The sequence below is a fragment of the Poecile atricapillus genome, chromosome 3 (assembly GCF_030490865.1).
Source record: "Poecile atricapillus isolate bPoeAtr1 chromosome 3, bPoeAtr1.hap1, whole genome shotgun sequence".
NCBI lineage: Eukaryota > Metazoa > Chordata > Aves > Passeriformes > Paridae > Poecile > Poecile atricapillus.
In genome coordinates, this window is record NC_081251.1 from 2023514 (window position 1) to 2256904 (window position 233391).

The 233391-nt window shown below is 45.8% G+C and overlaps 4 protein-coding genes across 8 annotated transcripts; 1 reads left to right on the forward strand and 3 right to left on the reverse strand.

The window, feature by feature from the left end:
* Positions 1-4603: 4603 nt before the first annotated feature.
* ELP3 (elongator acetyltransferase complex subunit 3) lies at positions 4604-138148 on the reverse strand. 3 transcript variants are annotated; one of them, XM_058834601.1, is made up of 15 exons: positions 138063-138148; positions 136191-136290; positions 134203-134341; positions 131694-131764; positions 128667-128730; positions 126118-126186; positions 124789-124943; positions 100228-100389; positions 96554-96680; positions 79150-79343; positions 74312-74402; positions 71533-71598; positions 68278-68505; positions 66908-66989; positions 50989-51447 (listed from the first exon to the last, which is right to left on the reverse strand). In XM_058834601.1, the coding sequence occupies exons 1-15, from the start codon at positions 138088-138090 to the stop codon at positions 51371-51373; spliced, it is 1653 nt and encodes a 550-aa protein (XP_058690584.1). In that variant the 5' UTR covers positions 138091-138148; the 3' UTR covers positions 50989-51370. The 3 variants fall into 3 exon arrangements, with proteins under 3 accessions (XP_058690585.1, XP_058690584.1, XP_058690583.1); XM_058834600.1 differs by having other exon boundaries at positions 136191-136305; positions 138063-138122; XM_058834602.1 differs by lacking the exons at positions 50989-51447; positions 66908-66989; positions 68278-68505 and adding an exon at positions 4604-4628 and having other exon boundaries at positions 71472-71598; positions 136191-136305; positions 138063-138126.
* PNOC (prepronociceptin) lies at positions 14197-28854 on the reverse strand. Of its 3 annotated transcripts, none has more exons than XM_058834604.1 (3): positions 28830-28854; positions 20410-20545; positions 14197-14729 (listed from the first exon to the last, which is right to left on the reverse strand). In XM_058834604.1, the coding sequence occupies exons 2-3, from the start codon at positions 20527-20529 to the stop codon at positions 14358-14360; spliced, it is 492 nt and encodes a 163-aa protein (XP_058690587.1). In that variant the 5' UTR covers positions 20530-20545; positions 28830-28854; the 3' UTR covers positions 14197-14357. The 3 variants fall into 3 exon arrangements, with proteins under 3 accessions (XP_058690587.1, XP_058690588.1, XP_058690586.1); XM_058834605.1 differs by lacking the exon at positions 28830-28854 and adding an exon at positions 22739-22765; XM_058834603.1 differs by lacking the exon at positions 28830-28854 and adding an exon at positions 22499-22532.
* An 8324-nt stretch (positions 138149-146472) lies between the features above and the next one.
* Positions 146473-179747, reverse strand: FBXO16 (F-box protein 16). Its single transcript, XM_058835773.1, has 9 exons — positions 179618-179747; positions 174065-174188; positions 168975-169010; positions 161768-161974; positions 160679-160843; positions 159656-159861; positions 153603-153696; positions 149679-149886; positions 146473-147842 (listed from the first exon to the last, which is right to left on the reverse strand). The coding sequence occupies exons 1-9, from the start codon at positions 179674-179676 to the stop codon at positions 147775-147777; spliced, it is 1167 nt and encodes a 388-aa protein (XP_058691756.1). The 5' UTR covers positions 179677-179747; the 3' UTR covers positions 146473-147774.
* A 191-nt stretch (positions 179748-179938) lies between these two features.
* On the forward strand, positions 179939-224408 carry FZD3 (frizzled class receptor 3). The gene is made up of 7 exons (XM_058836845.1): positions 179939-179999; positions 184702-185178; positions 204326-204522; positions 205537-206554; positions 220548-220696; positions 221493-221726; positions 222435-224408. The coding sequence occupies exons 2-7, from the start codon at positions 184960-184962 to the stop codon at positions 222646-222648; spliced, it is 2031 nt and encodes a 676-aa protein (XP_058692828.1). The 5' UTR covers positions 179939-179999; positions 184702-184959; the 3' UTR covers positions 222649-224408.
* Positions 224409-233391: the final 8983 nt, after the last annotated feature.

Genomic DNA, 233391 nt, shown 5'->3' on the forward strand with positions numbered 1-233391 from the left:
AGCGGTGGCAAAGCAGAGACGGAGCCGGGATTCAGGAATTGTGACAGCGGCGGGGAGGCCACCGGCATTTCCTGGGAATGGGGATTTCCTGGGAATGGGGGATTCCCTGGGAATGGGGATTCCCTGGGAATGGGGATTCCCTGGGAACGGGGGATTCCCTGGGAATGGGGATTCCCTGGGAATGGGGGATTCCCTTGGAATGGGGATTCCCTGGGAATGGGGATTTCCTGGGAATGGTTGATTCCCTGGGAATGGGGATTCCCTGGGGATGGGGATTGCCTGGGAATGGGGGATTCTTGGGAATGGTTGATTCCCTGGGAATGGGGGATTCCCTGGGAATGGGGATTTCCTGGGAATGGGGGATTCCCTGGGAATGGTTGATTCCCTGGGAATGGGGATTCCCTGGGAATGGGGATTCCCTTGGAATGGGGATTCCCTGGGAACGGGGGATTCCCTGGGAATGGGGGATTCCCTGGGAATGGGGGATTCCCTTGGAATGGGGGATTCCCTGGGAATGAGGGTTCCATGGGAACGGGGGATTCCCTGGGAATGGGGGATTCCCTGGGAATGGGGGATTCTTGGGAATGGGGGATTCCCATGGAATGGGGATTCCCTGGGAATAGGGGATTCTTGGGAATGGGGGATTCTTGGGAATGGGGGATTCCCTTGGAATGGGGATTCCCTGGGAACAGGGGATTCCCTGGGAACGGGGGATTCCCTGGGAATAGGGGATTCCCTGGGAATGGGGATTCCCTGGGAATAGGGGATTTCCTGGGAATGGTTGATTCCATGGGAATAGGGGATTCCCTGGGAACGGGGGATTCCCTGGGAACGGGGGATTCCCTGGGAACGGGGATTCCATTGGAATGGGGATTCCCTGGGAATGAGGGATTCCCTTGGAATGAGGATTCCATTGGAATGAGGGATTCCCTTGGAATGAGGATTCCATTGGAATGAGGGATTCCTGCTTCCTCTTCCTCCTGCCCGCTTCCTGATTTTCCTGATTCCTGATTTTAAAGCATCAGAATTCCTGATAAAAAAAAGGGGGAAATCAAATGTTGGGAGCATCCAAAATCGGGAATCTCAGTCAGGCCTTGGAATTCTTTTCTCATGGAATTTTCCAGGAAATTCCCACACTCGGGAATTCCAAACCTTTTGGAAATTGGGGATCGAAGCAGAGCACGGAAAAACGGGGAGGGGAAAAAGGAGAATTTTTGTTTTCCTCAGATTTTGTGTCTTTCTCCCTGGGATTCAGGGATTTTATTCCGTGTTTTTCTTGGCCCACATGGATCTGGATCCCTTTTTCCTACTTTTATTTCCTCCTTTTTTCTCCTCCTTTTTTTCTTCCCTCTTTTTCCCTCCTTTTTCCTCATTTTTCCCTCCCTCCCCCTCCCCTTTTCCCTCCTTTTTTCCTCCTTTTTCCCCACTTTTCCCCTCCTTTTCCCTCCTCTTTTCCCTCCTTTTTTCCTCTTTTTCCCTCATTTTTCCCTCCCTTCCCCTCCTCTTTTCCCTCCTTTTCCCCTCCTTTCCTCTTTTCCCCCCTTCCCCCCTTATTTTCCTCTCCTTTTCCCACTCCTTTTCCCTCTTTTCCCTCCCTTTCCCCTCCTTTCCCCTCCTTTTTCCTCCATTTCCCTCCTCCCTTTTCCCTCCTTCTTTTCCTTCCCTTTTCCCACCTTTTCCCTCCCTTTTTCCACCTTTTCCCTCAATTTTCCCTTCTTTCCCCTCTCCTTTTCCCTCCTTCTTTTCCCCCTTTTTTCCCCTCCCTTTCCCTTCCTTTTTCCACCTTTTTCCCTCTCCTTTTCCCTCCCTTTTCCCTCCTTTTTTTCTTCCCTTTTCCCTCCCTTTCCCTCATTTTTCCCTCATTTCTCCCTCATTTCTCCCTCCTTTTTCCCTCATTTTTCCCTCATTTTTTCCTCCCTTTCCCCTCCTCCTTTCCCTCCTTTTTTCCTCCTTTTCCTTCAATTTTCCCTCCTTTCCCCTCTCCTTTTCTCTCCTTCTTTTTCCCCTCCTTTTCCCTTCCTTTTCCTCCTTTTTTCCTCCTTTTCCCTCATTTTTCCTTCCCTTTTCCCGCTCCTTTTCCAGCTCCTTTTCCCTCTTTTCCCTCCCTTTTCCCTCTGGAATTCCGCTGTTTCTCCCGGCTGTGGCCGCCAGGCCGCGGTGTCCGCCCGCCTCTCCCTCCTTCCCTTCCTCCTCCTCCTCTTCCCGCTTTTCCCTATCCCAAAAAACCCCCCAATCCCGGAATTTCCTGGGAAAAGATTCCGGGATGGGCCCTTTTGGGAATTCCCAAAATCCAAACCCCATCTTCTCCCATCCCAGGAAATTCCCGAGGGGAGAATTCCCAAAATTCCCTCTTTTCTCCGGGCTGAGCCCCTCCGGCTCCGTGGCCTTTCCCTGTTTTCCGTCCTGGAGAATTCCGTGGGAATGGGGGGACAAAAATTCCGGGATTTGGCCTTGGAAAAGTCCCACGGATCCAACCTATCCCTGTTCCCCTGGAATTCCCAAATCCCACAGATCTGACCTGTCCTGGTCCCTCTGGAATTCCCAAATCCCACAGATCCAACTTGTCCCCATCCCATGTATCCGATCCCTCCGGAATTCCCAAATCCCATGAATTTGACCAGTCCCCAATCCCAGGGATCCAACCTATCCTGGTTCCTTCAGAATTCCCAAATCCCACAGATCCAACCTGTCCCTGATCCCTCTGGAATTCCCAAATCCCACAGATCTGACCTGTCCTGGTCCCTCTGGAATTCCCAAATCCCACAGATCCAACTTGTCCCCATCCTATGTATCCGATCCCTCCGGAATTCCCAAATCTCAGGGATCCGATCCCTCTGGAATTCCCAAATCCCACAGATCCAACCTGTCCTGGTCCCTTCAGAATTCCCAAACCCCAGGGATCCAACCTGTCCCCATCCCATGGATCCAATCCCTCTGGAATTCCCAAATTCCATGGATCCAGCCTGTCCCAATCCCTCTGGAATTCCCAAATCCCACAGATCTGACCTGTCCCAAATCCCATGGATCTGATCTGTCCCTGATCCCTCCGGAATTCCCAAATCCCATGAATTTGACCAGTCCCAAATCCCAGGGATCCAACCTATCCCTGATCCCTCTGGAATTCCCAAATCCCAGGGATCCGACATATCCCAATCCCTCCGGAATTCCCAAACCCCATGGATCTGATCCCTCTGGAATTCCCAAATCCCAGGGATCCAACCTGTCCCTGATCCCTCCGGAATTCCCCAATCCCACCCGCCTCATCCCATGGATCCGAGCTGCAGGAGAATTCCACAGGAAGCAACATCCCAAAACCCCAAATTCCTTGGAATTCCCTCTGGAATTCCCTCTGGAATTAACCCACGCTGGCCCAGAGCCGTTGGATCGGAATTTTCCGCGGATGCCGAGGACGGAACTGGGAAAGGGGAGGGAAAAGGGGGGAAAACCGGGAAAATCCCTTTGAAATCCCAGGGAAGGCCAAATGGACGGAATTCCCAGAATTCCTGAGGGGCTGGGAAGTGCCAGAATTTCACCCCAATCCCAAAACTCCGGGAATTTCACCCCAATCCCAAAACTCCAGGAATTTCACCCCAATTTTGGGAATTTTACCCCAATTTTATGGACTCTCCCTCCAATCCCAAAATTCCAGGAATTTCACCCCAATTTGGGGAATTTCTCCTCAATTTTAGGAATTCCATCCCAATCCCAAAATTATTGGAATTTCATCCCAATCCCAAAACTCTGGGAATTCCATCCCAATCCCAAAATTATTGGAATTTCATCCCAATCCCAAAACTGTAGGAATTTCACCCCAATTTTGGGAATTCCTCCTCAATTTTCCGGGAATTTCACCCCAATCCCAAAACTTCAGGAATTTCACCCCAATCCCAAAACTGTAGGAATTTTACCCCAATTTTAGGAATTTCACCCCAATTTTAGGGAATTTCACCCCATTCCCAAAATCGTTGGAATTTCACCTCAATCCCAGAATTCCAGGAATCTCATCCCAATCCCAAAACTCCATGAATTTCACCCCAATCCCAAAATTATAGGAATTTCTCCCTGATTTTGGGAATTTCATCCCAATTTTAGGAATTTTATCCCAATCCTAAAATTGTTGGAATCTCATCCCAATCCCAAAACTCTGGGAATTTCACCCCAATCCCAAAACTCTGGGAATTCCATCCCAATCCCAAAATTATTGGAATTTCATCCCAATCCCAAAACTCCGGGAATTTCACCCCAATTTTTGGAATTTCTCCTCAATTTTAGGGATTTCACCCCAATCCCAGAATCACAGGAATTTCATCCCAATCCCAAAACTCTGGGAATTCCATCCCAATCCCAAAACTCCATGAATTTCACCCCAATCCCAAAATTATAGGAATTTCTCCCTGATTTTGGGAATTTCATCCCAATTTTAGGAATTTTATCCCAATCCTAAAATTGTTGGAATCTCATCCCAATCCCAAAACTCTGGGAATTCCATCCCAATCCCAAAATTATTGGAATTTCATCCCAATCCCAAAACTCCAGGAATTTCACCCCTATTTTTGGAATTTCTCCTCAATTTTCCGGGAATTTCACCCCAATCCCAAAACTTCAGGAATTTCACCCCAATCCCAAAACTGTAGGAATTTTACCCCAATTTTAGGGAATTTCACCCCATTCCCAAAATCATTGGAATTTCACCTCAATCCCAGAATTCCAGGAATCTCATCCCAATCCCAAAACTCTGGGAATTCCATCCCAATCCCAAAACTCCAGGAATTTCACCCCAATTTTAGGAATCTCACCCCAATCCCAAAACTCTGGGAATTCCATCCCAATCCCAAAACTCTGGGAATTCCATCCCAATCCCAAAACTCTCCCCAATTTTCAGAACCTCACCCCAATCCCAAAAATCCCCTCCCAGCCTCTTTTCCCGATCAATTTTCAATCCCAAAAAAACCCCAAAAACCTGGGAATTCCGCCCCACCTTCCCCTCCCTAAATCCCTCAGAATCCCAAATTTCCAGCCGGAAAATTCCCATTTTTCTCCCTCCAAACCCTTGGATTAATCCCATTTTTTTTCCCCCCCTCGCTCCCTAAATCCCGGAATTTTTTTTTTTTTCCCGGAATTTCCCATTTTTCCCGCCGTTAAATCCCGGGAATTCGGGGACGCAATCAGGTCGTAGAAAGCGTAAACCGATTTATTTTCCCATTCTTTTTTTTTGCTATGTACAAGTTTAATGGAGAAATCTTGGAAACAAAAACAAATCAAAAAAAAAAAAAAAATTCCATAAAAATCGGGATTATCCTGGAATTTTTTTCCCTGTTTTATGTTTTTTTCCGGGTTTTTCCCATCGGGATCATCGCAGCGTTCGGGGGTTTTTTTTTTTTGGGAATTTTTACCGATGGCGGCGGCGGCGGGAACGGGAATTTGGGGATTTTATTTGGGATAAATCGGGGAGGAGGGAACGGTTCGGGTTGGGATTTTCCTCCTTGGGGAAAAACGGGAAAATCCCAATTTTTTTTTTGGGATTTGGGACGCGACGGGCGCGGAGCGAAGGAGTCGAACCCGGAGCGGTTCCAGAAATTCCGAGGAAAACGCTCGGAAAACGGCGACAGCGGAAGGAAAACGAGAGGGGAATTCAAATAAACGAGGATTTCCGGAATTCTGGGAGATTTTGGGATGAAAACCCCGAAATTCGGGAACGAATCCTGCGGGAAACCAAAATCCTCTCGGAGACGCCGAAAAAATTCTTCGGGAATTTGGGATTTTTTGGGGTTTTTTGGCCCAAAAAAAGAACAAAAAATGCACCAAAAATCCAAATTTTTTACTTTTTTTCTGGCAAAAATTCCGGGGTTTTTTTGGATTTTTCCCAAATTTTGCGTTGATTTTTCCGCCTGTTCTGCGCAGATCCCTCCCGGCGCCAAAAAAATTCTCTGGGAATTCAGGACTTTTGGGGGGATTTTTTTTGGCTCAAAAAAAGAACAAAAAATGCTCCAAAAATCCAAATTTTTTTCTCTTTTTTTGGCAAAAATTCCGGGTTTTTTGGGTTTTTTGGGGGTTTTTCCCAAATTTGGCATCGATTTTTCCACGCGCGGATCCCTCCCTGCCCTCCTCGCCTCGGGATGACACCGAAAAAATTCTCTGGGAATTCTGGATATTTTTGGGTTTTTTTTGGCCCAAAAAATGCTCCAAAAATCAAAATTTTTTACATTTTTTTGGCAAAAATTCCGGGGTTTTTTGGGCTTTTTTGGGGGTTTTTCCCAGATTTTGCGTCGATTTTTCCACGTGCGTCGATTTTTCCCTCCCTGCCCTCCTCGCGTCGCGATGATGCCGAAAAAATTCTCTGGGAATTCTGGATATTTTTGAGGTTTTTTTGGCTTAAAAAAAGAACAAAAAATGCCCCAAAAACCCAAATTTTTTTTGGCAAAAATTCCGGGGTTTTTTGGGTTTTTTTTGGGAGTTTTTCCCAAATTTGGTGTCGATTTTTCCCCGCGCGGATCCCTCCCCGCCCTCCTCGCGTCGCGATGACGCCAAAAAAATTCTCTGGGAATTCGGGTTTTTTTTGGCCCAAGAAATGCCCCAAAAATCCAAATTTTTTACATTTTTTGGCAAAAATTCTGGGTTTTTTTGGTTTTTTGGGGTTTTTTTCCCAAATTTGGCGTCGATTTTTCCGCGCGTGGATCCCTCCCTGCCCTCCTCGCATCGTGATGACACCAAAAAAATTCTCTGGGAATTTGGGATTTTTTTTGGGTTTTTTGGCCTAAAAAAAGAACAAAAAATGCCCCAAAAATCCAAATTTTTTTTGGCAAAAATTCCGGGGTTTTTTGGGTTTTTTTGGGAGTTTTTCCCAAACTTGGCGTCGATTTTTCCGCGCGCGGATCCCTCCCCACCCTCCTCGCCTCGGGATGACACCAAAAAAATTCTCTGGGAATTTGGGAATTTTTTGGGGGTTTTTTGGCCTAAAAAAAGAACAAAAAATGCCCCAAAAATCCAATTTTTTCTCTTTTTTGGCAAAAATTCCGGGCTTTTTGCCAAATTTGGCGTCGATTTTTCTGCGTGCGGATCCCTCCCCACCCTCCTCGCGTCGCGATGACACCGAAAAAATTCTCTGGGAATTCGGGATATTTTGGGGGTTTTTTTGGCTCAAAAAAAGAACAAAAAATGCCCCAAAAATCCAAATTTTTTGGGCAAAAATTCCGGGGTTTTGGGGGTTTTTTTGGGAGTTTTTCCCAAATTTGGCATCGATTTTTCCGCGTGTGGATCCCTCCCCACCCTCCTCGCCTCGGGATGACACCAAAAAAATTCTCTGGGAATTCAGGATTTTTTTGGCCCAAGAAATGCCCCAAAAATCCAAATTTTTTACATTTTTTGGCAAAAATTCTGGGGTTTTTTGGGTTTTTTGGGGAGTTTTTCCCAAATTTGGCGTCGATTTTTCCACGTGCGGATCCCTCCCCGCCCTCCTCGCGTCGCGATGACGCCAAAAAAATTCTCTGGGAATTCGGGATATTTTTGGCCCAAAAAATGCTCCAAAAATCAAAATTTTTTACCTTTTTTGGCAAAAATTCTGGGGTTTTTTGGGCTTTTTTGGGAGTTTTTCCCAAATTTGGCGTCGATTTTTCCGCGCGCGAATCCCTCCCCGCCCTCCTCGCGTCGCAATGACACCGAAAAAATTCTCTGGGAATTCGGGATATTTTTGGGGGTTTTTTGGCCCAAAAAAAGAACAAAAAATGCCCCAAAAATCCAAATTTTTTTTGGCAAAAATTCTGGGGTTTTTTTGGGCTTTTTTGGGGGGTTTTCCCAGATTTTGCGTCGATTTTTCCACGTGCGAATCCCTCCCCGCCCTCCTCGCCTCGGGATGACACCAAAAAAATTCTCTGGGAATTTGGGATCTTTTTGGCCCAAAAAATGCTCCAAAAATCCAAATTTTTTTCCTTTTTTTGGCAAAAATTCCGGGGTTTTTTGGGTTTTTTTGGGGGTTTTTCCCAAATTTGGCGTCGATTTTTCCGCGCGCGGATCCCTTCCCGCCCTCCTCGCGTCGCGATGCGTCGGCTCCGGGGTAAAATGAGGATTTGAGAGGGTGAAGAGCAAAAAGAGATTTTTTTTTGTGTGTTTTTGGAGGTTTTTGGTGTTTTTTGGAGGTTTTGGGGGTTTTTTTGGAGGTTTTTTGGAGATTTTGGAGGTTTTTGGAGATTTTGGAGGTTTTTCGAGTCGGAAGCGCTTTGGGGTCCGGCAGAGAGGACGGAGCAGGAGCTGGAATTTAATTTTGCCTGTGCCGGGCTGGGAAGCGGTGCCGGAACGCTACAAAAAAATACAAAAAGAAAATGGGGAAAAGAAAGGGGAAAAAAGGAAAAAAAAAAAAAATGGAATTTTGGGAGGGGAAAAAAGGGAAAAAAAAGGAAATTTTGGGAGGGAAAAATGAAAATAAAAGGAAATTTTGGGAGGGAAAAATGAAAATAAAAGGAAATTTTTTGAGGGAAAAATGAAAATAAAAATAAATTTTGGGAGGGGAAAAAAGGAAAAAAAAAGGAAATTTTGGGAGGGAAAAATGGGGGAAAAAAAGGAAATTTTGGGAGGAAAAAAAGGAAAAAAAAAGGAAATTTTGGGAGGGAAAAAGATTGGGATGGAAGGAAAAATGAGAAAAAATAAAATTTTGGGAGGGAAGAATGAAAAAAAAGGAAATTTTGGGAGGGGAAAAAGGAAGAAAAATGGAATTTTGGGAGGGAAAAATGAAATTAAAAATAAATTTTGGGAGGGAAAAATGGGAAAAAAATGGAATTTTGGGAGGAGAAAAAGAAAAAAAAAGGAATTTTGGGAGGGAAAAATGGGGGGAAAAAAGGAAATTTTGGGAGGGGAAAAAAGGAAAAAAAAAGGAAATTTTGGGAGGGAAAAATGGGGGGAAAAAAGGAAATTTTGGGAGGAAAAAAAGAAAAAAAAAAGGAAATTTTGGGAGGGAAGAATGGAAAAAAAAGGAGATTTTGGGAGGGAAAAATGGGGAAAAAAGAGGAAATTTTGGGAGGGAAAAAAGGAAAAAAATGGAATTTTGGGAGGGAGAAATGAAAAAAAAAAAGGAAATTTTGGGAGGGAAGAATGAAAAAAAAAATTTTGGGAGGGGAAAAAAAGAAAAAAAATGGAATTTTAGGAGGGAAAAATGAAATTAAAAATAAATTTTGGGAGGGAAAAATGGAAAAAAATGGAATTTGGGGAGGGAAAAATGGATAAAAATGGAAATTTTGGGAGGGAAAAATGGAAAAAAATGGAAATTTGGGAGGAGAAAAAGAAAAAAAAAAGGAATTTTGGGAGGAAAAAAAGGAAAAAAAAAAAGGAAATTTTGGGAGGGAAAAAGATTGGGATGGAAGAAAAAATGAGAAAAAATAAAATTTTGGGAGGGAAAAATGAAAATAAAAGGAAATTTTGGGAGGGGAAAAAAGGAAAAAAAAGGGAAATTTTGGGAGGGAAAAATGAAAAAGAAATGGAAAAAAAAGAATTTAAATAGAAAAAATAAAGTGGAAAAGTGAATAAAAATGAGGAATGGAAAGGGAAAATTAAAAAAAAATGGGAAAAAGGGAAAAATTTAAAAAATTAAATTAAATTAAAAAAAGAAAGAGGGAAAAAAGGGGAAAAAAAGGGAGGAAGGGAAAGGGGAAAATTAAAAAAAAATAAATGAAATAAAATAGAGAAATGAAAGGGGAAAAATAAAAATAAAATGAAATTAAATAGAGGAAAAAAAGGGAATTAAAAAGGAGGAAGAAAAGGGGAAAAAATTTTAAAAAATGAAATTGAATGGAGAAAAGAAAAGGAAAAAAGGAAATAAAATGAAGGAATGAAAGGGGAAAAATGAAAATAAAAAGGAAATAAAATAGAGGAATGAAAGGGAATAAAAAGGAAAAAGAAAAGGGGAAAAATGAAAATAAAATTAAATTAAATAGAGAAAATAAAAAGGAAAAAAATGGAATAAAATGGAGGAAGGAAAGGGGGAAAAATTAAAAAATATAGGAAATAAAATGAAGGAATAAAAGGAAAAAAAATTAAAAAACCCAAAATGAGACAAAGAAAAGAAAAGGGAAAAAAATGGGAAGAAAAATTGAGGCATGAAATGGAAAAAATAAAAATAAATAGAAAATAAAACAGAGGAAAATGGGGAAAATTTAAAAGAATAAAAAATAAATGAGAGGAAAGAAAAGGGGGAAAATAGGAAATAAAATAGAGAAAAGAGGGGGGAAATGAAAAGAAATAGAAAATAAAAATAAATTTAAAATAAAATGGGGAAAAAATGGGGGGAAAAAAGGAAATAAAGAGGAAAAAAAATTTTAAAAAAATTTAAAAAAGGGGAAATAAGGAGGAAAAAAAATTTTAAAAAAGGGGGGAAAAAGGGAAAGAAAAGAGGGAAAAATAGGAAATAAAATAGAGGAAAGAGGGGGGAAATGAAAATAAATAGAAAATAAAAGGGGGGAAAGAAAGGGAAAAAATAAAAATAAATACAAAATAAAAATGGGAAAAAAAGGGGAAAAAATGAGGGAAAAAAGGAAATAAAGAGGAAAAAAATTTTAAAAATTTTTTAAAAAGGGGGAAATAAAGTGGAAAAAATAAATTTTAAAAAAGGGAGGTAAAAAGGGAAAAAAAGGGGAAATAAGGATGAAAAGAATTTTTTAAAAAGGGGAAAATGGGGAAAATGGGGAATAAAGATGAAAAAAATAAAATATTTTAAAAAGGGGGGAAAAAGGGAAAAAAGAGGAGACAAAGAGGAAAAAAATTTTAAAAAAGGGGGAAAAATGGGGAAAAAAGGAAATAAAGAGGAAAAAAATTTAAAAAAAATTAAAAAGGGGAAATAAGGAGGAAAAAAATAAATTTTAAAAAGGGAGAGAAAAAGGGGAAAAAAGGGGAAATAAAGAGGAAAAAAATATTTTAAAAGGGGGGGGAAATGGGGAAAAAAAGAAAATAAAGAGGAAAAAAATTTTAAAAAAATTAAATGAAGGGGAAATAAAGAGGAAAAAAATATTTAAAAAGGCAGAAAAAATAGGGAAATAAAGAGGAAAAAAAATTTTTTTAAATGGGGAAAAAAGGGGGAAATGAAGGAAATAAAGAGGAAATAAATTTAAAAAAAAAATTTAAAAAGGGGAAATAAAGAGGAAAAAATATTTAAAAAGGGAGAAAAAAATGGGGAAAAAAAGGAAATAAAGAGGAAAAATATTTAAAAAAAAATTAAAAAAGGGGAAATAAAGAGGAAAAAAAATATTAAAAAAGGGGGGGAAAAGGGGAAATAAAGAGGAAAAAAATTTTTTTAAATGGGGAAAAAAGGGGGAAATGAAGGAAATAAAGAGGAAAAAAATTAAAAAAAAAATTTTAAAAAGGGGAAATAAAGAGAAAAAAAATATTAAAAAAGGGGGGGGGAAGGGGGAAATAAAGAGGAAAAAATATTAAAAAAGGGGGGGAAAATGGGGAAAAAAGGAAATAAAGAGGAAAAAAATTAAAAAAGATTAAATGAAGGGGAAATAAAGAGGAAAAAAATTTTAAAAAAGGGGGGAAATGGGGAAAAAAGGAAATAAAGAGGAAAAAATTAAAAATAATTAAATGAAGGGGAAATAAAGAGGGAAAAAAAATTTTAAAAGGGGGGGGAAAAGGGGGAAATAAAGAGGAAAAAAATATTAAAAAAGGGGGGGAAAATGGGGAAAAAAGGAAATAAAGAGGAAAAAAATTTTAAAAAATTAAAAAAGGGAAATAAAGAGGAAAAAAAATTAAAAAAGGGGGGGGAAATGGGGAAAAAAGGAAATAAAGAGGAAAAAATTAAAAATAATTAAATGAAGGGGAAATAAAGAGGGAAAAAAAATTTTAAAAGGGGGGGGAAAAGGGGGAAATAAAGAGGAAAAAAATATTAAAAAAGGGGGGGAAAATGGGGAAAAAAGGAAATAAAGAGGAAAAAAATTAAAAATTAAAAGAAGGGGAAATAAAGAGGAAAAAAATATTAAAAAATGGGGGGGAAATGGGGAAAAAAGGAAATAAAGAGGAAAAAAATTAAAAATTAAAAGAAGGGGAAATAAAGAGGAAAAAAATATTAAAAAATGGGGGGAAAATGTGGAAAAAAGGAAATAAAGAGGAAAAAAATTTAAAAAAAAATTAAATGAAGGGGAAATAAAGAGGAAAAAAAAATTTTAAAAGGGGGGAAAAAAAAGGGAAATAAAGAGGGGAAAAAAAATGTTTAAAAAAGAAGGAAAAAGGAAAACGAGCTGAGCCAAGAGCGGAGGGAGAGGGAACCTCGATCCCGGGAATCGGGACGGAGGCAAATCCCGGAATTTTGGGAGATGCCACCCGGGGAGGGGCGAAAAAAAATGGGAAAAAAAATGATAAAAAAGAAAGGAAAAATGGGAAAATCCTCCCAAATTTGGAATTTTTTGGGGGGGATTCAGGGGGGTCTCGGCGGCTCCAACGGCCCGGCCCGGAGGAGGGGACGCGGAATTCCGGAATTCCCGAATTTCCTTGGGAATGGCGGAGAGTTCTGGGCAGGAATCGGTCGATTTCTCAATGGAGAAATTCTTTATTTCAATGTTTAATCCAGATTTCTTTTCTATTTCATTTTATTTTTAATTTAATTCACGGTTAAAGTTGATTTTTAATATTTTATTTCCTTTTATTTTAAATATTTTCACTCTTTTTTTTTACCTTTAAATAATTTTTGATCACTCTTTTATTTCTTTTAAATAATTCCCGTCAATTCTTTATTCCTTTAGAATGTTTTTATTTCTTCAGAATATTTTTCAAATCTATTTTTTTTTTTTTAAATTCCTTTTAAATATCTTGGAAATTTAATCTTTATTCCTTTAAAATGTCTCTGAAAATTCTTTATTCCTTTTAAAATATTTTTTGGGGGATTTCTCTTTTATTTTTTTATAATATTTTTAAATTTTATTCTTTATTTTAAATACTTTTCAACTAATTTTTTTTATTTTTTTTTAAATACTTTCCCTTCATCCTTTTGAAATCATTCAATTTTAACTTTAACGTTTTCATTCCTTTTCCCTTTTATTTAAATTTTTATTTCATTTTAATTTTGAAATTTTTAAACTTTAAATCTTTTTTTAAAACCCTTTTTGGTTTGATTTAAAACAAAAAAAAATCAATTTTTTTAAAGACTTTTCCCGGATTTCTTTGGAATTTTGATTGGGTTTTTCCCGTTTTTTTTTTGTTTAATTTGGGGGGGAACCGACCCGTGCTGGACGTGGAGCAGCGACCCCTCGGTCCCTCCTCGCTGGCCGGGGGGTGACCCTGAGGTGACCCCGAGGTGACCTCAAAAGTGACCCCGAGGTGGCCATGAGGTGACCCCAAAGTGACCTCAAAGTGACCCCAGGGTGACCTTAAAATGACCTTGAGGTGACCCCAAGGTGACCTCAAAGGTGACCCCAAGGTGGCCACGAGGTGACCCCAAAGTGACCCCAAGGGTGACACCAAAATGACCTTGAGGGTGACCCTGAGGTGACCCCAAAGTGACCCCAAGGGTGACCCTAAAATGACCTTGAGGGTGACCCCGAGGTGACCTCGAAGTGACCCTGAGGTGACCCTAAAATGACCTTGAGGATGATCTCGAGGTGACCCCAAGGTGACCTCAAAAGTGACCCTGAGGTGACCCCAAGGGTGACCCTAAAATGACCTTGAGGATGACTCCAAGGTGACCTCAAGGGTGACCCCAAGGTGGCCACAAGGTGACCTCAAAGTGACCCCAGGATGGCCCTAAAGTGACCTCAAGGGTGACCTCAAGGTGACTCCAAGGTGAACCTGAGGTGACCCCAGGGTGACCCTAAAATGACCTTGAGGGTGACCCCGAGGTGGCCACAATGGTGACCCAAAGGTGACCTCGAAGATGACCCTGAAGGGGACCCCAAGGGTGGCCATGAGGGGGACACTGAAGGTGACCCCGAGGTGACCCTGAGGTGACACCAAGGTGACCCTGAGGTGACCCCGAGGTGACTGTGAGGTGTCTCCAAGGTGACCCTGAGGTGACACCAAGGTGACCCTGAGGTGACCCCAAGGTGACCGTGAGGTGTCTCCAAGGTGACCCTGAGATGACACCAAGGTGACCCTGAGGTGACCCCAAGGTGACCCTGAGGATGACCCCGAGGTGACCCTGAGGATGACCCCGAGGTGACCCCAAGGTGACCCCAAGGATGACCTCAAGGATGACCTCCAAGACGTCCCCACGGGTGACCCCCCAAGTCTCCCTGGCCGTCCCTTCCCGCGTGGCCCCCGCGTCCCTCCCCGGCCTCGGCGCTGCCGTTCCCGCGCCGTTGCCGCGCGGTTCCTCTCGGTGATGGCCCCCGTGTGGGATGGCACCCATGGGATGTGGCGGGCGGGGTGGAGGGTGGCTCAGATCCCGCTCAGATCTCGTTGTTCCGGCCGGCGCCGCCCGGGCCGTACTCACTGGAGCGCGGCGCCATGCCCAGGTACTGCTTCAGGAACTCGCTAAACCTCTTCTGGTTGTTCCACTTCCGCGCCGACTTGCGCACCCCGATGAAGCCCCCGTACCGCTTCTGCACCCCCTTGGCCGCCCGGCCCGCTCCCAGCCGCCGGGAAATGTCCTCCCGCTCTTCCTCCTCCTCCTCCTCCCGGCGAGGCTGCGGGAAGGCGCCCGGCGCGGCCCTCTCGGCGTCCAGGCGGCGCGGCCGCGGCGCGGCTCGGCCGGCGGTGGCCGCGCACAGCTCCCAGGTGGCCCTGGGCACCGCTTGGCCTTCGCACTCCAGGATGCAGATCTGCGAGGGAAACGTGGATGGGCGTCAGGGGATCGGTGGGGTCGGATCTCCGGGAGATCTCTGATGGCTTCCCAGCCCATCCTGACCCATCCCGGCCCATCCTGGTCCATCCTGGTCCATCCCAGTCCATCCCAGACCATCCCAGTCCATCCCAGACCACGAGGAGATGCCAGCAGTTCCTGGTGAGCCTTCCCCGGCCTCACCCCGGAGGTGTCTCCTCCCAAACCTGGTCACCCAGAGGGGCTGAAGGTGATGGGGATGCTCAGCGTGGCTCTCCAGCCTTGCCCGGACTGGATTTGCTAATCCCTGCCCACATTCCTGGTTTCCCGTGGAATTCCAAGCTCCTGCTCCAGCATTTCCAGCTCTGCTGGGCCCTTCAAGCCAGAAATCATCCGGTGGAGCTGGGAGGGGACGGTGGAGCTGGGATGGGATGGTGGAGCTGGGACGGGACGGTGGAGCTGGGACGGGACGGTGGAGCTGGGACGGGACAGTGGAGCTGGGGCAGGACGGTGGAGCTGGGACAGGACGGTGGAGCTGACAGTGGAGCTGGGAAGGGATGGTGGAGCTGGGAAGGTGGGACAGGATGAAGGTGGGAAGGAACAACGGAGGTGGGATGGGACCGTGAAGGTGGGACGGGACCGTGGAGGTGGGACAGGATGGAGGTGGGACGGGACCGTGGAGGTGGGACTGGACCCTGGAGGTGGGACTGGACCCTGGAGGTGGGACCGGACCCTGGAGGTGGGACCGGACCATGGAGGTGGGACGGGACCTCTGGCCCATTCCCACTGCAGGTCCTGGTGCCTGGAGCTGTCCCTCCCCAGGGACAGAACTTTGCTCTCCTTGCTGCTCTTCCCGAGGTTTCTCCAGCTGGGAATGTTCCTCTGGATGGCAGCAGAGCTCCGTGGGGTCCCACCAGCCCTGCGGCACCCGCTGAGGTCCTCCTGCCCCTTTATCCTGGTCCTCCAGGTTCATCCACCCCAGGATTGTCCTCCAGGATGTCACAGGACACCGGGATGAAGATCAAGGCCACGAGCACCGCTTCTCCTCCAGAAACCCACCCTGGCTGCTCCCGGTGACCTTCCCGTCCCCCACTCCTTTGGAACGGCGCTGTGGGATGAGGATGGGAATTCTCCACACTCCAAATCCTCTCTGAAGATCCACGGGAACCTTCCAGATCCTCCTCCGTCCTTCCTGGAAGTCAGGCAGGACCTCTGGTTCCTCCCACCCCCAGGAACGGCCGTTCCCACCACATCCCTTCGTCACCTCCGTCTCCCACGGGTTCATCCCACCGCGGTTGTGTCTCGTCCCTTTCCCAGCCGGGATTTGGTGCCACCAAACCCATCCAGAAGAAAATCACAGGAGAACCAAACGGGATAAATGCCAGGAGGAACCATGGGTGGAAGGCCCAAAAGAGAAGGATTGTCCTCCTGCAGGTGGAATCATCTCCATCCCGACTTCTCCTTCATGGTGGGGTCGTTCCAAAGCTGAGCCCCAGCTGGGTTCATCGGAGCTGGGTGGGAATTCCCGTTCTCAGACCCTAAAACCCCATTTTTTATCCCTTTTTCCCCTCACACCACCCCGTTCTTCACAAGGGGTTTGTCCTTCCTGCGGCTCTTCCTCAGGAGAACAAATTCCGGATTCATTCCTGGAAATCCACCAAAACCTCCTTTCTTCACCAAAACCTCCTTTCTTCACCAAAACCTCCTTTCTTTGCCCACTAAATCCAAGGAATTCCCACAGGGTGGGTCAGTGGGGATCTGCTCACACCCAAATGAGCTGGAGAACATCTGGGGGAGGTGTCACGGCCACCTGCAGGCCCCAAACCTCTGCAGAACCTCTCTTCACCTTGGGACCATCGCCTTGGCCAGCCCGGAGGTGCCACCAGGCCCGGCGTGGTCCCTCAGGGCCATGGCTCCGTGGGTTCTTCTCAACCCCAAGAGCTCCACGGGTTCTTCTCAACCCCAAGAGCTCCACGGGTTCTTCCCAGTCCTGAGGGTTCCATCAGTCCTTCCCGACCCCAAGAGCTCTGTGGGTTCTTCCCAACCCTGAGAGCTCCACAGGTTCTTCCCAATCCTGAGGGCTCCGTGGGTTCTTTCCAGTCCTGAGGGTTCCATCGGTTCCTCCTATCCCTGAGGGCTCTGTGGGTTCTTCTCAATCCCAAGAGCACCATCGGTTCTTCTCATCCCTGAGGGCTCCATGGGTTCTTCCCAACCCCGAGAGCTCCATGGGTTCTTCCCAGTCCTGAGAGCTCCATGGGTTCTTCCCAACCCCGACGGCTCTGTCGGTTCTTCCTGACCCCAACGGCTCCACCGGTTCTTCCCATCTCGAGGCTTCCATGGGTTCTTCCTAACCCCAAGAGCTCCACGGGTTCTTCCCAATCCTGAGGGCTCCATCTGTTCTTCTCATCCCTGAGAGCTCCATGGGTTCTTCCCGACCCCAACAGCTCTGTCGGGTCTTCCTGACCCCAACGGCTCCACCGGTTCTTCCTGACGTCTCCATGGGTTCTTCCCAACCCCGATGGCTCCATCGGTTCTTCCTGACCCCAAGAGCTCCGTGGGTTCTTCCCATCTCTGAGGGCTCCATCAATTCTTCCCATCCCTGAGGGCTCCATGGGTTCTTCCCAATCCCGAGGTCTCCATGGGTTCTTCCCGAGGTCTCCATGGGTTCTTCCCGATCCCAAGGTCTCCGTCGGTTCTTCCCGACCCGGACGGCTCCTCCGACAGAACCCAGAAGAAGGAGAATTGTCCCCAAACGAGGCGGTGCCGAGGGTTCTGTGGGATGTGGAGACCCCCTGCGCCGAGCCGAGGTCCTCTCCTGGCATCTCCAAGGCTTTGGAAGGGGCTGTGCTGCTGGAAGCGATGGATCCCATGGAGGTGACAGCTCCAAGGCCATCCCGGGCTGTGGTGTCCATTCTCCTGGAAGCGATGGAAGGTGGCACCAAATCCCACCAGGAGGCTCCTTCCAGGCCAAACCGAGCCTCGGGAGACCCCAAATTCCGGTTCCATCTCCTCTGGCTTTGGGATTGGACCTGCCGTGGGATCCGTGGGCCACCAACTGTCCCAGCTCCTCTCCAAGGATCCCCTTGGAGCTCCAGGAGCGGGAAAAGGGGACCCCACAGAGCTTCTGGTGCCTTCAAACCCACATTTTGGGGCCCAGCCAGGGTGGTGGCACCCCAAAACTTGGCGGCAGTGACGTGCCTCGGTGGCACTGGGGTGGCTCCAGCATCTCCTGGAAGTTTCCGGTTCCTCCTGGGAATTTTTTGGGATATTTCCCACCTCAAGCTGTCGGCTCCTCTCGGGAAAGGCGGGGAACGGAATCCAGCGGGATTTATTATCCCAAATAAACGGGGGAGGTGATGGATGATTCCCTGGGAACGCCGGAACACGGCCACGGCTCAGCGGAGGGGAAAAGAAAGGATTCAGGAGCTGGAAAATTCCGGTTTGAGGGCTCTTCCCGTCCCGTGTGGGATGCAAACAGAGACCCGGAGGAGCTGGGGGTTCTCCGAGCTCATCCCACAAAATCCGAGCGGGGTTTTGGAGGCTCCTCAGGGGTTTTGGGGTTGAGATGGGTGAGGCAGTGATGGGGGATGGAGGTTGGGGATGGTTTGGGGTCTTGGGAGCATCCTGGTTTGGGATCTTTGTTCTGATTTGGGACCCTCCTGGTTTGGGATCTTCCCCTCCTTAGGACCATCCTGGTTTGGGATCTTTGTCCTGATTTGGGATCTTCACCTTCCCTTGGGACCATCCTGACTTGGGACTTTCACCCTGACTTGGGAGCATCCTGGTTTGGGATCTTCACCCTGATCTGGGACCTTCACCCTGGTTTGGGACCTTCACCCTGGTTTGGGATCTTCCCCCCCTCAGGACCCTCCTGGTTTGGGATCTTCCCCCCCTCAGGACCATCCTGGTTTGGGATCTTCACCTTCCCTTGGGATCATCCTGGTTTGGGATCTTCACCTTCCCTTGGGATCATCCTGGTTTGGGACCTTCACCCGGATTTGGGATCTTTGTCCTGACATGGGACTGCCCTGATTTGGGACCTTCACCCTGATTTGGGATCTTTGTCTTGAATTGGGACCATCCTGATTTGGGATCTTCACCTCCTCAGGACCATCCTGATTTGGGACCTTCACCCTGACTCGGGACCTTCACCCTGACTCAGGACCTTCACCTTGATTTGAGATCTTCACTCTGATTTGGGATCTTCCCCTCCTCAGGACCATCCTGGTTTGGGATCTTTGTCCTGATTTGGGATCTTCCCCTTCCCTTGGGACCATCCCAGTGCCCATTCAGGACCATCCTGGATATCCCCACCACCCGATTTGGGATCTTCACCTTCCCTTGGGACCGTCCTGGTTTGGGATCTTCCCCTCCTCAGGACGATCCTGATTTGGGACCTTCACCCTGACTTGGGATCTTCACCTTGATTTGAGATCTTCACTGTGATTTGGGACCATCCCCTCCTCAGGACCATCCTGGTTTGGGACCTTCACCCTGATTTTGGATCTTTGTCCTGACATGGGATCTTCACCATCTCTCAGGATGATCCTGATTTGGGATTTTTGTCCTGACATGGGACTGCCCTGATTTGGGATCTTCACCTCCTCAGGACCATCCCGGTTTGGGATCTTCACCCTGATTTTGGATCTTTGTTCTGATTTGGGACTGCCCTGATCTGGGATCTTCACCCTGATTTGGGACCATCCTGATTTGGGATCTTCACCCTGACTTGGGACCTTCACCTTGATTTGAGATCTTCACCGTGATTTGGGACCATCCCCTCCTCAGGACCATCCTGATTTGGGATCTTCACCCTGATTTGGGACTTTCACCCTGACTTGGGACCTTCACCATCTCTCAGGATGATCCTGATTTGGGATCTTCCCCTCCTCAGGACCATCCTGGTTTGGGATCTTCACCTTCCCTTGGGATCATCCTGGCTTGGGACCTTCACCCGGATTTGGGATCTTTGTCCTGACATGGGACTGCCCTGATTTGGGACCTTCACCCTGACTTGGGACCTTCCTGATTTAGGACCTTCACCTTCATTTGGGATCTTCACCCTGGTTTGGGACTGTCCTGATTTGGGACCTTCACCCTGATTTGGGATCTTTGTCTTGAATTGGGATCATCCTGGTTTGGGACCTTCACCCGGATTTGGGATCTTTGTCCTGACATGGGACTGCCTTGATTTGGGACCTTCACCCTGACTTGGGACCTTCCTGATTTAGGACCTTCACCTTCATTTGGGATCTTCACCCTGGTTTGGGACTGTCCTGATTTGGGATCTTCACCTTTCCCTTGGGACCATCCTGATTTGGGATCTTCACCTTCCCTTGGGACCATCCTGATTTGGGACCTTCACCCTGAATTGGGACCATCCTGATTTGGGACCTTCACCCTGATTTGGGACCATCCTGATTTGGGACTTTCACCCTGATTTTGGACCTTCACCCTGATTTTGGACCTTCACCCTGATTTTGGACCTTCACCCTGATTTGGGACCTTCACCCTGATTTGGGACCTTCACCCTCCCTCAGGACCATCCCGGTGCCCCCCAGGGATGCCGGTGACAGCGGTGGCACCGTCCCCTGAGACCCCCAACCCCTCCAGGCCCCACAGAGGGGCGCGGGTGCCCCGGGGCGTTGGGGACAGGGGGCGGTGGCGCTGGTGGCACTCACGAGGACGTCGAAGCTGTCGCGGTAGAGCTGGCGGTCGCAGTGCAGGCAGTCGCCGCGGCAGTCGCCGCGCGCGCGGGCGAAGAGGCACAGCAGCAGCAGGTCCCAGAGCACGGCCCTCATGGTGCCACCGGCGCGGCTGCGGGGACAAAGCCCTCAGGAGCCCGGGAAATCCCACAAAACCACGGGAAAACCCAGAAAATCCCGTAAAAATCCCATAAAAATCCCATAAGAACCTGCAAAATCCCATAGAACCCAGCAAAGCCCCACAAAATCTCATAAGAACCCCACAAAATCCCTCAAAATCCCATAAGAACCCCTCAAAACCCCGCAAAATCCCACAAAATCCCAAGAAACCCTGCAAAACCCCACAAAATCACATAAGAACCCCTCAAAACCCCGCAAAATCCCATAAGAACCCCTCAAAACCCCACAATATCCCACAAAATCCCAAGAAACCCTGCAAAACCCTGCAAAATCCTATAAAACCCTGCAAAATCACACAAAATCTCATAAGAACCCCTCAGAACCCCACAAAATCCCGTAAGAACCCCTCAGAACCCCACAAAATCCCACAAAATCCCATGAAACCCTGCAAAACCCACAAAATCTCATAAGAACCCCTCAAAACCCTGCAAAACCCTTCAAAATCCCATAAAACCCTGCAAAATCCCATAAAATCACATAAGAACCCCTCAAAACCCCGCAAAATTCCACAAAATCCCGTAAGAACCCCTCAAAATCCCATAAAACCCTGCAAAATCCTGCAAAATTCCGTAAAACCTCACGAAATCCCACAAATTTCCATAAAACCCTGCAAAACCTTGCAAAATTCCATAAAACACCGCAAAATCCTATGAAATCCCACAAAATCACATAAAACCCTGTGATACCCCAAAAAATCCTGTGAAATCCTTTAAAACACTGTGAAATCCTGTGAAATACCACAAAAATCCCATAAAACCACCAGAAACCCCTGGAAAATCCCATGAAATCCCACAAAATCCCATAAAACCCCCACAAAACCCCACAAAATCCCATAAAACCCTCACAAAACCCTGCAAAAACCTGTGAAATCCCACAAAATCCCACAAAATCCCACAAAATCTCATAAAACCCCCACTAAATCCTGTGAAATCAAAAAATTCCATAAAAGCCCCACTAAATCCCATAAAACCCCCACAAAACCCCACAAAATCCCATAAAACCTCACAAAACCCTGCAAAATCCTGTGAAATCCCGCAGAAATTTCATAAAACCCCCACAAAATCCCATAAAACCCCCACTAAACCTCACAAAATCCTGTGAAATCCTGCAAAACCCCCACAAAATTCCACAAAACTCCCACAAAATCCCATAAAACCCCACAAAACCCTGCAAAATCCTGTGAAATCCCACAAAATCGCATAAAACCCCCACAAAACCCCCACTAAATCCCATAAAACCCCCAAAAAACCCCCCAAAATCCCATAAAACCCCCACAAAATTCTGTAAAACCTCACAAAACCCTGAAAAATCCTGTGGAATCCCACAGAAAATCCCACAAAACCCCCACTAAATCCCATAAAACCCCCACAAAACCCTGCAAAATCCAGTGAAATCTCACAAAATCCCATAAAACCCCCACAAACCCCCCACAAAGTCCCATAAAACCCCCACTAAACCTCACAAAATCCTGCAAAATCCTGTGAAATCCCATTAAACCCCAACAAAATCCCATAAGACCTCCACTAAACCTCACAAAACCCCCATAAAATCCCACAAAACCCCCACAAAATCCCATAAAAATCCCACAAAACCCCACAAACCCTCACAGCGCCTGCACCGAAACGTTCCCGGCCGCTCCCTGCCCAAATTATCCGGAGGGGAAAGAAAGGATCCGATCCCAAAAGGAGCTGATCCCAAAAGGGGCTGATCCCAAAAGAAAGGAGCTGACCCCGAAAGGAGCTGATCCCAAAAGGAGCCGATCCCAAAAGGAGCCGATCCCAAAAGAAAGGAGCCGATCCCAAAAGAAAGGAGCCGATCCCAAAAGGAGCCGACCCTGAAAGGAGCCGATCCCAAAAGGAGCCGATCCCAAAAGAAAGGAGCTGACCCTGAAAGGAGCTGATCCCAAAAGGAGCTGATCCCAAAAGGAGCCGATCCCAAAGGGAGCTGATCCCAAAAGAAAGGAGCCGATCCCAAAAGAAAGGAGCCGATCCCAAAAGAAAGGAGCCGATCCCAAAAGGAGCTGATCCCAAAAGGAGCTGACCCCAAAAGAAAGGAGCTGACCCCAAAAGGAGCCGATTCCAAAAGGAGCTGACCCTGAAAGAAGCCGATCCCAAAAGGACCCGACCCCAAAAGGAGCTGACCCCAAAAGGAAGGAGCTGATCCCGAAAGGAGCTGATCCCAAAAGAGAGGAGCTGATCCCAAAAGGAGCTGACCCTGAAAGGAGCTGACCCCGAAAGGAGCCGATCCCAAAAGGAGCCGATCCCAAAAGGAGCCGACCCCAAAAGGAGCTGACCCCAAAAGGAAGGAGCTGATCCCAAAAGGAGCTGACCCCAAAAGGAGCTGACCCCAAAAGGAGCCGATCCCAAAAGGAGCCAATCCCAAAAGCTGACCCTGAAAGGAGCCGATCCCAAAAGGAGCCGACCCCAAAAGGAGCTGACCCCAAACGCGGATCCCAAAAGGAGCCGATCCCAAAAGAAAGGAGCCGATCCCAAAAGAAAGGAGCCGATCCCAAAAGGAGCCGACCCTGAAAGGAGCCGATCCCAAAAGGAGCCGATCCCAAAAGAAAGGAGCTGACCCTGAAAGGAGCTGATCCCAAAAGGAGCTGATCCCAAAAGGAGCCGATCCCAAAGGGAGCTGATCCCAAAAGAAAGGAGCCGATCCCAAAAGAAAGGAGCCGATCCCAAAAGAAAGGAGCCGATCCCAAAAGGAGCTGATCCCAAAAGGAGCTGACCCCAAAAGAAAGGAGCTGACCCCAAAAGGAGCCGATTCCAAAAGGAGCTGACCCTGAAAGAAGCCGATCCCAAAAGGACCCGACCCCAAAAGGAGCTGACCCCAAAAGGAAGGAGCTGATCCCGAAAGGAGCTGATCCCAAAAGAGAGGAGCTGATCCCAAAAGGAGCTGACCCTGAAAGGAGCTGACCCCGAAAGGAGCCGATCCCAAAAGGAGCCGATCCCAAAAGGAGCCGACCCCAAAAGGAGCTGACCCCAAAAGGAAGGAGCTGATCCCAAAAGGAGCTGACCCCAAAAGGAGCTGACCCCAAAAGGAGCCGATCCCAAAAGGAGCCAATCCCAAAAGCTGACCCTGAAAGGAGCCGATCCCAAAAGGAGCCGACCCCAAAAGGAGCTGACCCCAAAAGGAGCCGACCCCAAAAGGATGGGGAATCCTTTTGGGATCCGGAACATCCAGGGGAATGTTCCGGGAGGGCTCCTGGCGCGGCTCCCGGGATTATTTCTGGACGTGCCGGGGCAGAACATTCCCAGCTGTTCCCGGGATAATTCCGGACAATTCCCACCCTCCCTCCGGCTCCCGGCTGGGATTGGGGATCCGGCACCCCCTGTCCCCGGCCCGGGGCGGTGCTGCTGGAATCTGAGCTCGATTCCCGGAGAATTCCCAGAGAATTCCCAGAGAATTCCCAGAGAATTCCCAAAGAGTTCCCAAAGAGTTCCCAAAGAGTTCCCAAAGAGTTCCTGCAGAATTCCCACAGAGTTCCCAGAGAATTCCCAGTCCCAGCTGGCTTGGCCAACAGGTTGAGGTGACAATTCAGGGACCAGAGGGGACAGAGGGGACAGAGATGGGGACGTGGCTCCAGATTTAGGTGACAGTTCGGGGACAGAGATGGGGACGTGGCACCGGGATCAGGTGACAATGAGGGACAACAGAGGGGACAGAGGGGACAGGACCAGGATGGGGACATGGCTCCAGATTTAGGTGACAGTTCGGGGACAGGATGGGGATGTGGCACCGGGATCAGGGGACAATTTGGGGACCAGAGAGAGGTGACAGAGGGGACAGGACAGGGATGTGGCACCAGATTCAAGGGACAATGAGGGGACAGAGATGGGGACATGGCACAAGCTGAGGTGACAATTCAGGGACCAGAGATGACAGAGATGGGGACATGGCACCAGGTTCAGGGGACAATTCGGTGACAGAGGGGACAGGACAGGGATGTGGCACCAGATTCAAGGGACAATTCAGGGAGCAGAGGTGACAGAGGTGGGGACATGGCACAGGCTGAGGTGACAATTCAGGGACCAGAGGTGACAGATGTGACAGAGATGGGGACGTGGCGCCAGGATCAGGGGACAATTCAAGGACCAGATGTGACAGAGATGGGGACATGGCACAGGCTGAGGTGACAATTCAAGGACCAGAGGTGACAGATGTGACCGAGATGGGGACACGGCACCACAGGAGAGGACCCCAAATCCCCCATTCCCACTGTCCCCCCGTGTCCCCACGGGTCCCCAGGGTCACCTTTTGTCACCAGCGGGCGTTTGGTGACACTTTTGGGCTGTCACCTGCTGGGGACCCGATGAGAGCCGGGGGAGCCGTGAGGAGCAGCCGGGAGAGTCAGAACCCCCAAAACCCCCCGGAACCGCGAGACCCAAAATCCCGCACCGGGAATGGAGCCGCCACCTCCTGTCCCCGTGTCCCTGTCCCTCTGTCCCTCTGTCCCTGTCCCCATCCCCGTGTCCCTGTCCCCAGGTCCCTCTGTCCCTGTACCCCTGTCCCTGTCCCCATGTCGCTGTCCCTGTGTCCCCATCCCCGTGTCCCTGTCCCTCTGTCCCATGTCCCTGTACCCCTGTCGCTGTCCCCGTGTCCCCATGTCCCTCTGTCCCATGTCCCTGTCCCTCTGTCCCCCTGTCCCTATCCCTGTGTCCCCATCCTCCTGTCCCCCTGTCCCTGACCCCATGTCCCTCTGTCCCCATGTCCCCGTCCCCGTGTCCCCGTCCCCCGTCCCCGTGTCCCTGTACCCCTGTCCCCATGTCCCTCTGTCCCATATCCCTGTCCCTCTGTCCCTCTGCCCATGTCCCTGTCCCCATGTCCCTGTCCCCCTGTCCCCGTCCCCATGTCCCTGTCCCCATGTCCCTCTGTCCCATATCCCTGTCCCTCTGTCCCATCCTCCTGTCCCATGTCCCTGTCCCCCTGTCACTGTCCTGTGTCCCTGTACCCATGCCCCTGTCCCCCTGTCCCTCTGTCCCCATGTCCCTGTCCCCGTGTCCCTGTCCCCCCCGTCCCCATCCTCCCATCCCCATCTCTGTGTCCCTGTCCCCATCCCTGTGTCCCCATGTCCCTGTCCCCCCGTCCCTATCCCTGTCCCCCTGTGTCCCCATCCTCCTGTCCCATGTCCCTGTCCCCCTGTCCCCGTGTCCCTGTCCCCCTGTCCCCCATCCTCCTGTCCCATGTCCCTGTCCCCATCCTGTGTCCCTGTCCCCCTGTCCCCCTGTGTCCCCATCCTCCTGTCCCATGTCCCTGTCCCCATCCTGTGTCCCTGTCCCCCGCCCCTCTGTCCCCATCCCCGTGTCCCTGTCCATGTCCCCCTGCCCCTCTGTCCCCATCCTCCTGTCCCCCTGTCCCTGTCCCCGTGTCCCTGTCCCTCTGTCCCCGTTCCTCTGTTCCCGTCCCTCTGTCCCATGTCCCTGTCCCCCTGTCCCGGTCCTCTGTCCCTGTCCCCATGTCCCTGTCCCTCTGTCCCCATCCATCTCCCCATCCCTGTCCCTCTGTCCCTGTCCCCATGTCCCTGTGTCCCCGTCCCCCTGTCCCCATCCATCTCCCCATCCCTGTCCCCATGTCCCTCGTCCCTCTGTCCCCATGTCCCCCTGTCCCTGTCCCTCTGTCCCCCTGTCCAACGGGATCAGGAAGCTCTGAAACCCCCGGGGGGTCCCGCATCCCCCACCCCAAAATTCAGGCCGATTTTAGGGGTTTTTTTTGGGGGGGTCCCAGCCACAAATCCATAAAAAAAAATTGGGATGAGTTCCCTCCAATCCCCGATATTTGTTTTCTCCATTTTTTCCCATTTCCCCACGGTTTTTTCTCATTATTTCCCATTTTCCCTCAGGTTTTTTTTTTTCCTCATTCTTTTCCCTTTCCCCCCTACTTTTTTCTCTCATTCTTTTCCATTTTCCCAACGTTTTTCTCTCATTCTTTCCCATTTTCCCCTCTCATTATTTCCCTTTTTTTTCCTCTCATTCTTTCCCAATTCCCCCACATTTTTCCTCCCATTCTTTCCCATTTTTCCAACGTTTTCCCCTCATTCTTTCCCATTTTCCCCACATTTTTTCCTCCCATTATTTCCCTTTTCCTCCCATTTTTTTTTCTCTCATTCTTCCCCATTTTCCCAATATTTCCCCTCTCATTATTTCCCTTTTCCCCCCTCATTATTTCCCTTTTCCCCCCTCATTCTTTCCCATTTTTCCCACTTTTTCCTCTCATTATTTCCCATTTTCCCCACTTTTTTCCCTCTCGTTATTTCCCTTTTTTCTCTCATTCTTTCCCATTTTCCCCACATTTTCCCTCTCATTATTTCCCTTTTTCCCCCTCATTTTTTCCCATTTTCCCTCTCATTCTTTCCCTTTTCCCCCCTCATTATTTTCCTTTTTTCCCACTTTTTTCTCTCATTCTTCCCCATATTCCCAACATTTTCCTTCTCATTATTTCCCTTTTTTCCACACATTTTCCCTCTCATTATTTCCCTTTTTCCCCTCATTCTTTCCCATTTTTCCCACTCTTTCCTCTCATTTTTTCCCTTTTCCCCCCACTTTTCCCTCTCATTCTCCCCCATTTCTCCCACATTTTCCCCTCTCATTATTTCCCTTTTCCCCCCACATTTCCCCTTTTTCTTTCCCGTTTCTTTCCCATTTTTCCCCATTCCAAAATCATTTTTTCCCCACCAACAAAACCCAACCCGGGCCCTCTTTCCCAAAGGATTCTCCCACCTCTCCCTGACCACACCACAACCTCCTCGGAGCCCCAAAATCTTCCTTTTCCTCCCCAAAAAACCACCCCCAACCCACCCATCCCCGCTGCCCCGAGGTTAAAAAAAAACCGAATTTTTAATTTATATTTTCTATTTTTTTTTCCACCGGGTTGGAATTACCCTGATTAATTTCAGAGAGAGGAACAATAAATAAGAAATAAAAAAATAAATCAGGTTTTTTTTTTTTGTTCTTTTTTGATGGAAATCCAGCCTGCGCTGGAGATAAGGGCGGGTTTTTTTTTTTTTTATGGGATGAGGTGGAAAAAATCCGGCGGATCCATTGTGGGAGCAGCGGGAATTGGGAATAAACCCCGGGAGAGGAGCTGGGAAGGGGCAGCAGGTGCTGCCTCAGATGGGAATTTTTATCCGCTCCATCGGAGACGATCCCAGCCCTTCTTCCCACGGGATTCTCCCTCCTTTGGGATCGCCACAAACACCCCAAAAATTCCCCACTTTGGGATCATTCCCATCCCAAAATCCCAATTTTTTTACCCGAAGCCAAGGCCTGATCCAGAGGGAAAAATCCGCGGGAAATGAGGGAGAGATTTTCCCACCTCCCCCCTAAAAAAAAATTCAAAATAAAAATCAAATTATTCCCCAAGAATACTAAACCCCTGCCCCGAATCCTGCCGGGATTTTGGGGGGATTTTAGGGAAATCAGAGGGATTTGGGAATACTGGAGGAGGAGGAAAAAAAATAAAAATCAGCGCTGCCTTTTCGCGGTGCCCCTCAATCAGGTAATTGGCCATAATTGGCCAAAATGAGGCGCCGCGGTGTGACTGGAAACGCAGATGGGAGCCTGGAAAAAAAAAAGCTGCTTGGAGGTAAAAAAATAAAATTCCCAAAAAAAAAAAAAACCGGGAATAACATTTTTTTCCCCACAGAAAAAAAAAATGGGAATGAGATTTTCCCTCTCATCCCCATCTCAACCGCTTTTTCCTGATTTTTTTTTTATTATTTTTTTATTTTTAGGGGGGCTCTAAACCGAACAAAGCAATAAAATAAAATAAAAATATTTCAGTCTTTTTTTGGGGGGGTTTTTTTTGGTGATTTGAAGGGAAAAATCCCGGGCAAGTCGCGACTGGAAGGGAGAGGAGTGGGAAAACGGGATGGGGGAAAAATCGCGGCGTGGCTGCCGCCTTCCAAAAAAACCCCCAAAAATCCCAAATGCCGATAAATTCCCGTTTATCCCGGAGGAAAAGCGGGCTCCGGGCAGGCCACGCCGCCTCTTGTTGCATCCCTGCGGCTCCGCTCCCGGGATTTTGGGGCTGGAGAGCGAAACTTTTCCTCCGCCGGGATAAGAGGAGGAAAACCGGGCTGAGGTTTGGAGATCCAGCGGGGAGAGAGAGGGGCTCAGCGGAGGGATGGAGAGGGGGGAAAAAGGAGGGGAAAATGGGAAAATCCCCCAAAAAAGAGGGATTTGGGAAGAGGAAGGGAGGGATTGAGGGATTCCTACCTGCGCTGAGCTGGCGGCTCCTCGGCTCCGCGCCCTGCCCGGCGCTGCCGGAGCCGCCGGGGTTTTATAGCCGGGATCGCGCCCCCCGCCCCGGCCACGTGCGCGCCTGAGCCCACCCACCCCCGGGGCCGCTCCAACCCCCGCCCCCCGCGCCCTCCCCGCCGCCCCAAAATCCCGCAGCGAACCCCGAAACGCACGGCCTGAAGCTTACCGGTGTCCCCAATCCCAAATCCGGTACCCCGCATCCCGAATCCCGCACCCCGCATCTTCCCGGCAGCCCCACATCCCAAATCCCGCACCCCGAATCTTCCCCACATCCCAAATCCCGCACCCCGAATCTTCCCCACAGCCCAGATCCCGCACCCCGAATCCCAAATCCCGCACCCCGAATCTTCCCCACAGCCCAGATCCCGCACCCCGAATCTCAAATCCCTCACCTCGAATCCCAAATCCCGCACCCCACATCCACAATCCCGCACCCCAAATCCACAATCCCTCACCCCGCACCTTCCCCGCATCCCAAATCCCGCACCCCGAATCCTCCCTGTATCCCGAATCCACAATCCCGCACCCCGAATCCCAAATCCCGCACTCCTAATCTTCCCTTCAGCCCCAATCACAAATCCCGCACCCCGCATCCCAAATCCGGCACCCCGAATCCCAAATCCGGCACCCCGAATCTTCCCCACAGCCCAGATCCCGCACCCCGAATCCCAAATCCGGCACCCCGAATCCACAATCCCGCACCTCGAATCCCAAATCCCGCACCTTCCCTTCAGCCCAATCCCAAATCCCGGACCCCGAATCCCAAATCCGGCACCCCAAATCCGTAATCCAGCACCCCACACCTTCCCTGCATCTCAAACCCCGCACCCCGCACCTTCCCTACAGCCCCAATCCCAAATCCCACACCCCGCATCTTCCTGGCATCCCCAATCCCAAATGCCGCACCCCAAATCCACAATCCCTCACTCCGCACCTTCCCCGCATCCCAAATCCCGCACCCCGAATTCTCCCTGTATCCCGAATCCACAATCCCGCACCTCGAATCCCAAATCCCGCACTCCGAATCTTCCCTTCAGCCCCAATCACAAATCCCGCACCCCGCATCCCAAATCCGGCACCCCGAATCCCGAATCCCGCACCCCACATCCTCCCTGCAGCCCCACATCCCAAATCCCGCACCCCGAATCCCAAATCCCACATCCCAAATCCATAATCCAGCACCCCACACCTTCCCTGCATCCCAAACCCCGCACCCCGCATCTTCCCTACAGCCCCAATCCCAAATCCCGCACCCCACATCCATAATCCCTCACCGCGCACCTTCCCTGCAGCTCCAATCCCAAATCCCGCACCCCGAATCCCAAATCCTGCACCCCGAATCTTCCTGGCACCCCGAATCCAAAATCCCTCACCCCAAATCCATAATCCCTCACCCCGCACCTTCCCTGCATCCCCAATCCCAAATCCGGCACCCCGAATCCCAAATCCCTCACCCCGAATCCCAAATCCCGCACCTCGAATCCCGAATCCAGCACCCCACATCCATAATCTCGCACCCCAAATCCATAATCCCTCACCCCGCACCTTCCCCGCATCCCAAATCCTGCACCCCGAATTCTCCCTGTATCCCGAATCCACAATCCCACACCCCGCATCCCAAATCCCGCATTCTGAATCTTCCCTTCAGCCCCAATCACAAATCCCGCACCCCAAATCCCAAATCCGGCACCCCGCATCCACAATCCCTCAGCCTGAATCTTCCCGGCGTCCCCAGTCCCAAATCCCGCACCCTGAATCCACAATCCCGTACCCCAAATCCATAATCCCGCACCCCGCACCTTCCCCACATCCCAAATCCAGCACCCCGAATCCCAAATACTGCACCTTGAATCCCGAGTCCCGCACCCCGCATCCGAAATCCCGCGCCCCACATCCTCCCTGCAGCCCCAATCCCAAATCCCGCACCCCTAATCCACAATCCCTCACCCCACACCTTCCCCGAATCCCAAATCCCGCACCCCAAATCCATAATCCCTCACCTCACATCTCCCCTGCAGCCCCAATCCCAAAATCCTGCCCCTCGAATCCCAAATCAGGCACCCCACATCTGAAATCCCCCACCCCACATCCACAATCCCTCAGCCTGAATCTTCCCGGTGTCCCCAATCCCAAATCCCGCACCCCGAACCCACAATCCCCCATCTTCCCCACATCCATAATCCCGCACCCCAATCCCAAATCCTGCACCCCAAATCCATAATCCAGCACCCCACACCTTCCCTGCATCCCAAATCCCTCACCCCACATCCTCCCTAGAGCCCCAATCCCGCACCCCGAATCCTTTCTGTATCCCGCACTTTGAATCCCAAATCCCTCACCCTGAATCTTCCCTGCAGCCCCAATCCCAAATCCCGCATCCTCCCCGCACCCCGAATCCACAATCCCTCACCCCAAATCCATAATCCCTCACCCCACATCTTCCCTGCGCCCCAAATCCCAAATCCCGCACCCCAAATCCCAAATGCCACATCCCAAATCCATAATCCAGCACCCCACACCTTCCCTGCATCCCAAACCCCGTACCCCGCATCTTCCCTACAGCCCCAATCCCAAATCCCACACCCTGCATCCCAAATCCCGCACCCCGAATCCCAAATCCTGCACCCCAAATCCACAATCCCTCACCCCTCATCTTCCCTGCGTCCCCAATCCCAAATCCTTCACCCCAAATCCACAATCCCGCACCCCACATCTTCCCCACATCCTGAATCCCAAATCCCACATCCCAAATCCAAAATCTCACATCCCTCACCCCACATCCCACATCCTCCCCAAATCTCAAATCCCAAATCCCAAACCCCAAACCCAGCATCCTCCCCACATCCCAAATCCCAAACCCTGCATCCTTCCCAGATCCCAAATCCCAAACCCTGCATCCTTCCCAGATCCCAAATCCCAAATCCCAAACCCTGCATCCTCCCCAAATCCCAAATCCCAAACCCTGCATCCTTCCCAGATCCCAAATCCCAAATCCCAAATCCCAAATCCCAAATCCCAAACCCTGCATCCTCCCCACATCCCAAATCCCAAACCCTGCATCCTTCCCAAATCCCAAATCCCAAATCCCAAATCCCAAACCCAGCATCCTCCCCACATCCCAAATCCCAAACCCTGCATCCTTCCCAAATCCCAAATCCCAAACCCTGCATCCTGCCCAAATCCCAAACCCTGCATCCTGCCCAAATCCCAGATCCCAAATCCTGAATCCCAAATCCCAAATCCCAAATCCCAAACCCAGCATCCTCCCCACATCCCAAATCCCAAACCCTGCATCCTGCCCAAATCCCAAATCCCGAATCCCGAATCCCAAATCCCAAACCCTGCATCCTGCCCAAATCCCAAACCCTGCATCCTGCCCAAATCCCAAACCCTGCATCCTGCCCAAATCCCAAACCCTGCATCCTGCCCAAATCCCAAATCCCGAATCCTGAATCCCAAATCCCAAACCCGGCATCCTGCCCAAATCCCAAATCCCAAATCCCACATCCTGCCCAAATCCCAAACCCTGCATCCTCCTTACATCCCAAATCACAAACCCCACATCCCAAATCCCGCATCCTTCCCAAATCCCAAATCCCAAATATCAAATTCCAAACCCCACATCCCAAATCCCAAATCCCAAATATCAAATTCCAAACCCCAAACCCCAAATCCCAGATCTCAAATCCCAAATCCCACATCCTGCCCAAATCCCAAATCCCAAATCCTGAATCCCAAATCCCAAATCCCAAATCCCAAATCCCACATCCTGCCCAAATCCCAAATCCCAAATCCCAGATCCCAAATCCCAAATCCCAAATGTCAAATTCCAACCCCTGCATCAATTCCAAATCCCAAATCCCAACAGGATGAGACGAGATCCTGAATTTTGGGAATTCTTTGGGAAAATGGGATGAGATCCTGAATTTTGGGAATTTATAGGGAAAATGGGGATGAAATCCTGGAATTTGGGAATTTATAGGGAAAAAAAAAGGGATTTATTTTTTCATTTTAAAAATCAGATTTTTTAATAAAAATGTGGCTCCGCTCTCTCCTGGAATATTCAGGAATATCCAGAATTCCCTGGATTTTAAGAGGTTTTGTTCTTTCCTGGGATAATTTCCCAAACTTTCAAGGTTGGAAAATTTGGGTGGAAAATAAAATTTTAATTATTATTTTTAAATGGTTTTTTTTGGTGTTTCTGTCCCAAATCCAGGTCTGAGAATCAGGAAAATTCAGGAAAATTCCGGAAAATTCCGGAAAATTCCAGGAAAATTTCAGGTAAATTCCAGGAAAATTCCAGGAAAATTTCAGAAAAATTTAGGAAAATTCAGGAAAACTCAGAAAAATCCAGGAAATTTCAGGAAATTCAGGGAAAATTAAGAAAATATCAGGAAAATTCAGGAAAATTTCAGGAAAATCCAGGAAATTTCAGGAAAATCCACAAAAAAATCAGGAAAATCCAGAAAAATTCAGGAGAATTCAGAAAAAATCAGGAAAATTTAGGAAAATTTCAGGAAAATTTCAGGGAATTTCAGGAAAATGCCGTGAAATTCAGGAAAACTCAGGAAAATTCAGGAAAATTTAGGAAAACTCAGGAAAATCCAGGAAATTCAGGGAAAATTAAGAAAAATTTACGATAATTCAGGAAAATTGAGGAAAATTTAGGAAAATTCAGGGAAATCCAGAAAAATCCAGGAGAATTCAGAAAAATTCAGGAAAATTTAGGAAAATTTCAGGAAAATTTCAGGAAAATTCAGGAAAATTCCAGGAAAATTCAGGAAAATTTAAGGAAAATCCAGGAAAATCCAGGAAATTCAGGGAAAATTAAGAAAAATTTACGATAATTCAGGAAAATTGAGGAAAATTTAGGAAAATTCAGGAGAATCCACCAAAAAATCAGGGAAATCCAGAAAAATGCAGGAGAATTCAGAAAAATTCAGGAAAATTTAGGAAAAATTCGGTAAAATTTCTGGGAAATTCAGGATAATTTCAGGAAAATTCCAGAAAATCCAGGGAAATTCAGGAAAACTCAGGAAAATTCAGGAAAATTTAGGAAAATTCAGGGAAATCCAGAAAAATTCAGGAGAATTCAGAAAAATTTAGGAAAATTTCAGGAAAATTTCAGGGAAATTTCAGGGAAATTCAGGAAAATTCAGGAAAATTTCAGGAAAATCCAGGAAAATTCAGGAGAATTCAGGAGAATTCAGAAAAAATCAGGAAAATTTCAGGGAATTTCAGGAAAATTCCGTGAAATTCAGGAAAACTCAGGAAAATTCAGGAAAATTTAGAAAAACTCAGGAAAATCCAGGAAATTCAGGGAAAATTAAGAAAAATTTACGATAATTCAGGAAAATTTAGGAAAATTTAGGAAAATTCAGGGAAATCCAGAAAAATCCAGGAGAAATCAGAAAAATTCAGGAAAATGTAGGAAAATTTCAGGAAAATTTCAGGAAAATTCAGGAATATTCCAGGAAAATGTAAGGAAAATCCAGGAAAATTCAAGAAAATTCAGGAGAATTAAGGCAAAAATAGGAAAATTCAGGGAAATGTGGATTTCCCAAGCTGGGAAAATCGGGAATTGTTCCCCTGGAATTTTTCATTCCTGAGGATTCAGAGCACCCTGGGATCCCATCCCAAGGAATTCCGGGATCCAGGAGGCTCAGGATCCGTCCTGAGGGATTTTTATGGAATTTGGGAAAGGAAATCTGGGGATTTTCTGGGATTTGGGGTTTTTTTGGGATACCCCAGGAATTCCTTCCCAAATCCCTCCCCATTTTCCCAGGGAATTCCCTCCATTCCCAGCCTGGGATTGGATCTGGAATTAGCCTGGAATTATTCTGGAATTATTTTGGAATTATTTGGGAATTATTCAGGAATTATTCTGGAATTATTCGGGAATTATTTGGGGATTATTTAAGGATTCTTTGGGAATTATTTGGGAATTATTCAGGAATTATTCTGGAAGTATTCGGGAATTATTTGGGAATTATTGGGGAATTATTTGGGAATTATTCAAACCATTCCAAGGAATTCCAGGATCCAGGAGGCTCAGGATCCATCCCGAGGGATTTTTATGGAATTTGGGAAAGGAAATCCGGGGATTTTCTGGGATTTGGGGTTTTTTTGGATACCCCAGGAATTCCTTCCCAAATCCCAAATCCCTCCCCATTTTCCCAGGGAAGTCCCTCCATTCCCAGCCTGGGATTGGATCTGGAATTAGCCTGGAATTATTCTGGAATTATTTTGGAATTATTCTGGAATTATTTCGGAATTATTTGGGAACTATTCTGGAATTATTCTGGAATTATTTGGGAATTATTTGGGAATTATTCGGGAATTCTTTGGGAATTATTCTGGAATTATTTGGGGATTATTCGGGAATTATTTGGGGATTATTTGGGAATTATTTAGGAATTATTTGGGAATTATTCTGGAATTATTCTGGAATTATTCGGGAATTATTGGGGAATTATTTGGGAATTATTCTGGAATTATTTGGGAATTATTCAGGAATTATTTGGGAATTATTCTGGAAGTATTTGGGAATTATTCAGGAATTATTTGGGAATTATTCGGGAATTATTGGGGAATTATTTGGGAATTATTCAGGAATTATTCTGGAATTATTTGGGGATTATTTGGGAATTATTTGGGGATTATCTGGGAATTATTCTGGAATTATTCTGGAATTATTTGGGAATTATTCCGGAATTATTTGGGGATTATTCCGGAATTATTTGGGAATTATTCAAACCATTCCAAGGAATTCCGGGATCCAGGATGCTCAGGTTCCATCCCGAGGGATTTTTATGGAATTCTGGGAAGGGAGACCCTTCCTGGAGTCCCCAATTCCCAGGGAATTCCCAAAATTCCTTCCCTTGGGATGGGGCTGGATCCAACCCCAGGCTGGGAATGGAGGGAATTCCATGGGAAAAACGGGAGAAATTTGGGAAAGAATTCCCAGAGAATTCCTGGGAAAATCCAAGGAAAGGCTCCCTCTGCTCATCCCGATATTCCCAGCTCCGATCCCACCTGAATTCCCCAAAAATAAAGAAAGAATCCCCAAAACCGGAGCTTTTTGAGGCTTTGGGAGAGCAAAAATTTAAACCCGATTAAATTAATTAAATTTAATTTTATTTATTTAATGTATTTAATGTATTTAATGTATTTAATGTATTTAATGTATTTAATATATTTAATTTATTTAATTTATTTTTTATTTTAATTTATTTATTATTATTTTATTTTATTTATTATTATTATTGTTATTGTTATTATTATTTTATTTATTTTTATTTTTATTTTTATTTTTATTTTTATTTTTATTTTTATTATTTTTATTTTTATTTTTATTATTTTTATTTTTATTTTTATTTTTATTTTATTATTTAGCTATAATCATAATTACAGTTATAATTATAATTATAATTTGTAAGTCAAATTAAATTATTTTCATTATAATTTAATTAATTTATTTAATTTATTTAATATATTTTATTATTTAGCTATAATCACAATTACAGTTATAATTATAATTTATAAGTCAAATTTAATTATTTTCCTTATTATTTAATGAATTTGAATAATAATTTAATGTATTTAATATTTATTTTCCATGTTTTTAATTATAATTATAATAATATAATTATAGAAACGTAATTATAATTATATAAAACATACATTTATTATACTATCATTTATTCTATATTAATATATTATATTATATTATATTATATTATATTATATTATATTATATTATATTATATTATATTATATTATATTATATTATATTATATTATATTATATTATATTATTATATTATATAATATAATATAATATAATATAATATTATATTATATTATATTATATTATATTATATTATATTATATTATATTATATTATATTATATTATATTATATTATATTAATAATTAATTACATTTATTTTATATTTATATTACATTACATTTATTTTATATTTAATTTAATATATAGTTATATTTTAATAATATATATTTATTTTATATTCAATATTTTATATATTTACATTATAACACCTTATAATTATATATGATTTTAAACATAATTAAAATTATAAAATTATAACCCGATGAATTATATTTTGAACCCCCATTAATTATTAATTAATTAATTAATAAATAATAATTATTATTTTTTAACCCAAATTCTTCATTATTTTAGCCCAAATTTTCCTCCCCTGAGCCAGGAGGGGATCTGAGGTTGTTGCTCCATCAGGGAAAGGAAATTCCCAGAAATCTGGGAAAGGCTGGAAAAGTTGGGAAAAATCCCCTCAGGTGACACAAAAAAAAATTAAAATTTGAATTTTTAAATTTGAAAATATTGATTTTTGAAGTTGTGGTGGGGACCCCTCTTCTCTTCCCGACAATAAACCTCGGGAAATTGGGAACGGGGTGGAAAAATCTCATTTCCAAATCCCCAAAATCCTGGGATTTAAGGGAGGAGCTGGGAATTCCCAGGGGCTGGAAATGGGGAGGGATGATCCAAATTTTGGGATTACGGGATTGGGATGAGATGAACTTTGAGTCCAAACACCCCAAAATTCCAGGATTTGATGATTTTTGACGTCACCTCTCCTCAGGGTTATCTACCTGAATTAAATTAATTTAGAAATAGAAATTTTATTTGATTTTTAATAAATTTATTGAATTTTTTAAAATACATTTATTGAATTTTTTAAATACATTTATTGAATTTTCTAATTCAGCGCGTTTCGCTGAGTTTTGCCTTCAGCGCGCACCCGTCGCTGGCCGCAGAGGCTGCTGGGAGTTGTAGTTTCCCCCATTCGGCGCATGCGCAGCACTGTCCCTTTCCGGCGTGCGGAGGAGGAGACGTTCGCTGATTGGTTGAGAGCGGTCGGTGGGCGGGGCTTGAGGCCGTGGCGGGAATTGCGGTGGTCGGAGAGTTCGGCGCGAGCGGCACCGGCGGGAGAGGAGAGGAAACGGCTGAGGGGGAGCACGCTGAGGGGAACCGAACCGAACCGAACCGAACCGAACCGAACCGAACCGAACCGGGCGGCTGCGGCAAGTTTCTGTGAGTGCCGGGGCTGAGGGGAACCGAACCGGCCAGAGCGGCTGTGAGTGTCGGGGCTGAGGGGAACCGAACCGAACCGGCCTGAGGGGCTGTGAGTGCCGGGACTGAGGGGAACCGAACCGAACCGAACCGGGTGGCTGGTTGTGGATGCCAGGGCTGAGGGGAACCGAACCGAACCCGGGGGCTGGTTGTGGATGCCGGGGCTGAAGAGAACCGGCCCGGCCCGGCCTGAGGGTCTGTGAGTGCCGGGGCTGAGGGGAACCGAACCGAACCGGGCGGCTGGTTGTGAGTGCCGGGGCTGAGGGGAACCGAACCGGCCTGAGGGTCTGTGAGTGTCGGGGCTGAGGGGAACCGAACCGAACCGGGTGGCTGTTTGTGAGTGCCGGGGCTGAGGAGAACCGAGCCGAACCGGCCTGAGGGTCTGTGAGTGTCGGGGCTGAGGGGAACCGAACCGAACCGAACCGGGTGGCTGGTTGTGGATGCCGGGGCTGAGGGGAACCGAACCGAACCGAACCGGGTGGCTGGTTGTGGATGCCAGGGCTGAGGGGAACCGAACCGAACCGGGTGGCTGGTTGTGAGTGCCGGGGCTGAGGGGAACCGAACCGAACCGAACCGGGTGGCTGGTTGTGGATGCCAGGGCTGAGGGGAACCGAACCGAACCGAACCGGGTGGCTGGTTGTGGATGCCAGGGCTGAGGGGAACCGAACCGAACCGTGTGGCTGGTTGTGAGTGCCGGGGCTGAGGGGAACCGAACTGAACCGAACCCGGGGGCTGGTTGTGGATGCCGGGGCTGAAGAGAACCGGCCCGGCCCGTCCTGAGGGTCTGTGAGTGCCGGGGCTGAGGGGAACCGAACCGGCCGGAGGAGCTGTGGGTGCCGGGACTGAGGGGAACCGAACCGAACCGAACCGGGTGGCTGTTTGTGAGTGCCGGGGCTGAGGGGAACCGAACCGGCCTGAGGGGCTGTGAGTGCCGGGACTGAGGAGAACCGAACCGAACCGGCCTGAGGGGCTGTGAGTGTCGGGACTGAGGGGAACCGAACCGAACCGGGTGGCTGTTTGTGAGTGCCGGGGCTGAGGAGAACCGAACCGGCTGGCTGGTTGTGAGTACCGGGACTGAGTAGAACCGAACCGAACAGGGCCGCTGTTTGTGGATGCCGGGGCTGAGGGGAACCGAACCGGCCTGAGGAGCTGTGGGTGCCGGGGCTGAGGGGAACCGAACCGGCCTGAGGAGCTGTGAGTGCCGGGGCTGAGGGAAACCGAACCGGCCTGAGGAGCTGTGAGTGCCGGGGCTGAGGGAAACCGAACCGGCCTGAGGGGCTGTGAGTGCCGGGACTGAGGGGAACCGAACCGAACCGTGCGGCTGGTTTTGGATGCCGGGGCTGAGGGGAACCGAACCGAACCGTGCGGCTGTTTCTGGATGCCGGGGCTGAGGGGAACCGAACCGAACCGTGCGGCTGGTTGTGGATGCCAGGGCTGAGGGGAACCGAACCGAACCGAACCGTGCGGCTGGTTGTGGATGCCGGGGCTGAGGGGAACCGAACCGAACCGTGCGGCTGGTTTTGGATGCCGGGGCTGAGGGGAACCGAACCGAACCGTGCCGCTGGTTGTGGATGCCGGGGCTGAGGCAGCCGAGGGGCTCCGGCTGAGGGCGCGGAGAGGGCTCTGAGGTGCGTGGGGAGCCTCAGGAAAGAAGCCGGGAAAGGCTGGGAGTGAGGGAATGGTAGAAGGGAGCAGGGGGTGGTAAAAGGGGCTGAGGTGGGGAAGGGGATGAGGACTTGGCTGGGGAGGGAAAGGGAAGAAGCCGGGAAAGGCTGGGAGTGAGGGAATGGTGAGTGAGGGCGGGGAAGGAGCTGGAGCTGAGGTGGCCGGGGGGTCTTGGGTGGGAAATGGGGAAGAGCTGGGCCTGGGGAAGGAGGTGGTGGAAGGGCCTGGAGTGGGGCAGAGGGTGGGAAAAGGGGCTGAGGTGGAGGTGGGAAAGGGCTCCTGAGATGTTGGGAGGAGCGGAGGGGAGGTGGGATGGGAAAGGGAAAGGGGAAGGATTGAGGGGGTGGTATTTTTATCCGAGTGGGCGCGTGGGGAGATCGGGGTTTGGAGCCGCTCTGGGAAGGAGAGAGGGGCTGGGAATCAGCTGGGAGAGGGCAGAGTGAAAAGATGGGATTTGGGAAAGGAGCTGGGAGATCTGGACCGAGGCTTTGGGGAGGGAGGGGGATTTGGGAAGGGGGGCTCTGAAGGCAGCAGCAGCAGCAGGTGGGGTAGGAAGGTTGAAGTGGGGAGGATTGAGGGGTTGGGGAAGGAATTAATGTGGTTTAAGGGATAAATTTTAAGGGATAAATCTGACGGTGTCGAGGAGCACAGGGAGAAGGGGGATGAGGGGCTGAGAAGGAGGCGGGGGGAAAGAGAGAGGTGTAGGATTGCAGTGGGAATTTGTACTGGATAACGGAGAAATAACCTGGAATGGGCAGTTTGGGAGTGGGACAGGGAGCTTTGAGGTGAAGTTCGGGGTCAGCTTGCCAAGGGCTGGGGAGAGGGACGAGGAGCAGGGCATGGAGCGCTCGGGAATTGGAGCTGGAAGCGCAGGGACACGATGCCGGGCAAGAAAATTCCAAAGAGGGAAAAGCTTCAGTGCCAAACCAGCACTTGTGGCCAACTCCATTAATTGGAAAGTCAATCCTGGGGACCCAGGAGGTGTTGCCTTCCCTCTGCCCCCCGCGCAGGGAACGTGCCCACAGAGCCCTTTCCCCTCCTTTGGCAGCTCCCCGCGCCGGGGACGGATCGATGGCACTTCCCGGGTGGTCGGATCCCGCTGGGATTGTGCCGGAGAACGGCTCCGAGTTACCATGGATATGGCTTGGGCCGCCTCTCCTCAGGAAACCGTTGGGTTTAGAAGGAGTTTGTTTGGGTTTAGTTTGGAGTTTAAAAGTTGATTTATTTTTTTTTAAAAAAAGAATTTTTAATGCTCTCCCAGTTTTCCCTGCCATGAATCCAAAGCAGCCCTGATTCCTGGGCGGAATGGCCAAGGAGGGAAGGGTCAGGAACTCCTCAGAGACTTTCCAGGAGCTGGGAATGTTCACCTGGAGAAGGGAAGGGTTTGGAATTCCTCAGAGCCCTTCCAGGAGCTGGGAATGAGAAGGGAAGGGTTCAGGAACTCCTTAGAGCCCTTCCAGGAGCTGGGAATGTTCACCTGGAGAAGGGAAAGGTTCAGGAATTCCTCAGAGTCATTCCAGGAGCTGGGAATGTTCACCTGGAGAAGGGAAGGACCCTTAGATCCCCATCCAGGAGCTGGGAATATTCCAACTGGAGAAGGGAAGGGTTTGGAATTCCTCAGAGTTGTTCCAGGAGCTGGGAATGTTCACCTAGAGGAGAAAAGGGTCAGGAACTTCTCAGAGTCATTCCAGGAGCTGGGAATTCCCTTGGGATGGGGCTGGATCCAATCCCAGGCTGGGAATGGAGGGAATTCCATGGGGAAAGGGGGAGCTCGGGCCTGGATCTTGGGAAGGAATTCCCGGCTGGGCTGGAATTCCCAGAGAATCCCTGGGAATGTCCAAGGAAAAGCCGGAGCAGCCTGGGATTATGGGATGGGAATGGGGTGGGATTGAAGGTCCATGGATCACATCCCAAGGAATTCTGGGATTCCAGGACGCTCAGGATCCATCATGAGGGATTTTTATGGAATTCTGGGAAGGGAGACCCTTCCTGGAGTCCCCAGTTCCCAGGGAATTCCCAAAATTCCTTCCCTTGGGATGGGGCTGGATCCAACCCCAGGCTGGGAATGGAGGGAATTCCATGGGAAAAAGGGGGAGCTCGGGCCTGGATCTTGGGAAGGAATTCCCAGCTGGGCTGGAATTCCCAGAGAATCCCTGGGAATGTCCCAGGAAAAGCCAGAACACCCTGGGATATCGGGATGGGATTGAAGGTTCACCCAAACCATTCCAAGGTTAAAAACCCCCAAAATGGGATTTTTTTCCCATGAATTTAAAGCCCAGGACACAGAAAAAATTTCCCCAAGGGAATTCCCTGCTCTCTTCCCTGAATTTCCAGCATTCCCACGGATCCGGGATAATAAATATTGAATTTTGGATTTTTTCCTGGTTTTATCTCAGCAGGGATCGAGTCCCACCGGGATCTGGAAGCTTTTGCAGGAGCCGCCTCTGGAATTCTCTGTCAGAAAATTCCCGGAAATTCCCGGATTCTCTTCCCGGAAATTCCCGGATTCGTTTCCCAGCACAGTTTTATTTAAACGGACAAAACTTCATTTATTTGTACAGTCACTTTTTGGGGAAAACTCCCCAAAAAATCTCATTTTATCCCAAATTTTGGTGGTTTTCTGTTTCTGTTCCTTATCCACGGGGATGAACCTCGAGGAATTTCGGTTTTATCCAGGAGGAATTTTTCCATTCCCTCTTTTCAAGTGGTTTTTTGTCCCTGCTCTTCCCGAAAAAAAACCTCAGGAGAAACCACCTGGAAATGGAATTTCCAGCCCTGGATTCTCCCTTGGTGGAGAATTTGGTTCAGGGGGGTTTAATTGAAGATTTTTGGGGTTGAATTAGAATTTTTTCTGTGTTTAATTGGAATCTTTCTGGGGGTTTAATTAGAATTTTTTTGGTGTTTAATTGGAATATTTTTGTGGTTTATTGGGGATTTTTTCAGGCTTTAATTGGAATTTTTGGGGGGGTTTAATTGGAGATTTTTGGGATTTAATTAGAATTTTTCTGGGGTTTAATTAGAATTTTTTGGGGGTTTAATTGGAGATTTATGGGGTTTAATTAAAGATTTTTGGGGTTTAATTGGAAGAAGTTTTGTGGTTTATTGGGGATTTTTTGGGGGGTTTAATGGGAGATTTTTGGGATTTAATTAGAGATGTTTGTGGTGTAATTGGAATTTTTTTGAGGTTTAATTGGAATTTTTTGGGGTTTTAATTGGAGTATTTTCTGTGTTTAATTAGAGATTTTTTTGGTGTTTAATTGGAGTTTTTTGGTGTTTAATTGGAATTTTTTGGGTGTTGAACTGCAGTTTTTGGCGTTTATTTTGGGTGTTTAACTGCAATTTTTGGTCTTTATTTTGAGTGTTCAATTGCATTTTTCTGGTGTTTATTTGGAGTTTTTTGAGTATTTAACTGCAATTTTTTTGGTGTTTATTTTGGGTGTTGAACTGCACTTTTTGGCATTTATTTTGGGTGTTTAATTGCATTTTTTTGGTGTTTATTTGGAGTTTTTTGAGTATATAACTGCAGTTTTTGGTGTTGATTTTGGGTGTTTTACTGCAGTTTTTGGTGTTGATTTTGGGTGTTTTACTGCAGTTTTTGGTGTTGATTTTGGGTGTTTTACTGCAGTTTTTGGTGTTGATTTTGGGTGATGAACTGCAATTTTTGGTGTTGATTTTGAGTGTTTAATTACATTTCTTTGGTGTTTAGTTTGGGTGTTTAATTGCAATTTTTTTTGTCTTTATTTTGAGTGTTTAATTGCATTTTTTATGTTTTTATTTTGGGTGTTTTACTGCACTTTTTGGTGTTTATTTTGGGTGTTTTACTGCACTTTTTGGCATTTATTTTGGGTGTTTTCCTGCTGTTTTTTGCCGTTTATTCCCAATTTTCCGGCCTCGCCCCAGCTCCGTCTCCACCTCCCCTCCCAACCCTTCCGCCAAAACTCCGGGCGGGATCAAAATCCGCATTTTCTTCAAATATTCTCCCAGATCGACCCAAAACCTTTCCTAAAATAAACCCGGAGAGTTCTCAACCCTCGGATGCGTCAGCGCCGCCGTGGGAATTGCGCTTCCCGCTGCTTCCCGCTGTGTCCCGCCTGCTTTTCCCGGGAAAGCGCCGAGCCCGGGGCTGCAATCGTGGCAGGTAAATGGGGGAGCCCAATTTGGGTGGAAAAATGGCTTTAATGGATTTTTAATGGCTTTGGCTTCCCGCCAGGGACGGATCCGACGGCGGCTCTGCTTTTCCAGAGGGAAGGGAGGAGAATCCCAGAAATTCCGTGCGGAAAGGGCAGGAACGCGGAGATTTTGGTTGGAAATTTGGGTTTTCCCCTCTGCTGCAGGTTCTGGTTGAAGCAGTGGGGCACAAATCCATGGAGAGGATTTTCCTTTTCCCTTTTCCCTTTTCCCTTTTTCCTTTTCCTTTTCCTTTTCCTTTTCCTTTTTCCTTTTTCCTTTTCCCTTTCTCCTTTTCCTTTTTTCCCTTTCCCTCTTTTCTCCTTCCCCTTTTCCTTTCCCTTTTTTCCTTCTTCCCCTTTCCCTTCCTCTTTCCCCCTTTTCTCTCCTTTCCCCTTTTCCTTTCCCCTTTTTCCTTTTCCTTTTCCTTTTCCTTTTCCTTTTCCTTTTCCTTTTCCTTTTCCTTTTCCTTTTCCTTTTCCTTTTCCTTTTCCTTTTCCTTTTCCTTTTCCTTTTCCTTTCCTTTTCCTTTTCCTTTCCTTTTCCCTTTCCCTCTTTTCTCCCTCCCCTTTTCCTTCCCCTTTTTTTCCCTTTTCCTTCTTCCCCTTTTCCTTCCTCTTTCTCCTTTCCCTTCCTCCTTTTCCTTTTCCTTCCTCCCTTTTTTCTCCTTTCCTTTCCTTTCCTTTCCTTTCCTTTCCTTTCCTTTCCTTTCCTTTCCTTTCCTTTCCTTTCCTTTCCTTTCCTTTCCTTTCCCATTTTCCTTTTCTTCCTTCCTCTTTTCTCCTTCCCCTTTTCCTTCCCCTGTTCTCCCTTTTCCTTTTCCTTCTTCCCCTTTCCGTTCTTCTTTCTCCTTTCCCTTCCTCATTTTCCTTTTCCTTCCTCCCTTTTTTCTCCTTTCCTTTCCCATTTTCCTTTCCCATTTTCCTCTCCATTTCCTTTTCCTCTTTTCCATCCCCTTTTTTCTCTTTTCCATTCCCATTTTCCTTTTTTCTTTTCCTCCTTCCTCTTTTCTCCCTCCCCTTTTCCTTCCCTTTTCCCCCTTTTTTCTCTTTTCCTTTTCCTTCTTCCCTTTTCCCTTCCTATTTCCCCTTTCCCTTCCCCTTTTCCTTCTTTTTCCCCTTTTTTCCCTTTTTCTCTTTTCCTTTTCCATTTCCTTTTCCTTCCTCTTTTCCATCCCTTTTTTTCTCTTCTCCTTTCCCATTTTCCTTTTCCTCCTTTCCCTTTTCCCTTTTTCCCCTTTTCCCTTTCCCTCCATTTCTCACCCCTCGCTCTCTGTCCCTGTAATTCCTGGCAGGAATTCTCCCTGGGAATCGCTGCTGTGGGAACAAAACTCATCCCGGAATTCCGGGGGATCACGACCGGATCCGTCTGCTGGGATCCCCCCTTGGCTTTCCCACCCTCAATTAGGATTCCCCAGCCTTTTTCCCATCCCTAATTAAGATTTTCCATCCTTAATTAAGACTTTCCAGCCTTAATTAAGATTTTCCAGCCTTTTTACCATCTGGAATTAAAAATTTCCATCCTTAATCAAGATTCCTCATCTTTTTTTCCATCCTGAATTTAGATTTCTCCACCCTTTTTCCCCACCCTGAATTTGGAATTTTCCATTCTTTTTCCCACCCTTAATTAAGATTTTCCCATCCTTAATTAGGATTTCCCATCCTTAATTGGATTAAGATTTCCCCATCCTTTTTCCCCACCCTGAATTAAGATTTCCCATCCTTAATTAAGATTCCTCATCCTTTTTTCCATCTTTAATTAAGATTCCTCCATCCTTAATTTTATGATTCCTCCATCTTTTCCCCATCCTTAATTAAAATTTTCCGTCCTTAATTAAGATTCCTTCCACCCTTTTTCCCATCCTGAATTAAGATTTCCCACCCTTTTTCCCATCCTTAATTAAGATTTCCCATCCTTAAGATTTCCCATTTTTTTTCCCATTCTTAATTAAGATTTCCCATCCTTAATTAAGATCCCTCCATCCTTAATTGAATTAAGATTTCCCACCCTTTTCCCCACCCTGAATTTAGAATTTTCCATTGTTTTTCTCAACCTTAATTAAGATTTTCCCTCCTTTTTCCCATCCTTAATTAAGATTTTCCACCCTTTTCCCCACCCTGAATTTAGGTTTTTCCATCCTTTTTCCCATCTGGAATTTAGATTTTCCATCCTTAATTAGGATTCCTTCAACCTTAATTAAGATTTTCCATCCTTAATTAGGATTCCTCCATCCTTAATTAAGATTTCTCCACCCTTTTCCCCACCCTGAATTTAGGTTTTCCCATCCTTTTTCCCATCTGGAATTAAGATTTTCCATCCTTAATTAGGATTCCTTCATCCTTAATTAAGATTTCTCCTCCCTTTTTCCCACCCTTAATTAAGATTTCCCACCCTGAATTTAGATTTTTCCATTCTTTTCCCCATCCTTAATTAAGATTTCCCATTTTTAATTAAGATTTCCCACCCTGAATTTAGATTTTTCCATCCTTTTACCCATCTGGAATTAAGATTTTCCATCCTTAATTAAGATTCCTCCATCCTTAATTGAATTAAGATTTCCCATCCTTTTTCCCACCCTGAATTAAGATTCCTCCATCCTTTTCCCCATCCTTAATTAAGATTTTCCCATCCTTAATTAAGATTCTTCCACCCTTAATTAATATTTCCCATCCTTTTTCCCACCCCGAATTTTCTCCACCCCTTTTCCCATCCAGAATTAAGATTTTCCCATCTGGAATTAAGATTTTCCCATCCTTTTTTCTCCATCCTTTTCCCACCCCAGACCATCCCAGAGCTCTTCCGGCCCTGTTTTTCCGGGATATTTTTGGAATTTCCCACATGAGAGAATTCCAGGATTCCAGGAAAATTCCTCCTTTTCCTCCTTTTTTTTTTTTTCCCCACTCAGCTGCTGGATTATTTTTATTTTTATTTAATTTTATTTAATCTTATTTAATTTATTTAATTTTATTTAATCTATTTAATATTATTTTTATTAAATTTATTTAATTTTATTTAATTTATTTAATTTTATTAAATTTATTTAATTAATTCAATTTCATTTAATTTTATTCAATGTTACTTAATTTTATTTAATTTTATTGAATTTATTGAATTTTATTTAATTCATTTAATTTTATTTAATTTTATTAAATTTATTTAACTTTTAAAATTTTATTTAATCTATTTAATTTTATTTAATTTATTTAATTTATTAAATTTTATTTAATTTTAGTCAATGTTATTTAATTTTATTAAATTTTATTAAATTTATTTAATTTTATTTAATTTTATTGAATTTATTGAATTTTATTTAATTCATTTAATTTTATTAAATTTATTTAATATATTTAATTTTATTAAATTTAATTTTATTTCATCTATTTGATATTATTTTTATTAAATTTATTTGATTTTATTTAATCTATTTAATTTATTTAATTTATTCAATTTTATTCAATTTTATTCAATGTTATTTAATTTTACTTAATTTTATTAAATTTATTTAATTTTATTTAATCTATTTAATTTTTATTTATTCTATTTAATTTTATTAAATTTATTAAAAATTATTTAATTCATTTAATTTAATTAAATTTAATTTTTAATTCCACAAAACTCCACAAATTAATAAAACTTTGGGAATATTTTTCTTTTCCCGCTGGGGAAAAAACGCCGAGCGTTTCCTTGGAATTCCTGACACCTCTTTCTTTTCCTTGTTTTCCCAAGTTTTTTGGGGTTTTTCCCAAAAAACCTTGGGAAAAAACGGGAAGAGGAGATAAAAGCGGGATAAAAACGGGAAGAGGAGACGATTCCCTGGGATTTTCCCTCCTTCCCGCAGCTCAGGAGTAACAATTTAACCAGGAAAAAAAAAAAGGAAAATCCAGGGAAATCCCAAAAATTCGGGAATGGCGGTTGGAAAACCTGGAAAACGACGGATTTGGAAGGAAATTCCCAGCTTTTCACTTCCAGAAATCCCGAAGATCGGCCGCGCCCTCGGGAAGTGGAGGAAGGCGTTTCCCAGCGGGAGCCGCTCCTGGAATTCCGCGCTTTGGGATGAGAGCGGTGCTGCCGGTGGGTGAAATCCCGATTTTTCCTGGGATGTAATTCCGGATCTTCATCCACAGCCTCGCCTCTCCCGAAGGAAAAAGAGGGAATTCCTCGAATTCCCAGGTGAAGGCGAGGGAAAATCCCGTAAGTTTTCCGTTCTTCCGTGTTTTTTTCCTGCCTCGGAGCTTCCTGGAATGCCGGAGCTGTGATTCCTCGGATGCCTCAGACCTTTCCGTGTTTTTCCATGGGATAAATCCCACGGCTGGCAGAGATCCGGGGGCTGCGTTTATCCAGGGAAAGGTGAAATCCCGGCTGGATCCGCTCCCTCAGTTCCGTTCTCCTCGGAAATTCCGTGTTCGCCCCCAGAATCGTTCCGGGAATTGGAAATCCCGGCTCAGCCCAGGCAGGAAAAGGGATTTTTCCATGTTGGGCTCCTCCAGAAGTGGGGGATTTTTGGGAATTCAATAAATCCTGGAAGGAGGAGGTTGCCTGTGCCAGCTGGGAATTCCTTCCCAGGATCCCACCCCGTTTCCCAGTGGGAAAAATCCCAAATCCCAAATCCCAGCTCTCCTGGAGCTCCCTGAGGCTCGGGAAGTGGCTCCGAGGATTCCCAGGATCCTTCCCTGATCCAGCTGCACATTCCCGGCTCTCCCAGCCTGGGATTGGATCCATCCCCATCCCGAAGGAATTTCAGGATCCAGGGGATTCATTGGGAATCTTGAGGCTTCCCTTTTCCACCCCTGAATTCCATAAAAGTCCCTCGGGATGGATCCTGAGCGTCCTGGATCCCATAATCCCAGAATTCCTTGGGATGGGATCCCAGGGTGCTCCAAATCCGCGGAGGATTTCATTGTCCGAGGGGGAGGGAGAAGCCCGGAATTCCAGCCGGGATAAAGGGATGGATCCTCAGGAGAAGACGGAATTCCCGTCACCCTGCACTTCCTTGGATACCCGACCTCTCCCCAGCTCCCGCCCCGTGCTGCTTGGAATTCCTGGGAATTTTTCCCGGTTTTTCCCTCTGTTCCAACTTTTATCCTGGAAGTTTTGGGTCTTCCCAGCTCCAGGTTTCTCTTCCAGAGGTTTGGGATTGGGCAGATCCTGGGATCCGTTGGGTTTTAGGGACAAATTTGGGGCTTTTTTTGTCTTTTTAGATGTTTTTAATTAAGGAGTGGTGAAAAATCAACTTTTTTCCATCGGGAAGGGAGGGGGAGGGGCTGGAATTTGGCAGCTCCGGGCTGATTATCCTACGGATTCCTAAGAGTGGGAATTCTCATGGAGCAAAAAACTGGAATAATCCCCCAAAATTCCAAAATTCCGGAGCGCTGGAAAAAACCAAACCAGCCAGAAAATCCCTTGGAGCGGCTCTGGTGCAGGATGAGAGGAAAAAAGGGAATAATTGGGAATATTCCCGAATTTTTTTCCCGGGAAGGTTTTTTCCAGCCCCGTTCTCCCAATCCCAGCACACAAAACACCGGGAACAACTCGGCGGCCTCGATATCCCAAGGAATCCGCGGCGCTTCCGAAGATCCCCGAGAAGCCGGGAAGTTTCTGCGCGGCTGAGCCCGGAACGAGCCGGGAAATAAATGGGAAGAGCTAAAAATAAACCCCCGAGGGAAAAACTGCTTTGTTTCCCTGTCAGCTCCCAACGGATCGGCTTCCGACAAAATAAAAAAACAGGGAATGGATCCGACGTTTCCCGGTTTTGCCGGAGGGCTGAGCTCCCAGGGAAGCGTGAGCTCGGCCGGCTCCGGAAAAAAAGCGGAGCTGTCACGGCTCCGACGTCAGCGCCGTCCGTAATTGTGTCAGCGGTGACAGGACAACCAATTTTCCGGGAAATTTCACCCATTCCCAGCAGGAATTGCATCTCTCCCAAGGCAGACTTTGTCCTTTGATGGTGTCGACAGCTGAGCCTGACCCTTTTTTTCCAGGGGATGGAAAAATCCGGTTTTCCTTGGATCATCCCAACTTTATCCCGGGATATTTTGGCGTCTCTCTGACCCCACGCTCCGGATCACCAAGAGCCTTCCTCATGGAATTCCTCCTCCTCTTCCCGGCTTTTCCGAGCCCTTGGCGCCGGCAAAGCTTCCGAGGGCTCCTGAGGGGATTCCAGCCCCGCTTTTGGTTGAAATCCCACAAAAAACAGGCGGAAAAGGTCGGAGCTCCGGGCGCTCGCTCCCAGATTGAAGTCGAGCTTCCGGAGCTCTGGAATTGCCGATGTCCAGGGACTCTCCGACTTCTCCTTGGACACTCCCAGGGATTCTCTGGGAATTCTCTTTCAGGGCCTCCCCACCCTCCCAGCCAGGAATTCATTCCCAAGATCCCACCCCAAGCTCCCCTTTCCCAGGGAATTCCCTCCATTCCCAGCCTGGGATTGGATCCAGCCCCATCCCGACTCCTCTCCGGGAGGGAATTTCAGGATCCAGGGGCTTCACTGGGAATCTCAGAACACTGGGAAGGGTTTCCCTTCCCTTTTCCATCCCCAAATTCCACAAAAACCTCTCGGGATGGATCCTGAGCATCCTGGATCCCAGGATCCCGGAATGATTTGGGTGGGATTCATGGATCTTCAATCCCACTCCCTTTTTTTTCCCAAGGGGAAAAAGAACAGGATCGTTTGGGAAGCAGGAGGCTGCAGCAAAGTTTGATCACGATGGGCTCTGCTCCTCTCTCCTGGGATCCGCCACGGGCGGGCGGTGCCGGAACATTCCCGATTCCCGCCGGGATGAGAGATTTGATTTGGGAATTTTTAGGGAAAATGGGATGGGATGAGAGCCTGAAATCTGGGAATTTTTAGGGAAAATAAAGTAGGATGAAATCCTGAATTTTGGGAATTCTTTGGGAAAATAAAGTGGGATGGGAGCCATTTGGGATTTGGGAAAATGGGATGAGATCCTGAATTTTGGGAATTTTTTTGGAAAATAAAATGGGACCAGAGCCATGAGATGGCGGCACCCTCGGAGATACTCCGGGATCACAACCCCGGCCCGACGGGATCTGCCGGGAGAGGGGAGCTCCTCCCTGGTGCTGTCACCTCAGAGGGACAATCCGGCTTTTCATCCTGATCCCTCCCAATCCCGGGATTTGGGATCGCTTGGGATGGACAGAAGCAGCCGGGCCCGGAGTAAATAAATAAGCACGGAATTTATTCGCTCTTAAAAAGCCGACAGCATCAGAAAAGAGGCGTTTTTCCCACCAGGCCGCTCCAGAGGGTCCCCAAATCCTGAAATTTCACCCCTCAAATGTGGCTGTTGGAGCCCATCCCGAGGATTGAGACACCTGGAATGTCCCTGGACTCTCCGGGGGGAACGGGATGATCCCAGGGCTGCTCTAAAATCCTGGAATTTTATGGAATTTAGGGATCACCAGCATCATCAAGCCCACCCCTGGAGCTCTGTGCGGCCGGGGGCTTTGGCAGAAGCGAGTCCTGGGCTTTATTCCCGGGCTAAGTGTCATTCCTGGGATAATCGCCGTGTCCTTCCCGTTCTCCCGGGATCTCCGGGAACATCATTCCAGCATTTTCACCATGTAGGGCCCCTCCAGCTCGTAGCCGATCTTCCTGTAGTAATTCCTGGTGCCGACACCTGCCAAGAGGAGGAGAAGAACGAGGTTTAATTCCGTGGGGACAAAGCTGGAAAAGCCAGGACAGGCCCTGGAAGGAGCTCGGCCTCTCCAGGCTCGGCCGCTGTGCCGGAGCGGGGGCGGTTCCTCGTTAACAGCCGGACTAATTACGGTGTTGTTCAGGCAGGAGCTGCAGCTGCTCCATCCACCCCGGATCGTGCCCCCCGTCCTTTGTCTCGGGAGAGGAACCGGCGCGGAAAACCGGGAAACGCCAACCCCAGGCACAACAAAGCCCAGACAAGGGCCCAGGTGCGGGATCATTCCCAGGAACCGAAGGGCCCTACAACCCCCCGGGCTCATTCCAGGGGCTCTGGGAATGAGCTCGGCTCCACTCCAGGTGCTCGAGTGGGCGCAATCCAATTTCCTCCTCCTTGGAGCATCCTCCAAGAGCCTCTTCCCTCTCCTTCCTCCCTGGAAGAGCTTTTCCCGCTGGAAAGGCGGGATGGGCCCGGCTCCGCATCCTTCCCACCTCGGCTAATTAGTCACAGATGCAGTAATTACTCATCGGGGAGGGAGGAGGGATTCGGCATCACCGGCGGCACTGGATGGAGAGGACTCGCCTCTCTGGCAGGAGGAGCAGCCCCTCTTTGCTCCGATCCCTCTCCAGCCTTCCTGGAAACTCCAGGAATCGGCCGGAACGGGCAGGGAATGACCCCGGTAACCCCTTCCTGCCCATGGGATTGGTTAAAACCATCCTCGGCCGTTTCCGAAATGCACATTCCGGGAGTTCCTGAACGGATTGAGATCCCAAAAAATTCCTGTCCAGCATTCCCGTGCCCCTGGATGGTCTTTAAGGTCCCTCCCAACCCCAACCACTCTGATTCATCCCACGATTCCAAACTGGATCATTCCAGGTGTAGAAAAGGCACCCGAAGCCCAGAAATGTCCTTGTGCTCCCCATTCCAGCAGCTGGGAAATCCCTGGAAAACCACAAAGAGCCCCAAACTGGGGAACAGCCGAGCAAATTCACTCGGAATTTTGGAACCTGAAACCATGGGAGAGCCCAAATCTGCTGCAAACATCCGATCCCCGCTTCCTGATCTCTGCCTGGCAGGGTTGGGATCTCTGACTTGGAGTAAAACATGACCTGAACCAACAGCTTGGCCAAAATAAAAACATCTCATCAGCAGAGCAGATGAGGAATTCCGGCTCTGGAAGATCATGAAAACACAAAAGATCATGAAAACGGGAAAGATCAAAAAAACCAAAAGATCAAAACACGAATTTTGGCTCTGGAAGATCATGAAAACACAAATGATCATGAAAAATTAAAGATTAAAATACAAATTTTGGCTCTGGAAGATCACAAAAATATGAAATATCATGAAAAATGAAATAGCAAAACACATTGGCTCTGGAAGATCATGAAAATATGAAAGATCATGAAACACTAAAGATCAAAACACGGATTTTGGCTCTGGAAGATCACAAAACCAGGAAAGATCACAAAAACACAAAAGCCCAAAACAGATTTTGGCTCTGGAAGATCATGAAAACACAAAAGATAATGAAAACACAAAAGATCATGAAAACACAAAAGATCACGAAACCACAAAAGATCAAAATACTAATTTTGGCTCTGGAAGATCACGAAAAGACGGAAGAGCAGGAAAATGAAAGATCCAAATATGGATTTTGGCTGTGGAATATCACGAAAACACAAAAGATCATGAAAAACAAAAGATCAAAACAAGAATTTTGGCTCTGGAAGATCACAAAAACATGAAAGATCACGAAAACACAAAAGCCCAAAACAGATTTTGGCTCTGGAAGATCACGAAAACACGGAAAAGCAGGAAAATGAAAGATCCAAACATGGATTTCTGGCTCTGGAAGATCACAAAAACATGAAAGATCATGAAAACATGAAATATCAAAAGAACATGAAAGATCAAAATACAAATTTTGGCTCTGGAAGATCACAAAACTATGAAATATCATGAAAAATGAAGTATCAAAACACATTGGCTCTGGAAGATCATGAAAATATGAAAGATCATGAAACACTAAAGATCATGAAAACACAAAAGATCAAAACATGGATTTTGGCTCTGGAAGATCACGAAACCACGAAAGATCACAAAAACAGAAGATCAAAATACAGATTTTGGCTCTGGAAGATCACAAAAACACTAAAAATCACGAAAAACGGAAGATCAAAACCCGAATTTTGGCTCTAGAAGATCATAAAAACACGGAAGAGCAGGAAAATGAAATATCAAAACATTGATTTTGGCTCTGGAAGATCATGAAAACACAAAAGATCATGAAAAAGACTAAAATACGGATTTTGGCTCTGGGAGATCACAGAAACACAAAAGATCATGAAAAACAAAAGATCAAAACACAGATTTTGGCTCTGGAAGATCACAAAAACATGGAAGAGCAGGAAAATGGAAGATTCAAACATGGATTTTGGCTCTGGAAGATCACGAAAACATAAAAGGTCATGAAAAATTAAAGATTAGAATAAAGATTTTGGCTCTGGAAGATCACAAAAACACAAAAGATCACAAAAACCAGAAGATCAAAACACGGATTTTGGCTCTGGAAGATCATCTGTGACCCCAAACAAGTCGGATATAAAGGGTCAGCAACACCTCGAGCTGAGGAACAGCCGGATAATTCCAAGTGACGATTTTAAAACCGTCACCTCCATCCCAGTTTAACAATTCCCAGTTTATCCCTCAGAAAACACGAGGGGTTTGAAGGCAACATCTCCGGTGGCTTCCATCAATCCCAGAGTTCTGAAGAGGCAGGAGTTGGTGCCAGGTCTTCCCGAGTATCCCGAGGTTCCGAGTGTCTCCATCATCATCCCATAAAAAATCCTTCAGCGGGAAATTCTTTCCATGGAATTCCCATTCCTCGGAATGCCCAACACTCCTGGAAGATCTCCACGGAAAAAGATCCCTTCCCAAATCTTGACGGATCCGAGCTGCACCCGGCGTTTTCCAGGGAAAAGAAATCCTCCCAAAAATATCCCGAGAGAACAATCCAGAAGGATTGGAAGAGTAAAACCAAAATCTTGGCTTTCCAAGCCAGACCTGGCCGAATTCCCCACCCTGCGGCTTTGGGATTTCACGTTAAATATTCTGGATCCAGCCGTGCCGGAGCGGGATTCATCCAGATCCGGATCCAGCGGAAGGAATGGAATGGAATGGATGGGAACCCACGGCCAGGAGCCAGAGGAGGAGTTTTGGAAGCGATCGCATCCTCTGATAAGCTCAAATTTAATCCCCTTCTGGCAGCACGGGAAAGCTGGGATAACCCTCCAAAAAAAACCTGGAATGTGCATCCCAAAAATTCATTAAATACATTTTTTGAGCCTTCCTGGAGCAGGGAACAGAAGGAAGTGGCAGCACGGGAAAGCTGGGATAACCCTCCAAAAAAAAACCTGGAATTTGCATCCCAAAAATTCTTTAAATACATTTTTGGAGCCTGCCTTGAGCAGAGAACAGAGGGAAATGGCAGCATGGGAAAGCTGGGATAACCCTCCAAAAAAAACCCTGGAATTTGCATCCCAAAAATTCTTTAAATACATTTTTGGAGCAGGGAACAGAGGGAAGTGGCTCCAGCACCAGGGATAAACACAGAGGGACTGGCACGGACACGGGAGCGCGGCAGAACCATCCCAGAAATCCATAAATCCATAAATTCCCGTCTCTGACTCAGCCCTGCCGCGCCGGAATTCCAACACGGCGTCCGAGTGTCCTCCGAGATCCTCCTGGCGCGGCTCAGCGGGCACGGAAACGAGTGAAAATGAGGTAATTTTCAGCAACGTTAACGACCCGCTAATAGTTCGTTAAATTTCCCCGGCGAAGACTCGCGGAGACGCACGAGGGGCTTCGTCTCTGCGTCTTCCACCGGAATGTTCTCCCGGGATGAGGAGTCTGGGCACATCCTGACTCACCAGCTGTGATTTTCCAGGTTTTTTTTTTGGGAATAACCACCTGGATCGGCGTTTTGCCTGTGGAAAAGGGAGCCTGGACATCCCAGGTGGATCTCTGGTGAGTAGGATTGTCCTTCGAGGGTGCTGGGAAAAGGATCAGACAACAGGAAATGGAGAATTTTTCCAGAGAATCTGTGGATCTCTGAATTTTTCCAGGGAATTTGTGGATTTCCTCATCCCTGGAAATGTTCCAGGCCAGGTTGGATGGGGCTTGGAGCAGCCTGGGATGGTGGGAGGTGTCCCTGGCCAGAGAAGCGGGCGGGGTTTCGGGTCCTTCCCCACCCAAACCATCCTGGAATTCCATGAGAGAACAGAGTGAGGGTCACCAAAACGCCACAGATTTCACCCAGAATGAGCGGCAAGCCTCAGGGCAGACATGGGAATTCGGGATGGTCACGGGAATTTGGGATATCCACGGGGATTTGGGATGTCCACGGGGATCTGGGATGGCCACAGGGATTTGGGATATCCACAGGGATTTGGGATATCCACGGGAATTCAGGATATCCACGGGGATTTGGGATATCCACAGGGATTTGGGATATCCACGGGAATTTGGGATATCCACAGGGATTTGGGATATCCACTGGAATTCAGGATATCCACTGGAATTCAGGATATCCACGGGGATTTGGGATGACCAAAGCTGTTTCTCTTGGCCCCGGGGAGGCCGCGTCGGTGCCGTACGAGCCGAACGTTCTGCCGCAGCCGGAATTCCGCTTTTCATGGAAAAATCACGGAGAAGGAAGCAAAAGCTTTGTCCGTCACCTCCGGCATTCCAAGGACACGGACACCACCGAGCCAGGCAGGAAGAGCAGCACGGAACAGAAACTTCCCATTTTTAACCCAAAAAGGGAAGTTTTGGGTTTGTTTTTTTTTTAACTCCTTGATCTCCACAGAATTCGTGGTGATGCAGGAACGGCTCCTTGGGAATCCCACCGGTGTCCCCAAGCCTCGACTCCCAAACGAAGCCAGCACTCATGGAAATTCCAGCGTTTCCTTCGGAATGAAGGGTCAAATCCAAGCTTTCAATCCATGGAAATGCAGGAAAATAGGAAGAGGGAGGATTTTTTTCCTTTGTTGTGTTGTGGATGCTGACGGAGGAACCCATGGGTTTGGGAATTGGGAATGAGCAGCAGCTCCATCCACAATTTTCCATGAGTTTCCTTTGGAATCTCCGCTTCCCACAATGCCGGGATTTATCTCCGGGGAAAACACGAGGCTGTGTCATGTGAATCCCAATAAATCCCTGGGAATGGGAACAACGGGAAGCAGGAAAAGGATCCGAGATAACCAAAAACTGCTTTACCAGCACTGAGGAACTGGGGGAAAATCCCGCTTTTCAACGGCGCCGAGAAAACCGGGACACGTCGGAGCAATCCTGGAAAAGTTCCAAGGTTAAGGAATCAAGGAACGATCCCTCCAGGAAAGATTTTAATCTGACATCAGAGAACTGGAAAAGCGTTTTCAGGAAGTTCCTGGAGATACTGAGGAGATAAAAATCCTTGGGAAACGAGAGTATTTTTGGGAATGTTCCCCAGTATCCCGGAATGATTTGGGTTGGGAGAGACCTCAAAGCTCATCCAGTTCCAACCTCTCCTTGGACACTTCCAGGGATGGGGAAGCCCCAAATTCTGGGAAACCTGGGCCAGGACCCTCTGAGAAAACGGGAATCCGATATTATTAATTTCAAAGTTAATTAAAAACTCATTGAACCTCTCTGAATCTGCGTCAAATCCGAGCTCTGGAAGCGATTTTGGATATTTTTTTCCTAACCCACGAGCGCCGGCGTCTGACGCGCTTCCCTGCGGAGCCGCTCTCAGCGGGATCGACATTCCCGGAGGGATTGAATCCAGGGATGGGAGAGCTGAGTATTCCATGACCGCAGCAGCCACCGGGAGCCGCCGGATCACGGAATGACGATCCCAAAAATGAGAATCCTCCCTCAAACCCCGGCTGTCCCAACCCCCATCCTGCTGTTTGTTGGACCCCTGGGACGAATCCACCCCCAAAATCCTCCGGTTTTTAATGCCAAACGCGAGTCAGAATTTTGGGGGTTTTTTTCCCCCCTTTTTCCCGGCTGGAATGCTTCCCGGAGATTTTAAATTACTGTTTTCACAGCCCCTGTGTCTGGCAGCGAGGTTCTGTCACGATCTCACAGCTGGGTAATTTGAAATCACAAATGTGCGATGAGAAAAGGAAATCTGTGAAGTCTGGGAGCCGTTGGTCGGAGAAACACCACCGGCCTCGGAGAGCCGGGACGGGATCATCTGTGACCCCCGATCCGCGGGCAGGAAAACTGGGAGATGCCTGGAATCGCCCTCCGGAATCTTAAAATCCAAAATCCTCCCAAAAATCTTAAACACGGAGTGGATTTGATGGGAATGAGGAGATGCAGAACATTCCTGATGGAGCTGGATTTGATGGGAATACGGAACATTCCCAATGGGGCTGGATTTGATGGGAACACAGAACATTCCTGATGGGCCTGGATTTGATGGGAATGCAGAACATTCCTGATGGGGCTGGATTTGATGGGAATACAGAACATTCCTGATGGGGCTGGATTTGATGGGAACACAGAACATTCCTGATGGGGCTGGATTTGATGGGAATACGGAACATTCCCAATGGGGCTGGATTTGATGGGAATACAGAACATTCCCAATGGGGCTGGATTTGATGGGAATCCAGAACATTCCCAATGGGGCTGGATTTGATGGGAATACAGAACATTCCCAGTGGGGCTGGATTTGATGGGAATACGGAACATTCCCAATGGGGCTGGATTTGATGGGAATGAGGAAATGCAGAACATTCCCAATGGGGCTGGATTTGATGGGAATGAGGAAATGCAGAACATTCCCAATGGGGCTGGATTTGATGGGAACACAGAACATTCCCGATGGGGCTGGATTTGATGGGAATACAGAACATTCCCAGTGGGGCTGGATTTGATGGGAATACGGAACATTCCCAATGGGCCTGGATTTGATGGGAATACAGAACATTCCCGATGGGGCTGGATTTGATAGGAATGAGGAAATGCAGAACATTCCTGATGGAGCTGGATTTGATAAGAATACAGAACATTCCTGATGGAGCTGGATTTGATGGGAATATGGAACATTCCCGATGGGGCTGGATTTGATGGGAACACAGAACATTCCCGATGGGGCTGGATTTGATGGGAATATGGAACATTCCCGATGGGGCTGGATTTGATGGGAATACAGAACATTCCCAATGGGGCTGGATTTGATGGGAATGCAGAACATTCCCAATGGGGCTGGATTTGATGGGAATACAGAACATTCCCAATGGGGCTGGATTTGATGGGAATACAGAACATTCCCAATGGGGCTGGATTTGATGGGAATACAGAACATTCCCGATGGGCCTGGATTTGATGGGAATACAGAACATTCCTGATGGAGCTGGATTTGATGGGAATACGGAACATTCCCAATGGGGCTGGATTTGATGGGAATCCAGAACATTCCCAATGGGGCTGGATTTGATGGGAATCCAGAACATTCCCAATGGGGCTGGATTTGATGGGAATCCAGAACATTCCCGATGGGGCTGGATTTGATGGGAATCCAGAACATTCCCAATGGGGCTGGATTTGATGGGAATACAGAACATTCCCAGTGGGGCTGGATTTGATGGGAATGAGGAAATGCAGAACATTCCCGATGGGGCTGGATTTGATGGGAATCCAGAACATTCCCAATGGGGCTGGATTTGACTTCTCAGCCGGAGAAATAAAAACCAGGGAAGAAACCACAGCAGCTGAACAGAATTTTTGGGGAAAAAAGCCCCAAGGAAATAATGAAAATTGGAATTACAGAACTGACTTTTGAAGGCCAAGTCAGGAATCCCAGAGATTCTGGATGGGGAAGATTCCATCTCCTTGATCCCTTTAGGATGGAAGCGACATTTCCTGAACTCCCACCCTGCCCTGCCCTGACCCAGCAAACCCCGGCTCCGGAGCCAGGAAAGGGCGGAGCTAGCGGATCTCCCACTTCCAATCCCAGCAAAATGAAATATTTCGGAGTGAATTCCGTAACTTCCATCAGGATTCAAGGAATTGCGGCTGTGGAGCATCGGGAGAGATGGGGACAGGGAAATGTGTCTGCTCCTCACCCCCGAGTCCATCACAATTCCGGGATTTGGGAGGTTCTTGGACCTTGTCCAGAGGTGGTGGTTGGAATATCCAGCCTGGGAGATGGATTTGGGATGAGTCACGGAGCGTGTGAGACATCCATGATTCGTCTTTATCATCCTGTGGGCTCCGGGATGATAAACTCAGGGATCCCAAGAGCATCCAGCAGGGAATCATGGGGTTGGGGTGGACCTTGGAATGTCCTTATCCATGGCCAGGGACACCTTCACTGCCTCAGGTTGCTCCAACCTGGCCTTGGACACTTCCAGGGATGGGACAGCCACGAATTCTCTGGGAATTCTGTGCCAGGGATTCGCCTCAGGTGGCTCAGAACGCTCAGAGAAATAACGGAGCGAGGAGCAGGAGGGGAAAAGCTCCACAATTCCTCAGTTTCCGTTTCGCCGTCCCTCTCGGCAGGGCTCCTCCTTGGACTTCCCATCCCTGGAAGTGTCCAAGGAAAAGCTGGAGCAACCTGGGACACCGGAAGGTGGAACCTCATCCACGCCACGGGGGGCTTTAAAGTCCCTCCCACCCCAAACCATTGGGGATTTGGTGACGCTCCGAGGAGAGGGGCAGGGAGCAGCAGCTCCACTTGGATCCCTGCAGATCCCTGGGAAGCTCCAATGTGACAAAGCAGGAATTAATGGAATTAAAATAAATTAATCCAAGCTCTGGATGGTTTTTCCCAGCTTTTCCCAGCTCCTGGGATAATCCCAACAAAAAAGTTGGAGCTGCCAGACAAAGCAGGAATTCAGAGATTTAAAACAAATCAATCCCAGCTCTTCCCAATTTCACCTGCTCTGCTGCTCCGAGCTGGGCTTTTTCCCAGCTCCTGAGATGATCCCAAGCTGGAGCTGCCTGACATCACCAGGATTTCACAGGAATTCACAGAATTAACATAAATCGATCCCAACTCTTCCGAATTTCTGTTCAGGTCATCCAGCCCTGGATGTTTTTTTCCCAGCTCCTGGGATGATGCCGGGGATGGAGCTGGAGCCGCCTGACATCAGCTGCTCCTCCCGCCTCCCATTGAGGAATCCATCCCGCCTTCCCCTCCCGGCGCACTCGGCCGTGAAACATCCCTGGCCCGCGGCCACGTTAATTTTCTCCTTGACAGCCCCCGAATGGCGGCCTGGGCCGGGGGAAACGCCGTCATCATCATCCCCATCATCATCATCATCATCATCCCCAGCATGGAAATGAGCTCCCGGCAGGGATCAGACACCGCTCCGAGCCTCCTCCCGGCTGGAAGGGATAAAAGGCGCGATGCCGAGGGGCAGGAGAGGAAAGGGTGCTGCCGGTGGCCGGGGATTGAGCAGCCGCGGGAGGGGAATTCAATCCCGGCCCTTCTGCGGGAGATAAGGACACAAAGCTGTCGGAACAAGCCGAGGCCGGCTGCTCCCGCTGGCAGCACAAACAGATAACGCTGACGGACGTCAGCGCGGCCCCGAGAGCAATTCCCGGGATTCACAGAGCTGGATTTCAGTGCTGGAGAAGGAATTTGCAGTCTGAGGCCGTCCCTTGCCCTTGGAGGAGCCCCAGCAGCTTCTCCTGCTGAATCCCAGTTTGGATCCTCTGAATCCCAGTTTGGATTTGCTAAATCCCAGTTTGGAATCGCTGAATCCCAGTTCATATTCACTAAACCCCAGTCAGGATCCTCCGAATCCCAGTCTGGATTTGCTAAATCCCAGTTTGGATTTGCTGAATCCCAGTTTGGACTTGCTGAATCCCTGTTGGGATCATCTGAATCCCAGTTTGGATCCTCTGAATCCCAGTTTGGATTTGCTGAATCCCAGTTTGGAATCGCTGAATCCCAGTTCATATTCACTAAACCCCAGTCAGGATCCTCCGAATCCCAGTCTGGATTTGCTAAATCCCAGTTTGGATTTGCTGAATCCCAGTTTGGACTTGCTGAATCCCTGTTGGGATCATCTGAATCCCAGTTTGGATTCTCTGAATCCCATTCTGGATTCACTAAATCCCAGCTTGGATCCTCTGAATCCCAGTTTGGATTTGCTGAATCCCAGTTTAGATTTGTTGATCCCAGTTTGGATTTGCTGAATCCCAGTTTGGATCCTCTGAATCCCAGTTTGTATTCACTAAATCCCAGTTTGGATTCTCTGAACCCCATTTTGGATTTGCTGAATCCCATTCTGGATTCGCTAAATCCCAGTCTGGAGTTGCTAAATCCCAGTTTGGATCCTCTGAATCCCAGTTTGGATTCACTGAATCCCGGTTTGGATCCTCTGAATCCCAGTTTGGATTCACTGAATCCCAGTTTGGATCCTCTGAATCCCAGTCTGGATTTGCTAAACCCCAGCTTGGATTTGCTGAATCCCGGTTCGTATTCACTAAATCCCAGTTTGGATTTGCTAAATCCACTTTGGATCCTCTGAATCCCAGTTTGGATCCTCTGAATCCCAGTTTGGATTTGCTGAATCCCATTCTGGATTCACTAAATCTCAGTCTGGATTTGCTGAATCCCAGTTTGGATTTGCTGAATCCCAGTTTGGATTTGCTGAATCCCAGTTTGGATCCACTTCAAAGCCATTCCCTGTGTCCTGTCCCTCCATCCCTTATCCCAAATCCCTCTCCAGCTCTCCTGGAGCCCCTTAAGGCTCTGGAAGGGGCTCTGAGCTCTCCCTGGATCCTTCCCTTCTCCAGGGGAACATTCCCAGCTCTCCCAGCCCTGGGAGGGGCGGCTCATCCCAGGACCAGCCTCGGAAAATCCCTGAGCGGATCCGGGGGCGCTTCCTGGGCCGGGAGGAGCTCCAGAGCCCGGCAGGAGATGTCGGACGCGGATCTCTCACATCCCGGGATCGTCCCCTTGACCTCCAGATATTCCAGCTGGGATTGGCCACCGAGCCTCGCCAGGAAGGACAAAGCAGCGTCCCTCAAAGACAAAAACCAAACCCCAAAGGTACCAGATTTGTGTTTTCATGGAATTCTCAAGGAATTCCGGATCTCTCCAGAATCCGAGGGCGACGCCAGAACCGTCGGGTGCTGCTCGGGGATAACACAAAGAATATTTGGGATTGTGGGAGCACATCCCGGGAGAGGCAGGAGCCAGCATTCCCGGGATTTCCCCGGTGCCGGTTTTCAGGGAACAGCTGGAAGTGTTTCCTCTGGAATTAGGGTCGGGTGGAGTAATTATGGGATGTGAAGCCTCAAAGCAGTGGCCAGAGGAGCCGACAGGAGAGGTTTTAGGGACGGGATTGTCCTTTGTCCACCTTCAGCCGGATCCGGGGGTTATTCCCTAACTCCTCCCCCCCAGCTCCCAGCGGGAAATCTGCGGGAATTTCACGGGAAGGGGTGAGGAGGGAAACTCGGCAGCTGTTCCGTAGGAAGAGAAATCCCTGGAAAATGCTCAGAGCTCTGATTCAACTTCCCACTTCTGACTGCTGGGAATTCCAAATCCCCAGGAGGGAAAACATGGGAAGGGAAAAATGGGAAAAATGGGAAAAATGGGAAAAATGGGAAAAGGGAAGGAAGGGAAGGGAAGGGAAGGGAAGGGAAGGGAAGGGAAGGGAAGGGAAGGGAAGGGAAGGGAAGGGAAGGGAAGGGAAGGGAAGGGAAGGGAAGGGAAGGGAAGGGAAGGGAAGGGAAGGGAAGGGAAGGGAAGGGAAGGGAAGGGAAGGGAAGGGAAGGGAAAGGGAGGGGAGGGGAGGGGAGGGGAGGGGAGGGGAGGGGAGGGGAGGGGAGGGGAGGGGAGGGGAGGGGAGGGGAGGGGAGGGGAGGGGAGGGGAGGGGAGGGGAGGGGAGGGGAGGGGAGGGGAGGAGAGGAAAGGAAAGGAAAGGAAAGGAAAGGAAAGGAAAGGAAAGGAAAGGAAAGGAAAGGAAAGGAAAGGAAAGGAAAGGAAAGGAAAGGAAAGGAAAGGAAAGGAAAGGAAAGGAAAGGAAAGGAAAGGAAAGGAAAGGAAAGGAAAGGTTCCCCACATTCCTTATATTTTCAGCACCTTTTGGACACCAGAAGTGCAGATTTGGGAATTGTTTCATTGAGGGTTGGTGGGGGCGGTTTGAAAAGGGCAAAAAGCAGCGAATTCAGAGCAGGTAAAACCTAAACTCAAAACCAACCCCAAAAACCACCCCCAAAAAAACCCCCAAGGAAAGGCAGAGCAAAACCCCGGCAGTTCCGAAGGGAAAAGCAGCGATTTCAGAGCTCGGGATAATGGAAGCGATGCCCCCAGGGATTCCCAGCCGGAACGGCGATCCCGAGCTCCCGGCCCCGCGGCACAAAGGCGCCGCTCGAGCAGAAAATGACCTGAAATGAGCAAATAAAGAAAGAAAATCGCTGCTGCTGAGCAGGGGAGGGGGCACCTCCTGCTTCCCGCTGGAACAGCTCAGAATCCCGGGAAAAACGCCCCCATCCCGGCTCCTCACTGGGAATGATCATCCTCGGTGGGTCCGGGAAAGAGCCGGATGTGTTTTGGGGGAAGGATGGGCCCTGAGAGCTAAAGAAGTTCGAAATATCCAGGGATAACGGAATCCAGGGAAAAAAGTGCCCAGGGATAGCGGAATCCAGGGAAAACAGCGCCCAGGATAGTGGAATCCAGGGAAAACAGTGCCCAGGGATAGCAGAATCCAGGGAAAACAGCACCCAGGGATAGCGGAATCCAGGGAAAACAGCAGCCAGGGATAGCGGAATCCAGGGAAAACAGCGCCTAGGGGAAAGAGAATCCAGGGAAAACAACACCCAGGATAATGGAATCCAGGGAAAACAGCACCTAGGGGAAAGAGAATCCAGGGAAAAGAGCGCCCAGGGATCACAGAATCCAGGGAAAACTGCCCAGGGAAAACAGAATCCAGGGAAAACAGCGCCTAGGGATAGTGGAATCCAGGGAAAAGAGCACTCAGGGATAACAGAATCCAGGGAAAACAGTGCCCAGGGATAGCGGAATCCAGGGATAACAGCTCCCGGGATAATGGAATCCAGGGATAACAGAATCCAGGGAAAACAGCGCCCGGGGTAACGGAATCCAGGGAAAAGAGCATCCGAGCTTTATCCAAGCCACTGGCATCACACCACAAGCCCCGGCTGATCGTGGTTCCATCCCTAATTTCCCTGAATCCCAAATCCTTCCCAATCCTCATTTTCCATCCAAAGGGGCTCCGAGCCCATTTGTCACCGCTCCAGGGCCCAGCACTGGAAATTCTCCCACTGCTCCTCTCCTGGTGATGGGATGTTTAACTGGGAGCAGCTGGGATGGCTCCGGGAATCATTCCCAGCTCAGGGAATCATTCCTGGCTCCGGGAATCATTCCCGGCTCTGAGAATCATCCCCGGCTCTGAGAATCATTCCCGGCTCTGGGAATCATTCCCAGCTCATTTCCTGAATCGGGATTTCTGCTTTCCCTTTGTTTGGAAGTGCCTTTCCATGGGTTCCAAGGAATCCTGGAAAATCCTGCTGTGTTTTTTTCCCCCTTTTCTCTCCCCAAATTAAAGAACTGGAAAAGCAAAGCGGCTCTGGAATCTCTCTGGGAGGAGATTCCGATGGGAACAGCTGGAGATGCCAGGAAATGCCAGGAAATTTCCCTTTTCTTCCCATTTTCCATCCAAATTTCCCTCTGGATTGAGGAAAAGACGTTTCCAAACCGCCGTCAATCCGAGGCCGTGCTGAATGATCAGCCGGAAAATCCCGGATTTTCCTGGACTTTTCCAGCTTCCCAAATTCATTCCCTAAAGGTGAGCAGGACCCGACCAAGCTGCAGGACTTGGAGTTGGAAAAAACCTTCCAAGATCTTGGAATGATGATTTCAACCCCTCCACACCCCCCTGTCCCAAAATTCCGTGTTTTTCCTTTTGGAAAAATGATTTTTTGTTGGAAATGTAACTTTGAGGGCTCCCAAATTAAAAAAATTCCATCTCAGACCCCCCAAATTCCACCCTCTGACAGAGGAAAAACTCCTGGCTGCGTTTTTATCCCGGATAAAACCTCTGGGAGAACTGGAATTCAGCATCTCCAAGGAAACAGCTGGAAAACCTGTGGATCTTGGAGAAATTGCAGGATATTGTGCTTGGCACTCCAGGGATACAAACGGAATCCGGGTGGAATTCCCAGATCAGACCGACACTGAACAACAGCAGAAATTGGGAAAGGATTGGGACACAAAATCATGGAATTCTGGAATCTGGGTGGAATTTCCAGTTCAGACTGACACCAAACAGCAGCAGAAATTGGGAAAGGATTGGGAGACAAAATCATGGAATTCTGGAATCCGGATGGAATTCCCAGATCACACCAACACCGAACAGCGGCAGAAATTGGGAAAGGACTGGGACATAAAATCATGGAATTCTGGAATCTGGGTGGAATTCCCAGATCAAACTGACACCGAACAGCAGCAGAAATTGGGGAAAGATTGGGAGACGGAATCATGGAATTCCCAGATCACACCGACACCAAACAGCAGCAGAAATTGGGAAGCAATTGGGAGACAAAATCATGGAATTCTGGAATCCGGGTGGAATTCCCAGTTCAGACTGACACCGAACAGCAGCAGAAATTGGGAATGGATTGGGAGACAAAATCATGGAATTCTGGAATGGTTTGGGTGGGAAGGGACCTTCAATCCCATCCCATTCCAACCCCGACACCTCCCGCTATCCCAGGTTGCTCCAAGATTTCCCTGGACACTTCCAGGGATGGAACAGAATCCAGAAAATCCAGAAAAATCCAGGAAATTCACGTTGTCCCCACTCTCACTCTGACCCTCATCCATGATCCACGAAAATCCCGGGATTTTGCAGCTGGAAGCACACAGGGATCCAAGCTGCGGATTTTTGCTTTTTGGGTTTTTTTTTCTGGTGGGGCAGCAGAAAATGAGGAATTTTTTTCCCAAAAAAAATCCCTCTGGATCAGAGCTCTGCTGTTAAATCCCCTGGAATTCTTATGGAAATGGGAATTCCTCTCCACGTCATTCCCAAATAATTAATTTATATTAAATTATTATAAATATAAAAATTTATTTCTATAAATTTATAATTTTTTGTATTTTATATTCCCGCTCCTCAGGCCACATTCCCAGGGCTCCCAGGATCCAGCAGGGATTCCTGGATCCCGGATATACCACAATTCCATCCACCTGGAAAAACTTCCTTGAGCTTCCCAAAATCCCATCAATTCCAACCCAACGTTTTCCCTTTGCTCTCCCCACCCAACAGCAGGAAAAACGGGAATTTTTCCCATTTTTTTTTCCCCAGCTCCTTTCTCCGGGATAGCTCCGGATGCGTCCTCCTTGCCCCGGTGTTATTTTGGGATTAAGATAAAAATATTCCCAAAAATCCCCGAGGGATGAAGCGGGAATACCTGAAATGACGGCGATTTTCCGTGCCCCGTGCTCCTCCCTGGCGATCCTTTCCGCCTCCTCCATCAGCAACATTCCAAATCCCTGGAATGGCAGAAAATCACGGGAAAGAAAAAAAAAAAAGGGAATTTCTGTCAGAAGATCGGTTCCGAAGGATCCGGATGATCCCGAGGTCGGGAATTTTGAGGGATTGAGGTCAGCGTTAAATTCCTCAGGGAATTTTTAACTCGTGGAATTCCTCACTGGAATTTCCAGTGTCTGAATGGTTCTCTGGGATGGGGTTAAATCCCCTGACGGGAAATCATCCTGGAATTTTAAACTGGGAATTCCCAGTGCCAGAGGGCAGGGATGGGTGGGATATGGGGAAGGAATTCCTGGCTGGAATTGCCAGGGAAGCTGTGGCTGCCCCTGGATTCCTGGGAGCGTCCTGGGATCAGGGAAGGTGTCGGGGCTGGGAATGGGGTGGGATTAAAAATCCATGGATCCCACCCAAAGCATTCCGGGATTCTGGGATCCAGGATACTCAGAATCCATCCTGAGGGATTTTTATGGAATTTGGGGATGGAAAAGGGAAGGGAGACCCTTCCTGGAGTCCCAAATTCCCAGTGAAGCCCCTGGATCCTGAAATTCCTTCCCGGAGAGGAGCTGGGATGGGGCTGGATCCAATCCCAGGCTGGGAGAACCGGGAATGGAGGGAATTCCCTGGGAAAGGGGAGCTTGGGGTGGGATCTTGGGAAGGAATTCCTGGCTGGGAGGGGCCGGGCTGGAATTCCCAGAGAATCCCTGGGAGTGTCCAAGGACAGAAACTGGGGCGTCGTAATTCCAGACTGGTTTGGGAAGGGACCTTAAATCCCATTCCCATTCCAACCCCGACACCTCCCATGATCCCAGGGCGCTCCAACCTTTCCTGGGACATTCCTGGGAATTCTGATCCAGCGGGAAGAACCCATCCCACCAAAGTCCCTTGGAAAGAAATCTGGGAAGTGCCAAACCCGACCTCCCTTTTCCAAGGGAATCGCTGCAGGAATTCCAGCGGAATTCCAGGAGCAGAATTCCTCCTTCCAGGAGCGGGAATTAATTAATTAACGAAGGAAATCCAAAGGCAAATTGGGAACGGAGTGGCTCCGGAAACATCTGGAAAGGAATTGTTTCAAATCCCAAGGAATTTTGTTTCAAATCTCAGAGCTGGAATGTGATCCCATCGGGAAAAAACCGACAACGAAAACACGGAAGCGACAAAATTCCAGCCAAAAGGAGCTCCAATCCCATCCTGGTCCTGTCCTAACTCAGAGTGAAATGAAACAAAATTCCAGGTTTTTTTGGGGAGAGAGGGAATGAGGAGCAGAGGGAAATCCGGGAATTCCTGGAGTACCTGGTGCTGGAATTTGGAGGGATCCCGGCTGCTGACGGGCACCACGCTGCCGTAGACGTGCAATTCCCGGACAATGGAGACGCCGCCCTTGAGCTCCGGGCGGAAAGATTCCGGGGAGCTCTTCCGGAGGCGCAGGAGCCCCACCAGGATGTCCTGCTCGGGATCCTCGTAGGACAGGAACGTCTCCCAGCCCCCGTTGGCCACGTAATCCCGACGGATCAACTCCACCTGATCCAGGAGCGGGAGGAAAAGGAGGGGGAGAAGGAAAATCCCAGAGTGAAGACGATTCCGCGGATCCGTAAATGGAGAACGGGAAGGGATTCCCTAAAAACCAAATTTAATTCCAGGTGGGAGTTTGGAATTGGCTCGGGATCGACCCCACCTGATCCAGGAGGAGATGGATGAGGAGGAAAAGGAGGGAATAAAGGAAAATGTTCCATGGATTCATTGAATATTCCTCGGAGAAAAGAGGAAGAGCTTCCCTGAACCAAATTTAATTCCAGATGGGAATCCCTGGGATTCCTGGGATCTCCCGTGGGATCTGGCTCAGGATCCTGGAATGGTTTGGGTGGGATTCATGGATCTCCAATCCCATCCCGTTCCAGGGACACCTTCAGCCATTCCAGGCTGCTCCCACTTTTCCTTGGACACTCCCAGGGATTCTCTGGGAATTCCAGCCTGGCTCCTCCCTCCCAGCCGGGAATTCCTTCCCAAGATTCCTCTTTCCCAGGGAATTCCCTCCATTCCCGGCTCTCCCAGCCTGGGGTTGGATCCAGCCCCATCCCAGCTCCTCCCTAGGAAGGGATTTCAGGAATTCCCTGGGAACTGGGGACTCCAGGAAGGGTTCCCTTCCCTTTTCCATCCCCATATTCCATAAAAATCCCTTGGGATGGATTCTGAATATCCTGGATCCCAGAATCCTGGAATGCTTTGGGTGGGATCCTTGGATTTTCAATCCCACCCTGACAATTCCCGTTATCCCAGATTCCTCCAAACCCCATCCAGGCCCAGCTTTGGGAACAATTCCCATCCCTGAATCCTCCCTGGCCAGATTCCCCTTTTCCCTGGGAAATCCCATTAAACCTCCGGCGCCTCCTCGGAACTTTGAACCTAAAACCTCCTCCCAGCTCCCGTTAATTCCCGGTTATCCCGACTGAATCCCTGTTTTTCATGGATCGGGATCAGACTCCTCGGGATCCGTCGCTTCCGACGTCTCCTTGCACCCGTAATTCCATTTTCCAGCCTTTCCCACAGCTGGAAAAACCCAGCCACCGGAAACCGCCTCAAACCGGCTCCGAAAAATCGGATTCCTGCCCCAAAAGCCCAGGCGGGAACGCGCGGAGCCCTTAATTAGGCTGATTAATTGGAGTAATTAATTAACGAAATAAACCAGGATGGCAGCTCTCGGATCTCTGCGGTCGGGGGGACGTCGTCGTTTGTTTGCAGAGCCCCAAGGAAGATCCATGGAAAACGTTTTTCCCGGGATTTCTGCTCGTTCCACCAGAGACGAACAAAGGGAATTTTCCGCTTGGAAAAGCCCTGGATGAGCCGTTTTAAATTTACAATTTAAATCTGATCCAACAGAAACTCGGGAAGAGATTCCCAGGAATCTGGGAAGCCTCGGTTCCTACAGGAAGGCTGGGAAGGACAGGACAATTTTTTGGGAATTTTTTTGGGATTTCTACAGGAACGGGGAATATTTCAGTCATCGTGGAGGAGAAAATTCCCTGGAATGTTCCCCAAAAATCCCGGGAATGTTCTCCAAACTCCTGGCAGCCTGAGGAATCGGTGGAATTCCAGAGCAGGAGTAAGAGGAACTTTAGGAATTTCCGGCACTTCCCGAGGCCAGGATTGGTGGCTGGGTTTGGGAATCGGGATCGGGGTTTGGAAGCTGCTCCCTGATCCAGCTTTTTCCCAGCACCCAAAAAATTCCTGCGGGAATTCCATTTATTGGAAGGACAAAACCCAGGAGCGTTTCGGTCCTGCCGGAACGTCGGCAAAGGAAGAGAGAGAGGAAATTCCCAGGATCCGAACATTCCCAGGATGTGAAAATTCCCAGGATCTGGACATTCCATGGACATTCACAGGATGGGAACATTCCCAGGATCTGAACATTCCCAGGATGTGAAAATTCCATGGATCTGAACATTCCCAGGATCTGGACATTCCATGGATCTGGACATTCCATGGATATTCCCAGGATGTGAACATTCCCAGGATCTGGACATTCCCAGGATGTGAAAATTCCATGGATCTGAACATTCCCAGGATATGGACATTCCATGGATGGGAACATTCCATGGATGGGAACATTCCCTGGATATGAACATTCCTAGGATCTGGACATTCCCAGGATGGGAACATTCCCAGGATACGAACATTCCATGGACATTCCCAGGATCTGAACATTTCCTGGATATGGACATTCCCAGGATGTGAACATTCCCAGAATGTGAACATTCCCAGGATATGAACATTCCATGGACATTCCCAGGATATGGACATTCCATGGATGGGAACACTCCCAGAATGTGAACATTCCCAGGATATGAACATTCCCTGGATATGGACATTCCATGGATCTGAACATTCCCAGGATCTGGAGATTCCCAGGATATGAACATTCCCAGGATCTGGACATTCCATGGATCTGAATGTTCCCAGGAATTGGACATTCCCAGAATGTGAACATTCCCAGGATCTGGACATTCCCAGAACATGAAAATTCCCTGGATCTGGACATTCCCAGGATGTGAACATTCCATGGACATTCCCAGGATCTGGACATTCCCAGGATCTGAACATTCCATGGACATTCCCAGGATCTGGACATTCCCAGGATCTGGACATTCCATGGACATTCCCAGGATCTGGACATTCCCAGGATCTGGACATTCCCAGGGTTTGGACATTCCCAGGACGATCCCTCCCATCCCAAACCATTCCAAGATTCCGGCATTTCCCGATCGGGACGCTCCGATCCATCCGCGCACGTTTTCCTTCCTCTCCCACGAGCCAATCCCACTTTTTTTACGGAATATTCCGGGACTTTGGGAACGGAAAGTGAAATAAATGGAATATTTCAGTGAACCTCCTTTGCCCAAAACCCGTGGAAATTCACCCAGAAAAGCTCCAAATTCCCAACGATTTTAATCGGGAAAAAAAACCGGGAAGGCGGGAATTTCACCCAAAACCGGGGTTGGTTTATCCGTGAATTTCCTCGGATATGAGGAAAAAAAACCGGGAATTTTGTACCTGGTACGGCCTCACTTTGTGGTGGATTTCCTGAATTCCGACCTCCCGCGTCCTCACGTCGCGGCACTGCGGAAAAACGGGAATGGGAAGGGAAGGAGTGAGCAGGGAAAATTCCGGGAAATCCCCGGGAAGAGCTGAAGGGATGGACCTGAATCCTTGGATAATGGGGGTTTTATTAGAAATATAAATTATAAAAACACTTCAAATAATCCTTAATTATGATTATTTTTTAATTCTTATTTTTTTTCAAACCCAGTTGTTAAGCATTTTATTACATTCTAGTATAAATAAATATGAATTATTTATAAAAACACTTTAAATAATCATTAATTATGGTTATTTATTAATTCACCTGTGTCCCCAGTTATTAAGTATTTTATTACATTCTATTATAAATAAATAGAAATTATATAATATAAATATAATAAAAATGATGAAAATACTTTAAATAATCATTAATTATCATTATTTTTTAATTTTTTTTTTCAAACCCAGTTATTAAGCACTTTATTACATTCTATTATAAATAGATATAAATTATTTATAAAAATATTTTAAAATATTACTATTTTTTAATTCATAATTTATGATTTTTTTTAGAAAAACAATAATTAAGCATTTTATTACATTGTAATATAAATAAATAAAAATTATTTATAAAAATATTTTAAAATATTATTATTTTTTAGTTAATTTTTTACGATTTTTTTTTAGAAAAACAACAGTTATTAAGCATTTTATTACATTCTAGTATAAATAAATATGAATTATTTATAAAAAGACTTTAAATAATCATTAATTATGGTTATTTATTAATTCACCTGTGTCCCCAGTTATTAAGTATTTTATTACATTTTATTATAAATATAAATGATGAAAATACTTTAAATAATCATTAATTATCATTATTTTTTAATTTTTTTTTTCAAACCCAGTTATTAAGCATTTTATTACATTCTAGTATAAATAAATATAAATTATTTATAAAAATATTGAAAATATGATTATTTTTTAATTCATAATTTATGATTTTTTTTAGAAAAACAACAAGCATTTTATTACATTGTAATATAAATAAATAGAAATTATTTATAAAAATATTTTAAATTATTATTATTTTTTAGTTAATTTTTTACGATTTTTTTTTTTAGAAAAACAACATTTATTAAGCATTTTATTACATTCTATTTTAAATAAATATATTTATAAAAATATTTTAAAATATTATTTTTACTTTATTATTTATGGGGTTTTTTTTAGATAAACAACATTTGTTAAGCATTTTATTACATTTTATTATAAATAAATATGAATTATTTATAAAAACAATTTAAATAATCATTAATTATGGTTATTAATTGATTTACCTGTGTCCCCAGTTATTAAGTATTTTATTACATTTTATTATAAATATAAATGATGAAAATACTTTAAATAATCATTAATTATAATTATTTTTTAATTCTTGTTTTTAAACCCAGTTATTAACTATTTTATTACATCTTAGTATAAATATAAATTATTTATAAAACCACTTTAAATAATCATTAATTATGGTTATTTATTAATTTACCTGTGTCCCCAGTTACTAAGCATTTTATTATTCTATTATAAATAAATAAATTCATAAAAATATTTAAAAATATGATTATTTTTAGTTAATATTTTATGATTTTTTTATAAAATCAACAGTTATTAAGCATTTTATTACATTCTATTATAAATAAATAGAAATTATTTATAAAAATATTTTAAAATACGATTATTTTTTAATTCATTATTTGTGGGGTTTTTTTAGAAAAACAACATTAAGCATTTTATTACATGCTATTTTAAATAAATAAGAATTATCTATAAAACCACTTTAAATACTCATTAATTCTGGTTATTAATTAATTCACCTGTGTCCCCAGTTATTAAGTATTTTATTACATTTTATTATAAATATAAATTATAAAAATATTTTAAATAATCATTATTTTTTAATTATTTTCTTTTTCTTTCAAACCCAGTTATTAAGCATTTTATTACATTCTATTATAAATAAATAGGAATTATCTATAAAAATACTTTAAATAATCATTAATTATGATTATTCTTTAATTCTTATTTTTTTAAACCCAGTTATTAAGCATTTTATTACATTCTATTATAAATAAATAGAAATTATATATAAAAATATTTTAAAATATAATTATTTTTAGTTCATTATTTATGATTTTTTTTTTAGAAAAACAACATTTATTGAACATTTTATTACATGCTATTATAAATGAATAGAAATTATTTATAAAAATATTTTAAAATATGGTAATTTTTAGTGAATTTTTTATGATTTTTTTTTTAGAAAAACAACATTTATTAAGCATTTTATTACATTATATTATAAATAAATATAAATTATTTATAACAACACTTTAAATAATCATTAATTATCACTATTTTTTAATTCTTCATTATTTTTTAAACCCAGTTATTAAGCATTTTATTACATTCTATTATAAATAAAAATTATTCATAAAAATACTTTAAATAATCATTAATTATTATTATTTTTTAATTTTTTTTTTCAAACCCAGTTATTAAACATTTTATTACATTTTTTTATAAATATAAATTATAAAAATACTTTAAATAATCATGAATTATTATTATTATTTTTAATTTTTTTTTTCAAACCCAGTTATTAAGCATTTTATTACATTTTATTATAAAAAAATAGGAATTATTTATAAAAACAGTTTAAATGCTCATTAATTCTGGTCATTAATTAATTCACCTGTGTCCCCAGGTCCTTCATCCTGGCCAGGGCGAGCTCCCGGAGGTTCCCGTGCTCCACCCCGGAGCTGACCAGCGGCATCGGGATATCCCTGCCAAAAAAACGGGAAAATCCCAAATTTCCAACAGCTCCAGCCGCAGAGAATTCACCCAAAATCTGCATTTTCAGCCCAAAATCACAAATTCACTGAATTCCTCCCGTTTTCAAGGGGTTGGGTGGAGTTAGAAATGGAAGAAAAAGAAATAGAATTATAAATAGTAAAAATATAAATATAAATATCAATATCAATATGAATATAAATATATATAAATATCAATATAAATATATAAATATAAATATAAATATAAATATAAATATAAATATAAATATAAATATAAATATAAATATAAATATAAATATAAATATATAGATATAAATATAGATATATGGATATAGATATAAATAGATATAAATATATAGATATAAATATATAAATATATAAATATAAATACAAATATAGATATAAATATAGATATAAAATATATCTATATTATATATAAAAATATATTAAAATATAGATATAAATATAGATATTTATATAGACATAAATATTAATATGAATATAAATATATAAACATTAATATTATAGAAATATAAATATAAAGTATAAATATGAATGGAAATATCAATATCAATAAATATCACTATAAATATCAATATAAATATAAATAAAATATAAATATAAATACAAATACAAATATATATGTACATAAAATACAAATAAAATATAAATACAAATATAGATATAAATAAAGATGTAAGTATAAATAGATATAAATATAAATATGAATATGGATATGGATAAAACATATAAATATGAATATTATATAAACATAAACATAAACATAAACATAAACATAATAATAATAATGTAAATATAATATAGATATAAATATGGATATAAATACAGATGTAAGTATAGATATAGATATAAATAAAGATATGAATATAGATATGTAAATATAAATAATAAAAATAAATAATAAAATAAAATAAATAAAAGAAAAGGGAAAAAATAAAGGGAAAACAAAAGGAAGAAGTCACAGATTTTATCAGAGCGAAAAATTAGAATTTAAATCTTTACCAATCCTAAAAAAATTGGGACTTTTCTCTCAGGGATTCCCTTGGGAATCCGGGAGAAAAAAGGGATTTTCCAGATGTTCTTCAGCATCTGCTGCTGGAGACTCGGGAAATTTGGGAAAAATCCGCCAGAACGACGAATTTTCCACACTTTTGGTGTTTCACTTAAAAAGTGGGAAAATCCCGAGCATCAAAGTCCAGCCGGGAATTCCCGGGATTCCCACGGGAATGTCAATCCCAGCCTGAGGCTGGCAGGAATCCCAACATCCCAAGGGAAATCTGGGAGCAGATTTGGCCTCCCAGGCGGTTCCCGTTTGTCCCATGGAGATGAGGAAATCGGGATCCCTCTGGTTTTTAGGGAAAGGAGGATTTCTGCGTCGGGATCGAGCTTGGAATGTTGGCTCATCCCGCCCCGCCGACAAAATTCCAGCTGTTTATCCAAAATCCCTCCGCTTTCCAGGGAAATCCAGACCGCTCCCAAACATTCCTGGGTGGGTTCTCCTCCTTCTCCTCAGCTGGAGATCCCAAAATCCCACCCGGAGCTTGGGGCTGTAATTAATTAATTCATCCATGAATTAATTCCTGGATGAATTCCTGGATCCCTCCCACCATCCCGGGCTGCTCCCAGCCCCATCCGACCTCCCCCGGGACGATTCCAGGGATGGGGATTCCCAAAATCCCATCCGTCCCTGCCCTCCGCAGGAAGCCATTCCCTGTGTCCTGTCCTTCCAAGCTTTCCCTGGGAGAAGGGAAAACGGGATTTCCTTTTTCCTATAAATCCACAGGATCCAAAGCCCCTGAGATCACCGAATCCAACCTTTCTCCCACCCCTGATCCGTGTCCTGGATCCCACGGATTTGAAATCCCGGCGGGAATGGGAATTCCGCGCCCGTCCTGGGCAGCATTCCCGGTGCCGAGGTGGGAATGTGGGAGCCAAGGAGATTTTTTTTTGGGATGGGTTTGGATGTGGGAATGTCCTGAGCACTGGGATGGAAAGGGATCCAACCTGAAGGAGGAGAATTGGGAAAAGAGGGATTTTGGGACCGCTTGGAATTCCGCCGAGGGATCCGAGCAGTCACTCCGGTGTATTCCCAAAATCCCTCCGGGCTCTGGAGATCTTGCCCAGAACTCCAAGGAAAATTCCTTATCCAGGGATTCCTCTGAGCGAACAAAGACCCTGCAGAGGCGACAAAATTCCCTGAAAAAGCCGCGATTTTGGGGAAAAGCGAGCGCTTCCCGCGGCGAGCGGAGAACGCCGGGATCCACAGGGATAATCCAGGAACAACAATTCCCAGAAACGCCAGGCTGGGTGGATTTTCCCTCCAGGAACACAGATAAGAGAATCCTGCTGCGCTCCCATCCCGGGATTTCAGCTAAATCCGGGGAATTTTAACCCAAATCCCGCAAATCAAAGGTGGATTACAACCCAGAGCCGGGGAGCGAAGGAAATGAGAACACGGATGGGGAAAAAGCGGATTTTGAAGGAAGGGAAAAGCGAGGAATGGGGTTTTCCGTGCCCACTTCGGATCGCCGGGAGCATCCGGAGCAATCCCGGCCAGCAGCCATTTGGGGACTCGTTAAAATGCAAAATAAATTTGGGATGTAGGGGATGAAATGCTGATTAAAGTTAACGAGGAATTTCTCCCAATTAATTAATTTGCGTTCCTTGCGTTTCTTGTGGAGCAGCTGATTGGAACTTTTCCAGGGAAATTCCGCCCCACTCTGAGGAAAAGATTTGATTTCCTCGTTTTTCTTCATCATCATCAGGAAAATCCATAAAAACACCGAAATCCAAGGAAAAATGGAACTCTCCTGTGGTTTTCCACACCCCACAGCCACCATGGGGATGAGGAGGATCCCAAATATTCGGGATAAATGGGATAAGGATCCGCCTGAGAGGTGCCTCCTACTCCAAGCACTCATTTTTTTAAAAAAAACACCCAATTTTCGGGTTTTTTTCACGGAATCACGGAATTATTAAGGTTGGAAAAGCCCTTTGGATCATCAACAACGGGAATGAAATCCCAGCCTCAAGGGCCACGTCCACGGGATTTTAAACAACTCCAGGGATGGGGATTCCACCTTTTCCACGCCATTTCTCTGGATTTCCGGGAGCGGGAAGGATTTTTATGGTGTTTTGTCAGTGGCGCCTCTCCTGCTCAATAAACTGATTATTTTGGGCTTGGGATGGACACAAACACAGGGAATTCCTGGATCTCCCTCAAAATCCGGAGCCAGGGAACGAGGATCACCAAGGGAGGCTCTCAGAGCTTGGGATCGTGGGATCCTGGATGGTTTGGGTGGGAAGGGACCTTCAATCCCATCCCATTCCAACCCCGACACCTTCCACCATCCCAGGGCACTCCAAACCCCGCCCAGCCCTTCCCTGGACACTTGCAGGGACGGAGCAGCCTCAGTTTCCCTGGTGCAGTGGAACCGCGAGCGAGATAAAGGTAAAAATGAAAGTGAAGTTGTCATGTCTGGTGACGTCATTATCCATCATGGGATCCATCCCATTAATTATCCACCATGGAACCCATCCCATTAATTATCCACCATGGGACCCATCCCGTTAATTATCCATCATGGGACCCATCCCGTTAATTATCCATCATGGGATACATCCCATTAATTATCCATCATGGGATCCATCCCATTAATTATCCACCATGGGACCCATCCCATTAATTATCCATCATGGGATCCACCCAATTAATTATTTACCATAGGATTCATCCCATTAATTGTCCATCATGGGATCCATCCCATTGTCCATCGTGGGATCCATCCCATTAATTATCCATCACAGGATCCATCCCGTTAATTATCCATCATGGGATACATCCCATTAATTATCCATCATGGGATCCATCCCGTTAATTATCCACCATGGGACCCATCCCGTTAATTATCCACCATGGGATCCACCCAATTAATTATCCACCATGGAACCCATCCCATTAATTATCCACCATGGGATCCACCCAATTAATTATCCACTACGGGATCCACCATAGGATCCATCCCATTAATTATGCACCATAGAACCCATCCCATTAATTATCCACCATGGAACCCATCCCATTAATTATCCATCATGGGATCCATCCAATTTTCCACCATGGGATCCATCCCATTAATTATCCACCATGGGATCCATCCCATTAATTATCCACCATGGGATCTATCCCATTAATGATCCATCACAGGATCCACCCAATTAATTATTTACCATAGGATTAACCCCATTAATTATCCATCATGGGATCCGTCCCATTGTCCATCGTGGGATCCATCCCATTAATTATCCATCATGGGATCCACCATAGGATCCACCCAATTAATTATCCACCATGGGATCCATCCCATTAATTATGCACCATGGGATCTATCCCATTAATTGTCCATCATGGGATCTATCCCATTAATTGTCCACCATGAGATCCACCCCATTAATTATCCATCACGGGATCCACCCCATTATCCCTCAGGATCATCCCAGCCCTGGATGTTGGCCCCGGCCGGAGGTGGAAGCGGCGCCTCCGGAAACTTCCGGGCGTTTCCCACCTCCCCTGAACGGAGAGCGAGCAGCTCCAAGATCTTTGCTTAATTAATGATTAAGGCTGGGAGATAACGAAGCTATAAGGAGATAACGGAAGAAGCGAAGCCGGAACCCCTCCCGGAGCAGGGTGGGGACGATTCCAGGAGGGAATAATCACCTCTGGACGCGGTAGACGCGCGTCCACGGCGGCACCAGGGCCAGGATCCTGGCCACCAGATCCACCAGGGTGCTGGGGGGGTAACTCCGGTATCTCCCGCTTTTCCAGAGCTCGTAGAGCCCGGTGCCGCGGATCACCAGCGTCGGGTAGAGCTTCATCCCGTCGGGGCGGAACGCGGGGTTCTCGAAAAACTCCTGAGAAATAAAAATAAAATGAGTCAAAGCAAAAAGAGACAAAAAAGGAGTAAAATAAAAAAAAGGGCAAAGCAAGCGTTTCCCGGGGTTGGGAGCTTTGGATGAACTCGTTTCCAGAGGAGTTTTGTGGTTGTAAATACGGGAATTGCCGAGAATTCCCGGCTTAGGGAGAGCTGTGAGTATTTAAGGGCTGACAGCGTTTTTGGGAATGGAAAGTCTCCTCCAGATTTGCAGAGGAGGAAAAAAAAATCCGCACAACACTGGGATGAGTCAAATCCGTGTTTTCCTTGTATTTTTCAGCGTGAATTCAATGGATATTGTCCCATTTATTGTCCCAGAGCACGATAAATGCGGGACAATTCCTGCTTGGAATTGGAACAATAGGGATGAGTGAGAGCTTCCATCTCGGCATTAATCGACGTCGGCTGGGACACGGCACTGGAACAGCAATGGAGAAAAACAGATTTATCCCGGATTTCTGCTCGGAGTTATTCTGTTCCTCCGTGTCATTCTCCGCTCCGAGCGAGCCCGGAGAACGGGAGGACGAAGCGCGGCTCCGATTCCCCTGCCTGAATCCCTGGCGGAGCAGCCGGGGTTGGGTTTTTCCCAGATGGAATTTCGGGAATGACGATTAAAATAAAACCGTTCCGACAAAGGAAAAGTAAAATCAGGAGCCAGGCAAGGATTAAACTGATTTAAGTGACGACACGGCCGCGTTACGCCGGATCCGATCCTGGGTTAGACCCTGGATTTATTCCTGGGTTGCTCTGGTCCCTGGTCCCTCTCCAGCGCGGGATTCCCGCAGGAACAGGAATTCCCACTTGGATAAGGTGAGTTAATGGCTGCTGTGACCCCACCAGCTGTGGCTTTGCTGGAGTCCTTCACACACTGTCATGGAATCCTGGAATCCTGAAATCATGGAATCCTGGAATCGTGGAATCGTGGACTCATGGAATCCTGGAATCCTGGAATCCTGGAGTGCTTTGGGTGGGAAGGGACCTTCAATCCCACCCCATTCCAACCCCGACACCTCCCATGATCCCACGGTGCTCCAGCCTTTCTTTGGACATTCCCAGGGTGCTCCAGGGATTCTCTGGGAATTGCAGCCCAGCCAGGAATTCCTTCCCAAGATCCCAGCCCCAGCTCCCCTTTCCCAGTGGGAAGCCATTCCCTGGCTCCGGGCCCTGCAGTCCTTTCCCACATTCCAGCTCTCCTGGAGCTCCTTGAGCCTTCGGAAGCGGCTCCAAGAATTCCCTGGATCCTTCCCTTCTCCACGTGAACATTCCAGCTCTCCCAGCCTGTTCTCCCCACAATATCCCAAATTTTTCTGTTTCTGTGCAACATAAAAAGACCTCTCTGCTCCCCAAACCCCACCCTTGGCCTTTCCTGATTTAAACTCCACCCTAAAAGTCTCCCAGCAGCCCTGCTGGCTCCCTGTGCTTCCCAAACCCAAAACTTCTCCCGGATAAAAGCCCCAGAACGGATCAGCTCAGCTCCAAGGCCCACCAGATCCAGTCCCAGGATGGGAAGAAGTTCAGGGATCACAATATTCCAGGTTTTTTCTGGCTGATTCCCTGGCTGGATCCAGCCTGGAGCCTCCTGTGCAGCTCCAGGGGAACAGGAGGTGGAAAACGGAGCCTGGAAAATGTTTTTCCAGTCAGCTCAGCCTCCAGAGTCCCTCAGACACAACCTGGAGTCAGTCTGGGAGATAAAACCAGGTCTGGAGAGGCAGAAATTCCACATAAAGACGTGGAATCCGAGTGGTTTGGGTGGGAAGGGATCTCAAACTCTTCCCATTCCATCCCCAACGCCTCCCACGATCCCAGGCTGCTCCGAGCCCCGTCCAACCCGGCACTGGGCACTGCCAGGGATCCAGGGGCAGCTCCAAGGCTTCTGCTGGATTTATGGATCAATTCAACTTCTCCTCAGCGATCCCTTGGATGCAAAGAGAGAGGAAAACCCAACTCCCCTTCCGGAGCAGGAGCCAGGAAATCCACCCTGGCTGTCCCCAGCCAACCCAACAGGGGCTGAATTCCACCTTTGGTGGGCGGTCAGTGGAAAAGGCGGAGAAGGAACGAGGAGATGCGAGCGGCACCGAGGCAGGGGAGGCACTCAGGGGTGAATCAACCACTCCAGGCAGAGCCTGGGTTAACGTTCCCCGTCATTCCGAAGCGGGAATGATTCACCAACATTCCCATTTTTTTCCACTCAGCCAGCAAGGCCGAGGTCACTGGTGGAGGTTGCTCAACCCACCCCGAATTCCGTCCCTTCGCCCTCTCTGCACCTCTGACGTCAGAGCACGAACCCAGCCGATGATTCTGCTCCCCGCTGGCTTTGAAAAATCCACAGATCTCCCTGTTAATTCCTCAAGCTCTTCCTCAAAACACTCCTGGAGCCCATTCCCCGAGTAATTAATTCCAAACGAGATAAGGGAGCGGCGGTGGCGGCGCCGTTCTTCCCCAGCTCCTTTTTTTCCCCTGTAAATCCCAATATTTAAAGGCTCAACCTTTCCCCATTCACAAACAGCTTTTGCTGAAGTTCCTCCTGAAACAAAGGAGGTAGAAAATGCCAGCACGTGCCAAGCTTTAAAGGAAGAACTGTAGCTTTTTCTTCCTTGTTGGTTTTTTAGATTTATTTTTTTTTAATTAGACACCTTAAAAGGTGTCTGGGGCTGATAAAAACCCTTCCCAGCCGTTTCCTTGCCAAGACAAATTGAATCCCGAAAATATTTGTTCCGGAGGCCACCATCCATAGCAGCTCTGGAGGTTTTCCATCAGCTCCTGGCTGAGTCAGGGCTAATCCACGGGAGAGGTTAAAGATGACCCAGGGAGGGCAGATCCCAAATTTCAGAATCCCTGGGGGACTCTGATTATTCCAAATGGAAGCAGGACCAACTTCAAAGCTGCTAAACCAATCCTCCTTGAAGTTTTACCCCCCTCCTCGAGGCAATTAACAGGTTTTAGATAATTAAGATGGATGCTGAAGGAAAATGTAAATTTGGGGGTGTGGTCAATGGGCAGGACATGAGAGATTACTGCAGCAATTTAACTGAGGTAAAAATTGAAATTTAAATTTACATTTAAATAAAGTTTAAAAAAAAGGTCAGCTCAGATGGGCTGAAACTCAAACCTGGACTCTTCCATACCTAAAATAACATTTCCCAGAACATTCCTCAATTTATGGGATATTAGGGAAAACCTGAGGATTTTTTCACAGTAATTAATAACCGTGGAGTTGTTTTTTTCTTCAACTCCCACCAAAAGCTTTCGGTGACATTGAAATTGCTGTCCAGGAAATCTGGGATTACGGGAAACCAAAAGCCGACCTCTGCCAGGTCAGAACACAACCCCAAAATCGTGGAATGGTTTGATTTGGGAAAGATCCTCTGGTTCCAAGGAGGTAAAACAGGAGATGGAATCGGGAGGTGTTGCCCTGAATTTCAATATTTTCCCATCCCCGCGCTCTTGCAAAAACCTTTTAAATCAGGAAACCCTTGGGTGACCCAAGGGAAAGGTCGGAGGATTTGGGATCCCCATCCCTAAATTCAGCATCAGCCAATATTCCAAGCTTCCACCTGGAGGTTTTAATCGCATTTTCCTGACTGTGCAATGAACGAGAATCCCGCTTCAGAACCACCCCCAAAAGCTGCAGCTCTCCCAAAGGAGAAAAACGAGGTGATTTCATGGGATTCCATGTGAACATTCCCCAGCCCCAAGATTCACCTGCCACCTTTCATCTCCTCGCTCTCCAGGTGCCCGACTGCCGCAGCAGATACCGCTTCGGGGATAAAAGCAGCAATTTTTGAAAGCAATTTACTGAAACCTCGGGATTTGTTCAGAGTAAAGGTCACCAAAACCTCTTTCTGAACGAGCGGCACGGCCACCGCCATCGGAGACGGACTCTGCCCCTCGACCCCGTCCCGCAATCGGCTCCTTCACCGCAGCCCCCGCGTGAAAAGAGATGATTAAATTCAAATTCTGAATAAGACCAGCATTATCTGAGCTCTCCATACCCCATCCCTTATCTCCATCAGCTGGATTATTTATAGCACTTGAAAGCTCCTGCCTTGAGTGACACTTGCAGCTCCGCGGGGAAGGAACAATCACTTAGCGCTTTAATTACGTGCATTAACTGCAGCTCGTGCCTCCCCAACGCGGCTCCATTTTCCCTCCCCGATTTGCATTTCCCCCTCTCTTCCCCCCATCAATGCCGGGCTAATTAAAACCCCTACGATAGGATCTGCATTCAGCGGCGCAGACAATGGCCCAGTGACCGAGAAATGCAGATTCCAGGGTGCCTTTGCCGTGCCTTTGGAGCAGCCCGGGAACACCCAGGGCCTGGAGCGGCGCTCGGCACCTGCCGGGCTGGAAATGGACATTTCAAAGTCACTCAGCTCCAGGATCTCTCAAGGATGCCACCTCGGAGGAGTCGGTGTTTGCAGAACAGAACGCAGAGGTTTTATCTGGTGGGGTTATATGGAGGTGGAGAGTTGATTTTGTACCATTTTATCTTTTTTTCCGTCCTCAAAAAGCAACGCTTCCTGCCCATTCCAATGTTTCTGCTAATGTTCCCACCAGGAGAGAGAGAGACAAGAGGGGAGGAAGCCTCAAGCTGCACATGGGGAGGTTCAGGTTGGGTATCGGGAATAATTCCTGCTTGGAAAGGGTTTTCCAGCCCTGGGCAGCGGTGGAGTCCCCATCTCTGCAGGGATTTAAATCCATGTGGATTTGGAGGGACATGGATCCTTGGTGGAGTCCCCATTCCTGCAGGGATTTAAATCCATGTGGATTTGGAGGGAGATGGATCCCTGGTGGAGTCCCCATCCCATCCCTGCAGAGATTTAAATCCACATGGATTTGGAGGGACACGGATCCCTGGTGGAGTCCCCATCCCATCCTTGGAAGGATTTAAATCCACACGGATTTGGAGGGAGATGGATCCCTGGTGGAGTCCCCATCCTTGGAGGGATTTAAATCCACATGGATTTGGGGGGACATGGATCCCATCCCTGCAGGGATTTAAATTCATGTGGCTTTGGAGGGACACGGATCATTGGTGGAGTCCCCATCCTTGGATGGATTTAAATCCACATGGATCGAGGGGAAACAAATCCCTGGTGGAGTCCCCATCCCATCCTTGGAAGGATTTAAATCCACGTGGATTTGGAGGGACATGGATCATTGGTGGAGTCCCCTTCCTTGGATAGATTTAAATCCACATGGATTTGGAGGGATATGGATCCCTGGTGGAGTCCTCATCCCATTTTTGGAGGGATTTAAATCCACGTGGATTTGGGGGGACATGGATCCCATCCCTGCAGGGATTTAAATCCACGTGGATTTGGGGGGACACGGATCATTGGTGGAGTCCCCATCCTTGGATGGATTTAAATCCACATGGATTGAGGGGAAATGAATCCCTGGTGGAGTCCCCATCCCATCCTTGGAAGGATTTAAATCCATGTGGATTTGGGGGGACACGGATCCCTGGTGGAGTCCCCATCCATGGAGGGATTTAAATCCACATGGATCGGGGGGGACATGAATCCCTGGTGGAGTCCCCATCCCATCCTTGGAAGGATTTAAATCCACATGGATTTGGGGGGACACGGATCCCTGGTGGAGTCCCCATCCCATCCCTGCAGGGATTTAAATCCACATGGATTTGGAGGGACACGGATCCCTGGTGGAGTCCCCATCCCATCCTTGGAGGGATTTAAATCCACACGGATTTGGAGGGACACGGATCCCTGGTGGAGTCCCCATCCATGGAGGGATTTAAATCCACATGGATTTGGAGGGACATGGCTCCCATCCCTGCAGGGATTGAAACTCCCTGGATCCGATGTTTGGATTCAATGATCTCCAGGGGCTTTTCCAACCTGAACAATCCCAAATCGCTTCCTCTTAATGTCTGTGCTCACGGCAAAACCTCCCGTGGATGTAACCGAGGGGAGAAAACTCCTCAAGATCCAAAAATTTCCATTTCCTGTAAAATATTCCGTGCCCAAGGGAGGGAGGACAATGTTCCAGGGAATTGCTGCAGCTTTCCTGACCATCCACGGCCACACAACGAAACCCGTTCAAGCTGCCAAATTCCCCGTTACGGAAACCACCGAGGAAAAGGCGACGGAAGGGGCTCAGTTCTCTGAGGGTCACCAACACCTGAAACACCTCAGACTCTTCTGGAATTCCCCAGATTTTGAGTGTCAGGTAAGAAAACCTTGGAGCTGCAGGAAGCTTCTCCATCTCCTCCCTTCCCCGGCAGCCTCAAAATCCTCAAACCCACAGAACGAAGGGAGCTTTTCCAAGTGAATCCTCACCAGCCTCAGCTCCAGGGGAACATCTCCCAGACTAAACCCAGGAATCTCCCCACAGACCAGGAAACTGCGGGGAGAGACGCTCCTGCCTCCCATCCCAGCCCTTGTTTCCCCCTGGAATATCGGGATCCGCAGCGGCCGACGCCGCCGGGGAGTTGTCTCCGAAACCAGGAGATCCTGGGCCTGCCGGGACACAACCCAATAAGCAGGAGAGACAGGGAAGGCTTGGAAAAGTCCTGGAGCGGGAGCAGGCTGACCTTGGAGCGTGGGTTTGGCCGCCGAGCCCCAGACAGATCTCTGCAGATTGTGCTCAGCGCCCCGAGCAGCCCCATCTGCCCATCGGCGGTGCAGGTGCTCCCAGCCAGCCTCCATCCATCCATCCCGCCAAAAACCCGGGAGAATTCCTCCATCAATCTGCTCTCAAGTTCCACCTTCGCTTTTCCCCGCTTTTCGCCTTTCCGGGAGGGTCAGCGTTCCCCTCGGGCGCAGCGCAGGAAATAAAACATTTTTCATTGTCTCCAACACGCCGTTCCTGCAGCGTGGATCCCTCAAAAGTCTCCCAAAATAAAAAAAAATAAATTCCATCCTGCTTTGGATAACCCGATCCTCCTTCACCAACCTCGTGCTCTCCCCACACCTCTCTCGGCACCCCCCCAAAAGCTCGCAGCAAAATCATTCTGCTTTTTTTAATTAAAAAACTATATATATACAAATCCATGCAAAACCAACAATTAAGCCCTCAAAAATTTAATTTGGCCCTCGTGGTTTCTCCACTCAGTAGCTGATGGTGATCTGCACTGAAATAGGTGTTTTACTGAGTGATGCTCTCTTTGCATAAATGCCTGGGAAATTTGCACTCTCTACCCCTTTATTCCTTTATTTTTGGCTGCTTGATCCCGGCCATATGTTCATTATTGACTTCAGCAGCAAGGGGCCTCAGTGAAAAAAAAACAAACAAGGGAAAAAAAACCAGAAAACGATTTCTGAATGGTAAAAAAAAATACGTATTTCTGCCTTTTTCTGGTGTAAAAAGCCCCAGAAGAGCGTGGCTGAATGAGCCTGAGCAGCCCACGGGGTCTGGGGGCTGCAAAGTGCAGAAATCATCCCTCGGTTGGGGTGGAAAAAGGGTCAGAACTGCTCCTTTTGGCTGAGCAGGAGGTTTTTGTGAATGGGAGGCTGCTGGCAGGCAGTGATTGGCATTATCATAACTCCGGTTGTTCGTGCGCCGCAGGAAAATGGGTGTGAGAGGGAAAAAAATCCTCATTTTTAGCGACAAAGGCAGCAACCCGAGAGCAGAATAAAGGCAGCTTTTCCCACACAGCCGTGGAGTTTTTCATATCACGGAATCGTGGAATGGTTTGGGTGGGAAGGGACTTTAAATCCCATCCCATTCCAACCCCAACACCTTCTCCAGGTTGCTCCAGCCTGGCCTTGGACACTGCCAGGGATCCAGGGACAGCTTCTCTGGGAATTCCATCCCAGCCCCTCACAACCCTCACAGGGAACAATTCCTCAATATCTCACCCAAATTTCCCCTTTTCCCATCGGAAGCCACTCCCTGGTTCCTGCCTGTCCAACCCTTTCCCAAATCCCAGCTCTCTTGGCGTCCCTTTAGCCTCCAGAAGCGGCTCCAAGAATTCCCTGGATCCTTCCCTTCTCCACGTGAACATTCCCAGCTCTCCCAGCCCGTTCTCCCCACAATATCCTAAATTTTTCTGCTTCTGTGCAGCGTAAAAAGACCTCTCTGCCACCAAAACCCCACCCTTGGCCTTTCCCGATTTAAACTCCACCCTAAAAGTTTCTGAGCCCGCAATTCCGTGGAAGTGGGCACAGACCGGGGCTTTCCGTGGGTGTTTTATCCGCAGAAATATGAGAGCAATTGGGTGTGAAAAGAGTTTCCAGAAATAGCCTGCTCCTTCCTACCACCATCCTCATTAACATAAAAATTACCCCGGCTTTGGTCACAGTTCACGGACCCCGAATTGTTCCTGAATTGAGGCAGCTTCTGAGCAGGGAGATTTCCTCAGATTCCAGAAGCTTGAGGAATGGCAGGACCGAGCATTAAACAGCCTCTCATGGATGTGCCCACCAAAAATAAATAAAAAAAAAACAAAAACAAAAAAAAACACCAGGGAAAAAGCCACATTTTCAGCCATAAAACCACCTGCAAATCACAGCTTTTCAGTGAGATGTTTAGAAGGAGCTGAAAGGAAAATCGTTTACCCCACTAAACACTTCAGAGCTATATTTAAAAACACAGGGAACTGTCTTCCCACAGGAGGAAAAATCAATGCAGATCAGCACTCTAACTGTCTTTTATTACAGTTATTAAAAGCTCCTGATAGAGGTGCAATATTTTAGTTTCATTATGAATTTCATCTCCTTGAGAAAAACCAGAGCCCTCAGGAAAAGCCAGGCCTTATTTACAGCTGGAAATATTTGAAGTTTCGAGGTAACGTCACCCACTTTGTAAAAAGAAAGGACACTCAGATAATTTCACCATCATTTTTCCCCTCAGATGATCTCACCCTCATTTTTCCCCTGAGATCATGTCACCCTCATTTTCCCTTCAGATTATTTCATCTTTAGATTATTCCACCCTCATTTCCCCCCTCAGATCATTTCCCCCTCATTTTCCCCGAGATTATCTCATCATTATTTTCCCCTCAGATTATTCCACTCTAGGATTATTCCACCCTCATCTTTCCCCTCAGATTATTTCACCCTCAGATCATTTCCCCCCATTTTCTCCTCAGAATATTTCCACTTTGGATTATTTCACTGCCATTTTTCCCCCCAGATCATTTCCCCCTCATTTTCTCCCTCAGATCATTTTCACCTCATTTCCCCCCCAGATTATTCCACCCTCATTTTCCCCTCAGATTATTTCACCCTCATTTTCCCCTCAGATAACTTACTCCTCATTTTCCCCTCAGATCATTTCCCCTTCATTTTCTTCTCAGATTATTTCACCCTCATTTTTCCCCTCAGATCATTTCCCCTTCATTTTCCTCTCAGATCATTTCCCCTTCATTTTCCCCTCAGATTATTTCCCCCTCATTTTTCCTCTCAGTTTATTTCACCCTCAGATCATTTCCCCCTCATTTTCCCCTCAGATCATTTCCCCCTCATTTTCCCCTCAGATCATTTTCCCCTCAGATAATTTCCCCCTCATTCTCCTCTCAGATTATCTCATCCTCATTTCCCCCTCAGATCATTTTCCCCTCATTTTCTCCTCAGATAATTTCCTCCTCATTTTTCTCTCAGATCATTTCCCCTTCATTTTTTCCCCTCAGATCATTTCCCCCTCAGATTATTTCACCCTCATTTTTCCTCTCCGTTTATTTCCCCCTCAGATCATTTTCCCCTCATTTCCCCCTCAGATCATTTCCCCATCATTTCCCCCTCAGACCATTTCCGCCTCATTTTCCCCCTCAGATCATTTTCCCCTCATTCCACCCAGGTTATTCCACCCTCATTTTCCCCTTTGGATTATTTCACTGCCATTTTTCCCCCCAGACCATTTCCCCCTCATTTTCTCCCTCAGATCACTTCCCCTCATTTCCTCCTCATTTTCCCCCTCAGATCATTTCCCCTCATTTCCCCCTCAGATTATTTCCCCCTCATTTTCTTCTCAGATAATTTCCCCTTCAATTTCCTCTCAGATCATTTTCCCCTCATTCTCCTCTCAGATTATCTCATGCTCATTTCTCCCTCAGATCATTTTCCCCTCATTTTCCCCTCAGATCATTTCCCCCTCATTTTTCCCCTCAGTTTATTTCCCCCTCAGATCATTTCCCCCTCATTTCCTTTCAGATGATCTCATCTGTATTTTCCCCTGAGATCATTTCCCCTCATTTTCCCCCTCAGGTCATTTCCCCCTCAGATGATTTCCGCTCAGATCATTTTCCCCTCATTTCACCCTAATTTTTCCCCTCAGTTTACTTCCCGCTCAGATCATTTCCCCCTCATTTTCCCCTCAGATCATTTCCTCCTCATTTTCCTCTCAGATAATTTCCCCTTCATTTTCCCCTCAGATCATTTCCCCCTCAGATTATTTCCCCCTCATTTTTCCTCTCAGTTTATTTCACCCTCAGATCATTTCCTCCTCATTTTCCTCTCAGATCATTTCCCCTTCATTTTCTTCTCAGATTATTTTACCCTCATTTTTCCCCTCAGATCATTTTCCCCTCAGATAATTTCCCCTCATTTCCCCCACATTTTCCCCTCAGATCATTTCCCCTCAGATTATTTCACCATCATTTTTCCTCTCAGATCATTTCCCCCTCAGATCATTTCCGCCTCATTTTTCCCCTCAGATCATTTTCCCCTCATTCCACCCAGGTTATTCCACCCTCATTTTCCCCTTTGGATTATTTCACTGCCATTTTCCCCCCAGACCATTTCCCCTCATTTTCTCCCTCAAATAATTTCCCCCTCATTTCCCCCTCAAATCATTTCCCCCTCATTTTCCCCTCAGATCATTTCACCCTCATTTTTCCCCTCTTTATTTCCCCCTCAGATCATTTTCCCCTCTCCCCCACGGAGGCCTCTGCATCTCTCACATCCCAGATGCATCAGGCCTGCCACTAAAATTAGCTCATTTCTGGGAAATTGCTTATTTTGCAATTCCTCCAGAAAAAAAAAATATAAAAAAAAATATAAAATATCCCATCTTGACACATGACTAAGAGAAGGAATTTTCATGCTGAACTCATTCAGTGATTGTGTTTTATTTAAAGAACACAGGAGCGGCTCTGCAGATGGGAATCCAAAATCTCCTTTGCCAAATCCTTGTCCCCACGAAATGGCCCTGCCTGCGTTTCTGCCCTCATAATTTTATTTATGTCAGACTTTAGATGGACACACAGGATCCCCTCAAGGGAGAAAAAATAACTTTTCACCAGCTGAGGGTCCATCTGATGGGTCTGGGCAGCATCACCACCTCAAATTCCCAATCTTCTGCCTCTCTTCCCTGTTTTCCTTTTTCCCAGATTTATTTCACCTCTGAGGGGGCTGTTGGAGGAAGAGCACCAATAAACCACACTCCAGCAAACCCCATAAAAATAAAATATTTTTAAAGGCAGACACAGCTATATTCTCTCCATTAATAAATCTGCTATTTATAATGTATAAAATTGATTTTAATTAGATTATTAATAGATTATAAATAACAGATATATACCAATTCCTAAGAATTATTAGGAATATTCACCCCAGCCAAAGCTGCGATCCTCCTATTACCACGGAGCGAGGAATTAACACCGGCACCCCGGGAATTCTCCAACCTCCCAAAGTTTTGGGGGTTTTTTTGTTTGTTTTTTTGCTCCAATCCAAAGTTCTGCCTGGCAAATGTGATTCATGAATCCTCCCAAGCATTTCCCCCCCTTCAGAGCCACCTCATCCCTCTCCCGGGGCAGCGGCGGAGCCGAGCGTTTATCGCGTTCCGCAGGATGAGGTGTCTGCTCCGGTAACAATTCCATTATTCCCGCTGAGTCCTTGATTTATCCTGACCATTATTCTAATTATTTTCTCCGACCACCTGCCTCGTGAGGCTCTGCTGGGCTCTGCCTGGCTTTGGGAGGAGGTTTTTTTGGGGTTTTTTTAGCGTTTGTGTCCGGGGGGAAGCGGAGCACGTTCCCTGCTGCCCTGCGGCGTTCTCCCGTGTGCGGAATGGGGTGGAAAAGACCTGGAGTAGGAAGGAAATCCTCCCAGGCTATAAAAAGCATCGATAAAAAAGCACGGTGCAACCGGGACAAAAAAAAAGGGAACTGAAATTCCACAGTGGAGGCAGGGAAAGGGCCACATTTTTCAGGAAAAAGCACGGAATTGGAGAATCCTGGAATTATTCGGGTCGGAAGGGACCTTAAAGCTCATCCCATTCCCATGGGCAGGGACACCTTCCACTGTCCCAGCTCCAAACCCTGTCCAGCCTGGCCTGGGACACTTCCAGGGGTGGAATCCACTGGGATGGGATCCACAGGGGTGGAACCCACTGGGATGGAGTCCATTGGGATGGAATCCATTGGGATGGGATCCACAGGGATGGAATCCACAGGGATGGAATCCATTGGGATGGGATCCACAGGGATGGAACCAACTGGGATGGAATCCACTGGGATGGAACCAACTGGGATGGAATCCACTGGGACAGAATCCACAGGGATGGGATCCACTGGGACGGGATCCACGGGGATGGAACCCACAGGGATGGAATCCATAGGGATGGAATCCACGGGGATGGAACCCACAGGGATGGAATCCACTGGGATGGAATCCACTGGGATGGAACCAACTGGGATGGAATCCACTGGGATGGGATCCACAGGGATGGAACCCACTGGGATGGAATCCATAGGGATGGGATCCACAGGGATGGAACCCACTGGGATGGAATCCATAGGGATGGGATCCACAGGGATGGAATCCACTGGGATGGAATCCACAGGGATGGAACCAACTGGGATGGGATCCACTGGGATGGAACCCACTGGGATGGGACCCACAGGGATGGAATCCATGGAGATGGAATCCACTGGGATGGAACCAACTGGGACGGAACCCACAGGGATGGGATCCACAGGGATGGAACCCACTGGGACGGAACCAACTGGGATGAAATCCACAGGGATGGAATCCACTGGGATGGAACCCACGGGGATGGAATCCACAGGGATGGAATCCACTGGGATGGGACCCACAGGGATGGAATCCACAGGGATGGAATCCATGGAGATGGAATCCACTGGGATGGAATCCATGGGGATGGAATCCACAGGGATGGAACCCACTGGGACAGGATCCACTGGGATGGAATCCACTGGGACAGAACCCACTGGGATGGGACCCACAGGGATGGAATCCATGGAGATGGAATCCACTGGGATGGAATCCATGGGGATGGAATCCACAGGGATGGAACCCACTGGGATGGAATCCACTGGGACAGAACCCACTGGGATGGAATCCACAGGGATGGAACCCACTGGGACAGGATCCACTGGGATGGAACCCACAGGGATGTAACTCACAACCTCTCCGGGCAAAACCAATAAAGATAAAACCCCCACAGACGATACATTCACCCTTACCTATCACAACAATTTGAATTATTACCAACGAAACCACCACATTCTGAATTATTAGGAGCAGCTGCTGAGCGCGCACAGCCCGGAGAGGCCTGCGAGAGCCGCTGCTGGGAGAAAAGCGGGAAATCGATAGGTCGGAAGGGACAGAAGGAACGTTCCTGCCGGAGCTGTAATTACCTGCCCCGCTTGAAGAAGCACCCGGCGCTTTCCAGGCCAAGGTCAGCACCATCAGCAGTTATTCCCTTCCCAGGAGAAAGCCCGGGATTTATTATTCCAACTGGCGCTGAAGGTGCTCAGAACTTCTAAAGTCAACCGGGCTCCTTTGTGTCCGACCTTCTCCTGAGCTGGAGAGGAGGAGGAGCGGCCAGAAATGGAGTTATTTTGTCCAAAGTTACTCAGAACTACCCCAAAATCCAAGATTTTATAAAGATCCCTGGGGAGCCACGGGTTTGTGGGAAGACAAAGAGCTGGGGGTGCTCACCTGGAGAAGGGAAGGATCCAGGGAGAGCTCAGAGCCTTTTCCGGAGCCTAAAGGGGCTCCAGGAGAGCTGGAGAGGGATTTGGGATAAAGGATGGACACACAGGAAACAGGGAATGGCTTCCCACTGGGAATGGGGAGCTTGGGCTGGGATCTTGGGAAGGAATTCCTGGCTGGGAGGGAGGGGAGGGGATGGGATGGAATTCCCAGGGAAGCTGCGGCTGCCCCTGGATCCCTGGGAGTGTCCAGGGAAAAGTTGGAGCAGCCTGGGATCGTGGGAGGTGTCAGGGTTGGAATGGGATGGGATTGAAGGTCCCTTTCCACACAAACCATTGCAGGATTCTGGGATCAAGGACATTCAGAATTCATCCTGAAGATTTTTATGGAATTCAGGGATGGAAAAGGGAAGGGAGACCCTTCCTGAAGTCCCAAATTCCCAGTGAAGCCCCCGGATCCCAAAATTCCTTCCTAGAAAGGAGTCAGGATGGGGCTGGATCCAATCCCAGGATGGGACAGCCGGGAATGGAGGGAATTCCCTGGGAAAAGGGAATCTTGGGAAGGAATTCCAGGCTGGGATGGGCTGGAATTCCCAGAGAATCCCTGGATCCCTGAGAGTGTCCAAGGACAGGTTGGAACAACCTGGAATGGCGGGAAATGTCCCTGGGATGGGATTGAAGGTCCACAAATCCCACCCAAACCATTCTGGGATTGTGTCAGAGGATTTCTCCACTCAGTTCCTCTCTCATTCTCACCAGATGAAATATTTGAATTTTTCCAGCCTGGAGTGAGATTTCCACAGCCCAAAACGGACAAAAGTTGTTTTATCGACCCGAGACGAGGATGTAAAATTGGAATTTTTACTGAACCTTCCAGCTGAATCCTTGGGAATGATGGAATTCCAGGAATTCACCTGGATATTTCTGTTATCTTCACCAGGAAATGAACCAATCATTTGGGTTTGGGATTTTATTCTCTGGTACTTAGAAAGATATTTGATAACATTGTTATTTTATAAGGATATTATAAATTATTATTTGTTAAATAAATATTATTAAATAAATTATATATTTATTATAATAAATACTATATATTGTATATTATATTGTTATAGACAATATATTAACATATAATATATAATATATGTTTTATATTATTGTTACATTATATTACAATATAATGTAGTATTCTATTCTATTCTATTCTATTCTATTACATTATATTACATTATATTACATTATATTATATTACATTATATTATAACGTTATGTTATATTATGATATGTTATGTTATATAATATTATATAATATATAATATTGTATTATATAATATTGTATAATATATTGTATTATGTTATTTATAGTGTATTATATCATTATATTATATTATATTATATTATATTATATTATATTTACTATTATAAAGGATATTATAAAGGATATTTAAAATTTATTAATAAATGAATTATAAAGCATTTAAATGAGGATGAGAAAGGGGTAATGACCCTTTTTCCTTCTGTTTCTTTTCTTTTCTTTCTGTTCCTTTTCCATCCTCTTCTCCCCACTTTTTTTAACCCCTCCTCTCCCAGTTCCAGCCTCATCCCTGTCCCCCAATTCCGAAAGCTCCGCCTCCCGCCTCTCCGATTTCTGGGAAAGCTGTCACAGCCAGGATGGCACCACCCTTCCCCTCACAACCCAGAAATTCCCAAAAGATTCCCAAATTTCCTCCAGTCAATCAGGAGAATTTCCAGCAGTGGAATTTCCTTAACCTCTCATCGCCAATAAGCAGCAAAGGATAATTATTATTAAATTAATTAATTACAAAAAACTCCTCGGTTTTCCACCTTGGAAATATCTCGGATTTTGGGTTGAACCTGCCCGGGGTTGGCTCTTTCCGGGTTTTTTTTGTCATTATTCCTATTTTTCCAGCCCAATCCCCCAGAACTCCCACAGAATCCATGAATTCTGTGAGATGTGGAGGGAAAGGATTCAAGGTTTTGCTGTGAAGTAATTCCATGAAAATTCCGTGTCACGTCCACAATTTACACAAATCCGCAATTCCCAGAGCACGGGAAAAAAATAAAAATAAACAAAAAATTATGAAAAAAATAAAATAAATAAAAAATAAAATAAAATAAAATAAAATAAAATAAAATAAAATAAAATAAAATAAAATAAAATAAAATAAAATAAAATAAAATAAAATAAAATAAAATAATATAATAAAATGAATAGAGTAGAATAGAATAGAATAGAATAGAATAGAATAGAATAGAATAGAATAGAATAGAATAGAATAGAATAGAATAGAATAGAATAAATATATATATAAATATATATAAAAATAAAAAAAATAAAATAAATAAAATAAATAAAAATAATAATCCAGGAGCAGAACCTGGAGCAGGAATTTGGGAGTTTTGTGCTCCTCACTTCCAGTCTCTCAACTCTTCCAAGAACCAAGGAAATTTAGGAAAAACTCAAGGAATTCTGCACAAAATCCCCCAAACAAGGTTCCTCTCCCAGGTTTCAGGATTCCCTCTACAGCTGCCTTTCCCAGTTTTTTTCCAGATGTGCCTTTTTGCTTTCTGCCTGTATTTTTAATCAATATATTTCATTACACCGATGTTTTTTAGCACCAGCCCAGGAATCCCCCTGGGATTCCTCTATCACGACTCCAATTTCTGCACTATTTTAAAAAAAAACCAAAACCACCCAATTTTGACTCAGGGAGGAAAAAAAAAAAAAAAAAATAAATAAACCAGACTGAAAAATCTACCAAATTGCTGAAATCCTCGCACTGTTCACCATTTTCTCTTTATTCCTCTCATTCCAGTCTTCTCCAGGAATAATTTTATATTTCCTTCCACATCAGTGACAAACCGAACAGCCGAAACGTTTCGTAATTTTGGGATTAATTACCTTCCAGGGAAGGATCTTTTTAACTTGGAATTGTGTCCTGCTCTAAATCCGAGAGGGAAAAACCACCTTGGGGAAAAAAGCAGAGCCCCGGTAAATACCAGGAAGAGCTGTTTTCCACAGGGATCCGAGTGACTCAGGCTTGCATGAGACAGGGATATAATTTTCTGGATGAAGTAGTTCAACAAATCTCTTTTTTTTTTTTTTATTATTTTTTTCACCCTCTTAAGGGAAAAAAAAAAAAAATTAAAAAAAAAAAAAGAGTTTTAAAATTGTTTGTCCTTTGGAAACGAATCTGGGAAGCGAGACAAAAAAAGCTTTCCGTGGAGGGGGGTGGGGAAAAAAAAAAAAAAGTGGGAATTGATGAATTTATTTTTTTTAAGGGATTTTTTTTGGAAGGAATACTCACATAAAACTGGTCCATGTCCCTCTCCAGCCCCATGTTGGGCAGGTCTGGCATCATGTGGGCCACCACCTTAAATCCGGCATCCTTGGCCAGGTGGAAGGACTCGCACACGGCCTTCACCGTGTGACCCCTGGGAAAAGAGGGAAAAGGGGTCAGGAAAAGCGGGAAGAGATGGTTTTTTTTGGGGATTATCCGTTATTTTTTGGGAGGTTGAGTTTGGGGGTAAAGCTGAGCCTAAAAGGGGGTTTGTTAAACATGGGAGTTGTTTGTCCGCTGCGAGGCTCCGGGTTTTCCGGAGGCGGAGTTTGGGAGCGGGAATTTCCAGGTGGGAAGCGCGGGTCGGTGTCACGGCACGAGGACAGAATAAACTGGGAATGGGAACGAGGGAAATCAGCCAGAAATTCCTTCAGGAGGAACTCCCCCGGCTTTTGGGAGGTGCCAAAGCTGGGCTGGATTGGGATTCCAGGAGGATTCCGTGTTCTCCCACACCGACACCGAGCCGGGGGGGGATTGGGAACCCAAAAACCGCGGAATTTCCCACAGTTCTGCGGAAAATTCCTTCTCCCTTCCGCCTCCATGGCTGGCTCCAAGCTGGAGATTCCCACCACGGGAATTCCCACACAATCCTGGCTCTCTCCCACATTCCTGGACATTCCCTGGGCACTTCCATCCCAGTTTTCCTCCCAATTCCTGGAATTCCTGGCACCCAGATGACCTCTGCAGGTGATTTTTTTTTTCCCCCTCCCTCCAAATCCCTCGGGATAATCCAAAAAAAAATCCAACTCCCTTTGGGCATCCCTGTGCTCATTTCCCCTCAATTCCTCACGGAAACCAAACCAAGCTACTTCCCGTTTTTCCAGGTTTTTTTGGGGATCTTTTCCTCCCTCTCTCCCAGAGGATCCAACCCCTCCGTGCAGCTTCAAACCCAGCCTTATTTACGATTCTTTTACCATTTTTTTTTTATTTTTTCCAGGAGTTTCAACCCTGTTTTTCCGAGCCTGTTCAAGGACAGCATCACTCAAAGACCTCGGGCAGCCCGGGGGGAGCAAACGGGAGATTTGCTTCATAAATAAAAATTATTTTCCTATTAGGAGCGGGATCCGAGCCGCATCAATAACTCGATTATTTGATGCCTTAGCTCCGTTCCTGAATATTTTTCTGCCTCACGGCCGCCGAAAGCGCTCAGAACCCTCACTAATGACTTATGGAACATAATAAAAAGTCATTTACAAACAGTTACCCTAATTGGTTGTAATCTTGACATTTCCCTACCAGCGAAATATTAAAAAGTTTCGAGCCCAAAATGTGTCTCCTCCCCCCGCCAGACGCAGAGAAAAGCAAAATGAGGTCGTCTCCACGGAGAAAAAAACTTGAATTTTGCCTTTTCCTTGGATTTTTTTTTCCTTTGGATGCTCCAAAGACCGGGAGAGGTTGAGGAACCTTTTAGGAATTCTGCAAGGAGCCTTTAAAAATTGAATTTCGGGTGGGGAAAAGGAGTGGGTTTTAAGGGCCGATGAGGAATTGATTGTTGAAATGACAATTGGAATTATTTGGATTGGATCTTTCCCTCCGGAATGCTCTGGCATCCAGAAACCACCCCGAAACGGGAGTTTTAACCCTAAATAAATGGATTTTCTTGTGTTTTGGGGGCGTGGCTGTGATCTCCAGACCCCAAATCCTTTGGGATTCCTCCTTGGAAGCTCTGAGAAGAAAATGCCCAAAGTTTTTGGCTTCACTTCGGTGCCCCTGAGGTGGGAATTAACCAAAATGTGCTTTTGGAAACATTTTAAAAATTTTAAAAATAAAAAAAATCTCCGAATTTTCAGGCTTGAAAGAAATAAATAAATAGGGATTGGTTTGTTTGGGGGGCAAGTGAAGAAAATATCCCAAATTTTCCTGCAGAGTACAACAGGTCTTTGGGCCGAAACGAGAAGGAAGGAATCGCATTTCCTCCTGGAAATGTGTTTTTCCAATCCCTAAGGATTCTGTGAGCTTGGAATGACTTTTGGGAATCTCAACCCGGCCGGTGTCACCTCTCCTGTCCCAAAAAAGAGCAGGGAAAAAGGTGGAAAACGCCCCAAAAAATGATAGAGTGTTGTAAATTGTGATTTATTTGGGCCAGGAACCTCCCAAAATTGAATTTATTGGTGGTGTCAGGAGGAAAAGAGGTGCTCAACACACAGGGAGAGAATGAATATACTAAAAAAAAATGAGAATAAATATATTAAAAAAAACCAAAAAAAAAAGTGGATAATACAGGAAAAGAATGGATACATTAAAAAAAAAAGTGTGAAACTCAGGGAAAGAATAAATACATTTAAAAACAAAAAAATCAGTGAAAAAGGGAAAGAACAGATACATTAAAAAGAGAGATGGACAATACAGGAAAAAAACCAAGTTAAAAACCCAAATGTAGGACACAAGTGAAAGGATCCGAGTCCCAGCTGAAAGATCCCAATTCCATTTCCTCCTGCTGAGGAACCCACAGAATTCCCACAAAATTTTCTCCATGGAAGGGCCCAAGAGAATCCCTGGAGCCCCGGGGATGTCCGAGGGTGGGTCTGGATCACCCTGGGATCGTGGGAAGTGTCCCTGAGGATGGGATGGAGGGTCTGTGAATCCCACCCAAACCATTCCGGGATTCTGGGATCCAGATCTCTCAGGATCCATCCTGAGGGATTTTTATGGAATTTGGGGGATGGAAAAGGGAAGGGAGACCCTTCCCGGAGTCTCCAATTCCTGGTGAAGCCCCTGGATCCCAAAATTCCTTCCCGGAGAGGAGCTGGGATGGGAATGCATCCAATCCCAGGCTGGGAGAGCTGGGAGTGTCCAGCTGGAAGAGGGAAGGATCCAGGGAATCCTTGGAGCCTTTTCCAGAGGGAAAGGAGAGCTGGAGAGGGACTTGGGAAAGGGCTGGAGGGACAGGAGCCAGGGAATGGCTTCCCACTGGGATCTTGGAGAGGAATTCCGGGCTGGGAGGGCAGGGAGGGGCTGGGATGGAATTCCCAGGGAAGCTGCGGCTGCCCCTGGATCCCTGGAAGTGTCCCAGGAAAGGTTGGAGCAGCCTGGGATTATGGGAGGTGTCAGGGTTGGAATGGGATGGGATTGACGGTCCCTTCCCACCCAAACCGGTCTGGAATTCCAGGATTCCATGGCAAGGGAAGATTTTTCCAGGAAGTTGGATCCGACAGTTTGGGATCGCAGGAAAATTCCGTGCCCACGGAAGGGGCTGGAACGGGAGGACCCTTAAGATCCGTAGAGGAGGGGAGGGGGAGGAATTCCCACCTCAAATCCTTCCCTTCCTGACCTTTTCCCAGCACAGGGATGAAGCACCCAAGGGAAAAATGGGATTTGCAGAGGGGAAAAAGCCCCTCTCCAAATTTCAGCAAAAATCCCAACATCGCCTGGAAAGGGGAACTTGGGAAGGAATTCCTGGCTGGGCCGGAATTCCCAGAGAATCCCTGGATCCCTGTGAACGTCCCAGGAAAGGCTGGAGCACCCTGGGGTGGTGGGAGGTTGGGATGGGATTGAATGTCCGTGAATCCCACCCAAACCATCCCAGGACTCCACGATTCCACGGAATTCACGGGTGGAGCTCTCAGCTCTCCGCGGCAGGGCGCGGCACGGCCGGGCAGCGGGACTGGAGGCGGGATTCCCTGGAATGGCGCTCCCCTGACCTGTTGGTGTCCCTGGCCACGTCCTCGTAGACGCTCTGGACGCCGATCTCCAGGCGGGTGCAGCCGTAGGAGAGCATGGAGCTGAGGTGCTGCCGCAGGCAGTAATCCGGCCGCGTCTCGATCGTCATCCCCACGCACTTGGTCAGGCTCCGCTCCGAGTACCTGCGCGTTGGAAAGGCAGAATCAGAAAGGAATTATAATTATGACTCTGTTTAGCCAGAGAGGATAAGGAGGAAATACAAATGAAAGCACGGTTTGAATAATTCAGAGAAACCAGAACAAATTCTTCCTCCAATAAAAGGAAGCTGGGACCCCTCTCTCCAACTTTATAAGGAAAGGTCTGAAGTACCCTGAGATATAAAATAATGCAAAAGCGGTGATTTCTATAGGTCACACACAAATGTTACTGTATTATATATATATATATATATAAAGATTGGTTAGTGAAGGAATAGAACATTCAATGTATAGATTATATAAACAATTGTAAAGGAGAGCTGGCTCCTCTTTTTCCTCTTTTTCCGGCTCCCTTTTCCTGGCTCTCTCACTTCTGTTGCTCTCTTTCTCAGCAATCTTCAGTCCTGAACTCACGTGTTCATGTTCTACCCCTTTTTGTTCCCTCTGAGCCTGCTCTGAGCTTCATCTGCTGGCTCTCAGTGGATTTTATTTCAGGGCTCTCCCTCACCCACGGCGCCCTGAAATAAACTACAAACATCCAACTCGACTAGAGAGAGGTCGACCGTCGGGAAAAACCCCACCCCCCGTTAAAATCCTCCCGTTTTGGGGTTTGGGATAAAGCTGGGGGAGCTCCTGGTGTCTCCCAGGTGAGGGGTTTGGAGGATTGAAGGTTAAAATTCCGGGATTCGGGGGTTTTGGCGGAATGATGCGCTGAGGCGCGCGTTGATACGAGTGGTCATTAACTGGGGGGTGTGGTCATTAACTGGGGGTGTAATTAATGTGGTCTGGGGGTTGTTTTGGGTTGTGGAAGTGGCCTGAGGAGGGTTCACGAGGATATCCATGGAAAATCCCGGAAAATCCTGGAAAATCCCTTTGGGAGCGCGCAGTTCCCAACCTCGCCAAAGGACAAAACCAAAATTCTTGACTTTTTCCTCATTTTGTTTCTCATTTATATCCCTGATGGTCTAACGAAGACTAATTACTCCAAATGGTAAAAAAACCCACTCCTGATCAAAAATGGGATCAAAAAAGGGGGAAAAATGGGAAAAAGTAAAAAAAGAACCCAAAGGGAAGCTCACAAAAGGAAAGCATCGATCCCCACCATCACCAGCCAGGAGAAAATTCCTTTCCACAATGGAATCGATTCCCTGCAGTGTTTTTTTCCTCAACTTTGAGGTGTTTTTGTCACAAACCAGGATATTTCAGGGGAAATCAGGCTCTTTAATGGCCCCAAATGATGATTTTTGGGAAATGCTGCTGGAAAAGGGGACACCTTGAGGAAGAGAGGGATGTTATTCCCATACCTGCACGCCCAAATCGAAGGGATGACTAAGTTCAGCTCTTTATTAGGAGTCTGTAAAGATTCATCATCCCATTGCTGGAAATTTCCAAATGGGAAATAAAAGCTCTCAGAGCAGCATGGAACAAAATTTCCAACCCCCACCAAAAAAAAAAAAAAAAAAATCAAATCAAAATCCTTCAAACCTCCAAAAAAAATCCCAGCAAAAACAAAATTCCCCAAAGTGGGCTCAGACTCATTAAAAAAATATTAACTCCCTTCAAACTGTTCTAATCTATATAAAAACTGAGATATTTGGGGGATGGGCTGTCAAAAGAAACATTTAAAAAAAACAAAATAAAACAAACAACAAAAAAAAAAACCCTCAATAAAAACTACGTGAAAACATTTCCAAGTTTGTGGCTCACTAATCTGACAGCCCAGCAGCACCAATTGTTTATCACGTCAGGGAAAACACTGCCAAAGTGTGATTCATTAACAGCAGACTCCCAAACACCCACTTTGGAAGACGTGATTTGCAAAAATTAAGAGGGGAAATTGGAGCAAAAGAGGAGGAAAAAAAATAAAATATAAAAATAAAAATAAAGTCTTTGGATAACTTGGGACAAAAGGTACCCGCTCCTATTAACATCTAAAATCAGGGTAGGGATACAGAGGGGAGAGAAAAATAATTAAATTGCTGTAATTTGCAGAAGAAAGAAAGAGAAATTTGATTTTTTTTTTTTAATTTTTTTTGGGTGTCTTTTCTCCGCTGGAAAAGGTTCGCTCAGATATTCAAGGTTTTCTCCCGTTGGCAAAAGGCAAAGTGGATTTCATTCAATAGACCAAAGGCAGGGGTTTGATTGGTTTAGAAAACACAAGAAATATCAGAAGTGGACACAAATTAATAGCTTTAGTGGATTTACATAACCCTGCCATTTTCTGCAGGGAATTATCGCAGAGTGCCCATAAAAGCTGAGCTGGGTATTATTACCCAGCACAAAGCTGCATTATACAGCTAAATTACATTTGATATTTTATTAAAAAAAAAAAAAATTAAATAAAATAAAAATCTATTTGATGCTGTTTTATATTTAATTTCCACGTTTTCCAGCGCCGGGGGTGAGCGGTAAAACAGAGCTCGGAAAGGCAGGAAACAGCGGATGAGGGGCATCTCCTAAATGTGGATTTACAACAGGACAGGCAGGGATTTAAGGGGGTTTTTAACCAAATTGTGAGGATTTCTTAGCTTAAAGCAGGGTCAGATTCAAGACTGGTGTTTTCCAGTCAGCAGGAGGGAAAAAAATCCAAAAAAACCCAGGAAAACTGATGTGAGCTTAGGAATAACAACTTCCCCGGTGGGAAAAGCTTCTGGATCCCAAAATTCCCGGAGTGGTTTGGGTTGGAAAGGACCTCAAAGGTCATTTCAGTCCCCTTCCGCTATCCCAGGTGGCTCCAGCCTGGCCTTGGACGCTTCCAGGGATGCGGCAGCCAAAAATTCCCTGAGAATTCCATTCCAGGGAGGAATTCCTTCCCAATATCCCACCCAAATCTCCCCTTTCCCAGCGGGAAGCCATTCCCCGCCTCGTCCCTCTCCGCCTCTCTGGATGAGCCAAGAATCCAGCAAAATTCCCTCCAGGAATCTCCTGAATTTCAGGTTGACCCGAGGAGCTCTGTCTCCTGCCCGTTAACCATCCCCAAAATCCCCGGATGCTTCGGGTTGGAAGGGCCCTCAAAGCTCATCCCGTTCCCATCCCGTATCCCTGCTCTGGGATATTTGGAGCTCTTGCATCATCCCCACCCCTATTCTCAGCTCCCCTCCAGCTTTTTGCGGCCTCCTGCTACCAAAAAAAGCCGCCCGGCTCCAGCTGGGACATGATTTGCCTATTCCCATCCAATTTCCCACTATTTATGCAGTCAGGGGTAATTTGGCGGCTGAATCATACGGAAAGCTCATGATTCTGTGACTTCAGCCCGGAATATTCTCTTCCAGAGATTTCGGTGCTGCTCAGAATAGAATCCTGCCCCGTTCCTAGAAAAGCTGCCGGACGTTTTTCCATCCTGGGGCAGAAGAGCAGGAATGGGGGTTTGTCCCTGAGCTGCTGGGATGGGTGGCTGCTGCCAGCCCTGAGAAATGAGGATTTTGATGATTTTGAACACGGCTTTAAACACCAGCCCGGAGGCAGAACCAGCAGAATCCCGTCAGAAACCGTCGGGGTCAACCACAGCGATTTTCCGCTTTGGAAATCCATGGAAAGGGTCAAACATTGTCCTGGGCTCTTTCTGGATGTCAAACACCAGCTCTGGGTCAAATCTCCTGCAGAATTTTAGGGATATTCCGCATTTCTGACCATCCCTGTGAGCTCAGGAATGGGAATGGGGAGGATTTATGCTGGCCACGGACGCGATGGATTTGCCAGCGCCAGATCTTTGAAAACAACGCAGCTCCAGCTGCAGATCCTGCAGGAATGTCGAGGTTACAGGAAGAGGGAATTGCCTCTTTCCAAGCAGGAAAATCTGGGAAGTGGAAATGGGCAGCTCTGAAGGGAGGGACTTCAGGATGACCACACACAACAGGTGATGAAGAATTCCTGATGGAACTTCACCAACTGGATAGAGGAAACACGGAGAGCTGAGAGCTCCACCCGTGAATTCCATGGAATCGTGGAATCCTGGGATGGTTTGGGTGGGATTCATGGACATTCAATCCCATCCCAACCTCCCACCACCCCAGGGTGCTCCAGCCTTTCCTGGGACATTCGCAGGGATTCAGGGATTCTCTGGGAATTTCGGCCCAGCCAGGAATTCCTTCCCAAGTTCTCCTTTCCAGGCAATGTTGGGATTTTTGCTGAAATTTGGAGAGGGGCTTTTCCCCTCTGCAAATCCCACTTTTCCCTCGGGTGCTTCATCCCTGTGCTGGGAAAAGGTCAGGAAGGGAAGGATTTGGGGTGGGAATTCTTCCCCCTCCCCTCCTTCAGGGACCTGAAGGGTCCTCCCGCTCCAGCCCCTTCCGTGGGCACGGAATTTTCCTGCGATCCCAAACTGTCGGATCCAACTTCCTGGAAAAGCAATTCCTGCAGCCTGGGCTTCCATCTTCTCTGGTGGCTTCCCCTGCCATGGAATCCTGGAATTCCAGACTGGTTTGGGTGGGAAGGGACCGTCAATCCCATCCCATTCCAACCCTGACACCTCCCATAATCCCAGGCTGCTCCAACCTTTCCTGGGACACTTCCAGGGATCCAGGGGCAGCCACAGCTTCCCTGGGAATTCCATCCCAGCCCCTCCCCGCCCTCCCAGCACGAAATTCCTCTCCAAGATCCCAGTGGGAAGCCATTCCCTGGCTCCTGTCTCTCCAGCCCTTTGCCCAAGTTCCAGCTCTCCTGGAGCTCCTTGAGGCTCGAGAAGAGGCTACAAGGATTCCCTGGATCCTTCTCCATGTGAACATTCCCAGCTCTCCCAGCCTGGCTCCACAGGAGACAAATCTTCCCTTCATTCCTGAATTTTACCAACAAACCCCTTGGAATATTTTTCCTCCCCTGGAACACAGAATTATTTGGCATTTGTGACACGGCACTGCTGAGGATCCCCCGCATCATCATCCAGGAATAATCGGGAATCAAGACAAGAGAACAGCAGGAGATGAGAGAGGGGCAATTTTAATAATAGGCTGACCACAGAGGTTCATTATGCAAATGAGGCAGCTGCTAAGTCATGCAAATGAAGATCCACAGAAGATCTGTGCAGACAGCTTTCGTGAAGTCAGTGATTACAGAGCTGTCTGAAACAGGGAGAAATAAAGGTGAGATAATTAATTTTAATCTCCGGCGAACCTTTTGAGTGAATTCGCGGAGAAACCGCCGCCGCGCTAAGCAGACCTTCGGATCAGAAGCCTGCCTCTTAAATAAACTCATTTTTCCACATCTAAAAGGCAGCTACTCCTCCAGCAGACGCGGGGTCTGGAGCGCTTTCTCCCTCAGAGGAAGAACAGCTCTGGTGACAAAGCCTCTCCATTAAACTCTGCTCTCCAGACAAAAGCCTCGTCAGCTGAGAGACCCCAAGATCAAAGACTCAATTATTTACAGCCAACCTCCCAAATCCCCAGCCGGGATGGGGATGGCTGAGAGCCAGGAGGAGCGCGGAGAACTCCGACTCAAAGCGGGTGGAGTGACATCCTCGCTCCGAGAATCCTCACTCCTGTAAAACTCTTCTTTGGTTTGCTCGTTTTGGAGAAGCAGAGAACAGAAAAAGGCCAAAAAAAAACCCCAAAGAGAGCATGAAGAGGTGCAGGAAGCAGCAGATGCTGCAAGAAGAAGAGGCTCAATGGGTGAAGCGAAGCGATCACCAGAAAATGTTTAGGGAAAGAAGGATCTAAACCAACTCATCCACCCCAGAAAAATTGTCTGCAGGATATTCCAGCACTACTCCATCCCTGGAAGTGCCCAAGGCCAGGCTGGGCTTCCACCTGGTCCCGTGGAAGTTGTCCGGGGTGGAATGGGGTGGGCTTTAAGGCCCCTTCCCCCCCAAACCGTTCCATCATTTTATGATTCCTGAAGGGAAAGATGGAATAAATGATGGGAATTGTTGGAAGGAATGTTCCTGTTACTGTTGTTGGTAATGGATTGGGTTCCAATTCCCATAAAAAGCGGTGCTCCAAGCCCAAATCCAGCACGGTGAGCGCTCACAGCCGGGCAGGGGAAGGCCCCGCTGCTCATCCGCCCTTGGCCTATCCCAGAAAAACCCCGGATAAAAACAAACCAGCAAACGTTTGTGAGCTTAGAGTCACAGAATTATTTCAGTTTGAAAAGACCTCCGGGATCATCGAGTCCAACCATCCCCCACCACTGACCCCTGTCCCCAAATGCCACATCCACAGGGATTTTAAATCCCTCCAGGGATTCCATCACTCCCTGGGCAGCTGTGCCAGGGCTGGACAGCCCTTTCCAGGCAGGAATTGTTCCCAATATCCAACCTGAACCTCCTCTGGTGCAGCTTGAGGCCATCTCTTCTCGTCCTGGCCCTGTTCCCTGGGAAAAACCCAGTCCCCTCCTGTCAGGGAATTCCAGAGAGGAAAATTCCCTCAGGAGCCTCCTCTTCTCCAGGCTGAGCCCCTTTCCCATCTCCGTCAGATGCTCCTGGTGCTCCAAACCCTTCTCTGGACATGCTTCAGCCCCTCCATGTCCTTCTTGGAGGACAGAAGTGTCCTTAGAAAAGACCCTCAGAGTCTTGTGAAAAGATTGGAATGCTTGGAGGGTTGGGTGAGAAAAAACAAGAATTTAAATCAGCGACCGAAGGAGTCCTGGGCCAGGAAAGCTCCCGGTCTTAACTTGGGGAAAAGCAAAGATTGGGAACATCCAGCACCACAAAGAGATTTAACATGTCACAAATAAACCCCTCCTGGAGCCTCTGAGCAGCAGCAGCAGCACAGTGACATCTGTAATTGCAGAATTAAACCCAAAAATGACCCCACGGGTTTCTGAAGGGTAAAACGTGTCACTAAAACCCACGAGGATCTCGTGTGCTTAAATTACATCCTTGATCTCGATCTTGAACAACTCTGCTTTATCACAGGGCAGTCTGTGCAACACAGCCAGCAAGAATTCATTCAGCATCCACAATTTCCTGTGAATAACCCCAGAATCAGGGAATATTCTGACAAAGCAGGTGGCATCTTACTCAGCTGACATGTCTCAAAAGCTGCAGGTTTGATGATTGCCCAGAGCTGCCATTTCTGAAAGCTCAAATGCCAATTATTTGACTTTATGCTGCTCCCTTTTTATTACAACATTTTTATTACAACGTTTCAGTGCTTGCTTTATCACCAGCACCGGGATTACGACGCAGCGGTTTGGTTTCTTAGCAGCATCAGCTTCCCAAGGTTCAAGCTTTCAAATCCTGAAAAAGTTCACTAAAAATACACCCATTTATTGACTGAAACACCATTTCCCAATTTTGATAAGGCAACAGTATCTAGGCCTGCTAAAAGATAAGGGAGAACAACTTTTTTCTCCGTGAGATGCCATCAAGAGATAATTCTGATTCCTCTTCCTGTGTCACTTGGTTCAAAATCCACAATGGGATCCTTTCTGAGGTAAAAATCCTAAACCACACCCATTTTCTCCTCTTTCTCCATGTTTTTACCGCATTTTAACCCTAAGGAATGGTCCTGCCACCTGAAATCACTCCCAAAAGGAAAGGCCCAGCCCAAGCACAAGCACCTCAGCTCAAAGATACTTCAGGCCTAAACCATTATGAGGTAAAAACCCTAAAATACCCCTGTTTTCTCCTCTTTCTCAATATTTTTACCACGTTTTAACTTCAAGGAATGGATCTGCCACCCAAAAACAATCTGAAACAAAGGCCCAGTACAAGCACAAAGCAGCTCAGCTCCAAGATACTTCAGGCCTAATCCATTCTGAGGTAAAAACCCTAAAACACCCCTGTTTTCTGCTCTTTCTCAATGTTTTTACCACATTTTAACCCCAAGGAATGGCTCTGCCACCCAAAAACCCTCCCAAGAAGAAAAGGCCCAGCACGAGCACAAGTGCTTCAGTTCACAGATACTTCAGGCCAAATCCATTATGAGGTAAAAACACTAAAACACATCTAAAACACATTTGCTTCTCTTCTAAAACCCCTAAAATATATTTGCTTCTCTTTCTCAATATTTTTAACATGTTTTAACCCCAAGGAATGGCTCTACCACCCAAAAATCATCTGAAAAAAAGGCCCAGCACGAGCACAAAGCAGCTCAGCTCAAAGATACTGCAGGCCAAATCCATTCTGAGGTAAAAGCCCTAAAATACCTCTGTTTTCTTCTCTTTCTCAATATTTTTACCACATTTTAACCCCAAGGAATGGCTCTGCCACCCAAAATCCCTCCCAAGCACAAGTGCTTCAGTTCAAAGATACTTCAGGCCAAATCCATTATGAGGAAAAACCCGAAAACACACTGAAAACACGTTTGCTTCTCTTCTAAAGCCCTTAAATCTTATTTGCTTATATTTCTCAATATTTTTACCATGTTTTAACACCAAGGAATGGCTCTACTACCCAAAAATCATCTGAAAAAAAGGCCCAGCACAAGTGGCTCAGTTATAAGATGCTTCAGACCTAATCATTCTGAGGTAAAAACCCCAAAACTCCCCCATTTTCTCCTCTTTCTCAATATTTTTACCATGTTTTAACCCCAAGGAATGGCTCTACCACCTAAAAATATTCTGATAAAAAGGCTCAGCACGAGCACAAGTGGTTCAGTTCAAAGACACTTCAGGCCAATCCATTATGAAGTAAAAACCCTAAAACACGTTTGCTTCTCTTCTAAAGCCCCTAAACTATATTTTCACCCCTTTCTCAATATTTTTACCATGTTTTAACACCAAAGAAATGGCTCTACCACCTAAAAACCCTCTGATAAAAAGGCCCAGCACAAGTGGTTCAGTTATGAGATGCTCCAGGCCTAAACCATTATGAGGTAAAAACCCTAAAACACACCAAAAACACGTTTGCTTCTCTTCTAAAACCCTTAAAACATATTTGGTTATATTTATCAACATTTTTACCATGTTTTAACACCAAGGAATGGCTCTACCACCCAAAAATCTTACGAAAAAAAGGCCTAGCATGAGCACAAAGCAGCTCAGCCCAAAGATACTGCAGGCAAAATCCATTATGAGGAAAAACCCTAAAACACACTGAAAACACATTTGCTTCTCTTCTAAAACCGTTAAAACATATTTGCTTATATTTCTCAATATTTTTACCATGTTTTAACCCCAAAGAAATGGCTCTACCACCCAAAAATCATCTGAAACAAAGGCCCAGCAAGAGCACAAGCAGCTCAGCTCAAAGATACTTCAGGCCTAATCCATTCTGAGGTAAAAACCCCAAAACACCCCTGTTTTCTTCTCTTTCTCAGAATTTTTACCACATTTTAACCCCAAACAAATGGCTCTATCACCCAAAAATCTTACGAAAAAAAAGGCCCAGTATGAGCACAAAGCAGCTCAGCTCAAAGATACTTCAGGCCAAATCCATTATGAGGTAAAAACCCTAAAACACACTGAAAACACATTTGCTTCTCTTCCAAAACCGCTAAAATATATTTTCTCCTCGTTCTCAATATTTTTATCATGTTTTAACCCCAAGGAATGGCTCTACCACCCAAAAACCCTCTGAAACAAAGGCCCAGCACAAGTGGCTCAGTTATGAGATGCTTCAGACCTAATCATTCTGAGGTAAAAACCCCAAAACTCCCCCATTTTCTCCTCTTTCTCAATATTTTTACCACGTTTTAACCCCAAGGAATGGCTCTACCACCCAAAAATATTCTGATAAAAAGGCTCAGCACGAGCACAAGTGGTTCAGTTCAAAGACACTTCAGGCCAATCCATTATGAAGTAAAAACCCTAAAACACGTTTGCTTCTCTTCTAAAGCCCCTAAACTATATTTTCACCTCTTTCTCAATATTTTTACCATGTTTTAACACCAAAGAAATGGCTCTACCACCTAAAAACCCTCTGATAAAAAGGCCCAGCACAAGTGGTTCAGTTATGAGATGCTCCAGGCCTAATCATTCTGAGGTAAAAACCCCAAAACACCCCTGTTTTCTTCTCTTTCTCAATGTTTTTACCACATTTTAATCCCAAGGAATGGCTCTACCACCCAAAAATCATCTGAAACAACGGCCCAGCAAAAGTGGCTCAGTTATGAGACGCTTCATTCTGAGGTAAAAACCCCTAAACACCCCATTTTCTCCTCTTTCTCAATATTTTTACTATGTTTTAACCCCAAGGAATGGCTCTACCACCTAAAAATAATCTGAAAAGAAGGCCCAGCACGAGCACAAGTGGCTCAGTTAAGAGCCTCTTCAGGCCTAATCCAGGCAGGATTGTTTGCATGGACTAATTAACCGCCTGGCTGTAACGAGGAGCAGGAATGGCAGCTGCCAGAGAGGAAATTTTTATGTTTTATTTTTATTTCCCTCACAGCTTCCATCCAGGACCTCTGGGCAAGGTCTGGAAGGATCCTGCCACTCCTGCCAACGAGGCCGGAGCCGCTCCTGCCACGCTGGGCTGATAAATGCGTAATTATCCCAAAAGCCGTAATCACTGCCTGCTCTCAGAGACATCCAAGCAGGTCCTGAAAGCTCTGTCTTAGCTCAGGAAGCAAAATAAATAATTAAAAAATAATAAAAAAAAAAAAAAGACACTGAACAGAAAAACCCTGACAAGACCTTCTCACACTGCTGGGTTTTTCGAGCCTGCGGTGTTTTCATCCATCAAGTTCACGGCAACAACGATTCAGAGAACTTTTTTTTTTTCCTTTTCTTTCCCAGCAACAAATTATTAGCCAGCTGTAACTGCAAACACCAGGATGAATTAACATATGCTGGAGTGAAATATTTCCAACAAGGAAAATGCGTGGCTGGAACGGGAGCTGAGTTGAAACCTCTTTTTTTTTTTACCCACTGTCATAAAAAAATAAATGTTTAGAGGGGAAAAAAAAAACCCCAAACAAGGCTAATTTAGGCAAAGCAGTGCTTATCTCCTCCTCCCTTATGTGAGCTCTCTGCTTTTCCCAGTGAACAGAGCCAAATTACAGCTTGGAAATTACGACTTCACGTTTCTCCTGGCAGAAAAGCAGCAACGCCAGGTCCCAGACTCCTGGCACTGAAATTCAGGGAGACCTGAGTCTGGAATTGGACTCCCTGATGTTTTTAGTGGTTGTGGTGTTCCCAGGATCAGGCAGCTCAGTGTTTGGTCCCTCTCAGCCCAACCACGGCCTGCAAAAGGAAATTATTCCTTTGGATTTAATTCCCATTTCACCAGATACCGCCAGTTCTTGTTGTGTCAGAGAAAAACCAACATTTATCCTCCTTTTCTCTTCTCTGTGCCACCCAGGACCTCATAAATCTCTGTTATATCTCTCTCAAACATCTTTTCCCTGCTTCCACAGCATCATTTTCCCCCTCCCTGATTTTTAAAGGGAAGAAATGAGCAAAGTTCAAGCTGTGAACGAGGCGGCTCCACGACACCATTTCCCACTTTCCTCTCTACTCCCATCGCTGTAATTTCTCACACTGAGCTGGTTTTTTAACTAACACCAAGCACCAGGGCTGTGCTTCTCACAGTTATCAACTAAAACTTTAAAATCTTACTCCTGAGCGGCATCAACCAACTTGGAGATGGTGGTTTTGTGGTAAAAACAGGAAAATCTCTTTTATAAACAATATTTTATATATATTTATATATACATATACACTGATTTTCTCCTGCCCTCTCACACCAGGTCAAAACAACCTGTTCCAGCCCAGGGACACCGCTAACGATGGCTGTTGTGTTAATTAATCATTTAATCCATCTCTTAGCATCTTTCAGTAATTTCTGCACACAAAACCTCCACTCTCATTGCCACAATCCGGTGAAGGGTTTTTAGAAGCCCAGGCAAAGTGACAGAGATTTGTCAAATGCTTCAGAGAAAAGCCACGAGCCGAATGTGTTGTTGAAAGCGTTTCTTGTAGCCAGAGGGCAGGAATTCATCTGCCACACGATGGGAACAAGAACCTCTCTGTGCTCAATCTACGTAAAGAAGGAGGCGCTTTGGGGTTTCAGCAGCTGAAGGAAAACAAAATCTTGTCCTGATAAATAAAACCGAGGCCCGACGCATCAGCAAAACGCATTTTGCAATGTGTCTGGAAGAGGAAAACGCACAATGAAATGTAAAATGTGCCATGTTTGATTTATCAGGTGAGGAGGGATCACGCTTTGCTTCACCGCGAGCTTCAATCTCGGATCAACGCGTGAATGTCGGTAAAAGAAAGCCGAGGATTCATCTCAGATATGGGGAATCCAGCACACCACCGATCATCCCAGCTCGGGTTTTCTGCAGCTGGGATGAAGAGGTGATGGATGAAACCGTCCCAAAGCTCCTGTCCCACGGATTTCCCGTCTCCTTTAATTCCCACTAACGGCACCTGGTGATGACACCCGAGGAAAAGAAGGCACGAAAGTCATCCTGAAAGATGTGACAAAGCTACGAAAAAGGGAAGGAATGGTTCAGAGGATTGAAGTTTGAGAGGCCTGTGAAGATCTGGGCCTGCTACAGGTGAGGGTGAGGTTCCCTGTGCCAACCTGCAGCTCATCCCCCATCCACAATCACAGAATTAGGAATTTATTAAGCTTGGAAAAGACGTTTAATTCCAACCAGCATCGCCAAGCCCAGCACCCAGACCCTGTCCAAAGCACCGCTAAACTGATTTCTTTTTAAAGGTAATGACCAGCCCTGCCAGGCTACCAAACCCACGCTGAACTGGGAGAAATCCCATTTCTGAGGGATAAAATCCCATTTCTGAGGGATAATAACCCCGACAGGGATGATTTTCCAAACCAGTTTTCGGCCGGCGATGCAAGAGGAGAGCTCGGAACAAAGCGATGCTCAGCACAAAGAGAGAAAATTGGAGATGCTTGGAGCCCTGGCGTTTCTGAAAGAACCAAATGCTTTTCTCAGGAATCATTTGGGGATTTCACAGAACCACACAATCACCGAGCGGTTTGGGGTGGAAGGGACCTTAAAGGCCATCCTGTCCCCACCCCCTGCAATGAGTAGTGACACCTTCCACCACCCCAGCTGGCTCTGAGTCTCATCCAACCTGGCCTGGAACTCTTTTAGGGATGAGGCAGCCACAGTTTCTGTGGGAAAACTCTGCCAGGGCCTCCCCACTACGAGGGAGGAGCGATCCAAGGAGTGATTTCCGTGCAGTAATTCAGGATAAACGCTCACGAGCGTCTCTTCGCTTCGAGCTTCTCCTTTCAGGGAGCGAAAAGCAGGAGGTTTGGGCAGCATTCAGCCAAATATTTCATTTTGGTCTCTCCTCTCAGTTTTGCCAGCTCTTTGCCACAGGGAGCACGGAGCACTCTCAGCCTGAAGAACAAAACCTGGTGGAAAACTTCCATGAGGAGAGGCCCCCCAAGATTTGTCCTTGGTTTTTCTCATCTCTGCGGCGCGATTACTTCGGGGAAAACTTGAAAGGAAAACCATTCTGCCTGTTGCCAAATCAATACAATCAACCATTAGGTCATAATTATAAAGACAAGCTTCCCAGGGAACAGTCAATACTGAGTTGCAGGCGTGGGCTAACAAAGGATGCAGGAAGTGAACAAAAAAACACAACAATCTCCTTACATCTAAAATTACGGAATAAACGACACGACAGCCTCTTTTATTAAATCCGCCCTGAAATTCGAGTTTTTTTCCTGCTGTGCTTGATGAGAGAGACGGAGCTGGGTGAGACTGACACGGACTCTCAAAAAACCCAGCTCCAATTTCAGCTCTGATATCGACTCGCTGCGGCCTAAGGAAAGTTGTGTACTCTCAGGAACAGCCACTTCTCAGCTTTTCCTGGGGAAAAACACTGCAAACTGAAGGCCCTGAAAGTGCTGCTGCATAAACCAAGCGTCCAGCCCAGCCCTTTGCTCTTTTGGTTTCTTTATCCACCTCTTAAATGAGACTGAGCTCGTCCCCATCTGACTCCGCCAGAGAAAACATTTAGCTCGAGGAAGGAAAACAGCTTGATTGCTGCTTTGAGGAAACGAAGGAATTGTATCCATAAAATTATAAAGAGAACTAATAAAAAGCAGCCATCAGCCAGAATTGCCAGCGGAGATGCCGTGGTTTAGCTCATCTTGATCTCCTGCCAAAGCAAGTCCCTCACCTATAAAGCTGCGATAGGATGGCGCTCGAAAAAGTGGAAAATGTGAAAATCCTCGTTTTCCCCCCTAAAACACTCCTGGGCTTGCTGCAGCAGCTCCAGGAACTCCTTTTGCTCCCTCCTGCAGCTCCGAGGTGCCCACAGCTCCTCCTCCTCGGCACGGGGCTGGAAGGAGATGAGCTTCAAGGCCCTGGCCAAGCCGATTTTATGATTTTACTCAACTTTTAACGGTGGTTGAGTCATTGTTTGGGAGATGATTTCAGCTTTCAGCTGCTGCATCGTCCTCGGGCACAGCCATCCCTCACCGCTCCAGGGACCGTGTGTTGTCCCGAGGAGAAACTTCCCGGGATGGGCGGAGGTGAAATAATTCCTGTCACGGATAAAACCCCTCCTCAAAGGGCAGAACCCGGATTTTAATCAGAAATACACAGAGAGGAGAAATCCAAAGGTGAGCGACCGCCCGTGTCTTCCCCGAGGCGGGGAAAAGCAGGGATTGTGGGTGCTGGCCTCTCCTGCCAAGGAACAAGGGATGGGATGACAGGGAACGGCCTCAAGATGTGCCAGAGGTGGTTTCGATGGGATATTGGGAATAATTTCATCCCTAGAAGGGTTGGAATGAGCTGCCCAGGGCAGCGGTGGAGTCACCATGCCTGAAGTGCCCAAAAACATGGATGTGGCACTTGGGACGTGGTTTAGTGCTGCTGGCTGGACTTCATGACCTCAGAGGTCCTTTCTAAACTGAATTATTCCATGATTCCATGGTCTGGAAAAGAGAAGTGAACCAGAGACTGGAAGGTGCAGGAGGATCTTCCATAAAGCAAGGATTGGAGGAGCTCAAGGAGCCAGAAATGGGAGCTGGAGGTGGAAACTCCTCCTGTCCCTCCTTGGGGTGGGATCCTCTCACCTCCCCGACAATCACAGCAGGAGCTGGATCCCTCCCCGCTGATTTCACCTCCTCCAAGGGTTCCTCAGGCACCCAGGAACACCCAAGCCGAGCTCTGAACCCGCCAGCTAAACCCACACCTCACCCCAGAGCTGCCAGAGGGAAAAAAAGGGAGATTATTTTCACCCAGGGAACCAATTCCCACCGATTTCCGAATTTTCAGAGCAGCGCGCCGACCGTCTCCGCAGATGGAGCAGGCCAAGGTCGTGCAGAGAGAGTTAAAAAACGAGGTCACCGCACACCCCAGACAGAGGGTGAGCAAACCAAGGCTGCACAAACACCCTCCAGCTTTTGAGCATCCCAACTTCCCGAACTTCTGAGCCGTGAGAAGCGCAGGACTCCCGCTGCCACGCGTATTTCAAACCAAACAGCCCCTGCTCTGCCGCAGCAAAACCCCGACACCCTCCCGGAAAAGTATGAAAATTAAACCCGTTTTTTTGTGTGTGTGTGTGTTTTTTTCCCCCGTTCCGCACCGATTGCGCCCACCATGTCACCAGAAAATGAGTTTTCTTTCAAATTAATTTAGCGCCGTTGAAAGGCGGCGGCTCTGGGTTTACAGCGTCAATGAGGCGAGCAGAGCACAGCTGAGGGAACCATAAACCACATCTCCCCGTTTCACCAGCTCGTTTTCATCGGGGCTGCAAAGCAATCTCTGCGGGAGAAGGGGAGCGCGGGTCCCCCGGCAGCGCCGCAGGGCATGGGATGATGGGTTTGGATCGCTCGCGTCCTTCTGCGGCTCAGAGAAATTGGTGATGTTCGAGTTGGTGCCTGCTCGGAAAATCAGAATACGGCAGCGGCTGCTCCTGTGAGCTGCAGGATGGGGTGAACCACGACGGGATTCACCCAAGGGTGGTGTCAGTGATGAGGGGATTCACCCAAGGGTGGTGTGAACAATGAGGGGATTCACCCAAGGGTGGTGTGAACGATGAGGGGATTCACCCAAGGGTGGTGTCAATGACGAGGGGATTCACCCAAGGGTGGTGTGAACGATGAGGGGATTCACCCAAGGGTGGTGTAAAGGACGAGGGGATTCACCCAAGGGTGGTGTCAACGATGAGGGGATTCACCCAAGGGTGGTGTAAAGGATGAGGGGATTCACCCAAGGGTGGTGTAAACAACAAGGGGATTCACCCAAGGGTGGTGTGAACAAGGGGATTCACCCAAGGGTGGTGTCAATGATGAGGGGATTCACCCAAGGGTGGTGTGAACAACGAAGGGATTCACCCAAGGGTGGTGTCCATGATAATGGGATTCACCCAAGGGTGGTGTGAACAAGGGGATTCACCCAAGGGTGGTGTGAACGATCAGGGGATTCACCCAAGGGTGGTGTCAATGATGAGGGGATTCACCCAAGGGTGGTGTAAAGGACGAGGGGATTCACCCAAGGGTGGTGTAAAGGATGAGGGGATTCACCCAAGGGTGGTGTCAACAACGTGGGGATTCACCCAAGGGTGGTGTGAACAAGGGGATTCACCCAAGGGTGGTGTCAATGATGAGGGGATTCACCCAAGGGTGGTGTGAACAAGGGGATTCACCCAAGGGTGGTGTCAAGGATGAGGGGATTCACCCCAAAATCTCATTTGTGCGCATGACCCCGTTCTCTCTCCAACATCACCTCTGGATCAGCGGCAGGATGGGAATTACGAGTGCGTGATTGCCGGGCCGGGTTCAGACTCCCACAGGTGGCCAAGCCCTGGATAAAGCTCCATCTCCAGGCACCCACCCCAGCTGGCCACTCGGATCCCATCCCACCATTAACGTTTTAGCGCGGGTCACCGGAGAACTCGTGGTGCTCTGCCAAATTACACAGGCACGGCGGCGAAAGCGAGCAAAGAATTCCCTCTGGCAGGTGTTCAGCAGTAATTTGCTGAAAACCTACAGGAAGAAGCAGGGAAATTCATTATTTAGCTCTGACAATGTCATGACCGCTAAGGCCGGTGCTGTTTGCAGCGGCGCGGGATAAAACGCGGCTTTATGAATATCGCTGATTTTGGGGCGGCTCCAATTCCTCAGGAAACGCCTGGGAATCCTTGGAGGAAGATGGGTTTGGTTCCAGCATCCCTCTCGGAAAACCCAAAACCACACAACTTCACGGGGCCACAAGTGTGGGTTTGGCTTCCTCGCGTGTTTGGTTCCGAGTTGGAATGTTTCACAGGGGCAGATAACGGGATAAGCAATCCCATGCCACAGCTGAGGAAGGAAATGGAAAGCTCCCCGTCATGAGATTAGGATCTGATGAAATGACTTTTTGCTTAGAGAGCTTCCAAATAACATCAACTCCAGCAGTTAAAAGTTGGAAAACGCAGCAGGAAATCAGCAGCACCGAGGGCAACAAAGGCCAGACAGCTTTGGGGTAAAATTCCCTAAATTCTGCAAAACTCACGAAGGTATTTAGGGATTAAACACTTGGTGACAAACAGGTTTTAATGGGAAATATCAAATGGTTTGGGTGGGAAGGGACCTCAAAGCTCATCCCATTCCAACCTTGGCACCTTCCACAACCGCAGGTCTGGGGCACTTCCAGGGATGAGGAACCGCAGCCTCCCTGGGAAACCTGTGCCAGTGCCTCACCACATCCGAAGCTGGAAACAAAGAAAACCTGTCTGTCTTCCCAGAATTATTAGGAGCTAGGCTCCAAATCTCTGGGAACAAAAGGAAATTTAGGCAGATTTTCTGCTGTAAACGATCTGGCACTAAAACAACAGCCACTTATCTCCTGCCTGGCCCGCTGGGATGTCCGGAGGGATTTGACAGACAAGCTCCGATGGATCCAGCCACGGCAATTTCCAACGCCGCCGCCTCTCCCTATTCCCTTCCTCCTGCCAGGAGGGGACACGGGGCCGGTGAGTCCCCACATCCCAAAATTGCCGCTGGAAACAGAGCTGGAATTGGAGCTGAACCCGGCAATTTGGAGCTTCAAGAGCCTCCCTGTCACTGCACCCACTCATTATGGCAGGGCGAGGGGTGGGAGCTGACTGTCAAAGCCCGGCAATTTTTAATTTCCCACTCCCCCCGGGGCAGAGAAGGAGCTCCTTCAATCGCTCTCCTCCCCAGAATTCCACGGATTTGCCCCGGGGTGAGCCGTGGCAGCTGAAGGGCGAGGAGCTGCCTGCTGTGGAAGGGGTCACCTGGAGCAGAGGGTCAAGGTAGATGAAAGGAGAACAGCATGAATCACTGCAGAGTGAGTCAAAGCCCGGCTTGTTTTTTCTCGCTGGAGTCACAATTAGCACTCGGCAAGCTCAATTAAGAGACATTAGCGGAACGAGCTCCGTATGGCAACGGAGCCCTGGAATTGCAGGGCAGCTTCTTCCCTGCCTGCAGGAGGCAGGAGGTGAAATGGGTTTGCTCTGACCCCTGGCCAGGAGGGTTTCTCGCTCCGGGGTCAGTGGAATACAGGCACGGGCTCAACGCGCTCGTCCGTTACCCCACGGGTTTCAGAGTGCCCCAAAAGCCGAGCAAAAAGGCTGAATTTTGGTTAAAATGCAGCAAGAACAAGCCCAGGCTTCCCTGCAGGAACCTGTCTCCCAGAAAAGGTGCAAAAGTCTTATTTGGGGGAATTCAGATCAGGCTTTAACTTTATAAAGCACTGTTTTTTTAAAAGCAGGTTTGTTCCTCAGTATTGAAAAGCAAATTCAGGCATTGCTGAGTTGTGAACCTTCAAAAAAAAAAATAAAAAAAAATCAGAGAATTCCAGACTGGTTTGGGTGGGAAAGGACCCCAAAGCTCATCCAGTTCCAGCCCCAACACCTTCCCCTATCCCAGGTTACTCCAGCCTGGCCTTGGACACTTCCTGGGACCCAGGGGCAGCCACAGCTTCTCCGGGAATTCTGTGCCAGCCTCACAGCCAAGAATTCCTTCCCTAAATCCCATCTATCCCTGCCCTCTGCCTCCAGCCACCACGATTCCCTGGAGCAACCGCAGCTTCCGCCAGGAGAATCGCTGGTGTCCGAAATTAACCTGGGAATTTGGGAATGGCGGGGGTTGGAAGAGGCCTCTGGAGACCACGCGGCCACCAGCAGGTTCAGGATCACATCCAGGTGGGATCTGAGGATCCCCAGACCCCAGAACCTCTCTGATCCGTCATCCTCCAAGCAATTTTCCTTTCACACACAACACAAACCCCACCATCTGATAAGTCACACAAAGCACATTTGTCACTGCTCTGATCCGGCCTCCTCCGATTTCCAGCTGGGATTTAAAAAGGAATCTGGAGCTCCACATCCTGAACCAAGCACTGCAGGAACTGCCAGGGCTCGGGCTTTGCCATTCTCCCTCCGTGGATTAATCCTAAACTCTGATCATTTACAACCCGTGTCCTCTGCTTCAGCAGAGCTCGGATTTGTCCTCTTCCCAAAAAAAAATCAATCCGGCTTCTGGGATAGCTGAAGGGAACTTCCCTCCCCACCGGGATAATTGTGGATAACTGCTCCCCAGCTCCAGGGGGGACACAGATAATGCTGGAACACAAAAGGACTCCTGGCACCGGCAATCGATGGAAATCCGAGGAAAAGGTGGAGTCGGGAGCTGCAGTTGCTCCAGGAGGAATCAAGTGCAGCAATGGCTGCTCAGAGTTCTGGGATTTAAGGTGGGAAATGAGCTTTTTGAGGGGCTGATTGGATCTGTTTTGGGAATATTTGTGTCTGCTCTGCTCCTGGATGTTGTCTCACCAGTGTCAGGTGCACCAGACACCTGAACTGCATCTCCTTACTTGGTCACACGCAGCCTTATCAGATATCAGGCAACCCAAAACACGAAGATAAAAATGATCAATTACTCCTGTGGCTCTCAAGATGCTGAAATCACGGAAATGGTGAAAATCACGGAAGGGTTTGGGGTGGGAAGGGACCTTCAAGATGGCCCAATTCCAACCACCTGCAGGCACCTTCCATTGGATCAGGCTGCTCCAGCCTGGCCTTGGACACTTCCAGGGGATCCAGGAGCAGCCTCGGCTGCTCTGGGAATTCTCTCCAAGGGCCACAGCCAGGAATTCCTTCCCAATATCCCATCCATCCCTGCCCCCTGGCAGTGGGAAGCCATTCCCTGTATCCTGTCCCTCCATCCCTCGTCTCAGGTCCCTCTCCAGCTCTCCTGGAGGTCCTGGAAGGGGCTGGGAGATGTCCCTGGCTCCTCACCAGGTGAACATCCCCAGCTCTCCCAGTCCAGAGCTGCTGGTGCAGTCCCAGGAGCTGCAGATTCCTGATTTCCCTGCTTTCTCCCAAAGCTCTCCTTGGGCCTGGTTCCCTCATTAGGAGTCAGCTCCCGGCTGCTGCGGTGACTCACGGTGGCAGCTCAATAAGCCCAACACCCCTCATGACTCACGGGTCAGGTGAGAGGAGCAGCAACTCTCATTTGCATCTGCATTTTTACACCTTCCCGGGCTCTGATTGTCCTCAGCAAAGAGCAAAAAAGCAGCCGCAATCAACTCAACACTCCCGGCCTTGATGGGAGCGGCTCCCGGGGAAAAGATTCTCCAGAGGGAGAAAAAAATCCATCCTGCAGCGCTTCTCCGGCGATTGCAGAATTCTTAATAATTCCAAACCTGCTCCTAAGAAAAGGGAAGCTTATCTCCAAGCCCACAGCCCGGCTCGATGGGCACCCAGAAGGGCCCAGAAATTCCGAAGTGGAGCTCTCTCGGTGAGAAAAATTAAAACTTCTCAGTCTTCTCGCGCACAGAAACAAAGATCCCCCCTGGCTCTGCAATTCTTCACCCACTCCTCGGCCAAACTATTTCTCAAAGCAAACCCAAGCACCTCCAGCAAAGATTTCTGTCTGAAAGGTCTAAAAAAGCGTTTATTACCCCAAAAGGGAGGTGCTGCAGAAATATTAAAACCCAGCAGCGCTTTCTCAGGGCATTAATTTCCTTCCTCCCTGTGAAAAGCCTGGAAGTTTCCCTGTTTATCTTTACCAAAAAATAAAAAAATCACACTTTTGGGCGATGAGTTCGTGCATTTATCTGCAAGAGAAAGCAGAAGGGAACTCGGGATTTCAGCTGGAATCCAAGGGCTGAGGTGGTTTGAGGGATAATTTCTTTATCCTGGCTGGAAGCGGCCGTCCCCGTGAGCGAGGGACAGGCTGGACCTGCAGGGCGGGCTCTGCTCCGTTCTGCTGGGAAGCGCACGGAATCGCATCCTTTTTATCAGATTAGCTGCGAGCAGCGGCCTCAGAGGGCTGATCCAGACGAAGCATGGCAAGAAGAAAATTGAAAACTACGTCGGGAGGAGGATGGATGCCAGATTGATGGTCCCTCAGGTCGGGTCGGCGCGCCGCCGCCGCCGCGACGGCAGAGCGGAGCGCGGGTTTGCGACAAAAAACGGGAATTGTTGGGTGAAAAAACGGTTTTGCTGGGTAGAAAAGGGGAAAATTGGGGTTTGGAGCAAGATGGGAGACAGGAAGGGGTCCCTGTCCATGGCAGGGGGTGGGATGGGATGAATGAAGGTCCCTTCCAACCCAAACCACGCCAGGATTCTGAGATCCTTTCCTGGCTGAAAGGCCTTTCCCATATGAAGGACTCTCTGCATAAAACCTAAATTAAATAATGATTTACCCAAGGAATAAAGGTCCAGATTCCCATTTGGAACAAGGGTTGAGAGAGGCAGATCCCAGGGCCCTGCTGAGCACAGAACAGGGAAAACACTCCCAGAACTCCTCACAATCTCTGCTGAAACCTCCCAGGATTCTGAGATCCTTTCCTGGCTGAAGGGCCTTTCCCACATGAAGGAATCTCTGTATAAAACCTAAATTAAATAATGATTTGATGAAAGAATAAAGGTCCAGAACCTCAATCAGAGCAAGGATTGAGAGAGGCAGATCCCAGGGTCCTGCTGAGCACAGAACAGGGAAAACACTCCCAGAACTCTTCACAATTCTCTGCTGAAACCTCCCAGGATTCTGAGATCCTTTCCTGGCTGAAAGGCCTTTCCCACATGAAGGAATCTCTGTACAAAACCTAAATTAAATAATGATTTACCCAAGAAATAAAGGTCTAGAATCCCATTTGGAGCAAGAATAAAGGTCCAGAACCTCAATCAGAGCAAGGGCTGAGAGAGGCAGATCCCAGGGTCCTGCTGAGCACAAAACAGGGAAAACACTCCCAGAACTCCTCACAATCTCTGCTGGAATCGGTGGCAAAGGAGCTGAAACCTCACCAGGATTCTGAGATTCTGAGATCCTGGCTGAAGGGCCTTTCCCATATGACAGAATCTCTGCATAAAATCTAAATTAAATTATTTACCCAAGGAATAAAGCCTCCAGAATCCCATTTGGAGCAAGGGCTGAGAGAGGCAGATCCCAGGGCCCTGCTGAGCACAAAACGGAAAACACTCCCAGAACTCCTCACAATTCTCTGCTGAAACCTCCCAGGATTCTGAGATTCTTTCCTGGCTAAAGGGCCTTTCCCACATGAAGAAATCTCTGTATAAAACCTAAATTAAATAATGATTTGACAAAAGAATAAAGGTCCAGAACCTCCATCAGAGCAAGGGTTGAGAGAGGCAGATCCCAGGGTCCTGCTGAGCACAGAACAGGGAAAACACTCCCAGAACTCTTCACAATTCTCTGCTGAAACCTCCCAGGATTCTGAGATCCTTTCCTGGCTGAAGGGCCTTTTCCACATGAAAGAACCTCTGCACAAAATCTAAATTAAATAATGATTTACCCAAGAAATAAAGGTCTAGAATCCCATTTGGAGCAAGAATAAAGGTCCAGAACCTCCATCAGAGCAAGGGCTGAGAGAGGCAGATCCCAGGGCCCTGCTGAGCACAGAACAGGGAAAACACTCCCAGAACTTCTCACAGCCCATGCTGGAATCGGTGAGATTATGAGGAGAACAGGGAAAACACTCCCAGAACTCCTCACAGCCCCTGCTGGAATCGGTGAGATTATGAGGAGAACAGGGAAAACACTCCCAGAACTCCTGACAATCTCTGCTGGAATCGGTGGAGGAGCTGAAACCTCACCACAAAAAGCAATAAATTCCACCTTGACTGCTCATTTCAAGTGTCACTGACCACCCCAACCAAGGCTGCAGCCGCACAGGGCAGCTCCAGCAGCACAAGAAGCACCAGCTCTGATTCATCTCCAAACCCATCTTCTCCAACCTGCAGGAAAATGCAACTCGGGCGACTCCCACAGAACTCCATTTACCCGGCACTCGGCGTCAGTTTCATGTCACAAATCTAAAACAAACCTTTATTTATCTGCTGAAGAGCCCACGCGCTGCCAGGGCAGCCTTTTTTGTCTGCTCTGACTCCGCCGGCTCCTTTTGGGGTTTAAAATTGCCCTGGCAGAAATAGTTCCCTTCTAATCTGCAGAGCAAAGGCCAGGCTGCTTGAAATGTTATTTTAATATAAAATCAGCTTAAGACACCTGCAGCAAAGGGGGGGAAAAAAAAAAGAAATAAAAAATGGACTTCCCACACCGTGAATCACAGCAGTAATTGGAAAGGACAACCTGCAACCTTCCTTTCCCCGAGGAGCTGTGTCCTTCAGAAACTCTTTGCCCAACTTGTTTGATATTTTATCTCCATAAAAGCCACTCGGGAAGAGCAGCAGGGAGCTTTTTGTTCGGTCTTTGAGCGACGAGAGGTGGGGAAAAAATGGAAAAGGGAAATAAAAAAAAAATAAAGCAAGGAAAAGCAGCCCAAGAGTTTGGTGCCCTCCAGAGGAAAAACCAAATTAAGTCGCGGCTTTGAGATACAAAGGATTGGGTCTGAAATCACAGTTCTGAAATCACAGTTCTGAAATCACAGTTCTAAAATCACTTCTGCTGGAGATAAAAGTTCTAAAATCCCTTCCCCTGGGAGAGAACAGCTCTAAAATCACTTCTTGACAACGACATCACAAATAAAAACCCACCACCACAAGGCAGCAGCAAACCGAACCCACCCAAGGTGGGGGGGACGCTCATTTATTCAACAACACCAAAAACACCAAACCTTTGTTTGTTTTCTCTTTTTGTTGTCCAAAAAGCAGAGAAAATTCGGTATTTGAATGGATGTGAATGGATGATGAGATTTTTGGGGCTGGAAGGGGCCGGCAGCGCTGACGCTCTGCGGGGCTGAGTCATTCCTGACGTGCCAGCTCCCCCTCCCCAGCTGCAGGGGAGAAATGAAGAATAAATCCTTCGTCACAACTCCGGAGCGAGGTGACGAGGCGTGACGGGGCTGGCTGCAAAGCCAAAAAAAAAATCAGGAGCAGGGGGGGGGAAAAATTTGGATTTTCCTGCGTTTCCAGGGGTCTGTTTGCTGCTGCTCTGCAGAGCTAGAAATATTCTGTGCCCAAAAATATGCTTAGATGAGCGTTCCCTTCAAAAATAGCATTAAAAAATGAGATATTACCCCCCAAAAAATTAATTATATGATTAAAAAAAATTTTAAAAATTTATAATAATTAAAAATTGAGTTTTCCTGGGTGTTTTCAAAGAATAAATTGATTTAAAGTCCAGAAGGAATTCCCCACCTGACGGCCTCCGCCACGCTGTTGGAAGTGTGACCCGACAAGGCGTCGTGCAGGTTCCTGATGAAATAATCTCTGTAATCCTCAGGTAAAGCCATGAAAGTCCCACCCATCACGATAAATTCCACTTTGTCCACGCTGTGGCCCAGCTGCTTCAGCTGGGAAATTAAAAATATCAGGGGAAAAAAAACATCAGTCGAGGATTTATCTAGAGATTTGTTGATTTTCTTGTGCTGTGTTTCCTTCTTTTGTTGTTTTATCGATGAGAAATTAATGTTTTCGTATGGGTTTTTTATAACCAACTTGCAAAAAAACCCCTCAAAAGTCATTTTTTTTCCTCTATTTTTTTACTCTTTTTTTTACTTTTTAACTCTACTCAGTGCAGGTATTGAACTCAGCCAGTGTGGAGGATTTTCCTGAAAAATCAGAATTATTTGGGTTGCTGGTTCCAGTTGGAAATAACTCAAATTTGGCCAAAAAGTCAAATTAAACCTCCTTGAATCTCCTTCAATCCATGTAGAACAAACTCTCCTTAAAATCTCCAGGGAGAAAAAGACTGAATTCATGGAGAATTTTCCAATGGATTTGGAGATAAAGAGATGCATATAATAAAAAAATAAATAAATTATAATTAAGCAAATAAGTGTTATTATTTATTATTTAAATTAATATTAATTTAATTGATCACAGCTCAACAGGACCCAGAAACTTTTCACATCCAGCTCTCCAAGAAACACCCAAATAAAGCAATTTTGGAATTACTATTAAAAATCATTTATAAATTATTTAACAAATTTATAAAAAATAAAAATAAATTATTATTAAAAATCTTATTATTACTTTGGAATTTTTATTTATTTATCTATTGGCTTATTTATTTGTGTATTTATTATTTTGGAATTATTAAAAATTATCAAAATTATTTAAAAATTCTGCACAGGAGAGATCTCAGGAGAGGTTCAAAACTCACCACTTATTGAATGGAAATGAGAGTGGGAAAATTGAACATTTAATATAAATAAATATATGTATAAATTATATATATATATTATATTTATATATTAATTTATATATTTAAATGTGTATTTTTATATATTTATATGTATTTATAGAATATATAAAAATTTATATATATTTATATATTATATTTATAGAAAAATTACATATATTTTGATATATAAATTGTATATATTTATAATAAATATTAAAAAAAATTGAAATAATTCTCTCTTTTTTTTTAATTTTAATTTTAATTTTAATTTTAATTTTAATTTTAATTTTAATTTTAATTTATTTTTATTTTTAATCCTGAGGGAAAATGTAGAAATGTACCTGCTCCACTCTGTGCCTCGTCTGGAGGTAAGGATCGTACCGAGCCCGGATGGCCCTCATGGATGTTGGCTGAAAAAACACAAAAAAATCTCATTTTAGAAACCATTTTTCCCCCCAAAACAGCACAAAAGAACAAAATCCAACTTTCAGCCTGCTGAAAACTTTAAATCCTGACTGACCCAAAGCTTCCAAACCCGCAAACCGAGACTCTGTAAAATTGTGAAATTGTAAATGTGAATTTGGCTCCTTAAATTCTTAAAAAGAAACAACATTTTTCCCCTCAGATGGCCTAAAAACACCAAAATTATTCAATTTTTAGTGTTCCCCAACAGCTAAAAACCTCAGTTTTTTAGCAGTGAGTCAGAAGAGTGTTATAAAAATCACAAAGTGTTTTTACAAATTACTCCAGCAGCATCCTCTAGACTCAGTCTGGGCTTCAAATATTCCCTAAATTAAACTTCTTCAACTGAAATCCCTCAAAAACTCATTTTTCCTATCCCCAGCTATTAATAATAATAAATAGTAGTAATAGTAGTAATAATTGTAGTAATAGTAATAGTAATAGTAATAGTAATAGTAATAAATAGCAATAAATAATAAATAATAAAAAGAATAACAGTAATAGTAAGTAACAATAAGTAATAATAAGTAAAATAATAGTAATAACAGTAATAGTAAAAGTAGTAATAATAGCAATAGCAATAGCAATAATAAAAATAATAATAATAATAATAAAGAATAATAAATAGCAAAAATAATAAAAAGTAATAATAAGTAATAATAATAGTATGTAATAATAATAGCAATAATAATAATAATAGTAATAATAATAGTAATAATAATAGTAATAATAGCAATAGTAATAGTAATAGTAATAATAAAGAATTATAAAGAACAAAGAATAAAGAATAAAAAGAATAAAAAGTAATAGTAAGTAATAATAAGTAATAATAATAGCAAGTAATAATAATAGTAATAATAATAGTAATAATAATAGTAATAATAATGGTAATAATAGCAATAGTAATAGTAATAATAAAGAATTATAAAGAACAAAGAATAAAGAATAAAAAGAATTAAAAGTAATAGTAAGTAATAATAAGTAATAATAATAGTAATAATAATAGTAATAATAATAGTAATAATAATAGCAATAATAGTAATAGTAATAGTAGTAATAATAGCAATAGCAATAGCAATAATAATAATAATAATAAAGAATAAATAATAAAAAGAATAAAAAGTAATAGTAAGTAATAAATAATAATAATAAGTAATAATAGTAGTAATAATAGCAACAATAATAGTAATAATAGTAATAATAATAGCAATAGTAATAGTAATAATAAATAATAATAAATAATAATAAAGAATAATAAAGAATAAAAATAATAAAAAGTAATAGTAATAGTAAGTAATAGTAAGTAATAATAATCGTAGCAATAGTAGTAATAGTAGTAATAATAGTGATAATAATAGTAATAATGGCAATAATGGTAGTAATAGTAGTAATAGTAATCGTAATAGTAATCGTAATAGTAATCGTAATAGTAATAGTAATAATAATAATAATAATAAGCCTATTAATAACATTTCTTGATAAAATTTTGTATCCTGGATTCGCTTGGTACTTCCCATTTTTTTATTCCTTATTTCCTTCACCAGACAAAATTAAAATCGCTGAATTAAAATTCCTGTTTGAGAGGAATTTTCACCAAATGAATCCAAAAAAATGGGATTTTACCTCATTTCCCTGTTCACATCCCTCCCACAGCTTTGGGTTTTTTGGTTAAAAACCAATTTATATAAAAATTTATATATTTAAATATGTATTTTTATATATTTATATGTATTTATATAATATATATAGATTTTTATATATTTATATATTATATTTATATAAAAATTATATAAAAAAATAAAAATTATAAAAAATTATATATCTGTCATAATTCGATCACAAAGACACAAATCTCCAGCCAGCAGGGGGGGAAACGCTTTGGAAATGTAAAAAATTAGATATAAAATAAAATATATAAAATAAAAATATAAAATATATCGAATATTTGGAAATGTAAAATATAACAGGGAGGTATCACTGCAGAAAAAAAGGGAATTAATGTCATTTCACAGCCATTAACAGCTAAAAAATGGGGATTTTTATAGCAAAATTTATATTTTTCTTAATCCTGTAGGATTAAAACCACATCTCTGCTCCAGGGTTTGAAAACCCTTCTTACAGGATAATTTTAACTTTTGTTAATTTTAATTATGTTAATTGTAACTCGTTAATTTTAATTATTTAATTGTAATCAAGAGTTTCGCTCCTAGACCTCGAGCTGCTTCAGAACCTTTGAAGTTCATGAAAATCCGGTTTTATTTTATATTTTTATTTATAAAATTTTGGTTTTATAGGTATTTATTTATTTTTTGGGTTTTTTTTTTTTTTTTTGCATTTATTTTTTTGGGTTTGTTCTTGTAAATTCAAAAAATTAAGCCCGGCCTAAGGCAAAGCCGGGTTTAAGGAATGTTGGAATTCCCATCCCTACCTCGTATCCCGTGTAGGACTGGGTGGAATATTCAAAATCAGAGTCAGGACCCCCTGGGCAGTACCTGAAGGGTTAAAAAAACAGAGAAAACAGAGATTAAACTCTCAGAATTCCAAGGATTTCCGTGATATCCGGGAATGCTGAGCCCAGCTGGGCTCAGCGCGAAAGAAAAGGAATTTTATTTTTTTATTTATTTTAATTTTATTTTTTTTTATTTTTAATATTTTATTTTTATTTTTATTTTAATATTTTATTTTAATATTTTATTTTAATATTTTTAAATTTTTTTTTATTATTTAATTTTATTAATTTTATTTCATTTTTACCAAAATGGGATGTTCCAAAAACCAGCTCAGACCTGGCCAAATCCCTAAATCCACCTCAAACAACCCAGTGAGAAACAAAATCCATTTCCTGGAAGCAAAATCCATGAATATTTCTGGGATAATACATTATTTTAGGGAGCAGCCACAAAATTTTGGGGCAGATAAATTGATTTTTAAATAAATTTATTTTTATTTTAAATAAATTTATTTTTATTTTAAATAAATAAAATTTTTTTAAATAAAAAAATCTCAAAATTTCTGTGTTTTTTGTGATTTTTTTGGGCATGGAGAGATGTAAAATTGGGATATCCACCCATTTCTCCAGAAATTTTGGGAATTTAAATATTTTGAGGGTGAGAAAGCTCAGCTGAGTCGTTTTTTCCCCTGAGTTTGGGGATGTGTTATTGAATAAACAGAATATTCCCAGCCTTCAGAGGAGAATTCCAGAGGGAAAATTCCAGAGGGAATTTTCCTGATGGAGCAGATCCCACTTCCACCAATCCAGCTCGGTTTCCTTCCCAGAATAATCGATTTATTTCCTCCCTCAGTCACCTGCCATCGTTAATAAATTCATCGTTTCCAAATTCAAATTCCAAATTCAAGTTTTCAATTCAAATTTCAAATTTTCAAATTTTCAAATTTCAAATTTCAAATTCAAGTTTTGAAATTTCAAATTCAGGTCTTCAAAATTGAAATGTCAAATTCAAGTTTTCAAATTCCAAATTCAAATTTTCAAATTCAAATTTTCAAATTTCAAATTCAAGTTTTCAAAATTCAAATTTCAAACTCAGGTTTTTGAATTCAAATTTCAAATCCAAGTTTTCAAATTTCAAATTCAAATTTCAAATTCAAGTTTTCAAATTCAAATTTCAAATTCAGGTTTTCAAATTTCAATTTCCAAATTCAAGTTTTCAAAATTCAAATTTCAAATTTCAAGTTTTCAAAATTCAAGTTTTCAATTGCAATTTCAAATTCAAATTTCAAATTTCAAATTCAAATTTCAAATTTCAAATTCAAGTTTTCAAATTTCAAATTCAGGTTTTTGAATTCAAATCTCAAATTCAAGTTTTCAAATTTCAAATTCAAATTTCAAATTTCAAATTCAAGTTTTCAAATTCAAATTTCAAATTCAAGTTTTCAAATTCAAATTTCAAACTCAGGTTTTCAAAATTCAAATTTCAAATTCAAATTTTTAAATTTCAAATTAAAGTTTTCAAATTCAAATTTCAAATTCAGGTTTTCAAATTTCAAATTCAAGTTTCCAAATTTCAAATTCAAATTTTCAAATTTCAAATTCAAATTTCAAATTCAAGTTTTCGAATTCAAATTTCAAATTCAAGTTTTCAAATTTTAAATTTCAAATTCAAATTCCAAATTCAAGTTTTCAAAATTCAAATTTCAAATTCAGGTTTTCAAATTCAAAATTCAAATTTAGGTTTTCAAATTTGAAATTTCAAATTCAAGTTTTCAAAATTCAAATTTCAAATTTCAAGTTTTCAAAATTCAAGTTTTCAATTCCAATTTCAAATTCAAGTTTTCAAAATTCAAATTCCAAACTCAAGTTTTCAAATTTCAAATTCAGGTTTTTGAATTCAAATTTCACATTCAAGTTTTCAAATTCAGGTTTTCAAATTCAAATAATTCCAAATTCAGGTTTTCAAATTCAAGTTTACAAATTTCAAATTCAAGTTTTCAATTCAAATTTCAAATTCAAGTTTATTCAAATTTTGTAATTTGGAATAAAACTGAGCCAATTCCAGGAGGTTTTTGGCAGCTCCGTCATTCCAGCCTGGTCAGGGATGCAAATCCCAGCTGGTCGTTAAGAAATTAACATTTTAATTAAAATAAATTATTTATTAATTATGATATTTAATTAAAATATATTGATAATTTTAATTATTTTTTATTATTTTTTATTATTTTTAAATTATTATTTATTTTAATAAATCTATGGGGCTGAGTCACCCCAATAAATCTATGGGGCCGAGTCACCCCAATAAATCTATGGGGCCGAGTCACCCCAATAAATCTGTGGGGCTGAGTCACCCCAATAAATCTATGGGGCTGAGTCACCCCAATAAATCTATGGGGCCAAATCACCCCAATAAATCTATGGGGCTGAATCACCCCAATAAATCTATGGGGCTGAATCACCTCAGTAAATCTATGGGGCTGAGTCACCCCAATAAATCTATGGGGCTGTATCACCCCAATAAATCTATGGGGCTGAATCACCCCGATAAATCTATGGGGCCAAATCACCCCAATAAATCTGTGGGGCTGAGTCACCCCAATAAATCTATGGGGCTGAGTCACCCCAATAAATCTATGGGGCTGAATCACCCCAATAAATCTATGGGGCTGAGTCACCCCAATAAATCTATGGGGACAAGTCACCCCAATAAATCCATGGGGCTGAATCACCCCAATAAATCTATGGGGCTGAATCACCCCAATAAATCTATGGGGGGGAATTCCAGGCAGGAATTGTTCCCCAAATCCACCCTGAAGCTCCCCTGGCCCAGCTCGAGGCCGTTGTTCCCTTTGATCCCGTCCCTCATTCCCGGCTCCTCCCGGGACAATTCCAGCAGGAGAACATTCCCCTCCGGAGCTCCTTCCCCCCTGGAGCAGCCCCTGGGGGCCAGCCCGGGCACATCTGGCACATCTGGCACATCTGGCACATCTGGCTGCCCATACTCACACGCAGATGTTGCCCGTGAAGTTGATGTGGGGGCAGCGGTGGGGTTTGCACATCACGGCCACCACGGCGATCTGCCGGAGAAATCGCAGAAATTCCCGCTGAAATCACCAAAATCCAACAGTTTCCTGCAGGGCTGGGGCTGCTGGGGCATCCTTTTGGGGATAATTGTACTTATTTACCTAATATTATTACTTAATTAATATTACTTATTCAATTAATGTAATTTATTTAATTTTTATTACGTGTATATTACATAATATATACTATATTCTAGCTTACATTACACCTTTCATTATATATATTTTATTATTATTTATTCATTGCTATTTATTATATATTATATTTTTCTATTATCATTTATTATATATTACTGTATTTTGCTATTATTTATTATTAATTATTCTTATATATTCTTTTTATTGTTTATTAAACATTAAATTACATTCTTTATTAAGTTAAATTGTTTATTATTTATTATTCTCAAGCATTTTTTATCTTATTACTTATTAAATATTAAAGTTCATTATTTATTAAGTTAAATATTGTTTATCATATTATTATTTATTTTATTATTCTCATGCCTTCTTTTTTATTATTTTATTATTTTTATTATTTATCAAATATAAAATGTATTTATTAAGTCAAATATATTAATAAATTATAATTAATTTTATTATTTTACTTTATTTTATTATTATTATTATTGTTATTGTTGCATTATTATTATTATTATTATTATTATTATTATTATTATTGTTATTATTATTATTATTATTATTATTATTATTATTATTATTATTATTATTATTATTTAACCTCTACCAAAATATCTTCGGGTTAACCCCATGAAGGGGAAAACAAAACCAGCAAGAAATAGGAATCCTTAATTAATCCTTTTAAATAATATTGAATATATTATTAAATATTATTTAATTACTTAATGTTTTCACATTTGAGTGTAAATTTGGATCTGAAGAACTGGGTGGTTTTATTATAAATTTATGTCTGATCAGCAGAATCAGGTGGTTTTATTGTAAATTCGAGTCTGATCAGAAAAATCAGGTGATTTTATTATAAATTGGAATCTGATCAAAACAATCAGGTGGTTTCAGTATAAATTTGGGTCTGATCACAAGAATCAGGTGATTTTTGTGTAAATTTGGGTTTGATATGAAGAATCAGGTGATTTTATTATAAATTTGGGTCTGATCACAAGAATCAGGTGGTTTTGGTGTAAATTTGGGTTTGATATGAAGAATCAGGTGGTTTTGGTGTAAATTTGGGTCTGATCAGAACAATCAGGTGATTTTATTATAAATTGGAATCTGATCAGAAGAATCAGGTGGTTTTGGTGTAAATTTGGGTCTGATCAGAAGAATCAGGTGGTTTCAGTATAAACTGGGGTCTGATCTGAAAAATTCAGTGATTTTAGTGTCAACTGAAGTCTGATATGAAGAATCAGGTGGTTTTATTATAAATTTGGATCTGATATGAAGGATTAAGTGGTTTTATTTCAAACTGGAATCTGATCACAAGAATCAGGTGGATTCTGTGTAAATTTGGGTTTGATATGAAGAATCAGGTGGTTTTATTATAAATTTGGGTCTGATCAGCAGAATCGGGTGGTTTTAGTGTAAATTTGGGTCTGATCACAAGAATCAGGTGATTTTATTATAAATTTGGGTCTGATCAGCAGAATCAGGTGGTTTTAGTGTAAATTTGGGGTTGATATGAGGAATCAGGTGGTTTTATTATAAATTCGGATCTGATATGAAGGATTAAGTGGTTTTATTTTAAACTGGAATCTGATCACAAGAATCAGGTGGTTTTATTATAAATTTGGGTCTGATCAGCAGAATCAGGTGGTTTCAGTGTAAATTTGGCTCTGATCAGAAGAATCATGTGGTTTTGGTGTAAATTTAGGTCTGATATGAAGAATCAGCTGGTTTTATTATAAATTTGGGTCTGATCACAAAAATCAGCTGGTTTTGGTGTAAATTTGGGTCTGATCAGAACAATCAGGTGATTTTATTATAAATTGGAATCTGATCAGAAGAATCAGGTGGTTTTATTGTAAATTTGGCTCTGATCACAAGAATCAGGTGGTTTCAGTATAAATTTGGGTCTGCTCATAAGAATCAGGTGTTTTACACTGCCTTGGATCAATTGCTCTGCTGAAATGTCCCTGGCAGGGCCACGGACACAATTCCCCTTTTCCCTCAGAAAAATCTCAGGATTATTTTGGGTTGAAAAGACCCAAAATCCCAGCCCTGACACTTCCCACCACCCCAGGGTGCTCCAAAGCCCTGTCCAGCCTTTCCTTGGCCGCTTCCAGGGATGCAGCAACCACAGGAAAACCTCCAAGGACGGAACCTTCCCCTCCACGAGGACACAAAAAAGAAAACCGACCCCGTATCCTGCATTTGGGCAGGAATCAAACCCAAATTTTGGGCTGGCAGCAGGGAGGGTGAGAGGGGAAAAAAAAAGGGAAAAATCACTTTTCACTCACCCCACTGGCCGTCCTGATGGGTTTGGCCTTGAGCTTTGGGAGCAGAACCTTCCGGAACTGCGGAGGAACGGCCGCGATGATGTCGACCAGCCGTGGCTGCGCCGACAGCCCGTACTTGGCTGAGGTCTTGGTCTTCAGCCTGGAACACAAAAACACCCCAAAATCACCCCAAAAGCACCCCAAAAGCACCCCAAAATCAGCCCTCATTTCCAGCAGCCCCACAGAGACCCAGGCAGAAGTGATAAAAGGCAAAATGCCAAAAATGAACCCAAAACTGCCCATTTTTACATTTTTTCTGTGCGTTTTCCCTCCAGATTTGGTTTTATCCCAACCCTGTGCAGGCAAGGTTTGTCCTTGTCCATTTTCAGGGGAAACTCCTGATTAATTAATTAGTTTTAATTCCTGGTGGTGATTAATTAGTGTGTTTAACCCTTGCACACCCAGCCTGTGGCTGAGTTGGTCTCCAAGGCAATTCCTTGAATTTTTTTTTTCCAGGAAAAAGTTCACAGTTCTGCCAATCGAGTGGAAAAAGGGGGGAAAACTCAGGTTTTCTTTTTCCAAATAAATAAAGAAATTTCTATAAACAACAAATTCATGTTTTCTTGCTCCACATAAATAAAGGAGGAAGAAATTCCTGTGGACAAAAAATTCAGGTTTTCTTTTTCCAAATAAATAAAATAAGAAATTTTTATAAATAAGAAATTCAGGTTTTCTTACTTCATGTAAATAAAGGAGGAAGAAATTCCTGTGGACAACAAATTCAGGTTTTCTTACTCCAAATAAATAAAGGAAGAAATTTTTATAAACAACAAATTCAGGTTTTCTTCCTCCTCATAAATAAATGAGGAAGAAATTCCTGTGAACAACAAATTCAGGTTTTCTTACTCCAAATAAATAAAGGAAAAAAAAATTATAAACAACAAATTCAGATTTTCTTACTCCATATAAAGGGAGTAGAAATTTCTATAAATAAAAATTTCAGGTTTTCTTACTCCATGTAAAGAAAAGAGGAAGAAATCTCTATACACAACAAATTCAGATTTTCTTACTCTACATAAAAAAAGGGAGGAGAAATTTCTATAAATAAGAAATTCAGGTTTTCTTCCTCCTCATAAATAAAGGAGGAAGAAATTCCTGTAAAGAAAAAATTCAGGCTTTCTTACTCCACATAAATAAAGAAGGAAGAAATTCCTGTGAACAAAAAATTCAGGTTTTCTTTTTCCAAATAAATAAAGGAAAAAAATTTCTGTAAACAACAAATTCAGGTTTTCTTCCTCCACATAAATAAAGAGAGGAGAAATTTCTATAAATAACAAACTCAGTTGTTTTACTGCACATAAATAAAGGAGGAAGAAATTCCTGTAAACAACAAATTCAGGTTTTCTTATTCCAAATAAATAAAGGAAAAAAAAATTATAAACAACAAATTCAGGTTTTCTTACTCCACATAAATAAAGGGAGAAGAAATTTCTATAAAAATTAAATTCAGACCTTCTTACTCCAAATAAATAAAGGAAGAAATTTCTATAAACAACAAACTCAGGTTTTCTTACTCCACATAAATAAAGGGAAAAGAAATTTCTATAAATAAGAAATTCAGGTTTTCTTACTTCACATAAATAAAGGAGGAAGAAATTCCTGTAAACAACAAATTCAGGTTTTCTTCCTCCACAAATAGGAAGAAAAAAAGAAGTTTCTGTAGATAAATTTGGGGGTGACACATTGCTAAAAAAAGTGATTTAATATTATTTCTGTATTAACGTTTCCTTTCCCCAATGGATTTGGGAATAGTGAGGGATGGGAGAAAATAAAAAAAAACAATGAGAGTTTCTCGGATTTTTTGAGCAATGCCACCCATTTGAGACTGGGCAGCAAAAGAGCCCAGAATTTGGAGATCTTGGTGTTTTTACCAGCAGGAAATGTGAGAGAAGCTGGAAATGTCAGCGGGACGAGCCCATCCCGCGGGGATCGGCTCCAGAGGCACTCACTTGTTGAGATCCACATCCTTCCCCTGCTCCTGCGCCTCCAGCAGCTGCTGGATGATGTCAGCGATGGTCATCACCATCAGCTCGGCCTGGCTCAGCTCCCCTGCCACAAACAGAGCTGTTAGAGACACATTTTATACTGCTGGCTTCTCACAAGCATTAAAATGGATGTGGATAAGAATGGAAATTTTTGTTGTGTTTGTTATTTCTCTCTCCTTGCCTCCTTTGGGCTGAATTCTCTGTGGATACAACTTTTCTCTATTCTCTCAGCCTCCTCTGGGCTGAATTCTTCTGGGATCCTCCCTCGTGGGGAGTCCCACTTATCTCAGTCCTTATGATTCGAAGAAAACTCCCGAGCTCGTTAGAATCTTGTTTCTTGTCTTTATTGAAGGATCTTTACAAAACTTACCAGGTCTCTCCAGACTGGTTACAAGGTTAATCTTTGCAATTTGGCACATTTCTTTCTTCTGATGGTACAAACAAGGCCTTGTGGCTCACTTCGTGTCTGATGCACAAAATGGCCCCGAACTACGCAGTTCTTTTATCTTTATACCTATTTTTACCCAATTAACAATACACATGTATATTATTTTTCTTAATGACCCAATGTCCCATCACCTCTGTGATGCACTGCGGCATTTTCTATCCAATCACTGACTATTACCCAAAAACCTCTAGGAGAAGAACACGAAGAAGAAAGAAGGGACAAGGAATAACACCCTAAATCCTCCATCTTGTCTCCTGTTCTCTAAACTACTTTTTCACCCAGTGATTTAAAAAACTTTCTAATCTACACACCTACCTTTCTTATCTAACTTTAGCATTTGTTCTCATGTATCACCATGAAAACCTGCTCATGAACTTCATATTCTATGAAATCCAGTGTTTCCTTGAATCTTAGAACTAAATATTAAAAACAAGGGCACACACTCTGTACCTCAGACTCCAACAGTATTAACAGAGTTTTCTTTATTTCTGTTTTTGATGAAACTTAGAAATAGTGGTACAATACATAGATCTTAAGCTATGACACAGCATTAAAACAAAAAACTGCTTTTGTCTGTACAACCCAAAGACTGAAAAAAACAGCTGGAGACATTTTCTTTTTCCTTTTGTAAATCCAGATGAAGACAGCAGTGACCAGAACACTTTTGTGTTCAGAATTTATTGCATTTCTGGTATCAAAGAATGTAAATCTCAATGGGGCCAAGAGGATTGATCTACTGGGAAGGGGGCAAGAGAAAACTAAACAGAAGAACACCAAAGATCCTAAGAAGAATGTATGAATATGTATGAGAATTTATGGATATGTAGCAGGGTTCTGTTTTTAAGGGACAATCTTTTGTCAGTGAGGTGAATACAGAGACACCCGGCCGTATTTAAATACTTTATTTTTTCTCCTAATTGTTTTTTTATTAAACTTTTAAATTCTATAAAAATCATGTGAACCTCGTTTTTCACAGAGGGGGAAAAAAAAAATGAGATTTTCGCTGTTTGGCACCAGCGGGAATTCCTGGCTGGGGTTGGAAAATCGCCTCAGGAGAGGGGGGCCAAGGCCAGGAGTGACCCGAGCGCCTCATCCGCGGGGATTTTAAATCCCTCTGGGAATGGGGGCTCCAGCTCTGCCCCAGGAAGCTGTTCCAAGGCTGGAGAGACTTTTAAAGGAGGAAATTCTTGGTGTTTTCCAGCTCTCCCCTCACGTTTCCCCTCACGTTTCCCCTCACGCCGCCCCTGCGAGCCCCGTCCTGGCAGAGAGTCTCAGCCTCCTTTTCTCCACGCTAAGCACCTCCAGCTCCCTCAGCCGCCCGTGCTCAGCTCCCTTCCCTCCCCCGGACGCGCTCCAGCCCCTCAGGTTTCTTTTTTATCTTTTTTTACCTTTCCCATTTTTCCTTTTCTGCTTCATCCCGGCGGATCCCGCGGCCTGGAGCGCCGCGCTGCCGTAAAGCAACGCCGCCCCGAGACGTCGCGAAAGCGCCGCAAAGCGCGAAGGGAGGGAGGCGTAACGAAGGGGGTGCAGTTCCGGCAGCGACCACCGGGGGGCGCCGGGAGCGCGCCCCGGTTTTGGGGGAAAAAACCGGAATTTTGGGGGGGAAAAAAACGGGTTTTGGGGGAAAAAACCCCAGGGTTTGGGGGGTTTTGGGGAGAAAAAACCGAGTTTGGGGCGATTTGGGGAAAAAAACGGGTTTAGGGGGAAAAAAAGGCGGTTTTTTGGGGAAAAAAGGAGTTTTTGGGGGGTAAAAACCCGGCTTTTGGGGGGGTTTTGGGGAAAAAAAACAGGGTTTGGGGGATTTTGGGGAGAAAAAAACGAGTTTGGGGGGATTTGGAAAAAAAACGGGTTTGGGGGGAAAAAAGGCGGGTTTTTTTGGGAAAAAATGAGTTTTTGGGGGGTAAAAACCCGGGTTCTGGGGGGCTTTTGGTGGGGTAAAACTCGAGCTTTGTGGGGGTTTTGGGGGGTTAAAACTCGGGTTTTGGGGGATTTGGGGAAAAAAAAACGGGTTTTGGGGGGAAAAAAGGCATTTTTTGGGGAAAAAAAGGAGGTTTTTTGGGGGTAAAAACCCGGGTTTGGGGGGGAAAAAAAACGGGTTTGGGGAGAAAAAAAATGGTTTGGGGGAAAAAAAGGGGGGGTTTTGGGGGGAAAAAACACGTTTTTGGGGGGTAAAAACCCGGGATTGGGGGGGGGGGGGGGACCCCCGTTTTGGGGGGTAGAATTCGGATTTTGGGGGGCTTTTGGTGAGGTAAAACCCGAGTTTTGGAGGGGTTTTGGGGGTCAAAACCCGGGTTTTGGGGGAGAAAAAAAAAGGGTTTGGGGGGAAAAAGGGCGTTTTTTTTGGGAAAAAAGGAGTTTTTGGTGGGTAAAAACCCGAGTTTAGGAGGGATTTTGGGGGGTGAAACCCGAGTTTTGGGGGGTAAGACCCAGTTTCTTGGGGGGTTTTTATAGGTAAAACCCGATTTTTTGGGGGGTTTTTTGGGGGGTTTTGGGGGTAAAACCCGTGTTTGGGAGGTTTTTGGGGTGGAAAATCTGGGTTTTGGTGGGGAACTCCCGGGTTTTGGCGGGGGGAAAACTCGGGTTTTGGGGGCTTTTTTAGGGGGAACCTTCGAGTTTTGGGGGTGGAAAACCTGGGTTTTAGGGGGAAACCCCGGGTTTTGGGGGTGTTTTGGTTGGAAACTCTGGGTTTTGGGGGAAAACCCTGGATTTGGGGGAGTTTGGGGAAAAAAACTGGGTTTTGGGGGATTTTTGGGATGGAAAACCTGGGTTTTGGGGGTTTTGGTTGGAAACCCCAGGTTTTTGGGGGAAACCCGGGTTTTGGGGAGTTTGGAGGGGAAAAACCTGGGTTTTGGGGGATTTGGGGTGGAAAGCCCGGGGTTTGGGGGGAAAAACCCAGGTTTTGGGGTTTTTTTGGGGGAAACTCCGGGTGTTGGGAGGTTTTAGGGGGAAAATCCAGGTTTTGGGGGATTTTGAGGGTAAAATTCGGGTTTTGGGGTCCCCCGGTGGCTCTGCCTGTGCTGTCCCCATTGAGATGCTCGGTCGGGCAGTGTTTGTGGAAAACTGCGGGGTCAGGTGAATGCAGAGTGCCTGGATCAGGGAATCCATCAGGGAATCAGGGAATCAATCAGGGAATCAATCAGGGAATTGATCAGGGAATCAAGGAATCAATTGGGGAATCCATCAGGGAAACAATCAAGGAATCCATCAGGGGAATCAGGGAATCGATCAGGGAATCAATCAAGGAATCAATCAGGGAAACAATCAGGGAATCAAACAGGGAATTGATCAGGGAATCAATCAGGGAATCGATCAGGGAATCAGTCAAGGAATCAGTCAGGGAATCAATCAGGGAATCAGTCAGGCAATCAGGGAATTGATCAGGGAATCAATCAAGGAATCAGGGAATCAGGGAATCAATCAGGGAATCAATCGGGGAATCAGGGAATCAATCAGGGAATCAATCAGGGAATCAATCGGGGAATCAATCAAAGAGTCAATCAAGGAATCAATCAGGGAATCAATCAGGGAATCAATCAGGGAATCACAGAAGGATTAAATCACAGAGTCAGCGAGTCACAGAATCACAGAACGGAGTTGTGGAATCACAGAGTCGGAGCCACAAAATTGTGGAATCCCAGAATTTCAGAATCCCAGAGATGGAATCATGGAATCCCGGAATCCAGAGCTGGAATCATGGAATCCCAGAGATGGAATCATGGAATCCCGGAATCCCAGAGCTGGAATCATGGAATCCCGGAATCCCAGAGCTGGAATCATGGAATCCCAGAATCCCAGAGATGGAATCATGGAATCCCAGAATCCTGACGATGGAATCATGGAATCCCAGAACCCCAGTGATGGAATCACGGAATCCCAGAATCCTGATGATGGAATCATGGAATCCCGGAATCCCAGTGTCAGGGAGTCACAGGTTCTGGAATCACGGAGTTACAGAGAATCTGACTCAATCACAGAGCCACAAATTCATGGAATTACAAAGTTACGGATTCACAGAATCTCGGAATCACAGGAATCCCAGAGAAATCCTGGAATCACAGAGTATCGGACACACAGGGTCACAGAAATGCAGGGTCAGTCACAGAATCATCGTGGAATCACAGACTTCCAGAATCCCAGAATCGTGGAATTGGAGATTTACAGAATCATGGAATCACAGAGTCACAGAATCACAGAATTATGGAATCACAGTGTCACAGAATCATGGAATTACAGAATCATGGAATCACAGAGTCACAGAAACAGAGAATTATGGAATCACAATGTAATGGAATTACAGAATTATGGAATCACAGAGTCAGAGAATCATGGAATTAATTGCAGAGTCACAGAATCCCAGAATAATGGAATTGGAGATTTACAGAATCATGGAATCACAGAAACAGAATTATGGAATCACAGTGCCACAGAATCATGGAATTACAGAGTCACAGAATTACAGGATCATGGAATTTCAGGTTCACAGAATCATGGAATCACAGAACCACAGAATCAGAGAATCATGGAATCACTGACTCCCAGAATCATGGAATTGCAGATTCATGGAATCACTGACTTCCAGAATCCCAGAATTATGGAATCACAGAATCCCAGAATCATGGAATTACAGTCACAGAATTACAGGATCATAGAATTGCAGACTCATAGAATCATGGAACCACAGAATCATGGAATCACAGAATCCCAGAATCATGGAATTGCAGATTCACAGAATTAGAGAATCACAGAACCACAGAATCATGGAATTGCAGATTCATGGAATCACTGACTTCCAGAATCCCAGAATCATGGAATCACAGAACCACAGAATCATGGAATTGCAGAATCCCAGAATCAGAAAATCACAGAATTACAGATTCACAGAATTACAGGATCATGGAATTTCAGATTCACAGAATCATGGAATCACAGAATCAGCGAATCATGGAATCACTGACTCCCAGAATCCCAGAATCATGGAATTGCAGATAAAGAGAATCACAGAATCAGAGAATCATGAAATCACAGACTCCCAGAATCATGGAATTGCAGATTCACAGAATCAGAGAATCACAGAATCATGGAATTACAGAATCATGGAATCACAGAACCATAGAATCAGAGAATCATGGAATCACTGACTCCCAGAATCCCAGAATAATGGAATTGCAGATAAAGAGAATCACAGAATCAGAGAATCACTGACTCCCAGAATCCCAGAATCATGGAATTGGAGATTCACAGAATCAGAGAATCATGGAATTACTGAATCACAGAATCATGGAATCACAGAATCATGGAATCACAGAATCACAGAAACAGAGAATTATGGAATCACAGTGTCACAGAATCGTGGAATCACAGAGTCACAGAATCAGAGAATCATGGAATTACAGAGTCATGGAATTGCAGATTTACAGAATCACAGAATCATGGAATTACAGAGTCACAGAATTACTGAATCATGGAACCACAGAATCATGGAATTGCAGATTCACAGAATCGTGGAATCACAGAGTCACAGAATCACAGAATCATGGAATTACAGAGTCAGAATTACTAAATCATGGAATTACAGAGATACAGACTCCCAGAATCATGGAATTGCAGATTCACAGAATCAGAGAATCACAGAATCACTGACTCCCGGAATCTCAGAATCATGGAATTACTGAATCACAGAATCATGGAATTACAGATTCACAGAACTACAGGATCATGGAATCCCAGAACTATGGAGATGCAGATTCACAGAATCAGAGAATCATGGAATTTCAGATTCACATAATCAGATAATCATGGAATTACAGAGTTACAGAATCACAGAATCATGGAATTTCAGGTTCACAGAATCATGGAATTGCAGATTCACAGAATCACAGAATTATGGAATCACAGAGTCACAGAATCATGGAATTACAGATTCACAGAATTACAGGATCATGGAATTTCAGACTCATAGAATCATGGAACCACAGAATCATGGAATCACAGAATCCCAGAATCATGGAATTGCAGATTCACAGAATTAGAGAATAACAGAATCACAGAATCATGGAATTGCAGATTCATGGAATCACTGACTTCCAGAATCCCAGAATCATGGAATCACAGAACCACAGAATTACAGATTCACAGAATTACAGGATCATGGAATTTCAGACTCACAGAATCATGGAATCACATAACCACAGAATCAGAGAATCATGGAATCACTGACTCCCAGAATCATGGAATTGCAGATTCACGGAATCAGAGAAACATAGAATCATGGAATCACAGAATCAGAGAATCATGGAATGACTGACTCCCAGAATCCCAAAATCATGGAAATGCAGATTCACAGAATCAGAGAATCACAGATTCAGAGAATCACAGAATCATGGAATTACAGAATCATGGAATTACAGAATCCCAGAATCATAGAATCAGAGAATCACAGAATCAGAGAATCACAGAATCATGGAATTACAGAACCACAGAATCACAGAATCATGGAATTACAGAATCCCAGAATCAGAGAATCATGGAATCAGAGAATCATGGAATCAGAGAACCGTGGCATTACGGAACCACAGACTCATAAAATCGCCAAATCATGGACTCCCACAGCCCCAGAATCCCAGATCAGGGAATTCTCTGAAGCCCAGGATGGCTGAGGCTGGGAGGGACCGCAGTGGGTCACTGCTGCCACCCCCCTGCTCCAGCAGGGCCATCCCAGAGCACCGGGAGCCGGAATTTCCCCGGTGAGGAGGCTCCACTCCCTCTCTGGACAACCAGTGCTGGGGAAAGTTCTTCCTCATCTCCAGCTGGAATTTGCTGGGATCAATCCCTGCCCGTTCCTCTGGTGCTGGAGTCCCCTGGAGCAGAGCCTGGGCTCCGATGCCGGGCTCTGAGATCCAGGAGAACACCGAATTTCATATAAAATGAAATTTATGGCCATGTTTTCATGGTGATACGGGAAAACAACTGTTAAATGAAAAAGCTGAAAGTGTGAGTGTGTAGATTAAAGAGCTTTCTTAAGTCACTGGGTGAAAAAATTTAAAGTTAATTTAGAAAGCAGGAGAAAAGATGTAAAATTTAAAGTATTGTCTCTTTCCCTTCTTCTTTCTTCTTCATTTTCTTCTTCTAGAAGTTTCTGGGTAGTAGTAATTAGAAAATATCACGATGCAATACACAGGTGATGAGTCATTAAGAAAAATAATTTATCTGTCTATTGTTAATTGGATAAAAATAAATATAAAGATGAAAAAGCTGCAGAGTTTGGAGCCATTTTATGCCATCAGAGCCCAGAATGTGCCAGGTTGGAGTGATTTGAATTTGTGTAGAAAGTCTGGGAAGATCTACCAAGTCTAATTGGGAAAAGGTTTGTTGGGAAAAGGTTTCATGGGAAAAGGTTTCATGGGAAAAGGTTTATCTGAAAAAGGTTTAATGGGAAAAGGTTTATCGGGAAAAGGTTTAATGGGAAAAGGTTTAATGGGAAAAGGTTTAATGGGAAAAGGTTTAATGGGAAAAGGTTTAATGGGAAAAGGTTTGTTGGGAAAAGGTTCAATGGGAAAAGGTTTAATCGGAAAAGGTTTATCTGGAAAAGGTTTAATGTGGAAAAGGTTTATCTGGAAAAGGTTTATTGGGAAAAGGTTTAATGGGAAAAGGTTTAATGGGAAAAGGTTTATCTGGAAAAGGTTTAATAGAAAAAGGTTTATTGGGAGAAGGTTTAATGGGAAATGGTTTATTGGGAAAAGGTTTATCTGGAAAAGGTTTATGGGGAAAAGGTTTAATGGGAAAAGGTTTATCGGGAAAAGGTTTATGGGGAAAAGGTTTAATGGGAAAAGGTTTATCAGGAAAAGGTTTATGGGGAAAAGGTTTATTGGGAAATGGTTTATCTGGGAAAGGTTTATCTGGAAAAGGTTTATTGGAAAAGGTTTATCTGGAAAATGTTTATTGGGAAAAGATTTAATGGAAAAGGTTTAATGGGAAAAGGTTTATTGGGAAAAGTTTATCGGGAAAAGGTTTATCTGGAAAAGGTTTATCAGGAAATGGCTTACAGGAAGAGGTTTATTGGGAAAAGATTTATCTGGAAAAGGTTTATTGGAAAAGGTTTATCTGGAAAAGGTTTATTGGGAAAAGATTTAATGGAAAAGGTTTAATGGGAAAAGGTTTATCTGGAAAAGGTTTATCAGGAAATGGCTTACAGGAAGAGGTTTATTGGGAAAAGATTTATTGGGAAAAGGTTTATTGGGAAAAGGTTTAATAGGAAAAGGTTTAATGGGAAAAGGTTTATGGGAAAAAGGTTTATTGGGAAAAGGTTTATTGGGAAAAGGTTTGTTGGGAAAAGTTTAATGGGAAAAGGTTTATCTGGAAAAGGTTTATCTGGAAAAGGTTTATCGGGAAATGGCTTACAGGAAGAGGTTTATTGGGAAAAGATTTATTGGGAAAAGTTTTTTTGGGAAAAGGTTTATTGGGAAAAGTTTAATGGGAAAAGGTTTATCTGGAAAAGGTTTAATGGGAAAAGGTTTATCTGGGAAAGGTTTATCTGGAAAAGGTTTATTGGGAAAAGTTTATCGGGAAAAGGTTTCTTGGGAAAAGGTTTCTTGGGAAAAGGTTGTTCCCCCAAAGGCTCAGGCACTGCCCAGGCTCCCCAGGCAATGCTGACATTCCCAAGGCTGCCGGAGCTCCCAGGGATGCGCGGGGCGGGAATTCCGGGGTGTCCCTGCAGGGCCGGGGGTTGGGATTGGTGATCCTTCCAACTCGGGATTTTCCATGACTGCCCAAGGGTCACCGTGGGGACATTGTGAGGGCAGCACTTGTGCCCCGTCCTCCTCGGGAGGATCTGCCTGATCCCAGAGCAGGAGGCTGGACCAGAGGTCTCCCGCGGTCTCGTGCATCCCAAATTCCTATAAATCCTATAAAACCGGCCGGGGATTCTTCTGTGGAAATCCAGTGACTTCTAAAACTCCCGGGAGCTTCTGGAGGCGGGGATTTCCTTGGATCTGGTTTGGGGAGTTGGCAGCTGTTTGGTTGTTGCTGTTTGCCAGGGCTGATGCCGCCAGCTCCCAAATCCGGGAATTCCAGCCCTTCCCGGTCAATCCCTGGATTCTGGTGGATCACAAACCTACCCGTGGAGGAGGAGAGAACATCTCCCACCTCTCCACACCAGCTGGGCGCTCCCAAAAATCCTCCTACCCACCGAAGTTACACGTTTTTCTTTCCCTAAATCCCTTCTTCAGCTCAGAATAATCAGGAAAACTTCTGGTTTAGCTCCAAGTTCCAAACCCTGGCATTCCTCCGGGGCAAGGAGCACCGGGGAAGTGCAGGTGGAGTTTTGGGGTAGCAAAGGTGGGGTCAGAGGTTCCTTCCCCACATCTGAGCGGGGCTGGAGCTGATCCAGCAGCCCCTGGGCTTGGAGAGGCGCTTTAATCCCGGGCTGGGGCCGATTCTAGTCGGGCAGGACCTGGAAACGCCATCCAAAGGCACAACCCTGCAGTTTGGGAATTTCTCATCTGGGAACGCGCCCTGGAGTGGGGCTCAGACCATCTGCAGCCCCAGGCACTCGGGGAGATGTGTTTGGCCCCCAGGCAGCTGATGGAGATTTTTTTATTTCCTCTCCATTTGGAATTCCAGCCCATTTCCCGACCTCGGGAATGATGTAAAATATGTTTACAGACAGTGTAAGCACATCTGATTTTATTCTGATTAACAGGGTTTCTGTAGGTCTGATGGTATTCCAAGGATAATTGGCTTGGCTCAACACCTTCCTGGACATTTCTTTCTATTATTTTACAGCATCATAAATACAAAAAAAAATATAAAATTATAAATCAGAGGTTTAAGCTTTAAAATGCGCGGTGAGCGCTTAAGATGCAGCAAAGGCGCAGAGCCTGTCCAAGACTCACCCACTCAGATCCTGGGAATTGTACAATTCCAGGGAAAATTGCTGGGAAAAGATAAACCACTGACATAATTTACATGTTTGGGATGTGGATCTAACCCTCAGCTGCTGCCTAATGGAAACAAAAAAAAATTTGGATTTAGGAAGCCAAGGAAGCACCCACGGAGCGATTGGTTGAGTTTGGTTTCCTACATAAAAAAATAAAAATAAAGGCTGGTGAGGAAAGATTTGAAACTCCAGGGAATGTTTTGGGTTGCTCCACCTCACTTTAAATTCCCAAAATTTCACTTTCCTAATCAAAATCCGTCATTCTGTTCTCCTGGGTAATTTTATGTAATCCTGCATAAAGTTTCCTCCTAATTCACATGGAAACGGCCTGGAGTTGCAGCAGGGGAGGATGAGGTGGGATATTGGGAGCAATTTCTTAGTGGAAAAAATGGAATCTTCATTCCACCGAATGGAAATCGCCATTCCCGGAAAGGCTGTGGGCGTGGTTTAAGGGATACAGGCGTAGTGCTGGATTTGGGGATCTAAAAGGTCTTTTCCATCCTTAATAATTCCGTGGCTCCGTGATTGGTTGGTTGGAATTTCCTGTGAAATGAGATTTTTGTCCGGAGATACTGAGGATTCCTGCGCTTCCCGAAGTGCGGAAAGGTTCTGTTTTGTGCCAGCGCTCTGGGATGGATTAAAGTCCTTTCGTGCTTTCAATCCCCTGATCCTCAAAAACTGCTCTTTGTTCCATTTTCTGCGAATTCTGCTGGGAATTCTGGGAAAACCGCAGGAAAGACCAATGAGAGGGAGGGCAGGGGACTCCCAATCTCGTAAACGACGAATTCCAGCTCCTCGCGGATCCAGGCGCAAAGCCGGAGCATGGGATTTGATTTCCTTCTCGCTAAGTGGGAAAGATGGAATTGCTTTGACCCCAGAAAGGAATTCTGTCTCCAGGTTTTCCGTGGGATGTACCCCAGGATGTCCAAATGATCCACAGGCAACCTCCTGTGAGGGCCAGCAGCTCTGGCAAGGATCTAAGGAAGCGTCTCCATGGGGGAAATTCTGGGAATTCCGGATGTATCCGGGAGGAGAAGGGAATGCAGCACCAGCTACAGGGAAACAGGTTCAGATCCCAAACCCAGCAGGAACTTTCCTGTCGTTTCCCCAGTGGCAGGTGGATAAATTTCTCTTCTGCTTGGATGAAGGATACTCTGGATCCTCCCTTATTCCGTGTCGGATCCTTGGTTGGATGAAGGAATGTGCCAGGGCTGAGCCTCAAACAGAGGAGGGGCTGCATGAGAGAGAAATTATACGAATCAGACTAATTTAGAGATTTCAGAGAATTCAGAGAATTCAGACTCTAAACGTATTTAAGTGCTCGGCCAATCCTTGGGATTTTTGTGGCATTTGATACCTCAAGTACCATTCCAAATCTGGATTGAGTGGGAAGATTATTCCCGCTCGTGACCTCATTATAGGGAAAATAATCATCAATCAAAACATCTTCCCTTTTTCCGTCCCTTCCTGACGTCCTGCAAACGCGGCCTGGCGAAGCCCAGCAGGAGCTGGATCCAAAATTGGGATGTTTACTTTGGGAAGAGCCTGCTGGAGTTCACAGAGATCTGGGAGAGGTCACCGAAGGAATTACGATAGGAATTGTCTCTCTCTGATACCAAAATAAATCCCCAAAAAACTGCCCCTAATCCAGGTGCAATCCCTCAGGGATCATTTACCTCAGCAGCGGTGTCTGGAGATTCCTTCCCTCCTAACCCTTTCCTCTTCCACAGTTTTTCATTTTCCTGGATGGGATTTGGCACATCCCAGCCTGTCCCAGTATCCTCCACCAGTATCCGTCCCTGGGAGATCCCATCCCTGCAGGAATTCCCTGGGATTTTCCAGCCTGATCCTGGTGTTTTTGTGGCCAGGATGTGTTTATGTTCTGCTTCCCACTTGTGCTTTCCTTAGGCCTCATTCATGGAATCATGGAATCGTTAAAGTTGGAAAAGCTCTCCAAGAACATCGAGTCCAATCATTCCCGCATCTCTGCCACGGCCAGCACGGATCCATGTGCCACATCCACGTGGATTTTCAAATCCCATCAGGAATTGGGACTCCACCACTGGGCAGCTGTGCCAGGGCTTGGACAACCCTTTTCCTGATAGCAATTTCAATCCAATCCAAACATTCCAGTGCTTTCCTGGTGTCTCATCCCTCATCCCTGGTCCTTTCTCTGGTCACGGGATTTGGATCGCTGGTTTGCACTGTGGATCCTCCTCATGGAGATGAACCCATGGATCTGCTAGAAACGCAAGCCTTGGGAGATCCAAAGGGATGCTGGAGGTTTCCACGTGCTCCATCGTCTCCCATCGAGATGGGATCACCAATAATTACCGGATAATCATTGACCTGTAGGATCTCCCATCACTCCATCCCGGTGTCTTTCCTAAAATCCCAGCAGTATTCCATCAAAATCCTCTTTTCCTTTGCTCGCTCCAGGTTCTTCACCGTTTTTGCACAAAAAGCCACCAGGGGTCACGGATTGATGACAAGCCCTGGGTGAACCACCAGGACTTCCAAAGACCCCAAAAAGGCTTTCCTGACCCTGAGCAGCTTCAGGAGGCACCAGGAGGAGCTCCAGACTGAAATGGCATCACATTGTTTGGGATCATGTCCTCCTTATTTTTGGAAACCCTGTCCTCTGGATTTCCTGGATTCCCACCATCTGGAGCACTTCCTTGTCCTCTACCCCCCAAGAGGGGCTCCAGGAGAGCTGGAGAGGGATTTGGGACAAGGCATGGAGGGACACAGGGAATGGCTTCCCGCTGGGAAAGGGGAGATTTGGATGGGATATTGGGAAGGAATTCCTGGCTGGGTGAGTGGAGAGGGGCTGGGCTGGAATTCCCAGAGAAGCTGTGGCTGCCCCTGGACCCCTGGAAGTGTCCAAGGAAAGGTTGGACAGGGCTTGGAGCAACCTGGGATAACGAAAGATGTCCGTACCCATGGCAGGGGGTGGGACTGGATGGGATTTAAGGTCCCTTCCCACCCGAGCCATTCCTTGATTTTACGTTTCCATGATTTGGGTGTTGTCCCCAGAACAGCCCCGCTGAGGACAGGACATCACACTCACACGAGGACCCGGTGTCCCCCCTGGTGACATCTCCGGTTCCTCTCGGCCGCGGTGCTGGAGCTCGGACAGGTCCCGGGCGGATCCCGGCGTTCCAGCGGGAGCTCCGGGCCAGCGCCTCGGCGGGAAGGGTCCCGGTGAGCTCAGGTGCAGCCCAGGTGGGACGGGCTGGGGGGCTGGGGACAGGCTGGAGATCTGCAGGAAGGGATAACTGGGAAAGGATGGGATGGGATGGGATTGAGGGATGGGATGGGATGGGATGGGATGGGATGGGATGGGATGGGATGGGATGGGATGGGATGGGATTGAGGGATGGGATGGGATGGGATGGGATGGGATGGGATGGGATGGGATGGGATTGAGGGATGGGATGGGATGGGATGGGATGGGATGGGATGGGATGGGATGGGATGGGATTGAGGGATGGGATTGAGGGAAGGGATTGAGGGAAGGGATTGAGGGAAGGGAAGGGAAGGGAAGGGAAGGGAAGGGAAGGGAAGGGAAGGGAAGGGAAGGGAAGGGAAGGGAAGGGAAGGGAAGGGAAGGGAAGGGAAGGGAAGGGAAGGGAAGGGAAGGGAAGGGAAGGGAAGGGAAGGGAAGGGAAGGGAAGGGAAGGGAAGGGAAGGGAAGGGAAGGGAAGGGAAGGGAAGGGAAGGGAAGGGAAGGGAAGGGAAGGGAAGGGAAGGGAAGGGAAGGGAAGGGAAGGGAAGGGAAGGGAAGGGAAGGGAAGGGAAGGGAAGGGAAGGGAAGGGAAGGGAAGGGAAGGGAAGGGAAGGGAAGGGAAGGGAAGGGAAGGGAAGGGAAGGGAAGGGAAGGGAAGGGAAGAGAAGAGAAGAGAAGAGAAGAGAAGAGAAGAGAAGAGAAGAGAAGAGAAGAGAAGAGAAGAGAAGAGAAGAGAAGAGAAGAGAAGAGAAGAGAAGAGAAGAGAAGAGAAGAGAAGAGAAGAGAAGAGAAGAGAAGAGAAGAGAAGAGAGAAATCATCATCCCAGCAGCTTCAGAGGGACTATAAACATTGGAATCCACTTATTTATTTATAAATAAATTTAATTATATAATAATAAAATTTATGCATTCCATAAATTTTATTCCCAAATTCTATTTTATCAATTCTGTGGAATACTATCAATAAATATTGATTCTATACATTTTATTCCTAAATTATATCCCTTAATGAGATTCCTAAAAACTACAGCCATAATCTGCTTGATTTGAGCTGTGCTGTGGTGCAAATCTGCCTCAAGGACAGAAGGACCCAATTAGAAATTGGTGCCCACATTAATTAATTCTCCACACCAATTAATATGCCCAAATAAATACTAATAAATAAATTAAAATTAAATTAAAATAGATAAACAAATAAAATTAATGCCCAAATTCTCCCCTGTCTTGCTCAGTGTTTGAAGACTCAAAAGTGTAAAGGATGAAGTTTATTTTAACTTTTATTTTACAAAAATTAAGCAAAAAAAAAATAAATTCTTAACAACCCAGTTTATTCCTTGATAAAGATGCCAAAAAATAAAATAAAAATAAAAATTCTGGAAAAGAACAGCTTGGAATATTTTTTTTTTTTTGATTGATCTGAATTTTTTGTTAAGAATAGAGAACAAACATTATCACGGCGAATAAAGAAGATTTCAAGTAATGTTTGTAGAATATAAATATGTGTTGCACAGGACCGTGTGCTGGGAATTCTGGATTTTCCTGTTGGCTATTTCCACCCCCTGGAAATGGGATTTTGACTCAGAAAATCAATTCCCTGCCAAAATGCCGTGGAAAAAAATGCACTCCTGCCTTCAGATCCTGCAATCTCATTACCTTAGGGGCAGGGGAAGACTGATCCTGTCAACAAGATGTTATTTAAGGACTAAAAATAATTTTTAGAGGACTAAAAATAATTTGGGAGCAGCTGTGAGGGTGGGGCAGTGTCTGGAGCAGACAAAGGCAGACCCAGCCCCTCCTTGCTGATGTTGACCCACCCAGTTTTACCTTCCCCATAAAAATATCTGGGAATTTGGTGGGAAGGACTCGTGGGAAGGGCGCTGGGCTCAGAAATCACAGCTCCTGGTCAGAGGGGCATCCTTGGAGTGTCCTTGAAGCATTTCCCTGGAAAAAAGAGAGGGCAGGAATTCCCTGCCCCCTGCACAGACATGGGGGTTCCACATGGTAGAATGTGGCCCTCCATTCAAAACCTAATTAACTTCATTCACTCTAATTTACTCTTTATTCTAATTGGGCCAATTGACTTTAATTTATTCCAAATGAAGAGCGAGCCTGGTCCCATTTTCTGCTTTCCATGATTAGCAACAAACCCCAAACCCTCCCAGGTTTTCTTCTTCACCATGGAGCCAGTGGGTGCCCCCTTAATTAGGTGTTTGTTCTTAATTTGGCTGAGCTGGGAGCTCCATCTAATAACCCCTTTTTTACATCTTCATTGTTGGCTGTAATATTCTTTATTCTCACCTACACTCTGCACTTGGACCATTGATCTGTTTGAGGGTTTTGTTTTAATTTGACTCGGTGTTTGCTCGCCTTGGGCATTTATTCTTTCATCCCGGGCTATTCCTCTTCTAAGGATTTGCTGAAAGATTTGCACATTAAACCTCTTTATTTAGGCTTGATTAAATAGGAGCCTTTTCAAAGGTCTTTCATTTTAACCAGGTTTCCCAATGCTACCTTTAATAAGGAATGGAAATTAATTTCGGGTTATTCCTAGAGAATTAATTTTTTTTTTTTTTAATTTTTTCTTAGGTATCAGCCTGGTTTAACTTCGGTTTTATTGTTTTTAGAGCTGTGCTCATTTATGGCTGGCAAAATGGAGTCCCCATCCCTGGAGGGACTAAAAATCCCTGTGGAAATGACACTTGGGGACATGGATCAGTGCTGGCCTTGGCAGTGCTGGGAATGGTTGGACCTGATGATCTTCAAGATCTTTTCCAACTTTAACAATTCCACGATTCTCCCATTTTTTTATCACTTAAACGCTTCCTGACTGGGGTTGCCGGTTAATTAACTTCAGAACTCACATCACCTTCCTAAAACCCAGGGAAAGAAAACCAAATTCACTTATTTTTTACTCTGAGCCGAGAGTAAAAACTTCACTTCTGGCCTGGCAGTAAAACATCTCAAAATTGGGAAGTGGTGGCGGGCTGAACCCGTGTGAGGACGCCGATCCCCAGAGAGCGCAAACTGTAAGCCAGAGGCTGAATAATGATATTAAATAACGATATTTTCTGCCCTCCAACAGTGCCAGAATCAATTTCCTCGCACGCAAGGCTGTATTTGGGTCAGGAGGATGCCTCCCCATCTGGGAGACAATGCCTCTCTTTTTTTTGTAACCCTTTTTCAGCCCGCCTGCCGTGGCTCAGGGAACACCGGGTCCGCTCCCAGAACCCCGACACGCTCGTCGGCACGGCCTGCTCCCGGCGGTTCTTTGTCTCCAGAGCCACAAAACCCGTGGAGCTTTCTGGAATGACTTCCCTGGGCTCCTTTCACGGGAGGATGCTCCATTTGAGCAGCCCTGAGCACAAAGAGCCCTCAGTGTTAAGATTTGGGGCTGTTTCGCTGGGGCTCAGGGCACGGAGAATGAGCGGACATCGAACCGCGGCCACCCAGGGCTGTGGAATTTTGGGATAAAAGTCACAAAAGAAGTGTGGCAGCACTTTGTAAAATGCATGGAAAGGGGTTTTTGGGATAGCAAGGAGAGGGAGGAGCAGATAAATAACAGGGTCACTCTCTGCACTGACAGCGCTGTCCCTTTCCACAGCGATGTCTGGGATGCCACGGGGAGCTTTGCATCCTCCTCCTGCCCAGGTGTCCTCCCTGAGACATCCCTGAGGGAAAAACTCGGAGCTCAAACATCCCTGGGGGTGCCTGACACCACCCCAGGTGCTGGAATCACAGGCTGGTGACACTTGCCAGGGATTTCACCTTCCGGAGCTGAGCGGATCCACGACCTCCTCTCCTCTTCCTCTCAGCCGCCTGCCGGCTCAGGTCCGGGGTGTGCCCTCCTCCCTTCCTCCTGCTGCAGAGCAGAACACAAGGATATCAATAAATGTATTTCATTTATTGGTAATGATTGATTATTAATGTATTTAATTTATTGATAATAAATGCCCTGCGCTCGCTGCCCTGCAGGCTGATAAAAACCAAATCCTTTGGGATATTGCCACCTGAAAATTGTGGTTCGAGATAACAAATTTTTATCTTGCCCCAAAGAGCACAGTCGGCTACCAGCGCTCAGGGGAAGGTGGGAACTTGATTTTTTTAATGTTTTTTTTTTTAAAGTTGTGATAAATTACTGATTTAAGCTAAGTCCGCCTAAGATGTTACAGCTCCTTAGGGAAATTCACAGAAAAGAAGTTGAGCTGAATCCATTTGGGAGTTTTCAGTGAAGTCTGTGTGGCCTGAAGTGTAAAAAAGGCTGGGGGCCGCCCCTCCAGCAAGGTTTTTATTCAGTGTTTTTGTAGCCAAATCGTTCCATACCTGTATTTCCATATTTTTGGTATTATGTGCAGCTGCTATTAAACCCAACACAATTAACTGGCAGAACGGGAACATTCCAGAGTGTGAAAATTAAGTGAATTGCGCTGGAATGTGGCCGGTTGCCACTTTTTTTTTTTTTATTCCAATATCAGGAGTAAAATCCAGACTCTGAGGCAGTTTATTTCTAAGCACTCAGGCAGGTTCATTATCCCAAGGCGTTCATTCCACATTCAAATTCCGCGATACGGAATCTGGGAATTTTAAGCAGGAGCTCCGAGTGGTTCTCCCAGTGTCTCTGGGCAGCTAAAAAAGCACAGCAGGAATACAAAACCATGGAGATAAAGGGTGGATCTGGACTCTAAAAGCAGATTTTATCCCATAAAAAACCAGGATCACACCACATGCAGCACCAGCACATGTCCAGGATTCCCTCATCCCAAGCCAGGATCGTAAAGTCAAATCCAGCATTATTTCAAATCGGAAATTGAGGGAAACCACAACCTGTTCATAAACACAAACAAGCCAAGGGAGAAAATTCAACCCAAAATATTCCAGCTGGGAATTAATCAGTCATTTTGCTGGACCTGGCAGTGTCCAGGTTATGGTTGGACTCGGTGATCTTAAAGGTGTTTTCCATCCTGAATGATGCTGTGACCTTTGGGCAGGAGGCAGTAACTGTAAATATTGTGACTGTAAATATTATTGTAAAATATTACTGTAAAATATTATTGTAAATTGTCACTGTAAAATATTACTGTAAATTTTGGTATCTGCTGCTGTGTTCTGGTGTCCAAATCGTGGTGTCAGCTCACCCCCACAACCCCAGCTCCGGGTCAGGAAAACAGAAGGAGCGAGGACGAGGAAAAAGGACGCCAGGTCTCACCCCCAGTGCTGAACTCGCTGTTTCTCACCCCGTTTTCCTCCTCCAGGGGATTTTTCTGATTCCCACACGCCCAGGGGGAGCTGGGCTGGCTTTCCAGCAGCACCAAAAGGGAGAGGGGAGCGTGGGGATCCGGGAGGACGGGGCTGCTCCGAGCCCTTCTCACGCAAGCGAGCCCCTCTTTGTCAGGAACGGGGCCTGGGCCGCTGGCAGAACAATTACTGAAAGTAATTATTTCCTCGTCGGGTAAACACTCCAGGACAATATGCAACTGTTTTTTAGAGCCAGCCCATGGCCATAAATTACATAAATTACCCAAGGCTGGGGATGGGGGGAAGGAGCCAGAGCTGTTGTCGTGAGAAGTAGCAGGGCCCTGTCTTGAGGCGCGAGGCCGCGCTCTTGGCGGGGCTCCAGCGCTCGGATGGAATCGGAATTCATTATTCACCATGGAGTGGGAGGCAAATCTTTTGATTTATTGGCAACCAGCAGATGCCTTCCAGCAGAACTGCGCACGCAGGGCCTGACAGAAATGCCCTCCCGGGCCTCTGTAGGCAGATCAGAGCCCCACAGAAAAATCTCCTAACTCGACTCCACGCTTCAGATAAAAATCTTTCACTTCCCCTTTGCAATATTTCTTTGTGCCCAGAGAGGTAAATCCTTCCTTGATGATCTCTGGAGTGTTGTTGTTTGTTTTGATTTTTTTTTAGTCTAAACAAAAAACTGCTTGGACAATTCAGGCAGAAAACAAACCAGACCTACCAGAATTTAGTCATTTTTGCGATTTATCGCTGTGATAAATTACAACACCGATAGTCACAGCTGTAATTCCATTGAGGGGTTTTGATAACCCCTTCCAGGCAATTTGTAACTCAGCCCTGTCTGTATCTCTTCCCTATCACCTCACCACTCCCTTGGCTGCACATCTGATCGTTGCTATTCTTAATTTCCCTGCTCAGTGACTGAGAAGCTTTTCCCACACTGTTCCAACTAAACCCAAAGCCTCCCAGGGAATTCACTGTGGGATCTCTGTCCCATCCCCTTCACGCTGCCAGGGGGGTTTTCACTGAGCTCCTGGGCACAGTTTTTAGGGTACAAACTCCTGCCTTTCTGAGCAGCGAGCAAAGAAATCCAGCAGAAACAAAAAAATAAGATTCAATGATCATCCAGATTGCAAATGAACCCCATTTTCTGGGCACTCCCCGGCTGTGGCGCAGTTTAATTGTTCTCCCCAGTGAGCACTGGCCTCATCCAGCTGCTGTCTGGAAATGTATTGATCTGTTTTTCAAAGCCAAAGAGGCAATTATGGTCTCATAGGATGCAGAATATGTTTGGTTTTTCCACTTAGAGGACTCCATTCCCACTGCACTGCCTGAGAATTGACTGTAGCTCGTTCTGCTTCCCGTATTTCCCTTTTTTTGGCTAAGCAAGGGTGAGTTCTCTGCTAGGAATTCTCAGCAGTGCTGTTTTGGTGCTGCTGTGGAAGGGAGAAGGCGGCTGATGACTCAAAAGAAACTGATGAAAACTCTTCAGCATCACAGATGACAAGAAGTGACTTTTTCCATGAGCAGTTTTAAACTAAAAGAGGAGAGATTTAGATTAAATATTAGGGAAAAATTATCCTTCCCTGTGAGGGTGGAGAGTTCCTGGGCTGGAATTCCCAGAGAAGCTGTGGCTGCCCCTGGATCCCTGGAATTGTCCAAGGCCAGGTTGGATGGGGCTTGGAGCAACCTGGGATAGTGGAAGGTGTCAGGGTTGGAACTGGATGAGTTTTAATGTCTCTTTCCACCCAAACTATTCTGGAATTCCACAAACTCTGCCATTTAAATGTCAATATTTCACCTTGATGCGATGAGCAGCAGAGTCCTCCCCTCCCTTTGGACCAGAGAAGAACTGCAGAGCGAGGTCAAGCTCCGAGGAGGTTTTAACCTGGCCCAAGAGTTAGGAAAAACTTGTTTTTGGTTGATTGCCTCTTAAATTCTGCAAAATCCAACCTGAAATTAGGGAGATTAACTTGGAGTCAAGGTAGCAGCCGGTGACTCGTCTCACACGCTGCTTTGATGGTGGCGTCAGGTATTCCTTTGATCTGATCCTGTTTATTCACAAGGAATTCTCCACAGCTCCGGTTTTCCTCGGCACTCAAGTGGGGAAAAAAAAAAAGGCTTTGTTGGCTCAGGGATTTCCAGTTTCCCAGTAAAGCTGCTGGGCCAGAAGAGCTCCCTCCAGCCCTTTTCTCTCCACCATCACTTGGAGCTTCTGCGAGTTCTGCCACACGTTCGTGTCCTCAAGGAAAGCCTCACCCCGGGTCCTTTCCACGTGCGCTCAGACTGCAGCAAAAGCCATTTCCCCTCCCAGATCCCCTTTGGCAAACCCCAGGAAATCGCTCCTATTGTTTCAGGATCTCGTTTTACACGGATCTCGTTCCTCCTGACATCCATTTTACATGAGGAGAGGTTGTTTTGCCCTTGAGCTCCGGGAATCCGGCTCATCTGAAGGAGAACCTGAAATCGCCGGCGGGGCGGGAGATTTTTATCTTAGGATTCTCTTCTGCCTTCCAAGCTGAGCCCTGGTCAGGTTTGGAGTCCTGGGAGACTCCAAATCAAGGCTTGGCATCCCAGAGAGACACCAGGACCACGGTGACGTTCTCCACCACCAAAACCTGAGGGACAGAGGTGTCCCCCTGCTCCAGGGATCCAGCTGAAGAGCTGAATTCCCGTTCCCAAAAGGTGGAGAACACAACACAGAGCCTCAGCAGGAGGGTTTTAGGGAAGGGACAGCCAAGTGTCCGTGGAAAAGAAGCACCAGAACACGGTTGTGGGAGTGGGAGGCTGGGTCAGCACCTGAAACGTGGCACCTGCGCTGCTGAATAATCAGCACAGATGAGCCTGAACACCAGCAATTACCTGCAGCTTAAGTGATATTAAAGGCAGATCCTTGATAAACTGGAGAATCTCACAGAATTCCTCTCTCTCCTCTCCATAATCCTCTGTAATTACGGATAAACGGCAGATTTGCAGGAACACTCGGCATTAAAATGTTCTCCACAGACGGAGAGAGGCTGGGATCTCGCTCGGGAGAGGCAAGCAGGGAGTGGATTTATTATTTACTGTTTCTTTATTCCAGGTGAATTGTTTTCACCTGGTTCTCAGCCGCATCCACAGCTCGGCGCTGGGACAGGCCACTTTTAAACTCTTCAAACATGGCTTGTCCCGCTTTTTTGGTGGCACAGGAGAATCCTAAACCTCACAGGGATGGCACAGGAGAATCCTAAACCTCACAGAAACCTCTGGGAGCTGCTACACAAAACCACTGAGCGCAGCTGGAAAATAACACCAGGACGTTCGTTTGCTGCAGGAAGCGTTTGGTGAACATACTCAGTTAAAAGCCTCAAAGAGCACGACCCAAAAGTGGTGTTGGGGTTGGGAAACATCCCACAGAAAGAGGGTGAGGTGGAAACTGGGAAGCTCTTTGAAGTAGTGCAGTATCCAAGGAGCAGGGGACGCGGATTAAAACGTGATTCATAAAAGGGTTTCACTCGGGGAGCTCTGTGGAACACCCCGGAGGAGCGGTGGGTCCGGCAGAGTTAATCACGCTGGGAAAGGGCTCCGAGAGTGCTTGGCCAAACAATCCCTGGCTGGGGTAATTCCTGGGCTGATTGTTCCTGGGTGCAGGGATAATCTTGGCTCTGTTGGGTATTTACTCAAACGCAACCCGGGTGATTTCCGTCGTGGCTCCCAAGGTTTTCGTTGGCACAGCGGAGAGGAATCGCCTGCTCTGGGCAGGCTCGGTGTGGCGAGTCCGTGGATTCCCACAGGATCCAGGGAATGGTCAAGAGGATCTGTTGCCTCTTTGCCAGGCTTGGGTTAACGACAGCGTCACCCTTTCCACAGCAGCTGGGCTAAGGTGACCCCCAGGAAGCGTCAGAGGTGGCGTTTCCAGGGATTCACACAAAAAAAACTCTTCCCACACCCTCCCTGGGCTTCTTAATGCACAGAAAACTGACCCTGGATCTAAGATTTGGAAAATCCCTGATGCCAGAGGTGGCAAAGGAAAACCTGTGGCAGTTCTAACACAGATCCATGTGCAAAACTCGGCTTTGGGAGGGAAATGCCGTTTTTTTGGGTTTTTTTCCCATGTGGATAATCCTGGGAGCCCAGGAAATGATGGATCCCGGCAGTGCAGACACAAATACCATTCATCACCTCCATGCTCTGACATCCTCTTACACCTGCCCTGCAATTCAATCATCCCAGCCTCCTGTCAGCCAGGAGATCCTCGGAGCGATAGAATTATATTTCATCACAATTCATTCATTCTTCCTCTGCCCTGCAAAACCCACACAGTCCTCTCAGCCTGGCAGCTTGATTTTAAAAAAAAAACTCTCCTTGTCCCAATCCCTCCTGTTCCAGCTCTGAAACATCCCCCAGGAGTTCCAGCCTGACGAGCCGTGCACAAATGACACAAAGCAGTGGCAGCTTTGGACCAAAACCAATCCCAAAAAAAAAAAAAAAAAGCCAAAATAGCAGGAAAGTGGATTTGCAACCAGAAAAAGCAGTGTGAGCCTGCACAGGACATGGGAAATCTTGTGCCAGGGGGACAGGAAAAGAGGTGAAGCTCTTACGCCTGCCTGGCCTGCTCGATGGGGTCGTAGTTGTCCAGGTAGTTGTAGCGGATGGTGTCCGTGGGGTTCCTGTCGGATGAGCGCCAAGGAGGGAGATTTTTTTTCCCTCTGGCTGTCCCCCATCCTGCCACGGAAAGTTTCCTCTCTGGGACGCTGCTTTTTACCGGTTGCACATCGATAACGATGAACTCGTCCTTGGAAGGAGTCTAATTGGAGAGATGGAAAGAAGAAAATAGGTTTTAGCCTATGAGGAGAATCAGATTGGGCTAAACTTAGAGTTATAATAATTGGGGATTAACTCAAAATTGGTCTTTGCAGGCTCCATTATGGCCAGTGGACAGAAAGAGGCACCCTGGCAGCGCTTGTCACCACCCTATAATCCATATTAAGATGAGCTGAGTTGCTGTTGAGATGCATCAGCTTCTCTCTATCAACCACAGAGAGCCTGAGGGAGACTTTGCTCTAAATTAAAGAGCTGAGCTTTGAATTCAGGGCAGGAGGATCCCAAAAAGAGCAAGAGGCAGAGGGGCTGGGAGCCAGACCCCCCAGTTTTCCCAGTGGGGACAAACTCCCGTGGAGGAGGTGCCTGGAGAGGCTACCAGGAACAGAAACTAGACAGAGTTAGAGAAATAAAGTAGGTGTTTATTAAAAAAACCTTCAAAGGATACACCTTGGGCAGCACAAGAGCCCGGCCGTGCCTCTACCTCAGATGGACTCTGAGTCATGAGTTTCCACACTTTCATAAGTTTTGGCCCATTTCCATATTGGGGTTAACTGTCCAATTATTATTATTATATTATTACTGTTCATGAAGTCCCATCCTCCCAGTTTGCTCCCATAAATTCGCTGCTCTCTGTACTTTTTTGGGGCCTGAAGCTGCGATTGTGCCCCCAGTTCTGGGATTGTTTTGTCTGACTAAACTGGGAACTTGCTAACACTCAATCTGGGGTTCAGAGTCATGCACCAGTGCAGAATCTGGGAAAGAGGAAAGGGGAAATCTCCTGGCACGAGGCGGGGCCGTACCTTGGGCCTGGAGACGCGCAGCTCCCTCACCATCTCGATGTAGTGTTTTTTCCAGACGCCCTGCTCGAAGGGCGTGGGGCAGAAGTTGATGAACCACCCGAAACGCAGGCACTTCAGCATCCACAGCTGATCCAGCTCCGACAGGTACTTCCAGTGCCAGCTCACCTGTGAATTCCCAGCCAGCTGAAAACCCCAGATTTTGGATTTCCATGCCAAGGATGTAATTCCCACCTATCCTTGAAGGAATTCAATTCTTCTGCGCTGTTAATGCTCCATTTAAACCTTTGATTAAACCATTTAATCCTTTCAAGTCCTTCATGATGTGGGGCCCTCCCAACTCAAGATATTCTGTGATTCTAAGTAATTTTCTAACCTATTGTCTCCGTGGCTGAGCATGGAGAGTTTGAGTTGCATCCACATGAAATGCTGAAGAAAGTTACTAAAGCAAGGCTTAGCCAAGCTGAGATTATTATATAATCTTAAATAACATGGAATATTACATTAGTGCAGCAATAATGTCACTGAAAATGAAACTTATTAATTTAAAACCACTTCGGGCAGCATCTCACAGCATTTTGTGGCATGCAAACAGATTTTTGGAGTCTTAATCATTTTGCTCCAAAGCCCATCTGTAATTTTCTGCTCCCCCACGTCCAACACTTGATCCTCAGGCATTTTAAAGGTTCTGTTTTCCTTAAAGGATCAAGTGTTGTACTTTGCAAAAGCACAAGCCAATATTTCTCAAAGAATTAATTTAAGGGCTCTGCACATAGTGGAAGGTGTTTCAGAGAAATCTGATTTTCAGGAAGTACCAGGCTACCCTTCTAGGAATAATCAGCCTTGAAAATACCACTTCTAAAATGCTTTAGAACCGAGTATTTAAAATTACTCTTCACTTCCATGATTCTTAGCCAATCTGGCTTAATTTAGGATCCGAGGAACGAGCATCACTAAGCATTTGGCATGCCAAGTCAGAAGACCTTTTGTCCTCACCAAAAAAAATCAGTATTTTCCTTTATTTATTTTTGCTTTTAAACTGCTTTGACCTGGCTTTCTGAACCCCAGGCAGGTGTTGGGTTTTTTTTTTACCTGTGCACATCGGCAGAGGCTGCGTGGGTCCAGGAAGGAAAAGATGTACAAGGACAGGACTCGAGGGAGCCTGGTGGTAAAATCGACGGCCTCGGTGGGGACTCGGGCCTGGAGCTGCTTGGCACAGAATTTCTGCTGGGATAGGGAGCAGCGTTCCAGCAGGTCCACCAGGATCCTCCTCTTCTGGCCATCTGTCCACTTGTCAAACTGGAAGGAAAAAAAAAAAAAAAAATTAAAAAAAATTAAAAATGGGAGTTTGAGGTGCAGAGAAACCGGAGATTCAGCGTCTTAAAATAAAACGAGGCGAGGGAAATTGCACGAGCAGCAGCTTCTGACTCACTCAGAGGGAGCAGAGCGCTGGGAACAAATGGAATGGATGCATGAAAAGGAACTTTGAAGCCACAGAATGATTTGTAACCCTCAAAGGATGCAGGGCAGCCTAGGCCAGGACTCACTCACGCTGCTGGGACCGGCTCCGGGACTTGGCTTCCCTCACGGAAAGGAGGAGACTCAGATGGGTTTTTACAGGAGCAAGCCCCAAAGATGAATTCATTGCTGATTCCTTCTCCCCTGACACTTCCATGGCCCCCACCCGTGCAATCTCAGAGCGCCTCACGGTTTGTAAAGTCATTTTTCCTCACAGTCCCACTGCATTGGCCCACCACGAGAGGCGGAGCTGAGGGAAACCAACCGAGCTGCCGGCGCCTCGCGGGGGAATAATCCGCGGTGGCAGCAGAGTCACAAAGATTATAACACGGTTTATGGCAGGTACCTCAAGAGGAGGATGGAATCCGTGTGGGAGGAACTCAGGGCAGCAGGGATGGCTTTGCAGAGCTGAGCAAGCTGGGGTGGGAGGGAAGGTGGCGCAGGCCGGGGTTGGGAAGGGCCCTGTCAGCAGCCATCTCCTGGGAAGAGATCGGCCTCATGCCCACAGGCCGCTGCCACCTGGCTCCGAACCTAAAAACCTGCAAAGCCCAGGTGCCAGCAGCCAGGAAAAGCCCTGGGATGGTGGAAGGAGCAGGAAAAGCCCCGGGATGGTGGAAGGAGCAGGAAAAGCCCCGGGATGGTGGAAGGAGCAGCGGGAGTTCCCAGCGGGAGCGGCAGGCACAGGGTGGGATGGTTGGGGGGGGGGGGGCTTCCTCCCTGAGGGCTTTCCTGAGGGGGAATGTGTTTTTTTCTTCATCTTTTCTACCAGAGTGTGTGGTAAAAGGACAAGGGGAAGCGTTTTAAACTCCCAGAAGAGAGATTTAGATGGGATATTAGGGAGAAATCCTTCCCTGGGAGGATGGGGAGGCCCTGGAATGGAATTCCCAGAGAAGCTGTGGCTGCCCCATCCCAATGTAATAAATGGAATTGATTCGTGCTAACTTAATTGTAACTATTTGGAAAGTTATTATTAGAAGCAATCAAAAGAATAAGTGTTACAAGGCAGATGTACCCCTTTGCAGATGTTACATGTTAAAATTGAGGTACAGGATTTAATTTGGAAGTGATGTCCCAAGACGAAAACGGCCTTGAGATGGACAAAATTAGAATGACTTTAGGCATAGGGCCTAAAAATTATTAAATATCAGACTAATTAGTAGACTTACATAACACAGCGCTTAGTACACACATGCAAACCTGTAAGGTTATCCAAATGACAGCGAGGAAGAGGAGAAGCCTTCACCAAAAGACCCCCAAAAGAAGACTGAAGACCCCCTAGCAACAAATAAGGTATGCGCCGTGAAGAAAAGTGAAGTAAAGTCAAAAAAATCAGAAATAGGAGGAAACTTACAAGAAACATGAGTGAATATGTATAAGCATACAGTATATAAGCTTAGCTTGAAGTGCTTTGTTTTGTACGTGAGGCAGGGTGGGGAACCCCCTCTGTACCCCGGTCGGTTTTGCTTATGCTTTAATCATACTTAATTACTGGAAAATTATATACATAAATTGTGTTTTTTGTTAAATTGTATTCTTTTACTAAACTGCTGTTAACTCAAAGGACCTAGTTGTCAAAATTCTAATTTCATTTATAACACCTAGAATGTCCCAGGCCAGGTTGGAGCAACCTGGGATTGTGGAAGGTGTCCCTGCCATGACAGGGGTTGGAATGGGATGAGCTTTAAAATCCCTTCCAACCCAATCTCTGGAATTCCACGAAACTCCTCCTCAGCACAGCAAGAACAGCCTTGACCCAAACTCACCTCTTTTTCCCAGGGAGAAAGGAAAATGAAAAGGTTTTCAAAGTTTTCAAAGGGGAAACAGAACTGTTTGGGGAATTCCCCTCGCTGGGGAATGCTGCTTTTCCCAGTTTGTTTCCTTCTCAGGGCTGGCCACTGTTCCCACCTCTCCACAGCTCCCAACTTGCTCTCTGCAAGTCACATCTCTGCATTTAATCTTTGTCTGCATTTAACTTCAGGGACATTTAAGTCCTTCATTAAATGTGACCTCCAAAAATTAAATATAAATATAAATATAAATATAAATATAAATATAAATATAAAATAATATAAATATAATAGAAATATAAATGTTTAATATTAAATATATTTAATAATAAATATATTTTTAAAAAATATTTAATATTAAAATCTTCTTAGAGTATTTTTTTTATTATAAGAGGTAAATAAATGGTTTCATGTCCAGTGTCCCTTCTTTTCCCTGTCAGAATGAAATACATTAGAAATGCAGATATTTAGGTTTTTTTCCTCTGCTTCCTCCCCACCCCAAATCTGTGCTCAAATGGAGGGCTGTCAGGACAATAATTTAAAATGCACTGTGCAGATGAAGGTAATTGAGAAGCATTTTCCTTCCTGATCGTTTTGAAGAACTCCTTCTTTATTTATTTTCCCTTGGATGAATTCCAGTGCTGGAGAATAAACTGCAGGAAGCAAACAGCTCTTTTCTTTCTCACAGACACTTCTGCAAGACCTTCAAGAAGGTCAGAGTGAAGAAAGTGTGGGATTGGCATTCCTGAGATCCTGGAGAGATGAAAAGCCAAATAGAAAAAGCTCCCTGTCTTTTCAGACACAGTGAATTAAGGAATGTTCCCCTTTTTTTAATCCCTGTTTTTTTTTCATATAACTTTCAATTCTAAAGATGCTCAGCAGGGTATTAATGGAAACTGAAGTAGAACCTGGGGATTTAGGACTTAGAAATGTTCCCTGAGAATAAAATCAGACAAAGATGTACCAGAGTGGCACAGAAGAGGTTTTGCCTGTCCCCTTCTCACCCTCAGCTTGAAGTGAAAGGTTTTCTCTGTCACACGAAGGGGGAAAACTTCTGCTCCCCATCCATGATCCCAGCCCCGTCCTCTGCTCGTTAAAACAATCCCCCATCACCAATTTGCGCTGTTAAATTTCCGTGTGAGCTCCGGAGACAAGAGAGTAACTGGCTCCCTCTCTTCCACATCAAGAGATTAAGTGAACCAGTCAAAACAAATCCAGCTTCACTTCCCAGCAGACTGGGAAGAGCTGCTCCTTGTTAACCCTTCCCACCCTGCCATGGGTTTCCCAGTGGGGGAATTCCTTATGTCATCCTCAGCCTGTGTTTAAAATCCATTTAAACCAGTGCCACAGCATCGGGAGCGCTGGGAACACCCACCAGCAGCAGCAGCAGCCAAGGAGTTAAATTGGCACGATTTGTCTCTTTTCCAGTATTAAGGAGCAGGTTTCCATCCCACATTTGGCTGCTTCCTCCACAGGTCCTCCCCTTGGATGTGATTTCAGCAGCCCAACCAGTCGGACTGGATTCCCCTGGCTTCTCCTTCCCTCTCCCCGCAGCTTTTCCCCTCGCCGGGGCCTTCCCCAGAACAATGTCACCGCGGGGATCGTGTGACATCGGGCCGTGCTGGATCGGTTTGCAATTAATCCATCAGTGCACACACACAAATAACGAAGCCTGGCATGGAGGGAGAGCCCGGAGAGGCCCCTGTGCTGCAGGACGCTGCTGGTTTTGCTGCCTCCAACTGCAGAGGGACACAACAATCCTCATCTCCAGCCCAGGCTGGGATCCCTGTGCTCGGCAAAAGCAGGAATGGATTCTCCAGAAGAAAAACGGTTTTCCCCTCCCGCCCCAGCCCTCCTCTCCCAGTCCTGCAGAGAGGATTTGCTGGAAACCCAGGAGCTGGGCGGGAAGGTGAGAAGCAGACAAGGCACCTGATATCCGTAAAATACCTGAATCCACCCAGCCAAATCCCAAATATCTCTGCTGCCAAGCAGCTCCTTGTCAGCTATTAGGAACTTTCCTCTGGGATCTGTTTGGTTTCACCTTTCCCTCTGTAGTTACAGAAAAAACCTGATGTTTTACAGGAGAATCGTGGAAAGACTTGGGTTGGAAGGACCTTAAAGCTCCAAGCCCTTCACCCAGGAGCTGACCCCATGGCAGGTGACAATGCAACGTTTCCTTCTTGTCACCAGGCCACCTTCCCTTCCTCAGAGTCTTCCCAGGAATCTCCTTTTGGAAGTGAGGCCTGGGATAATGGAAGGTTATGCCCATGGCAGGAGGTGGAATGGTATGAGCTTTAAGGTCCCTTCCAACCCAAATATTTCTGTGATTCCCCTGTAAAAGGTTTAAAATAATAATAAACCCTGTCAGGATTATTTGTTTGATACGGTGCTAAAGGTGAAAACCAGGCCAGGGACAATCCTGCCACGGAAAGATCAATTATTATCAGCAAAATTAGGGGTGATGTTCTTGTGTTAATTGCAACGTGAGCAGAGGTGGCCCCAAGAACGTGGTCGGTGGCCACCATCCTGGAAGGGCTCAGTTCCACACAGAGAGGTGACAGAAGGAAAAGCAAGAGGTTAAAACACAGAATCCCAGAATCATTCAGGTTGGGAAAGATCTCCAAGACCATCCAGTCCCAGCTGTGCCTCATCCCCACCTTGTCCCCAGCCCAGGGCTCTGAGCGCCACGTCCAGGCCTTGCTTGGACTCCTTCAGGGATGGGGACTCCAAACCCCCTTGAGCAGCCCCTTCCAGTGCCTGACCACCCTTTCCATGGAGAAATTCCTGCTGATATCCAACCCGAGCCTCCCCTGGCACGGCTTGAGGCCGTTCCCTCTTGTCCTGTCCTTTATTCCTGGAAGCAAAGCCCAAATCCCACCTGGCTGAGCTCTTCTGTCAGGTGCACAGAAACAGAAATTAAATCCCTTCAGGTCACCTCATTCCTCCTTTCTCAGCCTCTGTTTTATGGACCACAACACTCTGGAGGACATCAAAGGTGTCCTGTGGCACCAAAGGGAAAAAATAACAAAATGGAAATGTAAATCCCTGGATACATGCAGGTAAAATCAGGAAGAATTAAACAAACAGTGAGCATCCCAAGTTTAATCCAATCTTTATTTGGAAAACCAAATAAAGGGAAACCGCTGTGGCAAGGCCACATGAGGCGTTTCCTGTTCTGCTTTTCCAGGAGATTGGATGCTCCTTCCGCGGAAAAAGTTGAGGGACACTGATCTGGTTCACCTCCCGCCCCAAGGCAGGATCTGCTCTCCCTAAACCATTCCTGGCAGTGTTTGTGTAACCTCAAAAGTCTCCAGATTCCACCCGTAACCCCCAGGCAAGCTATTCCAGCAGGGAATTATCTGCAGCACTGGATTTTGCTCTAAATTGTGTCTCCGTAACTGCAACGCAAACCCGGGATTTCCTCCCCGCTCCAGAGTGAGCACAGGGATCAGATCCCTTCCTCTTCCTCGACACCTTCTGTGTTATTAGAAGATGTTTTAATACCTCTTCTCCATCTTTCCTGCAGCACAGGGATGTTTTCCGTGTTTTCTGGACCTGCTCTCACCTCTGTCTTGTTCCCAAAATGCAGGGAGCAGAACCAGGAATGGTTTCTGCCTTTGGGATATTTCCCTTTATTTTAAGATGCTGTCAGTTTATATTCAGTTTGTGATCCACCCTCATTCCCAGGAATATTTTTTTCTGCAGAACTGCTGCATCCTTGGATTCTCTCAGATGTGAAGTTTTTGGGTGTCACTCTTTCATGCAGAGCTTTTCCCTCGCCCTTTTCCAGCTGCTGACCTTTCCAGCCTGACTTCCAAGCCCCAAAGTTCCGGAAAATGCTCCAAGCCTGACGTCATCTGCGGACAGAATCGGGGATTCATCAGGGTTGGCAAAGCTCTCCGACCATCGAGTCCAGCCACTAAATGAGGATTTGCTTCCCGTTCCATCATCTGGATATCCCTGAAAATGCCTGACAGGAGTTAGGACAGGCTTCATCCTTCCAATTCCAGAATAAATCCTTTACAGCCATGAAATCCAAGCTCCAGCAGCTCCATTTAGCCCACATTTCCCTCTTGGAGAAGGTCATGAGAACCAAGGTGGAAAATCCTGCCTGGAGCACTGCGATTTCTCCACATGGTTCCTCTCACACAGCCCCAGGCCTTGTAGGGACTTCAGAGCAGCTTTTGTGCTTTTTTTTCCTTGGAATGCTGGCTGGCAGGAGCACGAGGGGAGGCAGCTCTGAAGGAGCCTTCTGAGAGCTGCTGATCCAATGTCACGGGAAGGGTCGGAGATGTGACCTTTTGGAGATGATTCAGCAATTGTGAGACCGGTTGGAGGAAGTTTCTGCCCAGATTTTGGCATTTTTAAGACATCCAGCAATTTCTAAGAAGCGGGTTTTATGTTTTCCACTAAAAGCTGCTTTTTGAACCATAATCAACTCAATTATTTCACTTCCTTGGTGTCCCTGAAATTCCTTATTATCAAAACACAACAAATTATGGAGAGATTATGTCCTATAAGGACAAATAATCCTTAAAACAAAAATATTTGCCTGTAAAGACCATCTGAGATGCAAAAAACATTTCATGAGCGACTTACTAAGCGTAAAGAATAATCAGTTCCAGCCCAAACCGATCTGTGTGTGCAGTTGGTAGATAAAATGTCATTTATTACAGATTTTAAAGACCCTCCAGCAGGCCGTGGCAACATCTGAACATCCAAGACTTTACAGACATTTCCTGGGTTTTTTTCATCTCATTTCAGCTCATTCCAATGATGGAATATGATTTCGCAGCTACAAAACTTACGGAATGTGGGAACTGAGGGAATTGACATCTTTGCCCTCCTCAAAAGCAGAGCAGTCACATCAGGGAAGCGAATCCCTTTTTCCAAAGCGGAGAAGTTTTACATTCCCATGAGATAAACTTCCAAAATCTGCCTGTAGCAAATGCTTTAAAATTTTTAATTTAAAATATTTAAAGAGAAATGTTTACCCATTTCCCAAGCAGGGCTCTTCTTTCTTCAAATACCTGTAAAACACACAAAGAAAGAAAATTGAGTATTTAAAGGGGACTCAATACGTGCTGAGAAAAATCCAGCTTGGAAAACAATCCACAAACTATCAACGGAATTGCTGAATGGGTGATTTTGGGAAAAAAAATTAAGGAGATCGTTTAATCCAAACTCCCATTTAGGATCAGCTAAAGGAGTAGCTCAGAGTCCAAGAGTTTTGGGTATTTTATTGGATTCCAGAACCTCCCTGAACATCATGTTCTCCAATTCCTTGATTATTCCAGAGACCCTGTGCGGGATTTATTCCATAAATCCACATGTTTCTTGTGCTGAGGAGCCCAGAAATGGACCCAACATTCCCGACCTTCCCCGTGGAGAGGGAAAGAATCCACATCCCTTCTCCTGCCACCTACACTCTTCCCTTGGCTGTTCCTTGGTGATCTTGTCGGGAATTTATCATCCTGAACCCTGCTGGATTCACTGCCACATCCCTGGAGGTGTCCAAGGCCAGGCTGGATGGAGCTTGGAGCAACCCTGGGACAGTGGGAGGTGTCAGGGTTGGAACTGGATGAGCTTCAAGGTCTCTTCCAACACAAAATATCCAAGGATTAGGAGGCCACAACCTCTCCGGGAAATCTCAGCCAGGGCCTCCCCACCCTCACAGGGAAGGATTCCTTCCCAAAATCCCATCTAAATCTCACCTTTCCCAGTGGGAAGCCATTCCCTGTGTCCTGTCCCTCCATCCCTTGTCCCAAGTCCCTCTCCAGCTCTCCTGGAGCTACTTTAGGCCCTGGAGGGGGCTCTGAGATCTTTCTGGATGTTTCTCTTGTCCAGGTGAGCACCCCAAGCTCTCCCAGCCTGGATCCATGGGAATTCTTCTCTCCTGGACAACGCAGTGATGGGAGCTGCCCCAGAACTTCCCACCTCTTTATTTCAGAAATCCCATTAGTCCCTTGGAGGCACCAGGTGCCTGAAATCCTGCACGGATTCAATCCCAACTCAGCAAAACCTCCAGGAACGGGGTAACAAGAGCAGCCTTTGCAGCGACAACTCCCACCGAGGACGATCCGTACCCAAATCCAGAGGAGGATTTCTGCTGTTAACCTGTATCCGTAGGGAGCTGGACCCCAAAGCACCAACACGTGGCTCTCCACCACCACCAAACCTCCTCCAACCCTCGGCATGGTGACCTGGGAAGTGAGGAAATGCTGGAAATGATTTTTCCAGCAGCAGAGAGATCAAAGAGGCGGCGGTGAAAAAAAGCCCGGTTTATAACCGCACATAAAACGGCGATTAAACCGCGAGCAGGAAAACACGCGCCATCGCTATAAACTCCAGACGTGTTCTTGCTCTGGCAGCCTGCGGGGATGGTTCCTGCAGAGAAGGACATGATCAGTGCTGATGTCTGCTGCAGCAGCCGACAGCTCCAGCTCTGTCTCTCCCAGCAGGAGCGTCTCTGGCGAGGGCTGGGAAGTGACATTTCTTTTATTGGCGCGTCGACAGTTTTGATTTGCTTTATTTCCGTGTGGGGGGTGTTGGTAAAACGGAGGGGAAAAAGCACCCAAAAAACCCAACAAGCTGAACTTGGAAAAGGATCTGCCCCGAGGAAGCGATGAATAGTCAAAGATCTGAGTTTTTGGGGTGGAGAATTCCAGGCAGGAGGGAGGTGTTGATGGTCTTTGATCAAAGACAGACGCAGGTTTGCTTCCGGCGCTCTTGGAGACACATCTGAGCTGAGGCTCTCACAAAGTTCTGCCTCTCCAGGCACTTGGGAGCGTTAATTAGCAACAGAACAGCCCAAATTTTGTGTAATTATCAAGCCCATGTCCTCTCCTCCGTGGCCTTGGAGCTACACCTGTGGAGTGCCTTGGATGCAGCCGGAGGCCCGGGATGATTTTGGGATCTGCTGTCTCACATCCATGGCTTCAGGGGGTTTAAAGATGCTCAAGTGGATGGAAAATCCCTCCATCCTTTGCTGCAAATGCTCTTCTGCCTCAGACCTGAATTCCTGCCCAGCAGAAGGCAAATCCTCTGTGGAATTCCAATCCTTCCCAGGATGGAGTCCGCAGGATGCTCCATCTCCTGATGCTGTTTCATCCTCCCCTGCGGCACCCCCTTGGCGTATCCGGGATTTTATCCCTGGTTTTGTGACCCTGAGCAATTTGGGATTTCCTCATTCTGCCTCCTTGGCTTTGGCCTGTCCCTGGTGGTGATCCTGCCTTTAAAGGAATCGTGGAATCATGGAATGGTTTGGGTTGGAAGGGACCTTAAAGCTCATCCAGTTCCAGCCCCGACACCTCCCACTATCCCAGCGTGCTCCAAACCCCATCCAGCCTGGGCTTGGGCACTTCCAGGGATCCAGGGACATTGAATCCAGGAGGTTTCAGGAATCACAGAAGGGTTTGGGATGGAACAAACCCTAAGGATCGTCTCTTTCCAACCCCCTGAGAAAATGCCAAATGTTGGGAAGAAATTCCTCCCTGTGAGGGTGGCGAGGCCATGGAATAGAATTCCCAGAAAATTTGTGGCTGCCTCTGGATCCCTGGAAGTATCCAAGGCCAGCTGGGATAGTGAAAAGTGTCCCCACCCATGGCAGGGATGGAACGAGACGGGATTTAGGTTTCTCCCAACCCAAACCATCCTGGAACTCTGTGGTAAGTGGAATTCCTACCAAATCTGAAAATCCAGGGAACTCTACAGGAAGTACCAGTGAAGTACCCCCAGAATTACCCAAAATTTGTCAAGTAGCAAATTTACGACGCCATAAATTCCCAGCTCCGCTCCTGACCATGGAATTTTGATGCTTCTGCCTTGGACCAGCTCTGAATTCCCACCGTTCCCGCTCCTCATTCCCTGTTCCAGCAGGTTCGTTTCTCACACATCTCATCTCTCCCTGCTTCTTCCATCCCTTCCATCTATAAATTCCCATCCTTCCCATCTATAAATTCCTCGTCACGCTGCCATTCCGGGAGCGCGGAGAGGAGCAGACACATGACTGTACAAAAATGGCACCTCGTCCTTCTCCAGCTCCCTATAAATACCTCACGGAACATCTCCTGATTCTGAACGTCAGAACTAATTTTATTCCAGCTATTTTTAATTTTTTCTTTTAATTATTTTTTTTTTTTCACCACAGAGCAAAGTAGGGAGATAAAAAAAAGGAATTTTTTTTTGGCCAGGCCGGTGATTTAAAACCTGGATCAAGAAACAAGAAAATATCTTTTATTGTGAATTTCCGAGAATCTTCAAAGTTGGAAAAGACACCACCACCACATTCCCCATGTGCCAAAGTTACTCCAAGTTCATCCCTGGTATTTTTTCATTTTAGAATATTCATTTCTGGGATATTCTTGTATATTCCTCCCTACCTGGATCATCACCAAGCATTGGATTATTCAACAATCCAATATTAATCCCTATAAGTTTTGCTGAGACTGCCTAAGGAGGAGAGGAGTTAAAAAAAAAACGTGGGAAAAGGTGGGAAAATGTGATTTTTTTTTTTTTAAATTTCTGGTTAGGTCATACTTTATTGCACAGCGATGCGTATCTGCAAAAATAATGTTGGAAGGGTGTAGGAAACATCAAAATGATTCAAAGGCTGGAGAATTTGCCAGATTGAAAGGACTTCAAAGAGCTCAATCTCTTCAGTTTATCAGAAATAAAATAAATTCAAGTGTTGGCTTGAAGTGGGGTAAAAGTCCTTCCACAGGGGAAAAAAAAAGGATAGAGAGGAGTTTAATTAGGGAGCAAGGGAAAAATCAAATTAATTTTGATGTCAGAGGTATCCAGACGGGAGAGAAAGCTTTGTCTTTTTATGGTATAAGAAATAAATCAAGAGAAAATTAATAGGAAAGTGGTGAAATTTTCATTTTTAAAGGAATGACAGTCCTCTGCCCCCCAAAAAATACAGTTTTGTGACTTTCAGCAAAAAAAATCCATTTTTTAAAAAAAAAAAATTATTTGGCAAAATAGCAGTATTTAAATCAAATACTTTAGCTATTAAATTATTTAAGTATTTCAATCAAATACTTTAAATAAGTAAAATCTTTCTTTAAAATTACTCTTAAATTATTTTTAAGTTAATTATTATATATATATACACACATATATATAAATTATTTATTTAAAGATTATTTTAAATAAGTAAATCAGAATTTTTCATCTTTTCACGTTTTATAACAGATTTTATAACAGATTTTATAACAGAAAGACTTAATGTGTCTGATCTCTCTGTATTTCCAACTGGGAACAAAATCTCCAAGTTTTTATTCCATTTCCCATGACCACCTTTGACTCACACTCGGTTTCCTCTGGGGTGAAACTGGAGGCTTTTGGTGCAAAAAAACAAAAAAAAGCACAATTTTGTGACTTTCAGCATGAAAAAGTCCACTTTTTTTAAAAAAAAAAAAAAATTGTTTGGCAAAATAGCACTATTTAAATCAAATACTTCAGTATTTAAAGTATTTAAGTATTTAATACTTAAGTAAATAAATTTAATTAATTGATTATTAATATCAATTAAAATTGATAAATACTTTAAATAAGAAAAAATCTTTCTTTAAAATTATTTTTAAATTATTTTAAAATTATTTATTTTATATATATACACACATACATATATATACATATATATACATTACTTATTTTAATTAAATTAATTTAATTAAAGTAATTAAAAATTACTTTAAATCTTATTTAAAAATCACTTTAAATAAGTAAATCAGAATTTTCCATCTTTTCACGTTAGATTTTATATATCTTTATATATCATGAAGATACCTCCATACTTCCACCAGGGAACAAAACCTCCAAATTCTTATTTCATTTCCCATGACCTCCACAGGGGAAAATGAATTAAATTCCAGGTGGGATCAGGTGAAATGAATTAAATTTTTCCTCGGGCTTGGGAATTTGTGAAATTGAGAATTTTGAGACACGATCCTGAGGAAATAAATCCTCAGTTTGGCTTTGCCTTGAGTGGCCGGACTGGGTTGACCTCCGTGAGTCTCTTCCGAGCTCAACAATTCCACGATTCCCTGATTTCCAGCTTTTTTTTCCCCTTGGAACTTGCCTTGTCGTTCATGATCTGGTGGTTCAGGGGTGTCCACGTGCTCAGCTGGAGCTTGGAGCCATCCGAATTTTTGGGAGGCGCAAATGCCATGGAGAGGGCGGATCCTCCCCGTCGCCACCGGCGGCTACGAGACAGAACAAAGATGAGCGTTATTCCCCGCGCCGTTCCTTCGTTTTCCTGGAAGTTTTAATTGGGAATCCAATGATTTCGTGGCATTTCACGTGCAACGGTTTCGTAGCGCGTTTTTTTGGTGAAAAAAATAATGATTTTAACAAGGATGAACATAATGATTTCACAGAACAAATGTAGACGTTATCCCTGGGCCATCCCTTCATTTTCCTGGGAAAAAATTATAATTTTAACAAGGAATCCAATGATTTTATAGCACAGAAATGACACAAAATGGAAAAATAATTTGAAATTCAGGTAGAGCGAGGCTTGTTATTTTGTGTAGTCATAATATCCATGAGATTAAAATCCTGGAAGTGTCTGAGAGCCGGTGGGAAAGGGCTTGGAGCAACCTGAGATAGTGGAAGTCAAAATTGCTCTCTATTTCAATGGATTCATCTTCAAAAATCACAGCAGGATCTTTCTGGGCACATCAATTTGCTGCTAAATTTTTCCTTCCTTTCTTATTATGGACACAAAGAAATACATTTTTAAAAAACAAACAAAAAAACCCACAAAACAAGCAAATAAACAAACAAAAAAAATCCCCAAAAACAACAAACAAAAACCCAAACAAAAAACCACACGCACAAAAAATACCCTCAAAGCCAAAAAAACTAAAACCACAAACAAAAACCACAATCAACAACAACAACAAAACCACAAAAAAACCACAACCAACCAAAAAACCAGAAAAAAAATCCCCTCAAAAAACAAAATAAAAGAAAAACCTTTAAGATTTTCATCTCCGTGCTCAGGAAATAAATTAATTACAAATATCTGACTTTTTTCTTGATTTTTTTCTTTTTTTAAGGACATTAAAAAAAAAAAATTCTCTCTCCAATTTTAAAGTTACCAGCAAAAGATGAAGGACTCAGCAAGGTTTCACATCCACCTTCTTGTTCAACCGAGTAGGAGAATTTTTTGGTGGATTTGGGATCATTCCCTGCCAAAAAAAAACAGGTCCAGGCACCATTGCCCTGAAAAATATCAGGATCTGGGAAAAGTGTGTGTGAAACTTTGGGATCTTGGAAAAGCCTGTGTGAAACTTCAGGATCTGGGAAAAGTGAAAATTCAGGATCTGGGAAAAGTCTGTGTGAAACTTCAGGATCGGGGAAAAGTGTCTGAAACTTCAGGATCTGGGAAAAGTGAAACTTCAGGATCTGGGAAAAGTCTGTGTGAAACTTCAGGATCTGGGAAAAGTGTCTGAAACTTCAGGATCTGGGAAAAGTGAAAATTCAGGATCTGGGAAAAGTGCCTGAAACTTCAAGATCTGGGAAAAGTCTGTGTGAAACTTCAGGATCGGGGAAAAGTGTCTGAAACTTCAGGATCTGGGAAAAGTGAAACTTCAGGATCGGGGAAAAGTCTGTGAAACTTCAGGATCGGGGAAAAGTCTGTGAGAAACGTCAGGATCGGGGAAAAGTCTGTGTGAAACTTGAGGATCTGGGAAAAGTGCCTGAAACTTCAGGATCTGGGAAAAGTGAAACTTCAGGATCTGGGAAAAGTGCCTGAAACTTCAAGATCTGGGAAAAGTCTGTGTGAAACTTCAGGATCGGGGAAAAGTGTCTGAAACTTCAGGATCTGGGAAAAGTGAAACTTCAGGATCTCGGAAAAGTCTGTGTGAAACTTCAGGATCTGTGAAAAATGTCTGAAACTTGAGGATCTGGGAAAAGTCTGTGAAATTTCAGGATCGGGGAAAAGTCTGGGTGAAACTTCAGGATCTGGGAAAAGTCTGTGAGAAATGTCAGGATCTGGGAAAAGTGTCTCAAACTTCAGGATCTGGGAAAAGTGTCTGAAACTTCAGGATGTGGAAAAAGTCTGTGAAACTTGAGGATCTGGGAAAAGTGAAAATTCAGGATCTGGGAAAAGCCTGTGAAACTTCGGGACCTGGGAAAAGTCTGTGTGAAATTTCAGGATCTGGGAAAAGTCTCTGGGAAACTTCAGGATGTGGGAAAGGTCTATGGGAAACTTCAGGATCTGGGAAAAGTCTGTGTGAAACTTCAGGATCTGGGAAAAGTCTGTGTGAAACGTCAGGATCTGGGAAAAGTGTCTCAAACTTCAGGACCTGGGAAAAGTGTCTGAAACTTCAGGATGTGGAAAAAGTCTGTGAAACTTGAGGATCTGGGAAAAGTGAAAATTCAGGATCTGGGAAAAGCCTGTGTGAAATTTCAGGATCTGGGAAAAGCCTGTGAAACTTCGGGATCTGGGAAAAGTCTGTGTGAAATTTCAAGATCTGGGAAAAGTCTCTGGGAAACTTCAGGATGTGGGAAAGGTCTATGGGAAACTTCAGGATCTGGGAAAGGTCTGTGTGAAACTTCAGGATCGGGGAAAAGTGAAACTTCAGGATCTGGGAAAAGTCTGTGTGAAACTTCAGGATCTGGGAAAAGTCCGTGTGAAACTTCAGGATCTGGGAAAAGTCTGAGTGAAACTTCAGGATCTGGGAAAAATGAAACTTCAGGATCTGGGAAAAATGTCTGAAACTTCAGGATCTGGGAAAAGTCTGTGTGAAACTTCCTCGTGGGAAGAAGTGGAGGGGCAGGCATGGATCTCCTCTCTCTCCAGGACTCTGGGCAGAGGTTGGAGATGTCTCAAAGGAGGTTCAGGTTGGATTTTAGGGAAAGGTTCTTCCCTCAGAAGGTGGTGGGGCGCTGGAACAGCTCCCCAGGGAATGGTGATGTTCCCAAGAGCTCCAGGATGGGAATTTCGGGCCATCTGTGCAGGGCCAGGGTTTGGATTTGATGATGTGGGTGGATCCTATGGAGAAGTCACATTTCATAATTCCACAATTCCATTAAGCTGCACAAGCCACGGAACTGCCTGGGCTGGGCTGGATATCCGAGTGTTTGCTGGAATTCCTCAAAGCTGCACGTGCTGGGACTCGGTGCTCACTGAGGAATTCGTTCCCAGAATGGTTTGGGTGGGAAGGGACCTTAAAAATCACCCAGTGCCACCCCCTGCCATGGGCAGGGACACCTCCCACTGTCCCAGGCTGCTCCAAACCCCATCCAACCTGGCCCTGGACACTTCCAGGGATCCAGAGACAGCCACAGCTTCTCTGGGGATTGTATTCCAGAGCCTCACCATCCTCACAGGGAGGAATTTCTTCCCCAAATTCCATCCTCTGGCAGTGGGAAGCCATTCCCTGTGTCCTGTCCCTCCATCCCTTGTCCCCAGTCCCTCTCCAGCTCTCCTGGAGCCCCTTTAGGCTCTGGAAGGGGATCTGAGCTCTCCCTGGATCCTTCTCCAGGGGAACATTCCCAGCTCTGGCTCCAGCCCCATGGAGAAGCAGCAGGAATCCCGAGCAGGGCTGGGATCCAGAGGCTGCTCAGCCAAGGTCTCACTTTTCTCCTGCAAGATTCGTTATCTCGGGACTGGCTGCCCAAAATAACATTCCAGAGATTTCTCTGGCTCCTTCTTCCCACAGCCCGGGATGAAATCCGTCAGGCTCAGGTGATCCCAAAACATTCCAGCAGCGAGAGACAGGAGGGGAGGTTAACAAGGATCCAGACTTAAACAGACATCAGGAAAATGTTGGTTTGCTGACCAAAGAGGAAAAACTATTGACACTCAATGCCAAAATAATTTAAAAAAAGGAAATAAATCTATTTTCATTGTTAAAAAAAAATTAAAGGAAATGTAGGAGCAGGCGGCAAGTATGGTAAATATCAGTGCAAAAGAGATTTGGGGAAAGAAACCCCAAGTTTTGTGCTTTTACACGGGGTTAAAAAGTGCAAAATTGCCAGAGTCCCTAGGAATGGTTCACAGTTGGGATGGGAGGATCCAAGAAATTTGGATATGGAGGAGACACAAAGGACAGGGCAGGAGACAGGAATGGCACCATCCAACAGCAGGAAAAATTCACTTGGAAACCTCTGGAAATACCCAGACTCGTTCCAGTACAAGCTGGAATTTTAAAATGCTTTAAAATAGAAGTGATTCCATAGAAGAAAGCTCAACAATCCATAAAGACCATTAACCAGGGGCATTGGAATAATTTCCTTTACCTGGGCTAATCTCTGTTTCACCATCCTCAAAACAACTCCTGCAGGAGCAGAACCATTTTATTAATGATTTTTAATCATCTCTACAGAAATAAAACCTTGATGGTGCACAGAGCCTGCTGCATGCTGAAGTTTAAGGATGTATTCCCCTAATCCCATCAATCCACGTGGCAACAAGCTCATAAATAAATTTAAAAATAAGTTTGAAAAAGTTTAGAATTTAACAGAACCAACCTCAAAGCAGGAGAGTGTTTTTGATTGTAAATTGTTGTATCAAAATAAACAGTGCAGTGATTTAAGCAGCAGCACCGAGCACAGGTACAGGCAGGGCGGATAGGGAAGGACCTGGGGATGGAATCAATAACTAATAATCAATAATCCAGCAAGGCTGGGAACTTGTCCATGGATTCCACAGTGTTTTCCAAGCATCCCCTGAGCTTATTTGGTTTGCATGACGCCTTTAAACTCCCCTGATTGGAGATTCCTTTAATGGGATCATGGAATTGTTGGGGTTGGTGAAAGATCTCTGCGGTCAGCAAACCCAAACACAAACCCAGCACCAATCCATGTCCCCCAGTGCCACATCCCCACGGGTTTGGGGCACTTCCAGGGATGAGGATTCCACCACTGCCCTGGGCAGCCTGATCCAAGGTTTGACCGCCCAAATATCCAACCTGAATCTCGCCTGGCACAGCTTGAGGCTGTTTCCTCTCATCCTGTCCCTGTTCCCTGGGAGCAGAGCCCGATCCCACCTGGCTGTCCCCTCCTGTCAGGGAATTCCAGAGAGGGAAAAGTTTCCCCCCTGAGCCTCCTTTTCTCCAGGCTGAGCCTCTTTCCCATCTCCCTCAGCTGCTCCTGGTGCTTCAGACCCTTCCCCAGCTCCTTTCCCTTCCCTGGACGTGCTTCAGCAGCTCCACATCCCTCTTGTCCCAGCTGCTGTCCCCAGGGATGGAGGTGGCCCAGCAGAGCCAGCACAGGGGACAGGCACTGCCCTGGCCCTGCTGCCACCCCAGAGCTGGCACAAGTCAGCTGCCACCGGCCTCTCTGCCCACCTGGGCACCCCCATCCGTAGGGATCCATCCTGCACTGCCGGGATGTAAACACTGGGAACACCAGCGTGGAGCTCCCACTGACATTTTCCACCGGCGTTCCCCACCTTCCCCCCGCACTCCGGATCCGTTGTCCCCTCCGCATTCCCGGCGGGGCTTGTGCCACCTCCCCGCCGTGTGTCCCCGCCCCGCCGTGCCACGCTGCGGTTGTCCCCCTGTGACGACGCTCCACATCCCCAGTGTCCCCTGGGATGTGTCCGCTCCTGCTCCACCGCGGCGACACCCCCTCCCCACGCCCTCCCGGGGGTCTCCGGTGTCTTCCCGTGTCCTCTCACCTTCCTCCTCCCGCCTGCGGACGCCGCCTCCTCCTCTTCCTCCTTCCCCCCGTCCGCATCCCGTCGCTATGGCAACCCCGTGGCGGGGCGGTGCCAGCCAATCAGCTCCCGCCTCTTCCTCCCGCCCTCCCGCATCCCGTCTCCACGGCAACCCCGGGGGGCGCCAGCCAATCAGAGCCCCCCCAGCGGGGTTAGAGCGGCCGGGGGTTCCGATCTACCTAGCAACCATCCCAGCGCGCTCTGATTGGCTGAGCGGCGAAGAGTGGGCGGGGCGCGATGGCGCGGGAGGCGTGGCCACAGGAGGGGCGTGGCCGGGCGCTACCGCCGCCGCCGCCACCCGAGGGGCGCGCGCGGGACCGTGAGGGCGGCGGGAGCTGCGCAGGTAACGGGGACACGGCGGGGACACGGCGGAGCCCTCAGGGGCTCGTCCTGCCCGCTCCGGGCACAGGCGGCGGCGGGGCTTGGCGGCCGTGCAGCGGGGAGGCCCCGCAGCGCCCCGCGGCCGGCAGCGCAGCGCGGGGACGGGGGATGCCGGTGCTGCGCTCGGCGGGCGGGCCGGCGGAGGACGGAGGATGCCGGCCCTGAGCGCCGCGAACGGGCAGGATCCGCTCCCCGTGAGGCCGGGGATGCTGGCCAGGGCTCCCCGTGCCATAGTGCGGTACAGCGGCCCCGGGGAGGGGATGGTGGAGCCTCACCGCCCTTCGCTGAGGGCTCGGAGATGCCGGAGCCTCACCGCCCTTCGCTGAGGGCTCGGGGGCTGGCGGAGCCTCACCGCCCTTCGCTGAGGGCTCGGGGGAGGCCGGAGCCTCATCGCCCCTCGCTGAGGGTTCGGGGGATACCGGAGCCTCACCGCCCTTCGCTGAGGGCTCGGGGGATACCGGAGCCTCACCGCCCTTCGCTGAGGGCTCGGAGATACCGGAGCCTCACCGCCCTTCGCTGAGGGCTCGGAGATGCCGGAGCCTCACCGCCCGTCGCTGAGGGCTCTGGGGGGTGGGGGTGGCTGCCGGAGCCTCACCGCCCTTCGCTGAGGGCTCGGGGGGGGATGCCGGAGCCTCATCGCCCCTCGCTGAGGGCTCGGGGGATGCCGGAGCCTCACCGCCCTTGCTGAGGGTTCGGGGGATACCGGAGCCTCAGCTCCCCTCGCTGAGGGCTCGGGGGATGCCGGAGCCTCAGCGCCCCTCGCAGATTCCCCCATCGGGGGATGCCGGCGCTGCCCGTGCGCTCCCCGGATCCCTCCGGGAAGGCGCTGCGGGTGTTCCGGGCGTGGATCCGCTGCTCCCTGCGCCTCGGCCGTGCGGCAGCGATGCCAGGGGATGCACTTGTTCCTTGTGCCTTTCCAAAGGGGATGCTGGCTCTGCCGGCAGCCTGCCTGCTTCCCGTGCCAGGGAACAGCAGGATTTCCCTCTCCAGGCCCTTCCCATGGATTCGGAGCTCGTGGAGAGGTGACAGACCTGTCCCTCCGTGTCTGCCCATGGTGCAGGAATTAGGTGAGCTTCAGAGTCCTTTCCCACCCAAACCATTCCGTGATTCCATAACAATCATGGAAAATCTCACCAGGGTTGTTTCTGCCTCTCCATCCTCCCTCTGCTCCTAATTGAAATAGGGGATGTGGGGGATTGCGGTGTGGCTGCCCCTCAAGACGGAGTGGAACAGCGCTGGAGTTTCATTCCCACTGAGTAATTAATTAGAATGGAGTTGGGAGAATAATTTATTCTCCTGTTGTGCCTTCGTGTGGGTGGGAAAGGGCTGGGGAAATGCAATGAATGAGTTCATCTCCTTTCTCCAGGGTCAGAATTGGGTGGGGAATGGCTGAGAGGACATTTTCCTCTCCTCCAGGTTTGGTTTGTTGTTTTATCTCCCCATTTCTCTGGGACAGATAACTGGGAATTAATCCCAGATACTGGGATTAATGAGTTTTTTCTTTTTCCTCGTTGATCCCTTAGGGACTTTGAAATTTAGCTTCTGAAAAAAAATTCCTTGTGGGAATCAACCCTTTCTCCTCGTGATTTTCACTGTTTATAATAATTGTCCGTGCATGTCTTAATTAATCCTTCCCAGCAAGAACTGGATGTGCTTCTCCTGCTGATAAATACTGTAAAAATCCACAACCACACGAACAAACTCCTCCTTTTGCCTGCGTTTTATTTCCAATGCTTGTGGTGAGAGGGGAGGCCTCCCCTCCTCTTTTTATCCCCAGTGTCATCAAAAGTGTTTTGTTTTTATATACATACAAAAATAACCACAAAATCTCCTATGCAGAGGCTTAACAAAGAGTGCACAAACTGGATCTGTGGTGAGGAACTCTCCTGACACTGAGGGTTGCTTATTACAGCACTCGTCTGTCTGCACCAATTAATGGATCATCCATAGGCTGGTTTGCAAAACCTGGAGCTCCTTTCGCAATGGAATCCTTCTCTTTTCTGCTTCATTTCACCCCAAATTATTTCAGTTTTGCCAGGTTGTCTGTCTTGATGTGCTTTCCCACCTCCTGTTATATACATTCTTAATTTTCTTTATGATACTCTAATTATTATCTTGAATGTGAAATGGAAAAGTCCCGAAGGGACACCATGAATTTTTTTTCTGCTTTTTGCATAGTTAAAATTTTTTTATTCTTTTTTTTTTTGGTGGCTCATTGAATCTTTGTTTTTTGTATGTTTTCTTCAGCTTGAGGCTGTGGGGAAGGCGGAGGAGAGGTGGATGTGCTTGGATCCTGCTGTTTTGTCTGTCAATAATATGATTTCTATGGAGCATTCTTGGACTTTTTCCCCAAAACTCCACATCCTGACCTGGATTTGCCCAATTTTTGTGGTGCAGACTTTAACTGGTGTGAGCACAGCTCATCTTAGGCTGCTTGTGAACCCTTTTTTGTGAAGGTTTTTTCACAGATCACTGCCTCAATTACACTGAAAACCTCGCTCATCCACACTGCAGGGGAACCTCACTCAAACTGAGGAATAAAATCCTTTGGAGTTGGTTTAGGAGAAACAAAAAAAAAAAAAATTGTGAATCCAGAGTTCTGGAGGCCAACAAACTCAAAAAGCTTTTTTTTTCCCTGAGTTTTGAAGAACTGTTATTAAAATGTTAAACCCAAGGGAATGGATTCCAGGGGGGATTAAGCACCTTGTCCAGAATGGGATCACAGACTGGTTTGGGTTGGAAGGGACCATTTATTTCCAATCTTTCTGCCAGGGAACTTGACAAAACTGGGCAGGGATTGGTTTTATCTGTCTGATTTGTGACCTTCTGCTCAGGAGGTGGGGATGTGCAGGAAGGTCCAGGGCTGTTGATGCTGCCTGGCAGATGGGGCAGTTCAGCTCCTTGTCTCCTTCCAGAGCCGCCAAATTATGGAAAAATCAATCTGAGAAATGACATTTCTTAAATCAGAGCTTTTCCAGCTCGTGTCATCTGGAAATGGACCTAAAATCAGCTGGGGTTACATAGAAAATGTGTTAAATATTGTTAAATATTTCTAAACCCAGTGTGTTGACTCTTCACAGCAACATTTCCTTCAGAACACAACATTTGAGGTTTGAGCTGTGTTGCTTCTCCCACCCCAGATGTGTAGGTAGCTCTCTTTTTCCCTTTTTTATTTTTATTTTTGCTCATGTTTTGTTTTTCCTGACTCTGGAACTTTTCCTATTTCTATTTTTTCCCTTATTTTCACTGCTGCCTCAGCCACGGCTTCCCTGCCAATCCCTGTGAGAGGGAGAAGCAGCCTGTGAAAGCAAAGCTGCCAATAAACTGAATTTAACCTGCTTATCTTTAGCAAGCTTGGGGTTCTTTTTTTTTTTTCCTTCTCCCCCCTCTTTGAATGTTTGTTTTTAACCAGCCTGTCTCCAAAAATCTCCAGCCAAACCCTTTCCCCTCTCACAGAGGAGCCCAGAATTGTTTAGGTTGGAAGGAACCTCTGGAAATAATCAAATCCAACCCACAAAGGCTTTGAAATCTTGATTTTTCTGACCATAAGATGTAAATAAAAATGTGCATAACAGCACACATCTGGTAATTAAATTCTTCCTATCTCTCACCATTGGCAGAAAGGAATAACTTTTTTCTGAGGAAAAGCTCTGTTCTCTCAAGACTGGGAATCTGTTCAGATTTGTGGCTGCCTGCTTTTGGGAATATTGATGGAATATTTGGGGTTTTCTAAATTTCTCTTCCTTTCTTAAATGATAATTCACTTTAAAGCAGCCGGCTAGAGACTGGATTCTGCAAATTTTACAGTTGTAAGACAAAATTGTTACGAAAAACGGGCTGTTTCCTACTCTGAGGGCTCTGTGGACTTTTCCCACCTCCAATTTCAGAGTTTGAAATGGATGAGCACAACCATTGTGCTGAGAAAACCCAGGTCCAGCCCCGAGGAGCAAATCCTATTTAAATTGGCTCCCTGTAGGTGGAACTGGCAGGGCAACCCTAAAATTTCCCTTTCTGGAGATTGTGTGGAGAAAAGGGGTGGCCAAAACACATTTTCTGGCTTCCCCTCAGCTGCTGGGGTGGTTTCTGGAGCAATTAAAATGGGTTTGGGACAACAGCAACAACAAAAAAAAGCAGATTAAAATGCCATCTTTGAGCCCAGCTAGCCAAACCTCCCTGGGCAGGCCAGTGGCGAGCTGGGACTTGTGGGGTTGGTGGTGCTGGTGAATGTTATTTTTGTTTTTGTTTTATAATTATTCCTCAGGAGCTCTGAGGCCATGCAGGGAAGGAGATGCTATCGGTGTGAGTGAGTCACAAACAGCCTGGTTTCAGTGTGGCCAAGCTAAATATTTCTAAAAACATTCTGTCACAACCAGTACCATCCCTACATTTTCACCATTTTTGGGTGCTTTTCTTCCATTCAATTCCTCCATTTTCCATCAAGTTCTTCCCTTCCATTCTTCCAGCAGATTCTTCCATTCAGTTCCTCCAGAAATTAAAAAAAAAATCAGGATTAAAACTCGCAGGAGGAACCTTGTAGCCTTGCGCAGGAGAACTTGAAGCGGTTTTGTCTGCCAGCTTAGGAATCTCAGAGGTGAAATATTTTAATATTTCCCTGGATGACAAGGCTTTTTAACATGTTCTGTCTGTTGTGTTTTGTGCTCCAGGTTTTCCAGGAAAATAAAAAAGGAATCAGGAAGCCCCTGGAGCGCTGCCCCGTCACCATGGGGTCGGTGGTGTGGGAATGTGGCTGAAATTGCGATATTTAATTCCTGCCACCGAGGACTGAGAAAAAAAGGGAAGATTTCTCTCCCATCTGTCTGTAGTGAGCCGAGGATGTTGAACACACAAACTCCTCCAGCTGGGAAGAGGAACCTCAAGCAAGGCCTGGGAATATTCCTGTGAAAATCGCGCGGAGCTGGGAGATGTGCCGGCCCCGTTGGCGGGGTGGAAGGATGGCTTTGGGCTGGCTGCTGCCTTCCCTGTGGATTTTGGGGGTCTGGCTGGCCCCCACGGGAGGGCACAGCCTGTTCTCCTGCGAGCCCATCATCCTCAGGATGTGCCAGGACCTGCCCTACAACACCACCTTCATGCCCAACCTCCTCAACCACTACGACCAGCAAACAGCAGCTCTGGCAATGGAGGTAAACCCGTTTATTTTAATTCTTTATTTCACAAATACACCTTTATCTACTTAATTTCGGCCTTTAGTTCACCAGCAGTTCATGAGTTTTCATGGGGGGGGAAAAAAAAAATTATCAAGGTATTGAATAATTCAAATATAACCCCAAATGCCATATTCTAAATAGTCAAAATATTCCATGACTACAGATTCTGCCTAATTTAATTTCACTGAATGAGAAATGCTCTGGGTGTGTTTGTTGTTTTAAATACCTCAAGTCTGATTTATACAGGACTTTTTCAGTCTATTTTCCATCCTAGCCAAGGAGTTTCCTCACTTGGTATTCTGTGATAAGACTAAAATGAATGGAAATTCAGAATATTAATCAAATTCTTACTCTCAACCTGCTCAAAATTCCGTGAGGGATTTGTGCAGATTTGGTTTATTTGTATTTTTTAAAGTACTTGGGAACCCCTGGGGGTAAATCTGTGAGAAATGAAAGAATGATGCTGTGTTTTCATCTTGGAATGCTCTTCCTGACAGCACAGAAACTGAATTTCACTGTTCTTGTTAAATAATACAAAGCTTTGGCTTGGTGTGGTTTGTCTGTGGAAGAGTTTGGGGATTAAATGTGGATTTTATAAAATTGAGGTCCTTCCCCTGAAATTTGCTCTTTGGAGGAGCTGTGGGCTTGGATTGCAGGGGCTCCTTTGGATGGGTCTGCAGATTCTGATTATCCTGGACACTGAGCAAAAGGATTTTACTGTAAAACAGAGCAAAAGGAGTTAATTTTGTTGCAGAATTGGTTCTGGAAAATTCTGAGGCACAGAATTTCCAGGAGAAGCTGTGGCTGCATCTGGGAAGTGTCCAAGGCAAGGTTGGAGCGCTCTGGGATCCTGGAAAATGTCGGGATTGGAATGGGAATGGGATTTAAGGATCCTTCCCACCCAAACCATGCTGGAATTTAATCATTTCATTCATTTATCCTCTATCAACCTATTTTAAACCATTTTTCTGCTGATTTCCTTCAACCCCCTCTTGGACTGTGGTGTAGTTAAAACCCTCCTGAGGTTTTGGAAGGCTCAGTTTTATCCCCCAGGCTTTTCCTCTCCAACAGGAATCATTCCAGCTTTTCCCCTGCAGTGTCCTTCTCCAAGTGCTGGCCTTCCTTCCTGCAGTTTTGCTGCTTCATTCCTGGGATAATTTGAATTCCCTTCCCCTCTCCCTGTTTTTTTCCAAGCCTTGTCCTCCTTGTCCAGGGCACATCACCCGAGGTGTGGACACCGTTTATGATTAAAATCCCACTTTTTTCCCTTGATAATGGCCAACAATCCTGCTCATTTTTCAGCCTTTTTGTTGCACCTTAAACCTTTCAGAGAACTGTCAGAAACATCATTTTTACTCAAAAGCCATTTGCTGGAAGCAGAGGAATAATTCCCTGGAGCCCCAGCCTGAGGCAGAACAATCCCGGTGCAATTATCCCGATTTTTGTGGAAGCTTTCTGCCGCGGAGAGGGGAAGAGAGGAGGGCTGAGCATTGCAAAAAACTCGAGTTAAAAGCAGAAATTACCCTGCAGGAAATGCTGCAATTCACACCAAAGCCATTTTTAGGCTTAGCACGGGGTGGGTGGGTGGCGTGGGTGTGTTTAACACTCCCTTTTTGCCAATAAAATCAGCATTTAAGGCGGTAATTCCAGTCTGGGGTTGGATTATGGGCCACTTCTGAGAAAAGGTGAATGCTGTTGGGAAAACAAAGCTTTGTCAGGATTAAATTCTCTCCCACTTCAGAGTTTTGAGCAGCAAAAAGGCTGAAAATCCACATTTTTTCATAAATATATTCCCATTCCTCGTATTAACTTAGATTACACTTTAATATACACTTAAGAAGAGGGTTTTTTTTATTATTATTTGGCTTTTTAGGCATTACTTAATGACTCAGTTGTTGTGGAGCACTCAAATGCTGGAGGCTGTTAAATGCTGCATTTTTTTGGAACATCTCTGGTCCCTGAGCCCCCTCCCTGGTTGCTGTGAACATAAAATAAAATAACAACAGAATCAGGGTGATTCATTTTGTGTACTGGAGGGAAGGCCTTGGAAATCTCTCCTTTCCAAAACCTCTTTTTCACAGCAGTTCCTGATTAAAAAAAAAAAATCAAAAAAACAAGAAAAACTCAACTGGTTTGTACTGAAAGGGTGGAATAAAACAAAGAGTGGAGGTGAAGGAAAAATGAGAATTATTGTAGCTGTTGTCTTGCCATCAATAAATTCGGTGGGTTTCTCTTCCAGTACTGCTGATTGCTTAAAAACTTATTTATTATTTCTTGAAAAAAATCAGCCAAGATGCCTTTTTGAGACTTTAAGTGGGATTAAAGCTCATCCTGGACAATCCCAGGTTGCTCCAGCCTGGCCTTGGACACTTCCAGGGATGGGGCAGCCGCAGATTCTCTGGGAATTCTCTCCCCACCATCCCAGGGAAGGATTTTTTTCCCAACATCCCCTGTGAATCTCCCTCCTTTCAGCCTTGAATGTGGAATATTCCATCGGGGTCCCTCAGTGCCCCCTGGCCCCTGCTGGAATCAGCTCCTGCTCCTTGATTCACTCCTGGGAAAGAGAATTCCTTCAGCTTTGTGCTTTAATCCGGGAAAACTGGAGGGAGGGCTGCTGCATCCAGGGGTTTGGAGCATTATTTTATTCCCAAATATCCCTGAAGGATTTGGTGCTTTGGACAGAGGACAAACACCAATCCAACCTGCCTGAAATGAGAATTATTTTGCCTCTGCTGCAAAAAATTCTGCCTCTGCTGAGTCACGAGTGGTGACTCCCCAGTGAGGAGGTGCTGGTGGCTGGGACAGGAATTTCCCAGCTCCTGTGGAATTTCTGGGATGAGCTGTCCAGAGCTGGGAGCTGTCCAGGGAGGATCTCTCCTCCTTCCCTGTGCTGCTGTCACACCCAGCGTGCTCCGAGTTGTTTTATTTGCTGTAACCTGTGATTTTGGGCAATATCCATCAGGAACAGCTGTTTTTTAGCAGTGCTGGTGAAAATTCCAGATATTCCCAAGGATGCGGCAGCATCGGGATGGCGCTGCTCCCACGGCTCCGTGTGTTCCATAAATCCTGGGCTGGTGGAGAAGTCAAATTACCCTTCTCCCCCACAGGGACCTGACCTCGTTTTCCCTTCTCTTTGGGTTATTATTGCTCCAAAGAATTATCTTCTGTCCCTTTTCCACTTAAAAATTCCTTCGGCCTTGAAGGATTTGCCGAGGCGTGCGAGCAGCGGGGTTTATCTGCCTTAAGGCAGTTTTTGTGGGCAAACATTTTGATCAGAAAACTTGGAATTTGGTGGCCTGATGGAGCCTGTGGCCATTCAGCTTTTGTCACTGATGAAGAAAAGCAGTTTAATTTGATGATTGCCTAACTTTTTTTGAATTAAATAAGCTGTCGCCGCTTCTTTCTGCTCACCCTGATTTTTATGGGAGTGATGGTGGGGATCAAAGGGGCTTTAAAGGACAGGGTCCAGACACGGCTGAGGGTTGAATCTGAGTTTCCTTTTGGGATTAAACTGGAGGTCAAAGGCTCTAAAAAGGAGCTGATGCAGTCACCATATGGCCAGGGAGATAATGACTCTTCCTCTGTGCTCCATTCCCATTTTCCCTATAAAAAGAGAGCAGCAATTGGGACTCAGGGATGCGGTGGGGATGGCCAGGAGAGATGGAAGAGGGGGGAAAACAGAGGGGTTGGGTTTTCCTGAAGTTGATTTGGGGTTTACAGAGTGAGGGAAGAAGGTGGAAGAGCAAAGAAGCGATGTCCACTCATGTGCTGATCCCAGCAGGCAATCAGGGCATTGATATAAATAAACCCTCCCAGTCAGGATATTTGGAATATTTAGAAGTTAATTTGCCACGGAATATCCAACTACAGACGTGAGGACATCTGATTTTTCATACCCCAGCTCAGATTCAGTGATTTCTTGCCTGTTTTGATGCTCACAGAGGACAATTCCACCGACCTCCCGCAGAGCTGCAACGTCAGTGTGCCCTTGCCAGCCCTATTTTTGTCACCTTTGGAATCTTAATCCCTTTTTTCCACTTTTTTTTTAATTAAATAAGAACCAGGGTGTGTTTAAAATGGCATAACAGAAGTCATAGCTGTATTTATTCCCAGCCCAGTCTCAACATCTGGGATAAGAGGAATTTTTCCAGCAGAGGTCGGTCAGGTATTTAAGTGGCTCATCACCTTATCCCAAATTTCACACTTCTCCTTGGCTTTCTGTGTTCCTCAGCTCCTCCTCCCAAGCTCCTGGAAGCTCAGGCACATAAAGCTAATGGAAAAGTGGGTTTTAATCAGCTGCTGTTTCATAAGCACCCTGATCTTAGGCACTAATTTGCTGCAAGGATTAATTTTCTCGTTAGCGCGTACGACTGCGATCCCCTCAGAACAATGGAGATCACAGGGTGCTCCAGCTGATTAAAACCTTCCATTTCATTAATTTTATATTCTCTTATCTCCATCTGGAATTTCTTTACCTTGCAAACAGCCACGTGAAGCTTTTAGATTTGTTGGATTGCTAAAGCAGAGCTGGAATCACAGAGGTGAGGGCAGAGCCGGGGAATTCCTGATAATGTCCGTGGGAATTCCTGCTCTAGGAATACCTGGGGCTGGTCTGTTTGAAATGCAGCAGCCTCTGCTTCAGGCTTGATCTGCAAAGTGTCATGCAAAGGTGAAATCCTTGGTGGGAAAGAACAGCCTGGGAAGAACCGGAGCTGTTACATCCCCCAGCGGGTTTTGTACAAAATTGAGCATGATCTGACAATTTTCTAAAACGAGCTTGGAGCCTTGGATGGGCTCGTGTTAGAGCTGGAAAATTTTCCTTTTCACAGGAAAATCCAGCAGGCTCTGAGATAATAATGCAAATTCCAAGAGCAGAGAATAATTCTGATTGTTTGGAGAGGAAGAGCGGCCACGGGAGGTGATAATTTGCATTCAGATAAAACATTTATGTTTTATTTTATTTTATTTTTATTTATATTTTATTTCATGGACCTGCTCTGAGGTTGGTGAAGGCTGGAGGAAGAAAGGGAAGAAGCTTTGGCTGGGAATTTTTGGAAGCAGTTAATCCAGACTGAGTCGTGTCCAGGAATAAATTTTTTGGAATTTTGGGCTGCTGCTGCTGCTGTGTGCAGTGATTTGTGTTTGGGGGATGTGGTAATTCCCAAAGCTGGCAGGACACAGGGAATGGCTTCCCACAAGGCAGGGTTGGATGGGATATTGGGAAGAAATTCCTCCCTGTGAGGGTGGCAAGGCCTTGGAATGGAATTCCCAGAGAAGCTGTGGCTGCCCCTGGATCCCTGGAAGTGTCCAAATCCAGGCTGGAGCCACCTGGGCTAGCCAGAGGTGTCCCTGTCTGGCATTTCCAGGTGGGATGGATCCTTCCCAAATGGAACAATCACGTGGAGCACTCTCTGAACATAAAATAATGCAAAAATTCCTATCCCTGTGCTCCAAGAAAACAGGGAAAGGCACCCCAGGGCTGAGCTTCGCAGGGCAGCCTGAAAGGACCAGCAACAAAAAGAGATTTCCTCCTAAAATGAGCACAGAGCACACAAGGGATCAAACTCCTGCCTGGAGACCACCAGTGCCCAAATATCAAAGCAAAATCACAGGTGTGAGAAAACCTGAATTTTTTTCCACCGCCTAACACGTGTTCCCCAAAGAGTAATTTAAGAAACAGCGATTTTTTAATTTTTCATGTTTGTTAACGAGAACAAGATGCCCTGTGAGGATTTTTAAAATGCTGGCTGTGGCAGTGAGAGGAAAAACAAAGGGAATAAAGGTTTTTTTGGGGGGTTTTGTTAAAATGAAAAACCAGTGCTTGCACAGCCAGAGCTGAACTCTGTCACCACATTCATATTTGCTCAAATCCAACATTAATTCCTGGAGCGGAAACGGGAGAACAAATTTAAGCTTTAATGGCTCAGTGCAAACATAGGGGGGAAAAAAAATAATTTAAAAAAACTACTTTTATGTAAAGATTCAATTGAAAGTCAGCTCTGCACATCTTAATCAAGATGCATTCCCAGGGGGATGTTTTTGGGGTCAGGGAGGCAGATGGCTCTGCCTCGTGGCTCAATCTGCAGCAGCTGGTGGAGCCTTAAGGAGGAATTATTAGGAAAGGTGGAACACACACGGATTTATTTGGAATGGTTAAACACAGAGCACTGCACAAGTCAGATGGAGCTTGGAAAATGTAAATTTAGGTGCCAGAGAATGTCGTGCTGCTGGAGAATTTTGGGAATATTTGTTTTGTTTTTACCACTCTGACCTGTTAGGAGGTCACAGATATTCCTTCGCGTCTTTGCGTGATTTTTGTGCAAAAAATAGGCAATAAATAATGTTTGGCTGCTTAAAAGCAGGGTGACTTGGTTGGGATGTGATTTTTGGGTTGGAAATTGGCTTTTCCCTGCTTTTTCTGGTGCGTGATGGTGGTTCCAGTTATAGGATAGATGGATCCAGAGAGAAAACCACACCAGAGTGAGAAGACAGGGAATAAATCTGCAATAACTGTCAGAAATATCTTGCTGGCGTGGCTGCAGTTTCCTTCTTTGTTTTGGGAGACATGGGTGAGTTTAGAGGAAATTCAGACGTTTTTTATGGATTTGGGACACCTTCCACCATCCCAGGTGGCTTCAGCCTTTCCTTGGACACTTCCAGGGATCCAGGCACAGCTTCTCTGGGAATTCCAGCCCTTGGAGCATCTCCTGTGACCTGTTCTGGAGCTGCTCCAGCAATTCCACGTCCTCCTTATTCCGGGAGCACCAGAACCATGCTCAGTACAGGGATATATTTGTGATATTCTGCACATTTTTCCTTTTTCTGCCCAAATTTCCAAAGAACACCCCCAAAAATCACCGGCTGCAACGACACGAGCTGTGAAGAATTTGCTGTTGTTTCTTTGGTCTGTTTTGTTTTTTTTTTTTTTCTTTCATCTTCAATAAACCACCTGCTGCTTTTCCATTCCCTGCTGGAGACACAACAAGTTTTCCTTTCTGTGGTTTTCTAGGGCTCGTCCTCCCGCCGTCTCTTTTTACGAGGTGCCATCATCAAAACGTGCCGTGTTTATATTTTTATGGAGCTGCTATTTCTGTTTTTATGGAGTAGATGAATGGGATGCAGTGCTGGTAGAGTGATTGGTGAAAACACCTCCAGAGCCCTTCAGTCCAGGGGATTATTCAGCATCTTCAGAAGGTTAAATTCTCCTGTTGGATTCGGGAATCGCTTCTTCCCAGTTTCTCTGTAATCTGTAAATCAGTTTGATGGAATTAACTGGATGTAGAACCAACACCAAGTTGGAACCCTTCAAGTTTTCTTCCATTTTGGTTGATTTTTAAGACTTTAGACAGTCCTGGCATCGTGTTTTTAACCACACCTTTCCCATTTTCTTCCCATTTCCCGTTTTCCTCCCATTTCCCGATCTCGGCCGGGATCCCCCCTCCGGCTCCTCCCGATTCCATCGGGGTTGTTCCTATGGTTACCCCCCCTTTGTGGGGGGACAAAGGTTGGCATCTCTCTCCTCCCGAGCCAAATTCTGCCCTTTGACTCCCTCCCCTTTTCACACCCCTCGCTGAGCTTGGCCTCCTGCTCCATCCCAGGCTTCTCAGCCCGGGGGTTCCCATGGAAACAGGGAAGGAAATTTGAAAAGGGAAGCACAAAGGGCTGCTTCATTTGAATTCGAACAAGGGGAGGAAGGCTCCTTGTAGTTCATCTTTGTGCGGTGTGGAAACCCCGAAATTTATCTTCTGAAAGTTGCTTTCAATTTGTAAACTTGTTTATATTCCCTGTTTCCTGATTTGGAGGACAAAAGTTGTCGTGTCCGTGGCGCTGAGCAGGGAGAAACATCTTTCTTTATAAATTCAAGGAGACAACTCTGGTCAGCCTCTCGCTTTCTTCTCCCCCCTCACAGCTCCAAAACTCGTGTTTTTAACATTTCTCCCTGAAAACTCACCCATGCATTCCATATTTTTCACTCCATAAGGACTCAGTGATATTGTCAATTATCTGCATCCCGTCTTTGCAGGGGCGTGGGTGAATTGTGTGTCCTTGAGAATCAGCAGATTCGGAATCGCTGCTCCTGAGAATTCATTTTCCCCTCCTTATTCCACATTTTAACCCTCAGGGTGCAGGTGCAGCACAGACCTGTGAGGATAATTCAATATTATTGATATTATTGCAGATATCAATATATTGCAGATATTCAATAACTGCAGAGGATAATTCAATTATAAAGTTTGACCTTGGATCTCGGGTTTGCTGCTCGTTGTCAGTAATGAAGGGGGGAAGTAAATTTTTTAATTTAAAAAAAATTTAATGAAAAAAAAAATTAATTAAAAATAAATTTTAAAAAAGGCAAGGAAACAAAAATATGGTGGGATGGCGACATTTTATCAGCCTGTTTTACAAAGGTGTCAAATTAAATTAAATTAAATTAAATTAAAGGTTTGATGTAAAGGTGTGAAAGGACAAGGAAGTCACTTTGCCTCCAGGTTTTTCTCCCTGACACATTATCCAGTTCTTCCAGGAAAGGTCTGGAATCCAACCACATCCAAGAGAAAGGAGTTATTTGGGAATCTGTCCTCCAAACCTCGTGGCTAAAACACTGCAGAGCACTCAGATGGTTTCTTTCCTCTTCCTTTGCCAACCGTTCCTCACGATAACCTTCATTAAAGTGGCATCACAAAAACGGCAACGCCATTCTCCAGATCCTCTTTTTTCCCTGGCACCACGGGAGGCGGGCTGCTTTTGTCTGGGAATCTCAAACTTTTCCAGCCTTTTCAAATTGAGCCTTTTCCTCCCTTCCCACTTTGCTGCCTTGAAGATTCCGGGGTCACGGAGGGGACTCGGGAGAGCCGGGGACGGGCAGGGATCTGTGGCTTTGGGATGTCCTGCGGTGGGAGCTGATCCATCAGAAAGGAGCGCTGGGATGGATTAAAGGACAATTTTTTCATCTCTGGCTGTCAGTGCTCATCCCTGAGCTGGGAAGCAGTGGGAGCCGGGAGTGAGGGAAGAGCTGAACTCATTAAGGAATGCTCTGACACTCCTCCCCACTCCCCATCCCGCTGCTTCCAGCTCTTTTGCCTTCCCTGCCCTTCATCCCCGCTCCTGCTCTTCCCTCAGCTGCGTTTTCCAGCCTTTTGGGCACTTTTATAGACACATAAAAGGCATTTTGCAGTTATTCAGTGGGAAAACTCACCCCTCTTGCCCCTCCTGTTCCCCTCAAAGAATTCAGTCCAGCCTTTCCTGCTTTTGCAGTCTGATCCCACTGATTCCATTCTGTGCCGATTCCCCCCTTCCAAACTCTCCTGCAGGATATTCCATCCACATCCCAACATTTTTAGGAGCATCATTTACCATTCAAAAAGGTTTTGGTGGGGTTCTCCCACTGCATCCACGGATACTTGCTCTTTTTTATTCCCTCAAACTAGGAAATAATTTGGAATTATCCTCTGCAGAGCAGTTGCAGAATGATTTTTGTCTTCCCTTGTTTCCCTCACCCGTGTCCCCTCTCTCTTATTAATCCCGTTATTGTTTGGCCTGGTCCTACTTGTGAGTTTTCCAGAGATTTTCCCCAAAACTCTGTCTGTGGTTCAGAAGAGAGCCGGGAACAAACTCATGGCCTCGACAGGGAAGAAAATCCCAGCCTTTTGAGGGGAAAATATTCTTTAGTCAGTTTTGAGAGCACTAAAAAAACCCTTTTAGGGTACCGCGGAAACAAATGAGCGGAGGCACCGTGGGAATTCCTGTCAAATATTTATCTGTTGAATTATTAACTGAAAAAATCAAGTCAGGGGCCTGGGTCTGATGGTTTTGGTGAGGAATTTCGGGATTGGCTGTTCAGAGGTGGATAACAGCTGTCTGGCCAGTGGAAAAGTGGGATACAATTGCAATTATTTTTAATTCTTTTCCCCCGTCCTCCCCTGTAGCGTTCAGCTGTGACCTCATTAACTTGGCACTGAATGGAAGGGAGAATGGTGCCTGATGAATCTTAAATTTTAATTTACAGCTGCTGCGTTCACACATGTTTTCTAGAAATGGTTGGTGGTTTGAAAATGGTTAAAAAATTGAAGTTGCCCACTAATTATTTTAATTCCTCTACTTAGAAGCATAAATAATTTTCATTTAATCCGTTGGAGTAAATTGAGGTATCTCAGTCTCAACTTTTCTGCATTATTGTCTGGTGAATACAGAGGCCATTTTGGTTGCCCTCTTGTAATTCCTTAATTGGATAAGAGAAATTTATATTGGGATGGGCAATTCCTTTGAAAAATCAGAAAAAAAAATCCCAATTAAAAAAAAAAAATAGGGAAAAAAAATCCCAATAAATTCAGTCAGTGTTTGCTCAGAGCCTAAAGACTCGCTGTAGAATTATAATCCTGAAAGAAAAGGAAAATCTCATTTCCAAAGATTGCAGTTTTCCCCCAAACCCACCTCATTTCCTCGTTGTTTGTGTCCAGCTGTGCAGGAAGAATTCCATGGCTAATTCCAAAATACGGGAAGTTGTCCCTGAGATTCAGCTAAAGCTCACCTTGTATTTCTGTAGTGATTTTGATTTTTTTGGCTTGCTCACAGTACAGGATGATTTTGTGTGGAGCCCCAGGGGACACTGAGAAAAACACTCCTGGTTTTTCAGCCAAGCTTTCAGGAAAATTTACAAATTTTCCTGAGTAAAATCTGGATTATGTCGTAATCTGGCCACATCTTCCCAATTAATGCATGGGAAGAGTGCTGGGGTGCTGCAGCTTTACTGCTCTGGTGTTGAAATAATCTCCAGACCCTGAGAATCCTCACAAACAAAATAACCTGGAGTTAAAAATTGTAATAAAATTAAATTGTAGTAAAAAGCAGTAACAGCTGGGGTGGGGTAAATACGGAATTAAACGGGAGGTGCTGCCGAGCTGAGGTTTGGTGGTGGGGCAGCTTGGTTTGGGTGGATCCTACTCCAGTAAATGCAGAGAAATGAGGAAGAAATTCCTCCCTGTGAGGATGGCAAGGGGCTGGGATGGAATTCCCAGAGAATTCCTGGCTGCTCCATCCCTGGGAGTGTCCGAGGCCGGGCTGGAGCAACCTGGAGGAGTGGGAGGTGTCAGGGTTGGAACTGGATGAGCTTTGAGGTCCCTTCCCACCCAAAACCATTCCATGGTTGTGTGATTCCATGATTTAGGGGACAGCAGGGCTGCAGAGGCTGTAGAGAATTATTTATGCTCATGGAGCAACTTTGAGTTTTGAATTAATGAATGATTTTTTAATTACTTCCACCAAAATACAGCCCAGTGTCCAGGATCTCCCTGGAAAGCCAACACGAGGGAAAAAGGACATCATATCTTTATTAGAATAATTCTAAACAATACACTTTAATTATTTCTCTGTGAAATATCCTTAATTTTGAGGCCCAAAGATGTCAGTTTTCCTCTGCCACCCAAGGTGTGCGTGTGGTTTTGCTGGGATCTAGATTTAACAGATTTAACAGTGTTAGATTGAGACACAGCTGTTAAAATGTCAGCGTGCACGTCGCTATCCAGAATCATTTTTATGACTTCAGCCCAGCAGATTCATGTTCTTACTTCAGTTTGCAGCGTGTTAATTCTGGATATTGTTGTAGTGGATCAGGCTCTGCTCCTTCCCAACACCAAAAAACCCTTTTTGGGAGACTTTTCCCGTGGAGATGCGTCATTTTATCCCCTCGGTTCTTTTGGGGTTTAATTTGGGCAGAAACTTCGTGGATATCGCAGGATCATTCCTTGAAGGATTTAGATGAAATTTCTTTCCATAGGGAGCAAAAATTCATCAAAATTCACTCATTTCACCTCTTCCCAAGGAGCTGCTGGTCCTGATTGTAGCCAGGGAAAACAGGGGAGCTGTTGGATGGTGATTCCTTCTCGGAGAAGAGTCTCCAACATTCCCAGCTCAGCCTGGAGGGGATTTATTCCAGCTGAACCCACCGTTGTTTCCCGGTGGGAAAATCCCATGGGAGAATTCCAGCAAACAAAACTTCCCAAATTCATTCATCTCGTCACTCACAGCTTTTCTGCCTTCCAAAGGTTCTGCTCCTGGATTTCACAGCCTCCTGCCCCTCCTGGCTGCCAGAATTCTGCTCCAACAACCTCCTGCCTCTTCTCTCAAGAAGGGTTTGTCTGCTGTGCTCTGGGGCTGAGGCTCTGAAATTCGCTTTAATTCGCCTTAAACCCAAGTCAGGGTAGCAGAGGAAGAGGATAAATTAACTTCTGCCTCTTGTGAAAATGTCTTAGGTGTCAGCTGGGATTTGCCCTCGTTTTGTGACCGTTTGATGACAGCAAAATTGATATTTAAGGAATTGAGATCCACCTGCCAAGAAACACTTGGGCTTGAATGTCAAAATTCAGGGAACAGGAGCCTTCTGCTGCCATCCCAGTGGAAAACACGGGAACTGTGATGTTAAACACCCTTGGACATCCTGCTGCATCAGCTGGGTAGGTGAAGGAGCAGAATAAAACAGAATAAAAAGTAAATTCTCTTCAGTGGGAGTGCTCAGCGTTTCCTGTGTTTGGAAATTCAGCTTGTCTGGGTGCATTCTGCAGGGTTTTGATGTTTTTATGTGGCAGACGCTGCCACCCTGCATTCTTAAAGCTGTAAAAATGAAATGGGGAGGTGAATACAAATTTTCCATCCCATTTGTGACTTACAGAAATCCCTTTTTTTTTTTTTTTTGAGCACTGAAGAACCTGATCTGGCTGTGAATTCCATCCAGTCAGTGTCAAACCCTCTAACAAATCCCACCAAATGCTTTTCCTCCTTTGCTCAGCAAGGGAAATTTTTGAGCAGCGAAGGAGAAGGAGGAAAAGGAAGAAGAAAAGGAGAAAGAGGTTTTTGTTTCTCCACTTCTCACCATGGGTCTCCTTCCCCTCCCCATGGTGACAGCAGCACTGGAGCTTTTCCCAGCAGGCCTGGAAGCCGTGATCACACTCCCACTGGGAATGTCATCCTTGCAGGAGATGATGGGAATGTGTCATTTCTATGAAAAACAGGATTTGGATGAGATTTACAGCTTCCTTGCCCAGGCAAAGTGTGTTTTTATTTAACAGTATCTAAAATGCAGTCCAGGGGATGGTGGGTTTATTGGTGGATTTATTTCCCTGATAACATCTCTCTGGAATTCTCCCAAACCCATCACAGCAGGCACATGGAGAGGAAGGAAAAATCCCAAACCTTCTCAGCTGCCACCACCCCAACGCTCCCTGCAAATGGAAACGGTTTCCAGGACCACCCACCTGCATCCCCCCATTCCCAAAAAAACACCCACACCCAGGGAAAGTGCAGACTGACAGATGGATGCCGTCTTCCAGAGGAACTTTGGAATTCAGCTTGCAGCAGGAGACATCCAAAAAGAACGAGAGCAGATGGCTTTGCTTCCCAAACCTACGGGCAGGGATTAACGTCATTCTCTGCCTTTTAGCTACTCCCATCTTCATCCTCCTTTGGTTTTTTTCCCTGCAGAAATTAACCTTGCTAAGACAGAAAGCTTGGGATGGTTTTATTTATGGGCAGGTAAAATAATTTTAAGGTGAATAACAGGGTGAGTGCCCAGTTCAGGCTGTAGCACGGAAAAAACATCATTGGAACCCGCAGAAATTACTTATCTTTTTATTGTTGGAGTTTCTTAAATAACTATTTAAATTCAGACATTTCTTTTTAGTGCTAAGGTAAAAACAATCTGATTTTTTTTTTCCCTTCCCAGCCCCTAAAGCAGTGTCAGTCTATTCCTCATTGCAATCGGGATTTTTCCAGCTGCCATCAAATTATGAAATGTGGGATATTGAAAAGCTGTGGGGTTCATACAGATCATTGGGAATAGCTAATTCCAATATTGCTGAAGGGGAAAAACTCAACAGGCAGCCAGAGCTGTGCCCCATTTGGCTTTTCATATGTGTAGCACTGGGAGAAACCAGAAATAAATCCAAAAATAAAACCAGAAATAAATCCAAAAATAAAAGTACACCTCAGTTTTTCATACGTGTAGCACTGGGAGAAACCAGAAATAAATCCAAAAATAAAAGTACACCTCAGTTTTTCATACATGTAACACTGGGAGAAAACAGAAATAAATCCAAAAATAAAAGTACACCTCAGTTTTTCACATGGGTAGCACTGGGAGAAACCAGAAATAAATCCAAAAATAAAAGTTACACCTCAGTTTCTCAACGGGGAAGTTGGTGGTGAGGTAAGGCGGGATGTGCTTTGTGCCAGGAATTCTCGCTGAACGTGTCTTGGCACCGAGCACTCGGAGCAGGCTTGGGCAAAATCACCTTTTGCCTTCAGAAAACGGAATAAAGGCTCTGCAGTGCCAGAGTCCCATGAAATTGGGTGAGCTGGGTGGATTCCAAAAGAAACAAACTCACTCCTGCACACCTGGCTGCTGCCTTCACCTTTGATTTCATGGCATGATCCAGCCAAAATGGGTGGGAAAAAGTAGAAATGGCCTTGATTTTCTGCCAAGTTCATGCCCCAAATCCCTGATTTTTGCTCTGCTGTGAACATTCCCTGATTTTCTTTAGGAAGTTGAGGCAGGGCCCTGTTTTATTCCAGCAGCTCTTCAGCTCAGGTGTGAACCTGCAGCAAACCTTTCCTCATCACGAGCTGCAGGATCCAGTGAATCCACAGAGGTTCACAGATGGAAAATACATTTTCAGAGTTTTTCAGAGGAAAATTCTGCTCCTCAGAGCAGCAGGCTGAAGGTGCTTGGTGGGAGCAGGAGCTGTCTGAAGAATTAAATCCAAACCAGTCCAGCTCTCCAGGGAGCCTGGAAGGCTTTGGGACACAATTCCCGATTTTTTTCCTTAATGAACAGTGAGCTCCATCAAAGGCCGGGTGTAATTTCTCTCTCCTTGCCTCCTTTGGGCTCAATTCTCTGTGGATATAACTTTTCTCTAGTCTCTCAGCCTCCTTTGGGCTCAATTCTCTGTGGATATAACTTTTCTCTAGTCTCTCAGCCTCCTTTGGGCTGAATTCTTCTGGGATCCTCCCTCCTGGGGAGTCCCACTTATCTCAGTCCTTATGATTCGAAGAAAACTCCCGAGCTCGTTAGAATCTTGTTTCTCGTGTTTATTGAAGGATCCTTACAAAACTTACCAGGTCTCTCCAGGCTGGTTACAAGGTTAATCTTTGCAATTTGGCACATTTCTTTCTTCTGATGGTACAAACAAGGCCTTGTGGCTCACTTTGTGTCTGATGCACAAAATGGCCCCGAACTGCGCAGTTCTTTTATCTTTATACCTATTTTTACCCAATTAACAATAGACACGTATATTATTTTCCTTAATGACCCAATGACCCATCACCTCTGTGATGCACTGCAGCATTTTCTATCCAATCACTGACTATTACCCAAAAACCTCCAGGAGAAGAACACGAAGAAGAAAGAAGAAGGGACAAGGGACAACACCCTAAATCCTCCATCTTGTCTCCTGTTCTCTAAACTAACTTTTTCACCCGGTGATTTAAAAAACTTTCTAATCTACACACTTACACTTTCAGCTTTTTCTATCTAACTTTAACATTTGTTTTCATGTATCACCATGCAAACCTGCTCATGAATTTCATATTATATGAAATTCAGTGTTTTTCTAGATCTTATAACTAAGTATCAGAAACAAGGGCACACACTCTGTATTCCAGACTCCAACAGCCGGGAGATTGAGGACAAAGAGCAGCTGATGTGGCTGCTCCGAGCTGGGGTGTGCCCCGAGGCTTCTGCTTCCACCCGGGAATTGCAACAGCAATTGAGAATCATCGAATCACTCTCTTCCCAGGAGCCTGGGGGGAGAAAAGTTCCCTCCTTCCCTCTCTGAGTTGATGAGGATGCTTCCTGTTTAGTTCTCTGATCAAAGAATAGAATGTATAAATAAACACAATGGGGAAAGATCATCCAAGGAATTTGGTTTGAATCTTACCAAGTCACTTCCCGAATGACAGCCAAATGTTGGAATAAAATAAAATAATTTGGTTTATAATTTGGTTTATTATCTCCCGGTGCTATGAAGTCTCAGATTGGAGCTCTGTTCCGTGGTGTGTTTATGATTTGAGTTACTGATCTTGATTTGCAACCAAAAGTGAGGATTTGTTAAAAAAATTATTTGGAGTGGGGAAAAATCTTCTCATTCCTCCTGTCCTTTGGTTTTCATCCTTTGGAGGATGGAAGTTGGCGTTGGGAACGAGATGATCTTTAAGGTCCCTTCACAGGACACCTGAGAGGCAAAGCAGAGGACCAGCAGAGTTTCTCTCTTCCTAAACATTTCTCTCTTCCTTCTCTTGGCTTTTCCAAGACTCAGCCTGAATCACTGAAATCAGTTTGGCTGCCACGCCTCCTCTTGCCCTCGTCCTCTTCCTTTTTTCCTCCTGGAGTTGTTCACCGGGCGTTTTTCTGAAGCACATCCCATCTAACAGAGAGCCTTTTGTTCCGCTCGATGTCGTGACTTGCACTGCTTCCTTGGGCAAGAGCATGAAAAGAGTCTTTTAATCTCCCCGTGTTTATTTTTTAACCATAATCAGTAGGTGGAGGTGACTTTTCATCTCAGGGGGGAAGGCAATTTGGAGATCATTTTTTGGGGCGCTTTCAGAGGGAGCTGCCCACGGGCACAAACACTGGATCAGAGCAAGTGAGTTTCTTTTTCTGTGTTATCAGGAGTTGTTGTAGGGATTTGGTTTTTATTTCTGTTCTCCAGCTCAGCCTCTTCATGATTTTAAAGCTCACGGGATCATTTAGGCTGGAAAAGATCTTTGGGATCATCGAGTCCAACCTGTGACCGATCCTCATCACCAGAGTTGAGTTGAGTGTTGTTTCCTTGGACACCTCCAGGGATGGGGACTCCAAACCTCCCTGGGCAGCCCCTTCCCACGTTTAACAGCTTTTCCATGAGGAAATTCCCTCGGATGTCCGGCCAGAAGCTCCCCTGGCACAGCTTGAGGCCGTTCCCTCCTGTCCTGCCCCTTCACCTGGAGCTGTTTGTGCACCTCGAGGTGCTCCGAGGTCTCTTCTCAGCCTCTGCAGCTCCACCAAAACCAAACAGATCTTTCAATGAGGGCAAAATAGCAGGAAAAGAGGAAATTTGGGAACATCTTTTCCCAAGAGAGGGGTGTATCAGATGAAGGGAGGGGGAAAATTGTCAGAACTTGAAATTTACTGAAATTTAATGAATTTTGTGAAAACTTGCAGTGGCGGGAGGCAAAACTTTGGGATTGGGGCAGGCATGAAAACAGGAACTGTTTTCTGTGAAGTTTTACCTTAATATTCTGATTTTCAATGCTTTTTGAAAAGAAGGGAAGTTGAACTCTTACCAGAATAAAAGTGGAGTTCTTGTTTTTCCCTTTCCATCAAGTAAAGACTTTTTACCTCCAGCTTTTCCAGGCAGGTGTTGTAACTCCCTGGAATCAAATTCTTGGATCCGTGTGGTCAAACAATGGCTTTAACTCTGCTGTAGACAACAAATACTCACAAATAAATTTATAAATAAAAATAAATCTGCCAAACGGAAGAAATTATTTGAGTAACGTGAGCCTGTAAATGTAAATATTTCCCAACTGCTGCTGCCTCTTTCCTGGTTGATAACTCCGGGGAGGCTCATCCTGCTCTTCCTGCAAGTTATTGCTGAATTTTATGGGATGTTTGAGAAATTAAGGGAATTTTATCAACTTGATAAATAATAATGATTTTTTAAAAAAAAAAAAAACAACAACATTAAAATCATGGTTGTGTCTTCTAATCCCAAAATTAACCCTTTGCAGAGGGAAGGAGACTTCTGGGAAGGATTGGGAGAGTAAAGAGGTGGTGAGGGAGAAGTGAAATTTTTTCCTTATAATTCCCAGTATTTGCTATTTTGTGGTCACAGAAAATGACCTACTTTTTCCAGTTAGATCAGTTCTTTTCTGTCGTTTTTGGGGGGAAAAAAATGCTGAATTGGTTTAAAAAATTGCTGCTTGAGAATGTAATCTTTCTGCAGCTCCTCTTCAGCCTCACTTGTAACAAGATTTAGGATTTCTATGTATTTATACATAGCAGGTTCATTTGTGCTTCAGCTATCGCACTGCAAATTCCAAGGATTAGAATTCCCGCTCCTTAATCCTGCTGGGCTGTGGAGGAAACCCTGGTATCCAAATAATGGACTTTTACTAAAAATCTGTGTAGAACAAAGCTATTGCTAAAGCCACTGCCACCTTTTCCCTTTGAGCTGTGATTTGAAATATAAATCAGGAGAAGAAGTGGCTCGTGGAGGTGTTTTTACAGTCCAGGGTTTGTTTTATTCCAGAATTGGGAATCCTGATGTGTTCCAATATTCCCTAATTCCGCTCTCACGGGAATATCATCGATCTTGATGATATCCAAAGAGATTGTGAGGCTTTGGATGGTGGTGGGTCCCACAGAGATTTGGGATGATAAAACACTGATTAATTCTTGGAGAGTTTTAAGGACAAACCACAAAAACCAAGAGCAGGATGAACCCTCACTGGACAATAACGCGGATTATCACGTGCACCAGCGTCTTCTGAGACATAAATCCCTGTCCTCTTTATTTTTCCATCCTTATCCTTCAGGAATACTCCAGAGCAGCTGTATTTGCCTAACTCTGATCGATTTTCTCTCAGAGCTTCCAGGGAGCGTTGCTCTCATCGATACCCAAACCTGTTGTGAAGCACCACGGGAGCACGAGGCACCGCTTATTTATTCTCTTTTATTTTTTCAGGTTTTGATTTCACGGTGCTTTCTGATGCTCAGGCGAGAAATGGCATCTTGGCTGTGCCTTCACTGTGGTCACAGCCTTGGGAGATCTGTGGGAATTTAAAGAACTGGGCTGGGAATGTTTTCCTTCCACGGATACCCCTTCATGAGGGAACTGAAATCCACCCTCAGGGCAATTTACCCATCTAATTCCCACTGATTTTAATGCAGGTGGAGGACATAAATATCCCTTGGGAATATTTTCATTGTCCCCACGCTCACCTGTCTTCCTAAACCTCCCGAGTTCTGTCCTGATGATCATTTCTCCCAGCAGCCAGAAGGTCGCGATTGCGATGAGACAAAAATGAAATATCCCACAAAAGCGCTGCTTACAACTGCTGAATTCTCCTTTTTTTTTTTTTTCCTTTGTGCCAGCCTTTCCACCCCATGGTGAACCTGGAATGCTCCCGGGATTTCCGTCCCTTCCTGTGCGCCCTGTACGCCCCGGTGTGCATGGAGTACGGGCGGGTGACGCTGCCCTGCCGCCGCCTCTGCCAGCGCGCCCACAGCGAGTGCTCCAAGCTCATGGAGATGTTCGGGGTCTCCTGGCCCGAGGATATGGAGTGCACCAGGTGAGAAAATGCTTCTTGGTTTTTGGGTTTTTTATTTTATTTTATTCCAGGGTAAAATTTTACTCCCATCCAGGACGTTCTGCGTAAAAAACAGGCGTTTGAAACGTTTTCCGTCGCGAGGGTTTCCTGAGGCGGGAGGTGAGTTCCTATTTCTGCCCAGGAGATCAGCTGAAAATTGGCTGGGTTTGATGAGGGTGAGATCTCAAAGCTGTTTGCAGAGCATGTGCCCCTCTCTGAGCTGCAAACAGCTTTACATTGCACAAATAAATTTATGGAAGATCGATCCACTGGTGTTCCAAGCTGTTCGAGACATAATATGCATGAGAGTAAAAAGCAGTAGCTTTGTACTTTGTTATTTTTTATAAATTACTCCAATGGGTTAATGGAACTGAGGAGCACAAAAAGGAGGAAATAATTTACAGTTGGATTGGAGAGAATGAAAAAACAATTAAAATCGTTTTAGTTAAATAGGTCAGAGGATGTTTCTGGGTTACAGGGGTTGCTCCAATCTCTCCTTCAAAACTTCAGCAGTCCTCAGCCTCCAGTCACAGCTTTATTTACACAAATATCTCCAATAATTCAGTTTATTAATGCTGGTGTCAGCTACACAAATATCTTGATCATAATTCCATTTATAAAAACTGGCATTGCTGGTTGGAATTTTGGTGTCACCGCCTGTCTGAGGGCAGCGAGTACAGTTCCCTAGGAAAGGCTTTGAAATGTTTTAAAAATCCTGCTGCCGTGGGCTTGAATTCACAGATTTCCTGGGATGGATTTTGCATCCTTACCTTCCTTCTTAAAGCCCAAACGGGCTCCTCATTTGTTTTATTTTTAAACTAATTTTATATAGCTTCAGCATTGCGCTGTGGGGTGAGTTGGTGACAAAGTAGTGCAGAATTTCATGGATTCCCCGTGTTTTGGGTTGTCTGCTTTTGCTCCAGTTGGTTTTCCTGAAGTCACACCTAGAAATGAGGTTAAACTGTGAGTACATCCCTCGTAAACGCCTCTTTTCAGGTTCCCAGATTGCGACGAGCCCTATCCCCGCCTGGTTGACCTCAACCTGGCCGGCGAGCCCACGGAGGAGGCCCCGATGGCCGTCCAGCGGGATTACGGCTTTTGGTGTCCTCGGGAGCTGAAAATCGACCCGGACCTGGGTTACTCCTTCCTCAGGGTCCGGGACTGCTCCCCTCCTTGCCCCAACATGTATTTCCGCCGGGAGGAGCTGTCCTTCGCCCGCTACTTCATCGGCGTCATCTCCATCGTCTGCCTCTCGGCCACCTTGTTCACCTTCCTGACCTTCCTCATCGACGTCACGCGCTTCCGCTACCCGGAGAGGCCCATCATCTTCTACGCCGTCTGCTACATGATGGTGTCCCTCATCTTCTTCATCGGCTTCCTGCTGGAGGACCGGGTGGCCTGCAACGCCTCCAGCCCCTCCCAGTACAAGGCGTCCACGGTGACCCAGGGCTCCCACAACAAGGCCTGCACCATGCTCTTCATGGTGCTCTACTTCTTCACCATGGCCGGCAGCGTCTGGTGGGTCATCCTCACCATCACCTGGTTCCTGGCCGCCGTGCCCAAGTGGGGCAGCGAGGCCATCGAGAAGAAGGCCCTGCTCTTCCACGCCAGCGCCTGGGGCATCCCGGGCACCCTCACCATCATCCTGCTGGCCATGAACAAAATCGAGGGCGACAACATCAGCGGCGTGTGCTTCGTCGGCCTCTACGACGTGGACGCGCTGAGGTACTTCGTGCTGGCGCCCCTCTGCCTCTACGTGGTGGTGGGAGTCTCCCTGCTGCTGGCTGGAATCATCTCCCTCAACCGCGTCCGCATCGAGATCCCGCTGGAGAAGGAGAACCAGGACAAGCTGGTGAAGTTCATGATCCGCATCGGCGTGTTCAGCGTGCTGTACCTCGTGCCCCTGCTGGTGGTGATCGGCTGCTACTTCTACGAGCAGGCCTACCGGGGCGTGTGGGAGACCACCTGGATCCAGGAGCGCTGCCGGGAGTACCACATCCCCTGTCCCTACCAGGTGAGCAGCACCTCCCCAGTCTACACCCACCACCCTTCTCCTCCTGTCTCGTGCAGGGCTGGGCTGTGAACGTGTCCCAGGAACTGCTGGCACTAGAGGATGTTAGTCTTGCTCCTACTCCTAGAGGTTGAATGAATTTTTCAATGTTATTTCAATGTTATTTCAATATTATTTCAATATTTTTAATATTTTTCAATATTAAAATTCCCTAAGGTTCCTTTTATATTCCGAGTATTTACATATAGGCGTGGCCACGGAGCCTCACCTACTGTCGTTCTCCAAGCGTTATCCCACGAGCAAATAGAAAGATTTTATTTTACAAAACACTGACCTGTGGACTCTTTAGTCTTTTAAATTCAATTTTTAATATTAAAGTCCCAGAAATTACCAAAGCACAAAGAAATTACTGAGAACGAAGCGAACGTAGAAAATTTGGATTTGTTTGGGGGGAAGATGAATTCTTTGTGCCCTCCCTGTGGGGAAGGGGTGAAGGTGGAGGACACGGTGATGGTGGATTTGAAGCAGTGGAATCACTTGGAATTTGAGCTGATTTGAGCTTTTGGATTTTGGATTTTTGGATTTTGCATTTGGGCTGATTCCAGGGACCTTTTGGGTCTCTTTCCACTCAAAGGAGATGTTGAGAGTGGAGTTTTCCCTCCTTTGACTGGGGCTTGATGAGTTTATTTTTGGTTGTTGGGAGTTTTGGTGTTTAAACCGAGTTGTCATCAGGCTGCTTTTTGTAATTCTTGTTCATCTTTTTGGCTTTTGGGGCTTTGATGGCCTGGAGGTTTTGGGGCTTTGATGGCCTGGAGGTTTGGTGCTCATTTTGTGCCAGGAACATCTGTATAAAATCCAACTTGAAGCATCTCCTGATGAAAACCAGAGCTTGCAGCTCATCAGCTTTGGGGTTTTTTTCCAAGAAATTGAGACTTATCTGCTCGGTTTAATTGAGTTATCACAGGAACAGAAGCCTCTAAGAGCCCAAAGATCAACCCCTCCACTGGTTTATTCAGATGCAGTTGAAAAGAAAGGATTTTAGGGATTAATTGCCTGCTTTTGGGCCAGAATGGCATTCCTTAGATATTTTCTGCAACTTTATTTCCAGAGGGTTTCACAGCAAACCTCTATTTTACAGCTACACGCAGAGGGACATTTAAAAATTAACATTTTGGGCTCTGAAGCATTTAAAACACCAGCTGAGTCATCAAAGCTCATATTTTAATGCAATAAAATATCACTTAAAGGTTTGGCTTAGGCTTGATAATAATCCTTTTATTACCTTTTAACCCTTTCTGGTTTGGGGTTTTTTTTTTTTATTTCTCTTGAAGGTTTTATTAGGGTGGGAGCATTTTTATGGCAGCAGATCTCTGGCAGTGGGTGTGTGCAGTTCCTTTGGCTTAATTGAGTCTTCACTGCTGCAGGTTTTCATCCGTTCAAACCGGCTGATGCTTCAAAACAAAGAGAAAAAATAAAAAGGAGCCACACGCGGCTTTCTCCTGATTCATTTCCAACACCCACCCCGTGCCAATCAAAATTTAAAGATCCATAAAAATCTCCTTTTGGAGAGGCAAAATTTCCAGCAAAAACTTGTTTTAAACCTCGAAACCGAGGGCGGGAATGATGAAAAACAAGTAGGAAAACCGTTTCCATAACGGCCCAGCGGGAGTGAAAAGAACAATAATGGTTTCATTCACATCAAATTGGGTTGAAGGACCTGCAGACCCCAGGGAGTGTTAGTGGGGTTGTTTGTTGGGCTTTTTTTTCTTTCTTTTAACCCATCCATTTCTATTTTTTCTCCCTCAAACTAAACACGCTTCCTATATTAAACAATCCGGATTTATAACTGAAACAGATTCCCAAAGGTGTGCGGGGAAAATGATTTTATCCTTAGCTCTTGCTAGTGAAATATATCCTTAAATGAGGGGGAAATGTGGAGTTTTGTGGGGAATATCCCTCAGTGGTGAAACAAGAGCCTGTTTTTACGAAGCTTTAATGTTATTTAATTAACTTCCAATGTTTCTGGGTTGTGGCGGTCGGGGGTTTTTTCCCAACACCAGCAAATCCGAGGTTAAATAAAAAATAATCCATCGGGGCGTGACATCATCTTGGCCACGGGAGATGATGCCACAGGAATTCCTTCTGGAAAATTCCCTGTGAGGGGGGTGGGAATCTGCAGCTGCTCCTGGTGGGAGGGTCGGTGCTGTGCCGCGGATTCTCCTGCCTGCTCCACAACCAGGCTGGGGCTCGGATAAAAACCAGAAACTGTGTTTATTTGGCTGCCTAAAAACCAGAAATATTTCCAAAATTTGAAATATTCCCCGAGTGGAGAAAGCCACAAGATCCCTTTATGTGGGAAATCACCCACTCTGATTCCTGGCGTGGCCTGGCTTTGGATTCTCCTGGGTTTTTTTGGCAAATCTGGGAGGCATCCGTTGCTTTCCTTGTGAAATAAAATCTTCTTTGCCCCTGGGGCAGGGAATCAATGTCCCAGTTTTCCCTCTCCTCGTGGACAGGGACAGAAGGAATTTGTGCTGCCCTGTCCTGCGTTCTGTGCTCCAAAATCTGGGGTAGAACAGGAAAGGAAATCTCTGCTCACGCTGGCCTAGAGCTCTCCTGACCCTTCCACTTCCCTTTTTACCGAGGTTGGGATATTTTTCTTTTTCTGGAGGTGGAAACAGTGCCTTTGGAATCTGCTTTCAGCACAGGAATACTCAACCAAGGAGCTGAATTTTGAATTTTGGGTCCATGAAATGAACCCAGCGTCGCCTCACGGCTCCCAGGGCGGAGCCTCGAGAGAATTTCACCGTTCTCGATAATAAATTCTTGGTGCTGGCTTGGTTTGTTTAATCCTGCCCCAATGTTCAGCTCTCACAGTTTCTCTCTTTCCTCTCTCATTTGCAATTCCATCCCAGATGCTGATGGAATGGGACATCCTGTGGGAGTTAAATCAGATCCAGGTGCACTGGGATAAAATTTTGGGCTGCAGAAGGACAAAATGGCCCCAGGTTGATGGGGAGGGTCAGGTTGGATTTTAGGAAAAGCTTCCACTCAGCTTTTAAATTCCTGTTGCCATAAAAGCCGTGATTTCCTTTCCATCTGACCCCAGAAGTAAAGGCAGAGGTGAAAAGGGAATTAAAAAAAGCAACTTTGAAGTTCATTTATCTGCTGTAAATTTCTTTTAAAAATTTTTATATAAAATAAACTAAAATAAATAAAATAATAAAATTTTGGGATAAAATTTTGGGCTGCAGAAGCACAAAATGGCCCCAGGTTGATGGGGAGGGTCAGGTTGGATTTTAGGAAAAGCTTCCACTCAGGTTTTAAATTCCTGTTGCCATAAAAGCCGTGATTTCCTTTCCATCTGACCCCAGAAGTAAAGGCAGAGGTGAAAAGGGAATTAAAAAAAGCAACTTTGAAGTTCATTTATCTGCTGTAAATTTCTTTAAAAAATTTTTGCATAAAATAAATTAAAATAAATAAAATAATAAAATTTTGGGCTGCAGAAGCACAAAAATGGCCCCAGGTTGATGGGGAGGGTCAGGTTGGATTTTAGGAAAAGCTTCCACTCAGCTTTTAAATTCCTGTTGCCATAAAAGCTGTGATTTCCTTTCCATCTGACCCCAGAAGTAAAGGCAGAGGTGAAAAGAGAATTAAAAAAATCAACTTTGAAGTTCATTTATCTGCTGTTCCACGTCCTTGTCCTGCATTGATCCTGGTTTATTCCTTGCAAGGAGAGTGGTGGAGTTTTACTCCTCTTGGAATTACAAAGAAAATCAAAACTGGGCCCCAGTGACCTGCCCCAGTCTGTGGAAAAAGCTCCCAAAACTGGGATGAATTTGGCTAAAAAAGTGAAATAGAGACTCAGTAAAGTCTGTCCCCAGAGCTCCTTGTAATGTACATTTCTCTTATGGAAAGCAGGAGTTCAAAAGTCAAGAAAAATCTCATTTCCTGCAAAGTAAAGGGAGTTTTAAGTTTAATTTATCTCAAATCCAAACCTAAAGAGACTCCACAAGTGCTTCAGAGGCAGACTCAGCACTGGGCTGCTGGGAGAGGCTTCAAATTTGGATATTAAAGAGGAAAAAAAAAGGCAAATAAAACATTTCAAAGACATTTGCAGCTGTACTGGGAGTCCTTGGGAGGAGGAATTTGTGATCTCTTTCAGGAGCTCCCATTGGTTCTCACTGGGTATTTTTATTTTGGGATTTTTTGCTGCAAAATTCCGGGGAAATTTCTTGGGGGGAAAAGGGGTAGGAAAAGTGGGGGGAGGGTTTGCAGTTAATCCCCTTCAAAAATCAGAATAAACTCTTTGGAATTCACTTTCTCCATCCTGACCAGCCTTGGCTGAATCTTTATAACCATTCCAGAAAGAAAATGAGAGGTTTTTTTGCCCATTTTTTGAGGATTGAATGTCAATAAGATGGAAATTCCTGGAATTTGGGAATCCCATTAGGATTTCCCCTAATCAATAGGGGATACAATAAATAAATAAATAGGGAATAGAGATTATTTCACTTTGCTGCTGATAGGGAGGAGTTTTTCTGCAGGAATGATGAGCACAACTCTTATAAAAGTAATTTTCACTGAGTTCTTTGAGGCAGTTCCTGTTCTTATCTCTAAATCTTTTCCTTCTGATCTCCTCTTTAAAAAAAAAACAACTAAAACTGCCTTGGCATTTTGAAGAATTTAATTATCCTGAGCTGTAAAATGATGTCATAGCAAATATCTTTCTTATCAGCAACAAAAATAGACAATCCCTTTTTTTTCCACTTTTTTTTTTGTTTTCCTCTCCTGTCTCATTCCAAGTCCAGGCCCCAGCCTTGATGTGGGATAAAATTAAAATAAAAAAAAAAAATTAAATTAAATGTGGGGTTAAAATTAAATTTTACTGGAGTTTCACCCACTCATTCCCATCCCTGGCTGGTGAGGCACAAAGGGAATAAAAGTACAAACTTAGCAGTTTATTCCTGTTAATATTGAGATTTTAACACAAATTTTAATGCTTTATCTGGCAACATTGGACCAACAGGTTTTAATATTGGGATTAAAATATTAATAGAATTAAAATCGTGTCACCTGCTGGTAATTTTGCCTCAAGAATTCAGCAGTTTGCTCATCTCCCATTTTCCCAAATGCACTTTTTGGAGCTGATAATGTTTAATTTTTAATTTTACTGTCCATTTTCAAGATCCTTTTAGATGTGGCATCCCTGCCCATGGCTCAGAGCGACCTGGGGTGGTGGGGATGAGCTTTAAGTCATTTCCAAACCAAATAATTCTCTGGTTCTGTGGAGCAAAATTAACATTTTTTTGTGTGACAAAAATCTCTTTGTGTCAGCCTCTTTTGGCTCATTAACATCCCCAAAATTGCTTTTTTTGCTGCTTTTTTAAAGGGGCGACATTTCCAAGTTTCATTCCTCCTTGGCATGGCTTTTTCCTTCCCTCTGCTGAATATCCTGGCTCCTGGTGCTCGTTTTAACTAAAACTGGGCTGAAACAAAAGAAACACCAAGAAGAGCCGGCAAAAATTAATCCCTGACACGCAGAGCCCGTGGCTTTGCAGTGCTCCTCGAGTTGGGATGGAACTTCTCCAGTTTTGTGAAGAAAATTCCATTTTCCCCCCCATTTTTTCAATTTTCCCCCCATTTTTTCCATTTTTTTCCCCATTTCCCCCCCCATTTTTTCAATTTTCCCCCCATTTTTCCCCAAACTTTTTCCAATTTTCCCCCCATTTTTTCCCCAATTTTTTCCAATTTTCCCCCTATTTTTTCCTTTTTTTCTCCCATTTTCCCCCCATTTTCCCCCCATTTTTTCCAACTTTTCCCCCCATTTTTTCTCCCATTTTTCCCCCCATTTTCCCCCATTTTTCCCATTTTTTCCCCCATTTTTTCCAATTTTCCTCCCATTTTTTCTATTTTACCCCCATTTTCCCCCCATTTTTCCCCCCATTTTCCCCCATTTTTTCAATTTTCCTCCCATTTTTTCCATTTTACCCCCATTTTTCCCCCATTTTTTACCCATTTTTTACCCCTTTTTCCCCCCATTTTTTCCAACTTTTCCCCCCCATTTTTTCCATTTTTCTCCCATTTTTCCCCCATTTTTCCCAGTTTTCCCCCCCATTTTCCCCTCCATTTTTCCCTTTTTTTTTCAATTTTCCCCCCATTTTTTCCCCCATTTTTCCCCTCATTTTTTCAATTTTTCCCCCATTTTTTCCCCCATTTTTCCCCCATTTTTTCCATTTCTCACCCCATTTTTTCCCCCATTTTTTCCCCCATTTTCCCCCCATTTCTCCCCCCATTTCCCCCCCAATTTCCCCCTATTTCTCCCCATTTTCCCCACTCTGGGGATCATTCCCGCTGTGTTTTTCCCCCAGTGTGTCCCAGCTGTTTTTTTCCCATTTTTCCAAGCGAGGGTCTGCCAGGAAATCCTCAGCACCAAAGGGAATCCACAAATTCCGGGGTGTCCCTAAATCCCAAATTTCCCTCCCTCTTCTTCCTTCCTTATTCTTGTTTAGAATTCCTCTCAGGAGAGGTAATGGATTTATTTAAATCTGCCCTAAGGAGTTGTTTCTTGTTGGATGTAATTATTCCATCTTTAAAATAAAAACCAAACCCAAAAACCAAAACAAAGGTGGAGATAAAACCAGATTTTCCATATTAATCACGAGAGATGCAGCAAATCTGAATTAGGAGTTTCATTCACAAACAAAATGGAATTTAGAACAGCAAAAATACAGAGAATTTCTCCTGGTGGTCAGGAAGAAAAAACAAAAAAACATATTCAAGGAGCAGCCTTGAATCTTGAATTTTGGTTATTTTCCCACTGACTCTTTAATTGGGATTTAATTGTGATTTAATTGTGATTTAATTGTGATTAAAGCAGCAGGAGAAGCTGGGTGAAGTCGTTCTTTACCCTCAGAACTGAATGTGATGGGAAATCCATCCCCCAAAAAACAGATTTGTCCTTTTTTTTGTTTTAATAAATTAAAGGAAATAGCTTAGGATTCAGATTCAGAATTTTTTTATTTTATTTTATTTTATTTTATTTATTTATTTATTTATTTATTTATTTATTTATTTATTTATTATTAATTTCTTATTACAAATTCAGGTTTTTTTTTAAATTTTTTTTTACATTTTTTTGTGGTTTGTTTATTTATTTTTCTCTTTTTAATGGCACTTCTGAATTCTATATCCAACCCAAATTATTTAAAAATATCTGTTATCCTCAAAAATGACCAAGACTGGGGTCTGTTTCTCATTTTCTCAAAAACTGATAAGAAATGCCCAAACTGATAAGAAATATCAAAATTGATGAGCTGTGTCCAAATCAGGGTAATGCTTTGGCCAACTCACGTTACTTTTTGTGTTTAAATTTTGGGAATTGTCTTTATTTTTGCATTATTTTATAGGTTTGCATTATTAACAACCCAATTTTAATGAATGAAAACATTTAATTTCTCCTCCTGGAGCAGCTTTTCAGAGGGAACTGAGAGGAATTTTAAGTAGAAATAAGTAATTATTAATTACAAGAGTAATTAATGACTCTTGATGGAATAACCCTGACACCAAATTGTTTTTCAAAGACTCAAGGATGTGTTTTTTAGGCACTTACAAAGTTAAAATTCTTGGGAAAAACGGATTTTAGATGGGTTTGACATTAGGGTTGCTATCACTGAAATTCCAGGGTGGATCAGTTTCCCCCAGAAGAGCTGTTCCATGTGAAGATGATGATTTTTATAAACTTTTATTCCATCATTTATTAATCATTTATTTTTATCTTGGATTCTTTTTGAGGCTGTTACCGGCCCGAGTCTTGCGGAGCAGCCAGGTCGGTGTCGTGGTTCAGTGAAAGCAAAACAAGATTTAAACAATAATTCACTTTACAGTAAAGTAAATGATAATAAAAATAAATTTAAAAAATAATTAAAAATTAATAAAAATTAATAAAAATCAATAAAATTAGTCAAATAAAATTAATCATATGAATAATAAAATTTAATAATAACAATAATAACAATAATAAAAATTTATAAAAATAAAACAAATAAAAATAATGAAAATAATGAAAATAAAAATTAATAAAAATAATAAAATTTAATAATAAATTTATTAATAAATTTAATAATAAAAATAATAAAATAATAAAAATAAATAAAATTATAATCAATAAAAATAAATAATAAGAATAATAAAATTAATAAAAATTTATAAATATAAAAATAATAAAAATAATAAAATTTAATAATGAAATTCAATAATAAAAATAAAATAATAATTAATAAAAACAATAAAATAATAAAAATAATAAAAATAATAAAAATAATAAAAATAATAAAATAATAAAAATATTATTTAATAAAATTTATTAATAAAATTTAATAATAAACATAATAAAATAATGAAAACAATGAAAATTAATAAAGATAAAATTAATAACATTACAAATATAATAAAATTTATAAAAAATAATAAATATAATAAAAATGAACATAATAAAAATTAATTAAAATTATAAAAATTATAAAGATAATTTTAAAATAATAAAAATATAATAAAAAAGTAATTTACTTCACAGTGACAAATCTTGCTGCATTTGACTGGAAAATTGCGAGTGCAATCCTGAACCTCAGAGCGCCGACAGTGATGGAAACGCTTTTGAAAGGGAGGCCGCTGGGTTGGATTCCCTTCGGCCTTTCCCCTCACTCTTCCCGTTGACAACAAAAGCACGGGTTAATTTGAATTTCATGGCTTTTTATCCCGAGGGAAATATCAAATGATTCAAATGATGTTCGTTCTTGCCCCAGAGGAGGGGGACAGGTGTTGTGTTTGGGTTTTTTCCCCTCACGCCGCGCGCTCGTTAATTTGTGGTTAATTTGTGGTTTCGCGCGTTTGGGCGGGAAGAGGCCTCCGGTGCCTGTGAGGGAAAAGCAGCTGAGATTGATCATTCGGGGGCAGGAGGGGAGAATATTCCGGAATTGGTTCTCTAAGCACTGAAATGAGCAGTTTGCCCGCAGAGCAGGGTTGGTTTTCCCTGGAGAAATGTGGAAATTGATGTTTTGAACCTCCTTTCTCAGCACCTGCCCCGCCGCGCGTTCCGTGAGGGAAGCGACGCCTCCAAACCTCGCTGAGGATTCGCTGAGGGGAAAACTTTTCTGTTGGGTGCTTTTGGAGCAGCCCAGCAGATGGGAGGGGGAAAATGAGCTACAAAAATACTTTTATTTCATCTGTGATCTTTGTAGCTGACAGAACTTGCCGGGCCGGGCCTCGCTGCTCGCGGGATGTGTCTGAGCAGGGCCCACCACCCAAATCCTGCATCTCCTTGCCTGTTTTCCTTGGCAGCTGGATGGCTCTGAGAGCCTGGATCCACAGGGAAATCCTTCCCTGGGATGGAATTCCCAAGGAATTTGTGGCTGCCCCATCCCTACAAGTGTCCAAGGCTGGGTTGGAGCAGCCTGGGATAGTGGGAGGTGTCAGGGCTGGAGCTGGAATGAGCTTTCAGGTCTTTTTCAGCCCAAACCGTTCTGAAACTCCATGAAATTGCCAAATTCTCGTGTTCCTGGAGTGCACAAACCCCTCACACAGCCCTGGGAACGAGATCAGGTCTGAGGGAAAACAGAGAATCACCACCAGAATTCTCTTCCCTCTGGGAAAAGTTCAATCTCTGAAGGACACAGCCCCAGGCCCTTCCAGTCCCTGCGTCCCTGACACGGAAAAGCAGCTCCTGGCGTTCAGAACAAACCAGTTTTTATCTAAAAATGAGGATATTATCCCATTTTTTTAAGGCCCAGAGGAGATCTGTCTCTGGATTTGATCTTTCCAGCGTGGAGGTTCAGAGGTTCAGAAATGTTAAGAGGGGTCTGGCCATGGAGCCAAGTGGGAAACAGAAGAAATGATGGAATTAAATCCCTTAGTAGATGTTCCCAGTTATTGTTTCAGCTGGTAACAGGAATGTTGACACTAAAATTGGGTTTAAGAGGAGATTTTTTTCCCTCTCTGGCTGCATCAGCAGTGGAATTCACTCTCTGATCCTGAGGGATCACGGTTCTGATGGCATTCCCACATCCCCATCTCTGACAAAAACCCTGATAATTGTTATTTCATCTCCAAAACGCTGCTCAGGCTCTGCTTTCAGATGAATTTGGAATTCTGCTGGTGCTTCACCACCCGGAGTTCTTGCAGAGCAGAGCTGGGAGGTGAAGCCAGTGCAGGGGAATCGCTCTGGTGGGTAAATCATTGATGGGAGGATGAGGAAACCCCACATTTCTGCAGGATAACAGAGGGATGTGGCATTTTCCTTAATAAAAATTAATTGCAGTGCATCAATAAAAGGCTGCAACCCAAAAATGTAGCAATGCCTTCAGCACACACCTTGCTAAAATATCATTGAACCTTTAATTGTAGCTTCAATGCCATGTGTTTATCAGCACCAGCAAGAACAGCCCGAATTTCTTAATAAAATGGTTTGTGTTGGAAGTTTATTCAGGTATAAATATAAATAGAGTCAGGTTGTGCAATAAAAAATTCACATTTAAACCCAAAGTTATTTCTTTATAACCTGAATTTTCCAAAAGCATGGATGGAAAGTGCATCAGGGACTTTGTTCCATAAATTCAGACATCTCCAGAGTGTCTCATTTATTGGTTGTTCCCTGCTTCATTTCTCTCCAAGAAAATAAATTGAAACCAGGGATCCTGACCAATTCTCACTTTTTAAAAGTGGTTCTGATGCTCTTTCAAGGTCACATTCTCCATCAGAGAGAATTTATTATAAATAAATTTCTATCTATATGTATAAATATAATATATATATATATAATTTACTATAAATAAGGACCCTCAGATCATGATCACAGGTGCTTTTGGAAAATATTTTGCATTTTGGCTGAGGTGGAGTTTGAATATTCCAGGTGAATGCATCATTTCATGCGTGGTGAATAAATCTTTAATAAATAAATCTAAAATTTTGGACTCTTCCTAAATTGCTGGGCAGTAAAAAAGTCAAAGTTTTGATGATGAACACGAGTGAGTTTTTGCCTAATTTTGCTGTTTTTAAAACCAGTCTCTGTCCCAGGATTTTGGGGTTGGAGGTGCCCCACTTTGGGCTCAAACACCTTGGTTTTTTTTTTAGCCCAGTTAAACCTGGAAGACTCATTTCAAGTTTCATTTTTCCGGTGTTAATTATTATAAATGTTGTTAATTATTCTAAATCCCTCATACCTGCAGATTAATACCATTTCAAACAGGTGCAGTCACTTAGTGTTAATGTGAGTTTAATGGGTGTTACTCCCTCAATTGGCTGCTTTGAGGCTTAATTCAGAGAAAAGCGTGTAATGATGTTTAATAACTCGCTTTGCCAAAGAGCAGGACGTGCTTCCTTTCGCCTGAAAGATTTGTTGAATGTATTTATTTTAATTTTTTTTTTTCTCTTGGAATTATTTGTAGCACTCAGCAGGAGCAGGTTGAGCCAGGAGTTTTGCTGTTGAGTGATTTATTGTAATATCTTGGTGGAATTAATACAGTGAGCAGCTGAGAGCTTCAGCAGTAGAATTGATGGGGTTTATTCGTGATGAAATATTCAAAATTAAATTCCCTTCAGGCCAGAAGTTCTGCCAGGGGAGACCTGGCCCCCGTGGACAGACATTAAATGTAAATATAAAGAATTCAATATAAAAATGCACCTGGATGTCACCTTCATTAAGAAATGATGAATTTCACCACTTATTTCACTTAGTGCCAGCTGAAATAATAAGCTAAAATAATATTAAGGATTTTTTTATTGAGTAATCATTAATATTCTGGGATAATAATCCTGGGTGGAATCTCAGAGCTGTTCTGAAGGTCCAGAGGTGTCCAGGACCCTTCAGCACCCGTGGTTTTCCTGGATGGAAAGAGGTGGATGGAGAACTCCTAATGAACATCTCCTAATTACTCTCATTACATTTCAGCACTTTTATTTTCCATCTCTGGTGGTGACAGGACTGAAAATGTGCAATAATACAGAATATTAAACCAGGGATTGCTGGATTTCTGGATTAAACCACTGGAAGCTCAGCAATAATTGGAATATTCTGGAATATCACGGGGTGGGGGCCTATTTCTGGCCAATCCCCCTGACACAGGGCATGATTTGACTTTGGATTTTTCAATTTGGGGTTCTGGATGTTGTTCTAGGAGGTTGTACCTGTGTTTTTACATCAATACAGGGTCAGAGGGGAGCTCCGATTGTCTCTGCCAACCTCTGTCCCACACTGGTGACACTCAGAACGTGCCTGTGTCCCCACAGTTCCTGCTGGAAGCCTTTCCAGAGTCCTGCTCTCCTGAGGATGGAATTCCTCCATGGCTGGTGTGGTATTTCTTTCCTGTTGCTCAGATTAAACACTTCAAAGTGGTTTTTTTCCCCCATATTTTGGTGTCCAGCCATGCTTTTTCTCACACCTTTGAGTCCCTCTGGGCCAGAGCAGCTTCTTGCGAGGGAGAGCTGGCTGTTCCCTACGAATTCCCAGAGAATTCCAGCCTCACCCTCACCTCACAGAGCACCAGCAGCTTCTCCAGCAGCTTCTGGGATGTTGGAAAGATTCCATGGGCCACAATCCTGGAGCCATCCGTGGGTTCTCCTTATCCCCTTGTGCTCCGAGTTTGTTTCTGCTGGGATCAGGATGGATCTGCTGCTCGTCTTCCGCCTTCTCTCTTGTCCTCAGCCCTCGTCTCCTGAGAAAATAAAATATTTCAAGGTGGTTTGGAAACCTCCCTCAGCCGTGACAAAAAGCTCAGGGAGGCTCCTGTGAGAGGCCAAGTGGTTTTGTGGCCAGCGGTGTCTGAGCTCATGGAATCAGAGGGGATTGGGAAGAGACCAAAACTCATCCAGTCCCAGCCCCAACACCTCCCACTGCCCCAGGCTGCTCCCAGCCCCGTCCAGCCCGGCCTTGGACACTCCCAGGGATCCAGGGACAGCCACAGCTTCTCTGGGAATTCCATCCCAGCTCCTCCCCACCCTCACAGACAGGAATTCCTTCCCAAGATCCCACCCAAATCCCCCGTTTTCCACTTCAGAGCCATTCCCTGTGTCCTGTCCCTCCATCACTTGTCCCCAGTCCCTCTCCAGCTCTCCTGGAGCCCCTTTAGGCCCTGCAAGGGGCTCTGAACTCTCCCTGGATCCTTCTCCAGGTGAGCACCCCCAGCTCTCCCAGCCTTTATCCCAGTTCTCCCAGTCGCTGGAATTGTTGGAATTCCGGAGTCACACAGATGCTGACAGAGGACTTGTCACCACCACGAGTTTCTTCCTTCCCTCCCCAGCTTGGTGGCCTCGTTCAGGTTTGCTCTGGAAGTTCTCTCTCCCCGAAGGTTCAGTTTCTGAGCCGGGTTATCGGTTCCAGAAAGGCCCTGGGTGTTTTGGAGCTTCCCCACGGACCTTCCTGGAAACAAAACCTCTGTCTTCTTTTCCAAACAAACCCTCGGTGTATAAAAACGTTTGGAAAAACAGATCTTGTCAGCGTTTTCCAGTTCCAGATCTCCCTGGAGAGAGAAGTTTTTGCTGGGGTGATAAGAACCAGGCACCTGCACCTGGCCAGAGCCTTGAGTTCCCGAGGAGGGAGACAGGGAATCCCTCCAGGGAATAAAGGATTGCCCATCCACGAAGCCTCCCCTGGCATTTTTCCCAAGAGCAGCCGCAGCAGCACCTGGTCCTGTATGTGTTAATCCCATCAAAGGAGCGACTCTTTCTGATTTGCAGACTAGAAAATATTTCACGGTTATTCCGGGCACGGACAAAAGAGCAGAAATACAAATAAAGGCCAGGACCTCACAGCAGTTGAGCCTTTTGTCTGAGCCAGCGCTGGGCCCTGCAGCGCTCCCGGTCACGCTCCGAGGAGCCGGGAACAAAGGAATCCTGACCGTGTTTGCTTTGGCTCCAGGCAGGGAGGGGTGATTTAAATTCAAAAACGAGCGGTGAGCCAGGATGGGTCCTAGAATCTTCCTTTTGTCTCTTTTTCTCTCTCCAGGTCACTCAGATGAGCCGTCCAGATCTGATTTTGTTCCTCATGAAGTACCTGATGGCCTTGGTGGTCGGGATCCCCTCGGTGTTCTGGGTGGGAAGCAAGAAGACCTGTTTTGAGTGGGCCAGCTTCTTCCACGGGCGCAGGAAAAAAGAGTGAGTACGGATATTTTACAGACAAACCCTTCCCTTGCTGTCCTGGGAGAGAGTTTGGGTTGGTTTTAATGGAGACAAAGGCAGCAGTGGGTGGAAAAGTCACTTTTCAGAATGGAGCAAGGAATGACAAGACAGGCAACAGCTCAAAAAATTCCTGATTTCTCCCTAATTATTCTTTGTTCCCAGAATCAAATCTACATTTGTCTTCAGTTTATTTTTAACAAGAATTAAGCATCAAACAAACACTGCAACTACTCTGCCTCTCACTGAGAGGTGGAATGGAAACATTTTATTTATAAATGTGCATCCAGCCAACTGAATCAGAGCTCTAAATTGAAATTAAACCCAGGTTCTTCTCACCGTGGCTGCAGCTGAAAGGATTTGTCTCTGCTTTTAGTCTTCCTTAGGCATTGGTGCTGAAGAGAGGTTTGATAAAGTGACAGCAAGAATTTCTTGGAGCTTCTGTAAGGTTGAAATTAATTTAGATTAAGGTTGGCATCAATTAAGAGACAATCCGTGTGATTTCGTGGTAGCCACGGGTAGATTTCCAAATAAATATTGTCCTTTAAGATGATTTAAAGCAGACCCACAAAGGCAGAAGCGTTTTGGTGACTCCTTTGGTGCATCCTTCAAGGGTTCAACTCGGCTGGAATAACCAGACAGGGAGGGAGGGGTTTCCAAACCGGGCAAACGGGGACGTTATGTGGTAAATAACGCTCTGGTTTGCCAGGCTTTGTTTGTGATCGCTCTGTACCGCGGTAATTAATTAACGCTAATTGCTCCAACAACCGCTCAGAGTCGTCAACGAGAGCCGCCAGGTGCTGCAAGAGCCGGACTTTGCGCAGTCGCTGCTGAGGGACCCCAACACCCCCATCATCCGCAAATCCAGGGGCACCTCCACCCAGGGCACCTCCACGCACGCCTCGTCCACCCAGCTGGCCGTGATGGACGACCAGAGGAGCAAGGCCGGCAGCGTCCACAGCAAAGTCAGCAGCTACCACGGCAGCCTGCACCGCTCGCGGGACGGACGGTACGCACTGCGCCCCGAAACTGCGCCACTGCGGGGGGAAGGGACCTTAGAGATCATCTCATTCCACCTTCCACCCTCGCAGGATGCTCCAAGCCCCCTCCAACCTGTCCTCAAACAATTCCACAACCTCACTGGGCAAATCTTGTGCAGAAGGTGGGACAGGCCCCTTGCAGCCAGACGTGTGGAATTTCAGTAATTCTGCTGAACCTGGGTGTTCTGGTGCTTCTCCTCTCCCTGGCGGTGACTGGAAAGAGAAAAAAATGCCATGATGTTTTCAGAGTCACTGCTGGTCTTGGGGAATTAATTACAGGGCAGGGCTGGTTTCCCTGCACGGGAGTGATCTGTGTTCCACCATGTGGGAAAACAAACCTGCCCCAACGTCAGCTCAGCACTTTCCTGGCTGCTTTTGTCCGTGTGTCAGCCCATTTTGTGTCTGTCCATACTCCCTGCCCAAGTAAACGAGGGGACAAGTTCCCCTCTCTGAGCTGAGGTGGAGATCAGGCTTCCAGGGTAATTAATCATGGAGTGTTTTACTCCCCTAATTATCAGTACCAGACAGTGCTGGAGTCAGAACCCAGCGAGGTTGTGCGAGGAGCTGAATCGCTTTGCCCGGGGCCGTGGGAGCCGAGTGCCTGAGCTGAGCGGGGAATGCCTTTCCTCACAAGAGCTCCATCTGCATTCTCTCATTCTCTGTTTCCCCAAAATCAGGTACACTCCCTGCAGCTACAGGGGCGTGGAGGAACGACTACCTCACGGCAGCATGTCCCGGCTGACCGACCACTCCAGGCACAGCAGCTCGCACCGCCTCAACGAGCAGTCGCGGCACAGCAGCGTCAGGGACCTCAGCAGCAACCCAATGACACACATCACACACGGCACCAGCATGAACCGGGTCATCGAGGAGGATGGCACCAGCGCCTGAGCGGCTCCAGGGCTCGGGGTGCCGGCAGGGCTCGTGGTGGTGCCTTCCTTCCGCGCTCAGTGTTACCCTCAGCCTCTCGCCAGGTGCTGAATTCGGGCGTCGGGAAGCCGGGGTCGGCTTCTCTGCTGTGGGACTTGCCTCGGAGCTGTCTTGAGTCACTGAGTGAAAAAGCTGGTTGTCTCCTCTGAACCTCTCTGGAGGTAATTATTTATTTGATAACTGTTCCTCATCAGACACAACTGCTGAATTTCTTACTCTCTGTGGAAAACAATCTCCCCCTTCCTTCTCTCTCCCTCCCTCCGTGGGCTCCGCGTGTCGGGAGGCGCCGGCGGCCCCGGAATCAGCGGGGCCGTGCTGGGAGTTGTTCTGATGAGGGAACTCTTGCTGGCTGAAGGAATCCCTCCGTGCAGCTCCCTCGAGGGGACACGTCCAGCGCTGCCTGAGGGACGTCTGTGTGACCCAGCAGCGTTCGGTCACGCTGGAAACGCCACGGGAACGAACGTTCTGGAGAAGGAAACCCCTCTGAGGATCACCAGCTCTTCCCAGACCTGTCCAGGCTCAGTTGTCCACAGGGTGGGGGGAAGAGAGAGGCAGGGCAGAGCGATTTTTTTATAACTTGTATTGTCCTTGCTTTTTTACAAAAGACTATTTAAATTTTCTACTCGTTTACAATTTCCGTAGGAAGAGATGGGTTTTAAAAGCAGCTATCTAGATAATATTCAGCCATTTATTTTTTAGAGTCATGTACAAAAGCTGAGATTGCCTGTTCCTGATCTATTTAAAGGAAAAAGATTATCATAGAAAAGCTGAATTTGTCACCCAGGCAGGAATGTACAGCCCGTTGTCACAGCCAGAGCTGAGCCTGTTTACAAAGCCCAGCAGCTGAGGCCAGGAGGACCAGAGGAGTTTATTCAAGGATTCCCCACCTTCCTCGTGATGTCACGGTTTGGGGAGGATCCTCTGCGCTGAGCAAGAATCCGGAGATGGCTGGGAGAAGTTGAGGCAGGAGCTGCCCCCAGATGGGGAAAAACGAGGATGTGGCAGCTGGAAGCCCACGGAGTTCCTTGAGGAGGAGACGGGATCCGCAGTTCAGGGATCTTGGTTACGGATCCACCTCTGCTGTGGCTGTTTTCATCCCCTGCTGCAGATTCACGGTGGAGAATTCTCAGTTTGGGCTTTTTCTGTGTGTGGCAAGGATCCACTGGGATACCCTGGAGGCAGAATTGGAGGATGGTGCTGGAGATCTTCTGGAGCATCTCCCGAGGAGATTGATCCAGCACGAGGAAACCCTGCTGGCGTGCAAACCTACCTCAGTAATTGCTGCAGATCACTGCTGGGAAATGAATCCTTATTTTTGCATTGTCCTTCCATAATTCCCTCCCTGACCTGGCGGAGCCTTGTTGAGCAGCCTTTGTGCACCAACCTCGAGGGCAGGGCCGGGGCAGGAGCTGCTCCACAATTAACTCATTTTAATTGCAGCTGATGACACAGCGGCAGAGCTGTAACCTGTGTGCTGTGGAATCAAAGGCTGCCCCGGGAGCTCCCAGACAGATTTATCCCAAATCCAGCGGCTCGGAGGAGAAGACAAAAGGAGCCCAGCGTGGAATAACAAAGCTCTTTGTTGTGGGCCCGGGAGGGAGGTGCTGCAGGCAGGGCCCTGGGGCAGAGCAGGCTCTGCTGGGCCTGTTTGCTCAGCAAACAGCCCCGGGGCCCGGGGGTACCTGTCCAGCTCTGCAAAATCCTTTGGGCTGACTTCAACCTGGAAACCCCAAGGGTGGAACCTTTGCTGTTTTCAAATCCAGCTCCTCCCGACCAAGAGGGGTGATCTGGTAGGAATCTGGATCTGCGGAAGCTGAGTTTTCCTAAACACTGGAACCAAACTAAATAAGCTCAAGGGCTTACAATGATCCTCTTGGCTCCATTTCCAGTACCTATTTTTTTTTATTTTCCTTTTTTATAAATTGCAGCAATGCTTTGACTTGTTTGGAGACAGGGAGAGGAACGCTGATGGAGCTTGGAGAAGGATCCTGCTGGGAATGTTGTTAATTTGTGAGGCCCAGTCCCAGTACTGCTTCCAGATGGGAATATCCAAGTCATTCCTTGCTCATGGGTGCTAAAGGGACAGGCTCCTGTCACCCCAGAGAGGTGATTAAACCTCAAACTGGAATTCTGGCTGGGCTTTTTGCCTCCCTGCCCTCTCCCCTCTCCCTTCAACACCTGAGCCAGCGTGCTGCGCTCTCTTGGCAGAGCGTTCCTCCCGGGAAGAGCATTCCTCAGCCAGGGAAGAGTGTCCCAGCCCTGCTGCAGCTCCCCAGCTGGGGCCCACCGGGCTTCAGCTCCCAAATCATCCCGTCCAGGAGCTCTGAAGGGCATCCCGATTCGAATGTGGCCCCACCAGCATCTCAGGCAGGGGCACCAGGGGTGGTTTTGGGCTGCTTTCCTACCAGGTGCCAGGTTTGTGGGATTGGTGCCAAGCTTTAAATTCCCCCCGAGCTGAAACCCCCGGCCAGGAGGGCGTTTCTGCAGTCACCCAAGTGCTGGGGGCTCCCCGGGTGTCCCTGCAGCGCTTTGTCCCTCCCCAGCTGCCACCAGGAGCTGCATCCTCTCTCCCTTCTCCCAGGGAGCAGGCAGGGAGGCTGGACAGGGCCTGGCTTCTCCAGCTCCAGTTATCCCAGACTCCATCCCTCTGCCTCCCACCATGGCTGCAGCCCCAAACTCCGCTCGGTGAAACTGCTCCGTCAAAGCTTCCTGCAGAACGCACGACTCCTCATCCCCAGCATCCCCAGGGATCTCCAGCTCCTGTTTTCCCAACCCGACTGCGCTGACAACAGATCCCCCCGAGTTTGTGCTGTTCCTTCTTTCTCAATCCCTCCGCAGCTCCCGTGAAACGTCCCCGATCGGAGCTGCGGTCGCGTTGCATGGAGGAGGCCGCTCCTCTTTTTTAAGGCATAAACAACCCAAGAGCAGCAAGCAGCCACATTCAGGTGTCAGTGTGTTTGTGTTCTCCCTGTTGCGTTCCAGCACAAATCCCGGATTTTGTGCTGGAAGCGTTGAGCCACCAGCTCCAGGGGTCAGTGGTGAGCGCAGGATGGCTCTGGGAGGCTGAAATCCGGGCACGGCCGAGTCCAGCGCTGCTCCCGAGTTGTTGCAGCAAGGAGGGAAGGGAAAACCCCTCAGGAAGGGCACGAGGAGAAGGCCCAGGCCAGCCTTAGAGCCAGGGGGGAGCCGATTCTCCAGCCCAGCTCCAGCGCACTGAGGATCCCAAAAGGCATCAGGCAGCTCCGTCTGTGCGGTGAAACCAGGGCACAGAGCAGAGGAGACATCCCCAGCTCCACCCCGAGCAGCAGAATGTCCAGTTGAATGTGAAGCTTTACCCCTCTCCCCTCGTGCTTCTCTCCTGACGGGATGGGGATCGATGGTCCCCGAGGCGCGGGGTTCTCCCGGGTTTTGCCGGTGGGCTCGGTGCCTCTCCCGGCCCTTCCCGTTGTTGGGACAACGTCCAGCTCCTCAGGAGAGGGGAAGGGGCTCCCGGGAAATCCCTGCGTGGTGGAATGTGTGGGGCAGTCCCTGCCCGAGGCTGACCCCACTCGCACTCGGCTCTTGCTAGACTTGTTTACAGTAGTCCAGTGTGGGTTTTGTAACGTTTAATTTTTAGCACTTTAACTGTGAGTGTACAAACTGGTTCCCTTGTAGTTGGTGTACATTTTCATTTTAGAGCTTTGGAAGTTTTTAATAAAACCATGGAAAAACTCTGGCAACGGGTTTTCAATTCTTCTCCTGTGGGTGTAATCCTACTCCCCTTAAAAATCCCAGCTGAGCAGCAGTTGAGATATAAAGGTTAAATAATTAAATATCAGGTTTTACTCTGGCCAGCAGCTCTCTGAATTTGAAGAAAGACTTTCTAGACTTAATCTGCCCCCAACATCTGCACTCGTGGACGCCGGGCACCTTTCCAGCAAACACAAAGCTCTCCGCAGATTTCGGGCTCCGGGTTGCTCCGCCCTTTTACAAGAACAGCGCTCTCAAAACCAGCGGCATTTCACGGGCAGAGAGGAGCGCAGAGCAAACAGGTTTGGGAGCAGCAATGCCAGGGATGTCTGGGGTGTTTTATTGCCAAATCCAACCCGAGGACAGGATGACTGATTTATCTGGAGGAGCTGTCTGGCACCTGGGCGGATACGCGGTTGTTTTGGGTTGGAAGCCTTCTGCTGAGCCTCGCATGGCTGCTGATAAAATAACTCCTCTCACTAATTACTGCTGCTGGTTTAGGTCTCGGTAGATAAATAGTTCAGGGATGAAACTTTAGGAGCTGCTGGTCTGCTCCATCTTCCCTGAATTTAAGCTCTGGTGGGTTGTGAGTGACAAGCTGTGAAGTCACAAAAGAAGTGATCTCCTGCAGCCCAGGAGGATTCCCTGCAGCTAAACCCAGGAGGGTGAGGAGTGGGAGCTCACAGCATTTCTCTGCCCTCTGTGCTGCATTGCCGGCTCCCAGAGGGGCTCATGCAGGACGTGGGGAGGAGATGGAGTCACCTGCAGCTTGTTTGGCCCTCCCGAGGAGGCTGAAGGACCTGCAGGTGAGGGAGGAGCAGCGAGGTCAGTTCAGAGCCCCAGGCTGGGATTAGGGCTGGGGGTATTTTAGTCACGATCACATTCCTGGCGCACCTTAACACCCCGGTGCCTGTTTGGGGGCTGGTTTTTGTCTCAGCTCTGCCAGCTCGTGCCCTTGTTGTGATTTCTTCTCCAGTTTGAAGGGACAAGAGCATCTGGATATGTGCTAATCCTAAAGACAACAAAACCATCGAATCATGGAATGGTTTGGGTTGGGAGGGACCTTCAGTTTATCTCGTAATTCTGTTCCCCTGCCACGGGCAGGGACAGCTCCCACCGTCCCAGGCTGCCCCAAGCCCTGTCCAGCCTGGTCTCGGACACTTCCAGGGATCCAGGGACAGCCACAGCTTCTCTGGGCACCCTGTGCCAGGGCCTCCCCACCCTCACAGGGAACAATTCTTTCCTAAAATCCAATCTGAGCCTGCTCTGAGAAATCCTTGGTGACAAAAGGCTGAAACAAAATAGGTGGAAATAGAAGGATTTTTTTTTAAAAAGTCATTTTTTTTAGGAGTTATCTCCAGCTCAGAGCTCCAGCCCTGCGGGATAAAAGCGGCGGCCCTGGAGCGTGACCGGCCGGGATCCGCGTTTCCAACGCCCTCGGCTACCGGTCCGACTGGTTTTTGTGATAACGCTCCAGACACCTTGGATTGATACTCAGTCTCCAGTTTCAGTGCCTGCACCTGTTTGCCACCTCTTCCCTGCACCCACATCCTGCTGCTGTTCCCCCTCGGTCCCACGGGGCAGGGAAAGCCACTTTCTCCTCTCCCAAATCTCCTGGAGTTTGGGTTTTATGAGATCCCCCTTGGCTTCCTGCCCCCATTTCCTGCCTCCCCCTGCAGCGCTTGGATGCGTCTCAAAGCCTCTGAATCCCAGGAGCTGGCTTTAAATATTTCCAGGGTCTCCCACTGCATGGATGCTGAGCAGTTTGGAGCTATCCTGATACCTGAAATGGTGGGAAAGCCGAAGCAGGATGGATCTGCAGTGCCAGATGGTTGCCAAGCTGCTGTAATGCAGTATTTTAAATATAAATATATTGATGTTCCTGTTTGGCATAGACGTATCCTCCGCTGCTTCCCATTCAGTGCAGAGGGTTCCTGCCTTTGGGAGAAGGTGCTGAAAAAATCCCTCGAGGCTCTGAATTGCAACATAATCCAGCTCCAAATCCCACCTGGAATCCGTCAGAAGGGAAGGGACGAGCCCTGACATTCCCCCGCCGATGCCTTCAAAGCCCTCTGATCTCCGCCGTGGAAACGACACCATCAGATAAGGCTCGGCCCCTGCCAAGAGACACAGAACATCTGCAAGGCTGCAGAAAGGGGGATTAGGGAAAAGTTAACCTCCTTCCTCAGTTGTGATTTTTGGGAGGCAACCAACTCCCGAGCTCTCCTTTGCAGGGCGGGTTTGGGGCTTTCACGGTGGTCCCCAGACCCTGAGGATGAGGTGTCCTTGGGGACGATGGCACCGCTGCACAGAGGGAGCAGGGCCATAAAATCTGGGGCTAACCAAGGGTTTGGACTGGTAGTGACGAGAGGAAACGCCCTAAAGCTGCGCCAGGGGAGGTTCAGGTTGGACATCAGGAGGAATTTCCTCACAGAAAACACTGGAAGGGGCTGCCCAGGGAGGTGGTGATCAGTCCAAACTCAGACTCGATGGATCTCAGAGGTCTTTTCCTACCTAAATGATTCTGTGAAAAGCAGAAACCAGTTTCCAGCCCCTTTCCTCCACTTGAAACGTTTCTCCCTAAAAGCAATCCCCAAGAACCGGCTCGTTTCCACAAAAGCTCCTGGCGCTCCTTGGGTGACCCGGCTTTGGCAGCAGCTCTGCTCGGGCAGGTGAAGGGTTAACCCTGCTCTTTGGGAGCCTTCAGCTCCAAAAACCCCGCGGCTCCTGCCGGGTCTCGGTACCCCGTGAGCGGCGAGAGGAGGTGGCGACCTCCGGGGCTCTGAGGAATCAGCAGCGGCACCGGGAGGAGATGCCGAGCTCACCCCGAAAACCCTGAGCCCTGCCAGCCTCCCGAGCTGCTCCGGAGGGATTTCCATCCCCGTCCGGAGCAGCTGCTGTTGGAAAAGCTGCGAGCGGCGGGACTGAAAACTTTTTGTTTTTTGGAGCCCGGCAGGGAGGAGCCCCGCGGCCCCGGCGGTGACAGTGGACGGCACAGGGACACCTCGAGCGGCCGTAAATCGAATGGAAAATCGTAAATGGAATTCCCAGCGCCGCTCCTGCCGCAGACCCTCCGGGGCTTTGCAGCAGTCAGAGCAGTCGGATCAGGGGTGGCGCAGGAGCAGCAAAAGCTGCATCACCACGAGCTCTTGTGCATAATACTGGGCTCAAGCGGCTCCTGGCGTCATCAGAGCTCGTTGTTCAGCAGTTGTCCCCCCGGTATCCTGTTTTCCCAAGGATAACCCATCCTCGAATGCTTTCCCTCCACCCTGGGGCAGCGGGGAACCGAGCGTTTAAAAGAGCTCCTGGAGCAGCGCTGGCTGCGGGGGGGATGTTTCGCGGTGCAGGGGTGGAGGGATGCTCGTGGGGAGGAACTGGCGCTTGGGATGCTCGCGGAATCCTTGAATGCTTCGAGCTGGAAGGTTTGGGAGGATGTTACCGGAGAAACCACGATGTTGGTCCAGTGCAGGGTCCCGAGTGTCCAACACCTCTCCTCGGGGCGGTTCGGCAGGATCCGGACCGCGGGGCAGAAACTCCCGGCGTTACCTTGGAAGAGGAAAATCCCCAGGGGAGAGTGCGGGCTCATCCCCGCCCGCCTGAGCACGGGGCTGGGACACTGCCCGATGGATTTGGGGCTCCCTCCGCGGGGCCGGGACGGCTGCGGGGAACCAGCCCAGGAAAGCGGCGTTCCCAGGGGCCAGCCGGGATTTTTAAGGCAATAGTGCCACCCTGTGCACCGCGCGGGCCGGGTGACACGGGTGGGGGACAGGGTGGGGACACACCCACGGACACGGCAGGTAAAGGGTGACATTCCCGTGCCAGTCACTCCATCCCACTGCAGCTGGGATCCTGCGGAGACCCAAAGTGTCTGTGGTTTGTAGGGACTCCGTGAGAGCTGGAGAAACACGGAATGTGCACAAATCACATCCAGCTCGGCGCTTCGTGGAGCTGCGAACGGGAGTTTCGTGCTGGTTTGTGCTTTCCCCATCTCTTCTGGTGCCCTGCAGTGCCTGGGCCACAGCGTCCCCTCCTCTGCTCCACGCCCTGCCCTGGAGGGAGATGTTGGGGCAGCCCCGGTGGTGTCCCATCAGTGACCCTCGTGTCCCTGAGCCCCGGGACCGGCCAGCACCACCAGCGGGATATCTGGGATAATTTAATTGTCACAGCCTGGGGAGAAGCAAATATTTCGTGTGTGGGTGACGGCTGCCACCCCGGAGACCAGGAGCACCCCGGATGGTTCCAGGGGGTCAAACAGGGACAAGAAGCTTTTGGGACATTTTTAGGGTCAGGTTTTGCTGTTTTGGCTCCTCCCCAAGTGTGCACACAGCTAAGGGCTCGAGTACAAATCCACACACCCACCAAGACTGTTGGGAGGGCATCCCCCATCCTATAGGGGCCATATGGGATCCTCAGGTGGAAAGGAAAGGAAAGGAAAGGAAAGGAAAGGAAAGGAAAGGAAAGGAAAGGAAAGGAAAGGAAAGGAAAGGAAAGGAAAGGAAAGGAAAGGAAAGGAAAGGAAAGGAAAGGAAAGGAAAGGAAAGGAAAGGAAAGGAAAGGAAAGGAAAGGAAAGGAAAGGAAAGGAAAGGAAAGGAAAGGAAAATCCCTGGATTGTGCAAATAAATACTGGAGGAGCAGCAGGACATTTTGGGGAGACAGTTTTGCAGGGAATCTCTGTTGTGACACCCTCAGGGAGCTGGAGACGCAGTCATTTCCCTCTCCTGGATTCCAAAGGCTAATCCTTGGGGAATAACAGACATAAACCTCTTAGCTGGCGTGCTGTCAGTGCCTGTCGCTGATGAGCTGATTAAAATGGAGTGGAAAAGATGACATTTGCCCCTCCAGGTGCCCCAGGAGCTGCAGGTGATGGAGAGGAGATGCTCCTGGCTGGCTTTGCTCTTCCCTGTCCATCTGACCAGACCTGGGATTCATAGAAATGTTTCCAGCCTTTGTAATCTCCACAAATTCCATGCTCCACCAGGAGGTCCTGACTCCTTTGAAGATGTTGGATTATCTGTGTCCAAGCTGCCACCTGGAGTTGGAGGAAATGGTGCCAGGAAAACCTGATAGAGGCAAAATTTCCCATGAAGGAGCCCCTATCCCTGTCCTTGGTCACTCCCTGGGGACAGTGACAGTGTTTTACTTTATTTAAGCTGCTCAGAACAGTCATTGCAGCTCTGGACATGAGACTTGACAAACACACCAGGAAAACACCAGGATTTATCTGGGATTTGACAAATACTTGCAGCCCTCCCCAGAATTTGGTCAAATGTTGATTGGGACAGGGATCCTGATCTCCAGAATCCCATCCCTGCTCCGGGGAAGAAACAGGAGCCCGTAGAAAGACATCATGGGAATAGAGGCTGCAGCATGGGGAATTTGGTTGAAAAAGAAGCTTTTTGAGTCAGAACGAGCTACTGGCAGGGTCTGAAATGTCACTTCATATTTGCAGCAGACACAAGGTGGCATCAGAAAGCCAAGTCCTTCCTGTGAGGCTTCTCTTGCCACGGAAAAGAGACAAGCTGGAGCTTGAGGTGTGCACACACCTGATTGCTGTGCCTCTCTCTGGTTTTCCTCAGAGTCCTGCAGCAATTCTCCTCTCTTGTCACTGGTGGCTCTTTTCCAGGTCTTGTCCATGACCTTGTTTCTCCTGACAGAAAAAATCCCTGGGAATTACCTTATTGGATCTTGGTGCAAACTGGGAATGTGGATCAAGGCTTGTGAGGTCTCACTTTTGGAGTGGGGTTTTAATCCAAATTTTGGGGTGATCCCAAGTGGATGGGGGTAGGATCATCATCCTGCTGGGATCACTTTTCCTCAGGGTTTTGCTGAGTTAGTGCTTGGCCTCCGAGCAGGATCCCAGTGCTGGGCTCAGCAGAGCAAAGCTCCTGCAGTGCTGGCCCACGGAGGTCAAGCCACAAAGTCCTGTTAATATTTAGGTGATTCTGCTACAGAGCTGCATTAATTACCCACCTGAGGTGCATTAATTACCCACCTGAGGTGCATTAATTACCTTTCCAAGCAGTGTGGGCACAGAGGAGATGCCTGTGGGGAAAAGCAGGGTAGAAAGAGTCAGGACTGGGGCTGTGACCCAGAGTCCCCAAACCCATCCTGGCCCCACATCCTCCTGCAACACCCATGGGTACATCCAGCCCATCAATCCACACATTTCCAATCCATCAATCCACACATTTCCAATCCATCAATCCATACATTTTCAGCCCATCAATCCACACATTTCCAATCAATCAATCCACACATTTCTGTAACCACAGACCACTCTGTACCTGTGTCAAATGAGTTCTCGTGAGAGGAATACTCTGAACCTTGCACCTCCAGCCACGAGTTTCACCCCAGGAGCTGCTGTGCCCCAACATCTTCCCCTTCCTCACCAAACCAGGGCTTCCAGGTGTTTTCCAGAGGCTTCCAGGTGTTTTCCAGAGCTGTTTTAAGACACCTTTTTGGGTTCTGCCTGGGAATGGGCACAGAGAAGAGAAAGCTCTGGAGAAATCTCAGAGTCCCTGACAGTGACCAAAGGGGCTCCAGGAGAGCTGGAGAGGGACTGGGGACAAGGGTGGAGGGACAGGACACAGGGAATGGCTTCCCACTGCCAGAGGGCAGGGATGGATGGGATATTGGGAAGGAATTGTTCCCTGGGAGGGTGGGCAGGCCCTGGCACAGGGTGCCCAGAGAAGCTGTGGCTGCCCCTGGATCCCTGGAAGTGTCCAAGGCCAGGTTGGATGGGGTTGGAGCAATCTGGGATAGTGGGAGCTGTCCCTGCCCATGGCAGGGGGGCAGAATAATGTGATATTTAAGGTCCCTTCTAAATCAAAATAATCTGTGATTCTAAGTTTTTACATATACACAAAAAAGATTTAAAAATATAAACATAAATATAAATATAAATATAAATATAAATAGAAATAGAAATATAAACACACACACATAAAATACATGCATACCAGATATTAATGAAA

What these genes read in the sequence shown, in the direction of transcription:
- PNOC (XM_058834604.1), bottom strand. Translation starts at nt 20,529, where the DNA reads ATGAGGGCCGTGCTCTGGGACCTGCTGCTGCTGTGCCTCTTCGCCCGC. An exon ending in GCGACAGCTTCGACGTCCTC is followed by an intron (nt 14,730 to 20,409) that starts GTGAGTGCCACC and finishes TTTCCCTCGCAG; the next exon opens with ATCTGCATCCTGGAGTGCGA.
- ELP3 (XM_058834600.1), bottom strand. Translation starts at nt 138,090, where the DNA reads ATGAAGCAGAAAAGGAAAAATGGGAAAG. An exon ending in TTCACGGGCAACATCTGCGT is followed by an intron (nt 128,731 to 131,693) that starts GTGAGTATGGGC and finishes TTAACCCTTCAG; the next exon opens with GTACTGCCCAGGGGGTCCTG. An exon ending in AGTCCTACACGGGATACGAG is followed by an intron (nt 126,187 to 128,666) that starts GTAGGGATGGGA and finishes GTGTTTTTTCAG; the next exon opens with CCAACATCCATGAGGGCCAT.
- FBXO16 (XM_058835773.1), bottom strand. Translation starts at nt 179,676, where the DNA reads ATGCGGACGGGGGGAAGGAGGAAGAGGAGGAGGCGGCGTCCGCAGGCG. An exon ending in ATCGAGCAGGCCAGGCAGGC is followed by an intron (nt 153,697 to 159,655) that starts GTAAGAGCTTCA and finishes TCTGCTCTGCAG; the next exon opens with CAGGAGGAAGGGAGGAGGGC. An exon ending in GGGGGACACCGGGTCCTCGT is followed by an intron (nt 147,843 to 149,678) that starts GTGAGTGTGATG and finishes TCTCTCATGCAG; the next exon opens with CCCCTCCTCTGTTTGAGGCT.
- FZD3 (XM_058836845.1), top strand. Translation starts at nt 184,960, where the DNA reads ATGTGCCGGCCCCGTTGGCGGGGTGGAAGGATGGCTTTGGGCTGGCTG. An exon ending in ACATCCCCTGTCCCTACCAG is followed by an intron (nt 206,555 to 220,547) that starts GTGAGCAGCACC and finishes TTCTCTCTCCAG; the next exon opens with GTCACTCAGATGAGCCGTCC. An exon ending in CACGGGCGCAGGAAAAAAGA is followed by an intron (nt 220,697 to 221,492) that starts GTGAGTACGGAT and finishes ACAACCGCTCAG; the next exon opens with AGTCGTCAACGAGAGCCGCC.